Raw genomic sequence first — 288,358 nt, 5'->3', positions numbered from 1 at the left:
AATCTCTGAAAATAGAAGAGGTCCCTGATATCCAAAACATAAGCCCCTCTTTAAAGAAGGGAGCCACATGTAAATTGATTCTTTTTGCTGATAAATAAAAACTAAAGTTAGATATATTTAGAATCCAAGATAATAATTAAAGACCATAGCTACTAACTAATCAGGCTGATATATCAGTCAACTGATAATGTCAAACAGTAAAATAAAAGTTCCACTCTCACTCTGCTTGATTTTTAAAGGCAAATTTCCTGTGTTGAGTTTTCCTTCCATTTGGTATAAAAAGGTGAATCTCTTATTGTCAAATTGTTTTGCCACCTAAAACGTAAACTTATGTGTGTGTCTATATATATATGTATTTTAAATAATGAAACATCTTTAAATAAAACATGAAAATCATTAAACTTCAATTTTACAGAAAATAATATGAATTCCCAAATTAATATTAATTAATTGTACTTATTATTAATCGTTCCAGATATACCTTTTTTCACAAACTCTATAAAAAGATAAAACACCTTTTGGATTTAGAAACGATCACCCTAATTCATCTATTCATTGTTTATTCTTTCAAAAATAGTTATCTAATGTTTAACTACATGCAAGGTACCTTTCCAGGCACTGGTGATAAGTCAGTGAGTAAAACAGACAAAAATTCTTGCCCTTACAGAGCATATAACCTAATTAAGGAGTAAGCATCAAGAAAAATAAAATAAAAGAACAAATGAATGAATGAACCGATCAGTTCATCTAATATGAGAGATGATGGTAAATGCTATGGGTAGAAGGGAACTGGAAAGACTAGGACTCGAGGTTGGGGTAGCAGTTTGTACAGGATCATCAGGGAAGATCTTTTCCATAAGGTAGCATTTCAGCACACGTATGAAAGGGGTAAGAGGTAAGCCAGTCAGGAGAAACTCTGTCATGAAGTGTCATGAAGTAGGAGTGGGTGTGGAGTGTTTCAGAAATATCAGGAGCAGTGTGATGAGGGGGAATGGCGAGGGAGAGGTGGGAGGAGATTGTTCAGTGAGCTAAAGGGAAGTTGAGGCTGGGAGGCAGACCATGGAGGTCCTGTAGACCGCTTAAGGACTTTGCCTTCTATTTTGTTCTGTTGAGGATGGGTTTTATGGAGGAGGTTATCACAGTAATCCAGGCAAGAGGTGAGGACACTTGCCTGGACCGAGGTGGTCGCAGCAGACTTGGATAAGAAGTGGTCATGATGAGGAGTCGGATTCTAGATAGATTCTGAAAGGTAGGGCTGAGAATATTTGGTGATGGATTGGTTTTAGGTTTGAGACAAAGGAAAGATGAAAAGCGACTCTAAGGCTTTTGAGCTGAGCAATCGGAAGGGTGGATTTGTCAATAACTGGAGTGGGGAAGACCACTGTGAAGTCTGATTTGGGGAGGTTAAATTTGAATACCAAGTGGAAATGTCACTGTTTCCTTTTTGTAAAAGATTAAAAACAAGTTGAAACAAAATAAAATGCTTTTGAAAGTTTCCTCCAACCTATACATAATGCAGAGCTTGGCTTCTACTTAAACATATCTGTCCATTTAATCTTTTAAATTTACCTTATATAATGTTAAACATCTTTTTGGTGCCTGTTAAATCACTATTTAGGAAAAACAGATATTAGTGGGTAAATAAATAAAATTATAAGGTATCCTCATAAATTTTTCCCCAATAGTACATACTTAAGATTTATTATTCATTCATTGAATAAATAGCAAGCGCTCACTACATGTGGTCCTGGTTCTGGCACCAGGGATCCCGCAATGAAAAAGACAGACAACGTTCCTGCCCTCGTGGAACTTAGGAGAGGCAGGCAACACATCATAAACAAATGTATAATAAAGTTTCATGTAGCAATCAAAGGTCATGAAGACAGCAAAGATTATGAAAATGGAATGTGACCTTTCAAGGAAGATCTAAAGTAAGAACAAATCCTGGGGAAAGACTCTTGAAATCTATTATGTTTTTGACAAGTTGCTATCCTATTGGGGCATTATTTTTTGTTAAGCTCATGTAAGCACATCTTATATTCAGAGAAAAATTTAGTGTTTGTGTTTATCTCTTTAGGATCCTTGTCAAAAGTTCAGAAATAGCAGACATAAAACCAATGAATCACTGAAGTAGTAATTAGTAAAAGTTTTGTGCACACTCCAAAAAGACAGTTCGTGGGCTTCCCTGGTGGCGCAGTGGTTGAGAGTCCGCCTGCCGATGCAGGGGACACGGGTTCGTGCCCCGGTCCGGGAAGATCCCACGTGCCACGGAGCGGGTGGGCTCGTGAGCCATGGCCGCTGAGCCTGCGCGTCCGGAGCCTGTGCTCCGCAATGGGAGAGGCCACAGCGGTGAGAGGCCCGCGTACCGCAAAAAAAGAAAAAAAAAAAAAAAAAAAAAAGGACAGTTCGTGAACTGGGAATACTCAGATCACACACAGGATGAGACTCAGGAATGTATTGTTATAAAGCAGTTTATGTAGTGAGGCAGCAGTGACTTTATTCTTCACAGTGATTGGTTATAACATGAAAATTTTCTTAAATGATAGGGGATTGGTTAGTGGTTATCAGTTTTGGGGAACAGTTTACATTTTGCTTATGATTTCCAGAGACATAAGCAAGAAATGACCCAGGTCAAGTTAGTCTCACTTGTCTTGCAAAATAAGCTAAATTAAGCTTTGCTTTTATGACTAAACTGGTATTGTCTGTTCAGGGAATTTTCAAGGCTGGTCTCTGTTTGTGTTTGATTTTAACAATCTTGAAGGATACACCCCATCTACTGGTACTTTCCTTGTGAACTTAATTTTATAAAGGAGTGATATGCCCGTATTTATTAAGTTCACAAAGACTCAAATGGACAATTATAAAAGTTGCTACTTTTTATGAATGCTTACTATATGTTGGGTACTTTTATAGGTGTTGGACATGTATCATCTCATTTATCATTTTCGTGTGTGTGAAGTAGTTACTAATGTTAATTCCCATTTTATCTATGAGTAAACCGAGGCACAGAGGTGTCATCTAGCTAGAAAGTGGGAGAGCTGGATTCAAACAGGCAGTCTGATTGTCAGAGCCTGTACTCTTAATTTGACATATCCAGTGGTCATTTTATCCTTTATTTTGTTAAAAACAAATATTCTATGTGTATGAGGGTCCACTTATTGCTTCATGTCTAGTGTGTACAAGGAGCAGAAGCCATCACAGATGATCTTACAACTCTGGATAGGAAAGCCCTCCTACAGCAGGGTTACGCAGACAACCCTTACATCACACAACGGAGTACAGGAAAATCTGATGCTGTAAGTTATTGCTATTTTTACTTATTCGATAAGATAATTTGCCCTCCAAGATTTTACAGACTTAAAATTGAATAGATAATTGCAACAGTTGAATTTGGACTGAGGCAAATATTTATTAATATGCAAATTCAGTCCTCACTCTTACCACAGATTGACATTTGGTATGTTTACTGTGGAAAAATGATCTTGAATCTTTGGGAGTTCATAAAAATTTAGTTTATACTGTTCAAAATGTTCATTGACCGCTACTTATGACAATGGGCTAATCTGCATCACCCCTTCCTCCAGAGAGAAGTAGCTGGATGATTTATTTTTTATTTTTTGAAAGTTATAAGCTAATAAAACTGTAGAAATTCAGGCCAATTAAGAAAAACGGCAGGGATAAAGCAGTTTTTCTTTAGGAAAAGGGAAACAAAGTTCTAGACTCTCAATATCTCAACTTTATATGTTTTACAAAATCACTGAGATTGCTTAATGAGTATTACTTAGACCAGTTCTTGTACAAATAGCTGGTATAACATTTCTATAGTGTCCTGGAATAAAAGCAGACCAAGCTGCTTGGAGTTGGAGTCCACTGGCTACCTGGACACCCCCAGGTGATTAAAACCTTAGGCACACCTGTAATGGATTGATGGAATATCAGTATGTGTAGGCTCAAGAGTTGAGAAAATTCTGCTTTAGATGGCCTAAATAATAATAAAAAAGGGATTTAACTAGTTACATTATCATTATCATTGAGGGGAAATTCAAAATAGATTTTATTTGGATAACAATCATCCAGAATCAATACATTTTGAACTGACAGCAATTTGCAATCAATCTCTGGGCCAGTTGGACTGATTTTCTGTGGCTGTCCCAAGTTGGTAATTTGTTTGTTTACTAAAATCACATATACATTATTTTCTATGCCTATTATTGTGTTGATATTTATACTTAATAGAATAAGGAGTATTGCCAGGATGAAAAAAAAATTTAAAAAGCTACTTTATAGGGCAAAGTTTTGTCCCAGATAGGGCTCATTTTGATATATTCCTGAAGTTATACTTGCATGGATGTTACTTAAGGCCCATTGGGTATTGTTCTTGGTATAATCCAAAGCCATTTGGGTATCAGTGGATTTCTTTTCCTTATAATTACTTTCTTAGTGACATCATATCTAAATTCACCATCAGGCACATTTTACTCTATTGTGGTAGCACTCATTTATCAGGTTTTTAAAGGAAAGTTTATGTGAGTAAACTTTGAATGCATCTGAAATTAGTACCAATTTACTTTTAAAATGTAGGTGGAAACACTTCAACTTAGTTTTTAACTAAATAAACAACAGAAGCAGTGAACCTATGGTTTTTATGTCCATCTCTTCTAGTTTGTCATTTTTCAGTGTTATCAGATCCTTTGCATCTGTGTGACTTCTGCTTCTAATCTGCTTTCTGTTTACACAGACCTCTAAATCAGTGTGCCTGAGGGTGGTTCTAACCTTTCCTCCAAAGTGTAAGCCACCATAAATGTTAACACCCAAGGGTGGTTCTAACCTTTCCTCCAAAGTGTGAGCCACCATAAATGTCAACACCCAAGGTGGGCTTTTTTGTGTGGACTCTGTATTCATTAACGTCACCTCTTTTGCTTGCTTCTGGGTTTTACATCCATTGTCTGGCCGATATGGAAATCTCCTATGATTTCTAACAAAATTTAAGTGTATTATTTTTTCAGAAGTAAATGTATTTTTAGGTTAAAAATTGGAATTTATTAATGATGAATATAGAAATCTATATTTAAGAAAGAAACTGGAAGAGTTTAAATTATATTTTAGGACTCTTATGTTAACTATAGGATTGTTCTGTCTAATGGACAGTGACATTTTCTTTATTTTCTCTTCTCAGGAAACTGTGGCTGCAGAGAAGAAGAAACAGACTGTTGCAGAGCAAGTGATGATAGACCACTTATCCAGGTAAGGGTTAGTAACTCGTAATAGAAATCCATTCAGAAAGTATTCATTAAATTTCTAAATTTTGACACCCATATCTTTGGGTGTCAATCAACAAGTGGTCAACTCAGAGGTTTCCACACTTTCTGTGTTCACTGCACTTGTAGTGTTTTAGTAATTTTTTCACCAGACTCCTTGGCCAATAGAAATACCCAACAGTTCTATTAATTAACTATTTTTGTCTAAACAATTTAGTAAATATTTACTTTCTAACAACTTAATGGTCATCTGAAAAATAATACACATAAATTGAAAGAAAAAATATTTTAATTTCATTCTTAAATAAGCACGATTACTTACTAATGGGATGTCTGCACTTCTTGGCGCCACACAATCTCTCAAACCTTAGAATTGTGTATGATGATGCCACCCTCACTTTCTAGTCCACATGGCACTTGCTTTTTATCACAGCAACTCTAGAAAAGCCGGCTTTGCAAAGATGTGATATCATTCACTGAAGGAGTGTAGCATGATATCTTGTTGAAACTGTGAATTATCTTGAACTAGTAGTTTTTGTGGTATCCAACAAATATGAAGTATCACTATTGCCCTCAAAAGTTAAAAATATCTAGGGGTGTCCTTGTGAGTTCCCTGTGACATCCCAGTGTGACTTAGTGCACACTTTGGGAACTGTGAGACCATCAAGAATTTTAAAACCTAATGTAAAGTTTCACAACCCTTAAAAATGATACAAAGTTTCAATACCTGCTGTGCTAAGTTGGATGAATATGTAAGTTTTGTAGGATTCAGAAGAGGCTGGAATAGTCTATGAAGTCTTCAAGGAAGAAGTAAGACTTAAGTTTAGCTTTGAAAAAAATACTCGTTTAGTTGGGCGGCAGAGAGAAAGAATGATGGTCCTCATGCATGTTTCTTAGTTAATTCTTTGAAACAATTAATTTTGCTTACAGGCTTCGGTGTATCTCCTTCCATTATCTCATGAACTGACTTTATGTTTTCACCCCCAAAATGCCACCACAGTGTCTCTTCATAAGATAACTAGTAACATCCATATTGCTGGACTGATGGTGATTTCTTCATTCTCATTTACTTGACCCATCAGTGACATCTGTCTGGGTTGAAAACTTTCTTCCCTTCAAAACACTTTTCTTTTTCTCCCTTGACTTCTGGCATACCACACTTGGCTAATTTTTCCTCCTACCTTCCACTCCTCAGCCTCCCCTCCTGGTTCCTCTTCATCTCTCCAGTCTTTATACATGGGAATACACAAGGGCTCAATTCTTAGACTTCAACATTTACTTCCTAAGTGATCTCACCCAGTATCATGTCTTCAGTAACCATCTACATGCTGATGCTTCCCTAATCCAAGATCCCGATCCCAAAGTAACATTTTCCAAACTGGGTTCCTGAAAGTGGTTTCCCTTCCCTCCCCTGATGATGAAATCCTCTTTAGTTTTCCTCCATGGCAACCCCATTCTTTAAGTTATTTAAGCGTAAAATCTTGGTGATGCATTTAATCCCCCTTTTACTCAAATCGTATATGCAGTTTGTCAGCAAACACTCTCAGGTCTACCATCAGAATAAATTTACCCCCTCTGCTGCCACCATCCCTGTTCACACTCTCATCTTCTTCTTTTTTTTTTAAATTTAATTTTATTTATTTTTTTATACAGCAAGTTCTTATTAGTTATCTATTTTATACATATTAGTGTATACATGTCAATCCCAATGTCCCAATTCATCACACCACTGCCCCCCCCACCCCGCCACTTTCCCCCTTTGGTGTCCATACGTTTGTTCTCTACATCTGTGTCTCTATTTCTGCCCTGCAAACCGGTTCATCTGTACCATTTTTCTAGTTTCCACATATATGCGTTAATATATGATATTTCTTTTTCTTTTTTTTTAGCATCTTTATTGGAGTATAATTGCTTTACAATGGTGTGATAGTTTCTGCTGTATAACAAAGTGAATCAGCTATACATATACATATACATATATCCCCATATCCCCTCCCTCTTGCGTCTCCCTCCCACTCTCCCTATCTGGCCCCTCTAGGTGGTCACAAAGCACCGAGCTGATCTCCCTGTGCTATGAGGCTGCTTCCTACTAGCTATCTAGTTTATATCTGGTAGTGTATATATGTCCATGCACTCTCTCACTTCGTGGTAGCTTACCCTTCCCCTCCCCATGTCCTCAAGTCCATTCTCTACGTCTGCATCTTTATTCCTGTCCTACCCCTAGGTTCTTCAGAACCATTTTTTTTTTTTTAGATTCCATATATATGCGTTAGCATACAGTATCTGTTTTTCTCTTTCTGACTTACTTCACTCTGTATGACAGTCTCTAGATCTAGCCACGTCCCTACAAATGACCCAATTTCGTTTCTTTTTATGGCTGAGTAATATTCCATTGTATATATGTACCACATCTTCTTAATCCATTCATCTGTCGATGGGCATTCCATGACCTGGCTATTGTAAATAGTGCTTCAGTGAACATTGTGGTGCATGTGTCTTTTTGAATTATGTTTTTCTCTGGGTATAGGCGCAGTAGTGGGATTGCTGGGTCATATGGTAATTCTATTTTTGTTTTTTAAGGAACCTCCATACTGTTCTCCATAATGGCTGTATCAATTTACATTCCCACCAACAATGCAAGAGGGTTCCCTTTCTCTACACCCTCTCCAGCACTTGTTGTTTGTAGATTTTCTGATGATGCCCAATCTAACTGGTGTGAGGTGATACCTCACTGTAGTTTTGATTTGCATTTCTCCAATAATTAGTGATGTTAAGCAGCTTTTCATATGCTTCTTGGCCATCTGTATGTCTTCTTTGGAGAGATGTCTATTTAGGTCTTCTGCCCATTTTTTTGATTGGACTCTGTTTTTTTAATATTGAGCTGCATGAGTTGTTTATATATTTTGGAGATTAATCCTTTGTCAGTTGCTTCATTTGCAAATATTTTCTCCCATTCTGAGGGTTGTGTTTTTGTCTTGTTTGTAGTTTACTTTGTTTTACAAAAGCTTTTAAGTTTTATTAGGTCCCACTTGTTTATTTTGTTTTTATTTCCATTACTGTAGGAGGTGGATCAAAAAAGATCTTGCTGTGATTTATGTCAGAGAGTGTTCTTCCCATGTTTTCCTCTAAGAGTTTTATAGTGTCTGGTCTTACATTTAGGTCTCTAATCCATTTTGAGTTAATTTTTGTGTATGGTGTTAGGGAGTGTTCTAATTTCATTCTTTTACGTGTAGCTATCCAGTTTTCCCAGCACCACTTATTGAAGAGATTGTCTTTTCTCCATTGGCACACTGTCATCTTCTGTCTCCTGGATTATTTCAGACACTTTTTAACCGGACTCATTGTATCTGCATTTGCCCCTATTGGTCTGTTCTCAACCCAGCAGCCAGAGTGAGTCCATTAAAAGGCAAGTCAGGGGCTTTCCTGTTGGCGCAGTGGTTGAGAGTCTGCCTGCTAATGCAGGGGACACGGGTTTGAGCCCTGGCCTGGGAAGATCCCACATGCCATGGAGCAACTGGGCCCGTGAGCCACAACTACTGAGCCTGCACGTCTGGAACCTGTGCTCCACAACAAGAGAGGCCGCGATAGTGAGAGACCCGTGCACCACGATGAAGAGTGGCCCCCACTTGCCACAACTAGAGAAAGCCCTCGCACAGAAACGAAGACCCAACACAACAAAAATAAATAAATTAATTAATAAACTCCTACCCCAACATCCAAAAAAAAAAAAAAATCTAAAAAAAAAAAGGCAAGTCAGATCAAACCCTCCAGTAATTTCCCATCTCAATCAGAACAAAATCTATAAGACCTATGTATTGGTTATATATCACCATAAAACCTATTAGCTTAAAACAGCAGTCATGAATGATAGCTCATCTATCTTCAGGTCAGCTGTCCAGGCTAGGCTTGGCTGAGTAGCTCTTTTCACTTACTTTTACCAGTTATATATGAGCAAAAGCAATGGGCTTAATTCTGAGCTTAAGCCTTAAGAAACCTCATGTGTTTCCATTTGCCTTTTTGTGCTTCTGCCATCTTTGTGAGAAGAATGCAGCTTGGTCAACCCACTGGTCTCAAGAAGAAAACACTTTTATAAATGCAGCCACGCCACTTAGCCAAGATTATCCTAGATGAGCAGATCCCCAACCAACCTACCCTTGCATGAATTAGTTCAATTGAGATCAGCAGAGCCATCCAGCTGCCAAAGCAAATCAAGTAGCTAAGCTTAAAGCCAAAGGGAAAGAAATTACACTACACTTATCATGAGACCATGGCAAGGATGTGGATCAGGAGTGCTAAAAAATTGAGGTCAATAATACATTCTCCCCAAGCCCTGCATGATTTGCCTACCATTAGACCCTGGACCCCTTTTCCTACTTCTCTCCCTCTTGTTTACTCTGTTCCACCATCTGGCTTCCTCCCTGTTCTGAAACATATCTGGTTCACTTCTGTCTCAGGTGCTTTGCATTTATTTTCCCCTCTGCTTGAGATGCTTTTCCCACAGAAATCCATACTGCTGCTTACTTACTTTGCTTTCTATCTTTATTCAGAAGTCACCAGCACATTCATTGTCTTTTTGTTTAAAGAATAGTAAGAGGAAGACATGAAGCTCTGAGTTCCCTCAAAAATTTCAATTTATTTTTAGATAATGCTTATGGAAAAAGAGATAGACATGACTATTCACTTTTTTATGGTCAGTGTTTTTTAATTATTAAATTTATTCATTTAATATCTGACAGATCATGTATTCTTCCAGTAGTATAAATTGGCATTTGTATATGAGCTTTTCCAACTGCTTATAAATATGTGGATGCTAGAGCAATTCATTATAACATTTGTCAGACTTCATATTTTCCTGTATAGGGCTGTAATCAGTGATCCAGAACAAAATTTAACCACTGAGAAGCAAGAAATTGCTCATATCCTTCCAGATTCAAAGCTGGTAACTCTTCGATTTAGGAAAAGAACACTACATGAAACAAAGTAAGAAGGTTTTACTTATATAAAATGAGGATGTAGTACGTTGTCAATGTATTTTTCAAATGTACTTTTGTATCTAATGGAAAAGGTTTTCTGCATGTTTTTGCTTTTTTGTATATAAAGGAAAGTGGAATTTTTGGAGTTCAGATTCCAGTTCAGCCACTTTAAGATAATGGGGTACACTTTGCCCTCCAGGTCTTGTATTTAGAATTTAGGAATCATAGCCAGAACCTTAGGTGATAATATGTGTGAAAAGACACAATATAGTAACTGAGACACTTGTATGTGTACAATATATATTGACTGAATTTCAATGACATATTCAAAATTAGTATTGTTTAAAAATTAATACTTTCTGCCTTTTACTTTGTACTTTATAAAATCTTTGGTTTGGTATGGACTTTTACAGTCTGCTAGTGCAGTCCACTGAAATTTCTCAGTGACTTCACTGACCGTTGACATCTAACCTCAGATTTAAGAGAATAGAAAACCCACCAGTTCCTGCAGCAGTTCTTTTATATTTTCAGACTGCCATAATTGTTAGTACTTTCTTATAACTTTTATCTTTTTATCTCATTCTTATTTTCTGGAAGCCTTTGTTTCCATGTCTTTAAATATTTGAAGGTATCATGTATTAATTTCCTATTGCTGCTGTAACAGATTACCACAAACAGTATTTTAAAACAACACAAATTTATTCTCCTCCAGTTCTGGAGGTCAGAAGCCTAAAATCAAGGTGGTGACAGGGCTGCATTCCATCTGGAGGCTTCAGGGAAGAATTCATTTTTTTGCCTTTTTCAGTTTTTAGGGGCTACCTTTATTCCTTGGCTTGTGTTATATCACTCTGAGGCTCCTCTTCTGTAGTCATGTATCCCTCTGCTTTCCTCTTATAGAAACACTTGTGATTGCATTGAACCTACCTGGATAAACCTGGTTAATCTCCTCATTTCCAGATCCTTAACTTAATCACATATGCAAAGTGCCTCTTACCATATCATGTAAATTAATTAATTACGTGTTCTGAGGATTAGGATATAAATATCTTTCGGAGGCCATCATTCAGCTACCATATACCTAAACATCTCTTTCTTAAAGTAAACTTTTATGGAAATAAAACATTGATTCACAAAGTATACACATTTTAAATGTACACCATAGGAATTTTCACAAACTGAACAACACTCATGTATCATTCCTAGACCAAGAAATAGGACATTATCCCAGAAACCCTCCACGTGCTGCCCCGCAGCTACTGCCCACTTCCTCTGCCATACCAGGTTAACCTCTCTACCTTGATATTGTAAATATAACTATCTGGTTATATACTTACATGAAATCGCAAAATTTGGACGGTGTGTCTGGCTTCTTTTGCTCAACATTATGTCTGTGAATTTTATCCATGTTATTTGTAGTTGTCCTTTATTCTCATTACTGTACAGTATTTTCTTGTATAAATATAGCACAGTTTATTTACTCACAGCTGTTGGCGGAAATTTGGCAATTTATGAATAGTGCTGCCGTGAACTTTTTTTGGTGAACATATGTACCCATTTCTGCTTAGTATACACTTACAAGTGGAATCGCTGGCCCATTTAGTATGCATATGTTCAGCTTTAAAAAATACTGCCAAATAGTTTTCCAAAGTGGTTGCTGCAATTAAAACTCCCACTAGTAGCAGTAGGAAGGTGCTAGTGGTGCCATATCTTTGCCAGTGCTGGGAATTGTCTATATTTTTCATTTTAGTTCTTCTCATGGGTATATATTGGTAATTTTCACTTGCATTTCACTGGGGACTAATGATGAGCACTTTTCATACGTATATTGGTCATCTGGATATCCTCTTATAGGAAATGTCCATCCAAGTCTATTGGTTTATCTTTTTCATATTGATTTGTGGAACTTATTTCTATATTCTAGTTATGCATCCTTTTTAAGCTGTATTTATTGGATGTATCTTTTCCTACCCTGTGGTCACCTTTTCATTCTCTTGACCATGTCTTTTGATGAACAAGAGTTGCTAAATTTATTATAGACCAGTTTCCCAATCTTTCCATTTATTGTTAGTGTCCTTTGTGTCTTCTTTACAAAATCTCTCCCGACCACCGACTCATCCGTGTGCCTCGTAATGCCACTTAGGTCATATGCGAAGTTGTTATAAATGCATGGTTGGTTTCTAGGCTTTTCTTTTCAGTCTCATCGACCTGTTATGCATTCCTGCACCAATATTATCCTGTCTTAATTAGTATTGTTATATATTAAATACCTAAAGCTTGTTTAGCTTTAATATTGTCTTGGCATACTCGGTTCGTTCCTCTTCAATATAAATTTTAGATTTAGCTAGTCTAGTTCTATGAAAAGTCCTACGGGGGTATTGCTTACAATTATTGCAGTGATAGGCTTCACTCCCCTCCTTCATTATTCCCAGAGGAGGAGGAGAGAATTCTGCTTCATAGAGTGGGAAGCAGGAATTGGCATGTGTAGTGCAGCCCTTCCTCTCCTCTGTTTCTTAGGAGCCAGCTGTCAGCAGAAGTGCACATTCTCACCTATGCACTAAGTTTCACAGGGTCCCTCCCCAGCTGGAATGAGTGGGTTAGTCTGTTTAATTCTAGTGTTAAGGACTTAGGTTATTGTTGCTACATTTCTAAGCCATGGTTTCCAAGTGCTTTATCAACAATAAAATTCATAGGTAAGTCTTCATCTGCCTGATTCTTATTTCTCTGTTGGTTAAGAACTTGGAGAAGTATTGGTGCTACTTATTGGATACATAAAACCCCAACATGGAACTTTCCATTTTATAATATAAATGCCTATTTAATTCTTTTATGTTTTCAAAAAGACTCTAGACTCCTTGAAGCTATTATGTCAACCTATCACTGTTAAACTGAGTTCTGTTTACCTTTGAGAAGCAATATAATGTAATGGTTATGAGCAATTTTCTTTGGCTCTGCCATGTGCTAACTGTATAACTCTGTAAACTTTATTTGTAGAATGCGGATAATAGTACTTACTTCCTAGAGTTATTGCAAGCATTAAGTGAACCAATACACATTAAAATGATTTTAACACAGACTAGTGTCTAAGAAGTTCTTAATAAATCGTAGCTATTGCTATTACTTTCATTTTCTCAGCATTTAGAATTGTTTCAGGCACATAGTGGGCATTCAATAAACACATTAATACTAACGGATTAAACTGAATTAAGATGACCAAGCTTTCATGGCTCCACTCTGTGTTCACAAACTCTCATTTGGTTTACAGATTCTTATTTGCTATATCCTGCTTACCTTTCATAGAGACCTGGATTTTATAGAGGTATAACTTTATATATAGAGAGGTGTAACTTTACTGTATAATGAGCTACAGACTTACTGTTTACATTATTGCAATTTCATTATACCTACAGTTTTATGGGAATATCATAAAATTACTTAGGAAGGGAAGTAAAGAAACATCACTGAATCTTCAGATTTCTTAATATAAAGGAGATTATTGGTAGTAGGGTGTCAAAGTGTGTGTCATTGGGTTTTGCTTTATATCATGAAACAGAATTTTAGGACTGGCAGTCCTTGTGAGATAGTTCAATGCTATCTAAAGGCCATAAAGATTAAATAACTGATCTGAGTTTCACAGCTAGAACTATAGCCAGACTGGAACCTCATCCAGCACTCTTTTTCTCTACTCTATTTTGGCAAAGAATGTTTTCAGCTACGCATAACTGAAAACCTGACTGACAGTGGCTTAAACAAGTCACGATTTATTTTCCTTATACAACCAGCTGCTTGGAGGTAGGCAAGCTGGTTTCAGTTCAGTGGCTCAGTGAGGCGCAGCTCTGGGCTGGCTTCCCTGAGATCGTATTGGCCTCTCCGACATGGTTGCCTGATGGCTACAATGGCTCCTAGCATCGTATCCCTGCCATGTTCACAGGCAGGAACTCTTCCTGTGCCACTCTCTTATCAGGACAAAAGAAAGTCTTTCCTGGAAGTTTACTGGAAGAACTGGGTCCCTTAGTCACTTCTAATTGCAAGAGGCTAAGAAAGCAAATTCTGTGGTGGGAGAGAGGCAAAGAAGAGGGTTAGAAATGGCTGTCGGGTAGTCCTGCAGCTGTGCCAGGCACAAATGCGCTATCTCTGCTCCGTACTGACTTTGTAGCACTTTGATATAAGTTCTAATGTTAAAGTCATTCATGTATTATATACCATAGCTCTGGGTTATTTCTTCTCTGTCTGCCACAACTAGCAATCTGGAATAAAAAGAGGTTTATACCTCATCTTTATTCAGTATGTGCATTTTCAAAATATTAATTTTTTTGGTAATTTTATCATTTACATCAAATTTAAATTTGTAATTTAAGTATAATTATTAACAATTGTATTTCTTAACAGGATAAGAACTCAGTCTACATTAACTGAAAGTATGTTTTCTCATAAAAGTACAATTTGATGGTAGGATCATTTCAAGGTAATTGTCATTTTACTAAACTTTTTAATCCTATGATTATAAAAAGGTATCTTCTTTTCAAATAGAAATAGCAATAATAATATTAGTTAAATTTGTCACATTTAAGTGAAAAATGTGAATTTAGCACAAATGTTTTTAGGTAATATATATTTAATCTGTTACAAAAATTATGGGAAGTATGTCTAAAGGAAAAATATTTCAATTAGAAGTTATTTAAAATGTGATTTTAAAATGTCTTTCAAAAAGAAATTTACAAGTGAATCTTTATTACTACTAGAAGATTCTAAACTATTTAAAAATCAACCCTTATGTAAGCTACTTTAATTTCATTTTAATGGCTTAAGTTAACACTAAATTATGGTAGATGTAAAGTGACAAGGAAGATGATTCTTAAATCTGTTATCCAGTCTTATAAACTTTCAGTAATACATAATGCTACTTGATGTTCTACATGAATATTAAAGGTAGGGTGGTTTTTAAAAAATTATATTTGTTCAGTGATTTTAAACTTCCCGTGAGAAAAGGTCATAAATGTATATCTATCTTTGAGTGGATTCTTGCAAGCTCAACATTTTTTTAAGGTCTTTCACTGTATCTTAAGTCTATGCCAAAATAGTAATCTATATTGTAATATATCCATATTTGTATCAGTGTAAGATAAAGCTTTTTTCTCCATCCAAATCTGACTTAGGTTGACACTTCAGCAAGCTCTGTCATGGTTTCCCATAACTCTTGCCCATTACCACACATTTGAGAGAGTCCTATTATCCCTCCTGATGTACACTATCCATTTATTATTAAATATGAGAAGTATGCTACTTGAAAATCTTTGATATTATTGTTTTTCTACAAGTGGACGTGATGCTTGCAGAGAGCTGGTTGGGTTCTTTTTTACTCATGACCAGTCCTTTACAATTTATAAGTATCGGCAATTTGGGAAAAATAGGTAAGCCATAAAACATTGTTGCAACTCTCAAGATGATTACTTCCCAGAGAAGCTGAATAACTTTACATTTTGTCATTTAACTTCTAGAACAAATGTGCTGCCTTTTATTCAGAAAAACATTTATTGTCATTGGCATGGACGAAGAAAAGGAAAACAATACCAACTTGGTGATTTTTATATTGTAAGTTGAGTGTGTGGGCGCGCATATGTTTTACTCACTGGTGTTGGATTTTGAGGGATCCTGTGGGGCTAGTGGAGCTGAGTTTCTAGTTTCCAGTTTATTTTTTTCCCCTCCTTCCTGAGCAGGGACATTTGTGTTGGCTAATGGTTGATATTTCCCCAGGAGGTTCTGTCTCTCAGCTTCAGATCCCAATGGTCTGAATCTAAGCATAGCATTTATTCCCTGTAACACTCCCTCCACCACCACCAATTCCACAATATAAGCCCAGGAGAGCTTGTCTCTTGGTACTTTTTTTGTGTGTGTGGTACCTTGGCCTCTCACTGTTGTGGCCTCTCCCGTTGTGGAGCACGGGCTCCAGACGCGCAGGCTCAGCGGCCATGGCTCACGGGCCCTGCCGCTCCGCGGCATGTGGGATCTTCCTGGACCAGGGCTCGAACCCGTGTCCCCTGCATTTGCAGGCGGACTCTCAACCACTGCGCCACCAGGGAAATCCTCTCTTGGTACTTTTAAAGGCCCTGCCAGGCTATACCGCTGGGTAAGTGGCCACTTCAATAGTACCAGGAGTAATTCTCCACCTAATGCAGGCTTATCTTCTGAGGACACACATTTTTCTCCACATGGGGTACTTGGCTTCTGGAGCTGTCATATATTTCCTACTTAGCTTATCTTCCTTGTGATTTCCCTGCCTTGCACACCTCCTGGCGTACGGCGTATAACAAGGATTCCCTAGCATGAGTCCATCATAGGTAATGTTAGAATTTGTATAGTGCTTTTAAATTTTAAATTGTTACATTCATGTCATCTCATGATTAAAATGTAGCACTATCCACAGTGATCATGTAACAAAAATATACTCATAGGCTAAATCATTGGACATGGAACTGTGAATAACTTAAAAACATTCCCTCTTTTTTTTTTTTCATTCCCTGCTTTTGTGGGAATTACAGTCTAATGGGAAACAGTCGGAAGGGCCAGATAGGAGGGGCAATGACCCAGTTTTGTTGAGTCAAAGGAGGCTTCTTGGAGAAAGTGTCATCTAACCTTGACCTAGGTAGGCTGGGATAGGTAGATGGAAGAGGGTAGGGAAAGGCTTCCAGGTGGAGGAGACAGCTGGTACAAAGAACAAAAGCATGAAAGACATGGCTTTTTTTGAGAAGTGAAACTAGTTCTGTGTTGTTGAACTCTGCTTCAAGGTGGGGGTGGGCAAGAGACAAATCAGAGCTTATTAAGAGTGGCCTTTTGTTAAAGACTTTGTCGAAAATGTCTTGGGGAGTCATTGAAAGGGGAGAGGTGGATGAAATGAAGGGAGGTGGCATCATCGGGTTTGTGATTTAGAAAGACTTCTCTGGTTGCAGTGTGGGGAATGGGCTGAGGACTAGTACAAAGGACCAGATTGGATTGAAGCTACCTTAATCTAGGAAGGCTGTTGAGACACCCTGAATTAGGCGAGCGACTGTGGCTATGAAACTAATTAGAAAAATTAAAAAAAAACTTCAGGCAGTAGAATCATAAGATGTAGTGACCATCTGGGTAAGGAGTCGGGGGTGAGGAAAACGTTTACATCTCAAACTTGGATTTAATACATTATGCATACACTCTATATCTGTATTATTATCTATATCTATATCTGTGTGTATGTCTCTTAAGCCAGCCTCTAGAGATTGAGAAAATTAGCTCCAACTCACATTTCACAACCTGTAGGAATAATGTTTAATGCCTATCCCAGAGACGAAAGTTACCTCTAGCCCTGAGCTGCTGTCTCTAATAATTTATTTGTTCTCACTATCCCTGTTCCATATTACTTGAACCAGATGTGGAGCTTTGCTCCCTCTTATGATTTCCAAGAAAAAGAGAGAGAGAAAGTGAGAGGGAGAGAGAGAGAAGAGGGAAGGAAGGAAAGAAAGACGGGAGGGAGGGAGGGAGGAAGGGAGGAACGGAGCGAAAGAGAGACAGAGGGAAAGAGAAAAAGAGAAAGAGAAAGAGCCACACACAAACTATATATATGATACCTTGGGTGTGTGGCAGACATTTTGAAGGGGATATGGAGGGAAGTTTATATTGCAGCAGTGTATGGAATTTACAATTTGTTATTAGACATTCTTATTCTTAAAAATATGTCCTTTGAATATTTCCCATGGTAAAGGCCCTCCTCTCAATTATCTGACTCCTTCCACCTCTTGCTCTTCCCCACAATCTTCTATTTCTTTGTGCAGAAATATTCAACCTTATCTATCTTTCTGAGGGGTGTTGGGTCTCTTTTGCCTTCCAGGTGTTGCTCTGGAACTTATCTTTTCATTTCTATATGCCCCATCAAGGTCTTTTTTCTAAATACTCCCTAAAATAAATTGTAATGCCAGCTGTTAAGATAATACTTATAGAAACATGCACTTGTGTCCATAGACACACACACATAAAAGTGCACCCACATATGTTCACTCACATACATATATATATTGCTTTGGATGCACTGACACAGACCTCACAGACGTACCGTTATGCACACATGTATGAATACACACATATGCTTATATGCATAACCCTGCTACACATTATCATGTAGTCTCTTTAATTGCTTAAATAATAATTTCAAGAAAATTTATACACATTTCAAAGAGTGAAGAAAGTACTTATAGTTACAAGTTTTCTAACATAAATGCTCCAGGAAAAAGGAGAGGAGAGAAATCTCTTCCCTTATTTTCAAAAGAGATAATTAAGCCTCTTATTTTAAATTTGTGTTTGTTCATATTTGACCATATTTATTTGAGAAACTCAGAAATTAAAATAATGACAATTTTCGAAGTGTGGATTAAGGATTTTTGAGGGGAACTTTTTCACCAAAGCCTTGATGCTCTAAATAGCTTAAAACTAGTTTTACATTTATGTAATGTCTGTCATCAAAAGACCAGGTGAAAGAGGGTGATGAATCTGTCATAGTTCATCAGTTTGGAGCACATCTTTCTGTGGATCAATAGCTCTATTTCTGTATCTTGGGGTGTCATAATTTCCACTGAAATAACTTGTCCTTTCTTCCCCTGATTCTAAAAAACAATTGCAGTTCTTATTTTTTTCACATGAATTGTTAAATCTAAGATTGTTCTAACTGGGAGATTGGGAAATTAGTTCTCCTATTTTCCTATATTATTAGCTGAAGCCTGTGTGGTTTCTAAATATTCTCTCAATATACCTTTTTATTAGTATAAATGTATACCACATCAGATATAATCAAACTTGAATATTTAAAATTAGTATTAGTTGTATTTTACTTCTTATATATTTTATACTTTAAATAATTCAATTTGTTCATTTCTTTAGGGTGCAAACTTGACATTTTTGAGCTCATCCCAGACTTCCAGAAAGCATAAAAGAAAACACATTGCTTATACTTCGAATCACAAATATTGATCAGAGAGCTTTGGATTCTCTCAAGTAAGTCAAACATGCATTTGTCATTTTGGAGATAAGTGGAAACATTATTTTTATTATATTAAAATGAGATTCTATATCAAAGCATTTTGATTCTAGTTAAGATTTATATTAAAAAAAATAAAGCATAGCTATACATATCCATTTTATGTGCTATATCTTGTACTCAAATACATTCCATGTGTGGGAACAGTTATAATCAAGTAGAAACTTAAAATGTCCCATTTTAAGTTAGTTAAAGTACTTTATTAATTTGCCTGTGCTATAACACTTTTATTTTACCGAATGCTACCAAAGTAATACATTTTAAAAGATGGGATACAATACAATATAGTAACAACTTTTTCCACATTTTTAGTGTGATGCTTTTTTTAAGCACTAAAAAAAGTCTTGGATCCCACATGCTTGTGGTATTCATTGGTTGATAATACATATAATGAAAAAACAATGCTATGAATTAAAAGCTTTTAAATGAATTTTGAGTTTTTTTTTTTTCTTATCACAGAAAACATATATGCCATTCTTGTGGAGTGTTTTTTGGTGCTAAATATAATCAAGATAACAATAATTGGTGTGCTCTCTGTACATTAGAGGCCATTTGCCATAAATTGGCTATAAGGAAGTCTGTGCTTCTTTGTCTCTTACTGTATTGCTCAATATGACTGCATTTTTTTTCTTTTTAAAATAACAGTTTTACATTTTATACATTTAAAGGTAAAACTGCTTTTCAATTTAATAGTTTTAATTAAGTATTTTAAAAGAACATTGAAATAGCTACAAAACTGAATATAATGTTTAAAGGTAGTTCTTGGAAGGTTTAAGGATTGTAGCTTTTGATTTAGCATATTTAATTCTCCCAAGGATTAAAGCAGGGAGCAAAGGTGGGACTTGATTAATCTCTATGCACTCTTCCAACTTTCTGTAGCTTATTAAGAGTGAGAATTTATTTGAGAATTTCTTTGAGTCTAGAGCAGGGAAAGCTTAGAGTTTCCATACTCAAGATAGCAAAACAATACATTTTTATCACTGCAAACATGTCAATTGCAGAACTGATTCTGTGGAACATGATGATGCAATCAATGAAGAAGCCAATGACAGACTGGTTTTCAAGGCCATTCAAGGCCATTCATTACTACACTCTCAAGTAGTTTTAATTTTCAACCATTTTCTTTGTAAGTAGTAAAGCAGTATTTTCCAGATATTTCTTAGTTTTTTGGCACTTGATTTATATTTCCTATTTGCTTTCCTATCTTTTTATAAATTTATACACACATATACATATTTAAAAATATTTTTAGTATTTCTCCTACTTTAATGATCCTGTCTAACTGAATAACTAGTATTTTATGATTTATGAATTTAAAAATTTTAGAAAGTGCTAGATAGTATGGGTTTTATTCATGAAATGAATATAAGTGATTTTTGCAATATAATACTTGTCTTATGCATTAGATGATATCCTAAAGAGATTTGTGGCGGCCTAGTGTGAAAAAAAAAAATACTAGACTGGGAGCCAGATTTATGTTTGGACCCTTTCATTCAGTAGACATATGACTGTGTATACTCTTGCACCTCTTTCTTTATATCTAAAATAGGGATAATAACCTCTTTTATTAACTTTCAGAGTTGTTGTAGGTGATAAGTGAAATATATGTAGGTTTTGTACTCAAACATTTTATAGATTTGTTTCTAGAGTCCACTCTTGTAATCAGTACAGTATACTAGGCTCAAATAGACAAGTCCTTTGTTGAATCTCATAGTCAAGAAGGGAGGAAGGCATTAAACAAGTAATCACAGAAGTCAACATATAATTTATAAATTTTGATAAATCCTGATTTATCATATAAAAATGATATGGGAGTAAGGAGGCTAAAAACAGATTTAAAAGTTGTCTGGGATTGGTATTTGAACTCTCAAATATTCTTGATGCCATTGTTACTAAATAGTTTTCTCTGTTCTATCATGATCAATATGGTATTTGTCACTATTGTATCTAGTGACATTTGTTTTTACTTCTAATGTATTATATTTAATAACTGCTCTGGTAAAGTTACCTATATTTTCTTAAGATAGCACAAACTGCATCAAATGAAATCTGTCCCACAAAGAGAATGAGCCTAAGAATATAACTTCTTATAAATTCCTAGAAGAAAGGGTTACTTTAAATGTATAAGTATAGGATAGCATTCCAAAGCCTTGATGCTATTTAATATATAACCTACAGTTTGAAGATTTCAAACTATTTTAGAAATTTTGAACTGATGAATTGATGTCAGGCAGATCACTCAAAAATTTGTAATTCAGTTGGTAATTAAAAGAAAGAGGAAAGAGATTAAAGATATGGGATTGATAGATGAAGAGGAAACCTGGAAAATTTTAAAAAACTAAGATTTTATTTGTAACATTTAGATTATTTTCATGCTGATAAAGTGAACCATTATTTTCCTATATATAAAATATAACATTTTCACCACACAGTGGTGCTATTGTTCTGGTATATTTTACATGTGATTTTGTATATAACCCCCTTTACTAAGAGCATTCTATTTTTCAAAACCTTTTGTCAGTCATACGTATGATCTGGTTGCATAGTCACATCCCTTATGTCAGTTATATCAACTTTAACTTTCTTACCGGAAAGACAATTGCAATTTGATACATTTGTGCATAGGAATAATTAGTTTCCATCTCTCTTGTTCTTAAACAGATGTGCTAAAAGAACAGCTATTTAAAAGAGGTGTTCGTATTTTGACTGGATTGAGAAAATACCTTCAACAACTGGACAAGGAAGGAAATGGACTTTTAGATAAGGCAGATTTTAAGCAAGCTTTAAAAGTATTTCACTTAGAAGTGTCCGAAAATGTATGTACCACAGATAATTCTCTGCAGTGAATGACATAATATTCTTCAGTGGTCTTATTCACTTTTCTACTGAAATTTTAGTAGTTCATTTGTCTCCTCTTTATGCCTCGTTATCAGTGTTAAGCCATCAGGCAAGTCCTGCTGATTTTTTAAATGTCAACATTCATCCCTCCCTCATATACTTATTACGAGCCTAATAAGTGGGCATTGTTCTAAACTCTGAGAAGACATACTCTGTACTCTTAAGGTCTTCATAAGTAAAGGAAAGAAAAATATAAATGATTACAAAACAACATGATAAATGTTAAATAGAGAATGCTTTCAGAACATGTGAGATAAACTGCAAGCCAGGTTAAGGAGAAGGAAGTTCATAGGATTCCTGGAGGTGGGTATATGTCAGAGCTGAGTTTTGAAGGATGAGGAGGAATGAAGCAGACAAGAGGGGAGGAGGAGCGTGGATCAGACAATGGCTACTTCAGGAAAGGGAGAAGCACATGTGAAGGCTTCCAGGGGAGAGAGAGTGCGGCAGGTTCCAGGAATTGCCCCAGAGGCTTCACCCCTACCTTTCCCTCTGCTGTGAGTAATCTTCCACCAGACCTGTGCATGGCTGAATTTTCTCATCATTCAGGTTTTCTCTACTAAGAATACTACACTGACACCTCCATCTAAAGGAGCATCCCTTCTGATCCCTTATCCTCTCCATACCATTTATCCATTTTGTTTTCTTTATACCACTTTGTATACCACTGGCTCTGCCTGCAGTAAAATGGAAGTCCCATCAGGGCAGAGACCAAAGTGCTTCTTGTTTCCTGCTCTATTTCTAATACCTCAGATAGAACCTGGCGTTTGGCAGGTGCTGAATAAATAGACGATGCATGAGTTGAAATAGATAGATAGGTGGAAGGAAGGAAAAGAGAAGAATGGAGAGAAATAAGTCTAGCAGGATCCATTACATTAAAACTTTGCATGCTATGCTCAGAAGTTTGGATTTTATCCTGAGTGTACATGAATTTGAAACATGTCTACCTCAAGGGTTTTAGATAAGTCATTCTCTTGCATTGTTCTCTTTTGCTTCAAATCGTCTTGTCACAAGATATAGTACATTTTGTGGGAGGAACACTGGAAATTGAATTTATGAGATAAAGGTTCAAGTTCTAGCCTTAACATTTGAAATGTGTGATCTTGAATAGGCCTTTTCACTTTTCTGACATACAGACTCTGCTGGAGCAATCCAGAGATAATACTTATAGTCAGAGTTGCTTTGAAACTCAAATGAGAAAATTACATGCTTTATCAATTGTAAACTTCTGTGCCAGTATGGTATTGCTTATCACTGCTGTGGCATACCTGTCTTGTGTTTTTTACAATGTTTAACCTTGTGGCCCACCTAGTGACACACACTAGGGATTATCTAACTTCATCTCTTCATTGCATTAATAATAATAGTAACAAAACAGTAATAGAAAATTAGAAAGATGTTGTGTCTTATACCCTGTTTTTTCTTTTCCTCTATAATATCACTGGAGACTGCCCATGCAATGAGAAGCAAAAACAAGAACATAAGAATCACCAACCTGGGTCTAATTTTGGCACTAGTTTTGGGGAAGGCAAAGTCATTCTTACTAAATTGAAATTTTAAAAAGTTGGTATGCCCCCTAAATAGCCTAATTTATATAGAGATACTATCAATAAATATACCTTAGTTTTTTTTCAACTGAATTATCATTTTCCATCCTGCACCATATTTTAGAAAGAAAGAGTTATATAAATTTGTTGCTATTTTTGGCAAATTATTCAATTCTTGAAAACTGTTTCTTTTAAGCTTCTAGCATTATCTTTTAATTCTAGTATCCCTTGACTTGGGTGAGCAAATTCATCTACTATCCATATTACATATGATTTTAAAGATTAAGCTCATTTTCACACTTAAAAGCTCATTTTATTGACTTTAAAGTCTTTTTATGTACAGGGAATTACAAGAGACCAAAAAAAATGTATGGGTTGTTGAGAACTGCAGGGGAGCAGGGCATCTTAAGTTTCCTTATTAAAATTTTAATTGAAAAGATTAGGAGGAAATGGAAGAGCATATTTTGGGGGTAACCATTATTTGTCAGTCACCTTGCTAGATGTTTTATTTATATTCACATTTAAAGCTAACAACTTGACTGAAATATTGAAAATCTATTTATCTGAGTTTAAGAAAATCTCATGCTGTATTTTTTTTTGGTTGTTGTTAGGAACTTTATGAATAGAATATTCTATTAAATAGTGCATTTGCCAAAGCAGTAAGTGGCAATGGTTAAAATGAATAAATCGGCATAAGGGATCTACTCAAAACAGCACCTTTCAGTGTAAATCATGGAATAATTGTTAGAGTCATTCAAATCTCTTATACTTTCAAGTATGAAGACCAGCAGAACTACCGTCAGTATCCTAATGCCTTTTGGAGGCATTCCAGTAAGTGAAGTAACTTCTTAATTGTCACTGATATAATACATTAAAGATAATGAAATGGTCAAATTCAAGTGAATGGTAAGCATTTTTTATTGAAAAAAATTAAATTTAAAAAGATACATTTGTGATTTATTGCCACTCTTAAATGTTTCTTAACTTTATGGAACTGTCCCCTACAGAGTTTCTCTAAATAAGCTTTTTAGTGCCTTTGATTGGATTTATACATAACTTTTTGGAATTTTCTTATTAAGTCCACCACCTTGTCTAGGGCTACAATAGATGTAACAGAATGCTATTATGATGATTATTGGTGTGGCCATATATAACTTAAAGGTGTAACAGTGGTCTCTGTGTGATTATTTCTAGGATTTTGAGTCTTTGTGGCTAATTCTAAATGGTTATGGCAATGGCAAGGTTGATCACGAAGAATTCAAGTGTGCCGTTATAGGTGAAATGAATGAATACAGGAAATCATTTGTTCAAAAGGTAACTTGAAGTAATCTTTCAAATAGTTACTTTTAATAGATTTTTAGGTTCATTCTTTTAAATCTTTAATGAATTACCATTGAAAATGTTTTCAATTCCTTTCCCTGTAATGTATTTGGGGTTTAGTAAAACACAAACACACACGTACAAATCTACCCAGTATAAAGCAACATAACTTATGCCTATGTTTTAGGAAAATATTATAAAAGGAAAATAAAATCTGAAATTAAATTTCAGTTCACAAATTACTAATTCCATAAATTACTGGCTCCATATAGCTATATGTCTATATCTATTATTAAATATTTCCAAGCCTCAGTTTATCTCACAGAACTAGTCGAAGGTATTACATGTAAAATTATGAGCATTATAGCTGTCCCAGTGTCAAGGCTCAATGCACATTATCTAAGGATGATGACTAAAACATGTTTCTCTACTTTTAAAATATGCATATGTAAATGTTAAAATGAAGATTTAAATGATCGTGTTAAATTGTAATTAAAAACAGGAGCTCTGACTTATGTAGGAGAGAAGATATTACTTAGGTTCTGGTAGCCACTTTTAGAGCATGCTTTTGAGCAATGTAGTTTTCTTTTTCTTTTGTATATGTACCTAATATAAAATGTATATTTATCTAATACTGAAACAAAGCTATTGTGAATAGGGTAGTATGAACAATTACATCGGGTACAAATCTCCAATAGAAAATATCAAAATCTTTACCTTTACTGTCCAAAAGACAAAATAAAAACCTTATGTTAAACAAATTCACCACATAATATTTATAAATTTGCATATATTTTTACCTTACATGTCCTAGTGATAGGTGTGAGTATCAGGAGTAGAAACTGGAGGGTTGTCTCTTTCATAAGTCTTGGTCCTGGGAAGAGAGGACAAAAGTAGACTTAGTTTGCTAGGGCTACCATAACAAATACCATAGACTGGGTGACTTGCATGACAGAAATTTGTTGTCTCACAATTCTGGAGGCTAGCAGTCCAAGATCGAGGTGTCATTAGGATTGGTTTCTCCTGAGGCTGATGTCCTTGGCTTGTAAGTAACTGGCTGTCTTCTCCCTGTGTTCTCATGGTCATCCCTCAGTCTGTGTTGTCTGTGTCCTAATCTCCTCTTCTTATGAGGATACCAGTCATATTGGATTAGGGCCCACCCTAATGATTTCATTTTAACTTAATCACCTCTTTAAAGGCTTTATCTTCTTCTGCAGTCACATGCTGAGGTACTGGGGGTTAGGGCTTCAACATATGAATCCTGGGGAGGATGCAATTCAGCCCATAACAGGTACCACACACCTGTGACATTACTGTGAATAAACAAACTTGATTCTAGTTTTGACTCATCTGCAAATGTAGGATGTTGCTTTTGGTCAGTTGTATGTCTCTATGGACCCACTCCTCTTCTCGATAAAATATATTTTATGATCCTCAGAATTGCATTGAATTAGAGGAGTGATAAAACAACTAGCATTTTGAAAGGTAGTGTTACATTTTAGGAAATAGAGTAACAAAACCCATTTAAGAATTATTTAACTTTCTCATTGATTTTAGTAATGGAATATTTGCAGGTTTACTTTTTGACTCAAAATAGTTCTGGTCATTTGTCTTGGCCATTTATCAATTTCATGTGATTCGTAGAGCTGAAAGTTACCTGAGAGGTCTTTTACCCAACTCTTCAGTGTGTAGAAGAGGAAAGCCAGGGTAACAGAGGTTAAGTTACTTTCTCAAGGTCAGGGTGCTAAAAAGTGGTAGTGCACCTTAAGTGCAAGTTACCTAACATGTTGCTCCAATATCTTTCTCCCTGTTTTCATGATGCTTCCTTCATATACCAGTTTAGTACTTTAAACTGTCTTGTTCAGAGGTCAAAAATAACGTACTGCAGAATAGAAAATTAGGTTCTAATGATTTCATAGAAAAAAATAACACTTCTCTCTTTATTTAGGCCTTATGAAACTGGACTTTAACAAAACAGGCAGTGCATCTGTTATAGACATAAGTAAATGTTATTGTGCAAAGAAGCATCCTCAAGTAATTTCAGGTAATTATTACAGGTCAAAATGCATTAGATTTCTAAAATGTGAGTTAATCAAAGTACTATCTTTAAATTATATTAATTTATAGCAAGGACTTGAGGCCATTAAGTGAGGAAATAATTATTTTTTAAACCAGAAATCTGAGAGCTTCTTTTTTTTTAACATCTTTATTAGAGTATAATTGCTTTACAATGGTGTATTCTGCTTTATAACAAAGTGAATCAGTTATACATATACATATGTCCCCATATCTCCTCCCTCTTACGTCTCCCTCCCACCCTCCCTATCCCACCCCTCTAGGTGGTCACAAAGCACCAAGCTGATCTCCCTGTGCTATGCGGCTGCTTCCCACTAGCTAACTATTTTACGTTTGGTAGTGTATATATGTCCATGCCACTCTCTCACTTTGTCCCAGCTTACCTTTCTCTCCCCGTACCCTCAAGTCCATTCTCTAGTAGGTCTGCATCTTTAGTCCCGTCTTGTCCGTAGGTTCTTCTGACCATTTTCTTTTCTTTGTTTTTTAGATTCCATATATATGTGTTAGCATACAGTATTTTTTTTTCTCTTTCTGACTTAACTCACTCTGTATGACAATCTCTAGGTCCATCTAACTCACTACAAATAACTCAGTTTCATTCCTTTTTATGGCTGAGTAACATTCCATTGTATATGTGTCACACCTTCTTTATCCATTCATCTGAAGATGGACCCTCAGGTTGCTTCCATGTCCTGACTATTGTAAACAGAGCTGCAATGAACATTTTGGTACATGACTCTTTTTGAATTATGGTTTTCTCAGGGTATATGCCCAGTAGTGGGATTGCTGGGACGTATGGTAGTTCTATTTGTAGTTTTTTAAGCAACCTCCATACTGTTCTCCATAGTGGCTGTATCAATTTACATTCCCACCAACAGTGCAAGAGGGTTCCCTTTTTTCCACACCCTCTCCAGCATTTACTATTTGTAGATTTTTGGATGATGGCCATTCTGACCAGTGTGAGATGATATCTCATTGTAGTTTTGATTTGCATTTCTCTAATGATTAATGATGTTGAGCATTCTTTCATGTGTTTGTTGGCAATCTGTATATCTTCTTTGGAGAAATGTCCATTTAGGTCTTCTGCCCATTTTTGGATTGGGTTTGTTTTTTTTTTTTTTTTTTTTTGTGGTACGCGGGCCTCTCACTGCTGTGGCCCCTCCCACTGGTGGAGCACAGGCTCCAGACGCGCAGGCTTCGGACGCGCAGGCCTAGTGGCCGCGCGTTTTCGTAGTTTCGTAGTTTCTGTTGTTTTTGGTATCTGTCCCCAGTGGCTAAGGTTGGTTCAGTGGGTTGTGTAGGCTTCCTGGTGGAGGGGACTGGTGCCTGTGTTCTGGTGGATGAGGCTGGATCTTGTTCTTCTGGTGGGCACGGCTGGTGGTGTGTTTTGGGGTGTCTGTGGCCTTATTATGATTTTAGGCAGCTTCTCTGCTAATGGATGGGGTTGTGTTCCTGTGTTGCTAGTTGTTTGGCATAGGGTGTCCTGCACCCTATAGCTTGCTGGTCTTTGAGTGGAGCTGGGTCTTGGCGTTGAGATGGAGATCTCTGGGGGATTTTTGCCGTTTGATATTACGTGGAGCTGGGAGGTCTTTTGTGGACCAGTGTCCTGAACTTGGCTCTCCCACCTCAGTGGCACAGCCCTGGCACCTGGCTGGAGCACCAAGAGCCTGTCCTCCACACGACTCAGAAGAAAAGGGAGAAAAATAAGAAGGAAAGAAAGAAGATAAAACAAAATAAAATAAAGTTATTAAAATAAAAAATAATTATCAATAAAAAAAATTTTAAGTTAAAAAAAAAAACTGACAGAGAGAACCCTAGGACAAATGGTAAAAGCAAAGCTATACACACAAAATCACACACAGGAGCATACACATACACACTCATAAAAAGAGAAAAAAGAGGAAAAATATATATATATATTGTTGCTCCCAAAGTCTACCTCCTCAATTTGGGATGATTTGTTGTCTATTCAGGTATTCCACAGATGCTGGGTACATCAAGTTGAATGTGGAGCTTTAATCCGCTGCTCCTGAGGCTGCTGGGAGAGATTTCCCTTTCTCTTTTTCGTTTACACAGCTCCCGGGGTTCAGCTTTGGATTTGGACCCGCCTCTGAGTGTATGTCGCCTGAGGGTGTCTGTTCTTTGCTCAGACAGGGCGGGGTTAAAGGAGCCGCTGATAACGGTGGCTCTGGCTCACTCAGGCCGTGGGGAGGGAGGGGTACGGATGCGGGGCGAGCCTGTGGCGGCAGAGGGCAGCATGACGTTGCACCAGCCTGAGGAGCGCAGTGAGTTCTCCCGGGGAAGTAGTCCCTGGATCACGGGACCCTGGCAGTGGTGGGCTGCACAGGCTCCCAGGAGGGGAGGTGTGGAGAGTGACCTGTGCTTGCACACAGGTTTCTTTTGGTGGCAGCAGCAGCCTTACTGTGTCATGGCCGTCTCTGGGGTCCGCACTGATAGCCGCGGCTCGCACCTGTCTCTGGAGCTCCTTTAAGCGGCGCTCTTAATCCCCTCTCCTCGTGTACCAGGAAACAGAGGCAAGAAAAAGTCTCTTGCCTTCTCAGCAGCTCCAGACCTTTTCCCGGACTCCCTCCTGACTAGCCGTGTTGCACTAACCCCCTCAGGCTGTGTTCACACCGCCAGTCCTCTCCCTGGGATCCAACCAAGCCCGAGCCTCAGCTCCCAGCCCCCGCCCGCCCCAGCGCGCGTGAGCAGACAAGCCTCTCAGGCTGGTGAGTGCTGGTCGGCACCGATCCTCTGTGCGGGAATCTCTCCGCTTTGCCCTCCGCACCCCTGTTGCTGCGCTCTCCTCCGTGGCTCCTAAGCTTCCCCCCTCCGCTACCCGCAGTCTCCGCCCGTGGAGGAGCTTCTAGTGTGTGGAAACCTTTCCTCCTTCACAGCTCCCTCCCACTGGTGCAGGTCCCGTCCCTATTCTTTTGTCTCTGTTTTTTCTTTTGCCCTACCCAGGTACAAGGGGAATTTCTTGCCTTTTGGGAGGTCTGAGGTCTTCTGCCAGCGTTCAGTAGGTGTTCTATAGGAGCAGTTCCACGTGTAGATGTATTTCTGATGTATTTGTGGGGAGGAATGTAATCTCCGCGTCTTACTCTTCCGCCATCTTGAAGCCAAAAAGTAAACTTTACTATGTTCTTTTACTATAAATGGCTGAGGCCCTTCCTGAGATACAGCAAAGTTTAATGGGAAAATTGGGAATTCCAATCAGAGAGATCCATATAATGCACTGCTTAACCATTTACTGTCTGTGTTATACTGGACGAGTTATTTAGACATATGAGTTCTTCTTTCCTGTAAGTGGTCTGCTGTGGAGCTCGTCCTCCTTAAACATGTTAGCAGCGACTGGAGAGCTTCTTAATTTAAAAATTCTTAGGTCTATTATCTGTACTTATTTTTTTCTTTTATGTTTATAATTGAGATTAACTTTTATTTCCTGCTGAGGAGATAGTGATGAAATTGAGTTAGAACAGAATAGATTTAGAGAATAGATAATTACATGTGCAAGTTCTCTGAGTTAGTTTTACTGTAACTGCTTATGCTTCAAGATTTAAGGAAATGTCATTCTCTAGGGGTGGAGCTATCATATAATGAACATACATATGTCTATCAAAATTTGAAGGTACAGAAAATATCCTAATATTTCCTTCCTAAGGAAAAAATATTTAAGCTGAGATCACTCTTTCCTTTAACTGGCCATAATATAATCAAAGGTATTATTTAAATAGATTATTGTTCTTTTTCTAAATTAAAAAATCAAATGAATTTTTAAAAAAGGATGAATCAGATATTTCATGTTCTCACTTTAAATAACAAACTAAAGAATTCACTTTTTTTGGTTACATATGTGATTCTCAATAGCATCTTCCTATAGGTAAAATTTAATCATATTTAAGATAACCGACTAGTGGAAATAGCGTACTTAATGTCAGAGATTAAAAATAGAATGAGTTAATCAAGTAAAATTTCTTCCAGCAAAGATTTTCATAGGCCTCTGAATCCTGTGTTTGCAGTAATATTTTCTAGCTGCAGTTATGAGTAACTGCTTCATAAAGTAACTAATGCCTTTAACACACTGCATTACTGTGTTATCAGCTTATAAATCATGAAACTATTTACTTGTTTTCTTCTTTCCTCATTTCTAATGGGAATGAAACTGAGTTCTCTAAAACATTAACAAATACAAAAATATCTACAGTAGTAACTGTTATTTTGCCTACACATAAGGATACACCCTGTCAGACGCTTTTAAAAGATGCTTCAAATGTGTGTTAAAGTCCTCACCATTAAATTCTAGTTCATGCAAGAAAATGTTTAAATAAATTGAAGGGTAGTTTGACATAAGATTTCAAATTGTTGGAAAGATTTCATCAGGTGAATTAAGTATTTCTTTTTCATCATCAGCCATTTCACTGAACTTTTAAGGACATTGTTTCACAGTCAATACTATTTTACAGGACTTTCCACAGAGGAAGAAATCAAAACATCTTTTCTAGAAACATTGAAAGATGCCTGCAGTAAGTCTGATGAAGTGTCATATGGTGAATTTGAAGATTACTATGAAGGTCTAAGTATAGGGATAGTAGATGATGAAGATTTCATTAATATCTTATGTACTCCATGGGGTATCTAGTTTTTTAAAATGAATATGTCATCAGTACTAAGCATTTTAAAGGAGAGATGAATTGAATTTAAAGTATCAAACACTGGAATGTATTTTTCTAGGGCTCTCATTATTCTGTTTGTTTGTTGTTGTTGTTTTCTCAAAAAAGTTGAGCCTGGAAAGAGTAGTATTCAGAAAGATAGATGTAAGGGTATGTGTATACTCACACACATGTATGAGTGCTCACCTGCTTGTAAGTTTATAAAGATCTGTCTTTTTGATTTATTACTTATCTTGAATAAGTAATTATTCAAGTAATTTTAGTAGGTCATATTTTATTAGCCTTCATAGAAAAGTAACATCTGTTTCAAACAATAGGTCAGCAGCTATACAGTAACCATGTTTCTTGTCCATTGATTTTTTTGCTACCCATTCCCCAAAATATAATTGCCACCATTCTCAATTTGATGAACTAGACTTAGGCCCAAAGCCTATAAGACTGAAATAGTTCAGCTTGCTTCAAACATCTGAAAATGTTAAATGAATTAAAGGATATGCAAAAGAAACTTTTCATGCAGTGTAATTATAGATGTGTTCTGTACATAAATATTTAGAATGGTGAAGGCTTACCCCTCAAATGCTTATTTAAACACTGACTTGTCTTGTGAATTCTTGTCTTCCAAATCATGTACTATTGCTTGTTCAATAGAGCACAATGTAATTATTCTGGTGACCAGTTCTATTTGTTCTTTTATTCTGTTTTTAACTGCGATTCCTATTACCTGCTCAGAATTATTATTTAACTAGAAACAATACAAAATGGGAAGAGAAATATTTTCTTAGAATATTAAATAAAGAACTCAAAAAGTATGTTATCACTGTATGGACTAAGGGATAATTTAGTAATTCTTAACCAAAATGTAAAAAGTTCATCTGTGTCCTAAAATGAATGTATGCTATCCTAAATAACACCTATTTTTGGCATACTAAACAACTGAAACATTTTTTTCTAAATAGATCTTATTTAACAGTTAGATGTAGTCATTCTTTATAAATTCTTCTACGTTCCTCACATCTCTTTGGAAATACAGAGAGAAGAAAAAACTTTATAGAGTTATTTTCAAGTTTATGATTTAAAATTTTATGTATTAAGATAAAACAAACTATAAAAAATAGTGTCAGGCAAAATAAGTGGTTCAAAAATGAAAATACATACTGTGTAGAATATGAATTTTGGCATATAACTTCATATCTTTGACAACATTATCAGAAATGTGATGTGTGTGAACCCCATAAATTTAAAGTAGTACTTTTTCAAGATTCGAGGAGGTACTAAAACTTTCTACTGAAATATCAGAAACAGAGTATACATGGACATTTTAGTGCTGTTTTCTCTAGTTGAATTCTTTATTCCTTCTTCTATTAGGTTATTGTAATTAAAACTATATGCTGGAAGATGTTTTGACAGAAATAAGTCTGTAACACTATTTCTGAGTCATGTTCTTTTTCTTAGAAAAATTTATCCAACGATAGTCATTTTAAACCCTACAAATTGTTTTTACATTAAAATGACAAATAACTCTGTGCGTTCAATATGCATGTAATATTTTTCATTGGTAAATTTTATTTAATTCTCCTTAACAAATCTATTCTTATTATTGTTATGTCATATTTTCCTGTGAATATAATCAGAAAATGTATAGGCTGTCATATTGGAAAAAAAAGGGGGTGGGGAGATTCTTCCAGGATTTAATATATTAATATAACAGCATATTCTTCAATAAACCTCCACCCTCTGAATATAAATATTCATGTGATTATTTTCAGGAATTTTCTCTGTGTAGGAGATGTAACTTCTTGTAGTTAATTTCTTATTATTTTATACTGTTATTTCCATGTAGAGCTAGAAAATACATGTTCAATATGTTATTTGGCATATTTTGTTAAATTATAATTGGTGGCACAATAAATCATTCTGCTTTTGCCTCACTGCATTCTTCTTTGGTATAGTAAAAATCTATTGTTTAGTATTCAATTTAATAGACGAGCATTTAATAGAAGTTACATTTTCAAACATCCACAACATAATAATTGACTTTTGAAATTATATTAAAAATATAGTCTTCATATTCTAAAAATCTCTTGATTAGCTTTAAAATATTGTTATATGTTGTAACGATATTACATGAAGTTTATAGTTAAGAGTATTTCATTGTTCTCTAGATCTTTAAAAGGTAGTTATTTGTTTGTGGTATAGAATTGCTTTTCCAGTTAACCATACTGTTTATTGAATTCTATATATTGATTTTACTGTTTCTATTCTTATAAGTAATGTTTTACAGAATTTTCAGGGAAAATTTATATTTAATTAGAAAAGGGATATTATTTAGGAACTTTTAGCTATATTTTAATTAGGAAATAATATACATTTGTATGATGGAGCAACTATAGTATAGATAAAAGTATATGTTCCTGTTTTAAATTTTATGGTATATGAACATATGTACTTAATAAGCCAGTGATTCTGCACAGGGAGAGTCACTTAGGATAATTTATAATGTAGATGCAGCTGTAAAACACCTTATTTTATTAATTACTTTGGATTTCTAGTCAATCTAAGGTGTCAGTTACTTCAGGAGAGAATTGTATAAAGTTGTGCTTACTGCAGATTATTTAACATGCATTTGTGAGATTACAGTTTATGCTATAGTGCTTGCAAAATAAAATATGTACTGTGATAAACTGTAATCACTACTAGGTTGACCAGCAAGAAAAAAAATCTACAGTGAAAGTGCTTAAAGAAGTAGAAGGGACTGGGCCTGTATAACAGAAGCCAAGCAAGAGAAGAGAATCCAGTGGGTTGACAGGGATTATTAGAAACTGATGAGAGAAGAAGCTTGTGTCATTGCCTCCTACTTTTATTTTATGGTTATACAAACTTCTAAGGACAACTTAGGTATTGGATATCTTCATATAGTAAAGAATAAATACTCCATATTGCAGCCACTGTTCATTTGATCATTACTTCATTCATTCAGTCATTTACACCTATTGTGTAGCACTATCCGTACAATTGCCCAAGGCAGAGGTATTCTAAATTTTTCTCACACTCTGTATATCCACTCAGTCTCAAGTCCTTTGGTTTCTTTCTTTTGAATCTGTTCCTTTCACTATTCTCAATTGCTTATGCCTTTGCTCAAGCTTTTACCACATAACCCCTCATCAACTCTGTCTCTTCCCCAGTCCTACTTCAACCCATCCTACGTATTGCTGTTGGAATGATCTTTCTAAAATGTACACTTCTTCCATGATTAAAATCTTCCCTTGGTATACCATATCCTACAGAAAAGTTCAAACTGCTTACCTTAACATGTAAACCTGAATGATCCGGTCTCCCTAAGCTCCTCTCTCTCCACTCAGCTCACTCTCCATGCTCCCCCAGCCATTCTGAGCTACTTAAAATTTAAAAAATGGATTATGAGGTTTCAAACTTCTCTGCCTTCAGAACTGCTCTGCTACTTTTGTCCAAAAATTATTTCTTCCACTTAGTGCCTCTAAATTAATTCATACTTGTGTTCTGATACTACCTCAAGAACCATGTCTTTTAGAAAGCTACATCGGAGAAACTCTTGAGTCTGATGTAGTTGCCCTTCTTTGGGATCCTCTTGGCGCCTTGGATGTGCCCTTAATCCAGCATTTATCACTTCATACTATAGAGATTATTTTGCTTATGTTTCTCCAACTAGATTGTAAGCTTCTCGAGGCTAAGAACCATACCTTATTTAACGTTTTGGTGTCTAGCATTGTGTCTGACCTGTGGTAGGCGTTAAATCAAAATTTGTTGATAGGATACACGTGTGATTTACTGAGCAGGGACTGTTAATGGTTCTTACATACGAACACTTTTGCATTAAAACATTTTAGCATAGACCATGTAAATAGTATGAATGTGCACTTTAGTGCAAACTTCAACTACAGGGGCAGTAAGTTTCCCTAATAAAGAGTGAATGCACAGGCTGCACTTCATCAACAAGGCCTCACGGCTCAGGGGCTACTATATTCACTTCAGTTAGCTGGGACTCAGTCATTATCGGATGCCTAGGTAATTAGCCTCCTAAACACAATGGGTTTTATTCATGAAAACAGTGTCTTGTTAGAGTCCTAAATGGTCTTGTGTCCACCTGTGTGTGGGAAGCAGTCAGCCTTGAGAGCAGGCTGCGGACATGCCAGGCATGCCGCCGCTGCTCGAAGGGACTGTCCCTACTTGTTCCCCTCCTTGTTTCATTCCATGGGAGATAAACCACCAGGGCCCAGAGATCAAAAGAATGTAAAATGAGACAAGCAAAGCTGTCTCCCCCCTGCACGTGCAGGTTATTTTTGATGATTCTGGGTTTATGGGTTTTCTCCCAGGGAAGTTAACCTTGAGCCGAGACAGTCATTAGATAATGTAAACTACCGTCTGGCAACCTTCCCTTTTCTAGTCCATATATTCTGCAACTGTAGCATGATAAAATTTGCCTTGCAACCAGCAGTTGTCTTGGTCCTTCTTACCCCATTCGTCGGTGCTGTTTCAGTTCCTTACCCCTTTCCCTTCTGACCCTGGGCGGTGAGATCCTCTTTCTCCGGCTGGTCCAGGGCACCTGTGGATTAGAACGACTTTTGGCCGACTAATTGTAACAATGCAGTAACCAGATCCCTCCCCTGGAGTGTGGCGGCTTCTTCCTCTGGTGAGCATTTCAGCATAGCATTGATTGGAGTTCCCAAAAGGACAGACTGCTGGGATTTCACTGAGTTTACAGAAGAGGTTTGGTAATCTCTCCGTGCCTCCTTGCTAAGACATGCTTGTTTAATAAACGTCTGTATGTTTGGCAGAATTTACTCTGAAATTTATTTCATTATAACTGGGTAGTGAGGATAAGAGGAATAGCTAATTCTCACCATTTACTCCTGCATCTAATAAACTTCTCATTATTATCAATTCTCTTCCTTCAACAGAGCCCATGAAGGAAATTCAAAATCTTGTATTAAGGCTATCAATTCTTTAGTGATTAGCAATAAAATTTATTGTTATTGAAATTAATTGAAAGATGATACATATGGAAGACTAATTTTACATCTATACAGACTTTAGGTGACATTTCTAATATCTTTGGTGTGTTACAGTAAGACAATAGACTGCCTGGGATTCTGTAAGAGATTGTTTTCCAAAGATGGCTGCAACAGTATCCCATCCCACGTAGTGTTCTTACATAGTGAATTTGGCTTCACATCAAGAAATGGGGTCTATTTCCCCTTTGCTTGATTGTGGATAACTTGTTACTTCTTTGTAACAATGGATTATGGCTACAGTGATGCTGTGTTGCTTTTCAGACTAGGAAGAAAAAGCCACCTAGTTTTTGCCACATTTGTTGATACTTGAGCCACGTGGGACTGCCAAACTGCAGAGGTTATATGCAGGTGCTCTGATCAATAGCCAAATCTGCACTTGCAGCTAGTAGCTAGTATCAATTGTCTGCCAGGTAAGTGAGTGATTTTGGGTTAATTCCAGTCCCAGCCAACATCTCACTATAGTTACATGACAGACCCCAAATGAGAAACACCCAGCTGAACCCTTAGCACTTCCATATTCTTTTTTTTTTAAATTTCAGATTTATTGAGATATAATTGATCCATAACCTTGTGAGCAAAATAAAATGGTTGCTTTAACCTGCTAAGTTTTGGAGTTAATTTTTATATAAAAATAGTTAAACAAATCCTTAAACTTTGAATAAAGCAAGGATATTAAAAACATTTTGTCAAATATTCAGGGGATTTAATTTATATGGCAAAAGTTTGTAAAATTCTTTTGAGACACTAAAGGAAAAAATAGACATGATAAGTCTATATGATTTCAGTTGTGTGGGAAAGTTATCTGATGGAATGTGTAATACACAGAATCCAAAAGGTCATACTTTATGAAAGATAAACCAAATTGAATCATAATGTAAAATCAAAACCTTGCAGAACATGTTATTTTACCATTGCAGCAGTTACTCTTTATATTATATTAGTTCTGGCAAATAGTTTACTTATTTATTTGCCAGTCTCAAGTATCATATAATTTTCTTGCTGAAAATATTTGCTTATTTTCTCTAACAGTTTCACCAATGACTCAAATAAATATGACAAGATAATTTGTAGAGATAATAATTTGTTTGGTTTTTATTCCTATAAGATACAGAAAAGAATAAAAGAGATCCCTCCAGTCCTATTCCAAGAAGACAGGCAAGCTTTTGTTTTTATTGTTCCAAGGTCTGAAGCAGAAGTGCCAAGAACTCAAATCAGGATCTGAACCTCACCTATCTTGAGTGTGTGTGTGTGTGTGTGTGCGTGTGTGTGTGTTGGAGGGAGTTTAAGTAGATTATAATGGATATGTGTCCACCTGGAGTGGAAGAGTAAAATTTGAGTTTCTACTGGGACAGAGAAGGAAAGGGTTTTCCTATGCTAGATCTTCATGGTAACAAAGTAGAATAAAAGATGCTTTCTGTCCTCAAGAAGGCTTATGGGTCCTAGAGACTGCAGATACAGAAGTCAATGATTATAATAAGTGTGACAAGCGATTGACAACATAGATATAGAAATAATACTCTAGGTGAGCACACGTGCATCTGTATATGTGTCATGACAATGGGGGAAGAGACAAAGAAGATGATACGTAAGCAAGTTTAAATATGGAGCTACCTAAGGCAATGAAGGCTGGAAGGCAGAGGGAGGGTAAGATTTTGATGTATCTCCTATTTATGTTTTTCTTTTGTATTTCAGTATCACTTAGAAGGTAACTATTCTATTTCTGAAATTTCTTGTGAACAATTTAAAACCCACTTTCAGGTTTCACCTGTAATGCCAGAAATACTAGGACTCCTTTTTTATACCCTCCACAACATTCTCTTTATCTGTTGTATCACCCTGCCACTAGTATTTGTCTAAATCAATTATTATCTTCCTTGAGAGGGCAGTTGACATTTTTAACTGTTCATCACTATATTCTCATAGTCTAGTGCAGTTTCTGGTTTTGTGTCTGGCACATAAATAGAAAATAAATATTTGTCCAGTGACATAATACATAAAATTGTATCTACCTCAACAATCCCACTACTTTTGGATCATTTTTATATCATATATTTTATGTTATCTTGTCTATCCTGTCATATTCTTTATGATTTCTATATGAAGAACTGATATTTTTGAAAGTTATGTTCAAAAGTTACTGGAGTTATTTAAATTCCACACCAACTTCTTCTAAATGTTTGTATTTTACCCTTTTAAATGATCACTTTTATCTTCTTTTTATTATTTATGAATCACTAGTTAGTTTATAAAACATCCAAAGACTTTCTTTTTTAGTTTTCCTGTAATTTTTTAGTCATTGATGTTCTAAGTTCTATACTCTATTGTCCTCTGAAGAAAGATGTATGAGTGGAAAAGATGTTGGAAATTGGCCTTTCTTAGTATGGCTCCTACAGCCGCCATGCAGTAGGGACAACTTGAGATTGGTCTTAGATCACCTGCTTTCTCTTTCAGGCTTTTGGAGACGTCACTCCACTGTCTTTGGTAGTCTGAAGCACTCTTAAATTTGGTTTCCTGGTGGTAATCTGTTCAATCTCCTCTGCTTTTGAAGTTTAGTGAATTCTTTTTTCTTGAAATTTAAGGCTTTTATTAGGACATATCCCAGTGTTGACTTCAGCTTGTTCATTTAACACCAGACCTATTTTTCTAATTTTTCCATTTCTCACCATAGTTATTTTTCAGAATTTTTACATTATAATGTGGATTATCAATTTTGCTCTATTATTCAGGTGTTTTCTTTGCATATTTTAAGGTTGGATTGCAATGTTGTAATATCCATATCCATATTTCTTATATTAAATGTTTGCTGTTTTCCATATTTTTCTTGACTATCTTCTATTTTATAAATGGCACGTTCATATGTCACTATATCCTTTTTTTGTATTAAAAGTCCATGTTTATATGTCACTATATCCTTTTCTTGAATTACAGTTTTCTTTCGCAGTGGAGACAGATTAGTGTTTTCTGGTTTTCCTGTTACCTTGCAAGCTCCCCCGTCCCATCCCCAAGTTAGGACCTATCAATTGCATCTCCTGAGCCAACTTTTCCTCAGAACTCAGTAAGAAGAAGTTATCTTTCAGAAAAATGAAACAAAAATACGTGTATGCATGTGTGTATGTGTACACACTCATTTATTTTGTACAATCCCTGTTCAGTATTATTTTCCAATTAAATCACTGAATTGTAGTTTCTTCATTAAGAGTCTCACTGGTGTTCCTTATTGTTGGCTAATTCTGAAGCTATAGATAAACACTAATCTTAATTGAAAGTATTTAGCCGAATTGTTTTTTACCCTTAAGCAGGCCCATAGTACTTCTCCTTTGTTATTTCCTTCAGCAAATATATACTGAATACTTACTATATATGTCAGGCACTGTGCCAAGCATTGAGAGTATACAAACACAAACCACATAGTTACTACACTTGTGTGACTGTCTCATATGGGAAACAGCCATGTTATACAAATATAAGCCAAATTATAAAATATCAGGAACTGTGGAAGTCCCAGTAATGTAATGGTGGTGGCTAATCAGAGAAAAGTTCTTACAGGAATTGAAACCAGAGATACTTCTTAAAGGACGAGGAGGAGTTATTTAGTGAATACCAGGGATGGAGATGGGAGAAGTGTGGAAGAGAAAGGCATGAGCAAATGCACAGAAGTAAGGACCAGCATATTAGGAGGGGTGTGTGTGTATGTGTGTATGTGTGTGTGTGCATGCTCCCATACAGTTTAGTTTTGCTGGAATTTGACTAGTTCAACAAGGAGTGGTAGAAGCCCAGAGCAGGTCCTGGAGAGCAGGTCCTGGAGAGCCTTGTATGCCTTATAAAGGAACTTGGATTTTATGTTGAAGGTGAGTGGTTCTTAATCTTTGGATAATGTTCCCCTTTGAGAATCTGTTGACAGTACTGGAACCTCTCCAGAATAGTGGGGGGAGACTTACACATGTTCATAGATTAAAGGGCTTGCACTCAAGACACTTCATATCTTCTGCTCCAAATACAAGCAAATGACAAAATATTAAATGAAATTAACTGACAACAAAAAGTTATTTTATGTGTGCATTTAAAGAATGAAATGAAAACTGTAAACAACAATAACATTGTGCAGGAAGGGATTGTGAAAGATGACAGATGACATGATTGGCTAGGGGTAGAGGTAGAAATACTGTTACATTTTGCTAAAAATTATAATTAAGTATTCATATCAAAATTTTAGCAGAAGTAACCAAAAAGAATAAAAATGCAATCTACAGTTTTAAAGTCATCATAGATAAAAGAAAACATAAAAATATTTATCAAATGGAAGATAAGTAGGGAAGGAATCTAAGAAAAACTTTGGATAAATAGAAACCACAAAATAGGATTGTAATAAAATCCTAATATACTAGTAACCATACTAAATACAATTTCATAAATAAATACTAATTTCACCAGGCAGATTTTAACACATTGAATAAAAAGAATAAAAATTTTAGCCGCATACTACTTATAAGGGACACCCAAGTTAAATAATTAATTACCTAAATCAAAACCACACAGAAATGGATGAGGAAATATATACCATTCAAAAAATAACCAAAAGAAAGTTGATCTAGCTAAACTAATATCGGACAAAACAATACAAGGCAAAAAGCATTTATGAGAATAAAGCAAGGGCACTACTTAAGAATAATAAGAAGATAAAGGGGAAGATTAAAAAATATGAGGTACTGATGGAGTACTAGGTAGCTTGGGACAAGATGGGGTCAAGGGTACACATGATGAACTTTAAGATTCTTGGGAAAGAATAGTGCAGATGGTTGAGAATGGGTGTAACCTAATTGTTGGCAGGTCTCTCCTGTGGTTAGAAAAATTGGGGTAGAGATGAGGAGGTGTGCATTTTCACTTGTGTCCAGTGGCTATTCAAAAAAAGCTCACTTTGAAGCTTTCCCAAGTTATTCTGGGAGGCTTGAAAGTGGTATTTCATATGCTCCCAGGACCATTCTCCCAGCTGCATTAACTGAGCTTATGGTCGACTGTTCAAGGATAAGTTCCTAGTCTTAGTACTGGATTGGCTACCTCCTCTCAGGACCGTGTGGTTCACATTTTTCTTATGGGTTTGCTGAAAGCAAAAATAGGAACTGCATGTACATAATAAGCACAAGGAGGCTGATTACTCAATGAAAGTTTAGTACTCTTATTCTGACAAAACTACAAAACATCACCCAAGATTGTTCTTGTCATTGGAGGTTCACGTATTAAAGATCTTTTCTTGTATGAAAGAGGCTTACCCATTTTATATTCTACACGCCCCTTTTCTTGACATAGAATACATGGTTGTCAGTCATCTATACCCCTTCTACAGAGGGCAGCCATGAATAGGAGTTAAGGGGCTGGTGAGCACATATTAAGGTGGCAAATGAACGTTAGGTTAGATTTAAATCTAGGGAGAAACTGAAAGCCTATTCCTTGAAATGACTTCTAGGCATCTACTCATTGAACAGTACAAGCATTAGTTAGGACCTCTCCTCCAAATGCTAGCAGGCATATTATGGGAATGAAGTCAGCTATTGGGCAGATTTCAGGCACCAGGATAAATCCAGATTGGCTTTTCTCATTTGCTACATTGTTTCAATCCACATGACAGATGGTAGTGTCCTGGTATAAAATGATATCACTGGATTAGGATGACCGCTATTGGGGAGTTCAAATTCTGATCATACTTTGAAGGTAGAGTCAAAAGGATATTCTAATGTTGCAAATGGTATATGGCATTACCTATTGCCCCCCAAACCACCCATATGTACACTTATGATGTTGTCCAATGTTTTAGAAATATCAACAGTTAACTACTGAACCCTTCTAGTTAAGTTTGGCAGGCTGACCACCCTTGCCCATCAGCTGTCCCTCCAAAAACTTTATTAAAATATCAGTGAAGAATCAAAAAAGTATTAACCACAAGGGTAAATTCAACATAAGGGAAAACCATGGATGAAAGATTTCAAAAAATGTTTAGACAACAAACTGATGGGAGATTTAATGAACTTACCAGACTAGAAGAAGTAGAAATCCAAATACCTGCAAGAGGAGGGGTACCTATAAGAATTTATCTAATTTGCCTTGAAGAATGCCTAGAACATGGGGTGAGGTGTGACTGGCAACATGATTGGTTTAATATCTGTACATCAACTGGTTGAACTTGCCTGCTCCCCTGCACTTCCCTGAGCAGTCAGAGAACGACTCTACCCACCTCCATCGTATGCAGCAACAGGTTTAGTCTGGAGAAACTTAGCCCAGGAGCTCTGGATTCAGAGACAACAGACATAGGATAAGATAGGGGTGAGTGTTGGAGCTAAGAATAGTGGAATTATGTAAACATCTATGTACTGAAATACTGGAGTAGCAGGCTGCTTCTCCTGCTTTGCTCCTAGAATCCTAGACAGCCAGGTTGCTACCCTCCACCAACACACACCAATGCACTTCTTCCAATCAGCTTCTCATTTTTACATATAAAGGGAATGCCAATCATCACTGGACATTTGAGAAAAGACAACTCAAAAGAGACAGAGACAAAAACAAACAGAAAAAAACTTGGAACAAAACGATCAATGGGACAGAGCACCAAAAAAAGTCATAGTTAATATCATTAAAGATAGAAGAAAAGATGATCTGTTTATGAAACCAAAACGGGATCTTATAGAAAAAGAAAAATCAAAGAACAATTTTTAACTTTGGAAATTAAAAATATGATGAACAAGAACAGGTTTGCTTCAGCTTCTGCTGATGGCATGGCATGGCCCGAGAGCTGCTGGGAGACCAGAGTCTGCAGGAGGAGGTGCTGCCGGTAGGAGGGTGGGCAGAGGTGTGAAGCTGGGCTCTGAGGCTGCAGAGGACGTGGCAGAGGCAGTGGAGGGTTGGATGCTTGTTGGGGGCACTGTTGAGCTGGTGGGCCACTGACCCAGGGAAGAGTCCATCGTGTTCTTCTGTGCTCAGCTCTCTCCAGGCCAGATGCTGCCTCTCCCACCTAGTGAAGGATCTGGGGGCATAGGTCTTGGAGGTCTGGAATAAGTTCAGCTCTCTGAGCTACTGAAACTCTACTTGGAATAGGAACAGAAATTCCAACCACAAAAAAAGGACTGAGCTTGACAGAGGCTTTCCCTGAGAACAATAACATTGTGTGTTAAAGACAGAGACAGGTCAAGATTTAAAGGATTTAACCAACTTTTTAATCTTCAATCTTGCACATAAACTTTTATCCTGGTTGTCAATATTTTGGACAGATCCTTGGCTTTTATGAAGGTGAAACCTAAAATTTGTCTTGCACTGGAGTCTGTTGTTTTTGCTGGCTGCCAGAAGAGTTGAAGAAGAATGCAATGATTCATCTTTTCATGAAGTAATCTGGACTAGTCAATGTAAATGCACTGCTTCTGACAGAAAATGAAGGAAAAAAATAACTTTGGAAGAAAAATTAGAACTATGAAATGGAACATACTGCTTGTATTAAACTTTTTTTTTCTTACACAAGACTATTATACTTCTTCATATTTCAGAAAGGAAAGAAATATTGAGCCTTGATAAACTGGAAGGTCAGCTGAAAGCTTGCAATTTTCTACCAGTCTTTGCAAAAGCAAAGCCATCTGTATTTGTGTCTTCTCAATCTGGAAGTAGAAACGTAATTCATTGTTATTGCAGTTTCTCCAGCTTGTTATAAAGTATTCAAAGATTAATGATACTGAGTCCTTTTATTGGAGGTAAGTAAATAGTTTCGAAATGACTAGCTGGGTATTTTCTCTTGAATGTTGCAAGAAGTTGGTTTGGATTGTGTATAGGCACAGAGCCCAGACCCTCCAAGACAGCAACTGTGGTGTTCCTGAGTTAACAATACCAGAAGATTGCTGTCTTGATGAACGTGAAAGTGAATCCTTGGAGGATGTGAGTTTTAGAGAATAAAGTCTCAGCAGTTCTCTCGTCATCTCAGTGATCAAAGATGCACTGTCTTTTTCGACTCAAAAGTGGCACACTCTCTGTGTTTTCCATTTTAGAAATCTAATTACGTTGTGTCAGAATTTAAAGTATACATATAGTTTATAAGCAATAAATGGGGAAGTAGGTAGTTTTTGGTCCAGCCCCTATCTAGGTAGGAATACAAAGACTGGAACACCTGTTGTCTATAATTATTCAGATCAGATCTGGTTTATTTTCATATTCTAAGCTATCAAATGTGTTAGGACCTCTCAAATGATTGAAAATGGTTTAAATTTTGCACTTTAGTTTTTTCTTTGAATAAAATAATTTTTAGCTACTTTTCCATATGGATAATATACTTTGTTGGTAAGGATGTAGGGAGGTAAAGAGAGAACCTTTTTTTCCCCATGATGAATATAAAGTAGAAGACTTTGATATCTGCTGAGAATAAAAGAGTCGAGTCTGAGTGAAGATGAGGTTTGAGGGGAGTGGTGCAAATTCCGAATGTGTTTTGAGGGGAAGGTTGGAGGGAACTAATCAAGGAAAGTAAGAGTACTGAGGTTGATGCTGAGGTCCTAGCCAGGGCTGAAAATCATGAATTTATAGTAGTGCAAAATCAAAGAATTGGGAGATTTTTATCCAGTATTCTCAACTATCAAAATGTAGAAACAGAAAAAGGTTAACTGTTACTGCTCCAGGATTTGGGTTTTGCAGTTGCTGATGTTGCTGAACTTCTGAGGTCCAAGCTCAGTAAGGAAGGAAGTTAGCCTAAGATGGAACTGATAAATCCAAAGAAAATGGGGAATCCAGGGACTGGAGAGTTTGTGGAAATTGTGCAGATTTGGTGGGAAGGATAGTAGGAGAGAGGTGTAAAAACAAAAATTTGTTTACAAAGTATAGAATATGAGACTTTGAAATTTCTGAGTGAGCTATTAAAATGTGTTCTTTAGAGGAGCACTGTAATGCAGAGGAGGAAAGGATAAGGTGAAAGAGGTCTAGGAAATTTGAAACTAGGATGCCATCCTTTGTCTACATGAACGCTAAAATCTCCTAGAATTACGGCAGAAGTATGGCAGAAAAATACTGTGAGCCAGGTCTGAAGGTCTACATTCAATGAAATGAGCTTAACAAGTATGATGTACAATAAATAGCCTTAAATGAAGATGGACTTTTACAGGCAGATGGAAGAGTAAAAGTGAGGAAGAAGAATGAGGGAATCAGGAGAATGTCACCTCCACTATCTCTCCATATATCCACTTTCCAGTGGACATTGGAAAAAGAATAGCTTTCAGTAGAGAGGCTTATGGGAGTACTAAAAGTCATAATTAATCAAGGTCTGTCTTCCTGTAGCATCAATTTCCATGCTTGGTAAACAATTTCATACATCTCAGATTAATAGAAACTCAGATGCATTTTGAAGTAGGATGCTAAATTTATGTACATTAATGATAAAACAGCAAATGACAAAGAAAATTTACACTTATGAAATGTTGCTTTGGGCTAGTCCTATGGTTCCTTCCAAAGTCTCTCTTTTCACTGTCACGTTATGTGGAAAACTTTAGAAGTATCTAGGAGGTAAGGGGGGGGGGAAGAGGTCCTGAAAGCGAAGGACACAAGGCAGTTCGTTATCCACAGAAAGGACTCTTGCATGGCAACGAATAAGGTGGAGGTTGTTGTTTAATAGAGAGAAAGATCAGGAAGAGACATTTGAAAACAGTAATAGTGCAGGTGCCCAGGAAAAGAAAAGAGGAGAAAGTGTAGGATGTTGCAATTTTTCAGTGATTGAGAAAAACAAGAATGAAGATTGTTCACAGGTGATTGCTCTCAGATATTTTCCATTCTAACTTTTGCACAAGTCATTTTTGCATGGGAAGTACTGTACTCTGCTTGTCTTAGGTATGTGGTAAGGACTATATGTGAGGAGATTTCAGCCAGTGTTAAGAGTGCTGATAAATCCAGGGTTTTTCATGGTGTTAGAAGCAGTGAGTCATTAGTTTAAGTTCCTTCCTCATAACCCTCCATGGATCTTATAATTAATTGAAATGGTGATGAGATGACTTAACTTTAGCTCAGTAACTCTTTTCTGTCAGGTCAGAGATAACCAATGAAGACCCCAAGACACGATTTTACTTTTTTAAAAAATTGGTTTTCATAATGCTTGTCTCTTCAACCTCCTTAGGAGAGACAGTAAATGCATGCAAGCCACTAACAACGAGTTTCTCAGCACATTTAACGTAAGTGCCCAAGTATCAGATCTTTCGGCCTTCTGCCCACACCGTCTTAAATCCTGGTTCTTTTGTTGGAACTATTTGCTTTTATCAAAATTTACAGCAACACTGGTATTTTTTCCTCCTGAAGGGTTATTTTGTCCTCATGAGAGTTCTCTAAAAATGCATCAGAGTGAAGACATAACCTCAGAACCCTTGAAGCTCTTCTCCTCTGTTGCCTAAATGATTCTGCTATTTTGAAATTATGCAGCATTTTTCAACCAGAAAGCTTTGTGAAGAATACTTACTTCCTCAAATGTTTTTGGATATTGAATTATAGTCCCTGTTTTCCCTGTCAGTGAAAGTGATCACATTATCTTCAGATAAACTAATTTCATGATTTATTAATAATCATATGGCAGTAATTTGACCTGGTAAGGCTATGAGTGGTGAAATAGGCTTTTTATGAGAAACTCTGGAATTTAAAGATATATATTTTTGATCTAGCCTGAAGGAGCAGCAGTCATTTCCAGAAGGACTGAAGGCAAGCCAGTTGAAAAATATTGTGAGTTTGGAGCCACTGATAAAAGGGAATTTTTCTAAAAAGGCAGGCAGTGGCCTCAGGAAAGGAGACTTGCTAAGGGTACTGGGTACAGACAGGAAGTAATACAATTGCCAAATTGGGTTTTTGAGGATATCAGGATGAGACTTAACCTGGAATTATTGAGTTTAAGTCTAGCGGGAAAGGACAGAGTAACACCTGGGGCTGTTATCAATGGTCTGCTATCCCGAGAGGGTAATAACAAAGTAATGCTAACTCTAGCATAAATTGTTTAATTTTTATTTTTAAGAGATACTCTTCTCACCTAGGTACAATAAAGCATCAGCTGACATCTATTAAACAAAATCCATACTTACTCAGTCATTTAAGCATCAACTGATTTACTGAATTTTTAAAAAGACTAAAAATTGTCCTAGAAAATGTCCCAACTGTATTGAGAGGTAGTGGGGATTTGTGGTGGATGCTTAAAGATGATGCAACTTAGATAATTTGAAAAAGAAAGTGTGTGTTTGTTGGCAATCTGTGTATCTTCTTTGGAGAAATGTCTATTTAGGTCTTCTGCCCATTTTGGGATTGGGTTGTTTGTTTTTTTGTTATGATCTGCATGAGCTGCTTGTAAACTTTGGAGATTAATCCTTTGTCAGTTGCTTCATTTGCAAATACTTTCTCCCATTCTAAGGGTTGTCTTTTGGTCTTGTTTATGGTTTCCTTTGCTGTGCAAAAGCTTTTAAGTTACAGATTGCCAACAAACACATGAAAGAATGCTCAACATCATTAATCATTAGAGAAATGCAAATCAAAACTACAATGAGATATCATCTCACACTGGTCAGAATGGCCATCATCAAAAAATCTAGAAACAATAAATGCTGGAGAGGGTGTGGAGAAAAGGGAACACTCTTGCACTGCTGGTGGGAATGTGAATTGGTACAGCCACTATGGAGAACAGTATGGAGGTTCCTTAAAAAACTACAAATAGAACTACCATATGACCCAGCAATCCCACTACTGGGCATATACCCTGAGGAAACCGTAATTCAAAGAGAGTCATGGACCAAAATGTTCATTGCAGCTCTATTTACAATAGCCAGGAGATGGAAGCAACCTAAGTGTCCATCATCGGATGAATGGATAAAGAAGATGTGGCACATATATACAATGGAATATTACTCCGCCATAAAAAGAAACGAAATTGAGTTATTTGTAGTGAGGTGGATGGACCTAGAGTCTGTCATACAGAGTGAAGTAAGTCAGAAAGAGAAAGACAAATACCATATGCTAACACATATATATGGAATCTAAGAAAAAAAAATGTCATGAAGAACCTAGGGGTAAGACAGGAATAAAGACACAGACCTACTAGAGAATGGACTTGAGGATATGGGGAGGGGGAAGGGTAAGCTGTGACAAAATGAGAGAGTGGCATGGACATATATACACTACCAAACATAAAATAGATAGCTAGTGGGAAGCAGCCACATAGCACAGGGAGATCAGCTTGGTGCTTTGTGACCACCTAGAGGGGTGGGATAGGGAGAGTGGGAGGGAGGGAGACGCAAGAGGGAAGAGATATGGGAACATATGTATAACTGATTCACTTTGTTATAAAGCAGAAACTAACACACCATTGTAAAGCAATTACACTCCAATAAAGATGTTAAAAAAAAAGAATGTGTGACATAAGGACTAGGATGAAGAAAGGCAATAGCTAAAAACAAATCAATGGAAGTCATATTATAAATATTAGAAAGATATTTGAATGATAGATTGGATTTTTTTTGAATGGTCACAGAAAAATACTATACATCCTCAAATAGAAAGGTAGCACTGATTTAGGAATCTAAATCAATGATATCATGTTGGATGGGTGAGGATTATATAGACAATAGGGTGACAGTGGTGGCTATTGCAATTACATAAATACTACATGAACCTCCCTTGCAGGGCAAGCTTTGTGATTGTGGAAAAGTAAAGAAGGAATAGGTTTGAGAGGCTGTGGTTGTAGCTGATTGCAGTTAAGCAAGCTGTTTCCACCACTGGTTTAAGATAGATGTGGTCTGTGTGATGGTGATTAGGTCTACCAGAGTCTATCCTGCTTAACTGAGGAGGCTTCTTGGATGAAAACTTGACCTAAGAGAAGAGGGAGTCAATGACTCAATCTGTAGATATTCAAACCAAAACCAGGCATTTTTCATCCTTGGGGAATAGTGATGCTGAGTACACATCATTTTTGCCAGTTAGATTTCTCTCCTCTATGGATCTATATTTTAAAGTAAAAACTAAGTTTTTAAAAAAAGTCTCTAAGATGCGAACAAGAGACTCTGCTGTGTTATCCTTTAGTAGAACATAACACAAAAAGTGGAAAGAAGCATTTTCCTGTAATTCAAAAATTTGATGCTTCTGGGATTTGAGTGCCACTATATATATATATATATATATATATATTTTTTTTTTTTTTTTTTTTTTTTTTTTCAGTATGTGGGCCTCTCACTGTTGTGGCCTCTCCTGTTGCGGAGCACAGGCTCTGGACGCACAGGCTCAGCGGCCATGGCTCAAGGGCCCAGCCGCTCCGCAGCATGTGGGATCTTCCCAGACCGAGGCACGAACCCGTATCCCCTACATCGGCAGGCAGACTCTCAACCACTGCGCCACCAGGGAAGCCCATGAGTGCCACTATTGCAGCATCAGCAGAAATGGTGGGCAAGGCTAGGAACAGTGATCGTGATCCTCCAAGGCTACATCACTAACCAGAAGACATGCTTGTATTTAATGAACAAGGCTAAGGAAGAAAAGAGGGATAACAGTACAGGTGAAACGTTAAAAAATATGACTTGGTTTAAGTACATGCGAGGTACCTGGTGGAACTCCCAGAAGTGCTTGGAAGGAAAAGAATTTTGCTTAGGATTTGTCCTAAATTATGAAATAAGGGGGAAAAAAGCAAAAAAAAAAAAAAAAAAAAAGCGTGGGGGAGGTGATATTTCAATTGATTTGGATTAGATAATTTGATAGATAGAATAATGGCTCCAAAAAGATGTCCAAATCCTAATCCTCAGAAACTGTGAATGTTACATGGTGAGGGGGAAATTAAGGTTGAGATTGGAGTTAAGATTGCTAATCAGCTAATGAAGGAAATTACTCTGGATTATGCAGTTGGGTTCAGTGTAATCCAAAGGGTCATCGAGGAAGAAGGAGACAGAAAAAATAGAACCAGAGAAATGGCAGCCTAAAAAAGATTCAACTAGTCATTGCAGGCTTTGAAGATGGAAGGGGACCATGAGCCAAGGAAGCCTCTGGAAGATGGAAAAGGCAAAAAAAATGAATTCTTCCCTAGAACTCTCAGTAAGGAATGCAGTCCCACTGACATCTTGATTTTAGCCCATTTCAGACTTCTGTCCTCTAAAACTGTAACATAATAAATTGATGTTGTTTAAAGCCACTAAGTTTGTAGTAATACGTTACAGCAGCAATAGGAAATCAATACAGATGTGAATTTATGGGAGTTGATGTGATTGATCAGGGAAGGAAAAGAGAAAAACAAATATATGAATTTTTTTTTAAATTTAAGTGGTCAATTGCGATAACAATGCATCCAGAGAAGCCAACCATAATTGGCAATGGGAAATGTTTTGGGGTAGAAGATAATGAGAGTCAACTGATTTATGTTGAGTTTGAGGTAGTAGAATGCTAAGAAAGTGTAAATATCCAGATGAAAAAATAGATTTGGATTTGGAAATTGACAATATAGAGAAGTATAAGAATAGAAGATTAGTCTAGAGAGTATTTTAGGCAAAAATATGGTTTAATTTTAGAGATTTTCAGATTTAGAGGTAGATCAAAATTATAAAAAATAAAATAATAGAGCAATCAGAAGTAGAAGGGGAATCAATAAAGGACAGGGATGAGTTTTAAGAGAGTTTGTGGAATGTAATTGGAGTTTGGTAAACAACTGTTGAATGAATAAAAGAGAAATATCTTAGAAACTAGATAAAGTCTAAGACTGGGGTGGTTAAACATGGCCTTGATAGTCTCAAGAGTGGTGAAATTGCTCCTATAAAATACTATAGACTTAGAAATTGACTAGTTTATTATACATTCCAAAAAAACAGATTAGAGTTTATGTCCTGAAAAGTATCATCTAATAGCAGTATATGTGAGTGCTTGTTTCACTATGTCCTTGCCCATGTAGAATGTTATAATTTGAGAAGGAGGATCTCAAGTGCATCCAACTAAATTGAGATATATTCCTTGGTATATTATCAGTCAGTACATGACAAACTTTTATTTTGTATTTTTATACCCTTCATCTCCCAGCACGATCCCATCCCCTTATGCTTTCTTTCCTTTTGTGCTTAATTTTTGTCCTGCCACTTCATACTTCCATAAATGTCTTTGCATGTGTCAAGGTAAAATATACAGTATTGCTTCATATAATGTATATATACTTATATATGTATATATAAATTACATAAGTTTCATATAAATATTAGATTCATATATTACTACATGTGTTGCATTACATTTCTTACTTTTTTCATTCAGCCCATATGGAACTGGATTAAAAAATATATATATTGGAATTATTCTCTTTTAGTATTCACCTAGGTTATCTAGTCTTCTATTGACTGATACCTAGATTGCTTCCAATTTTTTTTCTACTGTTGTACTTCAATGAGCACTTTTATTCATGCCTATTTGTGTACCTGAGCAAGAGTTTCTCTAGAGCTTGTTTTTGATTCTAGGAGATGTACATACCCTTATTTAACTAACAGATTTTATTTCCAAAATGAATGCTACTGATTACATCAAAAAATAGTGCATCAGGGTTTTTGCTTCCCTGAATCTGCAACAATACTTAATATTATTTGAATTTTTGCCAATATGATGAACATGCAGTGTAGCCATTGTTGGTTTGGTTTTTTTTTTGCGGTACGCGGTACGCGGGCCTCTCACTGTTGTGGCCTCTCCTGTTGCGGAGCACAGGCTCCGGATGCACAGGCTCAGCGGCCATGGCTTACGGGCCCAGCTGCTCCGCGGCATGTGGGATCTTCCCGGACCGGGGCACGAACCCGTGTCCCCTGCATCGGCAGGCAGACTCTCAACCACTGCGCCACCAGGGAAGCCCCATTTCTTGATAATTTTTAAGACTTCCCTGATATTCCAGATCTTAATCCTTTTGTCACTTTTGGATGTTGCAAATACCCTCTTACTGCTAACGTTATCTGAGGGGCCCTTGTCTGAGGAAATCTTTACTCTTGATGTAATATTATACATGATTTTTCTTTACCACATTAATGCCTTTTGGTCTTATTTAAGTCATTCTCCATAGAGGGAGAAAAGATGTTAGAGTACACTTTCCACTAATTCTGCTTTTCTTTTCACAATATGTCTCCGATCCATGGAGCTTTTTTCTGTAAAGAGTCATAATTCCTTTGTGTTTTAAATAGTATAGTGAACCAATTATTTCAACATCATTCACAAAATAATCCATACTTTATCCTCTATATAGTACTTTAGTCTTTTATCTTTTTACATCCAATGTTGCTCTTTGGGAACCTCAGCTCAATGATTCAAATTTAATATTACCGTTTTACCCTACAAATGTTGAGAATTTCTCTTTGTGTTTAATGTTTTTAAATATTTCTGTACTATTTATAAATATGTATTATTTTATCTTTTCTGGTCTGCTTTGTACTCTATGAGGCTTCTCACCTGAGGGCATGTATTTTTCTTTAGTTATGAAGATTTCATGACTATTATATCTTTAGTTCTTTCCTCTCTGTTATCTTTTCCTTTTTAAAATTTTTGGCTGCGTTTGGTCTTTGTTGCTGTGTGTGGGCTTTCTCTAGTTGTGGCAAGCGGGGGCTACTCTTCACTGTGGTGAGCAGGATTCTCATTGCGGTGGCTTCTCTTGTTTGGGGCTTGGGTTCTAGGTGCATGGGCTTCAGTAGTTACGGCACGTGGACTCAGTAGTTGTGGCACACAGGCTTAGTTGCTCCACGGCATGCGGGATCTTCCCAGACCAGGGTTCGAACCTGGGTCCCCTGCATTGCCAGGTGGATTCTTAACCACTGTGCCACATGGGGAGTCCCTCCTCTCCATTTTCTTATTTATTTTTTTCTTTCTGGGATTTCTATTAGATGGAAATTGATACTTTGACGTTTAGTGTTTGTATCTTGTAACTTCCATTTTTATAGAGTTGGACTGAGGGATTGTACAAGTACATAAAAGTCTATCTCATTCATTTAAAAAGCCATGTAGGGGAAGGACCTTCAAGATGGTGGAGGAGTAAGATGTGGATATCACCTTCCTCCCCACAAATACATAAAAAAATACATCTAGATGTGGAACAACTCCTACAGAACACCTACTGAACGCTGGCAGAGGACCTCAGACTTCACAAAAGGCAAGAAACTCCCCATGTACCTGGATAGGGCAAAAGAAAAAAGAACAAAGACGAAAAAAGAGGGACAGGACCTGCACCTCTGGGAGGGAGCCCTGAAACACAAGTTTAAATGACACATTAAAAAAGATGGACTTGGGCTTCCCTGGTGGCGCAGTGGTTGAGAGTCCTCCTGCCGATGCAGGGGACACGGGTTCGTGCCCCGGTCTGGGAAGATCCCACATGCTGTGGAGCGGCTGGGCCCGTGAGCCATGGCTGCTGGGCCTGCACGTCCAGAGCCTGTGATCTGCAACGGGAGAGGCCACAGCAGTGAGAGGCCCACATACTGCCAAAAAAAAAAAAAAAAAAAAAAACCAGATGGATTTCACTGATATTTATAGGACATTCATTCCAAAAACAACAGAATACACATTCTTCTCAAGTGCTCAAGGAATATTCTCTGTGGTAGATCATATCTTGGGTCACATATCAAGCCTTTGTAAATTTAAGAAAATTGAAATCATATCAAGTATCTTTCTGACCAGAATGCTATGAGACTAGATATCAATTACATGAAAAAACTGTAAAAAGTACAAACACATGGAGGCTAAACAATACACTACTAAATAACCAAGACATCACTGAAGAAATCAAACAGGAAATAATAAATACCTAGAAACAAATGACAATGAAAACACGATGACCTGAAACCTATGGGATGCAGCAAAAGCAGTTCTAAGAGGGAAGTTTATAGCAATAACATCCTACCTCAAGAAACAACAAACATCTCAAATAAACAACATAAGCTTATACCTAAAGCAATAAGAGAAAGAAGAACAAAAGAACCCCAAAGTTAGCAGAAGGAAAGAAATCATAAAAATCAGATCAGAAATAAATGAAAAATAAATGAAGGAAACAATAGCAAAGATCAATAAAACTAAACGCTGATTCTTTGAGAAGATAAAATTGATAAACCATTAACCACACTCATCAACACAAAAATGGAGAAGACTCAAATCAACAGAATTAGAAATGAAAAAAGAGAAGCAACAACTGACACTGCAGAAATACAAAGGATCAAGGGAGACTACTAAAGCAACTATATGTCAATAAAATGGACAACCTGGAAGAAATGGACAAATTCTTAGAAAAGCACAACCTTCCAAGACCAAACCAGGAAGAAATAGAAAATATAAACAGACGAATCACAAGCACTGAAATTGAGACTGATTAAAAAATCTTCCAACAAACAAAAGTCCAGGACCAGATTGCTTCACAGGCAAATTCTATCAAACATTTAGAGAAGAGCTAACACCTCTCATTCTCAAATTCTTCTAAAATATAGCAGAGGGAGGAACACTCCCAAACTCAATCTACAAGGCCACCATCACCCTGATACCAAAACCAGACAAAAATGTCACAAAGAAAGAAAACTACAGGCCAATGTCACTGATGAACATAGATGCAAACATCCTCAATGAAATACTAGCAAACAGAATCCAACAACACATTAAAAGGATCATACACCATGATCAAGTGGGGTTTATCCCAAGAATGCAATGATTCTTCAAATCAGTCAATGTGATACACCATATTAACAAATTGAAGGAGAAAACCACGACCATCTCAATAGATGCAGAAAAAGCTTTCGATAAAATTCAACACCCATTTATGATAAAAACCCTCCAGAAAGTAGGCATAGAGGGTACTTATGTCAACATAATAAAGGCCATGTATGACAAACCCACAGAGAACATCATTCTCTAGTGAAAAACTGAAACTGTTTCTTCTAAGATCAGGAACAAGACAAGGTTGCCCACCCTCACCACTAATATTCAACATAGTTTTGGAAGTTTTAGCCACAGCAATCAGAGAAGAAAAAGAAATAAAAGGAACCCAAATCAGAAAAGAAGAAATAAAATTGTCACTGTTTGCAGATTACATGATACTATACATAAAGAATCCTAAAGAAGCTACCAGAAAACTACTAGAGCTAATCAATGAATTTGGTAAAGTTTCAGGATACAAAATTAATGCACAAAAATCTCTTGCATTCCTATACACTAACAATGAAAAATCTAAAAGAGAAATTATGGAAACACTCTCATTTACCACTGTAACAAAAAGAGTAAAATACCTAGGAATAGACCTACCTAAGGAGACAAAAAACCTGTATGCAAAAACTATAAAACACTGATGAAAGAAATTAAAGATGATACAAACAGATGGAGAGATATACCATGTTCTTGGATTGGAAGAATCAACATTGTGAAAATGACTCTACTACCCAAAGCAATCTACACATTCAATGCAATCCCAATCAAACTACCAGTGGCATTTTTCACATGAGAACAAAAAATTTCACAATTTGTATGGAAACACAAAAGATCCCAAAAAGCCAAAGCAATCTTGAGAAAGAAAAACGGAGCTGGAGGAGTCAGGCTCCCTAACTTCAGACTATACTACAAAGGTATAGTAATTAAGAGAGTATGGTACTGGCACAAAAACAGAAATATAGATCAATGGAAAAGGACAGAAAGCCCAGAGATAAACCCATGCACATATGGGCACCTTATCTTTGATAAAGGGGGTAATAATATACAATGGAGAAAAGACAGCCTCTTCAATAAGTGGTGCTGGGCAAACTGAACAGCTACATGTAAAGGAATGAAATTAGAACACTCCCTATCACCATATACAAAAATAAACTCAAAATGGATTAAAGACCTAAATGTAAGGCCAGACACTATAAAACTCTTAGAGGAAACATAGGCCGAATGCTCTATGACCTAAATCACAGCAAGATCCTTTTTGACCTACCTCCTAGAGAAATGGAAATAAAAACAACAATAAACAAATGGGACCTAATGAAACTTAAATGCTTTTGCATAGTAAAGGAAACCATAAACAAGACGAAAAGACTGCCCTCAGAATGGAAGAAAATATTTGCAAACGAAGCAACTGACAACTGTTTAATCTCCAAAATATACAAGAAGCTCATGGAGCTCAATAACAAAAGGAAAACAAACAAGTCAATCAAAAAATGGGCAGAGGACTTAAATAGACATTTCTCCAAAGACATACAGATGGCCAAGAGGCACATGAAAAGCTCCTCAACATCACTAATTATTAGATAAATGCAAATCAAAACTACAATGAGGTATCACCTCACATCAGTCAGAATGGTCATCATCAAAAAAATCTACCAACAATAAATGCTGGAGAGGGTGTGGAGAAAAGGGGACCCTCTTGCACTGTTGGTGGGAATGCAAATTGACCCAGCCACTATGGAGAACAGTATGGAGGTTCCTTAAAAAACTAAAAATAGAACTACCGTATGACTTAGCAATCCCACTACTGGACAAATACCCTGAGAAAACCAGAATTTAAAAAGAGTCACATTCACAGTATTCATTGCAGCACTATTTACAATAGCCAGGACATGGAAGCAACCTAAGTGTCCATCGACAGATGAATGGATAAAGAAGATGTGGCACATATACACAATGGAATATTACTTAGCCATTAAAAAGAAATGAAATTGAGTTATTTGTAGTGAGGTGGATGGACAGCGAGTCTGTCTTCTGGGTGAAGTAAGTCAGAATGAGAAAAACAAATATCATATGCCAACACATATATAAGGAATCTAAAAAAAAAAGGTTCTGAAGAGCCTAGGGGCAGGACAGGAATAAAGTCACAGACATAGAGAATGGACTTGAGGACACGGGGAGAGGAAGGGTAAGCTGGGATGAAGTGAGAGAGTGGCATTGACCTATATACATTACCAAATTTAAAATAGCTACTGGGAAGCAGCCACATAGCACAGGGAGATCAGCTCCTTGCCTTGTGACCACCTAGAGGGGTGGGATAGGGAGGGTAGGAGGGATACGGAAGAGGGAGGGTGTATGGGATTATATGTATATATATAGCTGATTCACTTTGCTTTACAGCAGAAACTAACACAACATTGTAAAGCAATTATATTCCAATAAAGATGTTAAAAAATTAAAAAAATAAAAAGCCATGTAATACATTACAATATTATTAAAAAGAACTTATTGATGGACGCTTAGGTTTCTAATTTTCACTACCACAAGAAAGAAATCATTCTACTATATACATTTTGATGCTCATCTGTGAATATTTCTCTTGAATTGTTTCTGAGATGTAGAACTGCTGAGACAATGGAAATGTGCAATTTTATTTTGATAAACTGTCAAGTTGTTTTCCAGAATGGTTTCTTCAATTTATACTCTCACTAAAAGTGTACAAAAGTACTATTTCCTGTATACTTGCCAAGCCTTGATATTGTCACTGTAATTCTTGTCAAATTTATGAAAAACAATTCCTTTTAATTTGCATTTTTCTTATAACTAGTCAGGTTGAACATCTTTTTGTATATATTTATGTAGACATTTATTACTATCCTTTGTGACTTGCCTCTTATATCCTGCCCATTACTTTTATTATATTTTATTTTTTTAAATTGACTTTAGGAACTCTGTATATATTCTGGACAGCAATCTTTGTCAGTAATATAACGTGCAGATTTTTCCCCAGCACTTTGTTGAAATGTTAACTTTATTTATGATTTATTTTGTTTTAGGGAGGCTTTAGTTTGTATGAAATGAAATCTGTCGGTCTTTTCCTTTGGCTTTTGTGTTTTACTTAGAAAATATCCCTACCAATATTAACTTGTATTTTCTTCTGTGACTTTTGTAGTGTTAATTAACCTGGAATTTACATAGGCACACAGGTCTATTCTATTTTTTTAATATGTAAATCCAATTGTTCAAATTCTAGTAATAGAATAGTCCACATTTTCATTTTTACTTGAAATACTGTCTTTACTACAAACTAAATTAAAATATAAACATAAATCTATTTATGGATGCTCTTTGTAATATATTTTAACTTCTGTCTTTCATGTCCTTCTTCATTAATTAGAAAAAGTTATAGCTATATTTGTCACAGAATTCCTACCTTATTCTTTTAATGAACTTTAGAATTAGTTTTTGGTTAATTTCTTTTATCACTGGTTGAGGTGATATTTAAACATAGGTTTACTTATTTGACCATTTCTCATGATACATCTCTTCCTTTTCCAGATCTTTTAGGTCTTCAGTAAATTTTCAGAGTTTTATTCCTCACTCTTTGGGGTTTTTTAGCTTTTCATTATCATCTTTGATTATTTGTGTTTTTAAAATTTCTGATTCTTCTTCAGAAACATTTGATAATTAAAAGAAAATCCTTTAAAAATTTATTGGATTAAAATGTGTACAGTGTATTTCTTATAATTTATAATCTCCTCAGCTATTATTTATTTTATTTATGCTTGTTTTTTTTTTGTTAAGGTTTATCACTGCATTTAAAATTTTACTGTTTTTACCTCAAAAAATCAGCTCCTGATAACAGTCAATTCTGTTTTTGTCTTTATTTTAATTAGCTTATTTATAATTTTTGTGTTTATTTTTAAATATTCTTTGTTAAGGATTATTTTATAGTGATTTTAGAACAAGAGATAAATATGTTTTTAACTTATTTTTATTCTATATTTTTAAATAATGAAACCTCTGAAATTCATACTTCTGTTATAGTTTTGCCTCCTATATAATTTGAGATATGTTTTATTGTTAGATCTTAAGGATGTATTCTTTTTAAATTAAAAATGTATAATTTAGTGTTTTAATATTATTTAATTTAAGCATAGGCTATTTAAATTAAATTAGCATTAGTTTATTCATTCACTGACTACTTGAGGGTCTACCATATGAAAAGTATTGAAATATGAAATTATGTGACATTTATAATGAACACATTTGGAAGGTAAAAAAATATATCTCACTGTGATTTAAAATTTCATTTCCCCAGTTACAAATGGAGTTTACCATTCTGCATGCATTTTATTGTCATTTTAACTTACTACTTGGAAAAATACATGTTTTTATTGTTTTTCTTTAATCTTTTATTAGAGAGGCATCTTTTCCCTATGGATTCCCCAAATTTCCTGATAGTTAAGATTTTGACACTTTGTTTGTAGGCTGCAATTTTTTTTATTTTGTTTTGTTTTTACTTTTTGAACTATTTCTTTTTAGTGCAGATAATTTCTATAACATTATAAACTAATCTATACTTTACCTACAGTGAAATGCACAGATTTTAAGAGTACTATTAGATGAACTGGCAAGTATATGAATCTATGTGACCAACAGTCTAATCATTGTAGAGTTCAATTACATCACCAGAGAAAGTCCATTTCTACTCCCTTCCAGTTTATCACCCCTCCCCTGCTTCTTGCTGACCACCATTGTTCTGATTCCTATAATCATAAATTAGATTTCAGTGTTCTAGAAATGCATGTAAATAGAATTTTACTATATCTACTCTGACTATATCTACCCTGAATGGTGTCTGATTCTGTTCATTCAACATGTGTCTGTGAAATTCTTCTATGTTTTTGAGTGTATCAGCAGTTTGTTTCCTTTTATTACTGAATAGTATTTTGTTGAATAAATATACCAAAATTTGACTATCCATTTGGATTGTTTTCCAGTTTTTGGTTACTATGAATAATTGGCTTCATCTTTGGCCATACCATCCTAGACGCACCCGATTTCTTCTGAATAATTGGCTCTAATAATTTTTGGTTAGAGGTTTTTACAGGACATATTGGAATTGAATTAATGCAAAGAGAATTTCAATAAATCACTAGAACCAACTCAGAAATTGCACAAATGACAGAATTAGAAGACAAAGACATCACAACAGCTATTTTAATTACAATCCATATGGACAAGAAGGTATAGAAAAACATGATCATGAAAAAGAGACAGCTGAAAAACACAAAGAATTAAATTGAACTTTTTGACATAAAAAACACAATATCTGAGATGAAAAATAAAATAGATCATAATATAGGCTGTCTATTTCCCCCCAAAATTCATAAAATGAATCTTCATCCCCAATGTAATGGCATTTGGAGGTGTGTCCTTTAGAAGATGATTAAGTCATGAGGGTGAAGCCCTTATAAAAGAGGATTAGTGCCTTTATAAAAGAGACCCCAGAGAGCTCCTTTGCCCCGTCTACCATTTCAGGCCCATCTATGAACTAGGAAGTGGACCCTCACTAGACATTAAGTCTGCCAGTCTTGATCTTGGACTTCCCAGCCTCTAAAATTATGAGAAATAAATATCTGTTGTTTAAGCCAATTGACTATGGTATTTTTGTTGTATTGCAGCCTGAACAGACTAAGACAAAAAACGATCAGTGACATTGAACACAGAGCCATAGAAATTACACAAAATTATTCATAGACACAAAAAGATGAAAAAAATGAACAGAACATCAGTGACGTATGGGATAGTATCAGACAGTCTAGTGTACATGCAATTGTGGGCTCAAAAGGAGAGCAGAAAGAGAGGGAATAAGAGAAAAAAATATTGAAAGAATAGCTAACAATTTTCCAAGTTTGAGAAAGACTACAAACCTACAGACCTAAGAATCTCAACAAACTCCAAGCAGGATAAACCTTTATGAAAACTATACTAATCAAACTGCTGAAAACCAGGTAAAGAGAAAATCTCAAAAGCACCCAGAGGAAATCAAGAGAGAGGACTTCACTGTGGTAAAATTTAGATGAATGTAACATTTGTGATTGGTAGCAGTTAATTGACTTAATACTTTAAACATAGATTATAATAAAAGTACAAAATACAAATCCACACTTTCTTAGCCATGTACCATTATTATCTCATAAAATCATCATTAAATTACCAAGGGAATATAGTAAACAGTATGTATCAACAATGAAACTTGGAAAAGAATATCGTTCTTGTTTCAAAGATTGGAGGAGTCTACAGGCCAGAGAGGAGGTGAGAATGTACTGAGAAGCCATGTCACCCCATAATTCACTGCATATAAGACTGTAGCCTATCTTAGAAAGAACTGAAGGAATTATTACCACTACCTAATTTTGAATGACAAGAGCTGGATAAAAGTGTGGGCTGCGGAGCAGTTGGTAAGAAGTATAACTTGGTCCTAATTAAACATACAACCAGAAATTTTCTAGATGCCAGAGTTTACGCAGGGGAGGGAACCTGCTGTACAAATTATTGCCACATTACACTTTTAACTAAATCAGGGAGACAGCTGAGGCTAGTTCCCGGTGAGAGCTGTCAAGCCAGTGAGAATAATTTTATGAAAAGGGCTGGGACTACTCCATAATTACAGAGGAGAAGCTCTTTAGCAAAGAAGAGAAAATCCATGCTCTGATTGCATCCAAATATAATGTCCTTGATCACTAATCTTCCAAAGTAAAATTATAACAAACCTATGTTTTCCTCTTCTTGCTTTTATGATTTGCATAGGGACTCATTCAATTTCTTACAGTTCATCTCAACCTCAACATTATTTAAACACAAGCTTACCTCTCTAAGGTTAAGTAAACCAAAAAGTTGGCCAATGTATTGAAAAGTGTACACTTTAAATTGAGACTAATCTGAGGAAGTAAAACAAACACCCACCTATAAAATAAACTTACTCATAAGAAAATAGAGAAACTTAAAAAAAATCTATAATCTATAAATGTATTAAAGCTCAAGAAAACTAGAGTAAGGAGTCATTAAAGATGCAAGAAATATATTTGGAGATTAAAAAATATGACTGCTGGATTTTGAAAATGCAAAAAGGGAAGAAACTGTGTATTAGATTATATAGAATATTGATAATGTATTAGTATTTTTATCCTCCCAAATTAAATAGCAAACAATGTAATGATAAATGGAACACATATCACCTGAAAACACAAAGGACTAAACTTATACTGCCAATTTTTTCTATGGGTATGCTGCAGCCAGATGTCTTAAGATAATGTATCAGTGTTTCATTATGTTAGTGATTACAGGTACATAGAAACTTCCCAAACTGAAATTCACAGAGAAAAAGAATAATAAAAAAAGGCCAGAACATTTAAGACTACGAGACAACTTCAAAAAATATAACATACTTGTAATTGGAATAGCAGAAGGAGAAAAAGAAAACAAAGCAGAAGAAATAGTTGAAGTAATAATTTCTGAGAACTTTTCAAAATTAATGACAGGGACTTCCCTGGCGGTGCAGTGGTTAAGACTCTGTGCTTCCAATGCAGGGGGCGCGAGTTCAACCCATGGTCAGGGAACTAAGATCCCGCGTACCATGCTGCAAGGCCAAAAAAAAAAAAAAATTAAAAAAATTAATGACAAACACCATGGATCCAGGAAGTTCATAGAATACAAAGCAAGATAAATATTAAAACTCCACCTTGAGGCATATTATATTCAAACTTCAGAAAATCAAGAGAAATTGAAAATATCCAGGGAGAAGAGGTGGGGGAATCTTACTATAGAGCAATAGGTATAAGAATTATGGTTGACTTCCTCTCAGAAACACAACAGAAAACTCCAAAATGATGAGGTAGCGTGTAATGGTCAAAGCCAGAACAATTTGAGCAAAGAAAGAAATAAATATTAGATTATAAGCCAAGCTATGAAATGTCCATGAACCATATGTATATAAATAAATAAATAAATAAATAAATAAATAAATAAATAAATAAATAAATGGGGGGTGGGCTTCCCTGGTGGCGCAGTGGTTGAGAGTCCGCCTGCCGATGCAGGGGATACGGGTTCCTGCCCCGGTCCGGGAAGATCCCACATGCCGCTGAGCGGCTGGGCCCGTGAGCCATGGCCGCTGAGCCTGGGCGTCCAGAGCTTGCGCTCCGCAACGGGAGAGGCCGCAGCGGTGAGAGGCCCGCGTACCACAAAAATAAATAAATAAATAAATAAATAAATAAATAAATGGGGGGGGATAGGCAAATTTTCCAAGCAGAGGAATTCCAAGTAACTTATGGAAATACTCTGCTCTCAAGGAGTTGGGACATAATTCCTCACTTCTTAAGTGTGATCTGTTATAGTGACTTCCAAAGAATACGATATGGAAACGGGGGAAAAAAGAGTAATATTACAGTGGAAAAATCTTACAAAGACTACCTCAGCCGAGGGATCATGATAAGACATGTTGATCCTATGTACCACTAATATGATGGGATGAGAATGGGACTTTACCTCTATGGTCTTTCTCCCAAAAACCCATAACCTCAGCCCAATCATTAGAAAAATGAGTCAGAAAAATCCAAATTGAGGGACATTTCACAAAATATCTGACTAGTACTCCTAAACACTGTCAAGGTCATCAAAAAAATAAGGAAAGCCTAAGAAATATCACAGTCAAGATGAACCTAGGTGAATATAACAACTAAATAGAATGTGGTATTCTGGATGGGATCCTGCAGCAAAAAAGACAGGTTAAAAACTAAGGAAATAAGAATAAAATATAGACTTTAGTTAATAATGGTAAACAATATTAGTTCATTAATTGTGAAAAATGTACCATAATAATGTATGATGCTATTAATAGTGGAAATGGGGTATGGGTATATGGATACTCTCTTTACTAATGTCTCAATTTTTCTGTATATCTGAAACTATTCTAAACTAAAATGCTTTTTAAAAACAATCTGTTCTGAGAGTAAATTTTTTTCTCCCCCCCACAGTAAAATGTTTTCTTTGATCTGTAATTTTATTCTGCATGTCATTTACAGCTTAAAATAGAAAAGCCACCAAGATGGAGTTTTACTAATGTAGTTGGTAACTGAATATGCCTGAGACAAAAAGATCAATGAGAAAGAATGTCCTTGTGTTATTACAGTCAGAGACCCTGCTGAAAACCACAAAATTCTTAGAAAGTGTCCCTATGGACAGAGCACAGAGAACCTCATGAACCTGAATTGCTGGGATTGGGGTCCTGAGTTTACCTTTTTTTGGGCAAGTACAAAGGTGATTCTTATTTACACTAGAGATAATAAATCACTGCTTTATCATGTGATGTGACACTGGACACATAATATATACTGCTTTAGAATCTTTACTCTCTAATCCTCAGATATAGTCATTTAACACAAGGTTGCTATTCAGTCTAACTGAACCATGACCAGCTCATATTCCTCTATCTTTTCTTAGATATCTCTATAAAAGACCTTGCCTACATCCACAAACTGCCCTAAAAAGAGCTTATGATCTGTAAATTTCCCTGACCTGGATGCCTGGAGTATAGAGATGAACAAGACAAACATGCTTCTCATCCTGATAGAGGTTTAGTCTGGTGAGAAAGACAAATATTAAACAAATAATTATACAGACAACTAATCAATTATAAAAGTGATAAGTATTATGAATGAAGAACTAAGGCTATAATAGGGGAATCTGTCCAATGTTTGTGTTTCTGTGTGGAGAGTGGTGTTAGAGAAGGATTTCATAATAAGTATTGCTGAATTTGAGACATGAAAGGTGAATTGAGTTAGCTAGGTTAAAGCTGTTGGGCTTAAGGGAGTTTCAATCAAGAGAGTGAGTGGTTTACAGGCAGACAGAAGAGCATGCGCAGAACCCATGTATGGAAAAACCCACTGGAGGATATCATATTAGAGATTGAGAATGAAAATTTAGTTATACACTCAACAAAAATTTACTTGGTTTCTATTATGTGCCAGGTTTTTGGATGAAAGGTAACCCTCTATGGTAGGAGCACACAGAGCAAAAAGGGAAGGAAAAGTATGTTAGCATTAAATAGCTTGCCATTAGTAACCTTGCTACTATTTCCTAATAATTACAGCTTTATTTCATAAAGCTTATAAATTATACCATTATAACTTGTTCTAAAAATGTTCTTCAGGTAAGACAGTCTTCTGGATTTTTCACTTTGTTCGCTGCCTTTTTGAATATTAGAGAAACATTAGATTCTCTCCAGGCTTCTGGAAGCTCACGTACCAACCAGAATTTCTCAAAGATTTAATGCCCTTTATACATCCTTCAGCAAATTCCTTTGCAAGTTATTTTACCACTCTTTGGATAATTCATCTGGTCTAAGAGAACTGGCCTCATTTTGAGATGTTGCTATGTCTCTTTAAATAAGATGTTCTGGCTTTCAACTTCCTCTTTTTGGTATATTTATTCTACTGTTTACGTATGGGTATTCACCTTGCAGGAGGATACAAATGCAAAATAGTTGTTTCATTTTCTTTTCATAATATCTATTTCCCCAAGCTCTTCCTTTTTTGGTTGTATTCTTGCTCCAAAAATGAGCAAAAAGTTGTTTTAGTTGTCTTTAATATTTTTGTAATTTTAAATGAATAGTGAACAAGACTTCTTCTAAACATTCTTAAGTGTTACTATTTTATCACTGTCACTAATTTATTTGTCTTTTTAAATTGAATGTATCAGAAAGCTTTCTTTGTGGAAATATCATTTTACTGTTTTTGCTCCCATATTCTTTCTCATCAGTATCTCTTCTGTATGATGTAAGCAGAATTACATCTTGTGGAGCATTTTGAAAACTGTTGATGTCTTCCTTTGTATGTTCTTATGGCCTGCATTCATTTTCACTTTGTTATTAAACAAACTAATAAACTTTTCTTCAAAAGCATAAAGAATGTTGTCTGAATATGCCCAGGATTTTCTTTTGTCATTATTTTAAACTCTAGGATAGCATTGTTTCCTGTCCCCAAGGTTCTTGTCACTTCTACTTTACCAACCAATTTTTCCTTCTTGGTCATTATTAAGTTCAGAGTAGCAATTTCCCAAGTTGCTTCTACTACCCTCTAAAGGTAAAATTATGAGTGGAAGCAATTCAGTTACTAACTATTTTGACAGTCCAGGCTACTCCTACCAGTTTAGTGGCCTGAGAGATTTTTTTTTGTAGCCATTTGCGTAGAAATATTACGATAGTTAACTTAGCTATAATACAGCACCATAACTCATATTGTATTCTATTTTAAAAAGTTACAGAACAAAGATGAGTTGTTCTTACTATAGCCCAGAAAGTTCTACATAATCCAGACTCTTTCTTTCCAACTTCAACTCATACTAATCTCCTGCTCTCACACTTTACTTTAGACATGATCTGTTGACACAGCAAGCGTTTTTCTTTCTTGGGGCATTCGTTTATTTACTTCCCTCTGCCTGGACACTGTTTTTCCAGCACTCTGCAGAGCGAGTTCCTTCTCAATCTTTAAGTTTCAGCTTAACATTTACTTTTCTATAATAACCTGCTGTTTATTCCCTTCATACTACTTATTATAATCTGAAGTTATCATACTTACCTGTTTGTTTACTATATTACACCAATGAGAAAGTAAATGCTAAGAGGTAGGAAAATTTTGTGTTTTTCCATTACTGCACACTCATGCATAGTAAATCCTCAATAAATAACTGTTAAATAGGTAAGTAAAAGGTATCCTGAAATGGTAAGTTCTTTGCAAAAATGAATTAAATAAAATTGTTGAAAGTTCTTTGTTATACATAATTACTCAATCAGAACAGCCAATTCATACTTCTTTTGAGTAACCTTTAGCAAAAGGTCATAGAGAAATGATTCTGGTAATATAAGGCAAAGAAATGCAGGCCCTATAGAACATCTAGAAAACTGGATAAAATGTAATATCAAAATTACTTGAAGGCATGGAAAATTAACAAGGTTGTGAAGAATTATGAAGCAGACAAGTAATCCTGACGTTTGGGGCACTACTTCTTTGGGTGATATATGCCAATTCTGAGAAATGGGTCTCAGAGGGTGAGGGGTGAGCAGAGCTTTAAACAGTCTTACAGGACTATAGAGACAAATTAGTATCCAGAATTTGTCAAGAAGGAATAGCACTGGCAAATCTCCCATCTTTAGTTAGAATTTGAAAGAATATACCCTAGAATAAGGTTGAACCAAAAGTAGAAAAGCCCTTCAAGAAAGCTGAACCCAGCATCAAGTTATTTTAATCCCTGTAAAGTGATGTAAGTGATCTATTATTATTAGCTTTCTTTGATGCATGAATCTAACAATAATTAGATGAATAAAGGATATTCTAAAATATCAGATTTTTTTTCAAAATGAGCTAAATAAAATAGTTGAACACTTCTTTGTATAATTGCTAAATTAGAACAGCCAATCCATATTTTTGAGTCACTTGTAGCAAAAGATCATAGAGTAGTAACAGAGAAGCTAGCAAAAGTAACTCCTCTGTAGAGAAAGTTAATGTCATCATGGGCCTCAGGTTATTTCCATAAAATTTCATTTATGATGCCTGTAAATATGATTTCAATAAAAAATGGAGTAACTTATGGAGGCAATCAACATAATTTAAAACCAAGAGAAACAATAAAATATAGAAATAGATCATAAGAAACAGAGATAATAGAGTTACAGACTTTATGCTGTGCTTGTTCAAGGAATTTAAAAAAAAGATTGAAAACTTTGACAGAGAATTTGAAATTATAAAACATACCAAAATGTAAATTTGAAGAGAAATTATAAAAATCAAAATTAAGTACCTAATGTACGGATTTAAACATGCATATTGTAAGAAAATTATTGTGATGACTGGACAAAAGGAAATGTTCATAACAAACTAAGGAGAAACAACATAATGAAAAAAATACAAATAAAAATAAAGCAATACAAAAGATATAGGAAATACAGTGATAAGATCTAACATAAATGCAATTGTATTAATGGAAGAACAGAAATAAGAGAGCAGAACAGAAACAATATTTCAAGACCTAATAGTTACAAAGATCTAAAGTTAATGAAGGCCATCAACATACAAGTTCAAGAAGCCCTTCCAACACAGAAAAGGATGAATAATAAATAAAAAGAATTATCAAGACCCATCAAGGTAAAATTGACAGAATATAAACTGCTAATATATATAAATAGAAAGTTTTCAAAACAGCCGAAAAATAGAACAAGAATGACACCTGATTTCTCAATAGCAATTAGAAATGAGGATATAATGGAATGACAGCTTCAAAGTAATGAAAGGATATAAGTGCCAAACTAGAATTCTAAGTCCAATAAAAAATATCCTCCAAAAATGATCATAAAATACAGACATTCACAGACAAATCAAAATAGAGAAAATCTGTCATCAGCTGACTGTTCTGAAGGAAATAGTAAAGGTTGTTATTCTGGAAGAAGGAAAAAGATCCTAAGGAGCTCTGAGATGGAGGAATAAATTAAGAGCAATGGACAGAAATATATGGGCAAATATAAATAAACAGTAACTATATAGAGTAAAGATAATAATATTTTATAGAGTTTGATACATATTATACATAAAAGTATATATACATTTAATATATTATATACAATACACATATACATACATATACATGTATGTTATATAGCTATGTCTCTGTATGTGTAATTCATGACAATGATATCATTTAAATCTAGATAAACAGATTTAAAGTATTCTAAAATCCCTGCATTTTTCCAGAAGAGGTAAAAAAAATGTTATTTTAGACTTTTATAAGTCAAGACTCCCTATTGAGAAAAAAGCAATAAAATTGTCATTATTCACAAATTGGTAATGTAAATTGCAGTAATTCCATGTTAATAACTACTAAAATTCAAAGACTTCCGGTTTCTGGTTCTGCATGTAAAGAGCTTGGAAGTCACCAATCCTGTCTTAAGAACAAGTAAAAAGCTGAACAGACTGAAAAATCAACTTTTCTTGGATCCACAGAGAGAGAAGGACACAGGGCAAATTGCTGCCCCCAAAACTGGCAAGCTGGGGAGTAGTGGCTTACCGGAGCAGAGAATCATAAGCAGAAACTAGTGCTGGGAGTAGGAAAAACTGAACTCCAATTGAGAGATTCCTGGAGGCTCCAGGTGGACAACTCTGAGAGTTTAAAACTCCTAGGGGACCAAGCCATAGGGGGATTCCCACAGTGTTGTAAGATTTACCTCTAGGGGTATGACCAGATGCCCACAATAAATATCAGAGAAAAGTCCCCTCAGTCTTCCAGCAGAGGGAGGGGAAAATGAACCAATTGGAAACAGCCAGAGCACTCTGTTCTTCTCAACAAAGCCTACCCGCAGGTGTAACTAGTTAACCAGAGCCTAAGCTGCTGGGCTATAATCAGAGTCTAACTGATCTGGAGAAGGAAAATACCCCAATCCAGCCCAATCGTTCCATTCTGTCCCATCTAATGGATGAGAAGAACACTGAGAAACTTGTGAAGTTCACAGTCCAGAGCATAGGTTCACTAAAAGCCTGAGACCTAATTATGGGATTATAGAATGTGTCCTCCCTCCCACACCTCACCACCACCTTACTGAAGGCCTGTTCACAGCAGTTCCTTTTACCTGGTACAGCATGCCTGGCTATCAAGAAGAAAAATCACTGGCATACCAAAAGGCAAAAACAACAATTTGAAGAGACAGAGAATGAGACATGGCAGAAATGTTGGAATTACCAGACCCTGAATTAATTAATTTATTTATTTATTTTTGGCTGTACCACACTGTATGTGGAATACTTCCCCAACCAGGGATTGAACCTGTACCCCCTGCAGTGGAAGTGTGGAAGTGTAGAGTCTTTCTTTTTTAAAATTTAATTTATTTTTTATACAGCAGGTTCTGATTACTTATCTATTTTATACATATTAGTGAATATATGTCAATCCCAATCTCCCAGTTCATCCCACCACCAGCCACCACTCCCAGTGTGGAGTCTTAACCACTGGACCACCAGGGAAGTCCCAGACCCTGAATTTAAAATAACTGTGGGGTGGAGACCTTCAAGACGGTGGAGGAGTAAGACGTGGAGATCATTTTCCTCCCCACAAATATATCAGAAACACATCTACATGTGGAACAACTCCTACAGAACACCTACTGAATGCTGGCAGAAGACCTCAGACTTCCCAAAAGGCAAGAAATTCCCCACGTACCTGGGTAGGGCAAAAGAAAAAAGAGACAAAAGAACAGGGATGGGACCTGCACCTAGGGGAGGGAACTGTGAGGGAGGAAAGGTTTCCATACACTAGGAAGCCCCTTCATTGAAGGAGACGGAAGGTGCCTGGGGGGAAGCTTTGGAGCCACGGAGGAGAGCGCAGCCACAGGGGTGCAGAGGGCAAAGCAGACAAATTCCTGCACAGAGGATTGGAGTCGACCAGCACTCATCATCCTGAGAGGCTTGTATGCTGACCTGCTGGGGCAGCTGGGGGCTGGGAGCTGAGGCTCGGAATTCGGTTAGATCCCAGGGAGAGGACTGGGGTTGGCTGCCTGTACACAGCCTGAAGGGGGCTAGTGTGCTACAGCTAGCCAGGAGGGAGTTCAGGAAAAAGTCTGGAGCTTCCTAATACACAAGAGACCATTGTTTCAGGGTGCACGAGGAGAGGGGATTCAGAGCACTGCCTAAATGAGCTCCAGAGATAGGTGCAAGCCGTGGCTATCAGTGTGGACCCCAGAGACGGGCATGAGATGCTAAGGCTGCTGTTGCAGCCACCAATAAACCTGTGTGCAAGCACAGGTCACTATCCACACCTCCCCTCCCAGGAGCCTGCGCAGCCTGTCACTGCCAGGGTCCCATGATCCAGGGACAACTTTCCCAGGAGAACACATGGCACACCTAAGGCTGTTGCAACGTCATGCTGGCCTCTGCCACCACAAGCTCGCCCCGCATTCTGTACCCCTCCCTCTCCCTGGCCTGAGTGAGCCAGAGCCCCCTAATCAGCTGCTACTTTAACCCTGTCCTGTCTGGGTGCAGAAGAGATGCCCTAAGGTGACCTACATGCAGAGGCGGGTCCAAATCCAAAGCTGAACACCAGGAGCTGTGCGAACAAAGAAGAGAAAGGGAAACTTCTCCCAGCAGCCTCAGGAGCAGTGCATTAAATCTCCACAATCAACCTGATGTACCCTGCATCTCTGGAATACCTGAATAGACAACAAATCACCCCAAAATTGAGGCAGTGAACTTTGGAAGTAACTGTGGTCTTGGGGTTTGCTTTCTGCATCTAATTTGTTTCTGGTTTTATGTTTATTTTAGTTTAGTATTTAGAGTTTATTATCATTGGTAGATTTGTTTATTGATTTGCTTGCTATCTTCTTTATATATATATTTCCTTTCTCTCTTTTTGTGAGAGTGTATGTGTATGCTTCTTTGTGTGAATTTGTCTGTATAGCTTTGCTTTTACTATTTGTCCTAGGGCTCTGTCTGTCCTTTTTTTTCTTTTTAGTATAGATTTTAGCACCTGTTATAATTGGTGGATTTGTTTTTTGGTTTGGTTGCTCTTTTCTTTCTTTCTTTTCTTACTTTTTACTTTTTAAATTAAAAAAAATTATTTTAATAACGTCATTTTATTTTATTTATTTATTCCTTTCTTTGTTTTTCTTCTCCCTTTTCTTCTGAGCCATGTTGCTGACAGGGTCTTTGTGCTCCAACCGGGTGTCAGACCTGTGTCTCTGAGGTGGGAGAGCTGAGTTCAGGAAAGAGGTCCATCCGAGACCTCCAGGGTCCACATAATATCAAATGGCAAAAGCTCTCCCAGAGATCCTCATCTCAATGCTAAGACCCAGCTCCACTCAACGACCAGCAAGCTACAGTGCTGGATGCCCCATGCCAAACAACTAGTAAAACAGGAACAACCCCACCCATTAGCAGAGAGGCTGCCTAACATCATAAGGTCATAGACACCCCAAAACACACCACCAGATGCAGTCCTGTCCACAAGAAAGACAAGATCCAGCCTCATTTACCAGAACACAGGCACCAGTCCCCTCCACCAGGAAGACTACACAACCCACTGAACAAACCCTATCTCCTGGGGGCAGACAACAAAAACAATGGGAACTATGAACCTGTGCACTGTGAAAAAGAGACTCCAAACACAGTAAGTTAAATGAGAAGACAGAAAAACACACAGCAGATGAAGGAGCAAGGCAAAAACACACCAGAGCAAACAATTGAAGGAGAAATAGGTAGTCTACCTGAAAAAGAATTCAGAATAATGATAGTAAAGATGATCCAAAATCTTGGAAATAGAATGGAGAAAATACGAGAAATGATTAACAAAGACCTAGAAGAACTAAAGAGCAAACAAACCGTGATGAATAACACAATAAATGAAATTTAAAATTCTCTAGAAGGAATCAGTAGCAGAATACCTGAGGCAGAAGAACAAATAAGTGACCTGGACGATAAAATAGTGGAAATAACTACTGCAGAGCAGAATAAAGAAAAAGAATGAAAGGAATTGAGGACAGTCTCACAGATTTCTGGGACAACGTTAAAGTACTAACACTCGAATTATAGGGGTCCCAGAAGAAGAAGAGAAAAAGAAAGGGACTGAGAAAATATCTGAAGAGATTATAGTTGAAAACTTCCCTAATATGGGAAAGGAAAGAGTCAATCAAGTCCAGGAAGCACACAGGGTCCCATACAGGATAAATCCAAGGAGAAATGTGCCAAGACACATATTAATCAAACTATCAAAAATTAAATAAAAAGAAAAATTATTAAAAGCAGCAAGGGAAAAACAACAAATAATATAAAAGGGAATCCCCATAAGGTTAACAGCTGATCTTTCAGCAGAAACTCTGCAAACCAGAGTGATGAAAGGGAAAAACCTACAACCAAGACTCCTGTACCCAGCAAGGAACTCATTCAGAGTTGACGGAGAAATTAAAACCTTTACAGACAAGCAAAAGTTAATTCAGCACCATTAAACCAGCTTTACAACAAATGCTAAAGGAACTTCTCTAGGCAGGAAACACAAGAGAAGGAAAAGACCTACAATAACAAATGTAAAACAATTAAGAAAATGGTAATAAGAACATACATATCAATAATTACCTTAAATGTAAATGGATTAAATGCTCCAACCGAAAGACATAGACTGGCTGAATGGATAAAAAAAACAAGACCCGTATATATGCTGTCTACAAGACACCCACTGTAGACCTAGGGATACATACAGACTGAAAATGAGGGGATGGAAAAAGATATTCCATGTAAATGGAACTCAAAAGAAAGCTGGAGTAGCAATTCTCATATCAGACAAAATAGACTTTAAAATAAAGACTATTACAAGAGACAAAGAAGGACACTACGTAATGATCAAGGGATCAATCCAAGAAGAAGATATAACAACTGTAAATATTTATGCACCCAACATAGAAGCACCTCAATACATAAGGCAAATGCTAACAGCCATAAAAGGGGAAATCAACATTAAGACAATCATAGTAGGGGGCTTTAACACCCCACTTTCACCAATGGACAGATCATCCAAAATGAAAATAAATAAGGAAACACAAGTTTAAATGATACATTAAAAAAGATGGACTTCATTGATGTTTATTTATAGGACATTCATTCCAAAAACAACAGAATACACTTTCTCCTCAAGTGCTCATGGAACATTCTCTAGGATAGATCATATCTTGGTTCACAAATCAACCTTGGTAAATTTAAGAAAATTGAAATAGTATCAAGTATCTTTTTCGACCACAACGCTATGAGACTAGATATCAATTACAGGAAAAAAATCTGCAAAAATACAAATACATGTAGGGAAAACAATAAATTAATAAATAACTAAGAAATCACTGAAGAAATCAAAGAGGAAATAAACAAATACCTAGCAACAAATGACAATGAAAACACAATGACCCAAAACCTATTGGATGCCGGAAAAGCAGTTCTAAGAGGGAAGTTTATAGCTATACAAGCCTACCTCAAGAAACAACAAACATCTCAAATAAACAACCTAAGCTTATACCTAAAGCAATCCAATTTGGAAAAGAAGAAGTAAAGCTGTCACTGTTTGCAGATGACATGATACTATGCATAGAGTATCCTAAAGATGCAACCAGAAAAAAACTAGCACTAATCAATGAATTTGGTAAAGTAGCAGGATGTAAAATTAATGCACAGAAATCTCTTGCATTCCTATACTCTAATGATGAAAAGTCTGAAAAAGAAATTAAGGAAACACTCCCATTTACCATTTCAACAAAAATAATAATATACCTAGGAATGAACCTACCTAAGGAGACAAAAAACTTGTATGCAGAAAACTATGACACTGATGAAAGAAATTAAAGATGATACAAACAGATGGAGAGATATGCCATGTTCTTGGATTGGAAGAATCAACATTTTGAAAATGAATATACTACCCAAAGCAATCTACAGACTGAATGCAATCCCTATCAAACTACCACTGGCATTTTTCACAGAACTACAAAAGAAAATTTCACAATTTGTATTTGTCTTTTGAAACACAAAAGACCCCAAATAGCCAAAGCAATCTTGAGAAAGAAAAACAGAGCCGGAGGAATCAGGCTCCTGGACTTCAGACTATACTACAAAGCTACAGTAATCAAGACAGCATGGTACTGGCACAAAAACAGAAATATAGATCAATGGAACAGGATAGAAAACCCAGAGATAAACCCACGACATATGGTCACCTTATTTTTGATAATGGAGGCAAGAGTATACAATGGAGAAAAGACAGCCTCTTCAATAAGTGCTGCTGGGAAAACTGGACAGCTACATGTAAAAGAATGAAATTAGAAAACTCCCTAACACCGTACACAAAAATAAACTCAAAATGGATTAAAGACCTAAATTTAAGATCAGACACTTTAAAACTCTTAGAGGAAAACATCGGACTAATGCTCTATGACATAAATCACAGCAAGATCCTTTTTGACCCACCTCCTAGCAAAGGGGAAATTAAAAGAAAAATAAACAAATGGGACCTAATGAAACTTAAAAGTTTTGCATAGCAAAGGAAACCATATACAAGACAAAAAGACAACCCTCAGAATGGAAGAAAATAGTTGCAAATGAAGCAGCTGACAAAGGATTAATCTCCAAAATATACAAGCAGCTCAAGCAACTCAATATCAAAAAAACAAACAACCTAATCCAAAAATGGACAGAAGACCTATATAGACATTTCTCCAAAGAAGATATACAGATCGCCAACAAACACATGAAAGGATGCTCAACATCACTAATGTTTAGAGAAATGCAAATCAAAACTATAATGAGGTATCACCTCACACCAGTCAAATGGCCATCATCAAAAAATCTACAAGCAATAAATGCTGGAGAGGGTAAGGAGAAAAGGGAACCCTCTTGCACTGTTGGTGGCTATGTAAATTGACCCAGCCACTATGGAGAACAGTATGGAGGTTCTTTAAAAAACTAAAAATCGAACTACCATATGTCCCAGCAATCCCACTACTGGGCATATACCCTGAGAAAACCGTAATTCAAAAAGAGTCATGTAACACAATGTTCATTGCAGCTCTATTTCCAACAGCCAGGACATGGAAGCAACCTAAGTGCCCATCGACAGATGAATGGATAAAGAAGATATGGCACATATATACAATGGAATAGTACTCAGCCCTAAAAAGAAACAAAATTGAGTTTGTAGTGAGGTGGATGGACCTAGAGTCTGTCATACAGAGTGAAGTAAGTCAGAAAGAGAAAAACAAATATCATATGCTAACACATATATATGGAATCTTAAAAAAAAGAAAAAAAAAGGTTCTGAAGAACCTAGGGGCAGGACAGGAATAAAGACGCAGACATAGAGAATGGACTTGAGGACACAGGGAGGGGGAAGGGTAAACTGGGATGCAGTGAGAGAGTGGCATGGATATATATACACTACCAAATGTAAAATCGACTGCTCTTGGGAAACAGCCACATAGCACAGGGAGATCACTCGGTGCTTTGTGACCACCTAGAGGGGTGGGATAGGGAGGGTAGCAGGGAGACCTAAGAGGGAGGAGATATGGGGATATATGTATATGTATGGCTGATTCCCTTTGTTATAAAGCAGAAACTAACACGCCATTGTAGAGCAATTATACTCCAATAAAGATGTTAAAATAAAATAAAATAACTGTGATTAACTATGCTAAGTGTTTTAATGAATGAATTAGAGAGCATGCAAGAACAGATGGGTAATGTAAGCAGAGATGGAAATCCTAATAAAGACCCCAAAACAAATGCTAGAAATTAAGAACAGTGCAATACAGTTGAGGAATGTTTTTAATGGGTTTATTAGTAGACTGGATATGGCTGAGGGAAGAATCTGTGAAGCAGAGAATATATCAATAGAATCCTCAAACATTGAAAATCAAAGAGAACAGTGACTGAAAGAAACAGAATAGACTATCCAAGGACTGTGGGACAACTATGAAAAGTATAACATATGCATAATGGGAGTGCCAGAAGGAGAAGAAAGAGAGAAAGGAACAGAAGAAACATTTTAAACTATATTGACTGAAAATTTCTCCAAATTAAAGTCAGATACCAAACCACACATCCAGGAAGCTCAGATAACACCAAGCAAGATTAATGCCAAAAACCCACTACACCTTAGCTTATCATTTTCAAATTGTAGAAAATCAGAGATAAAATAATCCTAAAGGAACGCTGAGGAAAGCAACACTTTATCTAGGAGAAACAAAGATGATTACATCTAACTTCTTCTCAGAAACCATGCAAGTAAGAAGAAAGTAGAGTAAAATATTTAAACAGTTGAGTGAAAAGTCACCAGTGTAGAATTCTGTACCCTGTGAAATTATCCTTCAAAAGTGAAGGAGAAATAAAAACTTTCTCAGATAAACAAAAATTGAAGGAATTTGTTGCCAGTAGACCAGTTTCACAAGTAATGTTAAAGGAAGTTCTTTAGAGAGAAGGTAAATAATATAGGTCAGAAACTCAGATCTACATAAAGAAAGGAGTAATATTGAAGGAGGATAACTGAAGGTAAAATAAAAACTTTTATTTTTTAATTGATCTAACAGAGAGTTCAAAATAATAATAATAGAAACAATGCATTCAATTATGTATGCTTACATATAAACTATATATAAATATATAAACACTTATGTATGCTTATATATAAGTGAACTGAATGACAACTACATACTATATAGTTCTAACAATTCGACATTTTGGAAAAGGCAAAACTATAGAGACAATAAAAAGATCAGTGGTTATCAAGTGGGGTGGTGGGGGAGATGAGTAGGCAGAGCACAGAGGATTTTAAAGGCAATAAAATACTCTGTATGATATTATAATGATGGACATATATCATACTTTTGTCCAACTCCATAGAGTTTGGACCAAGAGTGCAACACCAAGAGTGAACAAAAGGTACAGTATGGATTTTGGGTGTTTATAGTATGATGATGTAGGTTTATCCTTGGTAAAAATGTACCATTCTGGTAAAATGATGTTGAAAATAGGGGAAGCTATGGATGTGTGGGACAGGGGTTATACGAGAAATCTCTGTACCTTCTCCTCAATTTTGTTGTAAACCTAAAACTGCTCTAAAAATAAGATCTCTTAAAAAAACAACAGTGAAAATAAATGAATTACAGCTACACTCAGCAACATGAATCTCACAAACATAATGTCCAAGAAAAGAAGCCAGATATGAAAGGATGCATATTGAATAACTCTCTATATGTAAAGTTCAAAATAAAGATATATTTGGTGTTGGAAGCTGAGGTAATGATCGGCAAGGCACTGGAGGAATGTTTTTGATATGTTGGAAAATTTTCTTCCTTATTTACATGAGTGTTACAAACCTAAAAAGTTTTCTTGAAAATGGTCAAAGGTATTCCTAATACCTAACAATTAAAACAAAAAACTATTAACATATAAACTTGGTATATGTAGCTTTAAATGCATGCATGACTTTGACTCTTCAAAGTTAGATACATTACTAAAAAAGCAAATGTATGAATAACATTAATTTTTTTAGAGAATGGACTTGTGTACAAACTACTTTGTAAATAGTCTTGTAGTTCTGATAAAGTTGGTTTGTTTTCTGATGTTTTCCAAATAATGCCTTGACAAATATATGAATCAACACAAGGTTATTCAAGGACAGACTGAACAACATCTACATATGTTTAAGTCACCCTTTTCTTAAATTTGTTAATCACAAAGGGCTTTATTTTGGCATATTAAGTTATCTGAAGACTTAAGACTTGTTCCCTATGAAGAACAATAATTACAAAATAACAAAGTATTTTTTTCCTGTTGGCTCCCTTCTTTTTGGAATCAATAATGACAAGTGATTTTAACACCTATGAAGGATGTCAACAGCAATAATTTACATTTGAAAATGTTACACTTTTCAGTGTTCTTTTATGTATGTGATTCATTTGATTTATTTTAAAAGAAATCCTGTAAGGTAGACAATATGGGTTTTTTTAAAATCACCATTTAAAAAACTGAGGCTATTGAAGACCACCAAAGCTAAATGATATGTCTAATGAATAAAGACATTTTTGCCATGAGTAGGCACTAGTAAAGCCAAGGCTAGAAACTTTAAAATTCTAGTCCAGTATTTTTTCAAGAATATTCTTTATTCTTTTAATAAAGTCATTTGACTTCAGGTAACTATTGCATATGCTTGAAAAAGCATAGTTACTTGCCCAATTATTTCTCTTTTCTCCAGGGATTTTAACATTCTTATTAGACCTTATATAGTGTCCCATATATCTCCTATATTCTTCGTTTTCTGTTTCTTTTCCCTGTATGTGTTTCAGTCCTTATATATTTTTTTTGCGGTACGCGGGCCTCTCACTGGTGTGGCTTCTCCCTCTGCGGAGCACAGGCTCCGGACGCACAGGCTCAGCGGCCATGGCTCACGGGCCCAGCCGCTCCGCGCGGCACGTAGGATCTTCCCGGACCGGGGCACGAACCCGTGTCCCCTGCATCGGCAGGCGGATTCTCAACCACTGTGCCACCAGGGAAGCCCTCAGTCCTTATATTTTATACTAACTGGTTGAACTTGCACTTCACTAATCATTTCATCAGCTGTGTCTAATATCCTGTTACACTCATGTAATAATTTCTTAATTCCAGTAACTATATATTTCATTTCTAGAATTTCTTATATTGTAACTACGAATATAATAAAGATTAATTCAGGCAAAGATTATACATGAATGCTAAAACAAATAAAATGTTGGGAAAAAGAATTTTCATGTGATCTCAAAGAATCATCCCACAGATTACTAATTACCACAGTCAAATAAATGTACCTTTACCTGAAAAGATTTGGTGGTCACTTGATTACCAAATGACAACCTTAGCATCATCAGTAGTAGTATAATTGGTTATTGCATGTCTTCAGATGTGATACAATAAAAAAGTATGCTATATCATCTATTATTTCCAAAAACTGTAGTTGAATCTAATGATAAGAGAACAATCAGACAAATTCAGAATATGAGACATCCTGCAAGACAAATGGCCTTGCCTCTTTGAAAACATCATGAGGAACAAAGGAAGGGCAACAAGTTCCAGATGAAAGGAGATTAAAGAGACCTAATGAACACATGCAAATGTGTAAACATCAATTAGATCCCAGAATGGGAAAAATTCAATATTGAATGTTTATTAGACATTATTGAATTATTGTTAATTTTCTTAGATATTATGGACGTATAAGAGAATGTCTTCATTTATAGGAAATACATATTGAAATATTCAGAGGTGAAATGTCAAGTCATCTACAGCTTATTTTCAATTGATTTAGCAATATACACACACATATACACATACATATGTGTGTATATTTGTATATATAATGTAAGTCCTTATACATATAAGTGTAACTAAATATACATATTTAATTAACAAGTTAAATTCACTGATAGTAAAATAAATATAAGGTAATAAAACAATAAAGTATTTTCCTTCTATACCAATAGAGAGGATAAATTATGCTTCACACAATTTACTAAGGCAGAAAATGTGAAATACATTTGAGGTAGCTTTTCTTAAAATATTGAAAAGAAAATATATGAAATCTAAAGGAATAACTGCTACATGTCTTGAAAATGTGAACAATCAGAACATTCACCAGCTATCCTATTTATTAGAAACAAAATCTTAACATTATATGTTAAGTGAGAACTGACACTTTTTTTCTGGAAGTAAAATGTTCAAGCCCTGTGGAGTCTCTTATTTCTTCCAGGGTAGCATATGTGTAGTGGACATGTTGTAGTATCATTTGACAAATTATATTTCTGGCTGTCCTTTCTGGCCAGAGCTCCATCATTCAACTTTCATTGCAAGTATCTGTGCTCCAATAAAGTAATTTTATCTTCACAGGAAGAGAGTCAAGGCTTTTATTTTGCTAGCCTGAGAATGGGGCTTCCGAGTACACTTTCTTAATGGATTATACAAAGTTACTAGCTTCACCTATGCTTTTTAGTCTAGCACTTGCACAAAGATATTTCTGTATTGCTTTTTTTCACTGTGTAATAGATTCTAGTTTGATTCCCATGAGGTAGATTCTGCGGAAACATTTTCCTTACTAAGAAAAAAATGCATGTGAAATTAACTTGCTTCTAAATCCTGGTGGAAGTGATGAAACTTGATGTTTAATGATGTTCCCTTGCGATTTAAAGTGCACATTTCTAAGACAGGGACAAGACTACAATTAAATTTCTAGTTTCCTCTATTGCCTAGAGGGAGAGTTCATCCAAGTTGATCCAGGCATTGCTTTCTAATAATTTCTTTTGCACCTGCTATGACAACACAACACATCGTACTTTCTCATAGCCACTGAAGTCAGAATTTTTCCCTGTTATGTCTAATGTAATTTCCAAACTAGCCATTTCATTTGGGGTTCTATTGTTCAGATGAGAGATAGAGATTAAGAAATAGTATTTGAATGAACAAAAATGCATAAGCATTTGGTTTAGAGTGGACATTCTCTCTATCCTTCATATATTGTTGCTGTTGCTCAGGGTATGGGAGTAAAACAAAACAGGAAGATGGTAATTGACACAGTTCATGGGAGGAAGGTTGAGGGGTTTTAGGGCTGAATATTCTGCTCTATCATCCCCACTTTTTAAAGCCTGGATTCTAACGTATTTCTTCTATTTATAATTACAACTTCCCCAAACCTATTAGGTGAAGGACAAGAAAAAAAGGGGTATATGATTAGACTGTGAATCACTTTGCTTTTCATTAAACCACAAAGATTCAAGGAGGGGAAAAAAAATGTCAGGAAAAAAATAAAGTCATAAGTAATTGTAGTATCTCACCGCCTGCAAAAGAGGGTTCTCTTTTTCCTTTTGGCCTCTCCGCTGCACACCCTGCATCACATTAAGAAAAGTGACATGCTTCCCTGGATTCTGGGTGACTGATGCAGGAGGTAACTATGTCAAGACAGTTTCCATGTGATGATGAGTCTGAGCAGAGACTTGAATGACATAAAGGGCAATCCAGGAAGAGATCCATAAAAATAGTAATTCAGGCAAAGGAAACAGTAAATGAAATGGTCTCAAGGTAGGAACTAGTTTCAGTACATTATGGAATAGAAATAAAACTACTAGGACTGGAGCTTAAGGTTAGGTTTGCAACATCACAGGAATCCTTATAGTTTCTACCATGATCTACTGGATTTATTGCTTCTGAAGCCCTGAGCTTCAATGTAAAGTGTATGACTACCCTGGGCTGCCATACTGGAAAAATTACATGGAGACATTCCCATGTCTCAGACCCTGAGACTATGTAGATGGGAAACTCTCAGTCAGTCTCAGCAGATCCAGACCACAGTCATTTCAGTCTTCCCATCTGAGGCCTCAGATATCATGGAGCAAGGATGAGCCATCCTTTGCCATGGTACCTGACCCACAAAACCATTAGAGGTAAAAATAAGATGGTTCCGGTTTTAAGCCACAGAGTTTTGGAGTAGTTTGCGATGCAGCTCTAATCAGAACAGAATTTGGTTCTGGAAGCATAGCACTGCTGCCCAAAGCATTTTCCATTGGCTTTGGGACCCAGTGGTAGACCAAAGCTGAAAGGGTCTCAAGGAGACTGTTAGTGGAAGCTCGAAAAAACCTCGAGGAAACCATTGGCGAGGGCTTGAAGGAAAGTGAGGAAAATGTTACTTGGAGATTGCAAACAGAGGATTCTTGTTATGTAGTGGCAGAAAGTTTGACAGTACTGTTGCCTACGGTCACATGAGAACAGAAAGGAAACCTGATGAACTCATAGATCTGGCAGGGGAGATTTTCAGGCAGAATGTACAAAGTGACAACTGGCTTCTTTTTGCTGCCTGTGATAAAATAGGAGAAGAGATGCACCAAAGAAGAAGCCTCTAAATTTTTGAGCAGAATTCAGAGAAATTACATGAACCAGAAATTGCTGGATTTGAAAGTAAAACTGTTTATTTTCTCAATCTTTCCCAGCAAAAGAATACCAAAGTAAGAAATGAAATTCAGATAGGGCTGTAAGTCCTTTGTTGAAATCCCCAAAAGATATAAGTTGGTATATCTCATAGATACTTTCACTTAGACAAAAGCCATCTAAGGAATTTAAGGCGATGCCACATAGACCTTCCCGGTTAAAACAATAGAACTCCTAAAACTGTGAAGGGTTTTGTATCCTATCAGCCTCACAGGGAACCCAAGATTTAGATGGGCTTTGAGAAAAAATATATGACTGTATCTTTTGTTTAATGGAATAGATCCTAATTTGATGCACAAAGATTTAAAAAGAATTCTATTAGATTGGACTAAAAGGGGCAGGCAAAGTTCAAAATGAAAAGAGGCTTTTGGATTCTAACCTGCTTCAGATAAGAAGCAGGCTGAGAAGCATCCTTATATTTTGGAAGATTTTCCCTTCTTATTTTTTGAATATAGATGACATATTAGAATAGGACATTAATTGAAAAGTAGTGTCACTAAGTTAATTTTAAAATTAGAAGGACATTGATCTATAAACTTCTGAATACCCATTAAAAACCTTTTACTTTGTAAACGTATTGTATATTATGGGTTTTGTAATTTTCCAAGGAAATAATACATTTAGAATTCTTAAGAAAAGGAAGCAGAGCTGAGAGGGCTAGGATTACACTGTGAATGAATAAGATTGAATCATCAGAAATCCAGTGGGAAAAGAATCCAATATCTAAAATTCTCAGTTGTAGAAACTCAAACTCATAAAGAGCAATTTCCTCCACATGCCTTGCAACATTCAATAAAATTCAACACAAATATTATTGAAAAAGGCAACCTTTGCAGGCAAAACACCTGGGTTCAAGTCTTATTTCCTCCAATTACTAGAGGTTTGCTTTCAGGCAATTTTAATAACTTTTCTATACCTACATGCCTTTACCTCTAAAATGGGAATAGTCATTATCTTTAAAATGGGAATAATCATAGTACATATACTAAAGCATTGTTGTGAGAATTAAAAGGAGGAATAAATGTAAATCATTTAACCCAGAATCTGGAAGATGGTAGTTACACAATAATTATAATCATCAAATGCAATATAGTGACCATTGCAGTTATTTCATCATCATCATCATCTTCATTATCTTCATCATTGATCATTGTAAAGCAGGCATTAACCTGGGCATTGGGGATATAATTGTAGCCAAGAAAGCCTTGATTTCAGCCCTTATAGTCTAGCATGGGAGATAAGCAATTAAACAAGTAATTGCAATTATGACTTCTGAGTGTCCCAATAGAGAAAATAAAGCATGCTATGTGCATATGCATAGTACTGAATCCACAGAACACAACATATTTTAGAGGACTGAGGAAGCCTGCGAGGAGATAATAACGTTTAAACTGAGATCTGAAGGTTGAGTAGCAGTTAGACATGCGAGGAGTGATGGGAAGGTTCTAAGAAAAAAGAATGGTATCTGAGAATACACTGAGGTAGTTCGAAGAAGGAGAAAGCATCAGAAAGAAATGACCCAGGTGAGATGGACAGGGACATCTTAAGGAACTTGGGTTTATCCTAAGTGCAAGAAATAGCCGTTGGTAAGTAATAAAATAGGGCAGGGCATCATGAGTGTCTTTATTCTCTGAAAGACCATTTTGACTGCAATAAGCAGAATAGATTTTTTTTTTTTTTTTTTTTTTTTTGGTATCAATACTGAGGGCAGAGAGCTCTGTTAGGGAGCTGTGAATATGCAGATAACACATGTTGACTGCCTGGACAGTTAAGAATGGAAGGAAGTGAGCAGACATGAAAGCTGCTTAGGAGAAAGAATTTTTTGAACATGGAAAAGCTGAATTGGGGATTGAAGATAATGGATGATGAGTTTAGTTCTAGGTATTCTGTTTGCAAGGCCTTTGGGACAATGTTTTTATTTTTATTTTTTATTTTATTTTATTAAAATTTTTTTTTTTCCGTACGTGGGCCTCTCACTGTTGTGGCCTCTCCCGTTGTGGAGCACAGGCTCCGGACACGCAGGCTCAGCGGTCATGGCTCATGGGCCCAGCCGCGGATGTGGGATCTTCCCGGAACGGGGCACGAACCCGTGTCCCCTGCATCGATCGGCAGGGGGACTCTCAAACACTGCGCTACCAGGGAAGCCCTATTTTTTAGTTATTGTCCTCGACTATTCTTTCTAAGTTGGTTCTACTGCCTAATACTTTTTTTTTTTTTTTTTGTCATTGCCTAAAAGGGGACAAAATAATTGAAATGACTACTAGTAAAAGCAGAAAGTATTGTCTTTAGGGTTAGGGAGGAGTATGTATTGTGAGTATTCTCTTGGTTTAATATTTCATTAATAAATGTGTCACTCATCACAGTAATGAAATGAAATCAACTAAAGATGCTCTTAAATCTATTTAAATAAATGTCCAAATTTAAGTATGGCAATAAAAAAAGATTCAGGACATTCAGAGAATACTGGACTTTTAAAGATTATATATCATACTATGGAGTTAAAATTGATGTGTGTTTTTTTTTTTCTTGACAGACATTTGAAAAGTGTTTTATATCTCTTGGAAACAATTAACTGTGTGTTTCAGTATGGGGCTTAACATTTTCTCTGAGAGGTTATTTTGTCATGCTAATTCATATGGAGTTTTAAACTATTTTTCACCTCTGTTCCCCAAATTACATGATATTCTATGCTATCCCATAGTTCCATTTCTTTAAAAAAAATAATAAATTGAAAAGCAGGTTTCCATGCTCTGGTTAAAGAAGAGTTTCAATAATATTTGTCTCTGTCTGGTTCCTTTTTAGAACTGCTCCTTTGCCCTGATATTATTTTTACTTCACTCAATTCTGTTTGAAACCTGCATATGGTAGCTTTTCAGAAGTCTGCTTTTCTACCTGCCTAGCTCTATTTCTAAATAATGAAGCTAAAATGGTGTGCTTATATTTGCTTTAGTCTTATTGCAAGTCTGTTTCATCTTTGCTCATTCTTTGAGCTCATACTTTTATTTCCTAGGGAAACCCACCAGATTATTTCCGACCTTTTGCAAAACAATATTTGTGACTCATGGTTTCCATTCTTCTCCTCTTGTATTAAATAAATCCAAACAAAGTCATTCTTAAAAATCTGGTTTACTTCCCTACTTTGATTTCTGCTTTTTTTTCATATGCTGTTTATTAAACAGAAGGAAGAGATACAGCTCTGAGATATTGTGATAATGGGTTTTCAATTCACTAAACAATTGGTATACTTCAAATTTGGTATTTATTTTTTGTTATGCCTATTTTCTTTTATTTCCCATTCAAATCATGGTTCTACATATATTAAAATCATGGCTCTACTATTTATTCTCTGACTAGGACACAAGAATTGAGATTAAATGCCTGTGTGTTTGAAAGTTACCATCTGTGTCTTATTAGTCATGTGACACTGGGCAAGTTATTTTAAAATTATGGAATCTCCTTATTAGTAAAATATTGGTAAAATCATAGGTTGAGGATCAAATGAGTTACATCTAAAGCTCTTGGCCTTTTATTTTGCTCTTAAGTACTTAAAAATGTTTTGACTACTGCAGTTGTTAATAATTCTCTTTCCTTAATCACTCTGACAATCCCTGGCCTAATGTGAAGAAAATAAGTATTTCAACACTTGCTTCTTAGACTTACTGTAATAATAATAAAATAATACATATATATGTCTATAGTTTGTCCTTAATAAATGTTAGTTCTCTTCCTCTCCACTCCTCTCTAATATATTCTGCAGATGCAATGTTCAGCTAATTTCTTGTTACATATTTATAAACATTCACTTCCATACAGCTTCCTATGGACATTTCATAAAGTGTAGGATGCTTTTTAAAAACACAGATTTCCAACTGCAGAAACTGGTGCAGACCAAACCAACTGAATCAAAATCTCAGGGGGAAGACGTGCATTTTAAAAGGCTTCTTAGGGGAGTCTGATGCACTTTAAAGCATAGAACTCTCCAGCCTGGGGAGAGGGAGAACATGTAAAGAGAGGGAATCTATAAATGTATACAACATAGTAGAGTAAGTCATACAGATATGAAATAATTAGCAGGAGAAGGCAGGAAAGTACTAAAAATACAGATTATAAAATTTTAATGAAATATCTTATCTAGCATCCATGACCTATTGAGGAACAAGGACAATAGGAAGAAAGTGCACTTTATTGGTATCTGCCAATAATTTAACCCTTAGTAGTAAAACAGTCGGTTACTCTAGGAGAAACTACTGCATATTGACCCATTTGTAAGTTAAAATGACATCAAGTAGTGCAGCGTGAATAATGGGCTGTTTCATTTACCAAAGCTTATCTATCTATCTATCTATCTATCTATCTATCTATCATCATCATCTATTTAAATGAATGGTTGGCACAGAGCACTATGACCCAGAATTTTTCAAAACAAAAAGGCTATTTTCAACTCTTGCTTTTAATGCCCATCAGTCAACATGATCCTATATTAGTGGGAAATTTTTCTCATCCTTCAATCTAAATGCCTTTTCTTAGCACTCTTGCACATTAATTTTATAAGCATACAGTAAGCTCAAATTGGCTAAATGTCTATGTTGTTATGCTGAGCATTTATGCAGAGATTCTGGCTCTTGATAACCAATGCAAATATGTATTTCTTACAAATTAAATGACCAAGTTGTAAAACTAGTAATCCATGAATTCTTTGTATTTAGGTCTTCTTATCATAATTGTCACAAGTAACTAGGTTGGATAGTAAAAAAAAAAAGTGTATTGCATAAACTAGGTCATTAAAAGATGGTTAATACACATATTTTTAAAGTAAAATAATTTGATAAGAATACAGACATATTGCAAGGATTCTAGAGTTTTGGTTTCATTACATCTTTATGGACTATTCAGTATTTGAGCCAGCTGTGACCTCTCAACAAGGCACTGTGCTATAACAGATAAGAGTTAGGACTGCCATCAGAAAATATGGGTTATGGTGCTGTTTCTGCCAATTAGTAACTATGTGATTTTGGGGTGAGACTTCTTCCTTATTTGACAGTGAAAGTTACTATTCATAGATGCTTAAACTATGCCAGAAACTTTTTAAGTGTTTTATTGGCCGTATGCCATTTAATTCCCATAGTAACTATAGTGTCATCTTCCTCATTCTATAGAAGGGAAAATTGAGGCTCAAGGAGATGGGTAATTTTCTCTAGGTTAGACATCTAGTGAGCGACACTCAGAAGATAAACTCCATTTGATCTGTCTCCAAGGCCTGTGGAATTAACCACTGTAAAATATTCCCTCTCAAAAAGTTATAGTTTAAGAAAATATATATCATACATTGTTAGGTTTTTTAGAATTCACAATACATGATATAAATGTTAGCTATTGTTAAGAGATCAGGTAAGTAGGCTCATGTTTTTTACTTTTCAGATGAAGGGACCTTAGAGGATGAATCAGCTTGTATAATAACAAACCATTCCAAAACTTAATAGTCTCTACATAGTCTTTTCTTTAGTTCTTGATTCTGTGGGTCAGTGCATCTGGGCTAGGTTCAGCTGGACAGCTCTTCTGGACACATGCATAAGGGCAAAGCAGTTCTACTTCTGGAGATTAGCTGGGTATCCTCCAGGGGCAGAGATGAGAAGTTTTAGCTGTTGGTGCAGGGTGCTTTATATCTTTTAGGGGTTTATTTCTTTTAAATCTTTATTGTATTATGTCCTCTTACTTGTTTTCTAGTACTATTTTTCTTTGTACCAAAGAGGTGTGTGTGTGTGTGTGTGTGTGTGTGTGTGTGTGTGTGTGTGTGTGGCCGTGGTGGGGGGGCGCTGGTATACATGTCTCTCATCATCAAGCAGGCCAGCTAAGGCTTGTTCTCGTAGCACTAGGGTAGGGTTCCAAGAAAGAGAGAGAGCAGAAACACACAAGACCTTCTGAAGCCAAGGCTTTGAACTGGTACAAAATCACTTGCACTTTTTCTATTGGCCAAAGCACGTTACAAAGCCTGTATAGATTCACGGGCTAGAGAAACAGACTTAATGGGAGAAGATGCAAAATCATATTACACGGGCTTCCCTGGTGGCACAGTGGTTGGGAGTCCACCCGCCGATGCAGGGGACACGGGTTCGTGCCCTGGTCCGGGAAGATCCCACATGCCGCGGAGCGGCTGGGCCCGTGAGCCGTGGCTGCTGAGCCTGCGCGTCCGGAGCCTGTGCTCCACAACAGGAGAGGCCACACCAGTGAGAGGCCCGCGTACCGCAAAAAAAAAAAAAAAAAAAAAAGGAAATAAAAACAAAATCACATTACAAAGGGGCATACCTAAAGGAGGGGATGGGAACTTCTGGCTATCTTAAAAATTTACTGCAGAGAAATTTTGCTTATGAATATGTTGCTTTCTGAAGGTGAATAATATTTAAATAATCATTATACTGGACTTTAAAAGAGTTAATTTGTTTAAGTGTTAAAATTTGACAAGTATGTCATTCTGACAGTCACAATGTGGCTTTATGAGATCAATCCACATTTCTGGTGGTGATGTAGCACAGTTTCTGTAGCCTTCTGTGATGCTGACTCAAGAATATAAAGGAAGCAGTATTTCAATTATTCTCTGCAAGAGGTAATGTCCATACAGGCTTTTAAATCCTTGCTCTACACAGACCAGCAAAGGAAACCACAATTGTTTTTTCCTCCTCAGTTTTCCATTGCCATCTTTCAAAGATTTGCTTCCCCGCCGTCCCACACACTTTTATGTGTGTTTTACAGCAGGATCAGTGGAGTTAGTTAGCTGGAGGGGTTTTCTGTTCTCTCCTGTCTTATATAATGAAGCCTGGATATTTGTCTTAGGATCTTCCTCTCTTATAATGACCAGAAAAAAAAATGTGAGACTGTTATTTCATTCATTGTTTCATTTATCAATTCTCCATTGATAAGGACATCTCATCCTTTTACCTTCCCACATTCTTATTTTCAAATTTATCCAAAATCTTCTCTAATTTCACATCTATTTCTTTATGAATCACAAGAAAATTCTGAATTCTTCTGAAAGATGATCCTTTTGCCAATGTGATTATTTCCAGAGAGCTTATATAACCTCAGACTCAACTTGATTCATTAGATCTTTGTTTTCTCCTTCCCCCCCCCCCCCCGGAGTCCTTTGCATCATTTTTCACTTTTCGTTTCTATATAGAGCCTTTCTAATACAAACTTAGTATTATCAAGCTAAAAGCTTTCATTATTGATTCCTGCCATCTGTAGGAGTTATCTTTCTGGAAGTCTTGTAATTTAGTGTAAATATTTCCTCCATTTAAATTAACAGGAGTAATTTATGTAAAGCATTTTGCACATAGTAAGCTCTCACTAAATGCTATCTATAATTATAAATGCTGCTGCTACTACACTTACTATTACTAATTTATTTTAAAGTAAACCATATGCCTTTTTCTCCCTATTGAATTTACATTAAGCTATATAAGGAACTATCTAGACAATATGAGAATGCATGTTAGAACCTGAACATAATTTTTCTTTGTAAATTTTCTGGCAATGGAATTTACTATCACTGTTACTTTTAGAAATGCCTCAGTGACTGTGCAAAACTGGAATCATTCCCTCAGTATTTAAGCTTTACATTGTTTTTGCATGTTAGTAAAATTTATATTTTCACAAGGCTAGGTAGGTTATTATTACACATTTACTGTCATATTGTTAGTAAATTTCTTATAAATGTACACTTACCATATTTTCTTGCATTAGTTTCCTAGACATTAGTGGCCTTCCAAACACCTTTTAGTTCATCACTTTGTTTAGTTATTTACTGTCATAACAGGTAGGAGTTTTCTTTAGTGAATTGTTTATATTTAATTGCCTGCCTTGCAGCCCTGTATATTGCTAAAACTTTTTCATTAGTAACTCATAACTCTTGCTCTTTCCATAATGTCAATATCAGACTTCCTCCTACATAAAACCTGGTGTTTTACCTACTCCATGGACTTAAAGTTCAAGCCTATCAAACTATCTCCATGGACTATGGTCTCTCTCTTCCTTCCTTCCTTTCTTTTCTTTCTAGAAATACACACACAGACACAGAAACACATAATCCATTGGTGGTAAGGTCTGATATGGGTTGCTCTGTGTCTCAGCCTTCCTCTCAAACCTCCCCTCCCCCCAAAAAGAGACGTGGGAGTCCTAACCTCCAGTACTTCAGAATGTCATCTTATTTGGAGATAGGGTCTTTACAGAGGTGTCAAGTTAAAATGAAATTATTAAGGTGGCACCTAATCCTATATGACTAGTGTTTGTATATAAAGGAGAAATTTGTTCACAGAGACAGGCATGCATAAAGGGAAAATGATGTTAAGAGACACAGAGAAAAGATGGCCATCTATAAGCCAAGGAGAAAGGCCTTGAAGAGGTCCATTTCTCATAGCCCTCAGAAGGAACCAACCCTGACAACACCTTAATCTAGAACTTCTAGCTTCCAGAACTGTGAGATAATAAATTTCTGCTGTTTAAACAATCCAGTTTGTGGTGCTTTGTTATGACAGCCCTAGCAAACTACTACAAGGTGCAATAAAAATCTGAGAAAGGGAGAAATTGGCTAAAGAGATCATTGCTTCGTTACTTGGACATCTGTAGCTTGTCTCTTTAGCTTCTGATAAACCTGAATTTTTACTTGCTAGAGCATTATGTTCCTGGAATAAACTTTTAAAACTTGTTTTGTTTTATATAACCATGATGTGGTGACTGGAGACCTACATTTCACTGAAAAGAGCAAGCCAGAGCCATGGAAAAGACGCGAGAAACCGGACACCCTTGTCACCTGTAAGTAGAGCTCTCTCCCTTCAGCTGCCATTAAGAAAAAAAAATGCAATTTGTCTTAGATTTTCTCTCTCACTTGTTGGGAGGGGTGCGGCAGCGGGAAGAGAAAGGGTGTAGACAGTGGGGTGTAAATAAGGCTGACAGACGCTCCAGAGAGGGTGGGAATAGAGCTTCACTGAAGAAAAATAGAGGAACCTGGTTGGTACAACAGAGCTTCCCCAGGTCCACCCACCACCCACCACCCACCACCCACCGTTCCCCGAGCTCTGGGCTCTGGCGACGGGGGCTGAAGGCGAGCGGCGGGGAAGGGACAGCTCCAGCAGCGGCTGCTTAGCGGGGAGAAGCGAGACCTGCAGGTCCAAGTCGGAACCGGGTGGTCTCACCTTCGAGTGGGTGAGCTCTCCGGACCTCGGGTCAGCTCCGCGGCAGCCAAGGCCGGCCGCTCTGCCGGCTCCCGGCGGGGTCGCGGAGCGTCGGCTGGACCCGCCCCGAGCTCCATGGTCCGCCTGGCCCCGCGCAATGGTGACTCTGGGCGCCGAGGTCGGCGCGGAGCGAGCCCACAGCAGCTCGCATAATGAGGGCGGGCGGCGCGGCGCGCGGCCGCCGGGGGCTGTCTCCGCGAGCCCAGCGCCACAGGAAGCGGCCCAGCCACCTGAACCCGAAAAACGCCAACAAGTAGTTTCTCGTTGGAGAAGGGCGGCTCGGTTGGGTGTCGGGACTCCGTCCGGTTGCCCGAAGCACCTAGTCCACTCGGATACCATAGCAGAACTACTTTTCTCTCGGTCTCGTTAAGGTACCTAGAGGCGGGAGGGCAAGGGGCTGATTTGCCGGGAAGGGCGTGCTGACCCTGCAAGGCAGGCATCCCCCTCCGTTCCGCAGTAGGATTGGAGAGGTGAAGCCCAGGGGAGAGGTGGCTGGGAGATTGGAAACGGGGACACTGTCAGCCAGGACTCCCAGCTCGGGGATGCAGGGGGTGTGCCTCCAGCAGCTTTTCCCCGGGCCTCGCTCCTCCTAGAAAGCACCCCTCCGCCCGCAAGACGTTTGTTTTTCTTGGGAAAGGGGGATGGGGTGGGATGCACTGATCACTTCTGCTCCCCAAAATGGATCCTAGTCAGTCGTTTCCTTTCCCAAGTAATAATATTTTCAACAACAGCAGTAATGTGAAAAGGAAATTGGATCAGGAAATTTGGGAGAGGTCTCCTTGGTGAAAGGCACCAGCAGGGACTTTTTTTTGCGCCGACTTCCGCGTTCGGTCTATTTGCCTGGCCCGGGGAGGGGAGTAGAGGTCGCGCAAGGGGCACTCCCCGCGAGCCCGGCAACAGCAGGCTGTCCAGAGTTCACCGAGAGTGCGCGTTTAGTGGGGGCTCGCCGCCCAGTCTGGGGGGTCTCTCACCCAACACTGCCAAGTTGCCTGGGCAGAGAGAACTCCCTGCCTACGGGAACAGCCTCCCGGAGAGGGTAGGAGGGAGAGGGTCTCGAAAGGGACGGGGCACGGGGAGAGGACGGGGGTGGGGAGAGGGGGAGGGGAGGACTTAGGAGGGAAAGATAAGGGGTTTGGGGAGAGAGAGATGGGGAGAGTTAGCGGCTGGGAACAGGTTAGACTTCAGAGAGGACAGAGGGCAGAGAGGGTGAAGGGTGACAAGACGAAGGACACCGAGCAGAGGGAGAGAGGTGTGAGGCGGGTGAAAGGTGTCAAGGAAGGTCAAGGAGGATTCGGACTGCTCTCTCCTCAGTTCTCTAGAAACTCAGTTCTCTAGATAGGGAAAGGTGTGATGCTTGAGGCGGGGACGGGGCTGGGTGCCACACTCGTCCTGGGAGGGCTCTTTGCCCGTCACCTTTCTGTCAGCCCTGCATCTTGGGACTCTCGGGCTGGGAGTGGGGGTGGGAGTCACAGCGCGGCTCCGCCGGCCAAGATCTTTAACTTGGTGCTGTGTTCGCCTCCCCCCAGTCATGTCTAAGGCACAGAGATGGGCAAGATCGAGAACAACGAGAGGGTGATCCTCAATGTCGGGGGCACCCGGCACGAAACCTACCGCAGCACCCTCAAGACCCTGCCCGGGACGCGCCTGGCCCTTCTCGCCGCCTCCGAGCCCCAGGGCGACTGCCTGAAGGCGGCGGGCGACAAGCTGCAGCCGTCGCCCCCTCCGTTCTCGCCGCCGCCGCCGCGACCGCCCTCGCTGTCCCCCGGGCCGGGCGGCTGCTTCGAGGGCGGCGCGGGCAACTGCAGCGCCCGCGGCGGCGGCGACCACCCCCGGGTCAGCCGCGAGTTCTTCTTCGACCGGCACCCGGGCGTCTTCGCCTATGTGCTCAACTACTACCGCACCGGCAAGCTGCACTGCCCCGCCGACGTGTGCGGGCCGCTGTTCGAGGAGGAGCTGGCCTTCTGGGGCATCGACGAGACCGACGTGGAGCCCTGCTGCTGGATGACTTACCGGCAACACCGCGACGCCGAAGAGGCGCTCGACATCTTCGAGACTCCCGACCTTATCGGCGGCGACCCTGGCGACGACGAGGACCTGGCGGCCAAGAGGCTGGGCATCGAGGACGCCGCGGGCCTGGGGGGCCCCGACGGCAAGTCCGGCCGCTGGAGGAGGCTGCAGCCCCGCATGTGGGCTCTCTTTGAGGACCCCTACTCGTCCAGAGCCGCCAGGGTAAGACCAGAGTCGCCCCCTTCCCTGCTGCGCCAACTTCTCCCAACTCCTTTCGCAACTTCCTGTTCTTTACCGCCGAGGCCTCTGGGATGGGGGCAGGGGGAGAAGAGAACGGGGTTCCCTAACCGGGAGACGAGGGGCCCCTCCCGTGCAGGGTAAACTCAGGGACCCTGGCCCCGATCCTCTCTTCTCCCTCCCCCCACCCCGCCCCCCAGCATCCCCCTCCCTCTCCTCCTCAACTGCAACTGAGATTTACTTCAGCAGATGGGACCGAAAGGGCAAATGTCGGCTACTCTGGGCGAGTCTGTCCGGACCCTTGTTCTGAAACCGCTGTCACACTTCCTGTTGAGTTTCTTTCTCTAACTCTTGTTCCAACGTTTTCTTTAGCTCGGATGGCCCTTCAGGCCTTCTGGTCATCACTATTGGACCTTTCCAGTGAGACCGGACACTGCTGCACACCTGACTACCCCAGAGCAGTGGCTCCAATTAGGGATCTAATCTGAGGACAGTAGAGGAGAAATGGAATATATGTCCGTGGTTGGGCCGGGAGAGGGTGTGCCAGGAGGTTCATTTTGTGAAAATCTCCCGAATGTTGTTTGTTCCTGTCTCCTTCCAAGAGAGAGCAGTGCTGGGTTTGCTTGTCCCCGTGAGTTGACGGGATAGCCCACTTGCATAGTGAATTTTGGAGTCTGATGCCTTTCCCCTTGCGCTGTATCTGTGTTTTCCAAAGGTTGAACGCCAATTGGTCACTTTGGTGATCCTGGTTTGGTGGGAGTCTCTAAATTAAAGACTGGGTAATTTAGATTGTAGGCAACTTTATTATACTCTATAGATTGTGATCCCATCCTCAATTTTTCTTTTCAGTTTTTAGCTTGAGTGACAGTTTAAATTTAGTCCTTGATACCCGCGATTAATTCTTCAAAATCCCAATGAAGAGATTATAAAAGTAACTAATAATGGTTTCTCTAGTTTTAAAGGAAAGAAAAGAAATATAAATAACCCAAAATTATACAGTATGTGAATGGTTTTTAATTATATGTGAGAACGTAGTACTGTATTTAGTTAAATCTTTGTAACTGCATGTGTCTGGTTTGCTTCTGACACCCAGAAAAGATTCCCCTTGGGCAGAATGGGAATTCTCCCAGCTTAACTTTGGCTCCATCCTCATTATCGTGTTCCCCTGAATGTCAGAAGTCTCTGCATCTGAGATGTTGTGCAGCTGATAACATGTCAGAAGATGTGCTTCTGATACCACTTTAGAAGTCTGAGGACATGTTTTGTTTTCAATTTGAAATAGAGTATCAAAGAGACAATTTAAAGCATTGCTACTTGATGGGATCTGGTATTTAAATGCATACATAAATTCTAGTATGTCCATGTTCTCATATTTGAATGTAGAATTCCTAACTTCAACTCTGAAATCTTCCTTTTAAGGCCATTCTATAAATTCAGCAAGAGTTGGCAGTCAGGGGAAAAAAAGTGCATATTTATTTATTTAAATTAAATCATAGACTCATGACCCTTACCTCTTGTTTTGGACTCCAGCTGAGTGCTACAGTGCTCTTGCCACTTGGCAGCTAAAAAGCTAATCTGAGTTTGTTTTCAGACTCATCCTATAATTTTCTTATTTTATGTGGTATAAACAAAGACAGGAAGTTTTATTATCTTTCCTCATAATAATAGAATACATTTTATTGTAGACCGGGTTGCACAGAAAAAACTTAAAGATGTTCAGTTTTTATTATTGCTGTGGTAATTGATTCTATTGATTATTGGTCAATGGTTAGACCATTAAACTGAAAATAGTTTTTTAAAAATCTTACCAAATTTCATTGTAGTAATATTAAGGATTTGACCTGCATCCCTTTTAGGTGAGGAAAAGAACACAGATAAATTAGAGGTTAATACAAGGTCAAAGAGCCATTAGAAGCAGAATCAGCTGAGAATCATAGACCTGGAAAATTTCTTTGAGGTCACCTCGTGAGGACCCTGTATTTTGTAGATGAGGAAAATGAAGACTGCAGATACTAAGTGAGGGCCAAGGTCATACAGCGAGTTATTAGCAGAGCCAAAATTATGCTGGAGGTCTCATGACATCCACCCCAGGCCCTTTCCACCACAACCACTGATTATAACTGACTGTCTGGCTTGTGAAATCTCTGCAGATAGTGTTGCTCTTGAGATTTAATGCAAATTAGGACAGTCACTACAATTCTGACTTTGAAGGTCATCTATGACATATGTGTATATATATATATATATTTTTTCCAGGTCTTTGGCTGTACCACCCAACATTAGAGTGCAAATGGGATTCCAGTTTTCTTAAAATGAACCCTGTTTTAACTTTCCATTTTTATTGACCAGTTGATATGTAATGTTTTCCATTTTTTTCAGATTGGCTAACATTTGTGGGACTTGTCTTCAAGAAAATCCCTTTTCAAATTATTAGGGGTTGCCTGAAGAATACTCAGAAGTCACCATTCTATTTAAATGTGATTTAATATTTTTATATGGACACTTTTAGTTCAGATGATTGACAGACAATGTTATCTGACTAATTTGATAAATAGAATTACATTGGGAGGTCACTGGATGAAATTATATTTTGCATGCACATGATTCTAGGAGACATAAAATCAATTATCAAGTGGTTTGTTTCAGCTGTGGTCTTACTGCCACAAGTCTCATTCTTAACAGAAGTATTTAACTTTTATAGGCCCTCTTACTTGTCATTTTACACTAGTTCATCTTTTATTGATATACTTGAGATGAACAATTTTTAACTGTCCAAATTCTATTTGCAATTTGTTATACCTGTTTCAGCATTGTCCTTATCCTTTCCCAACATTGAGGAGATTGGCTCAATTATGTAACAGACATGTTTAATTTCTAACTTTTATGATCTAAAGTGGCAGACTGAAACAAGAGTGATAGGAACTGGATAATTAATTGAATTCTACAACATTGTATTTTTGCCTTTTGTTTTGGTTGGCATTTCCCTCTTCTCTATTACTTTTAATTTATGATATAAATACATATTTGAGAGGTCTAAATTGTTCAGGTTAACTTGGTAAATAAGTTTATAGTTTTCATTTATAAATTGTATCCTTAAGAATAGTATTCCAAAATAGAAATTTATAAAAATTTAAATATAAGTTGTCATGGAAACCTGTTGTTCAGAAAATGAGATCAGGAAAGAAAAGGTGAGATTATTCTGTTGATGCCATTGAGTGATATTTACAAATAGTAAAAAGCAAGGAGGCATAGATGTTTTTGTAAAAATGTTCTGCATTGTTTATTTCCAATTTAATGTCTAAGTTTTAGAAGGAAATGAAGTATGTATACACTTTCCTATGAAGGCATGTAATAGTAAGTGAACAGGCACCAGGTAGAAATTCTTTAATAGAACTTCTAGACTTTTTAGAAGTTTGAAAAATATAAGTGCAAAATTTCCCAACATTACAGAGCTAAGAGTGGTTATATTAGATCTCCCTCTTCTTTTCAGTTTTTTTTTGGGGAAGGAGGGAAAGTGATTGAATTAGGTTCTGGTCTAGAGTGTTGCCCTTCCTTGACAGCATGTATATCTTTGATTACCTGATAGACCTTTTTTTTTTTTTTTTTTATTTTACTCTCAAAGAGAATTTTAGGAAAGAAAAACAAAACAAAACAAAAAAACTGCCATATTTAAGATGTTGGTGTTTTGGTGTGGGTCTGGATCACTTCGTATATGTTCTCCAGACCTTTATCCATATACCACTATATGCAGATAATCCTGACTATACTTGGATTATGATAGTGAATCCACCGTTTTTATAATCTTGAAAATATACACTTTATTAGTATTTTAAATTGTTTTATTTCCACAGCATTACTAAAATATACTTCTTAAAACTATTAAAATTTAAACTTAAATATCTAGAATTGGATTCAGAATTGCAAATATGTAATTTACTTTTTATGGGCCATTTTTTTTCCTCTACCTCAAAGCACAAAAGAAAGCAGGAAAGAAATTATCTAAGTAGCTATTTGCTAGCTTTAAGTGTAACATTTAATTAAAAAAAATTATAATAAGTCAAAGACCATTTGAGTCATATATTAAGATTAAAGAAAGAAAATGTATTAATTCTTGTTTTGTGAGCCTTGCTCCAGTTAAAAGAATTAATGGTCAAATATAGCTTGTTTATAAAATATTGTTCTTAATTATTAAAATTTTAGAATGTTTATTTAGTCAGTGAATACTGATTATGCAGTCACTGTACCAGAAACTATGTAAGCTACTGGGAGTGCATGAGAAGATATAGTGCTTTGCCCTCAATAAGCTCGCCACTCTATTTATAATAAGATATTTCCTAAAACATTATCTATTCAATTAAAGATGCAACAAAATAACCACAAACAAAATTCCAGAAATATTATAGATGTTTTCCTCAAAAAAAAAAATCTCATGTGGAAATATTGCCTAGATGTGCAGGAAAATATTCCATCTAGAAATGATGGTCTCAGGAATTCCCTGGCGGTCCACTGGTTAAGACGCCTGTGCTTTCACGGCAGAGGGCCAGGGGTTCAACCCCTGGTTGGGGAACTAACATCCCACAAGCTGCAGGGCATGGCCAAAGAAAAGAAATGATGGTCTTAAGGTATTGTTAGTCTTTATTTTATTATGTGAAAATGTTAGGCTTTTTCAATCTTGATTTTTCTGTTTTTCAAAGTGATTTATACACTCTCTTTCTGCAGCATTATTGAAGAATATGGTAAACGATGTACATATACCAAACAACTGAATTATTTGCAGTGTGGTCGAGTGTCTTCATCCCTTCCATTTTAATTACAAGTTACGACCAACCATATGACAATGCAAATCCAAATTTCAGGCCCCTAAAAAGAGTCTGGTGTAATAGTCTGGTGTGTTTGCATTTGCTGTATAAGCATCTAAGTGTCCTTTGACCTTTTCCAGGCCACTAATTGTATAGTTCACAAATTAATTTTATTCTTATATTCTGAGCATTGGATAAGATCAGAGAGTACCTCATTCAACATATAATTAAAGAAAAACAGGTAACTCTAATATAATTGTATTTTCAGTAGTGTATTTGATCACAAACTAGGTGATCTGATCCATTGCTGGGGCATTAGGCATGCCAAAGGTGAATAGCTGGACAGATTAGGTAGGAATTTTTTCTGTTATATTTTCCCAAGAGCTCATCTGTAGACCTGAGTTGACAATACTAAATGAGAGTCAAGGAAATTTTTCTTCTCTGTCAAGAAGCTTATTTTCAAAGCAACTGAAAACAGGGAACTGTGTAGGTTTATAAAGAAATGCAGGTCAACCTTTCCCATTAGAAATATGTATCATTACTATTTATTTTTACTACTGCAAATAAAGTAAATGCAGTTTTCAGATCTCATATATTTTTCAAATTCTGAGTCATTTATCCTTTTTATTATGGCAACCTTTAAAGTATATCTAAATGAAATAGTAAAGGACACTAAAGGACTGATAAAATATAAACACAGATATCCATAAGGAAATATAGAGTGGCAACATAATCTAAACAATAACCATCAATATATGATATAAACTTAATTCAATTCTTTTTGAAGTATGAAGGGCTTTTCTTTTGAAAGAGCAGTCAAGATTTTTTTTTATGACAGGATAGCATTGCTTTTTGCTTTTCTCATGGGTTGAAGGGTGGTGATTAATTTTAATACTCTGTAGTCAGTATTTTCTCAGAAAGTGACTAAAATGTAGGTGTTGGGAGGAGAAGAGACTAGAAGTAGAGAATATATGGAAACAGCATTGGAAAAATGCCTGAGTTGGAATCCATGAGACCTAGGCACTAACCTTGATTTCACAACTAGCTGTGTGATCTTAAAGAATTTACTTCATCTTCCTGAGTCTTGATATCCTTCAACCTTATTCTGAAAGAAAAAAATGGGGATGACACACTGGACTAGATAAGTATCCAAACTTCTTTCCAGCTCTAAGATTTTGAGGTTTGGAGGAAAAATAAAAAATAAGGATAGTGATTGCTAAAGATCCCTTGGGTGGGGGGAACAGTATGTCTGCACTGGTTTTGATTGTACTCTAGGGACCATCATCCTAATAGGGAAAACTAGTATGGATTTCTTTTGTTTTTTGCATTTTAACTTTCTGCCCTTTTTTTCCCCTACAGCTGTTGGGTAGCTGCTGCTCTGGTTACCATAGAAACAGGTTAGCTCCTAGCTTCTTGTTTCCTTTGAAAACAGCTTTCTCTCAACCACATATTGATCTCAGGAAATCATTTTGCTGTGGCTCTGTCATGAAACCCATAAAGATGATCGGCTCTGTCATTTCCTAAGTCTAAGATTCAGTGCAGGTGTATACCCATCCGCCCACAAGGATAACTGATTAGATAATCTCAGTTTTATTTCCATTTGAAAAGTGCCTTGTCAAAGACACCAGCGTTTTCCCCTTCCCGTATCTTATACAGAAGGGAAAGTCGTTTTCACTTGAGGGTTTACAGATATGCCTAACACATTGAAGTGTTTACAAAATAGTGTCAAATTATTTAGTCCTAATCTCTTTCACAGCTCATTCTGTCAGAGTAAGCATAGAGAATAGTATGCTGTCTAGCACACTTCATAAGCTTGTATTTTAATGTACTCATTAATGAAGACTATTTCAAGAGAAATATATGTATGTATTATATAGGGCACCGTATTTCTCTTTTGAGAAAAAATGGTTTTTCGATTTCAGTATATACATATTTACATAAAAAGATATATTCACTGTCATACTGTAGATACACACTCAGGGTTTGTATATGTTTGTATGTGTTTATAAAAATTTTATATGGATAAATGAAGGAAGAGACTCATGGGAATATGGCTTAAACTTTTGATTGAGAATATTAATTTGTGTGTGTGCGTGTGTATATTTATATATATATATATAATATATATACTGTTTGCTTGAGATTGGTATATATAACAGACTTCTAGTGTGCGTGAGACTTAGAATTGGAAGGAAACTGGTGATCACCTGACAGAATTACCTCAACTCACAGAAAAAGCAGCTGGCTTGTTCATAGCCTTGGCTAGTTAGTGACAGTAGCAGGGCTAGAATTTAGATCTTCTGACTCCTGGCGCTCTTCACATTCAATCTTGATTGCTTAGTCTGGGTTGGGTTTAACGTTATGTGCTTTAGCTTTGGGGAAGCAGTAAGTATGTTAGGAATAGTTGGGGTAGGGTCTGTCCTCTTCCATGTCCTATTGTTCAGTAATAGCAGGGAAATTGTCACTGTTTTAGATATTCTCTCTATTTGCAGATCCCCTCCGTTGCTGCCTTCTCTTTTTCTACTTTTATTGGACTTATTGCCTTTGGAATTTTTAAATGCAACCCTAGTTCAACCTATTGGTGATGGTTAATGTGTTTTATAGAACATTCTCTTCTCACATATAATTAACTAGATCATGGTTGGCTTTACACAGGAATAACTGGTAAATTAGAGTGAAAGACACTTGGAGTGGTTTTTAAGATCTGAAAATGAGATTATTTATTGTTTGAGGTCAGCAAATACAGGACAGAAAAAACTTTTCCTTCAACTTTCTTTTAGTAGACAGTTAGCCAAAGATGGTGTTTCCTTCCCTGTGGTGGGATGTAAAGCAGCATTATAATTTTGGGAATGTTTGAAAGAATGTATTTTATAGGAATCAAAACAGAAGAAGTTTCTGGTAATATTGGGAAAAAAGTAATCCATAATTGCTATGGTTACTTGACTGACCTTTTCTTCTGAAAGGTTGTAATGATAGAGACATCTTTGTAATCTGACATTTCCTCAGTGTTCATGTATTAAGAAAATCCTATGCAGACACCTCAGTGTCATCTTCATTTTCTGTTTGAATACTCTGGTGGGTTTGCTATCAGATCTGGAGCTTTGCCATTCTTTATGTATCTGACAACGTTGCTGATATCTTTAAAAACTGGAACAAAGGTCAAGATAGCCCTTCTTGGCAAGTGATCTGTGATTTAGTCTCAGCAATGGAAGGTGTTCTCCTTTGAGTTGTCTCCATGGAGAAAGTCCAAGTGACGAAAGTATGCCACCTTTTGACCACAGACATTCTCTTGTTTTATACCAATACTTTGTCCAGAATTTGAAAGTTATTCACTAAATGATAAAATGCAAAAATTTTTTTTATAAAATAATGATACTAGATAATATTGTCATGATATCCAAATAATATTAATTCTAAATTTAAGACAACATGTTTATGGATTATGTTTAAGCAAAAACAATTTGGATGAATATAAAATTATTCATTGAGTAGTTTGTCAGACTGGGCTTAATGAAAGGGACAGAGATTATTCAGAATTTCTGTAAATTTTGTATCTGTGTTTGTAAATTATGCAACAGAAATTCAGGTATAGGGTTGCTGACTTTTCTGTTTATTGATTAAGTATAAAATGCCATTTGATAAAAGTGAATATTGTATAATAACTGTATTGGAAACAATGGCAAAGTAATCATAGCAAGAGGAAGCTTCCTTACTATTGGGTTGGCCAAAAAGTTCATTCAGATTTTTCAGTAAGATGTTATGGAAAAACCCGAACGAATTTTTTGGCCAACCCAATATATTAATTTGGATAAAACTGATATTTAGGAAAACAGAACAATGCATCATTATAGTTTGATTTACTGTTTAAATTGTCCTGCTTCTCTCTTGGGGTGAACAGCGAGAGGGCAATTATGAAAATTATTAAAATGCTCTTAATGAAACCCATCTTTCATATAAATTGAGTAGGAAATGGACAGAACAGAGACAGCTGGCCCTTTTTTTGTGCAAACAGAATCTAAAGTAGCAAGTAGCCTTTTTTTTTTTTAAGCTGGAACTTTATTATCAGGCCTGAGTGACCTATGAGGGTCATATAAAATGATAAGTGGGTGCATCAAAGTTGAACAAACATCATATTTGTATCATGATGGAGAAACATTTCTGAGCTTATGCTTAATTCCTAGGTTCAAAATGGTGTTGACTGTGCTTTGATATTTGGAGTACAATGCTAAAGATATAAAATTCATGCAAATTAATGAAATCAAATACATTTTAATGTACTAATAGGTTGCAATGACATTCAAAAGGGATTAGTCTTAATTCAGAAACAGGATTCTTTAGTTGTTTCACCTTCTTCTGAGAGTCCAGTGCTCAATTTTTAGCTGTAACATGTGCACACTATCAGTTCTTTAGTTTTTTAAAATTTAGTGATTGTTTTCAATACTTATTAATTTTTCTATTTACATATTAATCATGGATTTAATTCATCTTAAATTTCTCTATATAGGTGATTTCTTGGTAACTTTATTTTTGAGTACTTGACTTTGTGCTTCACTGCTAGGTTTCTTTGTCAACAACATTTTGTGTTTCCTCTACCTTGGCTTACATCACTTGGTTGATGAAGTAGTGTGCTGTCACCAGGTATTAGTACATTTTTCTCAGCTAAACAAACTGCAAGCATCAAAGATGAGAGTTTTCAAATGCTTTTGAATCTCTCTGCTGACAGTTATTGAGCTTCAACTATTGGCCAAAACTAGGTTAGTACTGAGAATGCAAGGGTTAAAATTTGGCATTTACCTTCAAGATGCTTGTATTCTATTGGAAAAGAACAACTGTATGTCCATAGTTACAATATAATGCATTAACACTATAACAGAGATATTGGTATAGTGTGGACACACAGATTTGGGAGGAACCCACTCTCCCATACAGAGGAGATGAGATTTTAGTTAACACGCAAGAGATAAACTTTTTTCCAGCAATCAAGGATTAGGTTAACAGAGTAGTGTGCAAACATGGAAGTTTGACAGAGAATGCCATGCCATGTTATATGGGGTAATAAAAGGATCAAAAGTCAGGAGAACAGGCTTCAGAGGAAGAGAGGGCTTCTGGGCTTATAAATGAGATTTTCTAATGAGATGGATATTCAGTCCAGGGCAGAAATAAACACTGTTATCTCAGTTTATTCCAAAATAGTGGTTCTGAAACTTAAATAGGAATAACTTAAGATGATGACTAAAATTTTTACTTCCCAGGTATCGCTGCAGTAGGATTTGGATAGGATTCATATCAGATGAACATCTTTGGGGTTGTAGTTGGCTACTGACCCAGTACATGACAGTACTGTGATGTGACTGCTGCCAAAGCAAATGCAATTTAACAGTGAATTAAGATAATAATCATGCTTGGACCAGTATCAAAGTGTGTTCTCTAGATCTGCAGCTCTTCAGGGTGTTAACAGATGTTGCCCCTCAAAAGAGTTCCATGGACAGATGAACTCAGAGACTAGTTTAAAACAAAGTTAACTAGGTTTTTATTTTTAAATTTTATTATTATTAGTATTAATATCATTTTTACTACAGCTCTTTTTCAGGGCAAAGAGTTGAAGGACTAGCTGACAGATGGTTTTGAGATGGGAGTGAATTAATGCGAAGTGAAGTGGTGTGAATTAAAACTCAGTTGGCTGAGTACGAATCCTGACTGTACCACTTGCTTGCTGTATAACAAAGTTGCTTCTTTAAGCCTCCCTCTTTTCATCTGGACTGGGGAGATAATAATTGTATCTGACTCAAGGAATTGTTAAAAGGGTGGGATAGACCATAGTCATGTTCAGAAGCCAGCATAGTGCCTGGTTCTCTAAATTTTATCTGTAATATTATTATCATCATCGTCATCATCATCACTGTTCTTTACGACAAGCGTTGCTTATTTTGGGAGATAGCATGGTTGCAATAGCCCACCTTAAGGGAACTTTCTAGCATTTAGAATGTTCATAAAAAAATAAGTTGTCTGTTCCTGAGATTTTTCATATGGGTCTTGGGTTACTGTCTGGAAAATTGTAGGAGTAATTCTATCCCTAATGAATAAGGGGGATTAATTAGAACAATATCTAACATGTATCTATTACGTACCAGGCATTTTACGAGTGGCAAGGTAAAGGCATATTTCCTGCCTGCCTTTAAGGAGTTGTGGGGTCCTGAAAGAGAACAGAAGGGAAATGATAGTGCAATGTCAGGAGAGCTCCAGTAGAAGTTAATGTAGTCTTGTCAAGGTGGGAAAAAGACTTCCTGGAGGAAATATGCCTCTGTTGGTACCAGGAGACGAGGAGGAGGAAGTAGCCAGACTTTTTAGAGAGAAAAGCTGAAACAAAGTCCTAAAAGGGAAAGAAGGCAAGGCCTGTGCAAGCTACTGTAAATAATTCAGGACAGCTACAGCATTGCGTGAGGGATGCGGAGATAGGGCAGGAGACAGAAGCTGAGGTTGGATCCAGAGGTTTGGTAAGCTCTGTTGAGAAGGTCTGGTCTTCCCCTGGTGGTAGTGGGGCGCTTTTGAAGGATTTTAAGCAGAGTAATGGCACGCATATTTGTAGTTGGGAATATTATTCTGAAAGCTTTATACTTGAAGAGGTGATTGGGCTGGGGAAAATGAGTACAAGTTTCTCAGAAGAGCTACAGTTTAGTATGTTTTTGCAGTAATTCAGGTAAGAGATACCCGTGATCTTAATTAAAACAGTGTCCAGAGGGATGAAGTAAAATGAACATAGTTAGAGTGTCTATTAATTACATGCAGTGAATGAGGCTGAGAGAGAAGTCAAGAATGTTTCCCTAGTTCCTGTTTCCACAATGGAACAAGACAACCTTTATGACTTTTTTCTAATTCAAGAGTCAGTGGTTATATGATTTGAGAAATCAGCAGTTATTCTTTCATGGGATTTAACACTATAATATTTTGTATTACGTTTTGTGATTTATCTTTTATACTTCAGTACCAATTACTCGATTATTAATAGCTATTTCATTGATTTTATAGTTGTGAAATTAGATGCAGAATATGCCCCTTCAATTTTTTGGTTGCAGTAATTCACCACCATAAAAAGGTGGTGAGGAGTAAGAAGTCCTCTCTACAAGAAATGTCAGCTTTTTTGGTTTAAGCCCAAGAAAATAATATTAATTTTTGCATAATTTCTATGAAATGGAACTGACTAGTTCGTAGCTCATGTAGACTCCAAAGCTAGAAGCTTAAAGTGAACTGGGGATTTAAAAAGTACCAATAAGATTCTGTGGCTTTGAAATACTCTTTGGAAAATTGCTTTAAATAAATATTTCCTTTAGATAAAAGTCCTGGAAGGAGCAAAGGTAGTGAGGAAGAAAAACAGAAATGAAAACAGGCACCAAAGGAGTTAAACTGGGAAGACGATGGTGTGTTCAGATCCAAGGCAGAGTAATTCCTTCTACAGCATTAATGTACCGTGCTATTTTCTTGCTTACAACCTTGTTATCCCTTTCCGTTGGCTACATATTAAACTATATTTTCCTTAGTCTGGCTCTCCAGAATCTGCCCATCATCATAAACGTAAGAGTAGCTCTCACAGCTCTACCAGTCAGACTGCATGCTTTGCCATTCCTGAATACGAGATACATTCGCATTGTTGCACATTTGTGTACACTGTTTTCACAGCCTAGAATACTTTCTCCTCCTCAATTTAACAGGTTGATTCAGTCATCTTTCAATAGCCTGTATAATTATCAAGTCTTACTTGACACCTTCAAAACTCTCTCAAAAGCAGTTCATTTCTTCCTCTGAGTTTCTATATCACTTTGTAGATACTGTATTACAGCATTTAACTGGCTATATTAGTTTCTCTGAGTTGTAGCAAACTACCACAAATCTGATGTCTTGAAACAACAGAACTTTATTCTCTTATAGTTCTGGAGGCTAGAAGTCTGAAATCCAGGTCTCAGCAGGATTGGTTTCTTCTGAAGGTTTTGAGGGAAAAATCTGCTCCATGGCTCTCTCCTAGCTTCTGGTGGTTGCTGGCCATCTTTGGTGTTCCTCGGTTTGTAGACACATCACGCCAATCTCTGCCACCCTTTTCACAAGCTGATCTTCCCTGTGTGTCTCTCTCAATTTTCTCTTCTTATAAAGACAACAATTTTTGGATTATAGCCCATAATAACCCAGTATGACCACATCTTAATTTAACTAATTACAGAACCTCTGCAAAGATGCTATTTCAACATAAGGACATTCTGAGGTTTGGGGTGAACCTGCATGTGGGTAGATACCATTTAACCCAGTACACTGACTTTTCCATTTGGGCAGCATTTTTGTAGTATCCAATAAATCATTTATTTTCTGACTTCTCCTTTTCCATTTCAGTATGTTCTCATTTAATGGATACAGTGTCTTCAGGAATCTCTGTGAAGATACCAGTTAGATAATTTTTAAAGTTCTGTCTCATTTCTGGTATTAACTCTGGTCCCTCTGTGGGTATTTTTTTTCTATTCTTTCACCTTTGTTCTTTTTTATAGTATTTATTTTCTTGAAATATATTTTCCTTTGAAAGAGAGTGGGGGTGATTATACTGTTATGTGGGTAGATAGGCAGGATCATGCAGAAACAAAGAATTCCCTTCAGGGTGGGTAGGGAGGAGCAGGTGGGCAAACTAGGGATCCTCTCAAGGTCTAAGAAAGGAAGCTGTATTTGGGGATAGAAATTTAGTGAATTTCAGTTAACACAGGGTGACCTTTCTCTTTTCTTTTTCTCCATGCTCTTTGAGGAAATATGAGGTACTAAGTTTACTTTACTTTTCTCTATCACACCAACACACCTAATAGGAACTGTCTTCTCTTCTGTTGAATCTCTACATAATTTAGAGAGCTATTCTTTTTTTTTGTAACATCTTTATTGGAGTATAACTGTTTTACAGTGGTGTGTTAGATTCTGCTTTACAAGAAAGTGAATCAGTTATACATATACATATGTTCCCATACCTCTTCCCTCTTATGTCTCCCTCCCTCCCACTCTCCCTGTCCCACCCCTCTAGGTGGTCACAAACCACCGAGCTGATCTCCCTGTGCTATGCAGCTGCTTCCCACTAGATATCCACCCTACGTTTGGTAGTGTATATATGTCCATGCCACTCTCTCACTTTGTCACAACTTACCCTTCTCCCTCCCCATATCCTCAAGTCCATGCTCTAGTAGGTCTGTGTTTTATTCCCATCCAACCCCTAGTCTCTTCATGACGGTCTTTTTTTCTTAGATTCCATGTATATATATTAGCAGAGAGCTATTCTTTCTGGCTATATCCTGAGGGAAGATTCTGTAGCCAGCCACTAAAGTAATTCGGGAACTTCCAAGGAGTTGTCCCATAGCCAGCTCCTTGTCTTAGGGCCCGTTGCCTCTGAGTTTGAGGTTCCTCTGGCTTCTGGATCTCTTTGGGAAGAATTGGACCAACTCCAAGAAAAGCTTTCTCTTGCACCTGTATTGAATTCCATTCTCCCTCTCCCCTGAATCTGCATCTCAATTAGTTCAATTCTGTTTGCTTTATATCTTAATATTTCTGGGTCAGTGATAGCAATGTTTCCTGTTTTCTATCCCTGTGATATTTTTTCATCATTTTTAGTGAGACTTGGCCAAGGAGATGAGGTATACTATCTTCCACTAGAATTTGATTGTATGTATATAGGCTTCTTGCCCATACTAGTTATGAACTTCTGTGTAGGGGCACCATTCCATTCTTGTTCTCCAGAGTAATGCACAGTGTCTGGTAGTTTTCTCAGTGGGTTTTTATTACCATATGAACAATTCCATTAGTTCTCTTGTCTACAAGGATGTGTTCCTCTATGATTCTTCCCTACAAAGTCATTGTTTCTTCTTACCTTCTTTGGGCCCACCTTCTGTATCTACTTTTTGTCTATTCTGGTCCCCAAATATATAATCCTAGTGAAGAAATTCAAAGCTGACGTACAGTGTGTGACTTTATCATTGCTATAAGAAGCTTGTTAGACTAACATTAATTCAAAATCCTAGAAAATTATCACTTGGAGAACAGTGACGCTTTAATTTATCATCTGCCCACTGAAAATACATTTGTAAGAACATGAACTTTGACAGTTAAACAGATGTTTGTGATACTTAAAGTTCCCCAATAAAGTAACAGCATCAAGCTGAAATAATGTTTACATATTAGTGTGCTTTAATTTTTTACACAGAGACATTGCCAATGGGACCAAATGCTTAGTCCTTTATAGAGAAACATCTGACTGACGATAATAGATGGCACTTATTGTCCTGCTTATTACATGGAAACGGGGCCTTCAGTGAAGGGGTGCTGTGTTCTAAGAAAAGATGCTGAAGAATGGATGTTGTAGCAGCAAGAAAATTAGACAAGGAGAACAGAAAAAAAATTCTTATTCATCACAGTATTGTAATCTCATTTCATTTAATATAATGGAAATATCCAAAGGTGACTTTTTCCTCATGCTACCTAGAATACACTTTGTCAATCCAGTGCAGTAATGAAGACCATTCCTTCTAAAACCTAATTATGCTCAGATATTCTCTCTAAATTGTGGCAAATATGAAGACTGAGAAAGACACTTAAATAAACATATATACATTATAGTGGTCATGCAAATAGAAGGAATGAGAAAAGCCTTCATTTATACAAATATATTGTATATGTTATAGAGAACAAGTAAAACTGTATTATTTTTAGGAAAAACCATTGTGAGATAGTAGATAAAATAAAAATTATAAAATAAATCATAGTATTCAAAACAGAATAATTTTAGGACAAATTTGAGTTTTTAAGATAAGGGATCATTATAGTTTATTTATTTTTAAAATAAAAAAATAGTCTTAAATCATAAAAGTAAATGTTTTTATTATGGACAATTAAGGGAGTATATAATATACGAAAATAGCCCTTTTGTCCCCCAAAGGCTATTAGAAATTTAGTATAATTATTTTATTTTTATTTCCTCTAAGATAATTTTAGCCATAGGGGTATAGAGAGTTTTTTTATCCAATATTTAATCTTTGTGATCAGGAACACAGTACCTTCCGATTTTATTCAAATCTGGCTTTACATCTCAAAAAAGAATTTTATCATTTACTTCATATATGTCCTATGTGTTTACTTCAAGTATTATACTATATATATATATATACTTATTTATTTGTTTATTTATTTTTCGGTACGCGGGCCTCTAACTGCTGTGGCCTCTGCCGTTGCGGAGCACAGGCTCCGGACGTGCAGGCTCAGCGGCCATGGCTCACGGGCCCAGCCAGTCCGCGGCATGTGGGATCCTCCCGGACCGGGGCACGGACCCGTGTCCCCTGCATGGGCAGGCGGACTCTCAACCACTGCACCACCAGGGAAGCCCCTATACTATATATTTTATGTTTAGTTGGTATTGTGAATGGGATCTTGCTATCCTTTACATTTTAACTAGTTATTGATGGCATATGAGTAAGAACTACTTTTAGTATATTAATCATATGTATAGTTATCTTACTGAATCCTTATTGATAGAAATAGTATTTCAGTTTATTGTTTTAGGTTTTGTGGATATGCCATATATGTAAACAATAATTCATTTTATAATTAATATATCTTTTATTTTAAAATTTTTATTATATGTATATAATTGGTAACTGTATTTATGGTCATAATTTTCAGATATATTTGTACCTGTTTAAAAAATTACCACTATTACTTTCTGTCATTATTTCTCATTTTTGAGTCAATTTGGAAACACTTCTTTGTGATACGCTATATATTTTAAAATTTATTTTTTAAGAATGAGTTGAGTATGATATATTTTTGTGGGTATTCATAGATCTGAGGATATCTTTCTGTTGCATTGACCTATGAAAATTATCTTGACTACGTTTAGAACTTTTGGATACACAATTTTGATTACTAAAATCTGTGGTTTCTGTCTCAAATTTAGAAATAATGAAAGTAGAAGAAAAAAGAGAATAGGGAAATTCCCTGTGCTATAAGCACAGGCAGGAGCACTAAACAAATCTTGGCCCCAAGAAGGACATCTCTTGCTGCAAGTTCCACTTCTACTTCCACCTTTAGTCTCCAGTTTTCTTGGTATTCTGCAGCCAAGATTCAGAATTGTCCTGAATTTCCTTCTAATCCATTTATGTTCTAGCATAATCTCTCTTAAGAGGCAGCATATTGTGATGGCTAAGAGTAGAGATCTTGGCATCAGACAGAGCTGGATTTGGATATGGCCCTATGACATATTAGGTGCATGACCTTGGATGATATAGTTAACTTCTTTAATATTTTGTCTCATTATTTGTAAAAGAACCTCCTCATAAGATGGGTATTATGAGGATTAAGTGATATGAGAACTAAATGAGATAATGCATTTAATGTGTGTAGCAGAATGCCTAACATAAAGTAAGCCTTCTGTAAATGGTAACTATTATCATATGAAGCTTGAGAGCAGGCTGATGTGGAAAATCTTTAGTCTAATAATTGGTGGCATCTTTCAAATGCTTGTTGTATCCCTAGATCTGGGGACAGGAGAGCCTCTTTTCATTGGATCATAGGTAGAAAATCCAGGAGGCTGTGGGAGAGTTTCCGAGATTATTTGCAATTTTTGTTAATAGCTTGTGGAGCACAGCTGACAACTTTCTATCATTGCCTTGACTATAATTCCACTAAGTTTAGACCCTGTGTTGAAATGATGTAAGATATTTATATTCCTGTACATAATGTAAGATATTATAATATTCCTGATACCATTACTTACTTCTCTGAAAGACATGAAGGGAGTAAAGATCATGAAGCACAGGGGAGACTGAAATCACTTTTGTTTAGTGAATTACTGATGCCTAGGACAGACTGGTACACAGAAGGTCCTCAAAGAAGTGTTTCCTGACAGACTGGCCACTGATTATTTTGTAAGTGGTGAGGTATACTTCCGAGCATGCGGTGCTCCAAAGACTTCTACTGCTTCACCTGCAAATGCATCTCTGAGGAGAGCAATTAGAAACCTTTCTTCCCTCAGCTCTGTGGCTCCCTGGGATGGTTGTCAGACAAGAAGGAACAGGAGGACTCTTGAGCATTGTTACACTGCTGGTATTGGAGAACATCACCACACTGGCAACTCTCTCCACTTCTGAACTATCAAAAGAGTAACAACTAAGTAACTAATATTGTTACAGAAGTAGAATTCTCCCCTTTATTAAGTAGTTCCCATTCCTTGAAAGATTATTGGTGGACTGATTTGCCAAGAATCAGTCAACCAATAATCTTGACCTTCCTAGTCAGAGGTAAGGCCTGCATGAACTGTAACTTTTAAGCTCAAGGGAGGTTTCATGTTTCTCGAATACTGGCCAGTCTTCCCTTCCCCCAACCCCCATTTCAAGAGTTTGAGCACAAGATGCTATGAACGTTGATTCTTAACTATTCTCATCAGTAGATATTTTAATTAGTATAAACTCTTCCTGGATCCTGGCATGTTGTGAGTTTTTGTCCTTAATTTTCTGGGCTATTGTAATGTATTATATGTTTTTATGCCTGTAGGGTTGTCAGATAAAATATTCAACACAACACCTAGTTAACTTTGAATTACAGATAAACAAAAAATAAGTGCTTCTAGTATAAATGTGTGTATCAGATTGTGAGTCATACTTCTACCAAAAACATTTTGTTTCTTATCTGACATTCAAAGTTAATCAGGTAACCTATATTATTATTTGCTAAATCTGGCAATGCTACATTGCATTTTAAAGAGAATTCAGAGAACAAATTTTCGTGCTTGCATTTTGCAGTGTTTCTCACTGTTTTAGCTTTAATTCCAAACACAAATTTTCCAACTGAATGTATTCATAGTACTGTACATTGTCTACTGTAGCTCTAGCACTAATTTTTGAAGCAGTTAATGTTCAAATAGAGAGATAACTTCTCCAGCTGTCCAGTGACACCACTGCCAGAACAACAACAAAGATGGTTGGGTCCTTGCCAGAGGTGATTTCTGTGGTCCCAGAGGTGGAGAAAGGCTAAAATTTAATACCATTTTCATTCAAACGTTATTGAACCAACATATCCCTGTATTTTTTTCTCTTCTTGTTGGCTTTTATACAACCTCTGCTTGCATGTTAATGCAGAGGTGATTTCTGTGGTCCCAGAGGTGGAGAAGGGGTAAAATTTAATACCATTTTCATTCAAACGTTATCGAACCAACATATCCCTGTATTTTTTTCTCTTCTTGTTGGCTTTTATACAACTTCTGCTTGCATGTTAATAGTTTCTTCCTAGCATATTTTACTCAAAAAAGGTATGATGATTGCAAAAAAAGAGGACTTTTAATTATTACTAAATAATTGCTCATAAAGGCTACGTTATTTGAGGAAAACTCAGTAACTGCTTATGAGCTATATAGCGATGCATCTTACTTCAGGTGTGTTTTAAAATATATGGGTATATGCATTCTTAACTTCTGGAAACTTGATTTCTCATAATTTTATTTTATAGTCCTCAGGTTATTATGTTTATGTTTAGTTGTGCTATTTTCAGGCAGGCAATAGTCTGTGGGCAATTAAACTTAAATTAAGCAGTCTGTTCCATAATGTACTTGGGGCAAAGTTGCATCTTGCCTCTGCCTTCAGTTTGGTTCCACAGTCATTCCCTTTGGCCTTCACCGTGTCCCTTCTGCAAATAACTCTCCTTGCAAGCAGAGCCAGCATGCCCCACTGTGAGTTCCGCATGGTTCAGTAAGTGAGGAATAGGCAGGTGAAGGAATACAGCTGAGAAAATAAGGACAAAGAAAGAGGTTGGAACAAAAGAGCATACGCTGTAACTGTAATTCAGTAAGACTGATTTTTCTGGTGTTTGGTAACTTGTCTCTTGAAGTTGGTTCCAACAGAGGACTTCTAAAAATGCTTTAAACAATGGCAATGTCATACTAAGGACATAATCTCCCCAAGAGGAAGTGTGTTCTTCAGTACACAAGTCCTTTGAGGTGCTGCATCGTTAAAAACAAATTCTGCTTGAGAAATGAGTCACACTCTATCTCCACCTGTCGATTCATAGTGCACATTGTGCATTAAGCCTCTGAGAAATCCCATTTAAAACAAAAAGGAAAATTGCCTGTCTTCCAATTTCCTTCCCCAAAACATACAGTTTCAAGGAGTATCTTTCATAAATACTGTCCTTTGGGCACCTTTTAAAAGGAGGAGATGATATCATTGCTTATCTGAGTTTTGATTTGTGTGTTTTTAAAGCCATTGCTGTGGAGTCACATATTGCAGGAAAGGTGTTAAAATGGCTAATGAAAGGAAAATGACACCTGTGATTTAGGTATCTAAGTTAAACTGCAGGACTGAAATGGGAAAATTTTATGAAATGAGGATTCAGTTCAACTCTGTGTGCCTTTGAGTTTGGCCACCATTCAAGATAATATTTGAGGGGTTTGATCACATGATTCCATAACAGAATAAGGAATCAAGAGCTAAAAAATAAAGAAAAGTAACATGAAAAGAATGTCTTCACGCTTAACAGCAGACCTTTCAATCATAGAAAAGACTGGTGAAATGCTGTCAACTTTATAAATAACCAAGATTGTTTCTCAATCTAGTAATCTTACTTTTAGGATGAATTATAAGAAAGTGTATTCAATATGAAGAAACTAATCTTTGCACAAAAATATTCCTTGAATAATTATTTTATATTAGTGAAAAATTTGAACTAACTTTAATTTCCATCAAAGGGAGATAAAAGGTATATGTAAATTATGACAATCCACATGATAAAATATTACTGTACTGTGAAAAATAATATGTATGAAAAAATCTTAGTAATATGGAAAAATATTTATAAAATATTCTCATAGCAGGTTTAAATTTTACTTATTTCATATATTATTAGCAACTTAAATATATGGTAAATAGGGCTTCCCTGGTGGCGCAGTGGTTGAGAGTCCGCCTGCCGATGCAGGGGACACGGGTTCGTGCCCCGGTCCGAGAAGATCCCACATGCCGCGGACCGGCTGGGCCCGTGAGCTATGGCCGCTGAGCCTGCGTGTCCGGAGCCCATGCTCCGCGACAGGAGAGGCCCAAGTACCACCAATATATATATATATATATAGTAAATAAATTCTGAGAATTAGTGAAAAGTTATTTATATAACTGAGCTATAGAGATTTGAGATCATTTACTTTTTCATCCTAAAAGGATTACGTATTTCTAAGTTTGTACAGTGGTCATTTGTTAGCTTTATAAAAAATATGAACGGGGCTTCCCTGGTGGCGCAGTGGTTGGGGGTCTGCCTTCCGATGCAGGAGACACGGGTTCGTACCCCTGTCTGGGAGGATCCCACATGCCGCGGAGCGGCTGGGCCCGTGAGCCATGGCCGCTGGGCCTGTGCGTCTGGAGGAGCCGCAACGGGAGAAGCCACGGCGGTGAGGGGTCCGCGTACCGCAAAAAAAATAATAATAATAAATAAAATAAAAAATAAAATAAAATTTCAGGCATAAATATTTAAAAAAAAAATGAACGTACCAGTTTTTTCTTTCTTTTTTTTTTTTGCAAATCTCTCTTTTTTTTTAACATCTTTATTGGAGTATAATTGCTTTACAATGGTGTGTTAGTTTCTGCTTTACAACAAAGTGAATCAGTTATACATATACATATGTTCCCATATCTCTTCCCTCTAGCATCTCCCTCCCTCCCACCCTCCCTATCCCACCGCTCTAGGGGTCACAAACCACCTAGCTGATCTCCCTGTGCTATGCAGCTGCTTCCCACTAGCTATCCACCCTATGTTTGGTAGTGTGTATATGTCCCTGCCACTCTCTCACTTCGTCACAGCTTACCCTTCCCCCTCCCCATATCCTCAAGTCCATGCTCTAGTAGGTCTGTGTTTTATTCCTGTCCTGCCCCTAGTCTCTTCATGACATTTTTTTTTTCCTTAGAGCACATTTTCTTAGAGCACATTTCTAAGGTATAGCAGTGTGCACAAATGAAGCTCTTAGTACTGAAGATGTAGCAGGTTGGGAATTCCATAAATCTTTCTGCTTTAAAGGAATAGGTAAAATTATCAAAAATCTCACCTCTAATGTCTAAACTCTAATGCACACCACAGAGAGAAATTATCAGTGAGAAAAACTGTGTCCAATTTAATTTTTATTTATTCATTGATTAGATATTTATTGAGCTGTATGCCTCCTAAGTGCTATTGGTGCTGGAGATTATCTCTAGCCTGAAGAATCATATAGTCTAACTAGGAGTTGGAGGTGCAGCAGACAGGTAAACAAATTACACAGTTTGGTAAATTCATGAGAGAGATACACAGAATGTCTTAAGAACCCATAGGATGAGCATCTAACCCAGACCTGAAAATCAGGAGAGATTTCCTTGAGAAGGCAACACCTGAAATGAGTCAAATGACAGGTTCAAAGTAGGCAGAAGAGTAAGAAGCAATATGTTCTTGACAGAGGGGGCAACACTGGGAATGCCTCGAGTTTGAGTGCCCCATAAGGCAATCATTTTGGCTTGAGTAGAGCACAGACGCACAGAGGAATGGTGAGGGAGAGCCCAGTGTTTTTCCTTAAAATGCACTAGATGGTTCTAGAACTCCAAGAATCATTCTCAAAGAATCCTAAAGAAAATTTCCAATAGTCTAGGATTTGTAGGCTCTTTTGTACTGTGACTCCACTGATATACCTCTATTTTCTTTATTGGCATTACAATGAAATTGAAATTAATAACTAAAGTAACATTTATAGGAGACTATGATAGTACATTTATTTAGTAGATAGCAGATTTTATAGCATTCTGTTTTCAGAAATACATACAAATTGAATAAGTATGCAAACTAATAAATCCATAAACTTAGTAACATGTTACCATTGTGCCAGTCCAAAGATGTCTTTCATAATTCTGTCCTCTATTATCTGGTTAAATATAGCATGTTATAGCATTCCGATAAATGGTAACACATCAAGTCATTTTTGTAACTCTTGATTATTCTATTTCTTCCATGAGAGTTCGACAGATCTTATATCATTTCAGATGTAGAATTTGCTCTTAACATTCCCGATATGTTCTCTATATCCTTCCAGCTCTGTCCCTTCAGAGATAGCTGCATTCATGTATCCATTAATGGATATTTACATACTAAAAATTTCCCATGAGAATATCAGCCCTGATTCTGAATAGTGAGGATTGGGCACGTAACCACCACAAGTATTTAAACTCTGTTTTGTCTCTGTGGATTCACAGATCATTTCGCAGGCAGGCACTGAGATATGTGTGTCTCTTTAATCAATGCATCTTACAGGACTAGATAAAAATTTTGAATATAATCTTTCTTAGGTGCTGTGAGATAATTAAAAGAGATCGCTGTGAGATAATTAAAAGAGATCACTGTGCCTGGTGACTCCTACCTACATTTCCTTAATTCAGGAAAAAAATGCTGTGTGGCAGCACATTCTATCAGGCAATGTAAGGGAGTAAAAAGAAGTGCCTGGCACAATTAGACCTGGGTTTACATATCCGCTCTGCCAATTAAATGATTGATTTCCAGGGAGTTACCTCACTTCCCTTTCTGAAAGGGGAGATGTAGTAAGGGTTAAGTGAGAAAAATATATAAATTGACTTCACATAGAAGGTACTTATCTAATGGTTGATATTATTGTTAGTGATTAAATCCAGTGCTATTAACCCAGGTTTCCTTAGCCTAGCCGATCGACATCTGTGGAGACTCAACTAGATGAAGTTGGGACTACTAAGTATCTGCTCTTGCACGGTGTAAAAAATGTTCAGCTCCTACAAAGGGATGTATGATTATTAAAATTATTCATTCTGTGTCTCTAAAAAATGGAAGACTGTGTCATTAATGGGGCTACACAAGTCCTTCTAGAATTTACATTTAGAAAACATGAACCAATTATTACAAGCAAATATGATGTGTTATAACAGTGTGTATACAGGGAACATACAGAAAGTGGATTTAACCAGGCCAAGGTAATCAGAGAAAACCTACAGGAATTAAACTTTATATAGTTTTTTTTTAACATCTTTATTGGAATATAGTTGTTCTATGGTGGTGTGTTAGTTTCTGCTTTATAACAAAGTGAATCAGCTATACATATACATATATCCCCATATCTCCTCCCTCTTGAGTCTCCCTCCCACCCCCCCATCCCACGCCTCTAGGTGGTCACAAAGCACCGAGCTGATCTGCTGATCTCCCTGTGCTATGTGGCTGCTTCTCACTAGCTATCTATTTTATATTTGGTAGTATTTATAAGTCCATGACACTCTCTCACTTTGTCCCAGCTTATCCTTCCCCCTCCCCGTGTCCTCAAGTCCATTCTCTACGTCTGCGTCTTTATTCCTGTTCTGCCCCTAGGTTCTTCAGAACCATTTTTTTTTTTTTTTTTTAGATTCCATATATATGTGTTAGCATACGGTATTTGTTTTTCTCTTTCTGACTTACTTCACTCTGTATGACAGACTCTAGGTCCATCCTTTGAAGGAGGAGTGTGGATTAGGAGAAGTGGGTGTGAAGGAAATGTGTATGAGCTATGAGAGGGAGGGTATCAGGGGGACGAGGGGTGAGTGCGATGCTCTTGAGGAAGAGAATGGAGCTGAGCAAGGCTGGAGCTCTGAGAATCTGAGAGGGAGAGTGGGTGGCGAGATTGCAAAGGCAGATGGAGATAGTGGAGAGCCTGGTAAGCCACTTAAGGATGGATAAAAGGACAAGGGCAAGAATGGAAGAACAACCAGTGAAGGAGGCATTACACAAATCGAGGCAAGATTCTTCTGTTTGAGCAACTTAGTACTTCCCCTTCATGGCTAATTGTCATACAGTGTTTGCCTATAGAAGTGTACACAGTGAATAGCAAACTTGAACTACAAGTTTCTTAAAAACAAAGCAACTTTTTATTGGACAATCTGGACCTTACTTATATTTTTTTAACTGGGAAAAATAGTAGCAGCTTCACTTTTTTATCAACAACATATTTTAAGACAAGAATATTATTCAGTTTACTTTCACATTCCAGGTTAAAATAGATTTCTGTTACTAAAGTTGTGGGACCATCTCAAGGGGAGCTGACATTTCATATTCTTACATCTCTTTATAGTGAGAAGAAAAATATATCATTCAGTTGGACTTGAAAAGAAGCATGATGATTATGCTGAAATTCCTAACATGTAGATAGTATTTCAAAGACACATTAAAACCTTACAGAAATTTCAGATGTAGTTTGCTTTTATCTCTAGGATCTTGTCATTTCCTGGTCTTTCCAGCCACTGGTTATTTTATTCCTGAGTATGACTGATAATTTTGGTGCATTGGGCACAGTGGTTTTTGTATTTTTTTACTTTTTGGATTGGACACTGAAAAGAAAGTTTAAATATTTTTATTATGGTGGATATCTGCTAAAATAGACTACAGTTTGTTTTAGAAATGATCATGGTTACAGAAGCTCCTACTTGCTTAGCACAAAGGATTTGTCAAATCCAGGTTTGAGATATATGTATTAGTAGTCTGTTTGTGGGGAATATTTGAGCTAAGGTCACCGAAATCTCTACGTTATGTTACTTTATTACGAAACTTGTAAGAAAACTTCTAGTAGTGGAGTCACTCCTTTCAATTAATGCACTGTGATTTTGGAATGTCTCTGTTAACATATAAGTATGTTTCCTGAGAGGGGTAACATTGTTGGTTCTTTTTAGCCACAAACACTACCACATATTAGTGATCAGATTGCTAACTGTTCCATCAGCGAGGGTCTGGAAGAAGTAAGAAGCAAAAACCAATCTGTTTGGGGATACAAGGTCCGAATGATAACTTCTTCATTCTGTCTCTCATGGTCTGCTGTTAGACATCGCATGTCCCTAGTACCCCAGTACAGTGCCTGGCACAAAATAGTCCACAATATCTTGTCCTCAATTCTCAAATCCTGGGGCAGAGGGGAAAGCTCTGGAAAGAGAACATTTTTTAGTAACTGATTTGCAGTAAAACTTGTCCTGAAGTGAAGTGAGGCTATTTATAGCCTTCTTTATCCCACTTAGTGAATGTTTTGATTGCTGCAGAAATATTAATATGCTTGATTATGGGGTGCTGCCCCAGACCCTGCTGGAGGTGTTACGTAACATGTGTTAAAGGTACTGTATTGCCTTTCTAAAATCTAAAAAAAAATTGTAATTTTGAAGTACATCTGGCCCTAAGGGTTTTGAGTAAGAGACTGAAGATCTTGGAAAGTATCACGTATTCAGTGCTTCCCACGAGTCAGGCGGGGCACTATGTGCTGACACACGTCACCTTTTTAATACATGAGAGGGATTTGAAAACCAAACTACCTGGGTTGGAATTTCAGCTTTATTCTTTAACCACCTGTATGCCTGTGGGTACTAGTCTTTTCCTCCCTTTACCTCAGTTTCCTCATCTCAAAATAGAGAGGTAACATTTCCCTAATAGACTTGTAATGGAGATAAAATGACTTAAGAAATGCAAAGCTCTTATAGCTATGCTTCAGAGAATTATTATTGCTAATCATTTTGATAAAACTGTGATGTTGGCACAATGATCCTCATTTTATAGATGAAAAAATTGAGATATAATGAAGTTTGATAACTTGCCTGTGTTCACACAGCAGGAAAGTCATTGAGAAGGGTTTGAATCCATATCTGTGATGTCATCAGATCTGCACTTTTCACTGTTGTTTTCTATTGCTTCTCTGCAAAAAATGGTGCTTTAATGAACTGCTTGGAATGAAAATATCGAGAGAAAGAGGCTGCCTGGAGAAGGTCAAGTGGTAGGTACTCTAGTGGGGGGCCTCAGCAGCCATGAAAAGGTGGACGGGTATACTTAAGGGAGGAGACAGAAATCAGAGGCCAAGATAAAAGTAGGAAACAGTTTTTGCTGCTCTACATTACTGCATAGGATTGGTCGCAGCTGCACTGCTGTGGATAGGCAGGTGTGTCCTGTAGACAGAAGGAGATTGGAAAAAGGGTGATTTAAGCATTGGAAAAAGTGAAAAAGTAGTATTGTTAAAAGTAGCGAACCAGTTTATTTTATGAACATAGTTCATTATTCTTAAAGTAAGGGTAAGGAATTATTATTTTCTTAATTCAAATGATGTCCTCAGTCCTTGTACCTGGGATCATAACTCGGTTGCATTTTAAATGAACTGACTTTTTTTTTAAACATCTTTATTGGAGTATAATTGCTTTACAATGGTGTATTAGTTTCTGCTGTATAACAAAGTGAATCAGCTATACATATACATACATCCCCATATCTCCTCCCTCTTGTGTCTCCCTCCCACCCTCCGTATCCCACCCCCCTGGGTGGTTACAAAGCACTGAGCTGATCTCCCTGTGCAATGCAGCTGCTTCCCTCTAGCTATCTGTTTTACATTTGGTAGTGTATGTCCATGCCACTCTCTCACTTCGTCCCAGCTTACGCTTCCCCCTCCCCATGTCCTCAAGTCCATTCTCTACATCTGCGTCATTATTAAATGAGTTGACTTTTGAGTTTTGCCTTACATTTCTGTGGGAATCCTGAAAACGAATTCATCAAGTTCCTTACTTTACCTTGAGTATCATTATCTTCAGTATTGAAGACTGTCCATGAAGACTCTCTTTTCAACAATTTATTGTGAATTTATTATGAAGCATTGTACTCAACAAGTTATAAGAAGAACAAAAAGTATGCAGCTATGTGTGAGTAAATAAGAAAATTGTGAAGAAATTTATATTTTTGGAAAGGCATGAATTTTCAAAAATACTATGGAAGACCCTGGAAATTGCCAAAAATTACACTAAGAAGGCTTGAACCTGAATAGTTTCATAACAAGTTCTTCTAAACTTTCAAAAAATGGTAATTTTCACAATATATAATTTATTTCAGAGCATCAGAAAAGATTCTATGAAAAGATACCAAGTAAATGTATGAAAATCTTCCAGTTTTAAATCTGACAGAGTAAACCTTATACAGCAAACTTACCTACAAGTATAGAATGCAAAATTACTAAATGGAATACTTGCAAATTGAATTTAAAGATATTAAAACATTGATCTACCACAATCAGGTTGCATTTATTATAGGAATTATAGTGAAAATCTATTATTAAAACAAGTCAAACCAACACAACAAATAAGAAATAATAAACAGCTTGCATGCCTTGAAATCAAAAGAAAAAAACAATTAAAACTTAATTGGAATAGAGAGTGTTTAACAATAAATTGAACATACCAAATTCATTAGTTTTCCTTATACCAAGAAATAACTTGTGATGAGATAGAACTAGTTTATACATGGATATAACATATAAAAGAGGCTTCACATTGTTAGAAATTAATAGCACCGATTCAACTACATGGAGACTTACATGCATAAATTAACCAAAATACATTAGTAGGTCTGGGGGAAAACATCAAATTGACTTCAAATCTTTTTTCTCATATAATTGGAATTGATATCCAGTTACATGGGATTTTTTTTAATGCTTTGTAAATTTCTTCTTGTCCTCTGATTTAAGGAACATTTCTTTAGCTAGTTGTCATATTTCTTCTTCTATATTTTATTTATTTATTTATTATTTTTTTGCTGTACGCGGGCCTCTTACTGTTGTGGCCTCTCGCGTTGTGGAGCACAGGCTCCGGACGCACAGGCTCAGCGGCCATGGCTCACGGGCCCAGCCGCTCCGCGGCCTGTGGGATCTTCCCAGACCGGGGCACGAACCCGTGTCCCCTACATCGGCAGGCGGACTCTCAACCACTGCACCACCAGGGAAGCCCTCTTCTTCTATATTTTAACCAAAATAGGAAAAATAAAACTGATATTGATAAAGATGATAAATGGTCTTTTTTCTAAGGAGCATTTATTTTCCCTTTTAAAAAATCATTTGCCCTCTGAATGTTTATAGACAAGTAAAACACTCTATCATTTCCTACAGAAAGCCTAATTTTTACTAGTACTCTGATTCAATCTTAGAACTGAGTTAATTTTGTAGTAGTATATACATCAAATATTGTTGGAACATGTAGGTAAAATTTTTTAGAATTATGGGATTTAATTCTTACTCTTTCATTATCTTCTTTCCTTTAGTGTATTTCTGTGTATCATAATTAATCTTGAAGTGAGATTTCCTTCTGGTTTGTTTGTTTTCTATAGGGATGAAACGTTCAAGCCTAAAGATAAAATATGCACTGGGTTCCCATTACATGATCTATTAGCTCATGTATCCCAGAACTTTACTATTCATGACTTTTTTCCTTTCCTGAATAAGGAGGTTTGAAATGCTTGCACCTTTATGAAATGGCAGTGATACTAACTATATAATGTAATTATTGTTAAAGAATAGATGGGATGGATATGTTCCTTAACTCTGAATTGCTTGCTTCATGCTGGCAGTTTGGATCCTTCTGTATCAAAGGCAGAAGTATCTTAGTGCTAAGCTGTGCTCCTAAGTGTTTTTCATTTATACTATCCCATTTTTCTCTACTACAGTTCTGTGACAGTTTTTTTTTTTGGGAGGGTGGTGAATTTTTGATATTGTTATTATTCTGTTTGGTTCAATTCCCATTTGAGGGTTACAGGGCTCTGAATAGTTGCATGCTTACAAAGTTGGTAAGCTGAAAAACCAATTTCCAAACTTGGTATATCTTGCTCCAAATCTAGGGTACTTTTAACTCTACAGTAAAGTGTTCGAAAAGATTTTTAACAGTCAACAAAACACAATGTCAAGAAATGAACTTTCCACACTGCCTTCACCATCATAAGTCTGCTAAATGAATTTGATGTCGATAACACTAAGAGTGTCAAGAAGCATTTTGCCATCCCCTTGGATCAATTTTCCAGTTTAATTCTTACCCACCACCTGATTTCTTTTTGGGAAGGCCTAGTTTCTAGTGAGAGCTAGTAGGCATATGCATCCACACTAATTCATGTGGTACAGTAGAACTGTATTGCTAAGCTTAGATGTAGGTTGTGATGAAAGTAGAAGAGTGTCTTGACTACTTCATTAGTATTTCATGTCTGGGCCACGCCTTCAGTGTGTTCCTGGGGATAATTGTATTACAAAAGTTGAGAGGATTAACCAGTATTCTCATTGGGCACTCCACATTCCAGAAGACGTGGGCATCAATGGTAGGCCTTGTCACTCGATTCTTGGACAAGGTTTTTACTCTGCATATCACCTTTAGTGTGTTAATATGCAAGTCTGGATATCATCTTTAGTGTGTTCATGTGCAGACAAGGAACATTGTTGTTTACCTCTGTCCTCCACTTTGTTCCTTTATAAAATAACTCTGATTTTTTTCAGGTAGACACCATTCTCTGTATACAGCTATATGTCTCAGGTGATGTTGACTCCAACCCAGATACAGTGGTGGAACTGAATGATCCAAGAACAATCCCATTTCTCTTGTCAATGAATGGTTCAATAAAACAATGAAATTTTAGGGCAAGTCTCCAAGGAAACTTTTGGAGAAATTGTCTTCCTTCTAAAGAGTTTGCCTCAAGATTAGAACTTAATTTTTCTTTTCTGTATGACATTATGTCCAGATATCATGACTGAAACAGTTGTTTGATGAAGGATGAAGTGAATACAAGAGATCTTAGAGCAGAAAAATTGAAGGAACCTGGTCACTAGGGGAGCTGCTGAGTCAACCAACCTTGAAGCCACTCCTGGTTTGCATAAAGTTTGAGATGAATTTTCCTATATTTTAAGTCAGTTTTAGTCAGTATTTCTTGTTTACTGCAGCTGAAAGCATCTTAATTTACACAATTCCCAAATTTCCTTCCACTTTGACAATTCTTTAAAAAATATATATATATATAAAATTGATATTCCACAGTTAGCTTATAGGATTAAAAGCACATTTCCTGAACCCTGTGTCTATTCCTGGAATAACATTACTTCTTCCTGGTGTTTCTTCACTGCTATTTTTGCCAGGAAGTAGGGGAAGAGATCAGATTTTATTAAATTCTCTAATGTAAGTTTATTAAAACTTCTCCTTAATGCTCACTTCATTCCATAGCAACTTCTCTTGGAAAGTAGCTCTTGTTTTTTACGTTTTTGTGTTAACACTTGATTATCATATTAACAAGACAAAATAATTTAAAAATTTTCAACTATAATTCCATTACTTTATGTTATGAGCTGAATTGTAGCCCTCCACAATTCACATGTTGAAGCCCTAACCCTCAGTACCTCACAACGTGACTGTATTGGAGATAGGGACTTTAAAGAGGCAGTTAAGTTAAAATGGGGTCAATAGGGTGGGCCTTAATGATTGATATCCTTATAAGAAGAGGAAATTAAGACACAGAGACACCAAATAGAGAAAGAACCATGTGAGGACCCAGTGAGAAGGTAGCGATCTGCAAATCAAGGAGAGAGGTCATGGAAGAAACTGAATCTGTCAATGCCTTGATCTTGGACTTCTAGCTTCCAGAACTATGAGAAAATAAATTTCTGCTGTTAAAGTCACCCAGTCTGTGGTATTTTGTTATAGCAGCTGTAGCAAACTACTATACTCTAAAACAATTGTTTTCATTTCTTCCTGTTTTCCAATGTGTAAAGTCGAAGTGCAGTGTATAATAATTTGGAGCAATGTTTTACTTAACTTTCTTAACACTTTCATATTGATGCAGTCTTCCTCTTTATACTTTCTGAGAGACACACTATCCCATCAATATATTTCTTTTTTCACCATTGTGAATTAAATTATTGAGAACATTACTGAGGCATTAGTGTTAAGAACATATTTGAAAATACACATTTTTTCCATTTGAATTTTCTTGACAAACTCTCAGGACTTGGACTGCTATTTCAGAGGTCACAAATATTTTAATGCCCTTTAATAAGAACTGCCAGATTAATATCCAAAGAGATTATGTAAATTTACAATATCATTTGAAATGAATCATTCTATCTGTTTCCAAAGTCGAGATGGTAGGGATTCATTGTTAACTGAAGTGGTGGAAAAGACAGTTCAATCAGATCAATAGATCACTCTTACTGTAGTAAGGAGAATGGGTTTATAGAAATTAAGGCAAGAATGGCAGTTGGGAGGTAGAAGGCTACACTAGTGATTTATGGGGCCATGATGATTATTCAATTAAGGCAATGCTAGTGAATATGGAAAAGGGACTTGGATTTGAAATGTGGTAAGGACATGATCTTAACACGATGTCAAAGTGATTATGTGAAAGAGAGAGAGTCAGATAACTCCCAGGTTTTGGTGTGAGTGACAGGTGTCATTAATTAAGATTGTAAGAAAAGATGATAAATACAATTTAGACATGCTGAATTGATGTGTTTGTAGGATGTGCAGATACATGTGTCCATCAGGCATTTGAACATATGCATGAGGCTTAGGGAGAGTAAGGGCTGGAGTATACTAGAGGGTTCATGACAGGCATGTAGAGTAATGAGAATACCACCCCAAGAGTAGAATCCTAGGAGATGGCAAAACGTAAAGAGTGGGCAGAGAGGAGTCACAAAGTAGCTTGATAAATAATGGCCATGGAGGTAAGATATCATTACCCAAGAGAGAACCAACCATCAAACGAAGGGAGTAAAACATTTACAAAGGATTCAAACAAAGGTCAGTGTGACCTGTGCAGTCTAGAAGTCCAATAATATAAGGCCTGAAACGTGCCTATCCAACTTATCAACATGGAGGTTATTGATGACTTTTGGATGAGCAGTTTCTGTGTGGGAAGCTTCCATATTCCAGTGGGATGAGAGGAAATAGTAAAGTCTAGTGTAAAATATTATTTCAAGAAGATTGTCTAAGAAAGGAAAGTAAAAGATAGAGTTTTAGTAAGAAAGAACTGCCAATTCAGAGAACTGTGGATCTGGATTCAAGGGAGGATATTGTTTGAGGTTGGATATGACTTGAACACATTCAGAGCCAGGAGAGATCAAGAAATTGAAAAAAAGGAAAATAAATAGATTTTGAAATGAGTCAGGGAAAAGGCAGAAAATGAAATGACTTATAGTAGACTCCCAATTAATATTTCCTAAATGAATAAGTGAGTTGATACCAGTGGAGGGATTAATGAATCACACAAGAATCACTCATCCTCTGAGAATGAAGGTAATTGCATAGTATCAGGTTTAAATGTAGATAAAATTCTAAATGGGTCAGGAGATGAGCCAGTTTATGTCTGCGGTTTTAGTTTTTATGATGAAGGTAGCAGGTAAGAAGTTGAATAGGACATTTGAGAGGATATTAAAGGCTTGTACCATATATATTAAATTACTGAGAAAAAAAATTTATCAGGAGGAAAGATTACTACATAATTATATGATCTGGGTTTGGAGATTTTTCTCAATGAAGAGAGATGAGTGGAGAGGGGTGGAAAGGGAGATTAGGGCAAATCTCTTGATTCTCATCTTTCTCATTAAGATGACAACTAATGGGCAATGACATGGAATATGGTGTGTTGTATTATTTTTCTTCAGTGTATAGTGTTGTTACCAGTTTTTGTATTTTTTAATGAGAGGATTTGAATTCAAAAGTCCAAAAAAGTGTAAATCTGGTAGAGTACATTGGGTACAGTTTATCTGTTTTAAAAAAAATTATGGTAAAATATATATAACATAAAATTCATCATTTTAATAATTTTTGTGTGTACAGTTTTATGGTATTAAGTACATTCACACTGCTGTGCAACATTCACCACCATTTGTCTCCAAAACATTTTCATCCTCCCCAACTGAAACTCTGTACCCATTAAGCACTAACTCCTCATCTGATTTTCCCCCACCCCTGGCAACCACCATTCTACTTTCTTTCTCTATGGATTTAGCTACTCTAGGAATCTCATATAAGAGGAATAATACAATATTTGTTCTTTTGTGATTGGCTTATTTCACTTAACATACTGTTCCGAAGTTTTCTTTCACGTTACAGCATGTCAAAATTTCCTCCTCTTTTTAGGCTGAATGATATTTTATTGTATGTATGTATCACATTTCGTTTATACATTCATCTATGGGTGGGCACTTGGGTAGCTTCATATTTGGCTATTGTGAATAATGCTGCTGTGGACATGGGTGTACAGTTATCTATTCAAGTCCCTCCTTTCAATTCGTTTGGATCTATACACAGAAGTGGAATTTCTGGATCATATGATAATTCTATGTTTAATTTAGTGAGAAATTACCATACTATTTAGCAGCTGCATACGTTTACATTCCCATCAGCAATACCCAAGGTTTCCAATATCTCCACTTTCTTGCTAACACTTGTTATTTTCAGGTTTTCTGATAATAGCCATTTTAAATGAGTGTGAAGCTGGTATCCCATTGTGGTTCTGATTTTCATTTCTCTGGTGACTAGTGATGTTCAGCATCTTTGCATGTGCTTATTGGCCATTTGTATATCTTCTTTGGAGAAATGTCTATTCAAGTCCTTTGCCCATTTTTTTATCAGGTGGTTTTTGTTGTTCTTGTTGACTTGTAGGATTTCTTATATATTCTAGATATCATTCCCATGTCAGATACATGCTTTGAAAAATATTTTCTTTCATTCTGTGGGTTGCCTTTTCATTCTGTTGATAATATCTTTTGATGCACAAAGTTTTAAATTTTGATAAAGTCTAATTTATCTAGTTTTTCCTTTTTTTACTGTGCTTTTGGTGTCATATCTAAGAAATGATTGCCATATCCAACGTCATGGTTCAATTCTCCTATATTTTTTTCTAAGACTTTTATATTACTTTATCTGTTTTAATGGTAAATAATCACATTAATTATTTTTAATACAATGAATAAGAAAGTATAATGGCTGAAATAAAATTATAATAAATAATATCTAAAATTAAACTAATAAAAATGAAAGTAGCATATCTCATGGAAGAATTTCCCTACTTATTGAAAATTAGGTTACAATAAAACAAACTGTGCTTATATTCTTGCAATAAGGCAAATAGTTTGCTAACCATTGATATGGGATAGGGATGAGCAAAGTTGATTGGGACATGGTCTGCTAAGAGATATTAGATTATGGAATTTAGTAGGTAATTAAAATAAAGCAGGAGTGCCCATAAGGCTTGACAATTCCAACTTTCAGTAAAATCACATGGGTCTCCAATTCCACAGTTATCTTGAAATTTTTTCTACCATTTTCTCCTTATCCAATTGATTGCTGAGTTTAAAAATGTTTATCTTACTATTACCTCTTACCTACATATTCTTCCCATTCGCACACTGCTGCTCTTTTGATATTACAGAAATAGCTTCCACAATGAACTTCCTATCTCCCCTGCATGGATTATTCATGGGAAGATTATGGCATTGGGAAAGCTGGAGCATGTATTTTTCTTAAAAATTTAAAAAATACATTGAAAGAGGCATTTTGGAAAAAAAAATCATAACTATATTAGACATCCGTACACTTATTTTATGGTTCAGGTTGTTTTCTAAAGTTATTTATTCGGGGTATGCCAACTACTCTTACACTATGTTGTTAATCTTGCTAAAGCACAACTCAGATAATATGCTTACTGACTTCAAATAAGGCTATTCTTATCTTCCACAGCATTTATGCATTCATTCATTTAAAATATTGAGTAACTTCTATGTGCAAGTTGCTGTTTTGGGCACTGGAGGTGCAGAAATGAACAAAGCAGACAAAGCCTTTACTCTTGTGGATTTTACATTTTATTGGGGGAGCAGATAGAAAATAAATGAATAATTAAATACTGTATATTATGTGGTGATAAAAGTATGGAGAAAAATACTTGACAAGAGATGAGGGCTTCGATGTCATAACTGTCAAGAAGGGCTTCAGTGGAAAGAGGATATTTGAGCAGAGGCCTGAAGGAAGTAAGATAGGAAGTGGGGCAAAAAGAAATTATGTGAGAAATGTATTCAGATAGAGACAGTGGGCAAATGCACAGGTTCCATGCTAGAAAGTATGCCTGGTGCATTTGAGGAGCACCAGGGAGGCTGTTTGGCTGATGCAGGCATGGAAGAGAGCAGCGGTAAATGGAGTCAGAGTGTTTGAAGGGCCTGCAGGCTGTTATAAGGACTTCAAATTTTACTCAGAGTCAGACGCCATTGAAACATTTGAGCAAGAAGAGTGACATGACCCGGCTTCTGTTTAAAATGATTACTGTGGTCATTATTATGAAACACATTGTAGGGTTGGGAGCAAGGGCTGAATCAGGGTTAAGGGGCTATTGTAAGAATATAGGCAAGACATGGTGGCTCTCAACAGAAAGGAGGTTATAGAAGTGAGTTACAGCCCAACCTACATTTCTTGTCCCATTCCAGCTCAGATGAGAGGACGGCTGGAGTGCATGACAGTGCTTAGGGCAAGCATGTACAATAATGAGAGTAGTACCAAGGATGGAAACCTAAGAAACAGCAAAATGCAAGGGTAACTGCCATCCCAGGTACACAGTGTTTCAGTTAAGGCTGACTTCCTGATCTTTGGCCATTCTTCTGTACTTTTTGCTCTTTGACCCTTTACCTGAGCATTTGCTTATCTTTCCTACATGTCAAAATTCTATTAATGATTTAAAATTCATCTCAGATCCACTGCCTTCATAAATAGGGTTTTCAAATTTAGCAAGTAAAAACATAGGGGGTCCAATTAAATTTGAATTTCAGACAAACAATAAATACTTTAAAAATATAACTATGTCCCAAATACTGCATGGGACACAGTTTACTATTTTTTCGTTGTTTATTATAGTTCAAGTTCATCTGGGAGTCCAGAATTTTATCTGGCCAACCCTATTAATAAGCTGTACTTGAGCACTGAAGTTTGTCAGGTTAGGTTTTGTTATGTCAAGGTAAAATGAAACTCCAAAGTCTTTGAGACTTTAGACAACAAAGTTTTGTTTCCTGCTTATACTACATGTACTTTATGGAGCAGCAGAGAAGCCCTATTAATTATAGTTCTTCAGAGACTACCATTTCAAAGTTGCTTCTTACGATGCCAGAGGAGGAAAATAGAGAGCTTTGCAGAATCTCACATTAGCAATTAAATGCTCTGGCCTGGAAGTAACAAACGTAACTGCCACTTGCAGCTCATTGACCAGAAATAGTCCTTTGGGCCCATCAACTAAAGAGGAACCAGAGTTCAATTCTATCATGTCCTGGGAAAGAGGGGGCTGGAACTATGTAGAGAAAAGCACCAAAGGTGTAATCTCTATGTGCAATTCCCCATAGGTGTAATCTCCCCATTCTTGAGCCCCGTAGGGATTTATTTGTTATTCCCTAATGATATTTATCTTATTTTAACCACATTCTACTTATTTAATCCTTTTGAGATAAATTATTTGGGAGGCAGAGCTTAGAATTATATTGACGGAGAGTAGAACTTCAATTCATGTGTGTTGAATTGTTCCTACATTTTGTGCCTCACTCACCTCTCTCTAGTCCCAGCCCTGTGTGAAGGTGGGATTTCATCTGAACATTGCTGTTGAGACGTCCAGTGTTGTGGTCTTCAATGGTCCTTCAGGTACGCAGGCTCTCCTCTGCTTCTCATTTGCCTGGCTGTTTTCCTGGAGGTACTATATGGCAGGCAGGAAGCAGAGTCCTCTGCTGTGGACACTACAGATTCTCTGCTCCTTGCACTTCTTTACTGCTGCTGTCTCCAGTTTGGAGGAATTAATCTGGTATTAATTTCTTTTTCTTAACCTTTTTCTTTTCTGCTTTCCTTTCAGTCAGGTTGGACAAACAGATGTTCACACATAAGCACATGTGTACAAAACCACAGTTAATTCAATAGAACATATAGGAAGATATGTTGACTACTCAAATGGGAAACTTCTTTTTGAATCCATTTGGGATAAATAACCAGATTTTGGTGGATTTCTGCCAGAAATAGATTTCATTTTCTAACAACTGAGAAGACACATTTCAGTAAATACCAAGAATTGGGGAATGGAAAAAATTTGAGAGATTCAAACTGTAAGTGAAGACTGGATTTAAATGACCACTTTCATATCTGAGGAGGGGATCAGAGGCAACACATGTACTATGTCAAGGAAAATTCATTTGTATCTCAATAAGAGATTCAGACTATACAACAGTGCTGCAAAGTTTTTATCTTTCTTGTGGTGAGAATGAGGCAAAATAAGATAGGTTTTTGCTACTCTTTATTTTATATTCACTAGGGGAATCCACGTGCCATGGAGAGCATCAAAAGTGATTAAGATAGTCATCCAATTATTATATTTCAGAACATTTGAAAAATTAGTTTTATATATCAGCACCCATTTTATGACAGTTTAGTTGTGTGTTTAATAATTTTTAAGAATTCTGATCAAGCTTAATCAATGATCTAGAATATTCAAGTTTGCTATGATTTTGATTACCAGTTAAATTAAGGAACTAGGTTGGAAAAATGTCAGAGCTATGAGGAAGAATAATATTTAACCAAAATTCAATCAAAATCTATATTAAAGAAGTTACTGTCTTTAAAATGACTTTTTTGTTGTTGGGAAGGATTACGTATATTATGAAGATTAAAAAAATGAAACTCAGAAGAGGAGGAAATGAAAGTACCCTGAAAGTGATTGTATTGGTTAAAATGCTTTCCAAACTGATTTTTTACCTCGTTGCCCAGAGAAGATAAAGTACAAATGAAGTTTGGTTGGTTAAGCAAATTATGTATATATTTCTTTTGATTTCACAAATTTTAAAAGAGAATTTTTATTTTGCACCTTAAATGATATTATCTTATCACTACTAATGGAACATTATTGAAGGTCTTGTAGTATACATTTTGAATAATTTGTGCTATTTCATTGGTTATAATTAATTCTACTAGTTTTTTCAGAGTTGTTGCAGTCTTACGTCTATTCTTTGATAGTCAATGATTCATTCATTTATTAAAAAATATTTTTGTTCAGTGCTTACTGTGTGCCAGGCACCGTGCTATGTGCTAGTGTAGAGATTTACCTGGGAAAGACTATCAGGGCCAAAGACAAAGGCAATCCCAATTAGCTTTATGCTTGAAACAGATTATTTTAATTACTATGATTTATTTTTGATCACATTGGTTTCTGGGTTTCAAAAATGGAGGCTACACATAGTAAATTAACTGCCTGGTGGAGCGGTAACTTTGACAAAAAATGTTTGCTCTTTCCTTTCTGGCATCTATCTCAACAGAAGATTGATGTTTAAAAACATCATCTACTTAATTTTTGCAAAGGAAAGCCATTCTGTTAGTCTTATTATTTGCATTATATTTGTGAGCAAATCTTTACAAATAGTCATAGCAATGGCTTAAACCAAGTAAGAGAATCTTTAAATGAAGATTGTGTAAACTTTTCTTCCAAAAATATTGAAACAGATTTTTTTTTTTTTTTTTTTTTTTGTGGTACGCGGGCCTCTCGCTGTTGTGGCCTCTCCCGTTGCGGAGCACAGGCTCCGGACGCGCAGGCTCAGCGGCCATCGCTCACGGGCCCAGCCGCTCTGCGGCATGTGGGATCTTCCCGGACCGGGGCAGGAACCCGTGTCCCCTGCATCGGCAGGCGGATTCTCAACCACTGTGCCACCAGGGAAGCCCGAAACAGATTTTTAATATTTATTTTGGCTGAATTAAATACATTTGGACAGATTCTAGGTTCTAGCCAGTCATACATTATTTACAACCCCTACTTATACATTAAGTATACATTATTTACAACTCCTACTTATACAGAATTATTTGGGAATAAGTATGATGAGGGAATAAACATTTTTAAAAATATTTGAGCAATTCTCCTGCTGATATGGTTTTAAACAGAAAACGTGGTTGTCAAAATTAAAGTCAAATGATTATTTTTATCATTTTGGAATCTCAAAACCTTTGTGTTTTGGTTTTTATTTAATTATATTTTCCTAGTAAGTTTACGTGAAACTTATTGTTTGTATGGAAACAATGCAGTTTAAAATTATAAAGCATAGGAGTTAAACCAACTCTCTGGTTCTGCAACCTGGCACCACCACTTTCTAGCTTCTTTATGACCTTGGGCAATCAGCTTCTCTGACTTAGTTTTCTAGTTTGCAGAACAGGGCTAGTGCTCTTATTTTGCTTTAGTAAAGGACTAAACACAATACCTGGTAAATAGACAAGTGCATAATAAACAGTCCATTATTATTTCTTATCGAATATATTTATCACATATACCTACTAGACTTACGCATAGTAAATACTCAAAAAGAGATATAAAAGTCATTAAAGAATTTTTTTTCTCCAGTGCTTGATTGATTTGCCCAACATAGCCATGACTTTGTTTTCTCAAATCATTCATTGAAAAAAGAAAAACAGCATTCATTTTGTCAATTACAGGAGGGTAAATGATGAACAGCAAGAAGAGATTAGATTTTTCGAGACAGGTATTCCAAATCACTTGGATGTGGAACTCATTTTGGTCTTTGGCAATCTCATATAATACATTTTTAACAAAGAGTTGTCATTCAAATATGGAAGATAAAATGTAGAGATTAAAGCAAAATTGGAAATGATGATTGAGGATTTAAGATAACTTTTTTTATGCATTATAGATTAAAGGCCATCAGGATGTCAGACAATCTTGAGATGCTGATTAAATTCTATATAAAATAGGAGTTATCCGAAAAGAAAGAGGATTTAAAAGTGAAAATAATAAAAAATTTATCCTGTAGAATGCATGAATTAATAACTCAGTCTTTCTCGCAGTACTTTTAAGAAAACAGAAATGCCCAAAGTGTAGAGCTGTAAACACAATGCATCAATTACAACTCAGATCGGTGAAAGAAAGACTTCTCTGCTAAGACAACTCTAGTTATCAACCTTTGTTTATTTCTAATTTCATGTGTCTTTACATATGTTAACCTCAAGGTTATTTTGTTTGTACAGTTTTCTCACTGTGTCATATTTACCTATGATTTTCTTTTTGTGAGTTATATTTATGAATGGTTCCTAGCTTGTAATTATCATTATTTCTAAAGAGGAAAATGGGACCCATCAGGAACTTTTATTTTATATTTTTGAGAAAAATATTAGATTTTTAATCCATAAATTTACTCTTTGTAGTATTTATTAAATGAATTTTATTTTACAAATGAAAAAATTAAACAGTAAAACATGCTTGTTGCTAAATAGAAACAAAAGGAGAAAATAAAAACATAATAGAGTAAACATTCACCCATTGCCCTATGCTTGCTGATAACCACCATTACTATTTGGATGTATATTGTTTTATATTTTTCATATGTTCACATGTACATGAATGCACATACTACACTTTTATTTTACAAAAAATTAAACCATATAATACAGTTTTGTTTTCTCTCGCTCTTTTTTTACTTTACTATATATATATATACTCTCATTTCTGCCTGAATATAGATATACATGGTAATTTTAATGGTTTCATAATATTCCTTAGAAAGCTACATTATTTAACAAATTCCCAGTTTTGAACATTTAGAGCATTTATGAAAGGCAGTAATAGATGTGTAATAGTTAAGAGCATGATCCCTTAATCTAGATTTTCTTTGTTCAAATGTCAGCTCTGCCACTAATGCATGAGTAAGTTGGGGAAAGTTTTTAATAATTCTCTTGCTGGGTTTCCTCTCAGGGTTATGAGGATTTAATGGATCAATGATAAAAATCATAACATTTGTAAAACTGAGATTAATCTTGGGCTGGAAAAGCAGAGTGAAATCTTGTACACTGTCTCACTGCTGATGCAACAAAATCCTTCTAGAGGGAGAGGCCTGAAATAAACATTATACAAGTCTCACCATTAGACATTTAAATCAGAGATGTATTGAATTGTACAGACAATGCAAAATATCCTTGATCTATCGCAGATCCTTATTGGATTAAGTATTTAACCCTTCAAACTATCTGCCTAACTGTGGAAAGGATGAAACTGCTCTGGGGAAGAGATTTTCAACTTCAGCCTATGTTTTCTTTCTTAAATATACAATTTTTGATATATAAATGAAAACTTAAAAAACAAGTGAAAAGGCAAGAAAATCAAGGGAAAATTATTAGACAGTAGAATCAGACACACATAATTCACATAGTAGGGTTAGCAGACAAGAACTTTAGCTACAATGGACATATTTAAAAAATAAAAGAAATATGAATTTTAAAAATATGAAATTTGAAAAATGGAGAGTTTTATATAGACTTTCAAACCATCAGAGAGAGTCAAGTGGATATTCTATTAATGCTAAACTTAGGAACTCATTAGGTTGGATTAAAAACAATTAGAAATATCAGAACACAGGTTTAATGAAATCAAAAGGCAGATCAATAAAAAGCACATCTGGAACACAGGGGAAAAAGAATAAAAAGAACAGAAAAAAACTTAATAGATATCTGGGGCATAATAAAGGGTGTAAACTTTGGGAAACTAGAGTACTAGAAAGAGAGGGGAATGAATGAAAGAAACAGTATTTAAAGTGATAGTGGCTGAGGATTTTCTAAAACTGGTAAAACTTAGGTTCAAAAGCACATGAAAAATGCTCAACATCACTAATTATTAGAGAAATGCATATCAAAACTACAATGAGGTATCACCTCATACTGGTCAGAATGGCCATCATCAAAAATTCTACAAACAATAAATGGTGGAGAGGATGTGGAGAAAAGGGAACACTCCTACATTGTTAGTGGGAATGTAAATTGGTATAGCCACTATGGAGAACAGTATGGAGGTTCCTTGAAAAACAAAAATACAGCTACCATATGATCCACCAATCCCAATCCTTGGCATATATCCAGAGAAAACCATAATTCAAAAAGATACATGCTCCCCAATGTTCATTGCAGCACTATAGCCAGGACATGGAAGCAACCTAAATGTCCAAAAACAGATGAATGTATAAAGAAGATGTGGTATATATATATAAGGGAATATTACTCAGCCATAAAAAAGAAAGAAATAATGCCATTTGTAGCAACATGGATGGACCTAGAGATTGTCATACATACTGAGTGAAGGAAATCAAAGACAAATATCATATGATATTGCTTATATGTGGAGTCTAAAAAAATGGTACAAATGAACTTATTTACAAGACAGAGTCACAGATGTAGAAAGCAAACTTATGATTACCAAGGGGGAAGGTCAGGGGGGATAAATTAGGACATTGGAATTGACATATACACACTACTATATATAAAATAGATAACTAATAAGGACGTACTGTATAGCACAGGGAACTCTACTCAATACTCTGTAGTGACCTATATGGGAAAAGAATCTAAAAAAGAGTGGATATATGTGTATGTATAACTGATTCACTTTGCTGTACAGCAGAAACTAACACAGCATTGTAAATCAACTATATTCCAATAAAAATTAATTTTAAAAAGTTCAGAGAACCCTAAGTGAGAAAATTAAACACACTTAGGAACATAATATTCAAATTTCTGATAATGACAGATAAAAAGAAACAATAAATATGATTTAGCTGGATTTAAAAAAATAAAGAAATAAGACCCAACTGTATGCCGGTACTGTTCTGTGTACTTCTGTAGCATCTAAAAAGCCATTACCTAACTCCAGACCACAGAGATTTACTCCTATGTTTAAGAGTTTTATAGTTTCACTCTTATACTTAGGTCCATTATCCATTTGGAGTTAAGTTTTGTATAGGGTCCAAGTTAAAGAACTAACTTCCTTCTTTGCATGTGGATATCCCAGCACCATATGTGAAAAGACAATCATTTCCCCCATTGTATTGTCTTAACACTCTTGTCAAAAATTAATTGACTGTAAATATAAGGGTTTATTTTTAGAATCTCAATCCTACTCCATTGATTAATATGGCTATCTTTATACTACACTGTCTTGGTTACTATAGTTTTGTAATTAAGAAGCGTGAGTCCTCCAACTTTGTTCTTTCTCAGAATTATTTTGGCTATCCTAGTTCCCTTGAATTTCCAAATTAATTTTAGTATCAGCTTATCAATGTCTGCAAAAAAGGCAGCTGGCATTTTGTTGAGTCTGTAGATCATTTGGGAAGTATTGCCATCTTAACAATATTAAGTCTTCTAATCAATGAACATGGGTTATCTTTCCATTTTTTAGAAATTTTTAATTTCTTTTAAAATATTTGTAATTGTCAATGTATAAATCTTGTACTTCCTTTATTAAATTTATTCTCAAGTATTTTTGATGCTATTTTAAATGGAATTGCCTTCTGAATTTTATTTTTGGTTTGTTCATTGCTAGTGTATAAAAATGCAGGTTGATTTTTGTATATTTATCTTGTATCCTGCACACTTGCTCAAACTGTTTGTTATAATTTTTTTCAGTGGATTCCTTATTATCATGATATGTCATCTGTAAATACTTTTCCAATTCAAACACCTTTTATTTCTTTTTCTTGCATAATTTTTCTGGTTAGGACCTCCAGTTTAATGTTGAATAGAAGTGGCAAAAGTGGACATTCTTGTCTTGTTCCTGGTACTGGACTGTTCCTGATCTTAGGCTTTTGCCATTAAATATAAGGGGTTTCTTAATGCCCTTTATCAAGATGAGGAAGTTCCCTCTATTCCTAGATTTTTTTGTGTTTTTTATCATGAAAGAGTGTTGGATTTTGTCAAATGCCTTTTTCTATATTAGTTAAGATGATCATGTTGTTTTTGTCCTATATTCTATTAATAGAATGTATTACTGTTTAATTTTTAAATTTTATTAAATTTTAATAGATTTAATCTAGCCTTGTATTACTGGGATAAATCCACTTGGTCATGACATATAATTCTTTTTATATTTTACTCAATTCAGTTTTCTAGTATTTTGTCGAGGACTTTTTTTTTTTTTGGTCTATATTTTTAGGGAGTATTGTTTTGTAGTGTGTGTGTATGACTCTGTGTGTGTGTGTGTATGTGTGTGTGATGTCTTTTTCTGGTTTGGGTATTAGGGCAATAATGGCCTCACAGATGGATTGGAAAGTGTTCCTTTCTCTTCTATTTTTGAACAATTTGTGAGTGATTGATATTAATTTTTTAAATGTTTGGTGGAGTTCACTAGTGAAACTATGTAGGTTGGGTTTTTTGTTTGTTTGTTTTTGTTGGGGAGATAGTTTCTAAATTATGACTTCAATCTCTTTACTATTTTTAGTCCTATTGAGATTTTCCATTTAGTCCACTGATAAAATATGGGAAAAGAATCATTAAAGGATAGATGTTATAAACACTTCTAATCAGACTCAAAGATAACAATGAAGACTTCATTTTATCAGTTTCCCTTAGCATTTTCATAAATGGACCCCATAGATTTGGGGGACACTACTAGGAAATGTACAAGTTCACTATCTTGACCTGAACAAGTTATAATCACTAAAAAATGAAATAGGAATTTAAGTATGTGTAGCAGTCATGGCTTGGCCTAAGAATAATTGTTATAACTGCAGTAGGTTGGTAGATCTTTTGGTGGTGAAGTTAGGGAAGCACATAATTGAAAAATTGACAGAGTTTTTTAAATGGGCTTTCGAAGTATTAATGAATATCCCACAAAATTTTTGAATAATTCATGCAGATGAAGATATTTTATTTCAATCATTTCTGACCTATGAATAATACATAGAAAACTCCAGGTGCCATACTATTGGGTGTCCTCATAAATAAAAAATAGATTTGGGAGGGGAAACAAAACATTTATTACAGGTCCGTGTTTAAGGGACTCTAATTGACTTACCCAGAGAACATTTATGTTCTTCTTGCACATGACTGGTGGTTCCATTACCCAAATTCTACCTGGCAGCTGTTAGTCCAGAGGAATGCACTCCAGTTAAGGATCAACAGTTATGCCCAAATGCATTAAGTGAAAGCCTGCAGGGACAGTGGCTACTGGCAAAGGATCAGAAATTCGAATTGTTTCCAGGAACCAGAATTTTCTCATTAGGGTATATGTGAAATGTATTAGAATATGTGTGGAGCTGAGAGTGTAATTTGACCTGTGATACCCCAGGATAGTCATGTGATAATATAACCAGAGTAGTACCTAAAGTGGATGCTGATTTATTGTTCAAAATGAAGTGAATCAAATTCGGTTTAGATGGTGGTGTGTTGCATTGGGCTGAGTGAACATAAGAAGGGTCAACACACACACTAAGTCCAAACCATTTCCTCCACTGAAAATATATTTTTAAAATACAACAAAAAATAAGTGTGAGGCTAATAATGTTTAGAGGATGGGCTTGTGTTCTCCTCAAATGACCAAAGAAAAGCTGGTTATACAAGAGGGAGCTTAAGTCATGTATGAAAGGTAATTCTTTTTGAGAGTTTTGAGAATTCCTGAGTTCAGGTATCATTCTGTTGCCCTTCTTTCATATTTTTCTTGCAATTTCCAATCAAGGGGAGTGTGAGATTTTCCCCAAGGTAGTTTTAGAATAACTGGGGTTTGCTTCACAGTAGCAGCAACAATCTTTGCAGGAAGTCTGATGGCAGTTTTGAAATGGGGTCACAGATTGGAGAAGTCTAGCAAAACTGTAAGTGTTGTAACATAAACACTTAGCATTTCAAATTTTGGGGTTTCAGGAAAATAACTCATGTTTCCTTTTACTTAATGTAATATATATTTTTCAAATCATTGACGTTGCAGTTCTCCAAGTGTAATGGGGAGATTTTCTAAATTACTTTCAAGATTATGTCAACAGCTTTTTAAAAAACAAGTGGAGCAAAAATGGTTGGAATGAGTAAGTAGCAATAGATATTTCTTATATGGGCTATATATCTATCTCATATTTTAAAGTTTAACAATCCATAGACCTATGTGTGTGCTTAATGCTATATTTAATGCTCAGAATTTTTCAGCTGTAAGTGACTGGTATTAGAACAAATTATTAATGTGTAGAAACTAAATGCATTTGTTCCCAGTGAGAAGTGTTCTTTTTCTCCATCTGGTAGACTCTTGGCTTAGGAATCCCACTTGAAAAATTAGGTTTCTCCCAACAACTCTCTGTTTATTCCCTGCAGTGATTTCACAGTAACATGTCTTTTCCCTGGAGATGACCTATCAATCCTTTTTACTTTGGGCTTTCTGGTCAAGGAATTGCAGACAAAAAGGAAATAAAATATCAGCTTTAGTGATTAATGGAAAAGCACAGGATGACAGCAACTCCCACTTTTCTTCTTTCACCTCCTCCTTATCCCCTCTCTCCTTCCTTGCTGGGCTTCTCAGGGAAGCTACAATATGAGCCTTAGGTTTTGAGGCAAATGGAGCATGTTATCTTCCCCCAAACTGAAAACAGACTGACATGCTCAGGCTTGCCTGCATGGGGGGAGAGAGAGAGAGACAGGTCTGGATCTGCAGATCCACTTTTACAACACGTTAAATAGCTCGGCTTTGTGAGGACAAATTGTAAGCGATATCCTCCTACCTTTATTTACAGGAAATAAAGAGGAAGTAGGTTGTGGCCTTAGCCTTTTAAATCTCTAGTAAAATACACCTCCCATGTGAATGTCTTGAGATGGGGGCTGCTAAAGGAGCTGGAAATATTTTCTTCTGCTAATCTGCAAGTAGGCAGAGCGGGTGAAGTTACCTCTTCTGAAAAATGAAGCTAAAAGAAAGGGAGAAAGAGGTTTTCTGATGATGAGGAGGCAACACAGATGTCATTAAGTCTGTTCTTTCTCCTCAAAATCTAACACTGCACAGTACAAGCCTCTTTTTGTAGAGGTTTAGCAGGCTTGGTTGTGTGTAAGTGTGCATATGATTTAAGGTGGGAAATCAGTCAAGGCAAAGGGACTTAACAATGTTCAACAGAGCAGAGCATGGCCTCTGACAGTGTGATAACAAGAGAAGAAAGAACAAAAGTATAGAAGTAATCTAATAATTCGAAAGGCATTTGCCACCAGGTGCCACTTTGTGTGCTGGCGAAGAGTCCCATAAACTTGAGCCAACCCTGGTGGCCTCAGGATGTCATGGAAAAGAGTTATCATTAGGTTGAAAGCAGCAAACCCTGATCATTTAGAAAAACTCGAAAAGCAGACCTTGGAGTCCACATAACCTAAATCTTTCATAAGTGAAGAAACTGAGGTCAAGCATCCTGTTGAAGAAGCTGTATTTAATAAATTTTAGAGAGATGTTTATAAAACATTAATTTTTTTAACAAAAAGTTTAGTTTTGAGACAGGTAAACTGGCTTAGTGGAATGCTTGGTCATGCAGAGAGACTCACTATCAGAGAGAGCGAGAGAGGGGGTATCTTAGTCTGTTCGGACTGCTATAACAAAAATACCATAGACTTGGTGGCTCATAAGTGACAGAAATTTATTTCTCACAGTTCTGGAGCCTAGGAAGTCCAAGATCAAGGTGCTGGCATAAAGAGGTGTTTGATGAGAGTCTGCTTCCCAGTTCATAGATAGCCATCTTCTCAGTGTCCTTACATGGTGAAAGGGGCAAGGGATATCTCTGGGGTCTGTTTTATAAGGGCACTAATTCTATTCATGAGGGCTCCATTCTTACGATCTAATCATTTCCCAAAGGCCCCATCTCCAAATACCATCACACTCAGGGTTAAATTTCAACATACGAATTTTGCAGGGACACAGGCATTCAGTCTATAATAGAAAATGAGGACATGACTGGAATGTCTTTGTTTATTTTCTATAATCCCAAATAGAACCTCACATAGCACTCTACTCATCGTGGGTCCAGTCATTCTTGGCTGATAAATGTTGGATGGTGTACAGGTTGGGAATATTATAAGCACAGAATTCACAACTTTGAAGAAATTTAGTTACTGTAAAATTTCAGTTCTATTAACGGTATCACTTCCCTTCCTCAGCATGTTTCTCTGCCTGGATATTGCTTCTTAATTGCCAATGCCTCTCCCCCCCTACACTTTAAGTCATAGTAATCTACCATGGGTAGGGGAACAAGGCTGTTTTTTCTTAGTAAGAAAATTTAGAGTTAAAATGTATTTCCCAGTTAGAAACAGCATTACATGACTCCAGGGGGTTGCAATTCACATTCAAGTCTCTAGAATTGGGCAGCGGACAACCTCCGTGAGTGTATGTGACAGCTCTAGACTGTAAAACTTGCCAGAACTATAAATTTTACCAAGGTGTTTAGAGTAATCACTTTTCTTTCTTTACATTGCTGGAGGAGAAAAGGCAGTAAACTTCCCTGCTGAGCAGAAATCAGGATGCATGAACTTCATGTTGTTCAAACTTTGCAGAACTTTATTCTGTAAAAGACCCTGATGTTTGATAAAATGAAGTTTTCATTTAAGTGGTATCAGTGTGCTCCATTTGACAGATTATTTTTATTCATTTGAACTCTTTGTTTTGGGCCTACTACTTGAAAGTAGCTCCCTATATGGCTTTGGGTAAAATTAGTTCCTACTTTAGTAGCTATCAGTTACATTTTAAAAGTGTGCTTGTGGGATGAATCCACAGATGTTTACAACAATAGTTTAGATTTGATACTTTGGTTTAACTCTGAAAATACAAAGTTCTACATAATATTTATTGTTGTAGCCATCAGGCTTTTTTCAAAAGCAAAAGCAGTCCTGAGTTTATACTTTAAGATATTGAGTATCTGTTAATCTCTGAAACATGAGATCTAATTTACCGATGTGTCTAAAACCTTTAATGATGTGGGCTTGTTAAAATCCAAATATGTAGGTTTGCCACCTCACACAACCTAATAATAAACAGGAATGAAACTTATTGTTTATATTTTTAATTTTATTGTATTTCCTGTTTAAGAATGGACACAAATTCCATTAAAGTTGTTTTTGTCTCATTTGCTTTTCATGGGAGATGCAAAATTTTCAAATCAATAATGTACTTGAAAGTTACACTGCATGTTTTAAAACTGTTTCTTGAGGTTATTATCACCTACCATACATATCGCTTGTGAAACTGTGATAATGCATTTAACTGAGATGTTAAATGCATGTATTTCTTTTATATCTTAATGAAGCCTTGAGTACATTTATCATATGATTTAGCAAATGAGGATCTGAATAGAGAAGATCTCAATGTGCATTTGACAACCATGTTATCCGAAAAGCATGCTGTTTCCGAACAAATCACCTTCATGTTTTTGCAGATTGGATCCTGCTTTAGAAGTTGGTTATAATTCTGGATTTATTAATAGAAAGAGCAAATTCCATGCCATAGTACAATGGGTAAAGTGTTTGAGTTGTGAGTAAAGGTCACATTTTCACCCCATACTTCTAAGCCTTTTAAATAATAATTTTTGTCATTCCTGTTTCATTTCTTGGGTCTGATTAGGACAAGACCAAATTAAATTTTGCTCAGTATTGACTCTATGACTTGATTATATTCAAAGTCTCAGGGGACTAAAATTAAATCTGTAGAAGATAGCTCTGCTGTTAATAAAAAGCCTTTTATGTGGCCTTTGCCTTTGAAGTGTTACTAGATCCATTTTCAGATGAAGCTTCTGAGAAGGTTTTTGGGCAAAAAAAATCAAAGTAACTTTGTTGGCTGAAGCCTTGTTATGGTTTCAACATTTCACAAGACCCTGTTTCCAGTGCTTGAAAGCCAGATTGATTTTATTTTTTTAAGGAAATGTCATAACCATGAAAAACCCTTGGTTTGGATTTCAAAGCACCAGGCCCTCTTGGTAAGGAAAACCAAGGCTCTACCCAATGTAAAGATCAGAGGATATAGACTGTTACTTTGTTTTTGCCATTAACTAAAAATGTATGGCTGCTTCCTTTTTTTCTCTTTGAAGCATATCTAAAAATATAATCTTCAGTGATATAGTGAATGATTTCCAAATATATGTATGGTTTAATTCTTACTAAAGGTGGGCAGCAAAGTTGTGTCAGTAACGTTTTTCCCACTTTCAATTAAGGTTAAAAGTTAGATTCTGTAAGTTCAGAAAATTAGAACTACAGTTTTTTGGCTTATAAAGCAACACTATTTTATTACTGTTGTATTTCACAGCTTGAGTTTAGTGGATGACAGACTTAGATTCAGACAATAAATTGATAAACTAAAAGATTGGTAAAAATTTATGTATTCATTACCGAACCCTGTGAGAAAACATAAATAAGTCTCCCACTGACTTCTATTGACTTCAAATGTAAATTGTATGAGTTAGGTCTGTAGGATCAGATTAATGACAAAGATTGGCCAAATTCAAATGTAACTTGAATCAGTGACCTGCCTGAGTGAGTTATGACTTAGATGGACTTGACATCAATAAAGCCTGTCTGTCATTTAATCTAGTCATTGTAAGAGAGAGAAGTTTCCAGAGGAGTGGGTGAATCAAAGGTTTATGAAGTTTCCATTGAAAATGTCTTTAAGTGATAAAGTAATTATATTGCTGATTTGCAGGACAGAGTTCAAGCTCCCAAATCAGAGATATCAATTAAGATCACCACTGTCAGTAGTCAGCTGGCAGGGAGTCTCATTTAAAGTTCAGCATCTCAGATTCCTTTTCCCTATGTCTTTATCTTTTTCCCTCACTTTTGATGATTGGTGCTAGTAGATTACATAATATTACTCAGGCATAAATGACCAGAAGCTGATTAAAATGGCTAAAGTGTAGCCTTGATATTTGGATGCCTAGACCCAAAGAAGTATGTGGATCAAAGGACTCCTTGAGGGTGGGTATATTAGTTAAGATTGGATTTGGCTATAAGAAACAGAGAAACCAAAAGACAAATTAAAGGCTTTAGTTTTCTGATTTGCCAAGAAATCTTGAGATAGAGCATTGCTGGTTCAGCAGCTCAAGGATGTCAAAGTCTAGGTTTCTGCATATTTTTAAGCCTTTCCCACATAACCACAAAATGACTGCTAGAGCTCCAGCCATGATACCCACAGTTCAGGGAGGAGGAAGGGCATGAACTAAGAACAAAAAGCAGAAGGAGTAATCCATCCAAAAATGGACCTACCCAGTGATTTCCACTTCTCATTGCCACAGTCATCCCTACCTTCAAAGTAAGTAGGAAAATGTAGTGCTTTGCTTTAGCTGGGCACATTGCTACCCCCTACAAAACTGAAGTTCTGTCAGTGAGGAAGAAGGGAGAAGGCAACCGTCAGGCTCTGCATAGGGAGGAACCAGAGTAGCATCTAGGATGGTGCCAGGACCATGGTGGACTCTCAATAAATATTTCTGAAATTAACTTGATTTATATGGAATAGGTGATACCTTACAGAACTTTAGTTTTAGCTAAACCACCCCCTGGCTCATAAACATACTGGCCATTTTCCTGGAAAAGGACCACATGGTAGACTTATTTGGGTATGGTAATGATACTGAAAAATTCTAAATGGGCTTATGGAACCCATGACATATTATATAATTGGTAGGTTGTAAAGTTACATAAGGAGCTTAGACTTATCTGAGCAGGGTATCTATACTTTTTTTGAGTTTTGTTATGTGCAAGATACTAAGTTAAGTGCTTTAGATAGTTTATCATTTTGTTTCACAACAAACCTTCAAGGTAGGTATCATTTAAATATGAAGACATGAGGTTTAAAGAAATTAAGTGAGTTTAGATAAATATAAATCAGGATTTGAATTCAAGACCCAACAACTCAGAGCAGGGATGGAAAACTTTCTCTGTAAAGGGCCAGATGGTGAAGATTTTAGACTACAAGTGTTATAACTCTCACGTGTGATAAAATATTATTTTTGTTTTCATATTTTTCAACCACTTAAGAATGTATAAGCCATTCTTAGCTTGTGGACTGTCCAAAAAATGGGCAGGAGTGTCAGCTTTTGTCCGTGGGTCATAGTTTGCTGACCACTGCTCTAAATCCTGTGCTTTTGACCTTGGAGCTATACCTAACTTCTATAGATATATCCAACTGGCATTACCTAGATGTCTGCACTGTCTGTGACATCTCCACCCTCAAAAACTACAAGGAAGAAATATACAACTACCACTCTTGGTGACCTGAAATCAGACCTTTAGAACATTTTTCTAAATGTTGAAGCCTAACTCCACTTTAAAAATATACATAGTGCTACATAATAGGTACTTATTTTTTGTTGATGCTCCCTGATGACAACATTTTCTCCTTTTTCAGATATAAGTAGTCCCATTTCTTTGGGATTTCATATTGTCCTCTTCTGTGAATGTTACCTACCTTGAAGCCTTATTGCAAGAAGAAATGATAAACTATATCTAAAGCACTTAGATATAGCACCAGTGACTTGAACCTTCCTAAACTTGTCATTATGTAATGGTGCTCTGCTTCTTTTTAACCACTTGGCAATGTTTAACTTATTAATTCTTCTCCCGTCTTCTTCCTTGCTAAGCACCCTTTCAAATTAGGGTCACCTGCAGTCTTAACAAGCCCTCTCGTTTTCTATCATCAGTGGGTAAATACAGCATATGAACTCATATGTCAGGATTAGATATAAAGCCTTGCCAACGTAAACACACATTATCTTCATATAGTCCTAATTTCTCAGCTATGAACTCTAACTTTGAAGGAAATCTACATTAATTAGTTGGGACTCCATCTTTGTGCAATCATGCTGGTGCTGAGTTAATTCCCTTGAATGATGTGAGTTTATTTTTCTTTGTCTTTCTGTCCCTGACATTTGTTTAAAACTGGATTTGAGACTAGTTTTGGGGGGAAGAAAGAATCACAGCTATTCTCAGTTTTTATGTGTTTCTACTTTGTTCCTCTACCCCCAAATCAGCTATTCAATAGTAGAGTGCATGAGAGAACATGGCTTCATTACAGGCACCATAGAATACAATTTCCTCAATTTATATAATCGCCCCTAACCCAATTTGTGCATTGATAGTTGTTATTGCAATATTTGAACCAGGGGCTTGTGCAGAAGAGGGGAAATTTTCCTGAAAGAGAGTTGGGAAACAGGACTGAATCTAGTGTCTTTATTTGCCCTGAACTTGTGTGAGCTCCAAAGTGTTTGGTGATAGTTTTGAAACTCTCTTTATACTTAGCACCACAGCATGGCATATCAGTGGAAAAGTGTGTTGGAACTTGAAAAGTACTTCTTGATAGAGACAATAAAGACAGAACAATTGACAGAAGCAAATATTAGTTTTTCAAAATGCTTAAAATGTGAAAGAAATAGCAGTTGCCATGTTGTAACTATTGTAGAAAACCACAGACTTCTCTATTATCTATTTATATACTGTGTATTTAGTTTTATAGCACCAGTACCATATGATTTATGAAATGACATCAAACAAAAATAGCTCAGAATTATAAAAGCTTTAAGTGGGTTTTCCTCTCCTGCTTATTTGGGTGACCAGCTCACACATTTCATGACTCAAGACACACGATTGCCAGTCAGATTTCTTTTTTAAACCATGATTGCATCTATCTATGCAGCAGCAGTACCAGATGGGATTGGGAAATTTAGTCAGTCTGATTTATCGTTGCTTATCCTCCACACGCCACAAATGCCAGAAACCAAGAGTCCTAATGCCTTGACATTTGCCAAGGTGTAAAAGCTGCATAATATGAGAGCCCTTGAACCGCCAAGAGAGAATCAGGCTGGGAGTCTGTAAATAGACAACTGTGAGGACAGGTGTGATGATCCTTGGAAAGGAGATCTCAACTAAGGCCTCCCGATCTCAGCTGCTCTGTCTGTAACAGCCAGTTTTATCTCAAGAATATGGCTTGTTTGAGCTGCCAGTCTTTCAGATACTCCCATCTAAATCTTTCACAATTATTTCTCCTGATACAACAAATGCAGTAATTGTACGTTTTGCTAAATAATTAAATATTAGGATGGACCCCAAGGAATCATCTACTTCAATGTGCTCTAACCGGTCAATTCTCTCATGAAACTACTCAGTGGGATGAAAGTAAGTTTCCTTTATGAAGAGTCCTGATAGTAAAACAGTTTTATTGTGAAATACACCATTCCTATATGAGTGTGTAAAGTTATATGCATACTTCAGAAAAAATGATAAAATAAACATCATTGTCACAGCACTGAGACTAAGAAATGGAAAATTGCTTGTATGCTAGGAACCCTCCATGACCCCTTGTCCCATCACATACCACTGTATCTTCCTCAAAATATCTATTATTCCAAGTCACAGTTCCTTTAAATGCATCTCTACAATATATGGTTTACTGTTGACCTATTGTGAACTCTAAATAAATGAAAAGTATTTCTTTTCTTTTGACTTTATCTCAACATAATATTTTGAAATTCATCCATGTTTATTGTTGCTGTTTTCCCCCCTCTCCCTTTGCCCCACCCTCACCCCTACCCTTGCCCCAGTCTTTTGGGATAAATTGAGTTTTCAAATTTATTTTTCTTATTGTATATTTCTCCTCTAATTTTTGGAAGTTATGTGGACTATGACTATTTTTCTAGTGGCTACCTTAGTACATATAACAGGCATACTTTACTTGAGGCCTCTAAATTCTTATGCCATGTCTTTTCTCTGCAACAAATCAAATACCTTAAAATTCCTTATCTTGAACACTCTTATAACAACTTACTATTATTATGGCTCAGTATTTTAATTCTAGCCTATTTACCCTCTACCCCACACAAACATACAATTTGTGATTTTTACTGCTAATGTAGACAATCAATGTTTGTTTAAATTTACCCAAATGTTTATTAATATGTTATCTTACCATTCTTTTTTACATCTCAAATCTCACATCTGAGATAATTTTCCTTTGGCCTGAAGGATATAGATGAAAATTTATTTCAGTGAGGGTCTTTTGGTACTATACTTCCTCATTTATTGCTTGTTTAAATATGACTTGAAATCTACAATACTGGAAATAGAACTGTGTTAAACATTATTTGTTCTCAGTAAACCAAGGGATCCATTTTTATCTGGATTCTATTGTTGTTCAAAAACCAGCAATTATTTTAATAATCATTCTTTTGAAGATTGTCTCTATTTTTTCTCTCTCACTGATATTAAGATCTTCCCATTCATTTTGGTACTTTTTAAAAAAAGTTATTTTTTATTTTTAAAAATTTATTCATTTATTTATTTTTGGCTGCATTGGGTCTTCATTGCTGCACGTGGGCTTTCTCTAGTTGCATCGAGCCGGGACTACTCTTCGTTGGGGTGCACGGGCTTCTCATTGCGGTGGCTTCTCTTGTTGTGGAGCACGGGCTCTAGGCGCGCAGGCTCAGTAGTTGTGGCACATGGGCTTAGCTGCTCTGTGGCATGTGGGATCTTCCCGGATCAGGGCTCAAACCCATGTCCCCAGCATTGGCAGGCGGATTCCCAAACACCGTGCCACCAGGGAAGTCCCATTTTGGTACTTTTTATTTTAGCTGTATCTCTTTTTATTTTTCTGCTTAGGATTCATTGAGCTTCCTGGATCTGAGGATTGAGTCTTTAACCATCGTCTTGGAAATGTCTTCAGCATTATCTTTTTGAATAGCATTTGCTCCCCTTTCTCTTTATTGGCTACTTTTATGACCTATAGTTATACATACATTAGGTTTTCTTCCACTCCATGTCTCATATTCTCTTTTTCATATTTTCCTTCTGTTTAACCCTCTACATTATATTCTGGATAATATCTCAGGTGTTTATTGTGGTTCACTAATTTTCACTTAAACTAATGCGTTTAGTTGATCCGTCCAATAAGGTTTTAATTTCTTTACTATATTTTCCATTTCTGTAAGTTCTGCTTGTTTTTTTTTTCAAATATGCTTGATTCCTGGTCATATTATCAAACATATTTTATTTAGGATTTTAATTGCTTTAAATGTGTTAAATAAGTATATGATAATTCCAAAATCTATTGTCTATTTTAATTTGTGTATTTATTTATCTGTATATCCATCTATCTAATCTACTTCTCTCTCCCTCCCTCCCACTCTCCTTCCCTCTTCTGTCTATCTATATATTACGTTCCACTGGTTCTTGTTTTGGCACAGGTTGTGAATTTTGACTGTGAGCTATTCATTTCTCTTGGAATTTTTACCAGTGGGGATTCTTTGAGGTCTGGTTTGAAGTTGAGCTCTTCCAGAGAGATTTTATATTTGTTTCTGCGAGTTACATGGCAGTGCACCAACTCAGGACACCTTGACATTCTCTACATGAGGATCTTGGGTCTAAACAGATAGTGTGAATTCCAGCTGCAGACCTAGGTGAAAACTAATCTGTGGCTACAGATCCTCAGGAGAAATTTTAATTTTTCTTCACCCACATCCAGCAGCTAGACAGTCATGTATCTTTCCAAATGGAAGGGTTTATTTCTCCTGTACTTAATCTTCTTTTTAGTTTCCCTGCATTGTGAGAACCTCAGGTTTTACCACTCTTGTCCTTTTTTGCAGTAATCACAATGGAAGCTCAAAGTCTTTTGGCTTCAGGTAAAAATTGTCCAGGTAAAAATCATCTTTGGTATTTGCTCACCCCCCAGAGCTCTTGCTTCCTCTTTTGTATTTTTCGCATGAGCTCAGTGATGTGTTCAAAATAACATTTATTACACACACATGCACACACACTCATATATAATTTTAATTCCTCAGTAAGGAGCATCAGACAGGGTATATAATCCACCGTACAGATGGAACTAGATATCCTGGGTGTTAATTTAAGGACTACAAATGCATACAAGATTGATTTTACCCTTAATTTTACTGTAGGGTTTTGAAGGTTATGTTTTACATAGCTGAGTTGCTGTTATAAGGTGCATTTTATTCTTGTAACCATATGAAGACAAATTTTGTGAATTGTTGATATTCAGAGAGGCATAACATTAAAAGTTAATGTATAAAGTATTGATATATTATTTATATTAAACAATATAATATATAAATAATTTATAATATATAAATATATATAATTTATATATAAAATCTTTATTAGAGTAATGTGGTCATGTAATATTTTTTGTTGTTGTTGAAGCCGGTATTTCATATGTATATGCGAGAAGATACGCTTGGCCAGTAAGCCTTTACAGAATTTTTAAAACTTCTGTTAAAAATCAAAGAATTGTGAGGATTACACAGTTTCATTTGTTTTCTTTTATGAATGATATGTTTATGGTGCCCATAAAAAGGCATTATTTCTATGCTTAGGTTCAGTAGTAGAAGTAGCTAACTTTTGTTGAGCAGTTCTTTGTGCTACGGACTGTTCTAAATTTTTAAAATTTATTTACTCAGTCCTCATCATGACCCTTTGAGGAAGGTACTTTTTAATACCTGTTTTATATATGAGAAAACCAAGGTCAGAGAGTCTGAATAGCTCACCCATATTTACACAGTTACTTGCAGCCACATCAGATTTAGCACCCAGACAGTATGGCTTCAGAATCCAGTTTTCTTAAATGACAATACATTTACTAATTTACAATGCATTTACATTACAAATATTCATTCTCTAAGTGACTTGGAAGATTGAGGATATTATTTATGTAACAATTCATTCCTTGTTTTGAAAATTATTTCTTGAATGCTTACTATGTCCCAAGAATTGCTCAAAGCACTTGGGATATTCCTGCTTTGATGAAGCTCACAGTTAAGTAAATGGATAGCCATGCAATCAAATAACTACATACCTCGAAATACATGTACATATTAATGGTGCTTAGAGGAAGGATCAACTCAGTCTGCCTGTGAGAATCAAGGAAATTTTAAGAATGGTCTTGAGGGACTTCCCTGGTGGTCCAGTGGTTTAGAATCCGCCCTCCAATGCAGGGGACACAGGTTCGATCCCTGGTAGAGGAACAGATCCCATATGCTGCAGGGCAACTAAGCCTGCCCATCACAACTACTGAGCCCGCATGCCACAGCTAGAGAGCCCGCATTTCTCAACTACAGAGACTGCGCTCCCTGGAGCCCATGTGCCACAACTAGAAGAGAAGCCCAAGTGCTGCAGTGAAGAACGGGCACACTGCAACAATAGATCCTGCGTGCTGCAACTAAGACCCAATGCAGCCAAAAATAAATAAATAAATATAAATAAATAAATTTTTTAAAAAAGAATGGTCTTGATATTTTTAATAGACATTTACCAAGTTAATAAATTGGAGATGGTGGTGATAGTAGTTTATAAAAGCATAGCATTTTGTGCAGAGCAGTATAATATAGAACTCTAAGCTCACTATTACTAGTGACTATACAATGTGTTAGTGTGGACGATGAGGGTGTAGTGAAAAAGTAATAAACTGTTAAGCAGAGGTCATTGAAGTTATTTTATTTTTATGAATCATCCGAATAGTTGAAATTGAATGATTTACTGATTTTTAAAAAAAGTAACATAGGTAATAGCACAAAGCCAAACAGAAATACATACTTAGCAGAAGTGAGCTCTAGTAGACTCTGGATAGAGGTGCAGTATTTTGGTTTATATTTGAGGTTGTTGTGATCAAGTGCCTTCAGGGGTCAGGCAGGTAATAGGCAGTGGGTTATAGTAAGATGTGAGGGCACCGTGGTCAATTACAAAGTCCTTGCCCAACCTAAAGATATTTAAATGTAGTGTTTCAATAGCACTGTATCTGCTTGTTGAATAAAATGGGAATTCTTACTGAATTTTCTCAGTAATCCTCATTTGCACCTCTTAGTTATGATGCCCATGATTTGAGTAAGAAGGTGTTGAGTTTTTTTCTGTCCAAACTTAATAACATATGTATGTATTTTGATTTATTATCTTCCTTTTAAAACATTATTAGGTAATTACTCTTGATTTTTTATTTCTTAGCAGATAATTAAATGTCTTCCAGTGAATATTTTAAATTATGGGACCCAGGTCAAAACATAAATTAAAACAAATATTCACTATTTCACTCACAAATGTGGAGCACTAATGAAGATTAAAGAATTTGAGCTAGAATATCTGTGGAAAGACATGCCACAACTAGTGATTGCTTTTTTTCATTTGTATGGCTCAGAAGACTAGTAGAGAAAACTTCCACAGATGTAGGTTGTATCCACTTTTAAATGGTGTACATTTTCTTGGCTTTTACCATATTACAGAATAATTTTTAGAGGAGAGGAAAATATGTGATCTTCAGAAGACTAAAAGGTAAAGAGAAATAGACAATATACAGTCTTGATCTGTGAATGAAAATGTGTAGATGAAGGATTTGCTTATTTTCTACACATTAATATTATTAATACAAGGAGTAGAGTAAGTGGTAAAACCATAAAATAAAATGCATACCTCACACACACACACACACACACACACACACACACACACGGTTCCTCCAACTTTTCCACACCATTACCTTTTTTAATGACTAGATAAAGATTTCCTTAAATTACATCCTTGATTCATTGAGTTATTGGGAATTGGTCATTCATCACTTGCAGTTCACATTTTAATATTCTGGTAGACAGTGATAAGATGATATCAAATTTCAATTTCCACCAAGGATCTTTTATTTATTTATTTATTTAGTAACTCAGTTATCAAAAGGCTTTTCACACTCATTGACATCCTGAAATGCCATGAGACATAAGTTTTGCAAGAAATACAGTACTGCTTTAAAAATGTTTGCATTGGCAGACAGGAAGTCCTCAAACTGTTGAGCTGAAATTGAGGCAAAAAAACTGAATTGGCAATGCTGATTCATTCTTTCTTCTCTAGATAGATATTAAAGAGAATTAAGCCAAAAACGGATTTCACTGTTCTTTGAAGAATTGGACCAAAGTTTGATGAGAAACTATAAAACTACAGCAGTGTTTGCCAGTGAACTTGCATTATGTTTTTGGTAAAAACAATTAAATAATGCAATTTTATTTTACCTATAAAATGCAACATAAAACACATAAGAAATCTTTTTCTTTTAATATGCTAAGTGGAAATATTAAAATCATAGTCACCAAATTAATTTTTTGATTCAAATGACTATTTTTAACATTAGGAAGATATATCCAGAAGGAAAAAAAAACGGACAAAACACTTACTCTGTGTTATCCATACAACTAAGTCAAGGCAGACCCCCTGACCTAAGCATACATAGTTTAAAAGCAAGTCAAGGAGGAAAAACATTTCCAGAGAGTTCATTTATTTATTTATTTATTTTTGGCTGCACTGGATCTTCGTTGCTGCACGTGGGCTTTCTATAGTTGCTGTGAGCGGGGGCGACTCTTCGTTGCGGTGCGCAGGCTTCTCATTGCTATGGCTTCTCTTGGTGCGGAGCACGGGCTCTAGGCACGTGGGCTTCAGTAGTTGTGGCACGCAGACTCAGTAGTTGTGGCCTACGGGCTCTAGAGCACAGGCTCAGTAGTTGTGGCGCAAGGGCTTAATTGCTCCGTGGCATGTGGGATCCTCCTAGACCAGGGATTGAACCCTTGTCCCCTGCATTTGCAGGTGGATTCTCAACCACTGCGCCACCAGGGAAGCCCCTGAGAGATCATTTTAAGTGAATAATTGGTACAGATTGGATGTCAACCATAGAAGAGCTCTAAAGTTTTGTCAGTTTGGATGGAGGTTATCTCATTTACTTTTTTACTAGACATGCAAAGGATTAAATTGGGACTTTGTTAAATTTACATGTGACAATGAGTCATAGATTTGTTTCTTTTTAAGGATGTTTGGGGATAACAGCCATGTCCTTTGATAATTTGTATTCCAGAATATTTAGTTCTCTGTGGATGCTAGCACATACTAATTAAAAAAACAGATGATAATTTAAAAAATAATAGTTATACTCACAGACAATACATTTGCTGACTCTTATCTTTGTACAATAAAAGTAATATTCTCCTTTTTTGGTTTCAGTGACAAGTAAAACTATTATAATTATTAATACAATGTCAGTCTTATAAAAAATGGGTATTCACCATGAAGTGCAATGTTTTCTTAGGCAATCTTTACTCCCACACAATAATTCTTTACCTTCTGTGTCATTTTTATTATCAGACGAAAAGTATGTCTACATGCATATTAGAAAAAATATTGCTGACATTTAAATTAGTTTTATATAATTAAGACTCCCATCAAAACATATCATGCATAATAGGAGTTTTCAAGCTGACTTATGGAAACTTTGGGGAAGGTTTTTGCTGCTATTTTTGCAAAAAGAAGCAAAAATCAAGGTGAAAAATACAAGAACTCACTAGACACTTTTGTTAAAGGCAGTGATGGAAAGAGACAGGAATATAAAATAAACATGAGAACCCAAGAACAGATGGCACTGGGGAATTCTAAGCCAGAAAATCAGAGATTTCTCCTAAAACCTTCTTGGGCGTGTGAAGGTCTAGGAGAGCAGGGGATCAAGGATGGGGCCTGCTATTCTATGGAAAGGTATGCAGAAGTGAATCTGAAGATAAATCTCTGACAAGTCAATCTACCTGAGGAGCAGGCTGCTAAGACCTCATCCAGATCAGTTACCAAACCTAGCCTCTACGATCCTAGTCATTTGGGACAGCTGAGTGACAGAGTTACATGTGATAGAAATCCTGGAAGGCAGGCTGTCCTCTGAGAGGGTTGTAGGACCAGGTACTAGGTGCCTAGTCACAGAGGTAGATTTTCAGAGGCAGACAGATTCTGTATCTGGGTGAGCACTAGAACATGAGGTATGGGACGTAAGTATGGGAGAATGTGTAGGTAAGGAGTTACTTTCATCATAAATCTCAGAGGTTTTGGAGGTCACCTAGATCAACAACCATTTTACATATGAGGAAATTAAGGCCTGTAGAGTCCTTAATCATAAAACAGCATTAAGGAAACTCCTGGAATGAAATCTTGGATTGCCTGATTTCCCAGATGAGTGTTCTTTGAATAGCATGACTGCTTCTATAGGCCTGCAGGTCTGACTCTTCACAAAGCCACTGAACTGCTTCAGCAGGGCTTGTACATCCTCTTTACTAGAGACAGAGTTGACCTGAGAGTTGAGAATGGGACTAAAGTTATTAATTAGGGTTAAAGGACTGTAGCTTTTAAAGTAAAATGAGTGCAAGAGGTTAATTACTTTATCACTTTGACACTCCACTCAAGAGGTGGGTGGCCATGTTTCCATCCTTTGAATATGGGCAGCCTGATTTGTGACTACAGCGAAGTGTCACTATGTGACTTCCTAGGCTAACTCTTAAAAGGTAATACCACCTCTATGTAGTTCCTTTGGGACCCAGCTACCATGCCACAAGAGAACCCAAGCAGTCCAGGAAGGGGTTTAATATCCCTGGCTGAGGTCCCAGCTGACAGTCTGCACCTATCTTCAGGCTAAAGAACCATCTTGAAAATAGACTGTGTAGTCCCTGTTCAAACCTCCAACAGCTGATGCCACATGGAACAGAAGTGGCCTGTTCATCTCAAAACTGCAGATCCATGAGCAAAATAAATGACTGTTGTTTTAAGCCACTAAGTTTTGGGGGTGGTTTGTCACTCTGGATGCCATGTGCTTGCTTACTTGACTGAAGTTGTCAGTGAGACCCTATATTCAAGAGAGCTTTAAAAACTGTTTAGCATACAGCTTTCATTGTTTCTATCATTTTCTTTTCAAAACTTAAAGTTGGCCTTGTGAATGACAAGTCTACCCAGATAGTGTAACAAGAAATTTACATTTGCGGATTTGTGCTTTCTGGAACCACAGTTGTTTTACTATTTTTTTGTTATTGTTTTATCCTGAAGCCCCTGAGTTCAAATATTTAATCTGCCATTTATGGTGGATCTTGGATAAGTTATTTAACTTTTCGTTGTCTCAATCTACTCATCTATGAAATAGAGCCAATAACTCTCTTACAAGACTTTTTTGTGGCAGTTGTACAGGAAATTTATTTAAGGATTAGAAATTCAGTTTCTCGAGTCTGACCTGGATTTAATTCAAACATTGACACCTAAAAGGTATGCAGCATTAGGCAAGTCACTCAGCCTATCTAAAATGGAACTTCCTCATTTGTAAGATGAGAACAGTATAAGTACCTACTACAGCATTGTAATTTTGTGAGGATAAAAGAAATAATTCATGTAAATTGTATATAGCACAGTATGGTACATAGTAAATGCTCAAAGCATGTTAGCTATTATTTATTATTATTGGAATTAAATCAGATGATCCTTCAAAGCATACAACTATTTTCTCCTCAGATACATAGTAACACCTGCTAAAGAGTACTGTCCTTCTTCCAACTCCTTCTCAGGACCTCAGAGCTCACTGAATCCACAACAGTAAATTTACATTAGTCACAACCTTACTCAAACATGGAAAAATTGCTTTAAAAGTGAGAAGATAGATTCAAATTCTGAATGACTTTAATAATTGAGTAAATTTTTAACAAATGGAATGCTCAAATGGGAAATCACTGATTCAATCTGAATAAAAGTGAAGAAGAGCTAGTAGCCATAGTGGCTGAGAAGCTCCATATTAGTCAATAATATAGTACATACTGTTAGTAAAAATGCCCATACCCGAGAAGGTTTAAAATTAATGTGCCCAGCAGCTACTGTAATTACTGCTTGCTAACATATTTTATACTAGTTACTATTTAAGCTCATTCTAAGAAACTGTATCAGTGTATTTAATCCTCAAGACAATCTAAGGTTGGAGAGTTTAACTGCATTATAGTTGTCTCTGGCTAATCATAACCTAAGATGAAGGAGCCTCACTCCCTTGAGATGAACATCGAAATTTTTGAGAGGGTTTAGAAGAGTACAGTGAAAGTGATTCAAGGGTTTGAAAATAAAACATCTTGAGGAACAGTTTATAAAACTGAAATTTAGCCTACAGAAGGGAAAAAAAAAAGAGATGTCATTAGAACAGCACTCAGGTGAATGGACGGTTATGTGGTTGTGTGAAGGCGGTAACCAGTTTTCACGAGGATTGCCCAGAGACAGAGGCAAAGCTAATAGGGGCAAGTTTTAGCATGAGTAACATAGGTTGGATGCAAGAAATGTCTTTCCCTCACTGAGAGACTACTGAGTGGAGCTAATGGAAGAGATGGAACTTTTTCTTCACTTTTTTTTAAAGCATAGTTTTATTTTTAGAATGGCATTAAATGGTGTTCTAGAGGAGATAAACAATCTTTTTTTTTCTCATCTTTCTGGGTCTATGCCATTAATATTCCATGTTTTATAAAGATTTATTTATTTTTTATTTTTGGCTGCGTTGGGTCTTAGTTGAGGCACGCGAGATCTTCGCTGAGGCATGCAGGATCTTTCCTTGTGGTGCGCGGGCTTCTCTCCAGGTGTGGCGTGAGGGTTTTCTCTTCTCTAGTTGTGGCACTCAGGCTCCAGGGTGTGTGGTCTCTGTAGTTGTGGCATGCAGGTTCCAGAGCTTGTGGGCTCTGTAGTTTGCAGCATGCAGGCTCCCTAGTTGAGGCATGCAAGCTCAGTAGTTGCAGCATGCTGGCTTAGTTGCCTCATGACATGTGAGATCTTAGTTCCCTGTCCAGGGATCGAACCTGCGTCCCCTGCATTGTAAGGCGGATTCTTTACCACTGAACCATCAGGGAAGTACCAATCATTCCATTTTTTTAAGCAAAGATTATATATCTCTACTTCTAACTTTTATTTCACTGAGTTTGTGATTATTCGTTTGTCTAAGGTTTTTATTTTTCTTTTTTGCCTATTAAATAGATATCTTTTTCTGTCTGCCTGCCTTTTGGTCCTTTATTCTTGAGCAGATATGTATCTCAAATATGTTTCCACTGACATGTACTTCAAAGGGTATGTTTAAAAATTGATGAAATTTGAATCAATCAGATTTACTGCATTGTAGGAAACAAGGTCAATGGTCAAGGGCAGAAGGCATTGATAAACTTAGTCCAAGTTTACTTTTATAATTTTTTTTTACTATTTTTATTATTATTTTTACTACTTTACTGTTTTAAATGTTATAATTCTTATATTCATATGATTCTTTATAGTTACTAAATAACTGTAATACATTTTTGTTAGATTGTGATAATAACTATCCCTGATGAATCACACCCCTGGCATCTACATGTTTGTACAATCCCCTCCCATAGTGACTCTAGGCTTGGTCATGTGACTTGCTTTAGCCAACTGGATATTCTTCTGTGTGATGCAAGCAGAGGCTTGAGAGATGCTTGCACATTGTGACTTGCTCTTTTGGAACATGCTGGAGAAGTTACATGGAGAAGAGCAAAAGTGCCCAGAACAGAAGTCCCAGTGAAACACCAGACATGTGAGTGAGACCTCTGTGGACCATCCATGCCTGATATATCCCCCTCATGAGTGAACATAGGGGAGATGATCAGAAGACTCCATTCCAAAGCAGAATACTAAGTCAATAGATGGTTTTTGTTTAGACACCTAAATTTCAGGGTGATTTGTTACACAGCATTAGGCAACTGATACACATAATGCTATTTGAAGCATGTGGGGACATCAACTCTGTGAAGCAGTTAGGGAAGATTTTGTTGTCTCAATTTTATACATGAGGAATCTATAAGGTTGCTATTAGGTTTTCTTCTACTATGATACTTTAATAATTCCTTCAGCAGATTTAAAAGAAAAACAAAGTCTAATAATTATGTTATAATAAAGTTCTTTAGAAATTTTAAAAAATTCTAGGACAAAATATGAATCATATTTCCAAGGTCAAAATTATTTTATTTTATATTTCAAAAAGTAGCTATATTTCTGCTGAGACATTTCTTCCTCAGTGCTGGAGAAGAGTTGTATTAGCCACCATCAGAACATACACTTAGAGGAAAAGAGAGAAAATCTGAGTGAGGGTAGTATTTATGGATGTGGAATAGCAGTTAGAGTGGAACTAAATTTACACAGAAAGTTTTGTTCACATAAGAAAATTTCACCCTCAGTCATGATCTCTTTTTTTTGAGAGAATTTTGTGCTCTTCCTGGCTGCCAAATTGTATTTCACTTGCTGCTGTTTTTAAAGTAGAACATTGCTTACAATTTTATCAGCTTATTTCTAACCATAATTCACAGCTTCCTTTGAGGAAGAGGTAAAATTTTGGTTCATGTTTTATTCTTTTTCATTTCCTTTTCAAGGCATGGCCTTATTATTATATCTGGGCCAACTTGGATGCTTGAAGTGACTGATTTTTGTGCAGCAGAAGGAAGTGAAGTGAATGGTTATTTTAACTCTAAAGAGAGCAAAGGCAGTCAAGCTGCTCTTAAAGATGTAGACAGTAAATAATATGATTTGTTAGGTCCCGAGGTCTCTAGGACATCATGCTAGAATGCCTTCGTTGCCTGGCTTTTTCTCAGGTGAGGAGCACAGGCAGGAATCTCCTTGAACCTTTTCTAAATAGGATCCCTTTTTTTTTTTTTAAAGTGAAACATTTTTGACAACCTCCTCTGCTTTCAATCGCTCTTTCTGATTTCTTGTTCAAAGTCAACTTAGTAAAAGCAATGAGAATGTCTTGTTTTCAACTTTAGTGTGCATAAGGATCACCTGGGAAGTCTATTAAAACATAGACTCTTGCTTCACTGAAAATCTTCTGACTCTGGATTTCCTGGGGGGTCCAGGAATCTGTTTTTGTTGTTTTGAGAAAAGCATCCTGGTGATTCTGAAATGGCCTAACCCATAGTTTCATAAACTCAGATATAATTATATTTTTGTTATCTTCTAATTGGTATTGGTAAGTCACACATGTGTATAAACAATATTTTAAGACCTATGATAAAGATAGTGAGAACAATTAAGTGATAAAGTTTTTTATAGTGCATACAAGACAAGCAAATGGCTAAACAGTGGATATTTTTTCCCTTGGCAAAGACAAAATGCGACAGCAAAAATTCAGGTGGCTGCTGTTCTCTTATGTCAAGAAATAGTCCTGATATGCAGTCCTCCTAAAATAAGCATTGCTTTTAAAAATGGAATTAGGATTGTGTTTATGTCTGTATCAGTGAGTCATTCCACATGAGGGCACAGCATGGGTGACTACTGGTTAATGACAACCCATTCTAAGCAGCCACTACATTCCCATAGTGGGCTTTCAGCAATGCTCATAATCTTGATGAATTAGATTTTTCGCTTTAGAAAATGAACTCAACGCTGTATTTTCATAGCTATTAAAATAAATGTAAACTGCTGAAGGGCACATTTTTGTGTACCAAGGTTAAATCAGAGGTATTGGCACTCTGTTCCTTCCCATGCTGAAGAGGTGATAATATTTGATGGATGGATATTTGCTAATGGAAATGTGAACTGAGGAAGGAAATTCAAGCTGACTTTATGTCTCATTTATATCCTTTTTTAAAAGATCATATTGACTGTAAAGTTTTCTTCATTCAGAAATAAGAGTGATCTGTGCAGAAATGTTTCAGCATAAAAATATATGTAAAAACAGTGCACTGGGACAAAATATTAATGATAATCCTGCTATTTTTAATGAATTTGACCAAGTCATCATTTTTTTTATCCATACAATTTTTTCAGAAATACGATTAGTCCAGTTTTTTCCTTGGTCTTATAAAGAATTTAGTTATGAGGGATAAACAACAATAACAAAAAATATACAGACTATTCACAACTGAACATAAGATCCTGGGACTTTGGGGAGAAGCCAGGAACAAACTGATGCAGTTGTAAAAAGCCATTATTGTAGTGATGGTGGATAAAACCAGTAGGTTATATGATTCTCCAGGTGGTGCATGCAGTGTGTGAAACGAGTTGAGGATGGGATCCTTGAGAAATTAGTATTTATAAAAGACAAAAAGGAAAAGAAAACTACTACTGGAGACTTAAAAGGTCTATCAGTGAGATAGGAAAGATCTAGGTGAGACAGTATCCTGCGGGCCAAAGAGAGAAGAAAAACCCTAAAAGAGTCCATTAGATTTAACTATTAGGTGATCACTGGTGACTTTGGCAAAGGCATTTTTGGAAGGAACTTACTGTAGTGAGTTGAAAGAAAAAAAAAGGAAGACAGCTAGAGTAAGCTATTATTTTGATGACAGTGAAGAGAATGGTTATATATATAAAGGAGAGAAAGGATAATAGATGGAACTGAGCCCTAGATGATATGGGGAGATCTGAGTGCTTAAATTGACAGATTAATCTTAACTGGAGGTACACCTTTTCTCTAAGATTAAAGGAGCTGAAGCTAAGTTTAATGTATATAATGAAAAATGCTTAGTTTTTTCTCGATAGATTACACACTTGTCAAAGAAGAAACCATGTTAAATTAGAATATCAACATGCTCAGGGTACAGGTAGGGTGCAATTATCCCTTGTACATAATTAATGACTGAAAATGGGGAATTACAATTAGCCAATTATTTTAAAGAGCTAAGATAAGTCGTTGGTCTGAGGAAATGAGTGGACAGAGATCATGTCCATTGTGATAGCCACAATTCTGTGACATGTGGAGAAGGGAAGCCATTTGTCACAGTACAAATGTAGAATGTCCTTACATTTTCTTCCTTTGATTTTCAATAATAAGCTCTATCAAAAGTTCTGCAATTATAAAACTATTGCTATAACATCTACAGCATTTCTTAGTTTATAAATTCTCTCTTTGACTAAAAATATTTATTTTCAGAAAGATGTCTGAAGTTTGGATATAAGCATTTGTTTGTTTAGCTAGCTACTTTTTTATCTCTCTTATTTTCTCTAGAGAGAATTTTAGGACTTTAATACGAGGAAAGTTGGACATTGGGTCTCCACACGGTAAATGTTTGAATGTCTGATTGAAATAACATAGACCTGCCCTGTAGCAAAGAGGACACATTAATTTAACTACTGCCATTATCACATTCAAGCAGAACTGTGAGGACATAATGGTTAGGGATTCAATGGCATTTTTTTTCTTGCATTTTTGCCAGAAACAAACACCTGGAATGTTGCCTAATGAACCCAGCTACTCCCCATCTGTTTTGTCCTGGACTTATTCCCATTTGCTATGTAACTGTGGATAGGGATTCTAAGGAAAACAAGTATTTGTGACCCTAGGTCATAAGAATCAGTATAATTTTTACTTAGTGACTTGGGCTGTGTGACATTTGAGAGAGCAAATAGGAAAATATTTTGTATTTATTTAGAGAAAAATGGTCTGATATTGGTTATGAATAAGTTTACTAGAAGCCATTCTTTTTTGCAAGTGTAATTATAATTATATGAAACCCAGTTAATCAGACTAACTGGGGAGAACTCCAGTTTGGATCTGAATTTTAGAACATTTAAAGAAATGTGATTTTGTTACTTGCAAATGAACATTGCATTTAGTATTAGACTGAGAGTGTTTTCTAAGGGTATGCTTTCGAAACTTCCTGTATTATAAAATGATTATAATTGTATCAATAAATTATCTGTGAATAGTTGTTTCTAGAAAGACTGATACTACTATCAAAGAATTTATCATCTTAGTGCCTTGCAAAATCCATTCTGAGTCTAACCCAAAATATTGGATTGGTCTATGAAAGGAGAATAACAATGTCCTTTATGGTCTATGGATGGGATGGGACTGGCAATGTTATAAACATGTGCAGTACATATTTATGTACATTGCAACAGCTTCCAACAGTGAACTTAGACATTGAATCATTTTTAAGTCATCACAAAGATATCCATGCTTATTTTTCCTGCCATTCTAACATGTTTAAAAAATAATAATTTATGCCCAATAGAACTTCATTTTTCTTTTCAGAAAATACAGATATCAGACCTTCTGTGTTATAAAAAATTCATGTGTGTCTATTAATCATATGCTTTCATGGTATGAGTAGAAACATAATATAATTATATATTTGGAATATCACAATACTTTATTCAACAAATAATCACTTGATGCTTATTATAGACAGTTCATTATACTTTAATTTTAATTATACCATTTTAAGTGGATAATGGCTGACTTCCCAGGTGACTCTGACAACTGTCCAGGCACATTTTAATCACCATTGAAGATAATAATAGACAACTTTTCATTTGTATGACAAGTTTTATTTGTTTGAGGAAATTAGGATAAATATTAACAAACACCCACTATTGTATGCTCTTGTAGTACTCTTGTATCCCTTCACCTCTGCCACCTTTTTCCTTTTCTTTCTGTTTTTTGTTTATTACTATTATTATTATTATTTTAGTTGTTCATCCCAACTATTCTGCTTAAGGCAAGAGCCATGTCTGCTTGGTTTATCACTACATCACTGCTGTCTAGCCCAGTTTCTTGCACAGGGCATAGGTTCTGTAATATTTGTTGGATGAATGTATTCCCATTTTATCAAAGAATGAATTACAGAGAAATCAAAATATGTGCTCAAATTTATAGAGACAGAACCAGAATCTATTTCTTATATATCTGGGTCTTATTCCCCCCCTCAACCCCTTTGGGCCATATCCATGCTGTTTGCCTAAAATGGTAACCAATAAAATTGGAGCTCCAATACATGTGGAGCTCAGTGACTGATCTTCAATTGTTGCAGAAGTCTCACAGAAAAAAGTGATATTATTAGTCATCTCAACTGAGAGAAAATTAAGGAAAATGATTCAATTCTAGCATTGGAAATATGAAAGGGTACATAAGGAAGGTTTTCGTGGTAGTGTCTTAGTGTAACTTTGGAATTGGTTTGAGTGGATTCTTGAAAACTTTCCTTTTATAGACATCATTAATTGCAATGAATTCTCATCTATCCTAAATGATGGGGAAGTAATGCCATTGAGCTCTGAGCTTGGCTACAAAACCCCCTACATAAACAATACTCAAGCAATATCAATACTTTGTTTATAAATCATTCTGTAACACATCTTAATTTGTATGATGCTAGTAGCCAGATCTTGAAGACATTTTTAAGCATGAAAGACAAATACTGGACAAAATCATTTCCTTTTCTATAAACTTGTACAAGTTGTTTTATTTGAAGTTATTGAGTCTTGTACATTCTTTAAAGCTGAAAATATTAATTTAATACTTTTTATTTCTAAAGGTAGATCCAAATAGATATTTCTTCAGTGATCGATGAAATCAGGAAGTCATTTATAACTTTTAACAAATGTTCATACTTCTCCAGCCAGTAGGAGTTCTAGGGGGAATAAAAGCCAGTCAAATAGAAAACTACAAAAAAAAAAAAACACCAAAAACTGTTGGATGTCTGTAGTACAGTGTTGCCGAAATTCTCATCATTTGTTTAAAAGATTATGATCTGTAAACGTGTGTCTCCATGGCTCTTAGACATATTGAAAATCTCTAGAATCTTGCAGCCAGAAATGAACAGCTGATTAATCAGGGAAAGGTTTTGGCACTCCAGTCTAAATACTGGTTGAATTCATTTTCCTTTGATAAGGGACAAAAATTTAGATCAGGGCAATTTTTATGAATTATAGTCCTCAATCGATACAGGAGCTAACTTGCAGTGACTGTAGCATTTAGAAAAGAAGGTATTATAGTTTGGGGAATTATCCAACCCCTAGCACATACGCTTTATTTCCTTATTTTGCTTTTGCCCAGAATATCTTTCAAAATTATTTTCCTGTTGGAAAAGAAGATTTTATTTTATAATTTTGTCTTAACATTGCTTTAAGAATCTGCTTGAGTGAGAGTCATCTTTTAATTTAGTTTGTTTAAAAATTCCAACACTCTCTTTAGGTATACTGACACTTCTGCCAAAACCTCACAAATAGACTCAAGGAAGATGAAAGCTGATCCACACTTGTTTCAAAGCAGAATTTTGATGCATCCAAAATTGAATTGTGCTGCAATTAAAACAGATGATCAACAATTGGGCAATTATTATGATAAGGACATTACTAATGAATGAGGCTTTAGATAAGGCTTATAAGAAATGAAAATTCATTGCTTACCAAATTCCAACCTTTTCCCATTATATAATATAGGATAACCAAATAATATACAGTACCCACAGATGTCAAAGAGAAACATTTGGGGGTTTTAATACATGTAGCTTTGTATCACATAGAGTGCCTAACAGTGTATATCCTGATTTTAACTATTTAGCTTCCTCCCGCATAAAAAATATTCTTTCTTCTTTTGCATTCCTTAATGCTTTCTCTAGAATCATTATCACCAATTTTTCTTAAGCTACAAAACCTTGCATCAGCATGAACTTCTTCCTTTGTGTCATTCTCCAGAGTCAGTGGTATACCCATTAGAATAAGTTTATTTCTAGAGTGATTTTTAAATGCAATCCTTCAATATTTCAACAGTTTTCACCCTGTTTTAGGCCCCAGTCATAACTTTTGCCCTGTAATCCGTCTATTACACTGTTACTTGGTGATTTTCTCATCACATAACTAACTGATTATGTTCCTTTTTAGGAAAAACAACACAAAACAATAAAAATAGTAGAGGTAAATTTCTTAGTATGGAATTTATGCCTTATGACTTTCTAAACACATTTTCCAAACTCTTGATTTTCTCCTAATTTAACTATATCCAGGCCACAGGTTAGTGATCCCTGAGAGAAGGAAGGTGAGTTATACCATGGCCCCAGATGATTCCTTGGAGATAGTTTCCAGGCCACAGGCAAAGAGAAAGAATCCAAAAAGAACCCAATAATCTCTTTCAGTAGAGGATACAGAGTCTAATGTGTGGGGATGTCAGGGCTGCTGTAATTTGCAGAGCAAAATATGAAAGAGGGTGGAACTGCACAGATTGTCTCAGATCTATGCAAAGGAGTTTCTTTCAATTTTTGGTTGAGTACTCATTTGCATATGCAGGGAAAGAACTACTGGAAAGTGGAAGGTGGAACAATCCCAAAGGCCACATGGGACTGGGCATAGCTCATGCTCCAACAATGAAGAATGGAAAGACCTAATACACAGGGAATTTAGTAGAATCACCAAAAGTCACAAAGAAATAGGATAATACAGCCCAATAATCAGGGGAAAAATATCAGTGAAACATAACAAAATAAATATAGTGAAAATTAAGTCATAAGAAAGTAAAAAGGATAACCCACATATTTAAATAAAATATTTGCAAACTATATATCTGATAAGGGACTGGTATCCATGATACATAGAGAACTCTTACAACTCAGTAACAAAAAGGATAAATAAATTTATTGATGGGCACAGGATCTGAATAGACATTTCTCCAAAGAAGATTTACAAATGGCCAATAAGCACACCAAAAGATGTTCAATGTCATCAGTCATTAGGGAAATACAAATCAAAACCACAATGAGATAACCACTCTACATCTATTAGGATGTCTGTAATAGAAAAAATGGACAATAAGAAGTATTGATGAGGATACTGGAGAAATTGGAACCTTCATACATTGTTGGTGAGAATGTAAGATGTAGCCACTTTGAAAAAGAGTTTGGTACTTCCTCAACTGGTTAAACACAGAGTTACTATATAACGTAGCAGTTTCACTCCTAGCTATATACCCAAGAGAACTGAAAACATTTGTCTACACAAAAATTGAGACATGAGTGTTTATAGCAGCATTATTCATAATAAACAAAAACTGGAAACAACCCTGATGCCCATCAACTGATGGAAGGCTAAATAAAATGTGATATGATTTGGTCATAGAAATGAATGAAGTACTGATATGTGCTACAACATGGATGAACTGTGAACACTTTATGCTAAGTGAAAGAAGCCATATACAAAACACCAGGAGACCTTCAGGATGGTGGAGTAAGACATGGAGATCACCTTCCTCCCCACAAATCATCAGAAATACATCTACATGTGGAACAACTCCTATAGAACACCTACTGAATGCTGGCAGAAGACCTCAGACTTCTCAGAAGGCAAGAAACTCCCCACATACCTGGGTAGGGCAAAAGAAAAAACAGAGACAAAAGAATAGGGGCGGGACCTGCACCTCTGAGAGGGAGCTGTGAAGGAGAAAAAGTTTCCACACACTAGGAAACACCTTCACTGGTGAAGACGGGGTGGGCGGGAGGGAAGCTTCGGAACCACGGAGGAGAGCTCAGCAACAGGGGTACAGAGGGCAAAGCAGAGAGATTCCTGCACAGAGGATTGGTGCCGACCAGCACTCACCAGCCTGAGAGGCTTCTCTGCTCACCTGCCGGGGTGGGCGGGGGCTCGGAGCTGAGGCTCAGGCTTCGGAGGTCAGACCCCAGGGAGAGGACTGGAATTGGCTGCGTGAACACAGCCTGAAGGGTGCTAATGCACCACAGCTAGCCTGGAGGGAGTCCGGGAAAATGTCTGGACCTGCCTAAGAGGTAAGAGACCATTGTTTCAGGATGATCGAGGAGACTGGATTCAGAGCACCACCCAAACGAGCAACAGAGACAGGTGCAAGCTGCAGCTATCATCACAGACCCCAGAGACAGGCATGAGATGGTAAGGCTGCTGCTGCAGCCACCAAGAAGCCTGTGTGCAAGCACAGGTCACTCTCCACACCTTCCCTCACAGGAACCTGTGCAGCCCACCACTGCCAGGGTCCCAGGATCCAAGGACCACTTCCTTGGGAGAACACACGGCACGCCTCAGGCTGTTGCAACGTCATGCCAGACTCTGCCACCACAGGCTCACCCCACATTCTGTACCACTCCCTCCCCTGGCCTGAATGAACTGGAGCCCCCTAATCAGCCGATCCTTTAACCCCGTCCTGTCTGAGTGAAGAACAGACACCCTCAAGTGACCCACACGCAGAGGTGGGGCCAAATCCAAAGCTGAACATCAGGAGTTGTGTGAACAAAGAAGAGAAAGGGAAATTTCTCCCAGCAGCCTCAGGAGCAGCGGATTAAATCTCCACAATCAACTTGCTGTACCCTGCATCTGTGGAATACCTGAATAGACAATGAATCATCCCAAAATTGAGGTGGTGGACTCTGGGAGCAACTGTAGACTTAGGGTTGCTTTCTGCATCTAATTTTTTTCTGCTTTTATGTTTATCTTAGTTTAGTATTTAGAGTTTACTATCATTGGTAGATTTCTTTATTGATTTGTTTGCTCTCTTTTTTTTATATATATAGAAATATATATTTTTTTCTCCTTTTTCTCTTGTGAGTGTGTATGTGTATGCTTCTTTGTGTGATTTTGTCTGCATTTTTTTTGGAGAGTTTTTAGCTCCTGTTATCATTGGTGGATTTGTTTTTTGGTTGATTGCTCTCTTCTTTCTTTCTTTTTAAATTACTTTTAAATTTTTAATAATTTATTTTATTTTTTATTTTAATTATTTTATTTTGCTTTATTTTATTTACTTTTTTCTTTCTTTTCTTCTCCATTTTCTTCTGAGCCGTGTGGGTGACAGGATCTTGGTGTTCTGCCTGGGTGTCAGGATTGAGGCTCTGAGGTGGGAGAGCCGAATTCAGGACATTGGTCCACCAGAGACCTCCTGGCTCCAAGTAATATCAAACAGCAAAAGCTCTACCAGAGATCTCCATCTCAATGATAAGACCCAGCTCTCCTCAATGACCAGCAAGCTACAGTGCTAGACACCCTATGCCAAACAACTAGCAAGACAGGAACACAACCCCACCCATTAACAGAGAGGCTGCCTAAAATCATAATAAGGCCACAGACAACCCAAAACACAACACCAGACATGGTCCTGCACACCAGAAAAACAAGATCCAGCCTCATCCACCAGAACACAGGCACCAGTCCCGTCCACCAGGAAGCCTACACAACCCACTGAGCCAGGCTTACTAACTGCAGGCAGACACCTAAAACAAGGGGAACTACGAACGTGCAGCCTGCAAAAAGGAGACCCAAACACAGTAAGTTAAGCAAAATGAGAAGACAGAGAAATACACAGCAGATGAAGGAACAAGGTAAAAACCTACCAGACCAAACAAATGAAGAGGAAATAGGCAGTCTTCCTGAAGAAGAATTCAGAGTAATGATAGTAAAGATGATCCAAAATCTTAGAAACAGAATGGAGAAAATACAAGAAACATTTAACAAGGACCTAAAAGAACTAAACAGCAAACAAACAATGATAAACAACACAATAAATGAAATTTAAAATTCTCTAGAAGGAATCAATAGCAGAATAACTGACACAGAAGAACAGATAAGTGACCTGGAAGATAAAATAGCAGAAAAAAACTACTGCAGAATAAAGAAAAAAGAATGAAAAGGATTGAGGACAGTCTCAGAGATTTCTGGGACAAAATTAAACGCACCAACATTCGAATTATAGGGGTCCCAGAAGAAAAAGAGAAAAAAAACGGACCAAGAAAACATTTGAAGAGATTACAGTTGAAAACTTCTCTAATATGAGAAAGGAAATAGTCAATCAAGTCCAGGAAGTGCAGATAGTCTCATACAGGATAAATCCAAGGAGAAACACGTGAAGACACATATTAATCAAACTACCAAAAATTAAATACAAAGAAAAAATATTAAGAGCAGCAAGGTAAAAGCAACAAATAACATACAAAGGGATCCCCATAAGGTTAACAGCTGATCTTTCAGCAGAAACTCTATAAGCCAGAAGGGAGTGGCAGGACGTAATTAAAGTGATGAAAGGGAAAAAGCCACAACCAATATTACTCTACCCACCAAGGATCTCATTCAGATTTGACAGAGAAATTAAAACCTTTACAGACAAGCAAAGGCTAAGAGAATTCAGCACCACCAAACCAGCTTTACAACAAATGCTAAAGGAACTTCTCTAGGCAGGAAAAACAAGTGAAGGAAAAGACCTACAATAACAAACCCCAAACAATTAAGAAAATGGTAATAGGAACATACATATAGATAAATACCTTAAATGTAAAGGGATTAAATGCTCCAACCAAAAGACACAGACTGGCTGAATGCATACAAAAAACAAGACCCATATATATGCTGTCTACAAGAGACCCACTTCAGACCTAGAGACACATACACACTGAAAGTGAGGGGATGGAAAAAGATATTCCATGCAAATGGAGATCAAAGCTGGAGGGCTTCCCTGGTGGTGCAGTGGTTGAGAGTCCGCCTGCTGATGCAGGGGACACGGGGTCATGCCCCAGTCCAGGAGGATCCTACATGCCACGGAGCAGCTGGGCCCATGAGCCATGGCCGCTGAGCCTGTGCGTCCGGAGCCTGTGCTTCACAATGGGAGAGGCCACAACAGTGAGAGGCCTGTGTATCACACACACAAAAAACTGGAGTAGCAATTCTCATATCAGAGAAAATAGACTTTAAAATAAACACTATTATAGGAGACAAAGAAGGACACTACATAATGATCAACAGATCAATCCAAGAAGAAGATATAACAACTGTAAATATTTATGCACCCAATATAGGAGTGCCTCAATACCTAAGGCAAATGCTAACAGCCACAAAAGGGGAAATCGACAGTAACACAATCATAGTAGGGGACTTTAACACCCCACTTTCACCAACGGACAGATCATCCAAAATGAAAATAAATAAGGAAACAAAAGCTGTAAATGACACATTAAAAAAGAGGGACTTAAATGATATTTATAAAACATTCCATCCAAAACAACAGAATACACTTTCTTTTCAAGTGCTCATGGAACATTCTCTAGGATAGATCCTATCTTGGGTCACAAATCAGGCCTTGGTAAATTTAATAAAATTGAAATCATATCAAGTACCTTTTCTGACCACTACGCTATGAGACTAGATATCAATTACAGGAAAAATACTTTAAAGAACACAAACACATGGAGGCTAAACATTACACTACTAAATAACCAGGAGATCACTGAAGAAATCAAAGAGGAAATTAAAAAATACCTAGAAACAAATGACAATGAAAACACGATGACCCAAAACCTATGGGATGCAGCAAAAGCAGTGCTAAGAGGGAAGTTTATAGCAATACAATCAATCCTACCTCAAGAAACAACACACATGTCAAATAAACAACATAATCTTACACCTAAAGCAATTAGAGAAAGAAGAACTAAAAAAATCCCAAAGTTAGCAGAAGGAAAGAAATCATAAAAATCAGACCAGAAATAAGTGAAAAATAAATGAAGAAAACAATAGCAAATATCAATAAAACTAAAAGCTAGTTCTTTGAGAAGATAAACAAAATTGGTAAACCATTAACCTGAGTTATCAAGAAAAAAAGGGAGAAGATTCAAATCAATAGAATTAGAAATGAAAAAGAAGGAACAACTGACACTACAGAAATACAGGGGATCATGAGAGATTACTACAAGCAACTATATACCAATAAAATGGACAACCTGGAAGAAATGGACAAATTTTTAGAAAAGCACAAGCTTCTGAGACTGAACCAGGAAGAAATAGAAAATATAAACAGTCCAATCACAAACACTGAAACACTGAAATCGAAACTGTGGTTAAAAATCTTCAAACAAACAAAAGCCCAGGACCAGATGGCTTCACAGGCGAATACTTTTTTTTTTTTTTTTTTTTTTTTCCAATATGCGGGCCTCTCATTAGCATGGCCTCTCCCATTGTGGAGCACAGGCTCCAGACGTGCAGGCTCAGCAGCCATGCCTCACGGGCCCAGCCGCTCCTCAGCATGTGGGATCCTCCTGGGCTGGGGCACGAACCCATGTCCCCTGCATTGGCAGGTGGACTCTCAACCACTGCGCCACCAGGGAAACCCCACAGGTGAATTCTATCAAACATTTAGAGAACCACAGCCAACATCATTCTCAATGGTGAAAAACTGAAAGTGTTTCCCCTAAGATGAGGAAAAAGACAAGGTTGCCCATCCTCACCACTATTATTCAACATAGTTTTGGAAGTTGTCACCACAGCAATCAGAGAAGAAAAAGAAAATAAGGAATCCAAATTGGAAAAGAAGAAGTAAAACTGTCACTGTTTGCAGATGACATGATACTATACATAGAGAATCCTAAAGATGCTACCAGAAAACTACTAGAACTAATCAATGAATTTGGTAAAATAGCAGGATACAAAATTAATGCACAGAAATCCCTTGCATTCCTATACACTAATAATGAAAAATTTGAAAGAGAAATTAAAGAAACACTCCCATTTACCACTGCAACATAAAGAATAAAATACCTAGGAATAAAACTACCAAAAGAGAGAAAAAACCTCTATGCAGAAAACTATAAGACACTGATGAAAGAAATTAAAGATCATACAAACAGATGGAGAGATATATACCATGTTCTAGGATTGGAAAAATAAACATTGTGAAAATGATTATACTACCCAAAGCAATCTACAGATTCAATGCAATTCCTATCAAGCTACCAATGACATTTTTCACAGAACTAGAACAAAAAATTTCACAATTTTTATGGAAATGCAAAAGACCCGAATAGCCAAAGCAATCTTGAGAAAGAAGAACGAAGCAGTCTCCCTGACATCAGACTATACTACAAAGCTACAGTAATCAAGACATATGGTACTAGCACCAAAACAGAAATATAAACAAATGGAACAGGATAGAAAGCCCAGAGATAAACCCACGCACCTATGGTCACCTTGTTTTTGATAAAGGAGGCAAAAGTATACAATGGAGAAAAGACAGCCTCTTCAATAAGTGGTGCTGGGTAAACTGGACAGCTACATGTAAAAGAATGAAATTAGAACACTCCCTAACACCGTACACAAAAATTAACTCAGAATGGATTAAAGACCTAAATGTAAGGCCAGACACTATAAAACTCTCAGAGGAAAACATAGGCTGAACACTGTATGATGTAAATCACAGGAAGATCATTTTTGACCCACCTTCTAGAGAAATGGAAATAAAAACAAAAATATACAAATGGACCTGATGAAACTAAAAGCTTTTGCATGGCAAAGGAAACTATAAGCAAGATGGAAAGACAGTCCTCAGAATGCGAGAAAATATTTGCAAATGAAACAACTGACAAAGGATTAATCTCCAAAATATACAAGCAGCTCATGCAGCTCAATATCAAAAAAGCGAACAACCCAGTCCAAAAATGGACAGAAGACCTAAATAGACATTTTTCCAAAAAGATATACAGATTGGCAACAAACACATGAAAGTATGCTCAACCTCACTAATCATTAGAGAAATGCAAATCAAAACTACCATGAGGTATCTCCTCACACCTGTCAGAATGGCCATCAAGAAATCTACAAACAATAAATGCTGGAGTGGGTGTGGAGAAAAGGGAACCCTCTTGCACTGTTGGTGGGAATGTAAATTGATACAACCTCTATGGAGAACAGGATGGAGATTCCTTAAAGAATTAAAAATAAACTACTATATGGCCTAGCAATCCCAGTACTGGGCATATACCCTGAGAAAACCATAGTTCAAAAAAAGTCATGTACGACAATGTTCATTGCAGCTCTATTTACAATAGGCAGGACATGGAAGCATCCATGGACATGGAAGTGTCCATCGACATATGAATGGATAAAGAAGATGTGGAACATATATACAATGGAATAGTACTTAGCCATAAAAAGAAATAAAATTGAGTTATTTGTAATGAGGTGGATGGACCTAACGTCTGTCATACAGAGTGAAGTAAGTCAAAAAGAGAAAAACAAATACAGTATGCTTACACATATATATGGAATGCAAAAAAGAAAGAAAATGGTTCTGAAGAACGTAGGGGCAGGACAGGATTAAAGACACAGACAGAGAGAATGGAGTTGAGGACACAGAGAGGGAGAAGGGTAAGCTGGGACGAAGTGGGAAAGTGGCATGGACATATATACACACTACCAAATGTAAAATAGATAGCTAGTGGGAAGCAGCTGCATAGCACAGGGATATCAGCTCGGTACTTTATAACCACCTAGAGGGGTGGAATAGGGAGGTTGGGAGGGAGACTCAAGAGGTAGGAGATATGGGGATATATATATATATATATATATATATATATATATATATATATGTTATGCTGATTCACTTTGTTATAAAGCAGAAACCATTGTTAAGGAATTATACTCCAATAAAGATGTTAAATAAAAAGCAAACACCATAAATATATTGTATGATCCATTTATACAAAATATCCCAAATAGGTAAATCCATAGAGACAAAAATTAGATTAGTAGTTGTCATCTGACTGAGCAGAAGATGAAATGGGAAATGTTTGCTAATGAGTATGGAATTTCTTTGTGGAGTGATAAAAAGGTCCTAAAATTTGATAATGGTTATGGTTGCACACTGTGTAAATATACTAAATACTATTGAACTGTACACTTCAATTGGTGAATTGTATTAGATGTGAATTATTTACATAAAATTATCATTAAAAATAAATTTATAGTATGAATAGCCCAAAATTTATTAAAGAAATTAAATTTATACCTAAAAAAATATCTTTCTATCAAAACATTCCAGACCCAGATACCCTCACTGATAGAGCCTATAAATCATTTTAGGAAGAAATAATATCAATTCTTCAAGAATGTTTCTGGAAAATAGAAGAGGAGGCAATGTTCCCCACTTCATTTTATGAGGCCAGTTTTATCCAGATTCAAAATAAAAGACATTACAAAATAAGAAAATTACAGATCAATGTCTCTGGTGAACAATCTATCAAATATCAGAAAATTGGATTTAACAGTATATTAAAAATATATATCCTGACCAACTGAGATTTACCCCAGGAATGCAAAGTAGTTTTAACATTTGAAAATGAAACAATGTAATTCACCTTATTAACAAACTGACAAAGGAAAATGATATAATTTTCACAATAGATGAAAAAAAAGCAATGACAATTCATGATAAAGATTTTCCACAAATTAGGGATAAACGAAATATACTCAACCAGTTAAAGTGCATATAAGAAAATTCTACAGCTGATATCACTCTTTCTGGTAAAAACATGAATGCTTTCCACTCAGATGGAGAACAGTTCCCTTTTACCATTTCAGTTCAATATTTTACCACTTTGGGAGAGGGCTGAGTATTGAACCACTTGACTTAGCCTCTGGGGGAGAGCAGCAGAGAGCTCTACTGCCATGTTTTGCTTCCTTCTTAATATGTTTGTTCATCCGTCTCTTATATACTGTTTAAAAGAATGAGTCATATTGGGCAATTGGAAACATGTAGGATATCTTTGTTTGCCTCTCAGGTCCTCTTCCCCACCTCCCTCTCCTAGAGATGTCTTCAATGGGCTCCTTCCTTGCTCTTTGTATCCCAGTAGGGTTCAGCCAATTGGAAGTATTGGCAAGAGACCAGAAGGCCAGAATTCTCCGTATTTCCCTCCTTGCTGGACCTTAATTTGGTAATAGCTGTATCCCTTGACCAAAGGTTTCTCCCCTGTAGCTGCAGCTCTCCCTGACACTGTCCCTTCATTTGTCTTCAGGCCTAGGGATAGTAACCACTTTCTGCTGTTGCCAACTTCAGGTAATTCAGCATCCTTCACAGATTTCCTGAACCTTTCCCACAACTGTATAAATAGACCCCCATTCCTGCATTAAATGATCCTCAATTATCCAATTTTGAATGGTCCATCTAACTGATACAGAGAGAAATTAAGATATCACCTAGTTCAAATGCAGAGGTACTAATTACAATTCAAATACATCTGGCTCTGATGTTAGCTTTGCTACTATTCATGTGAAAATGTGACTAAAGAAAGGACATATCACCGGTATGTTTATCCCATGGCTTTCCCCAACTCACTGGCTGAAGGTGTTTATGGGGTCAGTACTCTCTTAGGGTTCTGCTTAGCCCCTTGCCCTCCCTACTTATTTACTATTTGTAGAATTAATGCTCGTGAGCTAGGAATAGAACTGATTCACTTGGCTTCTATGTGCTATCTTTCTACATACAGAATGATTACTGACTTGGTCCTAATTGTCCCTGTACAAGTGAAATGTGGTTTTAACTAGGAGTACATTTGAAAAATTGAATAGCATCTGCATTCAGTTTTTAGTAGCTAGGTTATTTTTGCTCATTATGACAAGTTGAACTTCATAGAATCAATGGGTTTCCTTAACACTACTTTAATTATGATGAAATATATTGTCCTTGGGGTTAAAATTTGTCTTTACATTTTAGCTGACTGTGGGAATGTATATTTTAAAGAAAATCTAATGAATAATCAATCATAATCACTGTAATATAAACACTAGAAATATCCTTTCCCCCATTCATCTGGGAGAGCAACTAATTTATTATAGATGAATTAGAAAAATGTCAATTTAAATTAGTTTTCTCCACATGTATCTTGAAAGGAGTACACATAATCCTTTTTCTACGTTATACTAGAACTAGGTCTACTGAGTATTATTCTGAGGATTATTGATAGGAACCAGGTGAATATCAAATCCAGTGCTTATACTTTTTCATCTTGACTTGCTTTTGCAGTTTGGTGTTGTACTCATTTATTTATCAATTCTTATAGTATCCAGAACATGCATTACATAGACTGAATTTTGTAATTGTCACTTGATTATTAAAGCCTATAAACTTTATCCTAACTTTCCAGGTTTAGTATCCATTTCAGTCATATATAAGGCCTAGACTATATTTTTTGGTGCTAAATTTCAAAATTATATCAGATTTAGTAAAACCTGAAAGGAAAAATTTGCTATTTTATGTAAGAATACTCATATGAAAATCCAACTGCTAAATGGTAGAAATTTTGTATACAGTCTGCACATGAGTGGTAGGGGTAATGCTAAGATATTTACAATTTCAGAACCCCTAACCAAACCATCTATAATAAATGAAAATAAAAATCCTTGGTTACAGGTAGCTAACTATTAAAAGAAGAATTATTAAGCATTTTGGTGTCTGGATAAAAGTGAGGTGTATAATACATTTGATAAAGACTACAGTCAATCTTGTAGTAACTTTATTAATTTTTCTTTAATAATTCAGAATTTACAGTGATTCAGGATTCAAAACAACCTCACATGCTAATTCATCAACTAGAGATTCAATGTGAGAGGGAGGCAGTAAGGAATGAATGAGAGCAGTGCCGAGCAGCAGTGATAATGCAGTGACAGGAAGCATGGATTAGCAGGGGAGCTGTCATTAAATTTATGCTACATTTCTTCAGCAGTGTTGCAGAATCATTTAATTTGATTTAATAAGCCTATTTTAGAACATTCAATGTATCACTTCACTTTGTGAAGAATTATTAATTGTACAATAAAAATATACCATATAACACTTTTATTTTGCGTTGAGAATTTGCTTCCCTTGTATAATTTGATTCTCTTAACATCTCAGAGACAGGGCAGAGAGAAAAAGCAAGGGTGAAAATCAAGGTTTCTTCTCAAAACTTGTAACTTTGCTAATAATTACAAATATCTATTTCACCTTAACATAGGATGTTTTCTTGGTCAAACGCCACTGGCAGAATTTTGTTTTGTTCCAATGCTTTTGTAATAAAAATTGCCAAGCATAAAAAAATTGAAGCAATTTCACAGTGAGCATCCATGTATCCACCACCTCTCTTCTGCCAACAATATATTATACTTAGTTTGTCACATATCTATCCATTTATCCAACCCAATGTCTATCCATCAATCCGCTTATTTTTGATACATTTCAAGGTAAATTACAGACACTTACACAGCCAGCTAAATATTTTGGTTGCATTTGATTTTAAATAGAAATAGCTAATATTTGCTGAGCATATATTTTAGACCAAGCACTAGGCTAACAATGTTATTTGCAGTATCTCAACGGTGCTCCCAACAAAGCTATGAGGAAGGTATTGCTTTTATTAAATCAACTTTCAAGGTGAAAATACAGAGCCTTAGCATGGAGACATAATTTTCCTAATGTTATGCTTAGTTGTAGAGGTTGATTGACTTGCAAGGTTGATTAGAAAACTTATACAAGTTGATTAATAAACTTTCTTAGATTATATCTTTGTGACAGGGCTGGAATTTGAACCTAGAGAGTTGTGATTCCAGAGCCAGGGCTTCTGTATTAGTTTTTTATTGCTGCTGTAACAACTGACCACAATCCTAGCAATCTTAAAACAACATCTATTTATTATCTCATAGAGTCATGGATCAGAAATCTGTGTAGAGCATACCTCCATTGTTCAAGATCTCTCAAGGCTGAAATCAAAATGTCACCTGGGCTGGTTACTTATCTGGAGGCTCTGCGGAAGATTCTGTCTTGTTCACGTGTTGGCCAAATTAAGTTCCATGCAGTTGTAGAACTGAGGTGTTCCTTTCTTTACTGGCTGTCAGTCAGGGGACCATTTTTGCTCCTAGAGGCTGGCTGACTTCCTTAAACTTTCTATGTAGCCCCACTCCAGCAATGATGAGTTGAGTTTCTTTCATGCTTTGAATATCTCTAACTTTTCTTCTACTTCATCTCTCTACCTCCAGCCAGAGAAAGCTCTCTGCTTTTAATGACTCATTTGATTAGCTTAGATCCACTCAGATAATCCAGAATAATCTCTGTATTTTAGTGTATATAACCTTAATTACATTTGCAAAGTCCTTGTTGTTAAGTAAGGTAACATATTCACAAGTCTGAAGACACTGAGGAGTTCATTCTGCCAGCTACAATCACAGTTACATGCCATTGCTTTCAGAAGTCCTCTATTTTGAAAAAGAGATCCTGAATATCCAAAAATTTTACTGAGTGAACTATAAAGAATTTAATTAATATTTGAGGATAAGATCTGTGAGAAATTATTATAATGTTTACATTTACCTTTTGATTTCTGCATATATGTTGAAAACCAAATATACCAATATATCAATAAAAATTTTGGTCATCTTCCTTGTGAAATATTCCCTTCCATAGGCTATGAGTCATTTTGTATTTATTTGAGGCATTCTAGCTGACTTGTTGCATTGCACATCTGAAAATTTATAATCATCTAGTCTTGTTTATTTTGGTGGAAATATACAAAGTACCACAACTGCTCTGAAGCCTTAGGTCTTTTCTCAACATATGTTTATTCTAGTTATATCCTGAAGGGTATTCTACACATAATTGCATTGGTGCATCCAAGCAGCAATAATTTAGAAGGCACAACAGATGGAAATGATTTTATCTGTGAATGGAAGATATTGGTTGTTCATTCAGAATTTCCAATGAACTAAAGTGGATTCTAGGGCAAACTAAATCTGAGCTTCCCTATGTGGCTTTCCTACCTCACTTTACCTGCCCAGCATATGCGTTGATTTTTATTAGTAGGAGATCTTTCACAAGATGTGAAAATCCGTATATAATTTTAAAAGTGAAAGTATCCAAGTCAAATAAAAAATTTTTGCCCTCACAAATATGGATAGCATATGCTTTCAATATCCACATCGATGCAGATGAATTAGTTCTTCCCACATCCTTACAATAATTTCTTGTTGATAGTTTTATCGCTTTCTATGTTATAATAATCTCTGTAAGCTCATTTAAGTCATGACTTAAATGCCTTCATATTTACAACCCTAACATTTCCTAATACTGATTCTAGTACAAAACATGTGTTCAGTTTTGATTACTTAATCACATCATTCATTTTTGCATAGGGCTATTGTGGGCCTATGTTATGTTAGTCATTGTTAAGTCCTGGGGTGAGAGAGATACACTGGAAAAAGATACTCTAAAAATGTGTGGAGTAGCAGAAAAGAACAACATATAAATAAATTATTATAATACAGTAATGAGTGCTACGAACAAGAGTATTAAAGAAACATAGAGGAGAAAGACCTAACTGAGGCTAAAGACTTGAAAGATATAAATATTTGTGTGGTGTGTGCACTTTAATACAGGTATACAAACTAAGACTGAAAATGTGTTATAAGCACCTCAGAACTGTTCAGGACCATTCCCATACTTTTGAAAATTAAGCCTACTGGCATATCATGGATACTACACAGAACTTAAATAGTGTTATATAGGCTTAATGATTTTAGGACTATGCATGAGATTTATTTCTGCATATGTCTTTAGGTAAATTATTTCCCCAGTCAAGCAAATATGTAATCAAATTACTATTCTGCCATAATTTTTTCAGCTTTCTAAAATATATTAAAGTACAGTAAGCTCTTAGGCATCATACCATTCTACAAATATCTTAGGATAATGATTATCAGGACCATTCAGAATGTTCTGTTTCTAGCAAACAATTCCTATCCCCATTTTTTCTGCATGATTTCCATATAGTGGTACAGATTACAGAAAATCATTTTATTCTCTCAGTCCCTTTTCTGTTTTCTCTATTCACTTTCCTTTATTTCAAGGTGTATATATTAAACACTTCTTGTGCATCAAGCAGTGTGATATACATTGAAAAGGGAGCCCATACAGAGTCTTGCCCTTAAGGAAATTAGAATGTAGGCAAGAGTCAAAATATAAACACCAATGAAAGCACAATGCTCTCTACTATGTAATATTCGGCACTTAGTAAACTGAGTGGTAGGGAAAAGTGAGCTCAATGCAAGCCACTTTATCCATGAAAACTATCAGTGGATATATGTGCTGACTTGTTACCGAGGCTAACTGGCAACCATGGCAGAGTTATAGTGGGACTCTTTCATAGAATGTTAGTGCCCTGACTCCTTGGCTGGAACATATGTTCCAAGAGGAGCTGTTCATCCCATGGTGTTGATGTGTTTGTTTGTGCTGATCTGCCACTATTTTCCCATTTCCCTTTGAGATCCATAGCCTGCCTTTATAAGATAGTAGTTTTGCAAGACTTATGGGTGAAGTATATAACCATGAGAGAGAAAAGTATAACTAGCTTTGGAGAATTTCAAGTTGACATCTTGGCAACCTCAGTGTGATTCATGCTTTAAATGGTTTTCTCCCTACTTACATCAATGGACAGATCATTCAGACAGAAAATCAGTAAAGAAACACTGGTCTTACATAACAAATTAGACCAGGTAGAGTTAATAGATATATACAGAAAATTTCATCCAAAAACAGCAGAATACACATTTTTTTCAAGTGCATGTAGAAAATTCTCCAGAATAGATTACATGCTAGGCAACAAATAAACCTCAATAAATTTAAGAAGATTGAAATCATGTCAACCACCTTTTCTGACCACAATGCTATGTGACTAGAAATCAACTACAAGAAAAAAACGGCAAACACTGCAAACATGTGGAGTCTAAACAACATGCTACCAAACAACCTATAGGTCACTGAAAAAATCAAAGAAGAAATTGAAAAATACCTGGAGTCAAATGAAAATGGAAACAGGACAATCCAAAATGTAAAGGATGCAGCAGAAATGGTTTTAAGAGGGAAGTTCATAGTGATACAAGCCTGCCTCAGGAATCAAGAAAAATCTCAAATAAACAATCTAAATTTACACCTAAAGGAACGATCAAAAAGAAGAATAAACAAAACCCAAAGTTAGTAGAAGGAAAGAAATAATAAAGATCAAAGCAAAAATAATGAAATAGAGACAAAATAAAAGAGAATAGATCAATGAAACTAAGAGCTAGTTCTTTGAAAAGATAAACAAAATTGATAAACCTTTAGCCAGTCTCAGCAGGAAAAAAAAATGATGGCCTAGATAAATAAAATTAGAAGCAAAATAGAATATACAACCGACACTGCAGAAATACCAAGGATCATAAGAGATTACTGCAAACAACTATATGCCAATAAAATGGACAACCTGGAAAAAATGGATAAATTCCTAGAAATGTACAATCTCCCAAGACTAAATCAGGAAGAAATATAAAATATGAACAGACAGATTACCAGTAGTGAAAATGAAACATTAATGAAAGAGAAAGAAAACTCCCAACAAACAAGTTCAGAACCAGACTGTTTCACAGGTGAATTAAAAAGAAATTTTTTTAATTAACATATACCTTGTTAAACTATTCCAAAAAATTGAAGAGGAAGGAATGCTTCTGAACTCATTCTATGAAGCCAGCATCATCCTGATACTAAAACCAGACAAACTACCACAATAAAAGAAAATTACAGACCAATAGCACTAATCAGCAGAGATGCAAAAATCCTTAACAAAATGTTAGCAAACTGAATTCAACAACACATTAAAAGGATCATGCACCATGATTAAGTGGGATTTATACCGCAGATGCAAGGGTGAGTTAATATTTGCAAATCAATCAATGTGATACACTACATTAACAAATTGAAAAATAAAAATCATATGATTACTCAATAGATGCAGAAAAAACGTTTGACACAATTCTACATCCTCTTATGATAAAAGCTCTCAGCAAAGTGGGTATAGAGAGAACATACCTCAATATAATAAAGGCTCTATATGACAAATCTGTAGCCAACATCATACTTAAAAATGAAAAGCTAAAAACATTTTGTCTAAGATCAGGAACAAGGCAAGGATGCCCACTCATGCCACTTTTATTCAACATAGTATTGGAAGTCCTAGCAATCAGATTAAAAAATAAAAGGAATCCACACTGGAAGGAAAGAAGTAAAACTGTTTTCAGATGACATGATACCACATATAGAAAATCCTAAAGATACTACCAAAAAACTATTAGAACTAATAAATGAATTCAGTAAAGTTTCAGGATACAAAATTAATATACAGAAATCTTTTGTCTTTCCATACACTAATAAAAAACTATCAAAAATAGAAATTAAGAAGACAATTCAGTTTACAATTGCATCAAAAATAATAAAATACCTAGGAATAAATCTAACCAAAGAGGTCAAATCTGAAAACTATAAGACATTGATAAGAAAATTGAAGACAATACAAATGGAAAGATATCATGCTCATAGATTGGAAGAATTAATATTGTTAAAATGACCATACTATGCAAAGCAATCTACAGATTCAATGCAGTCTTATACCAAAGGCATTTTTTTCACAGAACTGGAACAAATAATTCTAAAATTTTTATGGAAACACTAAAGACCCCAAATAGCAAAAGCAATCTTGAGAAAGAAGAACAAGCTGGAGGGGTCATGCTCCCTTATTTCAAACTAAACTACAAAGCTACACTTGTTAAAACAATATGGTACTGACACATAAACAGACACACAGGTCAATGGAACAGAATAAAGAGCCTAGAAATACTCACATTTATATGGTCAATTAATCTGTTACAAAGGAGGCAAAAATATACAACGGGGAGAAAAACAGCCTCTTCTACAAATGGTGTTGGGAAAAATAGATAGGTACATAAAAAAGAATCAAACTGGACTACTTTTTCACACCATATACAAAAATAAAGTCAAAATAGGTTAAAGACTTAAATGTAAAATCTGATACTCTAAAGCTTCTGGAAATAAAGATAGTAAACTCTTTGAAATAGGTCCTAGCAATATTTGTTTAGATCTGCCTCCTCAGGCAAGGGAAACAAAAGCAAAAATAAACAAATGGGACTACACCAAACTAAAAAGCTTCTGCACAGTGATAGAAACTATCAACAAAAGGAAAAGGCAGCCTACTGAATAGAAGATATTAGCAAACAATATATCCAATAAGGGGTTAATATCCAAAACATACAAAGAACTCTTACAACTCAACATCAAAAATATTCAATTAAAAAATGGGTAAAGGGCCTGACTAGACATTTTTCCAAAGAAGACATACAGATGGCCAACAGACACATGAAAAAATGCTCAACATCATGAATCATTGGGTGATGCAAATCAAAACCACAATGAGATACACCTCACACTTGTTGGAATGGTTATCTTCAGAAAGAAAAAAAGTAATCAGTGTTGGAGAGGGTGTGGAGAAAAAGGAACCTTTGTGCACTGTTGGTGGGATTGTAAATTGGTGCAACCACTATGGAAAACAGTCTGGAGGTTCCTAAAAAAATTAAATTTAGAACTGCAATCCATAAATTTAACTTATGGGTATTTATCTGAAGAAAACAAAAACACGAATTCAAAAATATAAATGCACCCCAATGTTCATTGCAGCATTATTTATAATAGCCAAGAAATGGAAGCAACATAAATGCCCACTGATCAATGAATGGATAAAGTGTAGTATATATATGTGTGTGTGTGGTGTATATGTGAATATTTTATAATTTATAATTTATATTTATACATAATGGAATATTCCTCAGCCATAAAAAGGAATTAAATATTGCTATTTGCAACAATATGGATGATCTAGGTGGTATTAGGCTAAGTGAAATAAGTCAGACAAAGAAAGACAAATACCATATGATCTCACTTATATGTGGAACCTGAAAAACAAAGCAAAGAAACAAAACCAAAACCAAAACAGACATATAGATACAGAGAACAAAAAAGTGGTCACCAGAGGGGAAGAGGGTGAGAGGGAGAAATAGGTGAGTGGATTAAGAGGTACAATCCTCCAGTTATAAAATAAGTAAGCCACAGTGATATAATATACAATATAGAAATATTGTCAGTAATGTTATAATAACTTTGCATGGGGACAGATGTTTATTAGACTTACCATGGTGATTATTTCGTAATGTATGTAAATGTCGAATCACTATGTGGTACACCTGAAACTAGCATTATATTGTACGTCAACCATATTTCAATTAAAAAATAAACTAAAATATCTCCTATGACTCTTCAGGTTTTCTTTAAAAAAAATCTATTTCTGCTACCTGGATAATAATTTCACTTGTAGAAGTCAGTGAAGGGGATTTTCAAGTTGGTGACAATCTGACCTTAGTTTCATGAATCTATAAATGGAAATGCCGAGAGGTATGAAGCCACACATTTGATTAGCAGGTGAGAGGCTAATTGCATCTTCTCTAGAGAAAACATGGAAATAAATAAAGCATGAATCAATAGACAATGGGACTCACCACTGGTGATTATCTGATTGTATGCATTTCTCTTTGCTTTCTATGTGAAATTAATTAGTTTAAAGCATAACATTCTTTTTGAATAACATCACCAGGGTCTGAAAACCCTCTTGAGGCTTGACTATATATTATTTTTCTCCTGTAGAATTTGAAAGAAAAAACCCTAGATAGATTTTCTTTTCTTATTAACAAAGAGGACTGGTATTGAGTATGCATAAGTGTTAAAGTCTAAAATTCCTGAAGTGCAAATATGAACTACTCTTTTTGGTAACAACATTTTCTTTGAGTCTGTAAATGGGGAGAGTAGGTGCTTACACTTAAAAGTACAAGGGACTTTCATTCTCTAAGCATTAATTGATTTAAACAACACCTATTTAATGGTAGAGTTTGTTGACTTGCTGTTTTAACTGATTTTGTAAACTAGGTGTTGGGATCATGAAATTACGAGGAACTTTGAAAGGTCCACATACCCTGGCATGTTTGAAAGTATGCTGAATATGAAGCTGGCTTGTAAGAATTTATTTACACCCTTCAGTCCTCACATTGTTTTGGTCACTGACAGTGTTCTGCAGAAATAGGCTTAGATAATTACATGCATTTGTCTTTTTCTATGTTGAATATATTCTACTTATGAATGAGTATAATAGAACAGATTTCCATTGTGGGCCACAGAGGATTGAACATCTTTTATTGACTAATTTTATGGTTATTATGCTGAAGATTTTCCTTTATCATTCCAATGCCCATTTAAAAATCTAAATTGTAAATATTTGGGGGCTAAAGATATTATAATAAGAAAAGTAGACTAATTATGAGAAAAAGTAATAGAAAATAGACCGTAGAGTGTACTCTGTAATATGAATTTTCTGCGACATTGTGTTTGAAGCTGGGACATCCTATTATATTACTAGACATTTTCATTGCTACACCACATTAATATTGAGAAATTTTTCATCATTATGTCCTTTATTAATGAAATAATAATGGTTTTGGCTTGACATGTTTCTTTCTTAGTTTGGAGAAAAGTCATATCCATATATTTTTAGGTGATCATAGTCTTCGTTCCTCTCCAGGTAAATGCCATGAAAAAATTTTAATATTTTACTTAAAGATAAGGAGGGAATTCCATTAGCAATTCCATAATTGATAATTTATTTGAAAAGGTACATTGCGTTGTGAGATAGAAATATTCCCTTGAGTTTTTTTTTTTTTTTTTTTTTAGTGGGCTCAACTTTCTTCTCATTATATTTGTCTTCCAAACATGCTCACATCTGCATTTTTTTTAATGTTAAATTCTGTCTTTTTCACTTGCCTCCTGTTTTTAGACAAATATGGTTTGCTCTCCCTTTTTTACTTCTCCATCATTTTCTAGTCTTTGTTATTTTCATTCCTAAGGGCAATGTGCATATTTGCCTCATCATCCTCTTTAAAGCTTTCCAGTTTGGAAATGAGAATCTATGTATTTTCATTACTCAATAAAGGACTAGTTTTTTTTCCCTATCTTTTCTTTATATTTTCCAATTGACATGTTCAATTATTATTTCCAAACCATCACAAGACAAAACAGACCACTGAGACTACCAGTTTTCTCCATGGTTCTGTAAAGCCGTAGGCAATTTTCCTTAAATATCAAGATCCTTTTTCTCTTCCTGTCAGCAGTTGGAGAACTGACCTTTTTCTCTGAAAACAAGTGAGAGATCCTATAATTTTCTATATTGTTTGAATTTAATTTGAGCTACATTTTCAACTAGCACTGTTATGTAGCTACTAATTCTCACTTTGTTAAAGTGTGGCTTTCACTAGAACAGAAAGATTGTTACTACCTGTTTTCTGTAATTTCCATGGTGAGTTCTCATTCATAAATCTTTGAGACAAGTGCCAAACCCAAAACATTGACTGAGACAAACTAGAAAGGGAAAGTCTTTAACAATATGCAGTATACAGTACATACAATATACAGTATAATATACAATGGTATATTGTAGAGTAGGGAATGCTTAATACAGCAGTGTTTTAGTAGGCATGATGGAAAGTTTGTTGAAATGTTTGGTTATTATACATGAGTTTTTCTTTTAATATATCTGGGTGATTTTGATGAATTGACTCTCGACCATGTGATTTAAGAACACTGGGAAATCCTTCCTGCCCCCAAATGCTTCTCCGAAGGCATATTTCTAATCTTCCTACTGCTAGAGTAATCTTTTTTGTAACAAAAGCCTTATCCTGAACTTTCTTGTTTATAATCCTTCGATGTCCCCATAGGATTCAAAATAAAGTTCAGAAACTTCAGCTTTAGCCCATGACCATGACCCTGCATTTTTTTTTAACATCTTTATTTGAGTATAACTGTTTTACAATAGTGTGTTAGTTTCTCCTTTACAACAAAGTGAATCAGTTATACATATACATATGTTCCCATATCTCTTCCCTCTTGCATCACCCTCCCTCCCACCCTCCCTATCCCACCCCTCTAGCTGGTCACAAAGCACAGAGGTGATCTCTCTGTGCTATGCGGCAGCTTCCCACTAGCTATCTAATTTACATTTGGTAGTGTGTATATGTCCCTGCCACTCTCTCACTTCGTCACCGCTTACCCTTCCCCCTCCCCATATCCTCAAGTTCATGCTCTAGTAGGTCTGTGTTTTATTCCCATCCTACCACTAATCTCTTCATGACATTCTTTTTTCTTAGATTCCATATATATGTGTTAGCATACGGTATTTGTTTTTCTCCTTCTGACTTACTTCACTCTATGACAGACTCCAGGTCTATCCACCTCATTACAAATAACTCAGTTTCATTTCTTTTTATGGCTGAGTAATATTCCATTGTATATATGTGCCACATCTTCTTTATCCATTCATCTGTTGATGGACATTTAGGTTGCTTCCATGTCCTGGCTATCGTAAATAGAGCTGCAATAAACATGTTGGTACATGACTCTTTTTGAATTATGTTTTCCTCAGGGTATATGCCCAGTAGTGGGATTGCTGGGTCATGACCCTTCATTTTAAGCCTCTACATTGAGCCTTGTGCATCATCCAGAGCCATTTTGAATGGCTGTGATTCCTTCCTTGCCTCAGGCTGTTTCACACCTGTACCTTCTTCATGCAGTCCTAAGTGTCTGGAACATCCTCCCTCCCATATCACCAACTTCCTAATCCTACAAAACTCAGCTCATTTGTCACATTATACATGAAACCTTTATAGAATGTTTTCTCCAAACTCCTTTTGTTTCCATGGCATCCTGTGTAAACCTCATGTATTATATATCACTCCACTGTAATCAGTGGTGTTTAATTTTCTATATCCCCTGACATAAAATACTTAGAGATGTAAAAATAGCCTATTCAAGTTGTACCCTTAACAGCTTATACAGTGACTGGCACATTGTACAGTGTTCAGTAAGTGTTTGTTGAATGAGTGTGTGAATGAATAAATTAATGCTGATATTTCAACATTGGAAATTCATTTTCCTGTTTTAAGGACTTAATTTACCAAGCTATTTTCTTTTAAAATGCAAATTATTATAAGTGAGATGACTAACTCAGTTTTACCTCCTTCAATGCAACAAATATTCTTTAAAACTAGTTCATGTAACACTGGGCTAGGCTATAAAGATTAATTTCCTTACTATTTTATGTAGTAATAAGGTCTTGAGTTTGAGAGAAGAGGGACTTGGGTTTCAGTTTCGGCTTCACAGCTTGCTAGATATCCATCTCTTGGCCTTATTTCCCTTATCATTTAAAAGGAAGGGAATGATGTCCATGTTTTGGTATTATTATAAAGAGCAAAATGAAATGTCTCTCTCTGTGTCTATATCTATCTATCTATCTCATTTCCTAAGGGTAATATTCAAGTAGAAATTTTATTTGAACACTTTATTTTCCAATGCATGTTTCTAGGAAAGGGAGAATTCTGATGAGGAATGAGAAAAATAAGTGAATTTAGTTTGAGGGTGCTGGCTGGTAGCCTGAGTATGTATGAGTTTGATAATACTGCATACAAAAGGGTTAAAGGAGTACAGAAGGGGTGTTTGGTGCACAAAATGGCAATGACATAAAATTTCTCTCCGTAAAAATTCTTCCCATGAGTGACCCTACACATTCTAACGGTCTTGGCTAAATACCTTACAAAAGGTGCTATTGAAACAGAAGTTATGGTTCATATTCAGAATGATTATTTTCTGATTGCACCATTTCATAAGGATATGCAAATAGTGCAGCTAAGAAGCATCTGCTCCTCTTTTCTTCACTTAGTTTGGTTCTTCTGCTGAGAAACACAGTTGATTACTTTTGATTGTAAATATATTGGTAAGTTTCTTTTAATAAGAATAACAGAATAGTCATGGAACCCTAAAGTGTTGGTTGATTGGCTAAAATAGGTTGGTCTAATTTTGGCTCAAGTTCAAGACTTCAAAATTATTTTCCAAAACATTCAATTTAGATATGTACTTTTGCAAGCTTTGTTAATCTGCTTATCACCCACACTGTGAAAAACTTGCTGCAGGAGAATGGTAGCCTCATGAGTTTGACAAATGGCATAGTTATTCCTGCCATGGTGGACTATACACCAATCATATGAACCTCTTTGATGTTCTTTGCTAGCTTGGTCATCATATTTGCCAACAACATTTGATGCACTTTGATTAATGCCTCCTCAATGGGAATAGTAATAAAGATATCAAGGATGGTAAATTTCAGTGGGAAGATTATGAACTTCTTTGCAGAATGTTGCAAAATATTTTTTTATTTTTAAAGTTTTATGAGCCTGGTAGGAGATAGAGATTTAATCACAATATATGCAAATTCTACATCTTTAATCCTTCTTTGTTATGTAGAAAACATCTTTATCTGCAAAGATTCACCTGTGTCATGGCCCATTTCTATAGAATCATAGTTCTGCAAAGGATCCCCAGAGCTCATTTTTTTGTCTCTATGTATGATTAAATATTTAAACTATCTCAGGTAATTAATTCTTAATCACTTATTAAAGCATCTTAAAAGCCTCCTCTACCATCAATTCATATTTATATCTCATAAAAACCTTCTCATTGAAATCTAAACTCTTGTTCTGGCCTCAGTGAAGCTGTAAAACTTCTATATAGTAAATCCTCATAGAGCTGAAGATTATGATCAAGTAAACTTGCAGACTTTTAACTTAACAAATTATGGTGTAAAGGCATTTTGGGGTGATTAAATCCCTTGGATATGTTTTGTGAAGTATGAATAGTCATACCTTTGGGGTTTTTTGAAGCATAAAAATTGATATCAGTAGAGGACAGATTGTTTTCTCTTCTGGAGTTATACACAAGGTGAAAATTGATTCAGGGGAATGAGGATGATTTAAGTTCATACAGAACCAAATCCTGTATACAGAAGGTAATCAAATTTCATGTAGCAAGAATTGAAAGGTTTGGACTCTTTAGTGGAATTTTGTACTTGCTTCCTTTAGCGATCTTAGGTGAAATTTTATTCCCTTCACTAGATGGATGGGGAACATATAAGGCTTTAGAGAGTGTAGTGTTCACTGAAGGATAGCTCCATCATGTTGCAAATGTGGTATTCAGTTTTGGGTTTTGACAAGTAACCTTGCAACCTCCTCTGGTCAGCTTCCTCTAGATCCAATGTTCCAAGTGCTGCTGATTCTGAAGTTTCTCCTGCTTTCTATGTGATTCTGAGAGGTGCTCACTGATTCCTGGGGTTTCTAAGACCATCGGATCCCTAAGGGTTTCACCATGGTAAGAAAGAATTGAAGGAGAAAGAAGTGTGGAGGGGTGCATACCCCAGAGGAAGAACTGTACTCAGATTGTATTGGACTGACATGCAGGTCAGGGAATCTGGTACCTTTTAACCCTTGACTTAATTGGTCTAGAATCAAGACCTTAAACTGTGTCCTCAGATAAAATCGTGTTGTTCCCACATGAAAGGAAGGAGGGGATGTTGCTGTATTTGTTTCCTTTGCATGCGTTCCTAATTAATGATTAGGGAAGAAAGCCTCAGGTAGAAGTAAGGATTACAAACTCACTGACTATTCAGCCCCAAAAGAGGCACTTGGGAAAGGTAGTTGCTTAGAATGGTGGATGGATACCAATCTGTTTTGCTCTTCTCCCCTGAAGTGTATTTTTAAAACATTTAATTAGAAGAAAAGTATTTCATTGTATCTATTTTAGTACTATTAAGAGTAGAATTGGTTTCAAATGGTACTCTAAGATTTATATGTCTTTGATTCTGCACCAATTAAAATAAACTTAATGTTTAGGCTTAATACACAGTAAAAATTGTCTTAAAAAAAGAATATTTTGTCATGTGTGTCTCTCATATCCAAATTTGAAGCTGAAATCTTATGCAACTGCTTTCATTTTTGTCCTAAAGTGGTACGTTAAATTTATATAATGATGTTAGAGAAACATTCATCCTTTAAAAATGAGCAAGAACGCTATACCAATCTTCACTTTTTTCTACAAAATTTGTACTTGCTTTTGAAGAAATATATTTAATTTAATGTAATTATCTGATCTAGTTAGGTAGGGGTTTTATTTCATCGAGGATTTGCTTAACACTCAATTTAAAAAATATAATACTTGATAAAATGTCTTTATAAATTATCAAGGCAGATTGACCTAAGACCTGAATTAAAATATCCTCTGATTAAAATAAATCTGAGTTTCAAAGATTAAATTTCTTTTACTAAAACTATGACCTACACCACTATCTGATATTTTTCCAGCTTTCTGGTTTTAACTAGTATCTGATATTTCATTCTACAATCTTAGCAAATGTTAGAAGATAATGAATATTCCATAGATGAACAAAAAAATGTTTGTACTTCCTGATTTACTTCGATGCCTTATAATTGTATTACTGCTTATTTGGCCTAACAGATCATATAAGAACATTCAGTCCTTGAATTTTTCTGTTTTACTTACTAAAAAATACACCTAATAGATTTTCCTGTTTTGGCAATGATTTACTTTGAGACTGAAGCCATGTGGAAGAGGTGAATCCTATTTTCCTTTTCTTAAATATAGGATTAGTGATCAGTTCATAAGGATTAAATGAATGTCATACATCACACAGCCACAGATGGGAAGAACTGGGACTTGAACTTTGGTCTTTGGATTCTGAATCTGTCATCTACTTATTACACGCTGTTGTTATGTTTTGCTTTAAGGATGTGTGAGCTAAGTTTTCTAGAAGGTTGAGATTTAAGCAATGGAATACAAAGTTTAAAGACCCTTAGGATATGTACTGTGGAACTGAGATTTTATTGAAAATGTGTCATGATGTATGCTCAGTTAGCTGAGCTTTTTCAAAGTCACTTAACACAGCTTCAAGAAACAATTTCACTCATGTGAATATAGACTATAAAAAGATAGCTAACATTTCCTGAGTGTGTGCCAGACATTGAGTCAAGAAATAATTCTACATCATCAATACAATACTTGAAAAAGTCCTAATGGAAACATACAGTTATTGACCTGAGTTTATAGGTGACAAAATGTCTAACGAGCAGCAGAGCCAGGATAAAAACCCAAGTATGTTGAAGGTCAGAATCTTCAGCTTTGAAGTTCTGTTTCCTGTTCTTCTGACTTTTTAAAAACAAAACTTTCTGTTGATAAGTCAACATACAAAAAAGGGCACTCATCAAGGAAATTTAACGGAAAATAGAACATATATTACAACAAACTTAACTCTTAATTCATACCCTATTGTTCAACATTGGTAGGTGTAATGGGAAATGTGGCAGCTTTGGATTCCCACCTGTGTGGGTACTAAAATGAGTGCTGTTTTTCTCCACCACATAAATGGCTCTGGGATTCAGTTTCCGCATCTGTAAAACAAGATTTCATATCCTATAGGGTTGCTATAAGATTTGGATGATGATTTTTGTAGGGTGGTCATGACTGTATAAAATAGCTCCTATTTCTCATCTCCCTTCACACTAACAAATGAACTCTACTGTCCATGAGTCTAGGGAGGGCAGAAATAGCTCCATTTTTCTGGCAAGAAGACTAGTGTTCTTGCCTTGATAGTGGTGGAACGTGGCTGTTATTTCCCCAGATACTCCTTCTCTTTCAGTGTACCATACTTCTAAGTACTTTGGTTGGGGCCAAAGTACTTAGTGTGACTCGAGCAGTGTCCACATCAGCCTCCATGTGATGCTTCTGGTCACTCACTTTAGAGGCTGAGTCAGTGCTTAAGGAGTTAATAACCCAGAGCTCTGTGTTCTGACCTTTTCTCCATCATGCACTTGTGGAGTCCTTTGGATGAGATCACTGAAGCACAAAAGGACTTCACTTTTCTCCTTTATACAGTGGAGGTAGTCAAGGATCCCAGTGAATATCAGAAATGGAATGCGGAATTTTACTCTGACATTACAACTGAGCTGACAAATGAGTTGCACTTACTTTAATCCATCGAATACGGTCATGGGAAATGAATGCTTCTGTTCCATTGGAAATTCCAGAAGAAATAAGACCAAGCTCTCCAGGCACAGCTGCATAGTATCTGAATCCCACACTGAATATTAACCAAATGTATACAACATTCTGATTTCAACAGCTCATAAAAAAGTGCAATTAAACAAAGAAGAGTGCTTATGGTCCCATGACAAAGACAATCACTTCTTCAGGGGCTTTCCCTGACTCCCTCCCACCTCTGATATTTTTTACTAGCACATATCACAACTTTCATTCTCTAGTTATATGTGTGATTACTGGCTTAGCATCCTCTCTTTCCTTAGGGCAGGAATCATGTCTATTTTTCACTGCTGTGTTCTTAGCATCTCACCTTCTGCCTGGCCCTGTGCTCAGTAACTAATTGTAAAATGAGAAAAAGGACTTGTTAGCAAATTGTCCTAAATCAGCTGACTCATTACAGAGAACACTTGGCTTCTCTATGAATCTCAAAAGGGAGAATTTTGGAAACAAAGCAGGTATAATAAATAGGAAATCCGTTGAAATCAGCTATGTATTTAAGAACCAAATGGGGAAGTCAATAGCATTGGTTATAGAAGTGTGTAGTATTAGGAACTAGGGGTGAGATGAATTAAGAACTGGAAACATCATAAAGGCTAGGAATAGAAAAATAGAAGGTATCCACGGCCAGTCTTGGCACTGTGGGTCATGTGGCCCAGAGAGGGGTGTACACAGACGACTAGAATAGAGAGAAGCCTGCACTGTACAGTAGGCTGCTGTTGGTGAGGTTCCATATTAACTCAGAGAAGGGGATAAAATACAGCACCACCTACTGTTGAAAAATACATAAAGAAAATCTTTTGTGGTTTTATAATCAGAGCTAGTGTTTAAGGAAAAAAACGTTACAATGATTAAAAGGAAATGAAAAGATGTATGCAGCTAAGAAATGAGAACATAATCTTAAAGTCTTCTGAAAAGACATACGTGGAGCCCCTCTCAGGTAATTCCCACAATTCCTCTTAAAGAGACACTTTCTGAGGACCACCAAGTGACTGCCTTTCCTGGCAGGTAATTAATAACCAAATGCCAAGGAATGTTTTGTAAAAGACTCTCCTTGTTGCCCGAGTCTTTCATCAAATTTAGCACTTTTGTATCTGGGGATCAGGACATTCTTTTGATGGCTTTGGCCTCATTTGTGGCTTCAGTCCATGCAGCTTCAGAATCTTAAAAAGGGTGCCATTCCCTAAGACATAGGATATAGTACATGAATTTGTTCCAGCTGTGAAAAGAACTGGCTGGGCTCAAGGCATGGCATTATAAAGAAGCGCCACTGCATGTAATCCCAGCTGTAAATCCTGCTTGATTTAGAATATGGGGTCAAAGGAGGCCAGCAGGGGGAGGCTAAGGCTCCTGGCGGGAGGCCAGGTTAGGGTACTGTGTCTGCCAAACCTGACTGCCAGAATGCCCAGGAACCTATGGTCTGTGCTCCAACATAAATCAATCCTGAATATCGACGAGACACTGCTGCTATATTGTGGAGTCTCGGCAACTGTTAAAATGATAGACTATTTGGGGTTAATGGGAAGTGAGTAATTATGAACATCTCTTAAATGCAGATGGCTGGAACTATTCAACTGAAGCTCATAAGAGACTAAATTGGAAACATTTAGACACAGAGAGATCGCCAATCATGTAGAAGAGTCGGCGTATAGATCCCTGGAACTACATCTGACCTCAGAGCCTGTGTTCTTACCCCCAGCACTAAGCAGATTTCTGGGGAAAGACAACGTTTTCTAAATGCAAGCTTGAGTAGAGTAGATGGAACTAGCATGATCTTGAACGATAGAAGAAGTGGCTTCAAGTTCTGACCCAGTTGACCAGTTACTGGCTGAGTATTCTTGGTTAAGTCACTACCTTCTCGGAACTTGTTTATTCATCTCTGTATTAGAGATAATAATAATAATTATTATCCTACATCACAGTGATTGTTTGAGGATCATATGAGGCATTGTATGGGAAAGCACTTTACAAATAGTAAAGTGACATATAATATTAGTTATTTTTAATCAAACTCTTTTCACTATCTCTATTAGAGATAGAGAATATCTATCTCCCTAGTTGTGACTTGGTTTGGTCAAAGCCACTTTTTAAAGAAAACCTAAATTTTGAACTTATTTGTGAAATGGCTCATTTGGAAGTCTCTGCAATGAGTTTTTGTTGTATTCCTGAAAACGAATGTGAGCAGCTTCAACATCCATCTTGCAGTTACTAAGCTGTGCATTTAATATTAATCTATTCAAAAGGGCCATTGAGTGAAATGAAAAGGCCTGAAAGGATACAACAGGAGGGGATATCCAGCAAACACATTCCACATAACATTTCAATGTAATTGGTGCATTGCTTTATTCTTTGTAATTTCAGTGTCTCACTATGATTTAGCTGGACTCTTGTAAGGTCTGGTAATTTAGAGTGAACTTGATAAAAAGTAAGGTGCAGGTACCACATTTGGCTTGTAAGCAAATTCCCTTTTCCTGTGCCTGTAAGGCATAAAATTTGGAATATCATATTCATTCAGTACATTCTGTCTAGTTAGAAGTTCTTTCTCTCACTGTGGTAGAAAGGGATGTAATGTAAAACATAATCTCTTTCCTGGATTATTGTACTGGGCCCTTAACTGAACTTTTAGCCCTTTTCTTACCTTATTTTCTACATATTAGCTTGAGTAAGTTTTCTAAAGTTTAAATCGTATCCCACTGCTTCCCTGCTTAAAACCATCTAATGGATTTCCAATGTAACCAGAATAAAGTCTACCCTCTTGACCATGACTTATAATGTCCAGCCTTTCCTTCTGACTTCTTCCTAAAATCTCCTGCTTACTCACAATATTCCAGCCACTCTGGGTTTCTTATTACTCCTTGCCAGCTTGGTTCAGGTCTTGATCCTTGATTTCCTTCTGCTTGGGATGCTTTCTCCAGGGCAGCCTTCTCAGCATTGAGGTTGAAATGCAAAGGTCACTTCTTCCAACAGGGCAGGTTGTAAACCTGCCAACCAACCCACTCTAGACCCTACCACTCAACCTTATTCTTTTTTCTTATCAGTAGTATCTGAAGTTCTTTTATTTGCTTACATGCTCGTCATCTGTTTCTCCCCAGTGGAATGTTAGCTACTATACAGTAACAGTTATGTGTTATCCTTGGCTGTGGCCTTGGAGTCTGGCATACCATAGTATTCAGAAATGGTGCTTAGTAAATGAGCAATGATCATTTAACTGAAAGTTCCTAATTCACTTACCCTTTCTGAGATTTGGCTTCTTGATTTGTCTATGGAGAATAATAATTACCTGCTCTAATTCCCAGGGATTTTGTAACACTCTCTGAAAATGTTAGCATTCACCTTTTAAGGCCTTGTGTTAGGACTGAGGTACAAGGATGAAGGATAGGGCCTGTTTTGAAGAGAGCACCATGCAGTGAGGTAGGCAAGGACATAGACAAATAACTTTGACACATGTTGATCACTATGCAGGATCACTGCTTTGTACAACTCTAGGGGTGCCCTTCAATTTGTGGTATGTAATACCCAGCTTCATTGCCCTAAATTATGTAATACATTGTTTTAAACACTTTTAAGCATTAACTCATATGATATTCGTAAAAAACTGATGAGGATGATAGTTAAATGTCCATATTAACAGTTCACTATAATATAAGAGAGTGTATATTTGCTATTCTTACATATGTTATTACTATTATTTAGGTATTGCATGAATTTAAACTTTGATTATTTACCTCTCTGCTTTATCTTTGCAAACCTAGAAGCTCTGATTCTTAGTTTGTTCTCAATTATTGCTGATTTCCTTGTTTTTTAAAAAAATTCCCTGAACCCTCTTCAGTATTACCTTGGTTAAAGAATAATGATTAAAACTGTAGTCTGCAGTGCTTGGTTATGTAGAAAAATAGCATTTGACCATAAAAGTAATTTGGACATTCCGAGACTATCCATGGTTCTAACAATTGCCACAAAAGAAAAAAGTCAGCATTACAGTTTTTTTGGAGGGCGGGGGAGGGTGAACAGTTGTTGTGGGTAGCTTATATAAATTGTCTGCTGTCTTTTTGGAGGCTGCAGTCAAGATAATAAAAGCAATACAGGGCCAGCCTGTTGACAGGGCAGCTTATATCTTGCCCAGATTTTCTCCTTTGAAAGGAGCAGGCAAAATGAATTCAAAACAAAACCTTCTCGGAGCATTAGAAAGAACGAAAAACATTAAGCTTTTACGCCCAGAAACTTCTCAATGTACAGAGATAAATATGTAATTGAATCTGGAAGTCGTTTCTTTCTTTTTGTTTTCTCTTTCTTCTTCTTTTTTAAAAAACTGCAGTGCAAGAAAAAAAAAAAAAAAAAAGCTCAATTACCAGTGATAACGTGAGTCAGGGAGTAACTGTGCCCAAACAGAAGAAAAATTGTTTTGCTATGTGAATGGAATTTTAGGGAGAGCAATTGTAAAGGAAAGTTTTCTTATGCTAAGCTGGAAATTATAGCTGAAGCAAGTGAGATGCCACCCTTTACTGCTAGATAATTAAGGCAAATCCGGGTTTTTTGGAGGTAGATGGGCTGCAGGGAAAAAGTTGTATCAACCGTGAGTTGGAGGCATGTCTATGGGGGTCAGTTAGTGGGGTCTACTAAGGAAAGTGGGTGCAGCATATGGGCTGAGGTTGCCAAGACAGAGGATGTTAGGAAGGGGGCCATCTTGCAGCTCAACATTTCCTACATTTATTACTGTTTTGTTCCACTTTTAAATATTGTTTTGTTATTTAGTGATCTGAATTTCAGGATAAAATATGGTGCTTTGTCTCTTATTCCTACTATTCTTATTTGGCTATTTTTAAATGTTGGTTTGCTCTTTCAGTATTTTCCTCTGCTGGAATGTGTATAGTCAGCCAGTTCCCTCAGAATGTTCATTTCACTTGAATCTGAATAAGAAAATGATACTATGTGAATTGGAAGGATTCCTAACAGTGATTCTTAGTAGCTGCCTTTACAGTCTTCTTTTTGAAATCTAATAATATTTCCCTTTGCTTTATTATTGTTATTATTTTATAATGAGCAAGTCCAAAAATATAACCAGATGGAAATATTCATCTGATACTCTCTTTGAGGAAGGGAGTGTGAATCCCACTTGAGCCCATCTATCCCTCCTTCTGTCTGTCTACAGAATCTGGATTTACATGCTAAAGAGGAATGTCTCAAGGGAAATGGAGGGATAGATGGGCATACAGATGGCCAAGAGGTACATGAAAAGATGCTCAACATCACTAATTATTAGAGAAACGTAAATCAAAACTACAATGAAGCATCACCTCATATGGGTCAGAATGGCCATCATCAAAAAATCTACAAGCAATAAATGCTGGAGAGGTTGTAGAGAAAAGGGAACCCTCTTGCACTATTGGTGGGAATGTAAATTGGTACAGCCACTATGGAGAACAGTATGGAGGTTCCTTAAAAAACTAAAAATAGAACTATCATACGACCCAGCAATCCCACTACTGAGCATATACCCAAAGAAAACCATAATTCAAAAAGACACATGCACCCCAATGTTCATTGCAGCACTATTTACAGTAGCCAGGTCATGGAAGCAACCTAAATGCCCATCAACAGATGAATGGATAAAGAAGCTGTGGTATATATATGAGGGAATATTACTTAGCCATAAAAAAGAAAGAAACAATGCCATATACAGCAACGTGGATGGACCCAGAGATTGTCATACTGAGTGAAGTAAGTCAGACAGAGAAAGAAAAATATCATATGATATCGCTTATATGTGGAATGTAGAAAAATGGTACAAATGAACCTATTTACAAAACAGAAATTGAGTCACAGATGCAGAAAACAAACTTGTGGTTACCAAGAGGGAAAGAGAGTGTGGGAGGGATAAATTGGGAGATTGGCTTTGACATATACACACTACTATATATAAAATAGATAACTAATAAGAACCTACTGTATAGCACAGGGAACTCTACTCAATATTCTGCAATGACCTATGTGGGAATAGAATCTAAAAAAGAGTGGTTCTATGTATATGTATAACTGATTCACTTTGCAGTACAGCAGAAACTAACACAACATTGTAAGTCAACTATACTCCAATAAAAAATTAATTTTAAAAAAAAAGGGAAAAAAAAATCCAGATTCTGCAGCCAGGTTCAGAATTCACAGCTCAATGACCTCAAAACAGTGGGGTTGAACTCTATTGTGCTCCCTTTTTAAAGTTATAATCCCCTGATCTTTGGGTTCTGCAAAATGCATCCAACTTGCTTATTTCGCAAACTGGAATTAAATGAGTTTATGCTGAAAACCTATCACTTTGCATAATCCAAAGCATAAGATTCTTTGACAGGCAAGTCACTTAGTATATTTGTTCAGCACTGTACCAGGCACTGCAGGGAGCTCAAGAGAAAATAAATCATAGTTGCTGTTCTCAAGGAATAGGTAATTTTCTTGGGTAGTTTAAATAGATGCATTCAGAGCAGGGAGTCCAGGGATGAGTTTCAGGTATGCACAATTGTAATTGTAATGTAATTGTATTCATTATTTTTCTGGGGAGAGTGTCTAGAGCTTGCATTATATTCTTAAATAATTTTGTTTAGAAAAAGGATTAAGAATCACACAAGTAAAGAAAGAAACAGGTTCCAATCTGTGCAATTCTGATTCCAAGTGTACCTTAACTAATTTGGAAAGGCATTGTAGCATGCTGAGCCCTGAAGAATTTAATATGTAGAGGAGAAACCTAACAGAATTCCAGGCAAAAGCACTGAAAATCATCTAACTCCTTAACTTGGAAAAAAGACATGGGACAAACTGTTTTTACATAGGAGTATAAATAAATAAATAAATAAAATATATGAAATTTTATAAAATTGGTTATGGATTTTGGCTTTGCCATTTAATAGCTGTGTGGTCAGAATCTCTCAGAAGGTCAGTTCCCTCATCTGTAAAACTGAATAGTAATACCTACCTTATAGAAGTATCATGAATATTTAGTGACATAATTCATAAAAGGCTATGGGCAGGGATCCTGGTTCATATCAGAAGTTCTATAGGTATCACTTCTTTTCTCTTTTAGATTCTAAGTTCAATGACATTTGATGCAGATCACAGTAAGTGGGATAGCTGGCCATGAAAGACAGAAGTTGAGTATTGACTGGAGTTTTTTGAGACAGGGTCATGGAAGCATGCAAGAAACTGATTGGATTCCAAAAAGTGGCAAAAAGGGTGGTGGGCATTTTAGAGACGGAACAATACAAGCAAATGTACAGATAAAGGAAACAGAAGATGTAAGTAACTCTAGATACAGAGAGGATTCCAGGTCCTTTGAACATACCTGGAGGAAGGCTCAGTTCCACACATCACTTACACTTTGATCGAATGTTACGTCTATGGGTTGTAATCCCCAATCTAAAATAGTATCCTCTAACATTTTCTTGTCCTGATATATTTTTCTTGATTGTGCTTATACCAATAGCAGCAGTACATTATAAAACACAGGCTCAAAAGGGAAAGACTTAGTCTGTTTTGCTCACTACTATGTATTTGCTGCTAAAACAGTATCTGATATTTATTAAATACTCTCTATATATTCATTAACTAAATTAATAACACCTGTAAGATATTTAGGAACAAGAACCCACCATATTTGCTGACAAATTGGCTATAGGGTACAAAAAGGGAGAAAGATTGAAACTGGCAACCATCTACAATTTTATCTTTACATTTTGGATTTTTTTGTTTAGTGATATCTGTCATTAAAATATATCTGTTCATAGCTGTTTCTGAATCTCTGAACTCTCATTTTGGTTGACTGCTTTACATATTATTTCATCAGATTTCACAAGTCTTTCATTCTGCTTCAAACTAAAAATTTAGCTGAATGAAATTCAAATGTGAGTTAGAGTAATTAAATTGTCTGATTTTTCTTTTGATTTATGTATGAAATTAAACTTTCATACACAAATATGTGTGTGAGGGAGTTATTTTGGGTAAGGAAAAGTAGATTTAAAATAAATAAGCCATAATTAAGTCAGATCCTGTTGATTAAAAAAAAAGTTAACTCTTTCCTAGAGGAGATTTTTAAATGGCTAGATGCTCGATGTCTTAGCATCAACACAGTATTATTATGATCCAGGGTAGGAGAATGGACTAAGAATGTCCTGTAATGGACAAAATAAACTTCAGAATAAAAATACAAAGTGAAAAAGAGGTTTATTTATTTATTTATTTATTTATTTTATCTTTTTGGTACGCGGGCCTCTCACTGTTGTGGCCTCTCCCGTTGCGGAGCACATGCTCCAGACGCTCAGGCTCAGTGGCCATGGCTCACTGGCCCAGCCACTCCGCGGCATGTGGGATACTCCCGGACTGGGGCACGAACCCGTGTCCCTTGCATTGGCAGGTGGATTCTCAACCACTGCACCACCAGGGAAGCCCTATTTAATTTTTTAAACATCTTTATTGGAGTATAATTCCTTTACAATGTTGTGTTACTTTCCACTGTATAACATAGTGAATCAGCTACATATACATATACCGCCATATCTCCTCCCTCTTGAGTCTCACTCCCACCCTCCCTATTCCACCCCTCTAGGTGGTCACAAAGTATCGAGCTGATCTCCCTGTGCTATGCGGCTGCTTCACACTAGCTATCCATTTTACATTTGGTAGTGTATATATGTTCATGCCACTCTTTCACTTCGTCCCAGCTTACCTTTCCCCCTCCCTGTGTCCTCAAGTCCATTCTCTAAGTCTGCGTCTTTATTCCTGTCCTGCCCCTAGGTTCTTCAGAACCATTTTCTTTTTTTTTAGATTCCATATATATGTGTTAGCATACGGTATTTGTTTTTCTCTTTCTGACTTACTTCACTCTGTATGACAGTCTCTAGGTCCATCCACCTCAATACAAATAACTCAATTTCATTTCTTTTTATGGCTGAGGAACATTCCATTGTATATATGTGCCACATCTTATTTATCCATTCATCTGTCGATGGACACTTAGGTTGCTTCCATGTCCTGGCTATTGTAAACAGAGTTGCGATGAACATTGTGGTACATGACTGTTTTTGAATTATGGTTTTCTCAGGGTATATTCCCAGTAGTGGGAGTGCTAGGTCGTATGGTAGTTGTATTTTTAGTTTTCTAAGGAACCTCCATACTGTTTTCCATAGTGGTTGTATCAATTTACATTCCTACCAACAATGCAAGAAGGTTCCCTTTTCTCCACACCCACTCCAGCATTTATTGTTTGTTGATATTTTGATGATGGCCATCCTGACTGGTGTGAGGTGATACCACATTGTAGTTTTGATTTGCATTTCTCTAATGATTAGTGACGTTGGGCATCCTTTCATGTGTGTGTTGACAATCTGTATATCTTCTTTGGAGAAACGTCTATTTAGGTCTTCTGCCCATTTTGGGGTTGGGTTGTTTGTTTTTTTTTGATATTGAGCTGCCTGAGCTGCTTGTATATTTTGACAGTTAATCCTTTGTCAGTTGCTTCATTTGCAAATATTTTCTCCCATTCTGAGGGTTGTCTTTTCATCCTGTTTATAGTTTCCTTTGCTGTGCAAAAGCTTTTAAGTGTCATTAGGTCCCATTTGTTTATTTTTGTTTTTATTTACATTTCTCTAGGAGGTGGGTCAAAAAAGCTCTTGTTGTGATTTATGTCATAGAGTATTCTGCCTATGTTTTCCTCTAAGAGCTTTAGAGTGTCTGGCCTTACATTTAGGTCTTTAATCCATTTTTAGTTTATTTTTGTATATGGTGTTAGGGAGTGTTCTAATTTCATTCTTTTACATGTAGCTGTCCAGTTTCCCCAGCACCACTTATTGAAGAGGCTGTCTTTTCTCCAATGTATATTCTTGCCTCCTTTATCAAAGATAAGGTGACCATATGTGCATGGGTTTATCTCTGGGCTTTCTATCCTGTTCCATTGATCTATATTTCTGTTTTTGTGCCAGTACCATACTGTCTTGATTACTGTAGTATAGGCTGAATTCAGGGAGCCTGATTCCTCCAGCTCCCTTTTTCTTTCTCAAGATTGCTTTGGCTATTCGGGATCTTTTGTGTTTCCATACAAACTGTGAAATTTTTTGTTCTAGTTTTGTGAAAAATGCCATTGGTAGTTTGACAAGGATTACGTTGAATATGTAGATGGCTTTGGGTAGTATAGTCATTTTCACAATGTTGATTCTTCCACTCCAAGAGCATGGTATATCTTTCCATCCATTTATATCATCTCTAATTTCTTTCAGCTGTGTCTTATAGTTTTCTGCATACAGGTCTTTTGTTTTCTTAGGTAGGTTTATTACTAGGTATTTTATTCTTTTTGTTTCAGTGGTTAATGGGAGTGTTTCCCTAATTTCTCTTTCATATTTTTCATCATCAGTGTATAGGAATGCAAGAGATTTCTGTGCATTAATTTTGTATCCTGCTACTTTACCAAATTCATTGATTAGCTTTAGTAGTTTTCTGGTAGCATCTTTAGGATTCTCTATGTATAGTATCATGTCATCTGCAAACAGTGACAGTTTTACTTCTCCTTTTCCAATTTGGATTATTTTATTTATTTTTCTTCTCTGATTGCTGTGGCTGAAACTTCCAAACCTATGTTGAATAATAGTGGTGAGAGTGGGCAACCTTGTCTTGTTCCTGATCTTAGTGGAAATGGTTTCAGTTTTTCACCATTGAGAATGATGTTGCCTGAGTGTTTGTCATATATGGCCTTTATTATGATGAGGTAATTTCCCTCTAGGACTACTTTGTGGAGGGTTATTTTTATCATATATGGCTGTTGAATTTTGTCAAAAGCTTTCTCTGCATCTATTGAGATGATCATATGGTTTTTCTCCTTCAATTTGTTAATATGGTGTATCACATTGATTTGCGTATATTGAAGAATCCTTGCATTCCTAGGATAAACCCCACTTGATCATGGTGTATGATCCTTTTAATGTGTTGTTGGATTCTGTTTGCTAGTATTTTGTTGAGGAATTTTGCATCTATATTCATCAGTAATATTGGCCTGTAGTTTTCTTTTTTTGTAACATCTCTGTCTGCCTTTGGTATCAGAGTGATGGTGGCCTCCTAGAATGAGTTTAGGAGTGTTCTTCCCTCTGCTATATTTTGGAAGAGTTTGAGACGAATAGGTATTAACTCTTCTCGAACCCCACTGGTCCTGGGCTTTTCTTTGTTGGAAGATTTTTTTTTTTTTTTTTTTCGCGGTACGCGGGCCTCTCACTGTTGTGGACTCTCCCGTTGCGGAGCACAGGCTCCAGATGCACAGACCCAACGGCCATGGCTCATGGGCCCAGCTACTCTGCGGCATGTGGAATCTTCCCGGACTGGGGCATGAACCCATGTCCCCTGCATCGGCAGGTGGACTCTCAACCACTGAGCCATGAGGAAGCCCTGTTGGAAGATTTTTAATCACAGTTTCGATTTCAGTGCTTGTGACTGGACTGTTTATATTTTCTATTTCTTCCTGGTTCAGTCTTGGAAGGTTGTGCTTTTCTAAGAATTTGTGCATTTGTTCCAGGTTTTCCATTTTATTAGTATATAGTTGCTGGTAGTGATCTCTCATGATCCTTTGTATTTCTACAGTGTCATTCATTACTTCTCCTTTTTCATTTCTAACTCTGTTGATTTGAGCCTTTTCCCTTTTCTTCTTGATGAGTATGGCTAATGTTTTATCAATCTTTTTTATGTTCTCAAAGAACCACCTTTTAGTTTTATTGATTTTTGCTATAGTTTCCTTCATTTCTTTTTCATTTATTTCTGATCTGATCTTTAAGATTTCCTTCCTTCTGCTGACTGTGGGGGTTTTTTTATTCTTCTGTCTCTAATTGCTTTAGGTGTAAGGTTATGTTGTTTATTTGAGATGTTTCTTGTGTCTTCTGGTGGGATTGTATTGCTATAAACTTCCCTCTTAGAACTGCTTTTGCTGCAGCTGATAGGTTTTGGGTTTTCGTGTTTTCACTGTCATTTGTTTCTGGGTATTTTTAAATTTCCTCTTTGATTTCTTTAGTGATCTCTTTGTCATTTAGTAGTGTATTGTTTAGCCTCCATGTGTTTGTATTATTTACAGGTTTTTTTTTTGCTCTAATTGATATCTATTCTCATAGTGTTGTGGTCGGAAAACATACTTGACATGATTTCAATTTTCTAAAATTTACCAAGTCTCGATTTGTGAACCAAGACATGATCTATCCTGGAGAATGTTCCATGAGCACTTGAGAAGAAAACGTATTCTGTTGCTTTTGAATGGACTGTCCTATAAATATCAATTAAGTCCATCTTGTTTAATGTATCATTTAAAGCTTATGTTTCCTTATTTATTTTCATTTTGGAGGATCTATCCACTGTTGAAAATGGGGTGTTAAAGTCCCCTACTATGATTGTGTTACTGTCAGTTTCCCCTTTTATGGCTGTTAGCATTTACCTTATGTATTGAGGTGCTCCTATGTTGGGTGCATAAATATTTACAGTTGTTATATCTTCTTCTTGGATTAATTCCTTGATCATTATGTAGTGTCCTTCTTTGACTCTTGTAATAGTATTTATTTTAAAGTCTATTTTGTCTGATATGAGAATTGCTCCTCCAGCTTTCATTTGATTTCTATTTGCATGGAATATCTTCTTCCATCCCTTTACTTTCAGTTTCTCTGTGTCCTTAGGTCTGAAATGGGTCTCTTGTAGACAGCATATATATGGGTCTTATTTTTTTTATCCATTCAGCCAGTCTATGTCTTTTGGCTGAAACATTTAATCCATTTACATTTAAGGTAATTATCGATATCTATGTTACTATTACCATTTTCTTAATTGTTTTGGGTTTGTTATTGTAGGTCTTTTCCTTCTCTTGTGTTTCTGGCCTAGAGAAGTTCCTTTAGCATTTGTTTTAAAGCTGGTTTGGGGGTTCTGAATTCTCTTGGCTTCTGCTTGTCTGTACAGTTTTTAATTTCTCTTTTGAATCTGAATGACATCCTTGCTGGGTAGAGGAATCTTGGTTGTAGGTTTTTCCCTTTCATCACTTTAAATGTGTCCTGCTTCTCCCTTCTGGCTTGCAGAGTTTCAGCTGAAAGATCAGCTGTTAACCTTATGGAGATTCCCTTATGTGTTACTTGTTGTTTTTCCCTTCCTGCTTTTAAATTTTTCTTTGTATTCAGTTTTTGATAGTTTAATTAATATGTGTCTTGGCATGTTTCTCCTTAGATTTATCCTGTATGGGACTCTCTGCACTTCATGGACTTGGTTGACTATTTCCTTTCCCATATTAGCGAAGTTTTCAACTATAATCTCTTCAAATATTTTCTCAATCCCTTTCTTTATCTCTTCTTCTTCTGGGACCCCTATAATTTGAATGTTGGTGTATTTAATGTTGTTTCAGAGGTCTCTGAGACTGTCCTCAATTCTTTTCATTCTTTTTTCTTTATTCAGTAGTTATTTCCACTATTTTATCTTCCAGGTCACTTATCCGTTCTTCTGCCTCAGTATTCTGCTATTGGTTCCTTCTAGAAAATTTTTAATTTCATTTATTGTGTTGTTAATCATTGTTTGTTTGCTCTTTAGTTCTTTTAAGTCCTTGTTAAACGTTCTTGTATTTTCTCCATTCAGTTTCCAAGATTTTGGATCATCTTTGCTATCATTACTCTGATTTCTTTTTCAGGTAGACTGCCTATTTCCTGTTCATTTATTTGGTCTGATCTGTTTTTACCTTGCTCCTTCATCTGCTGTGTGTTTCTCTGTCTTCTCATTTTGCTTAACTTACTGTGTTTGAGGTCTCCTTTTCGCAGGCTGCAGGTTTGTAGTTTTCATTGTTTTTGGTGTCTGCCCCCCGTGGCTAATGTTGGTTCAGTGGGTTGTGTAGGCTTCCTGGTGGAGGGGACTGGTGCCTGTGTTCTGGTGGATGAGGCTGGATATTGTCTTTCTGGTGGGCAGCACCATGGCCGGAGGTGTGTTTTGGGCTGTCTGTGACCTTATTATGATTTTAGGCAGCCTCTCTGCTAATGTGTGAGGTTGTGTTCCTGTCTGGCTAGTTGTTTGGCATAGGGTGTCCAGCACTAGCTTACTGGTCGTTGAGTGGACCTGGGTCTTATTGTTGGGATGGAGATCTCTGGGAGAGCTTTGGCTGTTTGATGTTATGTTGGGCTGGGAGGTCTCTGGTGGACCAATGTCCTGAACTCGGGTCTCCCACCACAGAGGCTCAGGCCTGACACCTCGCTGGAGCACCAAGACCCTGTCAGCCACAAGGCTCAGAAGAAAAGGGAGAAAATAAAGGAAATAAATAAATAAATAAATAAATAAATAAATAAATAAATAAATAAATAAAAATAAAATAAATTTATTAAAATAAAAAATGAAAAGATATTGTGAAAAATAAAGAGAAGTTAGAAAAAAGAAGGAAAGAAAGGAGCAACCAAACCAAAAAACAAATCTACCAATGATAACAAGTGCTTAAATCTACTTAAAAAACAAAATCAAAAAAATTGACAGAACCCTACGACAAATGGTAAAAGTAGAGCTGTCCAGACAAAGTCACACAAAGAAGCATACACATACACACTCACAAAAAGAGAAAAAGGGAAATATATATATATATATATATATATATATGAAAAAAAGGAAGAGAGCAACCAAATCAATAAACAAATCTACCAATGATAATAAGCTCTAAATACTAAACTAAGATAAACATAAAACCAGAAACAAATTAGATGCAGAAAGCAAATCCCAAGTCTATCATTGCTCCCAAAGTCCACTGCCTCAATTTTGGAATTATTTGTTGTCTATTCAGGTATTCCACAGATGCAGGGTACATCAAGATGGTTGTGGGGATTTATTCCACTGCTCCTGAGGCTGCTGGGAGAGATTTCCCTTTCTCTCTTTTGTTCTCACAGCTCCTGGGGTTTAGCTTTGCGTTTGGCCCTGCCTCTCTGTGTGGGTCGCCTGAAGGCATCTCTTCCCCACCCAGACAGGATGGAGTTAAAGTAGCAGCTGATTAGGGGGCTCTGGCTCACTCAGGCCAGGGGGAGGGATGGATATGGAGTGTGGGGTGAGCCTGCTGACAGAGGCCAGCATGACATTGCAACAGCCTGAGGTGTGCTGTTTGTTCTCCTGGGGAAGTTGTCCCTGGATCATGGGACCCTGGCAGTGGTGGGCTGCACAGGCTTCCGGGAGGGGAGGCATGGTTAGTGACCTGTGCTCGCACACAGGCTTCTTGGTGGCGGCAGAAGCAGCCTTAGCATCTCATGCCTGTCTCCGTTGTCCGCACTGATAGCCAGGGCTCACACCCGTCTCTGGAGCTCGTTTAGGAAGTGCTCTGAATCCCCTCTCCTCGTGCACCCCAAAACAATGGTCTCTTGCCCCTTAGGCAGTTCCAGTCATTTTCCTGTACGCCCTCCTGGCTAGCTGTGGCTCACCAGCCCCCCTTTGGATATGTTCATTCAGCCAACCTCAGTCCTCTGTCTCCCTGGGGTCTGACCTCTGAAGCCTGAGCCTCAGTTCCCAGCACCCACCCACCCCAGCAGGTGAGCAGACAAGCCTCTCAGGCTGGTGAGTGCTGGTCGGCACCGATCCTCTGTGCGGAAATCTCACCGCTTTGCCCTCTGCACCCCTGTGGCTGTGCTCTCCTCTGTGGCTCCAATGCTTCCCCCCTGCCCACCCCTGTCTCTGCCAGTGAAGGGGCTTCCTATTGTGTGGAAACTTTTCCTCCTTCACAGCTCCCTCCCAGAGGTGCAGGTCCTGTCCCTATTTTTTGTCTCTGTTTTTCTTTTTTTTCTTTTTCCCTACCCAGGTACATGGGGAGTTTCTTGCCTTTTGGGAAGTCTGAGGTCTTCTGCCAGCATTCAGTAGGTGTTCTGTAGGAGTTGTTCCACATGTAGATGTAGTTTTCATGTATTTGTGGGGAGGAAAGTGATCTCCATGTCTTACTCGTCTGCCATCTTGATGGTCTCCCTGAATAAGAGGTATTTTTCCCCCTCATGTCTCTATTGTATTGTGAATTTGCAAAAATGGGTTTCTGCGATTTAGGTGACAGTTTCTCATAAATAGTGGGCAGCCCGTGTATTCGTAGCCATTCTAAACTCCATTGGAATTGAGGGTGGCTACGACATTTGGAGCTGGAGATACGGAGGTTGGGTTGCAGTGTTGGGAAGTTAACAGGCCAGGATTTCTGGCATAGGATGGTGTGATTCCTTTATAAATACAAACCCTAAATGCAATACTATTTTGGAAGATTATACTGAACTAAATTCTCTATGTTTCTTTGAAAAATTACAATAGTCCCTCCTTATTCATGGTTTAAGTTACCTGCATCAACCGTACTACAAAAGTGTTAAATGGAAAATTCCAGAAATAAACAATTCATGTGTTTTAAATTATGTACCATTCTCACACTGTCCTGTCCTGTCCCTGCCCTGGACATGAATCGTCCCTTTGTCTAGCATATTCCACCTGTTAGTCACTTAATAGACAGATCTACTGTGGCAGTGTTGCAGTGCTTGTGTTAAAGTCATCCTTATTTTACTTAATAATGGCCCCAAAGTGCAAGAGTAGTGATACTGGCAATTCAGAGATGCTAAAGAGAAGCCATAAAGTGCTTCCTTTAAGTGACAAGGTGAAAGTTCTTGACCTAATCAGGAAAGAAAAGAAATTGTATTCTGAGGTTGCTAAGATCTACAACAAGAACAAATCTACCCATGAAATTGTGAAGAAGGAAAAAGAAATTTGGGCTAGTTTTGCTGTCACAGCTCAAACTGCAAAAGTTATGGCCACAGTGCGTGATAAGGGCTTAGTTAAGATGAAAAAGGCATTAAATTTATACAATAAGATATTTTGAGAGAGATAGACCACATTCACATAACGTTTATACCTGTAGATTGTTATAATTGTTCTATTTTATTATTTGTTATTGTTGCTAATCATGACTAATCATGACATGTTGCTTATCATGACTAATTTATAAATTAAACTTTTTCATAGGAAAAAGCATAGTGTATATAGGGTTTGATAGTATCTTCAGTTCAGGCATCCACTGGGAATCTTGGAATGTATCCCCCCACAGATAAGGGAGACTACTGTGCAGGGGAAATAGTGTGTTTAATATTCGGTTGATCAGAGACTGCCTATCCAAATGACTAATACATTTGGGATCAAGTTTGGGAATTCAACCTTCAAGAGATAATGCTGAGATCTTTTCTTATGAAAATTAAGTACATTCACCTTACTGGTCCAGATCCCTTGGTATGGAAATTTTGATTAGTGTCAGTACATTGATTTTAAAACAATTAAATTAATCAAATAGCAGGCACTTTCATATGTATATATTCACTTTGAACATTCCAGATGTTCAAATATTGGTACATATATAATTATAAGCATCATTTTCTACCATATAATGTGCTTCTTAATTTTGGTGTTTTCTGAACTACAGATGGTTACTTATTGCTTATCTTTTGAGATAAATAGTAAAATGAATACAGGTTTCCTACTTATACTAACTTGATTCTGCTTTGTGTAGATTTGAGAATTTTCTATAGCATTTCAATTTCCTATTATTTGACTATCAAGGCAATGCTGATTGTTAAGGAAAGAACTAATACTTGTATACTCTAGGCGTTTTTTAGGAGTATCTCCAACGTTTTCAAATTTTTAGTTTCACTATGGTGACTTTTTATCAGTATTCATCTTTTGCATTGTTACAATTAATTCAAAAGTTATGTACTTAAGATTTCTATTAGACTGTTGGTCTCCTTATGCTTAATTTTATGGCTGCTATGTATTTTGATAGCTTGTTATGTTTTGTGGTACTTGTGCTATGTCCACTTCTGGGCAATATTGTCTATTAACAAAGTTCAGGCTTGCATTGATTGTACATTCCAATTGTACAAGTAATTGGAGAAAATACGTAGGAACTTGCAGTTGAGGAGGAAAAGAAGATGATATTGGCTCAAAGAGAAATTTTAAAAAGGAGAAAATGGGGGAAAAAGTAGAACATAGCAGAATTTTTAAATGAGATAGAATTAACATGGAATGGCCAGACTTGAGGTAGTAATAAAACACATGGGGACAGGCCGATTGTAGGAAGGGTTAACAAGAAAAGCATAAAAAATTGGAAAATGTAAAAAATCTTTTGGTTCTTAGAAGTTCTATTAAACTAAATGTAATCTTCAGTAGTCATTGCTATCAAGGAGGCATTAATTCAGAAAACTTTACTTCAGTTGAAATATTGTTCTTTTCTTAATATTTGATAGTTGGAGAATAATTTGTGAATTATGAATAATTTTCATAAGCAAAGAATAGAATTGGATACTTTTTTTAAGATATTAGCAATCTTTTGTGGTAGTTCATTTTTTTCACATTACATAACATTATAAATAAACTTAATCAAAAAGAAATTATAATACTGTATAGCACAGAGAACTCTGCTCAATATTCTATAATAACCTAAATGGTAAAAGAATTTGAAAAAGAATAGGTACATGTATATGTATAACTGAATCACTTTGCTGTATGCCTGAAACTAACACAACATTGTTAATCAACTATACTCCAACACAAAATAAAATTTAAAAAATTTCATAAAAGAAATTATAACAGACATTTTGTATTTTAATAGAAAAGGTTTCTAAAAATTAAAGATACAAGATAAAGTGTGAATTGGATGGAGAATTCAATATTTTCATAATTTTCTTCATCTTGTCTATAGAATGTTTATTTTTTAAACGATGAGAGTATTTTAAAAGTGTCTAATTTTTCACACAACACTGATGGGATAGTTTGTTAAGGAACTTTAAAAATGAAATCGCTGTGTTTCCTGTTTATGTGTTTGCTGTAATACCCTAGGGAACATTAGATTTTGGCTGTAAGGAAGAGGGTGATTAACAAGTGGCCCATGGACTGAGTTTAGCTGTAGATCTGCTTTATTGGGCCAACCAGATTTAGATCACATAGCATAGTTCCTCACTGTATTTAAAATTTTTTTAGTTAGTTTCCAAGTAATTTCACATAAAAGCAAAACAAAATGAAACAAAATTGAGTTAATAGGCATCGTTTGAAAAGTTGGAAGGTATGCTGCACTGGCCCACACTCCCACATGGCAGTGTTTCCCTGAAGCACTGTGATCAGCCTGTGTGTTCCAATTCACAGCAGTGCATATCTTTCCCTACTGTACCCCAACCTGTCTTGATGTACTTAATTATTTCAATTACCTGAATTCTTTAGGCATTTGCATTTGTGACCTGTTCTAGTGAACTAATGTAACAATGATGAATTATGACCATCTCTTTCTAAAAACTACAGGCTTTACAGTAGTTAACTGTAAAATGTGATTAATGGACACTGATGATAAAGGCAGCTAGAATGAAATACTAAAAGATGGTTTGGAAAGTAGAAGGCCCTTTTTTATTTTGTATTTCTTTTATTTTAATGTAGTCATCCCTCAGTATCTGTGGGGGATTGGTTCCAGGACCCCCATGGATACCAAAATCTGCAGATGCTCAAGTTCCTTATACAAAATGGTGTAGTATTTGCATACAACCAATGCATATCTTCTTGTATACTTTCAATCATCTCTAGATTATTTATAATACCTAATACTATGTAAATAGTTGCAAATACAAGTAAATGCTAGGTAAATAGTTGCTGGCTTGTAGCAAATTCAAGTTTTGCTTTTTGGAACTTTCTGGAATTTTATATTTTTGAATACTTTTAATCTGTAGTTGGTTGAATCTGCAGATACAGAACCTGCAGATATGGAGGGCCAACTGTATTTACCTGTATTAAATTATATCTTCTTACTTTACTGGTTTATTCATTCATTTACTTTTTTACCTTCCAGTTAATTAAGATGAGCACTGTTATTTTTTTCAGTTCCTACTTATTAATAATGATACTCAAGTCTATCAGATTTCCTCTGAGTAGATCTTTAGCTCTTTCTAAAATAAATCTTTTTATTTTTAAAATATATTTTGTAAATTTAGTTTTGGTTATTTATTTGACCCAAGGGTTAAGAAAAACATTTAGAAAATGCCACTGTAGTAAGGATTTTAGTTGTCTTTTTATCATTTTTAAGTTTATTGGTTGATTCCTATTATTGAATGTCAAGGCAAGGCTGATTGTCAAGAAAAGACTGAATATCTGTAATACCATAGGCACTTGTTAGCAATATCTCTCATATTTTCAAATTTTTAGCTTTTGGCATGGTGACTTTTATCAGTATTCATTTCTTTGTATGGTTACAATTAATTCATTGCTAAGTTTATTGGTTGATTGATTAATAATAGACATTCATATATTTTCTATTTTGTGGCCTTTTATTTGAAGAATAAGTACATATTTTTCTTGATCAGCTAGATGCAATTGTAAGGAAAAATTACTCTATTGATTTTATCATTTCTAAGTTTATTGGTTGATTTATTCTTTTTGAAGTATACTGAATATTTTTAATTCCTAAGTATGTGATGCATTTTTGTAAATATTCCTTGGTCATAAGACATGAAAAGAATTTCAGTGCTTACAGTATAAGACATAATTAGATACATACAGAGATGGATAGAAAATATAAATCAACATAACTGAGCTTTTTAGTTGTATTTTTCAGACCCCGCATTCCTTAACAAAATGTTTTTGCTCTGTATTCTGTTCTATTCAGAAAGATGTAAATTAGCATCTCACACTATAATTGTTTATTTATCAAGGTCACCTTGTACTTTGGGTAAGTTTGAGTTTTTATATTTAACTGCAGAGTTTATAGAAGAACTTTGTAAGTTGCATCTTTATGATTACATTACATGCCTCTTGTCCTATTTGATGCTTTGACTTTAAATTCTACTTTACTGATATTATCACTTGTGCTTTGCTTCTGTTTGCATTTGTCTAATAGCTGACCCTCATTTTATTTTTAGACATTTGGTTTTATGTGTACTTTTAAAGAAAAAAAACAGAGGGGATTTTTTGTGCTTTTTTTTTTGTCCCCTCTTCTGTAATAGGGGAAAGCAGCAGTCAAGTCAGTCACGTTTAATGTAACTAATGATAGCTTTATTGCATGATTTTTAATTCTGCTCTCTGAATTTTTCTAGTTATCTTCATTCTTATTTCTTATTTTATAAACTGATAGGGAATTTCTTCTGTCTAAATTGATAAATTTAGAGCTTTTAATATATCTTTCATTTCTGCTGGTGCTTACATTCCCATTCTAATCATTAGTTTTTATATTCATATTTTGTGATTATTATTTAAAAAAAGAAACAAGTATAATGTGCCTCTGTCCACAAAATGCATATTAAATGCACATATTTTAAAAATGCATATATTTCCCATCTTTCCCTAAATCACTTCAAGTCTCTAGATTTTGAGGAGATAGCTTAATATCCTTAATTCCAGACTTAATAAGTTTTCTCTTTTAATGTGTCACTTTAGCTTTTAAGACTCATTACTTAGTGACAATGACAAATCTTGACAACTTTCAGTGAAAACTCATACACTACTGGTGACAATGAAATTGGCATTACCTTGTAGAACATATATTTATTAATATACAAAAAAATGATATATTTATCTTAGTATGTTTTCTAGAGAAACTATTTCACCAGAAAATATAATAGAATTATTTATATCAATGCTGTTTGTAACTGCTAACGACCAGATTTCTCCAACAAAAAAATAGACAAACTATGCAGTGGGTTCATGAAATAGATTATATCCTGCAGTGAAAGCAGATCATCTACATAAAAATATTCATGAACTTAATGAGCATATTACTGCATAAAAAGTAAAGTCTAGAAAGTTGTATAGTCTGACACCAGTTTTATAAATCTTGAAAACAAGAAAAGCAAAGAATGTATCATATAGAAATACACATATATATTTTTTAAAACATAAACTCAAAAAAACAAGAAAATGATAGTGGTCTCTGCTGGTACAGTAAGGCAGAGGTATTGTAGCCCACAATCAAGGTATTATAGAGTAGTTAGGTGTTTGGTTCGTGAATATTCTTTTTCTTATTGTTCTTTATAGCTTTTATATGTGTAACATACTTTATAACTAAAAACATTACATTAAAATATTTCCAAAAAAGAATTCATATTTACAACATAGCATATCAATCATCAGCCTTATCATGGCTATCATCTCTGTTGATCTATCTGTGTGCTTTACGAGGTTCCTGTCTCACCATTCTTCCCTTCATCTTTTCCTATCCCAAGGTCTCCAGTCTTGCTCAGTTGATATTTGGTACCTTCTCATATTTTCCTCAAATGGGAATACGTGAGTGACATAAGCTCAGATTCCCTGCATATCCAGAGATATACTTTTCTTTTCCCAGGTGACAGGTCATCTGGGTATGGGTTATTGATTACAGTCCTTTCTCAGGGGCCTGTGAATATGAACTTCTTTTACCTTCTGGGATTTCAGATGAGTTTGAATGCTACTCTGATTATTTTTATTGTGAAAGTTACTTTGTATGGAAGCTTAAAAGAATTTACCTCATTTTAGGAATTTGGAATAATTTATTGGGATAAATTTATTTGGGATACTTTTTTATTTGCGATAAATTATTATAAAAATATGTTTTTTTCATTAGTCTTTTCTGAGATGTGGTGAATTTTTTCAATCTGCAGTTCAAATGTTTCTTCAGTTGAGAAAATGTTTTGTCTGTTGTTGGCTTGATTATTCTTCCTCCTCCAACTGTTCCTTTTCCTTCCTCTGAAATTCTGTTTCTTTTTTTTTAAGAAGCAATTCTCCCACGTATGGGATAGGGAGGGTGGGAGGAAGGGAGATGCAAGAGGGAAGGGATATGGGGATATATGTATATGTATAGCTGATTCACTTTGTTATACAGCAGAAACTAACACAACATTGTAAAGCAATTATATTCCAATAAAGATGTTAAAAAAAAAAGAAGCAATTTTCCATACTTTTTTTTTTTTTTCTGTGTTGGCTCTTTGTTACTGTGTGTGGGCTTTCTCTAGTTGTGGCGAGTGGGGCTGCTGTTCATTGCGGTGGCTTCTCTTGTTGCGGAGCACGGTCTCTAGGCACTCGGGCTCAGTAGTTGTGGCTCATGGGCTCTAGAGTACAGGCTCAGTAGTTGTGGCGCATTCGTTTAGTTTTTCTGCGGCATGGGAGATCTTCCCAGACCAGGGCTCGAACCTGTGTCCCCTGCATCGGCAGGCGGATTCCTAACCACTGCACCACCAGGGAAGCCCTTAAATTCTTATTACTTGCATATCAAACCTCCTGTATTTTTCCTTCAGACTCAACTGTTCTCCCATGACTTTTTATATTCTTGTATCTTTTTTTTGTATGTTTTGAGATATTCCTGTTCATTGATCTTTCCCTAAACATTGTCATCTTCTCTTTCATTTCCTTTAATGATTTTTTTAAAATTCCAGATTATTTTTTAAGATCTAAAGGATATCTTTGTATAGTCTTATTGCTTTTTACTAGTTTCAAGTCATCATCAGACTTGTCTTAGTGAATTGTTTCAAAGCCTTCAGTTTGGGATCATCTACTTGAAAGTCCTACCAGAGGTTTCTGGGTTCCATTGCTTGTTGGTAGCCATCAGATGAGATTATTAGGATCCTGTAAGTGCTGGCCAACCAGGAAAGGGAGCCCAAATGGTTTTTTTCCTTTAGGCCTGTGGTGAATAGGCAGGGGACTTGAAATCTGATGAGGCACCATGAAGGAACTTCTTGGGTGCGTCTAAACCTGCTGGGGTGCAATGTAAGCTTTAATACTCCACTAACTTCAAAGACCATTAGCAATGTAGCTCCAATTATGCCTTCTCTATAGGTTCTCAGACCCCACATAAGCATGACTTCCCTAAAATAACTCACAGATTTTCAAGGATGAAGTTATGTCTGGGTGTATGGAGGTCCAAATAATCATCCCAGACCAGTGGTTTCTGGACTTCCATCAAAACACAGAGGAGCGTGAACAGTTTGTCTTCAGTGGCTGCTGTCTTGAACCATAGAGCAAGAGGGAGTATGGTGGGAGTATTAAGGTAAAGTTTAGGAGACACTGCCTCTCCAGAATCTCCCAGATCTTTCTATAAGATTGATCAGTTTTACATGAAAGATAATACCTTTTATGGGGTTTACTATGTGTCGAGCATTATCTACTTTTTTTTTTTTTTTTTTTTTTGCGATACGCGGGCCTCTCACTGTTGTGGCCTCTCCCGTTGCGGAGCACAGGCTCCGGACGCGCAGGCTCAGTGGCCATGGCTCACGGGCCCAGCCACTCCGCGGCATGTGGGATCTTCCCGGACCGGGGCATGAACCCACGTCCCCTGCATCGGCAGGCGGACCCTCAACCACTGCGCCACCAAGGAAGCCCAATATTATATACTTTTAATCACCACATCAATCGCTCTAGATATGTAATAGTTGCTCCACTTTAAGTGAGGAAACTGAGGCTTAGATAAATAAGTAACCCTCTCACAGTTGCATGAGTAAATGGCTCAGACTTTGACTGCAGTTTGTCTGGACTTTAAACTTTGTACTCTTTCCAATAGATGACTGTCTTACTTTCTGAGTTACCCTGAACTTAATTGCAGAAAAATTGTGAAAATTGCTATAATATTCCCTTCTTTCCTTCTAGCACATACTTGAAAGTACTGCTAGATACTAGGGATGGTATTTACTGTAAAGTTAAATGGCTGTATCTGATAGCTTGATTTCAGTTGAACTTCTGAGAAAAAATGCTTAAATATCCATGCCCAACAAAACTATCTCAGCCTTGAAACTACCACATTGGATTCATGAAAACACCATTTCTTATTTGGTTTAGAATGGAATTAAGAAAAGAATCCATTTACAAGAAGCTGTAAGGGTTTGGGGGAACAAATTGTAATTGCTGGCTTTATGAAATTTAGCAGCTTTTTGGAATGGATAAGGGCAGTTAAAGGCTTGGTCATGGTAAACAGTAGTCCCAATTCTAAATGTATTTTTAAAATAATTGCTTCTAAGGTGAAATGGATAAGCAACAATATTAGAGAAATTGTTCTAGAAGCTGTTGAGGGGTAAAAGGAAAAAGATGGCAGCGTCTCCTTTTCTTGCCCCTAAATAGTCTTCAGTTCAATAGTCATAGAAAAGATAGGGTAAACAAAACTATGCAAATATTAGTAATTATTTTATATATCTATAATCAGAACCAAATTTTAGTCACTGTTCTTTCCCCCTCTAATTTTTAATTAAATTTTTTCTCAAATTCACTGTCATATGATAATATAAGGAACTAAGTAGTTGGGGTGGTGGGATGCCTAAAGAATGGACATGGATGTTTCTGAACCTATTAAAAATTATGAAATAGAAGGGAGAGATATATCATCACAGTGAGGTTGGGAAAGGCTAAATGAGGTCATAATCATGGCAGCAGACATTTCATTTTGTTTTGTTCCAGACCCCTTCCTGAATGCTGTTTATTTATATAATCACAAGTTACCCCATAATAACTCATTAAATTAAAAAAATATATTTTTTTCTTATTTGATGGATGTGGAAACTAAAGATTGGAGAGGTTCAGCAGCTTGCCCAAGGTCACATTGGTCTATTGCATATCAGCTTTTTAAATCACTAGTCATTCTGAGTCAAGATTCAGGCTGTTAATTAATTTTTCCTGGATATATTCAGTTAGCTTCAGAGAGGTCATTTTCTAAAGAGGTAGGTGGAAAATAACCCCAAATGCTGTACCAAATATCTGCTCAATATTTATTTATTGATTTATTCAGCAAACATTCTTTTTCACTATTGATTGAAGTAATGTGTCAGCTCTCAGAGGTCATAGGCCTAAGGACAGTTCTGGTGACTTTATTTTCTACTTTGCAATTGTCTTCTTCCTCTTCCCTGTTTTGTTTTTTCATTTTCTTTTTCATCTTTTGTGATATGAATACAGAATTTAAAAGTAAGTTAGTTTATATGCAGGATTCTGCTTGCTATTTTCGGAAAATAAGAGTATCTTTTGAGCTCTGTGTTTTAATATGCATCAGGTAAAAGTAATTCTTTTGCAGTTTTTCCTGGTAGTTTAGAAAGGATAAAAATCAATGACCTGGGCCTTATTTTTCTTTGTTTGCTCTTACAACTTATTCTAAAATTTATGTTCTTTATGGTTGTCATCATCACATTCCTTTTACTCTTCTGATTTTTAAACTTAAAAATTATTACTGTGTTATATGAAAGATATTTGTAAGAAACATATTCAAATAAAAAGACACACTTCATGTTTTCCTTCCACCCTTCAGCTGAAAACATAAATCTAGCAAAGGCTTGAGAAGATTGAGTTGCCATGTCATTAATCAGAGATTAATCTTAGAGAAATTTTTCTTTTTCTGACAGAAGTTAATAAAATCGACTAAACATTTCAGATAATACATAGAACATGGAAATTATTTTTTGACTTCTATTTGATTTTATAATGAACTTTATAAAAAAAGCTTTTCATAATGAGTGATTATTCCTACTCTTTCAACTCTGTTCACATCCCTGTGTTATATTATTTTTTGGTTTATCTTCTTATTATGAAAGACAACTTACAATTTGCTGACAGAAATTGACTTGATTCAAAAAACTACTATATTTTAGTATATATTGTTGTTTGATTAATGTTGGCTTTCCTTAAATATTAACATGTGTGGAATTAAAAACATATTTTTGAAATCGAATATATAAATTGTTTTGTTGCTGATGTCAGCTTATGCCACAGTAATGTAAGGATAATATCTAAACTAAAAGATGTATTAAATCACATAATTAATGGACCCAGCCCTGTGCCTGCTACATAGCTGATGCTCAGTCAATATTAGTGGTGATTGTATTTGTATTATATTTTATTCACTTCATATTTTGTTGAGAAAATAGTACCAATATGGAAGAAACCTACATGTGCTTCTAGCCACCTGTCTGCATGTATTAGCCATATCCTCATCCTTTGCTTTCCCTCCTGTTTCCATGAATGAACTTTCCCATTTCCCATCTGACAACGATCTCTCCTCTTGTTCAGTAAATCCAGTTCATCTCCTCTTCTCAGTGACACCTCTCCAGCAATTCTCCCTTCTCTCTCGTTTATCATTGCTTTTTCTCTTACCCTGGAATAATTTTCATCAGCATAGAAACATACTATAATTTCTTCCTGCCACCACCTTACTTCTCTGCTCTTTTACAGAAAATTTTCTCAAAAGAGTTGTCCATTTTTTCTCTCTACATTCTCCATTTTACTAGTCTTGCTGGAATCTACCACTCTCAGGCTTTCAGCCCTCAATTTCACAGAGACTGCTCTTTTCAAGGTAACCGAAGTCCTCTAATTGCTAAAACTAAGGTGAAATCATTAATCCTTGGCAATGCTAACACTTATCAACAGCATTTGACACAATTGATCATTCCATCTTGCTTGAAACATTGGTTTACAGGTCATCTGATTTCCCCTTGACCTTCTCTTTGCTCCTTCTCAGTCTCTTCTACTGTTTTCTCTTCTGCCCAATGTCCTAATGATTGATTCTCTAGGAGATAGGTCCTCAAAACTTTACTCTCTCTAGTTCCCCCTGTAGGTGATCTCTTCCAGTCTAAGAAATTTAAATTCCATCTATATGTTCGTGAATATAGTCCTCTTCTCCAAACTCTGCATTCTTGTATTCAACTGCTCTAATTGACATCCTCTTCCTGTTGCCTTATAGTCATCATTGCAGACTTAACATAACACCAAATGAAATTCTGGTAAGCTCTAAACCAGCTTCTCTAAAAGCTTTCCCCATCTCAAGATATGACAACTTTATCCTGTAACTCCAAAACACAGGAGTCAAATTTAACCTCTCTCTCTTCTTTTACTTCCTATATCCTATTCCTCAGGAAATTCTATTTGCTCTGCCTTCAAAATATAGCTGGAATTTGATACTTCTCTCTATCTCCACCACCACTAGCCAAATCCAAACCACTATCATCTTACCTGTTTTTGTACAATAACCTTCTAACGGATCTTCCTACCTTGACATTTTCCCTCTTAGTCCATTCTTGATCAGAACACCTTTCAGCTCAAAATCCAAAAATGGCATCTCATTACTCTTAAAATAAAAGCCAAAGTCCTTCCAAGGTTCTTTGGACCTAGGTTTCCATTTGTCTGACTTCACTTCTATTAATCTATTCCTTTGTTCATACTGCTCCTGCCACACTGGTATTCTTGATGTTACTCATAGAGGTTAAGCATTTTTTGGCCTTGGGACCCTTGCAATTGCTGTTCCCTTGGCTAGAATGCTCTTCTCCCAGGCATCTACATGTTTCACACATTCACCTCCTTCAGCTCTCTCTTTAAATGTCATCTCTGTAGTGAGATTTAAAATATCAATAGGAAATCTTCACTTCCTATACACCTAGACTTTCTTATTTCACTTATTTACATTTTTTTCTCTAAAGCACTGACATGCCATATATTTTACTTATTGATGATGCTTATTTTCTGACTTCCCCACTGGAATACAACCTCCCTGAGGTCAGGGACCTTGATATTTTTTTATTCTAACTTCATCTCAGGCACATACATCAAGACCTGACATAAGGTAGACACTCAAAAAATGTTTGTTGAATTAATGGATTATAATAATTGCCATTAATATTGAGAACATTCTTTTATTATTTAAAGGGCTGTACAAGCTAGTGGTAAGATTCTTGAGACTGGAGTTATACTGCCTAGGTTTGAATCCTGGCTCTATCATTTACTTTGTATGACCTTAGACAAGTTACTTAATTATCCCATCAGTTTCCTTACCTGTATATATACTGCACAAGGAGTATTATTATTATTAAATTGATATATGAATTAGACATGTTTCAAAACTATGCTCAAGTTGGTGTAAAAGAATGAAATTACAACACTTCCTAACACCATACACAAAAATAAACTCAAAATGGATTAAAGAGCTAAATGTAAAACTAGACACTGTAAAACTCTTAGAGGAAAACATAGGCAGAACACTCTATGACATAAGTCACAGCAAGATCCTTTTTGACCCACCTCCTAGAGAAATGGAAATAAAAACAAAAATAAACAAATGGGACCTAATGAAGCTTAAAAGCGTTTGCACAGCAAGGGAAACCATAAACAAGATGAAAAGAGAGCCCTCAGAATGGAAGAAAATATTTGCAAATGAAGCAACGGACAAAGGATTAATCTCCAAAATATTCAAGCAGCTCAATATCAAAAAAACAAACAACCCAATCCAAAAATGGGCAGAAGACCTAAATAAACATTTCTTCAAAGATATACAGATTGCCAGCAAACACATGAAAGGATGCTCAACATCACTAGTCATTAGAGAAATGCAATTCAAAACCACAATGAGGTATCACCTCACACCTCTCAGAATGGCCATCATCAAAAAATCTAGAAACAATTAATGCTGGAGAGGGTGTGGAGAAAAGGGAACCCTCTCGCACTGTTGGTGGGAATGTAAATTGATACAACCTCTATGGAGAACAGTATGGAGATTCCTTAAAAAACTAAAAAAAAACTACCATATGACCCAGCAATCCCACTACTGGGCATATACCCAGAGAAAACCATAATTCAAAAAGAGTCATGTACCACAATGTTCATTGCAGCTCTATTTACAATAGCCAGGACATGGAATCAACCTAAGAGTCTATTGACAGATGAATGGATAAAGAAGATGTGGCACATATATACAATGGAATATTACTCAGCCATAAAAAGAAACGAAATTGAGTTATTTGTAGTGAGGTGGATGGACCTAGAGACTGTGATACAGAATGAAATAAATCAGAAAGAAAAATAAATACCATATGCTAACACAAATATATGGAATCTAAAAAAAATGGTTCTGAGGAACCTAGGGGCAGAACAGGAGTAAAGTTGTTTTGTTTTATTCATTCTGACAAATATTATAGGTCTTAAGAAACATGACATTCTTTCTTGTGATGTATTTTGTTTGTTTGTTTTTTAATTTGAAGTTATTCAATAGAGACTTCAGAATGAAGTGGGAATAATAGAAATCTAGTATTTGAGCACAAGCTGAGTTGTTTATCTTGAGATGATTGGTCATTCAACAACTATCTAAGGAAGCCATAATAACTCAATCAGGGTTGAATTCTTATAAATGCCATATTTTTGTATAAGAATCTTTAAATAATGTCTTCTTTATAATCTTCATGTTCATTGAGTTAGAAGCTTTTCTGTATGACCTTCAAACAAAGAAAATATATGTCTACAATCTTTAGTTGCAAAGGATATAGCAGGAGTACAGAATCACACTAATAAAGCTGTGATTGAGAATGACTGATAGACAGCTGGGCAAGCAGCTGGGCCTTTCATGGACAAAACAAGGCAAAATGTACAAAAACTGAACTTTATTTGACTTTGAACTAAATTCAACTCCAAAATCCCTGGATGCATTGTACAGTTGTGTGTTTGTGTGTGTAATATTCAATTTGTTTCTCTCATTTGAATCTTAGAAATAGAAAGTAAATTTATCTCAGCACAAATGGCACCTTGCATATGTGCCAGCCCTCTAGACACTACTCATAATTTTTCGAATGAATACATTCCAGTTTTCTTATCACATTTTGCATAAACAATAATAATGCTTTGCATTTCTTAGCAATAGTTCTGCTTCAGATTTGTATCATAAAGTAAGGTTATTAATTCATAAGTTGTCATTAAAGAATGTAGAAGATGTTGACACCTTTTGCTTGTTTTCTTCCCTTAGTGAGGAAGAGTTCTTGAGAGAGGTCAAACAATGAATCAGCAGGACACTGAGAACAGAATCTCTCCAAGTTCTCTGAGGGCAAAGCCCCACTCTGGACCAACAGCTCTCTTATCCTTTCTCAGACCACGCTTGGCTTATGGTTTTGTATAGTTTCAGAATTCTTCCAGTATGATTTCTGAGAAGTAATTCCTTGTACCAGACCAACACAATTTGAGAATTCCATAGGGAAAGCAGATTTAAGATAGTTTTAGAATGTTCGAAAAGCTTCTCTGTAGTCCTCCATGGAAATAAAACCTGAATCAACCAACCGAAGTAATGTGAAATAAATACTTTACAAATAGCAACAGATTGCACAGTAATATAAGCGCCCAGTAAAATGTGTAAGTACTTAAAGAGCCTCTCATACTTCTTATTAGGAAGACCAGAAGCAAACTTCTCTTCTATTAAATGCTGGTGATGTGTTTTAATATGAAATATTCAATAAGATAATCATGTCCTTAAGTTGCCCTTATCTGGATGAGAACTGCATCTACTTAATGAAGTTCAGATTGGAGGCTTATTGCTATAAATTCACTACCTCTTTAAGGCTTGAAAATGAGCAAGACTTCTGAATTGCACATATTCATAATAATGTAAATAATAAGCTTTCCTACTACAGAACTTGAGTAGGCAGAAGGTAGTAATTTAAACCAGTGGTTCAAACTGAACCATTTCATAACCTGATGCTGCTTTTATTTCCAAAAGAACAAATAAAAGGACATTACTAGTTTTTTGAATATTTCATATTGAGAAAAAACAAAGGGAGGGAAATAGGTACAAATATCACCTCTATTTTGCAAATGATGAAATTTAGTTTTTGAGAGGTTAAAACTTTTTTTTCCCAAGGTCAAACATGTGGTAAACAGCAAAACTTCAATTGAAATGCTGGTTGAGCTCTCTTCAAAGTCCTTGTTGTTAAAAATCATGCTATATATAGGCTTCTAATGCTTTTTTTTATAAGGTAGAATTACTTCACTACTGTACTTTTATTTTCTCTTCTCATTTTTATGGGCCTTAAAAATAGACTTTATTTATCTTTGAGCAGTTTAGGTTTTCAGAAAAATTGAGCAGAAAGTACAGAGAGTTCCCATATGCTTTCCCCACTCCCTTCCCATTTCCACATCTTGCATTAAAGTGGTACATTTGTTACAATTGACGGGCCGATATTGATACATTATTATTATTTAAAGTCCTCAGTTCACACTTGCTCTTTGTGTTGTACATTCTACAGTTTTGACAAATATATGATGACATATATCCACCATTATAATATCACACAGAGTATATTCACTGTGCTAAAAATCCCCTATTCTCCATCTATTCATCCTTCCCTCCGTCCCCCAAACTCCTGGGACTATTGATCTTTTTACTCTCTATCTAGTTTGGCCTTTTAGCAATTTGCATTTAAGTTTCTTCCATGTCTTTTTCTGGTTTGATAGCTCATTTTAAAAATCACTGAATAATATTCCATCGTACGAATGTACCACAGTTTATCCATTCACTTATTGAAGGATATCTTGGTAATTTCCAAGTTTTAGAAATAAAATAAAAGCTGATATAGGCATTCATGTACAGGCTTTTGCATGAACATATCTCATTCTTTATTTAGTTACTTTTTAAAAAAAATTTAACCATCCTAATGGATGTGAAGTACTATCTCGTGTTTTTTTTGGGGGGGGGTTAATTAATTAATTAATTAATTTTTGGGGTGCGTTGGGTCTTCATTGGTGGGCTTTCTCTAGTTGCGGCAAGTGAGGGCTACTCTGTTGCAGTGCACGGCCTTATTGTGGCGGCTTCTTTTGTTGCAGAGCATGGGCTCTAGGCATGCAGGCATCAGTAATTGTGGTATGTGGGCTCAGTAGTTGTGGCACAGGGGCTTAGTTGCTCCACGTCATGTGAGATCTTCCTGGACCAGGGCTCGAACCCATGTCCCCTGCATTGGCAGGCAGATTCTTAAGCACTGAGCCACCAGGGAAGTCCCTAGCTACTTATTTTTATTGAAGTACAGTGGATGTAAAATATTATATAAGTTCAGGTGTTTAATATAATGATTCACAATTTTGAAGTTATACTCTACTTAGTTATTATAAAATATTGGCCATACTCCCTGTGTTGTACGATATGTCCTTGTAACTTATTTTATACACAATGGTTTATACCTCTTAATCCCTTACCCCTACATTGCCCCTGTCCCCTTCCTGTCCCCACTGGTAACCACTAGTTTGTTCTCTATATCTGTGACTCTGTTTCTTTTTTGTTATATTCACTAGTTTGTTGCATTTTTTGGATTTTACATATCAGTGATATCATACAGTATTTCTCTTTCTGTCTGACTTATTTCACTAAGCATAATACCCTCCAAATCCATCCATGTTGTTGCAAATGGCAAACTTTCATTATTTTTATGGCTGAGTAGTATTCCATTGTAGGTATATGTATATATATATTATATATACATGCATATTATATATAATATATGTATAATACATACATACATAACATCTTCTTTATCCATTCATCTGTTTATGGACACTTAGGTCCCATCCATATCTTGGCAATTGTAAATAATGCTGCTATGAACATTGGGGCTTATATATCTTCAAATTAGTGTTTTTGGTTTTTTGAGATATATACCCAGGAGTGGAATTGCTTGGTCAAATTGTAGTTCTATTTTTAGTTTTATATTTATATAAATTAAAGTATTCTCCATAATATTAAAGTGGAAATTCCTTAAAGGCCTGAAACTAATGAGGATATTATTTATGCACTAAACATTATGAGTTATATTTGATTTTAAATTCATCTCTCAATCTATGAATTGCAGAATTTTTTCAAATTCCTAAATCTGGGTAAACCCATTTCCTAAGTGCTTAAGGATAGTAGATTAATGATAAGTAGGGATGAATATGTGCTTCTGCAACTTTTTCTTATTCTTTTGTTGTTTACTACTCATCCTTTTTCTCCTGTAATTGCATAATTAATCACTTGCCTTTTGTCATTCAGTCTTTCTTCTGAAGAAATATACCATTTCTTTCTTTGATAAAGATCCTTTGAGTAACAAATTGACCATATGCTTTTTTCCCATACTCAACAAATTTTATTTACCCATACTCAACAGATTTTATTTAATCACTTAGAACTGTAAGGGGACTTAGATAATTTTTAGCAGAAGAATATCTTAAATGTTATAAGAAAATTCAATGAATAAGGAAGATAAATACAGAGTTGTTCTGGTAGAAAGTGGGGAATCCACTGGAATTCTTTCCTATTTTCTCCACTTCCCCAAGTGGAGAAAATCTCTTCCTAAAACATTTTCTATAGTCTGTTCCTAAAATATTTTCATGAAATATTAAATAATGTAAATAATAAGCTTTCCTACCACAGAACTTGAGTAGGCAGAAGGTAGTAATTTAAACCAGTGGTTCAAACTGGTTTGAACTTCCCCAAGTCTGTTCCTAAAATATTTTCATGAAATCGACAATATTAGAAAACATTAATCTAATTCATTCTTCTCAGTTTGAATCTCCTATAAGCATGGGAAATGAAAGTTTATCTTTATTTCTAAAGGAAAATAAAATTAAGCTGAGCTGTTTGTGTTTGATTTGGTTGGAAGTGGTGTAACAGGAGTGCAAATTGTGGGATTTGTCCATTGTGCTATATGGAGAAAATTAAGGACTTCAACCAAGCTGTAGATGGCCTGTTGTAGGGAGAGGGTGAAATCTGAATTCTATAGAGTCATCCATAACTTTACTATTTAACCAAAAGCCATTCTAAATTACTTTCTCAAGTAAATTATTTGAGCATCCCAATATTACTTGAAATAGATTTCTGTACCCATCCACATTACTATCTAAAGGAATAGGAATAAAATATCATACTTATGGTAAGGAAGTAAAAATTAGGAAATTTTTTAAAAATTAAGGTTACTTGGTAGATTAAGCAAACAAATATTTAAGAACATGATTAGCTTCACTCATTCATTCTTTCAACAAATATTTATTAAGTGATTGCGGTTGAGGTCTTTGAGGGACTCTTATAAACAACATTAAAAATTCTTTTGTCCTGAAAAATAAGACAAAGAATGAATAGACAGAGATCCCAACATATTACCTCTAGTAGTATTAAAGCTGGAAATGGGGAATATAGCTCATGTGCAAGGGCAAAATGGGTTGCCTAATACTGCATTCCAGAATTAGGCAGATTTACTGTCCTGTCATGGGATTGACTAGACCAGGCATTAAGTAGGAGTCATGTTCCCTGTGGGTTAGGTGGCTTAAGATAAAATAAAGAAACATTCATTCAATGTAACAGGAGGAGACCCAAGTTTATATGTGTACAGATGTAGCTAGGTTGCTGAATATGGTTGCATGAGGAGGTGGAATTTCACTTTTGATTGCTTTCATTTTCTTTTTAGTAAAATAATACACCCAAACCATCAAACTGAGAGCAAGAAAGGAGAAGGCACTGGAATAATAAAAGGAAGCAATAATAATTATTTGGGAAAGTAGAGGAATATAAGAGAGATTTGACTAGAGACCGCACAGGCAACACAAAATGTCAGAGTCCTGTTAATAAATTATTTAAAAATTCAAAACAGTGACAGCTATGCATAAAACCAAGCATGGTTGCTAAGGGTGGGCCTTGTGCAAATACACCCATGCATTTTAAGGTGGCTAAAAGATTACAGTAGAATTGCCTGCCAGCACTGAGGGACAACTTAATGATTAAAATCATAAATTGGACATGAGAGCAGAAAGTATGGTTGTGTAATTTTCTTTGTTAATGATCAGCTATAAATCATTCTCCATCCTTATATTTCTGCCTTATACTTCTTCTGTTATCTATAAATCAGAGATGAATAAACACAGATCTTTCTTCAGTATATAAATGAGCTGACAATGTATAGTCCACTCTATGTGAAGCATGATGCCTTTAAGACTTTGTTCTATCAAGGGGACATTAGGTGTTATTAATTTCTGGTTTTACCCGTTGTTACTTTTAAAAGAGCTAGATGTTCCTAGACTACATTGGTCTGTTTCCAAGCACAGCAGGTCACTTATCCTCTATCTCATTGTAACTTCATTTTCTGTGATGTCTTTGCAGTGGGGATTTGCATTTGAGATAGAGAGATGCAGTAAGTCTTTATCACTGCCCATTTCTGTTGACAGAGTTTTTATTTGATTATTGTTCCCACATCGACTGTCATGAAGACAGATGTAACTAATTAATCTTTATCAGTTCTGATTCAATTAAAAACTCCTGGAAACCTCTCAATGTCTGCTTGAATTGCCCTTATGGAAACCTTGCTGTTAGAAAGGTGAAAGTTCTTGCTAAACAGAAACAAGGATTTTATGAGTCAGACATTTCCCTGGATAAGAGAAGTGTTATATATATAATTGATTTAAATGAGAAGGCAAAATATTACTGAACATAATTATGAAGGAGTGGAGGAGAATTTTGCTATTCAGGTTCAAATTTTAAGCTAAGACAATATGAGAATAGGTGTATTTATTTATAAGCAGACAAGAGGAGAATAATTCTGCTATATCACCTTTAACAAATAGGCTATTACTTCACTCAACTTGAGAATGACAATTCATTCAACTATGTATTGTCTTGGTAGCAATGTGTTTTGGTGGTCCAGTCATAAAATGATAGTTGATGGAATATTTGATGTTAGTATAGATGGAATAGATAACTTTTTATTTTTAATATGTACTTTATGTATGTTTAAATTTTATTTAATTGAAAAATCAAAAGACAACTTTAAAAGAAAAATCATATTTAACTTTACTTTTAACAAGCAAAAAGTTGTACCCACCCCACCCAAACTGTGAACTAGTCACTAAATTAGCAGGACTGGTATTCTGAACCTTAACCCAATTGGGGGGCAAGAGTTTGCTTTTTTGTGAACTGGAAAATAACCAAAATTTTAAAAGGAGGACCTAATAAAACACTGCACTTGGGCTTCCCTGGTGGCGCAGTGGTTGAGAGTCTGCCTGCCGATGCAGGGGACACGGGTTCGTGCCCCGGTCCGGGAAGATCCCACATGCGGTGGAGCGGCTAGACCCATGAACCATGGCCGCTGAGCCTGCGCGTCTGGGGCCTGTGTGCTCTGCAACGGGAGAGGCCACAACAGTGAGAGGCCCGTGTACCAAAAAAAAACAAAAACAAAAAACACTACACTGAGATTATGCATTATTATAAATTCAAAATGTACTAAACTGCACTCTTAAAGTGGAGCCTTCTAGTAAAGCAGCCTCACATTATCGGTTTCTTGCTGGTCAGTACATATATGTTTACTAACTGGAAATAATAAGGATTATAAATTAATCTTTTTCAGAAAAGCTTGAATCTTTTGTGGGTAATCATGGGTCTTAGTTGCCACTGGTCATTTAAATTAAAGCAAAATTAATGAAATAAGCTCCAGTCAATGTCAAGTAGTGCTAGGTTCTGCATACCTAGGAGGCCGCGCTGTAAATTAAGTATCTTTGACAACTTCATTAGCCCTTTTAATTTAAGAATAATTTCCTTTTATTATGTTGTTGTCGATACTTCTGGATGAAATTAGTGCTTCTATCCCTGAGTAAACTAAAAAAGAGCTTCAAGTTTTTTAATCTTCCACAAATCCATGCGTGACCAATCAGTGGTGAAAAGGTCTAAAGAATAGATGTTGCATCTGGAGAAATCAGGCTTGTTGGGCCATTAGCTTCTAACAGAGATTGATTTTTCACAAACACATGAGAGAAGGAGCATATTTTACCATAATTTTTTCTTTTTATGGACATAAACTGATCCTGTAACATATGCAGAGTTGACACCACTGAGACAACTGTTATCATGAAAAAAGAGAACAAATTTTAAAAGAAGACTTTCCTGAATTTCATTTAATTTATGAATTGCTGCCATTCCATCCAAATATGCACATTTCTTTTTATGTTTATGATTGACAAAGTATTTTGGGTCTATGAATTCATAAAATGATATAAAGGAACAATTTCAATTGCTGTATTGGTTTCTTTCCACTCCCTATCCTCATTTTTTTTAGAAGTTTCAAGTATAGGGGAAGGAACAGATCGCTATTCAACCAATTAAAAAACTGAAGGTCAAATTACAACCACATACTGGATTCATGACCTTTTAAAGGTAGCGTCATTCTTGTGATAAAGATTTGTGATGAACTGATTGAACAATATATGCAGGAATGACTTCTGGCATATGATAAGCTTATTCACATATTAGGTTTAATTTTGAGCATAGCTATTAATTTGTGCCTTTTATTCAAAGAATGTTTTCTTCAGGACTAAATGTAATATTTGATATGTGTTTCCTTTAGAGACTGTGACAGAAATATGAAGAGGTAGGAAAAGGGAAGATTGACAATTATTCTTTTATATTCCTTAACCATACTATTTTAATTTTTTTATCATTATTGTTTAGAGTTTTGTGCAACTGATTATCGTAATCATCCCTTTCCCAAGGGAGAGTCTCATTTTTCAGGAATAGATGTCTTTGTTCAATTTGCCTTGAAGATATTTATACAAGTTGTCATCAATGAATTTTAATGCAAACTTGAGTAAAATATATTTGAATATGTTTGCAAGGCAATGAAAAGTAAGCTTTCCCTCCAGAGAAGTGCTACACTTACACCGATTAAGATACTTTTACAAAAAAATTTACATTGGATATATAAGCAATAGTCTGTTTTCCTATTTAAACTATCAAAACTTTGTCAAGAAAATTTGAAAACCAGATCTGTTATGCTACAGGGTAATTATACATGCTGACTATACCCTAAAGTAAGGACTTCAATTGTTCAGTGTGATTTAGAGAGGATGGAGGTGGGCCACGTGGCCTTTCATCTGCCTTTGGCTTTGTCATTTAATTTCTTTCATTCTAAAAAATATAGTGCAGTGTTTTTAAATTTTGAATACCTAGTAGTTATATGAGGAGATTGTTTAAATGCAGATCAGACACTGCCTCCAAAATTCAAATTATCCAAGGAATTTGTATTTCAAACAAGCATTTCAGGTGGATCTGATACACTTGATCCAAGGAGCACATTTTGAGGCACATGGTATAACGAAATAATGTTGGTATTTGAGGGAAATCATATAGAAGTGCAGCATGTACATTATTTCCCTCAATTAACTAGTAACCACAATTGAGTTGTTGAACATTTGCCGTAAATGACAAAATAATTGAGATCTTATAAGTTCTGGCTTACAACCAAAGTGGATAGTATTTGCATATATCTTAAAAAAAAAATTTTAACATCTTTATTGGAGTATAATTGCTTTACAATGTTGTGTTAGTTTCTGCTGTATAACAAAGTAAATGAGCTATACGTATACATACATCCCCATATCCCCTCCCTCTTGCGCCTCCCTCCCACCCCTCTAGGTGGTTACAAAGCACTGATCTGACCTCCCTGTGCTATGCAGCTGCTTCCCATTAGCTGTCTGTTTTACATTTGGTAGTGTACACATGTACATGCCACTCTCTCACTTCGTCCCAGCTTACCCTTCCCTCTCCCTGTGTCAAGTCCATGCTCTATGTCTGTGTCTTTATTTCTGTCCTGCCCCTAGGTTCTTCAGAACCATTTTTTTTCTTTAGATTCCATATATATGTGTTAGCATACGGTATTTGTTTTTCTCTTTCTGACTTACTTCACTCTGTATGACAGACTCTAGGTCCATCCACCTCACTACAAATAACTCAATTTTGTTTCTTTTTATGGCTGAGTAATAAAGGACACAACTTTATATTTACCCACAGTCCTAATGGCATTCTGTTCTGTTATGGTTCTCAAAAATAACCATAAATATTTTTGCCACCAGTGAGAGAGGATTCTCCACATATTCTAACAACTTCTAAACTTTGTTTCAAAAACAAAATGAAACAAACACATAGTTTGCATTATAGAAACTGAAGACCTTTTAATTAGAGTAACTTAATACTTGACTTTCCACCTATTTTCTATGAGGATGAAAGTTCTATTTTAAGGACCTCTTATTTTATAAATTGCTTTTTAAGCATTTTTAAATGTTTTTTCAAAACAAGACTGTTGTGTGAGGAAAGCTGAGATTCAAGAGGATTCACTTGCTAGGACAGCCTCACAAAGATATTACGATCTTTCAGCAAATTTGATGCTTTTGTTAATAACAAGTTGCCTTTATTAAATCAAAAGGCAGCTATTTTATTGATGACTGTTCCTAAATTGTTGCTGCATGAAGAGCTAAAAGAAATAAGCTCAAAGAATTAAAAAGCTCAAATGAAAGTGAAGAATGAAAATTGGTGAAGGTTGTCAAAAGGTACAAACTTCCAGTTATAAGAAAAATAAGTACTAAGGATGTAATGTACAACACATGATTAATGTAATTAACACTGCTGTATATTATATGTGAAAGTTGTTAAGAGAGTAAATTCTGAGTTCTCATCACAAGGAAACAATATTATTTTCTATTTTTTTAATGTTGTGTCTATATGAGATGATGGTGTTCACTATGCTCATTGTGGTATCGTTTCATGATGTATGTAAGTCAAACCATTATGCTGTACACCTGAAACTTCTATAGAGCTGTATATCAATTATATCTCAATAAAACTGGAAGAAACAGAAAAGAATGAAGATTTAGATAAGCCTTATAGTAACAATATTCCAGTCATTTTTATTTAGTAGTAATGTGGTAACTTTACCAACTGGATAGACTCGGTATTGTAATGTGTCTGAGCAATAAGGCATGCAAGCTTCAGATGCAATCTTTGCATCAGGAGGTAGATGAAGTACAATGAAAAATTTTGCACTAAATTCAGAAATCTTATAAAAACAATTTAAGGTCATTTATAGCATTAGGCTTCAACAGCCTTTGAGTAACTTTTAGTAGTAATGAGAAGGTCATTGGTATCCTGAGGCTACACCCCAGTGATAACGATTGGTCATGGCAAGTGCATGGTGCCTTGTCTGACCTATTTTTCTTCACCAGTGAAATGAAACATAGGGATCTTTAGCAATTTGTCTATGCAGACTTCTTCGAAAATGCGAGCAGAGACGTGGAGATTAGAGCCAAATGAATGATGATGTTGAAGAAGATGATGATGATATAAACAGCAGGAATTTATTACGTGGCTTAATTTTAAGCTCTAAATTATCCCTGAAAGTAAATATTCGTTTGTTTTTTAAAAATTTATTTATTTATTGGCTGCGTCGGGTCTTAGTTGCGGCACCTGGGATCTTTTGTTGCGGTGCGTGGGCTTCTCTCTAGCTGTGGTGCACCGGCTCCAGAGCACGTGGGCTCCGTAGTTGTGGTGTGCGGGCTTAGTTACCCGGCGGTATGTGGGATCTTAGTTCCCCGACCAGGGATGGAACTGGCGTCCCCTGCATTGCAAGACCAATTCTTAACCACTGGACCACCAGGGAAGTCCTGTAAATATTCTTTCCCTCACTTTATGGTGGAAGAACTGAGGGTCACAAAGGTTAAAGACCCTGAACTTATTTTCAGGTATTTGGAAAAGGTTTCAAAATATGCCAACAGGAGTTACCAAGCCGTTGTGAAGGGCAGCAGTAGCATGTGTAAGCATTTATGAAGTTCCTTAAAGCTATGCTCAGGAGTTTGCCTTTCATTTTGTAGTTGGATCTGTCATATTATCTGTGTTCTAGTAAGGCTGCTATGGCTTTTGTTTGGAAGATAGGTTAAAGTGAGAAAAAGATTGATAAGAGTGCATGAGGGTAGAGAGGACGAAAAGACAAAAAAGAATTACGTGATTGAAGAAATAGCACCATGACCATTTTAGAGGTATGAGGAGAGGAAGAGGAAGAAATCAGAGACATGATTTTGAAGATTATGTTGACATGGCTGTGGAGATGGTGGTACCATAAACATAAATAGAGGAAGAAGGGAAACAGAAACCTTGGAGAACTGTGTATGGCAGATAAGTAGAGTTTCCAAAAGCAATAAATTTGAGGATATTTAGAAACTTCTGGCAGATATGTCAGGCTATTGAAATGAGGATTTGGAGCTCCTTATAAGGTAGCATTCAAAACCTCCCTGGTTTATTAATAATAATGACAATATATTATTTAAAAATCCATTCTCGTTTATTAGAAAGTCACAAACTGGACTTTTATGCATGGAAAAGTGAAAGCTAAAAATAGCTGCTTCTAAAACCTATTTAGTGGCTCTCCAATAGCTGTTTCATATCTGCACTTCCCTGTATGGCAGCCACTAGGCACATGTATTTACTGATTACTTGAAACATGGCTGGTGATAGTGAATTTTAAATTTTATGTAATATATTAAATATCTTATTTATAAATTTAGATATTTATCATTTATATTCATAATGTATAAATCTAGATATTTTATACATATTTTAATCTAAAACAGAGTGCATTATTAACAATTTGTAGACCACAATTCCATCTGTAATATTCCACCAAATTCATCACTGATAAGGAAAATGGAAAAAAGTACCCAATTAAATGTAAAATTGTTAAATGTTGCATGTTCTTTTAGCTGCACATCTCCCATTGACATTAACAAAACCTGTAGGTAAAACAGTGTTCAATATTTTAAAATTCATAAATTGTACTTTAAATCTACCTAGGTTGCATTTTTATTTTCCTGGTTTCACTATAATTAAGATAATCTTTCAAAGCAGAGCCCAATTCAATTACTGATGCAACTGGAGTCTATTTTATAGTTGTATTACACAGAGTTCTAATAGAAGATATCAATTTAGGAGTATGACATAGTGAATGTTGAGAATACAATGGCAGTTTCTTATTTAACATAAAAGTTTATGCGTTGATGGACTGAAGATTAAATATATTCCTTTAGTGTGTTACAGCAGAATTATATAGGCACTTAATTTTCAGTAGAACATTAACAGAGAAAATAAATCACCAGGATGTACCCAATCTCTGTTCACTTTTTCCTTTTGCAATTAAAAATATCTATATCTGTATCTATGTCTACATAAATGGAATGCTGACATAGAGCATAAAGATGTATCCTTAACTTATAGTCAGTTAAGTAGTCAGTCTTCCAGAATTAGCAAATTAAGCTCTTTGGGCTTCCATTCGAAAGATATCACATTTTTTAGCTTGCTCCAGCCTTTACATACTGTGTCTTCGTTACGGGGTGGCGGAAGCTATTATCTAGCTACTGAGACCAAAGACTTCTGTTTCACACACATTTAGGCTTGTGATTCAGCACTGTTGTTTACTAGTGGACTTAGACAAATTATTTCCTTGCAAGGTTATTTTGAGGTATAATGGAAATGTATGTATGAATCCAGTGACAAATTTCACATTTTCATTTTTTCATTCTCTACAATTTTTACTTTGAATTTCTGTGAATGAGAGCAAGCACTTAAACTTGGGAAGTTTAAACTTCCCAAGTTTAAACTTGGGAAGTTCTATATTTTCAAAACCTCTCTAGTCCCCCTTCCTGATCTTTCTTTTCCTCTCTCATGTCCAATGCTGTAGAATTTTTCATTAGTTTATGTAGATTTTTAATTAAATTATATTTAATTCCATAGCATTTTCATCAGTTTTTATAAAATTTAATTGAATTATGAATTTACAATAACAAGGAAAATTTGCAAAAACAGCACTGCAGACCAATGCAGAGAGTACTTGGAGAGCATACAAATTTTCTGGCGTGTATGGAGGACATGGGTAGTATACTTGTAGAGTAGGCATATAATTTATCATCCATGCCTAGAAGCTTTCGAGAATAAAAGAAAATATAAATTATGACAGTACTGGACAGACTGAGGCCTATGGTTACCATAGTTAGAGGGTGTGTCACTAGCCATGCTATTTGGATCCTTTGGACATCAGCTCATATTTTTTACACAAAGAACAGAATATTTGGTTAATCTAGGCAATTAATTAATTAGAGGTTAAGGGAGCTTCCACCGTAACTTTATTCTTGTGTAATATATTAAGAGTTCACATTTATTGAACATTTCTCCCACCCCACCCGACGCGCACACCAGCAAAAGCCCTTCCCAGGAGTTTTAGAGCAAAATGATGGCTTCTTGAATTTTGGGGTAGAGAAATTTTACAGTCACTATTGATACTTCTTGCACCCTAAATCTTTCCTAGAATATGAATGGAGCATACTGAAGGTGTAAAAAATATTTATCTAAAAAAGCTGAATTATATTAAAATTATAAATTTTAGAACCAGCATGGGCATGAGAAAAGCTTCAGTATAGAGCTGTTCCTTGAGTTTGTTGACCTTGAAAAAATAAAAGAGCCAGTTATTTAACCAGCAAAATGAGTTTATTTGGGAAGATCAGAGGAATTGCAATTTGGGCCATGCAAACTATGGTGAGCCACAAGCAAGTCCGAGGAGACAAATGCGAGGTCAGCCTTCAACAGGTATTAGGAGGAAACTGAGGTGGCTGTGATGGCTCTTCATCAGCTGCAGGTGGTGGGAAGCTTGTTGTTGCTGGGTCTTTCTTCTTGCTGGGGTCGGTAAGCTGTGGTGAGTGATGTGTGTGTGAGAGTTCCCCCTCAGAGCTTCCTGACTTTAATTTAAATTATTTTCTTCTAGTTTTATGGAGATATAATTGACATACAGCACTGTACAAGTTTAAGGTATACAGCACAATGATTTGACCTACATACACATGAAATGATTACCACAATAAGTACAGTGAACATCCAGAACATCCATCATCTTATACAGATACAACATTAAAGAAATAGAAAAAAGATATTTTGATGAGAACTCTTAGGATTTACTGTCTTAACAACTTTCATATACAGCATACAGCTGTGTTAATCATATTTATCATGTTTTACATTACATCCCTAGTACTTATTTATCTTATAACTGGAAGTTTGTAACTTTTGACCACCTTCATCCAATTCTTCCTTCCCTCCACACCCCCTGACTATGGTAACCATGTATCTGACCTCCTTTTCTATGAGTTTGTTTGTTTTTGAAGTGTTAGTTGATCTACAACATTATGTTAGTTTCTGGTACATAATATAGTGATTCCATATTTCTATACATTTCAAAATGATCACTGTGTTAAGTCTAGTTGTCATCTGTCACCGTACAAAGATATATAATTATTGACTATATTTCCCATACTATACATTTCACATATGTGACTCATTTATTTTATAGCTGAAAGTTTGTACATGTTAATCTCCCTCACCTATTTCTCTCCTCTCTCCACCCTCTCCCCTCTGGTAACTACCTGTTCTCTATATCTATGGCTCTGTTTCTGTTTAGTTATGTTTGTTCATTTGTTTTAGAATGAGCTTTATTTATTTTCACAAGGTATTTCTTCAAGGATAATGAATTTGTTTTAAAATGAGCTTTATTTATTTTCACAAGGTATTTCTTCAAGGATAATCGTTTCTTAAATATTAATCTGTTATGTGTAATTTAGTACAATTCTAGCCCAGTATAACATTTCCATTTATAGAGATGTTATATGTATTCAAAAATGCCTTTTGTTTTTGTTGTAAATCTGAAGCTCTAAAGTTGGATTGAACTCTGTGTTCCCTTTATGCATGGCTATTTGGTTTATATCAAGAGACAACTTGAGTAGTTTCTTAGTGTTTTGCTTTTTCTTCTATATTACCACTCTAAGTGGAGCTTATGCATGATGGTGAATACACACATTCCCTTTGCTCACATATTCAAGACAAGACAGTTTCTAATCCTCAATCTTGGTGCACAATGCCACAGGTAAAGGATTATTTGCACAGTGCATCTGTTTCTGTCTTAGCATGTTATTTAATTACTTTTTCTACATTTTTGATTTTTAAAAATTATTTTCAATGAAATTCTTAAGTTGTTTTGGATGAGTAATTCATTGCCAACAGAATCGATCCTGAGATTGAGCAAGAAAATAGAAAGAACAGAGGCAATATATTTTTAAATTAAAAAAGGAAAAATTTCATGTAAATTAAACTTATTGGAAGAACGTCTCTACTGAAGAACCAGTACAGTCATTGACCCAGCCTCCTTCCTTACAGTCACTGCCAAATCTAGCATCTCATTTATTCCTCTTTATTCTCATTGCTGATGAAATGTAGAAAGTCTTCAGAGGCAAGAACAGGAAAACACATTGTCCACCGTAAAAGAGTTGCATCCACGAAAGAAATGCTTTGTATCAAAGAGGGATGCTATACTTTTCCCCTTTCTCTATCTCTAAAATGTTAAAACATGTCAGAGAATTATCTTAACTTTTGATTATTTGGTTATCTTATATTGAGAAATTCTAGCTGTAAAATTCAGCTAGCCATTTAGATGCTTAGATTTATTCCAGATTTTGATGCTCAGTAACTGAGTTTTTGTTTTATTTCTGTTAGAATTCGGGCCTTGTGTAGAGACTGCTTATTTTTATGATGCATGACAAGATTTACCTTAGTTATGGTGATCAGTTTATAAGCTTCTATACACTCATACAAACATACCCATTTTAAACACATAGATATACTACCAAAGGGGTTCAGTATGCATTTATTCATTCACTCATTCATTTAGTCAACAAAGTATTCCTTCATATGTGTTACATGCCAATTACAATAAATATAACGATTCTTAAGATCTTGAGACCTTAGATTGTTTTTCACAGTTGAATTTTTTTCCTTTTGAAACTGAAATTTTACATATAATCTTTCTATTCAGGGATGAAGAAAATTGCATTCCCTAAGGTAGGGCAATGGAGAATTTCTGGGGAATCATGGAGAAATTGTAGCTCTAGGGCATTTGGAAATGTGTCCATAGGAAAGATCAAAGCTTTGATCTTTCTTCATGCTTAACAGTGGAGGAGGCACAGACCATAAATATGGTTTAACATATTCCTATATACTCTTACCCACAACACCACAAACATTTTCTCTAAGTTGCAAACACCATTTGGTGTTATATATTTTAGGATCTATGTAAAACATATAATTCTAGTTTTCTCTGCTCTCCTAGTCTAATTTTAGCTTCTCATGGTAAAATATGAAGCTTTTGTGTTTAGTACATGTTTATCTCAGTGAAGTAAGAAAATACACTTTAATAAAATTCTCTGTGCTCTTACATTAGACTTGGGTATAGATAGAATCTACAGAAATTTATGCTACCATTACTTAGGTATTCTCTAGTCATACCCAAGTTAATTAACTTGTGGTATTCAAAGACCATCTTAAGTGAAGACCTCTGAAACTCTAATATAGCAGAGATGTAAGTTATGTTAAAAGTATCCTCACTATACCTTCACATCATTCCTTTTGCTTACCAGATTTACTCTCCTGGTTAATATAGAAGCTGACTGACTAGATTGGAATCCCGGCCCTACCTATGTGAATTTGCACAAGTGAATGTCTAATGTGCTTCACTCATTTATAGAATGAAGGATTTCCTCGAGGATTACAGGGGTTGACACATGTACAGAACTTAGAACAGTGCTTGTTACGTAGTAAGAGCTTTCAATATGTGTTGACTATTATGATGATGAAGACTGATTGCACTGAAGGAAATTGCTATCACCATTCAACAAGTCATTCTGTATTCTCTACGCTAGTATCACATTTTCTTGAAAGTCGTTACAATGATAGAATATAGGTTTATTTGAAAATGCTGAACTGAATGTTCAAAAGCATAAGTTTGAGCAAAGCCAGGAGTTAAACTCCTTTGTATTTATATATCCTGAAAACGAGTTATAATAAAGTGCCCTCCAACCAGGGTTGGTCTACCACTACCCACTACTCTGGTTTTCTGAGCCTGTGAAATCACACACCCAACATTCTTGAATCTTTATTCAGACTACTTTTTCCTACCACTTATTCACAGTTTATGTTTTCTTATTCTTGACCATTCTGCCTAATGAATATTATATACAAGCTACCTAAGATGGGCTGAATGTATTTTGTGTTATTAACCATAGTCACCCAAAAATGGAAGTAACAATACAAAGCATGAATATAAGTGACAAGAATAATACAGCCAGAGAGCTTGAGTTCTGAAGTAGAAAGGGAAATGTAATAATAAGGATAATCAGGGGTCTCCTCTTATAACTCAGAGAGTAACTGAACATGTACTATCTTTTTGCAACACCAGCTTCCTACTGGGATACCTGCATACTACATATTTCTGCTCTTAAATGTTCTACTCTCCATCCTGCTTTCCTTTCAGAAGTACCAGAGGAAGTGGGGTTTCAACTCATTTGCCCCTTTACTTGTAAATTTGTGTAATACGTTTTGGAGGTCTTACTGTATCATTACTTAGATAGTTTAACAAAGGACATTGCCTAAATAAGCCTAGACTTCCCTTCTAAAATTCTAATGGTTACCATATGAATAAATATAAGACAGCTGACAGATCCGTGGTTACAAATTAAGGTGTCTCTTGGAATGCTTTACAAGAGAGGAAATTTTTCTCCTTCAAGGTTAAAATGGACTAAACAATAAAAGAACAAATGAGTACTGCCAAGAAGTTGATTTGCATCAGAAACCTTACCTTGTTTTCTCAATTAAAGTTACTAGGAGCCATGGAATATCCCATTAAGAAACAAACAAATTTGGTCAGACAGCATGTGATGAGATATTACCAAAATGACCATGTGTGGAAAGTAATTATTGTATGAGTCATTTAGATCTGTAAAAATAAGAATTTATTAAGTCTTAGAAAATTGACTGGTTTTAATGGGGTTTATCATAGGGATATGGTTGCCTTTTCATTTAAATAATGAGGACAAAAGTGATTTTTTCTCAGCAAATACTAATGAAACTAGCACTGGCATTAACAAGGTATACTACTGATGTAATAAATCTATTATTAAAAGTTGGTGAAACTAAAATTTTTATGCATTGACTCATAGTTTTTTCATTGATTAGATTAAATTTGGAGCTATTTCAAACCACAAAAATATCTTACACTTAAGCTTTATTGGAACTCAATAATGCTTGTGATATATTTGGCTAGGTAGAGAGAAATAGATATATATAGCTGGAAAATAAGATATTAAAATAAACTTGTAAAAGGATGTGGAAAAAGACCCTATACCGTACCTCTTCCTAGGTATACTTCTTAAGTTATTAATGTAAGTAATGGTATATCGTTTATTTTATTTAGAGCATCAATGTAGCCATAATTCTATCAATTTTTTAAAATTATGAAGTCAGGAGTTTCAACATTTAGGTCAAAATTCTAACATTTTGGAAACCAATAATACAATCATAGCTGTCATCTGCCTTCTACTCAACCCCAACAGATTCCAGACTGGCTATGTGTTTTTCTTCTAAAGAGGCTTCCATTAATTCCCTTTCAGTCTTCAGATTAGAAGGTATACATGCTAAGGAACTTTTGCATTTTGTTCTCCTGAGACTTGTATTTAATGTTTGGAAACATTCACCTTTCCTACAGAGAGATTAAGGAGATTATTCAGATCCTGAAGGGGTGTTTTCTTCTGAAGGGATAATGTGAGGCGGAATCATAGCATCTCTTGACCAGAGCAGAGTTTAACCACCAACATTGGCCTGGTGGGATGGGGGTTAGGATAAATAGATAAAACAAGAGATCAAAACAAAACAAAGGCATTTGGTTAGTTCACACTTTAATCAGAGTAGAGAAGATCTGATTCTATCACTGTCTTGCACAGACCTTCAATATTGTTTTGGGCTTAGAGTTCAAAGTCTGTAGACTAAATTTAGGTTCCTAAATTATTTCTTTTTTGGCTGATCTTTCTAGACTCACATTCCTCTGCTCCTCCACATAAAACTGTCGCTCAATAATACTACATATCTTGCTTTCTAACATTTCTATTCCTTCTCTTTCTTGATCCAGGAACACCTTTCCCTCCTTCAGTGATCTGGACTTTGGTTCAAGTGAACACTCCCTGTCCTCCTGAGTTAGGCCTCTTCCTGTGCTTCTATAGGCACACAGTGTTTCTCAAACACAATACTTATACCTTTACAATAAGTATTACTTTACCCATCTCACTTGTTTAGCACTTCAGTCTCTTTGAGGTAGAGAATATATCATATACATCCTTGTGGTATCAGTATCTCATATTTAATGTTTGCAAAAATGTAGGTCTATAATTAAAGGTTATAAAATGAATAAGAGCTGAGCGAGGTTCGGTTCTTAGACCAGGCAGATACTTTTGAACTTGAAAGTGGTCTCCAAGGTCATATCCGAATCCTGAATTACACACAGGACCCAAGAGGTCAGGACTTCAGTGACAGACTGAGACCAAAACTCTAAATGAGGCTGAAACTAAAAGTGTTAATGCAGTTACAGTTATTGCCTTGAGGTAACTTGATTTGATGTTAAGTTTCCAGAAGGGCAAGGAAAGTAGAATTGTTGAAGCAGTAGCAACTTCATAAAGATTTGGGTATCAGAGAGAGCATTCTAGAGAGAGAAACCAGGCTATGTATGACTCTCCCCTCTTCCCCTCCTTCCTATTGTTGGCCTCAAATCTGTGTGTGGGACTGCTCTACACTTTCTACCCTGGAAGCTGGCCACTGATGAGTTTTGCAGAATTTCAACAGTGACTTTACCCAAATGGCAAAAGGAACATCCGTGAGCCAGCTTTGGTTAGCCTCCCTTTCCCAGATTGCTGATTTCCTACTTAATTTCTCTCATAACTAATATTGTAACAGATTTTCTTTTTTATTTGAATAGATTCTTATGACAATCCTAAAACCAAACCACTATTTTCAACTCTAAATCTATTTTTCTGTTGGCTGTTATTTTTTATGAGCCACCTTTCCTCTCAGAATGCTTACAATTTCAATAGGCAGACAAAAAATAAAAGTGTTACTATATGTGAAATTGACATAGGGAAAAGTCACTTGTCCAAAATGTTTAGGAAGAACTTCAGTACAAAATGGCAACTTTAATTAGGTTAAGTACCTCTAGTTTTATTTGGATTTATTGAGTTAAAAATCATCAATTGAGAGGCATAGCAATATCTTAAGGATAATTACTACCTAGATCTCGGTAGCCCGTAAATTTATATGCTCTCTGGAATTTTAAATCATTTCCATGGTTTATTTAATAGAGTCATTCGAAAGTCATCTATTTCTGTATTTTAGGAATTTTATATTCTTCCTTCTTTAAAGAGATATCTTAGTTGCATATAGTTTATATGAATAATTCACAGTCTCCTAAACTTAGGTGCAGCATTTCCAATTGTGCATTAAGCAAAGAAACAAACAAAATACTCAAAATCAGATCATTTGTACCTACTTGAAACTAATGTAATATTACAAGTATAGAGGGAAAATTTTTGTTAAACATGTTGACAACACTCAATTGAGTGTCATTGTGAAAGAAGTTTAATTTTGTGAAAATCTTACCTAAGGAAGTGATACAAAATTACAAAGAGGATGGATTTCAGAAATTGGTATAGAAATATTCCTTTGACTTTGAAAGCTTTTTAAAATGTATTTCCTACTTTCAATGAAAAGTGTTTTTCAGCAGTATTTAGCCAGCCAAGAACTTATTTTAGAAGTATGTTTATTTAAAAAATAACAATATTGTTATTGTTATTACTGAACGGTAACATTTATTTCAGAGAAGCTAGAGAGTTGTACAGACATTATATGCTTAGACTGAATAATCAAAGATATGGCATTAGCTCTTTTATGATGATAGAATGTCATGTCATAACAGATAACGACCTGTGCAGAATTATGAAACCAGGAAATGAGCTTTATAATACTCGGTTCCGTTCACTGCAGATTAGATCAGACTTGTTTTTCTTCAACAAAAACAGTCATTTGTGTAATGAGGGATGTATTTCTATTCCTTTGAATGGGCACCATTCTGCCCACATCAGTAGAAACTGTCTTATCGAAAGATCCTAAATCCCCTGATAGTCTACAAGTTATATTTATTTGACAGTTTTGACAGATTTGTGTTTTAAAATCATGTCAGATCAAAGCCATTTCAAGACCTTTGGTTCAAAACCCTTTACTGAAATAGCATTAAAGCTCTGATTGAAACTGACAAGCAAAAGAAAATTGCAAGTTAACGATGTCGTTCCCCGGCATTCAGCAAGTTCCAGAGAAAATTTTGTGTTCTATAAAAGAGTTCCTGAAATGCTAATCATAAAATAACCTTTTGTATATAGGACTTACTTGATTTTTCTATTGGCTTTCCCTTTTAAATATCCTGACGTTTCATATCTTTGGGTTTCCCAGATGTTATCCATTTTAAAAACTCAGCTATGTGGGGAGATTAAGCATCTGTAACACACACACTTAATAGGACTTCCTGAAGGATCTCAAGAAGGATCTTCTTGAAGGATATATTTCTGAAGTATCATTTTTTTGTAATTATAGAAGAATAAATTTCTTTCCTTTTTACCATTATTTGGTTTTATTTCCATAAATATCAGTTTGAATCATCTGTGTTGAATCTGTTTACCAGTGATTAGCATAATTTTAAACCATAATTGAATCAAATTAGATATCACATTGTCTTGCCACAGTGCTCGCAAATGTCAAGGTCACTTTAATTCTTCTCCCTTTTGATGACATAATGTCTAGTAACAGCTATGAACAGTTAGGTAACAGGGCCATCAACAGAAAGACAAAGAGAGCAATATGCAACTTCACAACCAGCTCCATGACATATTAATTCTATATCAGCTATGTTACATATATCAAGTTTACATTATTTTAAGGAATACCCCTACTGAGCTTTCATTTGAAAGAGATTTATATAAACAAAATCTCTGTATCTGGCATTCTGTTAACCAGCACCTTAGCTAACTCTCACTTGGATGGAGGGTTAATTGTTTTCATGATGATAGCCCTGAGGAATTATCAATAGAGTATTTGTAAGTGTCTGCTGAAAGACAAAAGAGGTTTATCTGGTGGGGTACACTTTTAGTAGGAAGCATAGTTCATTGTTTTCTAATTCTTCGAGAACATATAATATACATGAGGCACATAGGATAACTTCCAATAAAAGTAAGTTATGAACCTAACCATTTAAGATAACAAAGAATGTATTGGTTTTCCTTTTGAAGTGTTTATATTAAAAAAATAAATTTATAAAAAGTGTACCAATATTTTTAGCATGCCTCTTTATTCATAAACCTGGTGTGTCTAAGAAGAAGAGGGGAATGAAACATAATATTTATTAAGTACCTCCTTAGTAAATGTTAAGGACTCTGAATTAGGTTTTTCAGGTTGTGCTGCATGTAATGGCTCCTGTCATGGGGTATAAGTGGGGATCTGAAATCCCCTCTCTCAGTTCCTTAAACCATGAGACTTTGGTGAAGCATGGAAGCATTTTTAGAAATTAGTCTGCCCAGAGCAAATGTTTATTTAAATTGCTTTCAAGACATCTTATGCTAGCGGAGACCCTGGCATTATGCAGTGCCTTTTACATAGATCAGATAATTTTGAAGCTCAAATAGTAACTATATAAAGAGTTTATTATCTCTCTTCTTCAAGTGGGACACTAGTGGCCAGAGTTACACAGATAGTAAATGGTGAAGATATGATTCTACTCCAGTTCTATAAAATTTATTTTCTATTATACCATGAAAATGTGGTTAGGTACAGGAAAACCATGAGAAAGATGAAAATAAAGAACTTAGCAAAATAAATATAAGAATAAATGTGAAAAATACATTTGTTGCTAATAAAATAGACTATTAATTTTAAAGCTTGTATTTTTTTTTTTTTTTTTTTTTTTGTAGTACGCGGGCCTCTCACTGCTGTGGCCTCTCCCGCTGCGGAGCACAGGCTCCGGACGCGCAGGCCCAGTGGCCATGGCTCACGGGCCCAGCCGCTCCGCGGCACGTGGGATCCTCCCGGACCGGGGCACGAACCCGCGTCCCCCGCATCGGCAGGCAGACTCCCAACCACTGCGCCACCAGGGAAGCTCCTAAAGCTTGTATTTTTAATATATAATTTTCTCCCTCTACATTTATATGTCCTATGAGTATATTTTAGCACCTTAGTCTGAAAAATAAGTTTTTCAAAATACTTGTACTCTCCATTTATTTCCCACAAATGCTGTTTTAATCAGTATTTGTAATTTATAGTAATTTTCTTTTAAACTAAATTAATACACAGACATCTTATAAAGGGTGCATATACATTAAATGTATTATAAATGTATTTACACATTTGTATATTTTCATTTTATAATTCTGTATTTAAGAATATGTAAAGGATTTTTTTAAGTCCTATTTGTGAGTATCACCTTGAAGATTGAGATAAAATGGCAAGGTAGGTATCAGACTGTGTCGGAACTTTTCTCTGAAAATATTTAATTCTCCTTGAAAGAATTTGCCTTTGCAAGTTTTAATATTATGCAAGTTAAAGATGACTATGCTTTGTCTAAAAATGTATCATAAAATATTTCTTATATTAGCAAGAAGAATAATCTTATTTATTAATATTCTTTTATTGATTAAGTGCATTTTCTTAAGTTAGCTCATAGCGCTTAGCTAATGATTGTTAACAGCCACATTTCTATACATGAATAAAGGAACCAGAGAGAGAAGTCTCCCACTCGTGAAATTTGTTGCAGAGGAGTCACTTAGATCCTGTTTATTGTTTTCTTGATGTATAGTTGGGGCTACTGAAGTTGACTTTACAGCCTCAAAAATTGATCCTCTGAGGCCCACCTGTAGTCCTGTGGGTTTCCCTGAAATAGGAAAGATGCAGACAGTTTAGCTGAGGCATAGAGAAGATAACTCCTTATGGTCTTGAAGCTTCATTTATCCCCTAGGTCTGCAAGAAGCTTCTACCCAGAGGCTGAAGGTGGAAAGGAATGCTTTCCTTTTCTTGTTATACCCAATAAAGGGACTTCCTTTCCTCTTTTTCAGTATTTGGTAATAAAGAATGGTTAATTAAGCCCAGTTATGATTAGATTGGAAGAACTGAAATAAGATCTTTGTAAACCACTGAAATTTGTCCACAGTAGTCATTGTGCAACAGCCATATTGTAGTGAAATTTTGGCCCACTGGAATCATTCAACAGAAACAGTACACTAAGGCTGAGATGAAAATTGTTTTGATTTTTAGATTATATAAAAGTGAAGCTATGTTTTAGTTCTTTTGACATGTTTCAATGGTCCTTTATTTTAATTCTTGAAGATATTTTCACAGAGAAGTGTGCTTACTCCTCTATATTCAAGCTCTTCCTTTCCACTGATTTCTTTCTTTCTGCCTATTTTGAGTATTCATACTCAAAATATCTTCTAAAAGAAGAGCAAAAACCAAGCAAAGACAAACAGACCTTCCTTTAACTCTTCCTCCCCTTCAGCGTTTTGCTTTCCTGTTATGGTGAGTTTTGTGAAGAAGAGTTTAGCCCTTCTTTCTTCTATGCCAGTCTTTCCTAAACCTAGTTTGCTTCTGGGTCCAATACTCCCTTGAAAAGATTCCCATTCTGGTCACTGATTCCCTCCCATTGCGGAAGTCCAAAGACCCATCTTAAGTTTTCTTTTATTTCTCCCTGATATTTGTAACTGTTAATAACACTCTACTCCTCCAATTTTGTTCCTCCTTTGGGTTTTTGAAAATTAAACTTATCAGTACAAATATAATCATTTTGTCAGTAGGCAATTCTCATAGGAGTAAAGCACACTTAATTTGTCTGGATAGCTTCACCTCTTATAATTTCTAACTTCTGCTTTCTACAAATTAACCTCATTAAATAATTCCTAACAAAATATATCTGTACATTTTGTTTGTTTCACCTCAGAAATATATCTTGAACCTATTTCCTTACTCCATCCTGATGGCTGCTGCCATGGCTTTAACCCATGCCCCTGTCTTCTTTTGCTTAGTTGATTAGAATATACTCTATTTAGTTTTTTTCTCCAAATTCCTTCCTTCTTATTAATTAAAATTTATTAAAAAATAAAGATTGATTATGTCACTACCATGCTTAAAACTTTCCTTGGATACCTGTGGTGAACAGAAAAACACACAATGTTTATTATGGCATCTAAGACCATTCCCTATTTAGATCCAACTCATCACCCATCATTTACTTCACAGTAACACGCCCCCACTTTTCACACCATGGTTTACCCCTCCAAGTATGCATAATTGACTAAACTCTACCTCAGACTTAGTAGAGTCTTTTAAAACTCTGTACCTCTTCCACTTTTCTTCCTTCCCTGGGAAGTCATTTTCCAGCTTCTTTGCTTAAGAGGTAAACACTATGATCATTCTATTAGACCCAGTTTACTTTAGTTTAACAGAAGTTTTGTAGGGGCTCTCTATGTGCATAAGACTGAGAATATAAAGAAAAAATGATTTTCTCTGCTCCAAAAGAGTTCACAGTCTGTAAGGAGAATGTGAGAGGTATTGACTAATTGATAGAATATCATGGAAACCCAGGAAGGGAGTAGCTAATCAATGATACAGGGAGTTACAGTGATAGTAGCTACTACTTTTGAATGCATTCTTCATAGTGATGATTTTTCAGATCTTTATATATTTAGAGCAGGTAGCTAAAGATTAGACTCTATTTTCAGTGCTGCCATAGGATTTGGGGTATGATTCTTCTTCTAACACAACTAGCCATGCAGAAGAGAGTCAGGGAAAGGTTTTTAAAGGAGTAGGTGGAGTATAATATTTTCTCCACAGTGAAGCCTTTCCATATTCCCCCAGGAAGAATTCACCTTTTCTGTCTCTCCATTCCCATAGAACTCCATTTATATCTGTCATGTTATATCACGTTATATCTGATCATGTTATATCTGATCTATCGTGGGTCTTACCTATTGTAGGTGTTCAACAAGTGTTAGTTAAATGCACATATAATGAATTTCTCAAATAGGACATAATATACTACATTGTTTTATAATTTATCTGTTTACTTGTGTGTAAAATTTAAAAAATAACTATGTAAATACCTTGGTGAGTTAGAGACTTTGCCATAAACTCTCTAGGTGACTCTGGACATGAGACCTAACTTCTTAGACTTTTTTCATCCATAAATTGAAGAGGTTAGACAAAAAGCTTTTAAAGTTTTTTAAAAGTCTAAAATTTCATTTTCTATCAATTTGTAACAGATAAAAACTAATTGGAATATATTTCCTTGGTATATTTAAGGTAACAATATCACTTTTAAACTACATCTTGTTAAATTTGGAAATCTTTATTTTCAATTAACTAGTAAGAACAAGAATACATAGGTCAATTCCAGGTCCAAAATATGTTAGATTTATTGAAATTAATATTTTAAGTTTATTTATTAAATGGTGAATGATTACTTAAGGAGAAAGAACACATGGCTTAAAATCAGGTCCATGAGACTTCCCTGGTGGCGCAGTGGTAGAGAATCTGCCTGCCGATGCAGGGGACATGGGTTTGAGCCCTGGTCAGGGAAGATCCCACATGCAGCAGAGCAACTGGGTCCGTGAGCCACAACTACTGAGCCTACGCGTCTGGAGCCTGTGCTCCGCAACAAGAGAGGTGGCGATAGTGAGAGGCCCACGCACCACGATGAAGAGTGGCCCTGGCTTCCCGCAACTAGAGAGAGCCCTCGCACAGAAACGAAGACACAACACAGCAAAATAATTAATTAATTAATTAATTAATTAATTTTAAAAACAATTTTTAAAAAATCAGGTCCATGTAATATAACTACATCATTCAAGTAGTAACAGAGTGCTGTTTATTTCAATAACATTAATTGAAGTTAAGTGAGTTATTTGATTCAGTTATTATCCAAATCTTTCATTTTTATATGCAAATGAATTATTTCAACTGAGTAGCAATTATAGTCCAAAGGCTTAAATTATCTAGGAAATTTTAATTTAGACAAAGGTTGTGACATTCATATGATCCAACTCATAAGTGATCTTGCTCTGTAGGAAAAAAAAATTACTATTTCTTCCAATGGTGTGAGGAGCATGTTATAGTTTAAGCTTTGTCTTGTAGGAAAATATTAATCTTTACTGTATTAGACATCATATAAAAACAAAATTTGTAACATAACCTAAGGCAAACTAGAAATTTTATCGTGACACATTAGACATTGGCTAACTATAAAGAATAGTGCCAAATAAATGGTAAAGAAATCAAAAAATGATAAAGATGGCTGAAAAGAAAATATTACTATAAAGTTAGGTCTTCTTGAATTATTCTTATATTTCTATAAAAGAAGAATAATGTCTTATTTTTAATAGGTATTTGATATTGTGTTTTAAGATAAGATTTTGATAATATATTTCACATTCTAAAAAAAATTGGTGCAAAGGGGATCTATAGCAAATTGAAAACATGAACACGATTTTACTTAGGAAGTCATGAGAAGCCTGATCAAATGCTGTTTTTGAGCAGTTATAAAAATAAAATTTAGAGAAAATGAAAAACTGGCAATATCATACATATTTATAATATTATAAATATAAAGTTTATAAATACTATAAATAATTAAATTTAAGTAAAATCACATGGTTATCAATTTCTAAAAAGTTAGAATTAGGTCAGACTGGGGCTTCACCTGAGGCACACCAACACACTGAATGACTACATTTGCACTGCTGTTGGGGTCCTTTGAAGAAACTGAGCCAAAAAATATTGATTGTTACTGTTTGCATCCCTACTAGGGATTCATTGAATCCCAGTGATTCATTCTTGCATTACCACTGAAATCCATTTCTCAAGTACTGATAATTATATTTAATTTTGTATTTTATAATGTAAATGCTAGCTAATAAGAAAATCAAATTAGTGAATAAAGATTATTAGATGTTCAAATGGTGAAGAAATTCACTAATATTACTTTCCCTTTTCCACCTATCTTGTTGCCTATGTTATTTGGGGAAATATACACACAATTTCATAAGTTTTATATAACTTTTGTATGATATTTGTTAGTCCTATGCTACGCACACATGTATATATAATGGAGTGTATACACTCACAATCTAAATAATGCATACCAAAAAGTTTTGCCTGGTGTAAAAGTTGTAAATGGCATACTTCAATGGAGGGTTAAGTCTGCAAAATTCAAGCATGCAACTTCAAAATTTAAAACAATAGAACATTTTCTCATCAGTTAAATTCAAAGTTAAAAGGCTATACACAGTGTCATAAGAAATAAACTTGGAAATGACATTTTTGAGCATAATTTTTATTGTCATTTCTAAGTCCACTTTTGAAAACATCTATCTAATTGAAAAACAATTGCCACTGCTGACAACAGTGAGCAAAAATTCAATGGAAAGAAATTGTAATCTATTAACAAGAGTAACAAAAAATTAGGCACCATTTCTGTATCTTCTCTAAAATGCATATAATTTAGAGAAATATTTATTGTCTTCCTAATACAATTATGTGAAACACTTAATATATACTTCTTGATCAGAAGAATTTAGTGTACTCAAGCTTTTTTCCAGGAAATGAAAAGTTATAATTATTTCAAGAAAAATTGGGACACCTTATTAAAATAGTCACAGGCACAACATGGAGCTGCATCGTGAAAGATAAAGGTGTTATGGGGAGGTGATATTGCGTATCCAATGTGGCTTTACAATCTTTTAGATTCCAAAAAGAGACATTGCATATAGCACCTTAGAGTAGTAACGTAATGGAATAAAGGAACAAAGGAGCTAATGAAATTATTCCAAAATGGAATTTAAGAGAGATTAAGTGACATACATATCAATTTTTACTTCTCGGTATTTATCTATCTTGGAATCAGTCTAGTTTTAACAATTTAATAAAAGTTTCAAACATGATGGGAAGATTTTTTTATTATATCCCGTTAGGAACTTATAGTTAGGAAATCACTTTTTTGTGGGGGGCGGGGTACGCGGGCCTCTCACTGTTGTGGCCTCTCCTGTTGCGGAGCACAGGCTCCGGACGCGCAAGCTCAGCGGCCATGGCTCACGGGCCCAGCCGCTCCGCGGCATGTGGGATCTTCCCGAACCGGGGCACGAACCCGTGTCCCCTGCATCGGCAGGCGGATTCTCAACCACTACGCCACCAGGGAAGCCCAGGAAATCACTTTTATAACACCAAGAAAGTGAAAATTATGTAATTTTAGTTGTAGTGTTTCAAAGTTCATCCAAATTATTATGAATCATTTGTTGGGAAAAATAATAATTGACTGTGAAAATTAATACATTGGCAAGCTAAGGAAGTGTAGACATATTTTTCTCATCCAGCTTCTCACATGCCTGAACACGTTTATCATAAATTGTGAAAGGATTTGTCCTGTCTCTGGTCCATATGCATGTTCTGCCAAAATGTATAAAAAGAAACTTAAGGATCTCGAACATTTTCTTGAATTTACCACCAATGACTCAATGATTGTTTATTGAATGAAGTATTTGAGGTGATTTAGTTCATGACATGACAAGTTACTGCTTATTCAGCTCTGCTCTCCCTTCCACCCTCAACCTGTTGCTAACACACTCCTATCAAGTTCCTCCTTCTTTCATTCTGGGTTTTGAAAATCATTTTTGTGTGCAGAATAATCGCCCTTCCAGGATCAGAGAAGGCAGGTGGGTGCTCTGAGAAGGCTAATAATTTGGCACCAATTCAAGCCAAATTTCTGATATCTAAATTGAACATAGAATAACTTCTAATTTCCAACTTCTCATAATACTCACTTAATATGGAGTTTTCTCCATCTCATTGCACTGCCTGCAATTTTTTCTTGCTTTGAGACCAACACCCCACTCCTGAATCTGACTCTGCATCCTTGCTTTCAGATCTCCTTCCCCACTGTATGTTTCCACCTTCTTAACATCTATTCTAACTCCTTCCTGTGCCTACAACAACCTGGACCATGATGCTCTTCTCTTCTTTCGCCTGGTCCCAAGAAACCCACAGTCCATTTTGAGTATGAATTAACTAATTCAGTATTATGGACTGAATTGTGTCTCTTGCTCACCCTGCAAATTCATATGTTGAAATCCTAACTGTTAATGTGACTGTATTTGGAGACACAGCCTTTAAGGGAGTAATTAAGGTTAAATGAGGCCACAAGGGTGGGGCCCTAGTCCAATAAGACTGATACCTTATTATAAGAAGAGGAAGAGATACCAGGAATGAGCACACATAAAAGAAAGCCCACGTAAGGAAACAGGGAGAAGGTAGCTATCTACAAGCCAGGAAGAGTGGCCTTACTGGAAACAACCTGCCTTAATCTTGGACTTCTAGCCTCCAGAACTGCAAGGAAATAAATTTCTGTTATTTTATCTAAGTCAGTGGTCCCCAACCTTTTTGGCAACAGGGACCGGTTTCGTGGAAGACAATTTTTCCAGGGACTGGGTCGGTGGATGGGGGCGTGGGATGCTTCAGGCGGTAATGAGAACGATGTAGGGGATGGTTCAGGTAGTAATGTGAGCAAGGGGGAGCCGCAGAAGAAGCTTTGCTCGCTGGCCTGACGCTCACCTCCTGCTGTGTGGCCCCCTTCTTAACAGGCTGCGGACTGGTACGGGTCTGCAGCCTGGGGGTTGGGGACCCCTGGTTTAAGTTACCTAGCCTGTGGTATTCTGTTATGGCAGCTAGACCAGACTAATAAACCCAGATTATAGTTCACTTTCCTGTCATTCTTCCACCTCCTTGCCTAAGTGAAACCTAACTTTTCCTGAGACTGCTTTTAATTAGCAGTGCCTGCTTTTGCCATGCCTTGAAAAGAAGTACTTGTCACTTTCCTCCCTGCTGCGAAGTTCATACCATGTTTTGAAGCTTTCCTCATTTGAAGTAAAGTTGGCCCCTGTAGTTTATGCATTTAGGCCATCCCTTGTCACTGAAATTACCCACAGAATTTTTGAACCTCTTCCAATCCCTCTTGTTAACATTAGACTTTTTCACCTAGATTTCTTTTAGTAAATGCTATTCTCTGAATCAATATCGGCAGAAACTCACAGTTCTTGAATTAATCATTTTCAGAACCCTTTAATTCCACTCTCCATATGTTATTGGATGGTCTGGGAGTTGTTCTATGTAAAGGCCCTGCACTCTGGGCAAAGGAAGGCTGTGGTACTTTAAAAATATTCCCCTAATTCTTGATATTTCTCCCTTCAAAAGGCAGTGTTTGATTTCTCCCTTTTGAATGTGGGCTGGATTTAGTGATTTGTTTGTAACAAATAGAATGTGGAGAAAGTGATGGTACATAAAATAACTTCTGAGACTAGTTCATAAAAGACATCACCTTTCCCTCCTTGTTCTTTCTCTCTCTTGGATTCCTCACCCTGGTGTGGGCAGCTGACATGTTGTGATGTTATGAAGGCACTCAAGGAGCCCTATGGAAAGGCCCACATGGTAAGAAACTGGGGCCTTCTCTCAACAGACAGTAGGCATTTAGGTCTCCTACCAACAGACTGTGAGTGTGCTACCTTAGAAATAGATCTGCCAGCCCCAGTTAAACCTTAGGTGACCACAGCTGCTGGCTGAAATCTTGACTACAACCTCATGAGAGGCTCTGAGCCAGAACCCACCCAGACCCACCCTGACCGATATGAAATTGGGATAATAAATTTCTGTTGTTTTAAGTTGCTAAGTTTTGGGGTAATATTCACATAGCAGTAGATAACTATAACTTTCATGTCTGGAAGCATGGGAGCAAGGAGATTAATTAGAAGGCTGTAATGATTTCTCAAAGAGATGATTGTCACTTGGATTCCAGTGAGTTAGTGAATTAGACTCTGAAGTGAGGAGGAAAGGGAGGCGCCAAGATGACCTCTCAGTTTTGACTTGAGTACCAGTGTTCCATCTACTAAGATAAAGAAGATGAAGGGAAGAACAGATTTGAGAGGAAAGAAATTTAAAAATTTGGTGAACCTACTTGACACCATGTCCAGTGACAATGACAAGAAAGCAACTGAGCAAGAATGCAGTCTAGAGCTCAGCGAGGTCAGGGCTGGGGATATAAATTTGGAATCAGAAGCAAATGGATGTAGGTTTTAATCATTGGACCATATCAGGTCACCTAAACATAGAAAGGGATCTGGAGCCAAGTTGTATGTTGTTCCATCATTTGGAGATCAAGTGGAAAAGAGGAAGTAGCAAGGAAAACTGAGAGTATTGTCCAGAGAAGTAGGGTGAAAATCGGAAGAACATGGAAAATCACTTAGTGAGAGTGTCTCAGAGGGAGAGGACCTTTAGTGTTTACTGCTTCTGAGAGTGAGAACATAAAAATATCCGTTGGAATTGGCCACTGACTTGCAACTGATGACCTCTACAAGAGCCGGCTGCTCTAATTGGGGAAATATGAATGGAAGACAGGCTGAAGTGAGTGGATGGCTGACTCATAAACATTTTGTCTTTGTCTTATTGAATGAACAATTTCTACCTTTATTTGAGGCATTAGTTTCTTTTTATCTTTCCCCCCAAATAGATTACATGCTCTTTGTACATAAGAACTTGTCATGGTTTCTCCAGAATCTCAGGGCAGAGAGCCTTCAACTTAATAGTTGAACAAGAAATATTTATTGAATTGAAGTAGACTCTTGCACAACCATCAAAATTTTAGAACAGAGAAGAAAGAAAACTGTAGGTCATTAAAAACATCCCATGAAGGATTACTGTAACCATTTGAGAAGGACTTTTAGGTAGGGGGGTTCCTTCCCCAGTCTTAGTTCTTTCAAAAGCTTACCGTCTTAAAGAAATTTTCACATTTGCAAAATCAAGATCAACAAAGCCTGTTGGATATGCAAAAACTGTTAAATGGCATTAGATGGCTGATTTGCTTAGTATTCCTAAAATGTGTCCCTGATGCAAACAAAACAAAACAAAAATGACAAAGCAGAACTAAATAAAACAAAACCTAGATAAAATTTGGGCTGTTGCCAAACGGTTGAAGTTCTAAAAAGAAGAAATAAGGTAATAAAACATGGGACGTTAACGAAAACCTAAAGCATAGTCACAGTTCTCTTTTCCTGATTGACTAAAACTTTTAGCACATATTTTAAAAGAAATGTTTTACCTTTAAGAATGAAACCAATTCAAGTTGTGAGTGTCATTTTAGAGCTTACAGCATTTTTAAGATTCTACAGTGTGGAAAAGAGATACTTTGGGTTTCTTTCTAAGTCAGCATTGTGCAAACTCAAGAGAATATTAACTAGCACTATTAAATATTCAGAAGCTTCCCTTTTGTTGTCTCTGTATCAAGGGCAAGTCCTGTAAACCTTGCTTTGGAAGTTCTGAAATGAGCTAAATAATCTGTGAAGACCACCATTTCTTTCTCTAGCTAGAAGATATATTTTTAAAAAGTATGTAAAGGAGGAGAACCCAGCTCATACATGTCCATTCATGCAAGTTGCAGACTTTTTAGATACTTTAGGAACAAAATGTATAGTTGACTTTGTCCAAATAATGAACACACAATTGCTTTCTATCCTGACACCTGTTTGCTTAGTTATTTTTGCTTATGTAGCATCAGCATTTGGTTATTATATCAGTTATTTTATAAGGACCTTGAAAAAGTATTGTATATAAAGATAAATCAGTAATAAAGCTTAGGAATTTCATTTTCCTGGCTTTGCTGCTTTTGTACTATTGTTGAAAAAAGTTTAGCATGTGTGCGTGCGAGTGTTTGCATGCATATATGTGTATAAAATGCTATTTATTGGAATACTCTAATATTTATTTTCTAAATATTTGTGTTCAGTAGGGTTTAAGATTATTGTTTTGAAAAAAGGTGAATTCAGAGAAGCAATATATGTTACAAAACAGAGAGCTTTGACCTTAGTCTCTACCCCTCCGTTCACTTTTCTTTAAAAAGGCATAATGGAATCTACTGTGCAATATGTTTGCAGGATTAGAAGAGATGCAAATTATTTTTTTAGGACAGATGCCCTCACTGAATTTTAACCTGTTAATATTATTCTTGCTCTTGGTTTTCGATTGTTATTTTTATTATTTTTGGTTGCTATTTTTAAATGACAAAGGCAGTGTTGCTCTTGGCATCTTAAAACTATCCCTAGTTTTTTAAATTATCACTTATTAATCATATAAACTGTCATTGGTGGCATAGCCTTGAATTTCTTAGTTTCCTGATGTCTCTGAGGACAACGGACACTGAATTAGATTTGGGAGGTAGAATTAGTTAAAAATAGTTTAGGGCTTCCCTGGTGGCGCAGTGGTTGAGAATCCGCCTGCCGATGCAGGGGTCACGGGTTCGTGCCCCGGTCCCGGAAGATCCCACGTGCCGCGGAGCGGCTGGGCGCGTGAGCCATGGCCGCTGAGCCTGCGCGTCCGGAGCCTGTGCTCCCCAACGGGAGAGGCCACAACAGTGAGAGGCCCGCGTACCGCAAAAAAGAAAAAAATAGTATAAAACAATTGTGTAGTTACCATATTTTGCTGATTGGTTATGGATAGAAAATGTCTATGATTTAGACAGTTTTATAGTACTTGGGAATGTTTGGTATTAGCTTTCATTACTAAGCTCTTATCTTCACAATTTCAAAATTATGGTCTGGTGCTGTATTAGCTGAATAACTTTTTATATTTTCTAGAATTGGCCCATTTTGTTTATTCTTATAGCAAGTAGAGCCAAAAAATTAAAAATTTGTAATGATCTCTATGAATAAAACTGGCTTACCCTTGTGAATGCAGGAATGTGTGTGTGTGTGTGTTTGTGATTCATACTTTTCAGCACCCACTAGTTTGTTAATCCCTTGCAATCTGGATTCTCTCCTATTTCTTCACTAAAAGTGCTTAATCAAGGGAAACTAAGGATGGCCTAATTATCTCATTCAAAAGTCCTTTCTCCATTTTTATCTTCTTTGAACTCTGCAGAAATTGGCATTATTAACCCCTCTTCCTTGAAGCATTATCTTTCTTTTCTTATCTCTGACATTGCCCTGCTCTTGTCACTCAAACTGGCAATCTGTTCCCTTATTAGTTCCCATATTAGTCCCTTATTAGTCTTAGTTTATACTTTTCTTCCTAATCTATTATGTTTGTTGTTTTCATAAGCCTTCTTAAACATCCACTTGGGGGAAGTGGTTGGGTGTAAATAGTGAACCAAAGTTGTGTTAAACTTTATGTTTGGCGTGGCCGTAGTCTTTGCTATTGTCAATATTTATTAAGCACTACTCAGTACCATTGACATAAAATAGGAATAAAAATTCCTGCTGTCACAAGCTTGTGTTCAACCAAAGGAGAAAAAATAAAATATTACAGAAATGAGGGAAGTGCTATAGCAGAGATATGAATAGGAACCTAACAAGAAAGTGCTTAATTTTGCCTTAGATTTCAGGGATTTCTTTCCAAGACTAAGTGATCTCTGAGTTGAGTCTTGAATATTAAGTAGTTCTTTGCCAGTCACACAAAGCAAAGAGATGTATTTCAGACAGAAGAACTTCATGTACAAAGGCATGAGGATTAGAGTGCCTGGTTCATCATAGAAGATGGTGAGGTTCACAGTAGAAAGGTGTGTAAGGTCCACATAAAGAAATTTCTTGAATGACATATTAAGAACGTTGTGTGTTATCCTGTAATTGGGAGCCATTAAACTATTTTAAGCAGATGAGTGACATAATCACATTTGTTCCCTTAAAGGAGTGTTTATTCCTAGTAATCCAAGACAAGCTAATTAAAGGAAAATTAAAAGATAAGCCAATGACATTGGGAATGGAGAGAAGGGAGAAGAATACTAAGTAGAGGTATTTCAAGTCTGAGAATCTACACAATTCAGTGATTCAACAGCCAAAGGCGTTGAGAAAATAAATAAGAAATCTAGGTACCAAGCTGGTTAATGGGTAAATGATGGTTCAAAATAACAGAAAATATAATGGAACAGGAAGATCAGATTTGAGCAGTATATTAGGCAGGTAGAGTTTGAAGTTCCTTTAAAATCTTCAGTAATAAAATGTATAATAGTGTGATGGTTAATGTCATGTGTCAGTTTGACTGGGCTAAGGATGCCCTGAAAACTGGTAAAACATTATTTCTGGGTGTGTCTATGAGGGTTTCTGGAAGAGATTAGCATTTGAGTCCGTCCATTTGAGTAAAGAAGATCCCCTCACCAGTGTGGGTGGGCATCATCCAGTCTGCTGAGGGCCAAAAAACAGAAGGGTGAATTAGTTCTCTCTGCTTGAGCAGGGGCGTTTATCTTCTCCTGCCCCCGAACATTGGCATTCCTGGTTCTTGGACCATCAAACTCAGACTGCGACTTACATCATTGGCCGCCCTGGTTCTGAGGCCATCAAGCTTGGACTGGGACTACACCACTGGCTTTTCTAAGCCTTCAGGGGGCAGACAGCAGATCATGGGACTTCTCAACCTCTGTAATCTTGTGAGCCAATTCCTCATAATAAATCTCTTTTTATATACTATATATATCCTATTGATTCTGTTTCTCTGGAGAACCTGGACTAACAGAGCCATTGTTTTGATTACCTCCATATTATTTGTTAATTAACTGAGACTGAAGAACTGTATGGATTTGGAGAATTATGATTATAAGTCACAAAGACAAGGTATAACCTGAAGATTGACATTTCATGCATTGATGGCAGTTGGAATTGTGGAAGTAGATGAGATTACCAGATTTCCGGAGATTTCAATATTTAAACTGTGGACGCAGATATTTCTGATTATCCCAGATTTCTGTAAATACCGAGAATTCCTTAGGTTAGAGTTCAGTTCATTCATGACAGCTTTAAAAGTATTAATATGATAAATGCATGTTTGTATTTATCTAGTAAAGCAGCTAATTGTATTGAAAATCACATTGAAGACCTTGTGATTTTGTATAGAGTCACTGTTGGGTCCTATTAGCTATATATATAGAAGGGCCAGGAGATACTTATTTTCCTGGATTAGGGTATAACTCAGTGATGTGAGCAAATGTATTTTTAATAAAAAATAAATTTTTAAAAAGAATAGCATCTCTGAAAGAGAAAAAATAAAGTGAGAAGAGTGGCATTGTTTTACATTTTTGCAAATCTCTTTCATGTCTGACTTAATAGAAGATGGCTGGATTCTCATATCTCCTTGTGCATTCAGTCTGTTGTAATACCACATGACATGTAGCTTCTGGAAAACTTCCCTGTAAACTGGTGTGACAATGACAATGAGAAAGGCAAAAATCATTTTAATATCATTACAAAGCTAATTTTGATTTTGTAGACCCAAACAAGGTTCTGAGGACTGCTAGAAGTCCCCAGGCCACACTATGATAGCTGTTGATATAGTTAAATCGCTAAGGCAAGCAACATTAAGGTCAACCCTACTGGGTTTCCAATTACACAGCCAATCAATCCCCTCCCGATTTTAAATATGGATTTTCTGCGTCTCGTAACGAAATTACAAGTTACACATAGGCTTTTGTTTTGTGGAATATAGAAAATTTGCCTCTGCCCTCTGGGAAGAATTTGAACTATTTGCAAGATGCCCAAGATCTTCAGGTAGAGGAGGAATTGAAACTCTAGTGTCCTCTATCCACATAGGGATACCTGCGGAGGTAGACTAGAGTGGACTGGAAGGTCCTGACACAGGCTTTGTAGCAAGGAAGAGCAGATGTCCACTAAAAAAAAAAAAAATCATCTTGAGGAGGAGGGAATACTAAAGCCCTAACAAATATGTTAATCTGTTTGGGGAAGGGCCAGATCCATTGGAGCTATGCCTGGGCTTGGAAGACTCTCAGGACTCAGTTACCTTGGTACAGGTCCTGTTTATAGAAAGGATTACTGAGCAAGCAGATATGGAAAAAAGAGAACAATATATTTGAGACCGAAGCTTGGGACACTCTGTGGTGTACAGCAGAGGTGACACTGCAGGGTAGACAGCCATTCATGTCACTGGGTGGAGTGTGTTTTAACCACAGCACCATAGTGTTGAAAGAAACAGATTTATGAGTCAGCGAATCTTTGGCAGGTGTTTGAAAGCTAGTCACCTCCCTTCACCTTCAACTAATCCTCTCTTAATCTCTCTCACTTTCAACTGAGTAAACTCAAGGATTCTTAAATAATTCATTTTGGAAAGTAATTGTTAGTGTAAAGAAAGATGTACTGGGGTACATAGGGCTTAAAATGTGCCCCCCTATGTAAAATCCTAGATCATGGTGGTATACATCATATCATTTCAAGACAAACTGAATCATTTAAAAAATAAATTTGAGACAAATTAATATATGCCAAAGACGGAAAATTTGGTTTGGGGAGAGTTTTCGATAATTGAAATTTAGGGTATACAATTCATGTTTATGTTGTGAAATGACTATATATAATCTGTTATTCTTATGACTCAAAAGGTATAAAATTTTTCTTCAGTCTAATGAAGCAGTTATAAAAATTATTTTCATGAAGTATGTTAATTGTCACTTTACATTTCATTGTGAGACTTAGAGAAGTAAAATGATATTGTATATTCATATTTGATGACTTTTAATTCTAGTTCCCTAACTTTGAATACAACAATCCATTATGATCAAACAAATATTATGTACAGGCCTCTCTTGCCTGTATCCTGGAAAATTATACTTGGGTGTGAGTGGATAGGCCTTGACTATAAACAAACAACTAAAATTTCAATGAAATCAATCTGTGGCATAGAAAAAAAAATGTAGAGAGAATGGTATATATATTGGATAAAGGTACCAAAAAACATGATTGAAGATATTTATTAGGGGCCACATAAGTCTCAGTAGCCAAAAGAAATATTGGGGTATATTTTCTTGATTTACAGAATCTAAATCTTATATTGTTCTATGTCTTTTGGGTTTTTTGTCTATTTCTATGCCTATCTCTATAATATATTTGTGTCTATATTTAATCTATACCTACTGTGTATAATACACATATATCCATACATATAACACATTTTATATGTAGATATAGACATAAAACATATAACTTGTTATAAACACACACATGATTATATACAGTTACCTGTAGCTTAATCTTCTTCACTGATTTCTGAGTTTAGTAATCATGTATGTGATCAGCTTTCTTCAATCTAATCCAATATGATAAATGCAGTTAAGTTTGTGGAACTGCTTTTATTTTATTTATTTATTTTTTTCTTGCGGTACGTGGGCCTCTCAGTTGTGGCCTCTCCCGTTGTGGAGCACAGGCTCCGGACGCGCAGGCTCAGCGGCCATGGCTCATGGGCCCAGCTGCTCCGCGGCATGTGGGATCTTCCCAGACCGGGGCATGAAACCGTGTCCCCTGCATCGGCAGGCGGACTCTCAACCACTGCGCCACCAGAGAAGCCCTGTGGAACTGCTTTTAAATGGTGAAACTTGGATGAAGAGAAATTGATTTTAGCAGCTTCAGAAGAAGTCAAAGTAATTGTCAACTCTGCATGGAACCAGCAGACACTGGTCTCTAGTTTTCCTTGTTTGGCTGGCCTTTGAGGATAGACTTACTAATGAAAGAGACTTTTTCTCTCTCTCAAGACCACATTTCTGTAAACACCACCACACTTGTTAATTACGGCAAAAGTAGTACATGGGACTTGAATACGTACGTAATTAAGAGCATCTGCTGAGTTTCAGGTGCTGTAGAAAAGAAGAAAAATTGCAAATGTATAATTTCTATGGACAAATAAAATCCACTTAATGGTCATTGAGAATGAAGATCCAGGTTTAATCCTCTCTTGGTCATTACTTTCTTTGAATTTTGTTTTAAAATTAAACTTAAAATACATGATAAAAATTTTGTGAAAAATGTAAACTTTGCAGGCATTTATAAAACCAGTTTTGATTCTCCATTAGCAACACACTCACCTGAGGCCACTCTTATACCCATACGTCACCACTGCTGAGAATATAGTGTTTCTATTTATTTGCATACACTAGTTGTACATAAAGAGAGAAATGGGATTAGACTCTGTGTATTGTTGTGCCACAGCCATTTAGAATAGAATCTGATACTTAGTATTTACTATGAGCAACTTGTTGTTTAATATGTTTCATTAGTGATCGTTCTGTGTCAGTATGTATTGAACTACAATATTCTTTGTGATGCGATTTTATGACAATACCATGACTGAGTATTTACATTTTTCTGGGTCTTTTGGGGTACAAATAATGCTTAAATTAATGCCCTACATATATCCTTGTACTTTTATATACATATTTTACCAGAGTAAATTTCTAAAAGTGGAGGTTTTGGATCAGGAGGCACTATGAGCTCTGATACTTCATCACTGGAAGTCCTTGCTCTTCTCGTGTACTGATTTCATTTAAGCTCTCGAAATACAAACTAAAAATAGGTGTACCTCATGTGGGATTGTAAAAACAAATTCCTTAGCATATATTTAAGTAACTTGTCTTAAAAATCTTCTCATAATGTTTATTTCCAAGTATTAAATTATCTCATTGACTTTCATTAAAAAATAGAGGTAAATTTAATTTTTCTTCAGATTTTTTTCTCCCTTTAACTTTTGCAATGAAGGTCCATATTTCTGACAGTGAATTAATGAGATGAAGTGACTTTTAAAGACAGATTCTCTGTTGTGGCCAACAGAATTTTTACGTAACAAATAAATATTTTAAAAAGTGCTGCTTTACTAATTTCATAAGAACTGAGCACCTACTTCTTGTCATGGATTAGGCCTTGTCCTTGGCTCTAAGGATAAATGTTAAGTCCTTCTCTTTGAAGAAATTGTGAGCATGTAGAATCAGAACAAAAGTGTGTGAAAATTGCTACAATATCAGTGATCCTGGGCTACGGAAGCATGGAGAAGGGTCACTTAATGAGTCTGGTTCTCATTATGTTTATAAGTTCTGGAGCTTTTGAATTAGTTATTGAGTTCAATTTTATTTATTTAGCTAGGTAGCTATTTATTATTGAAGTATAGTTGCTATACAATGTTATATAAGTTACAGGTGTGCAATATAGTGATTCACACTTTTTTAAGGTTATACTCATTTACAATTATTATAAAATATTGCCTATATTCCCTGTATTATACAGTATAACTTTGTTGCTTATTTTATACCTAATAGTTTGTAGCTCTTGATCCCTACCTCTCCCCACTGGTAACCACTAGTCTGTTCTTTATATCTATGAGTCTGCTTCTGTTTTTTTATATTCACTAGTTGCATTTTTTAGATTTGACATATAAGTGATATCATATAGTATTTGTCTTTCTCTGTCTTACTTATTTCACTTAGCATAATGCCCTATAAGTCCATCCATGTTGTTGCAAATGGCAAAATTTTATTCTTTTTTTATGGTTGAGTAGTATTCTAGTGTGTGTGTGTGTGTGTGTGTGTGTGTGTATCTCTACACCACATCTTCTTTATCCATTCATCTGTTGATGGACACTTAGGTTGCTTCCATATCTTGGCAACGGTAAATAATGCTGCTATGAATCCAAATGTGGCCTCTGGATAATTCTTTATCTTCAAGGTTTCTGGAGTCACCCTTTCATTTGATACTCAAACTAAGTTCCTAATAAACTGAGATCCTATTCTTCATTCCATGGGAAGCTCTGTCTCCCAATATCTCCAAGGACTTTATTGGGAGCTGCATTTCTCTTTATTACATTTTACTTTTATTTGTTACTCTCTTATGACTTTGAATCTCAGTACGTATTTTGCCTCCTGTGGTTGACTGATGTGCTCTTTTTGTTCTCCCATGGTCCAATGCCTTCATTACTCAAAGCACCTTCAACACCAAGCTGTTTTGTACAACCACCTTTTGCTGAAGGCATAACAGAGCAAGCATCATCTTAGAATTTAATATTCTCCATTGGTCTCTCAAAGTTCTGCTGCTGTACCTATGGGGGGATTTCTCAATTGTTTGTACTCATATTATGGGTCTCTCCTCCTTCTCTTTAGAGACATTTTCCACTTCCTTCTCTTCAGAATTCAACTTCCTTCCAGGGTCCTCACTTGCAAGCTGACAGAGGCCAACTTCCAATTTCCTACCATGTTATTATGAAGCATACTTTGGTTCTCAGTTACAACTCTTGTTCTAGACCATACCTAGCGTGCTTAGCCTTTATAAATAAAAAATGACCTATCTAGCTGTTTTTTTAAGCAAAATAATGAGGTACTTCTAAGATGAATGTTGTATACTTCCAGGAATATCAAAGTTTGTTTCCATTCTTTATACTCTTTTTAGTTTCCTATTAGAGTATTATCACACTCCAGCAGATTTACAAAGTCTTTAAAAACTAAAGATATACTGAGTTATAAAGATTACAAATACAAAAATCATCATGTAGTTATTTAAATAATGCTAATAAAAATATTTATAAATGCAAGTTCCAATGACATAAAAACAGACAATTTTTGGTTTCTAAAGTTTTGTGTCTTAGAATTGTGTATATTTAGAAACTATTCTGTAGCTTTGTTTATTCACAGGTATTTGTGTAGAAGCCAGAATTATGTCACAACACACACACATACACACACAGGTCCTAAACATACCATTAAGTAGGAGGTAGTGAATTACTCTTATTAAGGTTTAGGAAGACTCTTTTAAGAGTCTACAAATTCTTGTAATTTAAAAACTGCTCCAATTCATTTAATAATGAATTATCAATCTTGTATTATCAGTCTGTTGAAAAAACACTGGAACAGTGGTTTCAAATTTTACTATGCATAGCAATCACCTAGGAAGCTTGTTAAATGCAAATTCCATCTCCCCAAACAAGAGAATCTGTGTCTGACATCTGACATGAGGGTAAGGGATTTGCATTTGTGTAAAGCTCCCCAGGTGTGTTCTAATGAATGTGAGCAAATTCCTTTTCTGGGAATATGGGTGGGCAATTTAAATAATTTCCAAGTACAAAATGATTCATGTTACTTAAATCCCAACCACCAAGTGTGGTATATTAAGACTTCTTTGACCTTTTCCTGACAACGTAACTCATTTAATGAACATAAACATCAGGTTCTAGTAATTCTTATTGAGGTAATAATTATATTTTTTAAATATACTAAAATATACATAATAATGATTTCTGATATTTTCATAGTGCTTTAGATTAAAAGCCACCTTAATATATATCTTTTATTTTCACTTCATCGCCTGTTAAAAACAAGGGAAGTTGGAAGATAGGCATGGAAAAATAAGTCAAAGCCTTGAAAATGACATGACTTACAATACTGTATGAATGATGTACTAACTGCACAGTGCATAGAAACAAGTCCATAATTTGGAGCGGTTCATTTCTTTTTAATTGAGGTATAGTTGATGCACAATATTATATGTTTCAGATGTACAGCATAGTGATTCACAACTTTTGTAGTTGTATTCCATTTACAGTTATTAAAAATATTGGATAATATTCCCTAAGCTATACTATATATCCTTGTAACTTATTTTATACATAGTAGTTTGTACCTCTTAATTCTTTACCCCTATCTTGCCCTTATCCCCTGGGGTAGTTCTTTAAAGCAGATAATCTCAGGCCGAAGTTGTTTTTTTTTTTTTTTTTAGTCTTTCTGTGTATCTCTTATGTATTTGGCAAGATCTGTGTATCTCGTCCATTGAAGATCAACCAGGGAAAAAAAAAGAGGTGGTTTCAATCTCTTCTTGAAACTTAGATCTTTTCAATGTCATGGTTGAGACACAGGATATTAGGGAAGAGCTTTGGGGTTGGGATATACCCTATTATTTCTAAATAATGGCCTCCCTCCCCTTGACTGATGACCTCCTCCCCTGAATAATTCATTTGTTTAGACATTCAAGGAATAGTCTCTTGGTATTCATTAAGCATGCTCAATCTAAGAGCATTATCAGAGAGCACCAGGAATCTGCCAGCTTCTTTGAAAGCCTCTGGTGCTGACAAATGGCAACACTGCCATTTACTAAAACAACGGGTTTCAAGTTTTCAGTTCTTTAATATTAAGAAGTATGTGATCCCAAGATAAATAAAAGTTTCAACATATTTGTATTCTACATTTGAGAGTTTGGTAGTTATGGGAACAGAATCGGGGGCAAAACTTATCAAGTTAGTATCTCAGGTCTATCACTTTGTAATCTTATGAATTTGGAGAAGTGAGAAACTCTGTGACTGTAAAAGGTGATGGTGTAGTGTTGTTATGAGTGTTGACATGAGTTAATTACGTAAATTGCTTTGAAGAGTGTCTGGCGCTAGTACGAACTATATAAGTGAGAGCTTTTATTATTATTCTGTATTAGTAGGTGTGTATTCATATATTATTGACCAAAGAAATGTTGAATTAAAAAAAAACACCTGCAACTTTATAACATATTACTTTATCATTTGGAGTTCTTTCTCAGGACAGGAAGAAGACTGCCTTTTAATTTGTTCCTTAACTCTTTCTCTCGCTTCAGTCTCTATGCCTACTTTTCCTAGATTTGCTTTTTTGGACAAGACTCTGCCTTAAGTTGATATAATATAAATGGTAACACAGCTCAAAATATTTTTTTTCATGTTCATAGCTCATGACAATCTGAACATTATAGAGGAAACCTACAGTTAAATATGGGTGGCTACCAAATTCTATTGGTGTGGACTGCACCTTATATACCTTACATTTATGGTTGTAAATCTTGATCTACTATGTGAAGATTTCTAGGATGGTAAGAAATATCTGGAGCCATTGTCTACATTTATCTTTTTTCAGCCTGTTGCCCTTTAACATTCTTTTGCAAGGATTTTTATGCTCTTTTCACAGGTATAGTGTCTTACACTACAGAGTCAAATGATTTTCCAACATAAATCAAAACTTTTTACCTATATAAGCTGAAAGCAGAACTTGAAACATATCATCAGTGCAACCCTAATGAATGTTCCCTACACATGTCTTCTTACACTTGAGTAACATGCCAAGTGAAATCTTCAAATATATGTTTATACTTTTTCTACTACAGGGACTGATACATTTAGATTTGGATTGAAATATATTATGGTTAGATCACTCTGTGTTTCTTCTTTTATTTCTTTTTTTTTTTTCTCTACAGTTTATTGCTTTTGCTTCTTTATTCTTCATCCTGGTTTCAATCACAACTTTTTGCCTGGAGACACATGAAGCTTTCAATATTGTTAAAAACAAGACAGAACCAGTCATCAATGGCACAAGTGTCGTTCTACAGTATGAAATCGAAACGGATCCTGCCTTGACGTATGTAGAAGGAGTGTGTGTGGTATGGTTTACTTTTGAATTTTTAGTCCGTATTGTTTTTTCCCCCAATAAACTTGAATTCATCAAAAACCTCTTGAATATCATTGACTTTGTGGCCATCCTACCCTTCTACTTAGAGGTGGGACTCAGTGGGCTGTCATCCAAAGCTGCTAAAGATGTACTTGGCTTCCTCAGGGTTGTCAGGTTTGTGAGGATCCTGAGAATCTTCAAGCTCACCCGCCATTTTGTAGGTCTGAGGGTGCTTGGACACACTCTTCGAGCAAGTACTAATGAATTCTTGCTGCTGATCATCTTCCTGGCTCTAGGAGTTTTGATATTTGCTACTATGATCTACTATGCGGAGAGAGTAGGAGCTCAACCCAATGACCCTTCAGCTAGTGAGCACACGCAGTTCAAAAACATTCCTATTGGGTTCTGGTGGGCTGTAGTGACCATGACTACCTTGGGCTATGGAGATATGTACCCCCAAACGTGGTCAGGGATGCTTGTGGGAGCCCTGTGTGCTCTGGCTGGAGTACTGACAATAGCCATGCCGGTGCCTGTCATTGTCAACAATTTTGGAATGTACTACTCCTTGGCAATGGCGAAGCAGAAACTTCCAAGAAAAAGAAAGAAGCACATCCCTCCTGCCCCTCAGGCAACCTCGCCTACTTTTTGCAAGACAGAATTAAATATGGCCTGTAATAGCACACAGGGTGACACATGTCTGGGCAAAGACAATCGGCTTCTGGAACATAACAGATCAGGTAAGGCACAATTTCAAATGCATGCCATTAAATACTTTATAGACCAGTATGTCCCTGAAATAGAAGGCAAGCATTCTCATTTTCCACAAATTTTCATGAACTTTCCGTTCTACCCCTTCACAAAAATTTGTTTGTATCAGGCTTGTAGATAGCTAGATTATAGCTTTTCTAAGTGAATCCTAAGTAGAAGTCTGCATAGCTGGCTATAGAGCTCTCCTGCTTTAGTGGGAATGCCCTTTGCTGATGGTACCAATATTTTCTTTTGCCTGTTTGTTGCTTTTGTGCCAATGTTTCTTTGTTTCCCTGCACGATGTGATGGTACGATACTGGACATTTTCCATCCTTCATTCTCAAAATGTTGATCTCCATATCATTTGGCTTGGCGTGTTTGTCTCAGTTTTATCTCTGCCACATGGGGCCATGCATTTTAACCTAATTCACAAGAAGAAGATATGTAAGAAGAATGGACATTTACATTTCAAAGGCCTAAACACCAAAGAGGTGATATGTAAGATGTCCCTTTTCAAAGTAAATAGCTTCCTCAGTAATGTTATGGAGGGTTCATTAAGTTTTCATTATTCTTAAATTAGGATATTTCAATATAATCCCTTTGGATTATTGGGTAAGGTGCTATGTAATATCATCAGCCCAACATTATTCAAGGGATAGATGATCTGCTTTGGCTAATCAATGGCAAGGTTGAATTTCTCTATGGATTTCTTTTTTTATGCACTCTGCATTGGGCTTTGTTCCCTCCCAGAACTCAGTTTTGGATGATTTACTGCTTGAATTAGTTGAATTGCTACTCCTCTCTATTGTCATAAATAATCTAGGGTTGATTGTAAATTGACATTCAGTTTGCCAAAGCGATAGTCAATAATGTCATCTCTAGTCTATTATGTCTACTACAGACAAAATATTTTGTAGTTTACACAATTTAGATTTTGTCCACTATGAAAAGTTAAGATATATGCATTCCCTATAACTTAGATAGGTTTGATCTTTTTCTTGTAGAAAAAGACTTACTAGAATCCCATGTGAATAATTTTGTGTTATTTAGAAATAACACCAATTAAACAAAGCAAGCAAGCAAACAAACAAACAAAAAATGCAAGTGACATTTTCACAGGTTCCCTCCTTAGCTTCCAAAAGTTATTATGGGGTAGATGGAAAAAAAACAAACAACTGGCTGGAACTGAACTGCTTTTTAAAAGATTTTATTCACAGTCCTTATGTTTATTTAGTAGATTGTTTTGCAAATTCTGTCAATATGTATCTGAGAATTATTATGCCAGGAATGTCTTTATGAAAGATGAGATTTAGTTGGTGTTGCTGCTCTGATTAGACTGCTCTCACTTACTTGTGCAGAGCCCGTATGAAGGGCATGGAAAGGAGGACACACTCTCAGCCTGGGCAAACATTGTTATAAGTTAGTATCTAGGCTGATAGGATGTGAAAGTCTTTGGCAAGCATATAGAAGTAAACAGTTGTTTCAAGGGCATTTGAGAAGTTGATCTTTTTCCACTGGTAGGCTCAAAAATATTATGTCCCCTCAAAATAGAGAAGCTGGACATAAAGTTTGTGAACTTCAGGATTATTTTCATTACAATTTATTGGGGAAAATTACTTTCAGAAAATAATAAAAGCATGTGTCTTAAAGCACTGCAAAGACAAATATTTACTTAGGAGTTTTTCCTTCAGTAGGCTCCACTTTCAAAGATGTCTATTTGCGTTAACTAGATAACATGTCAAAAATGGAAAGATATTAATTTATGTGCTACTTCATTATCACACTTAGTTTGAAGTCACATTAATTTTGTAAAAGTTATTGTCCTATTAGATAAAATCCAAAATGAAGTTAAAATTTCCCAAACAACATTTCTCACCTTTTCAATACATTTCCATTTTGCTACACATAAATTTTTTTAATGAGTGATGAAAATTATTTTTCTTATCATGATGTGATTATTGTGTTTTGTATATCAAGTGACTGTACTATGGACATTTGGTGTAAACTCTTTGTACTGTCTCATTTCCTCATCCATCACTGTCTGTCAATGGGCGTGGTGCTGTGACCAGTGTTATCAGGTGACGACAGTACAGGAAGTGAGCCGCCATTATCACCCCCAGAAAGGCTCCCCATCAGACGCTCTAGTACCAGAGACAAACACAGAAGAGGGGAAACATGTTTCCTACTGACGACAGGTGATTACACGTGTGCTTCTGATGGAGGGATCAGGAAAGGTAGGCATGCATTTAATCAGATCCTAATAGGTGACTTAGCAATTAAATGCTGCAAATATATGGAGTGCTGTAAAATGCTCTTTCATCATTTTCTAGGAGCAGCTGTGCCATCATGGTGCTCCTTTCCTCATCATATTTTCTCTTTTTATAAACATTTAAAAATACATATCATAACAGCCGACTTGATTGTCATATCTAAAAGGCATTTCACCCTTCTTTCTTTTTTTTTATATTTTGGTTTTTCATTTGTCTATGGGCAGAATTGTAATGAAGTATTTAAAAATTAAGTCACTCATCTAATTATTTTAATACAATGGATTCAGCAGTCTTTAAAAGTTATCTTTTTTCCTACAATGAATTAAACTCACTAATTGACACTATGCATATATTTGATAAGTAGTTAATAATTTAAAACAATAATAAAGCTTTTTTCAGAGTCAAACATTAAAGTACTCTAGTTGTCTCTTATCCAGTATTTGGGCAATTTTTCCCAGTGGTTTACCTGAATGTCAGAAGGTTGCTAAGGTACAAGATCCTCAGCCATATAGAACAATATACCCAATCACTGGAAAGGCTACTTGTGTACTTACAAAATGTATTTATGGAATTTTCCTTCAGGGCAGTAAAAATTCTAAGTTTATTATTTTTTTAATTGACACTGAACAGTGCCTGGCACATAGAAGATACTTAATAAATATTTGTTGAATGAATACATTGTATTGGACAGACATCTTTGTTAAGGAATATAACAGGATACTGAAGCTCCACTCCAGCAGTTTCATTTCCCTAGATTATGCCAGGTGTCTATGACTGTTCCTTAGGTGCTAGTTTTTGTCTTTGTTTTTGTTTTAGAAAATTTTATGAACGGACAATTGGACCCTTTTCTTCTCCTTAAGAAATAGTTTTGTGACACTTATAACCCACCATTGTCAAAGTGCTGGTATGCTCTTAGATTACCTCCTACTTTGAGAATTCCAGTGGCTTTAGTGCCATGGTTATTTTTCTCTGTTTATTGACAGAATAGAGAAAGAACTACTAATTTCTTATGAAGAAATAATAATTTCTTATGCAGTTGACTGAATTTGAATGAAAAGCCACTCCAAAACTTTCAAGTTAGTGCAAGTGCATTTTTAAAATATTGTGCTTATTTGCTATTCATTGCAGTTTCTTCCTATTGAACACTTTACCGTTTTAAGCCTAAAATATTTATTTTATGATGACTACTTTCTTTGAAATAGCTCATTACCCATGTTGTGCTTCTCTTTCATTTCTTCTGAGCACTTTGTATTGTTCTTTCTGTCTCCATACCTGTGAGTCACGAAAGAGAAGACAAAGGACTCTTCTTTTGTTTCTTTAATATGTAATACTTTAAATCCTTCTTCATTCTAAGAACTTTCAATCTCTACATCTATCCCTTGCACCAAAATGTATTTGAATGATCTGAATAGATTTATTTGATTTTTTGCTATTTTACATTTAAATATCATGTTACAACAATTTTTAAATATTTTATAAAGATAGTTAATATTCTATCATAGTATTTGAGCAAAATATATGTACATATATTAAATAATAATATCTAACTAATAATATAGAACATAGTATTTTAAGTGCATTGTAATCTTAAATCACTATACATGTATATACATATATACTTATATATGTATATATGTATTTTTATGTAATATGTGGTTAGATTTATGTGCATTTTGAGCATCATTCAATAAAGTATCACATGCAATATTTATACTAGGGTTACATGTTTAAGGATCTAGATAGAATTTTTTTCCCAGGTTAGAAAATATTTTGAATTTTAAACTGTCAAAAGGGATCACATCTGAAAAAAGACTTGCAAATTATAAGGCACTATATAAATATAGTTTTTCCATAAAATAGCAAAGTTTCATGAGCAAAGCAATTCATAAGATATTCAGTTTATATGAGAAAACTATACATTCAATCTTATTTCACAAATACAAATTCTATCAGTGAGAACATCTTTGAAAACTCATCTATGAGCTTTTTATTCTTTGTCATTTCTCACCATAATCAACTTCGTTTTCATTCTTGCTTAATTTTGCAGATTTGTGTTCTTTTCCTAGGTCTGATAACATTTCTGGCTAATTTCACTTAATCTTCTCAGTGTCTTATTTTGTCATGTCTATTAGAAATCCATTCATTTCTTCTCCTTTTTCCTTTATGTAGATTAGAGATGTCTCCTATTACTCCTACTTAGATATTTATTTCCTATATGATTTCTTCCTTGCCTTTCAAATTGATTTCTACCCTAACCTGATTTTAGAGTTATGAAAATTCTCCCCTATGTAGATGAGAAAAATGACTGGATTCCCATTGTATTATTTTTCTATCAACAAATGTAAATGTAGTTGGTCATACATTAAGAAAACATGTGGATTCCCTAAAAGAGTAAACTCACAAAACTTAGAACCTGTGTTTTCATTTATATAGTAGTTTTATGAAATCATTTTACATGAACACAAACATACCCATTGATAGTACATGAATAGGCAGTTTCAACACTGCCCCAGACTAATATGTGCTCTTAAAAGCTGTATAAAATGTATACCATGTATTGGGTTCAACATTGTTTATTCTCATGAATTATATTTTTAGTTATTCCATTCAGTAGAAGTTTGATAAGGCAAAATTTTATCAAATTTTCTGTTCATAAATGTACCTGAAGAATAAAGGAACAATATATTTATATGAATAACTTATAATTTTACTAATTAAATACTTGTTACTAAATTATAAGGGAAGCCTTCCCAAATGGACATTAAAATCATAGTTATTAAAAATAAAAGACCTATAAATAGAATAAATAATATTTATGTTAATAACTATAATTCAGAAAAGTAAACATTGAGAATGGCAACCACGATCTACATGTAACTAGCATGATTAATGTAAATTGTCAAACAGATTTTTTACCTTTTTGGAAGTCTTATAGAGAACATGGTGACTGTGAGGAACAAGAGGTACATTTTTATAAGGATGATTTTTAGTTATTAACAACTTCTTTGTTTCATACATATTCACTAGTTTGCTTTTAATCAAAACCAATCAATGTTTATAGTCTAGTTTACATTTTTTGGTTACACTAAAAATCCAAGTCAACTTGTATAAATTATTCTTTCTACAATTACCAGTTATATTTCCAATTGCATTACAGAAGAGTAGTGATAACTAGCCCTCCAGGCATGTGAAGAGCCCTATGTAAGAAAAAAATGACTTACAATTCCTTTCTAATTATTTAAGACATTCTCCCATTAACTATTCCATTAGTCACCAAAGGAAAATGAAATATATACCACCTCCCATGCTTTATAGCTCAAAATACTAACAAAATATTTAGGCAGATAATTTTCTTATTAGCAGAAATTATGTCCTGGAGAACTTTATATTAGTTAATGGAGGACATAAATTTCCATCTATAAGATATCAAAGAAGACATCTAATCTGCTGAAAGTTTGTGGGCGTATATGTAGGGAGAGGTTCCTAGTATTCCAACCTTACCCCACAGTAGACCTATTTCATTTTCCTATCTACAAACTTTTTCAGTGGAGCTGTCAGAACATTTATTTGCTAAACTGTATAATAGAACTCCTTTTTCAGTTAATAGTTGCCTGGCTTTTAAGACAATTTTACTTCTAACTTTATACTAGGTACTCCCTTCCTCATTTACCTGCCTCTAATCTTTTCTAATAAAAAAATACTGCAATATATGAATCCTTCCAAAGGTGACCTTGATGGGGTGTTGCTTGAGTAGCTAAGGCAGATCAATAGGTTAGAGCTTGTGGGAAGTATCTTTCACTCTGTAAATTCATGATGATCATGAACAAAAGATTAGAATGCATGATAATAGAAAGAAAAGGTGGATTAAGATCAAATTGTTCTCAATTCCTGGCAGGGGAGAGTCAGCTGAAAATATATAATCAAAATCAGACTTTAATTTACTAAAATTATGACTCAATTTATATTCATTTCTTTTCTTTTCTTTTTACTTTTTTTTTTTAAATACAAGGGATTAGAAATGGGCATTCATTCTACATCATCTAGCTAATGGCATTAAAAACCATTATTTAGGTATCATCCTTTTAACCCCATAAGGCTGGACGATTAAATATGCTGGAAAAGAGTTGTCCACTTAAAGTTAAGCATGCTTTATTAGCTTAGTAATAATAAAAAGTGAAAAGAGAAAAAATAGCTCATTTTTTTTAAGAAATATATTCTGAAATTTAAAAATATTTGCCAAATTTATATCTTACTTAAGTTGCTTTGCCTAATTCTTAAAAGCTTTCTGATATTGTGTATGCCAAAATTACATCAATACAAACTGTAATCTGCAAACGAATAGATTTTGAAGTATTGCAACAGTAATTTGTGATAGCTGGTTTAATCTTTTGGAAGTGACAGCTACAGTGAGCTTCTTTTCTTTTTTAGATTGTAAATTGTCTCAGTATTGAATTCTTTGTAAACAAATTCTTTGAGCTCAAAAATAGCACTTTTGATTACCCTGCATGATATTGTTTGTCTTTGTCTATTTTCTGGTTGAATTCAACTGATGTCTGTGCATTTTTTCATAAAAGGATATGAAAAATCCCGAAGCTTAAACAACATAGCGGGCTTGGCAGGCAATGCTCTGAGGCTCTCTCCAGTAACATCACCCTACAACTCTCCTTGTCCTCTGAGGCGCTCTCGATCTCCCATCCCATCTATCTTGTAAACCAAACTGCATCAGTCGGCTAAATTGTCTTAATTCAAGTACTGTTTACCCCATAATGGAAATAATTAAACATAGACTTACTCCAAGCTCCATTAATACAGTACCAATCCTGCATGATACTACTATCTGAAGTCAGAAATGCCATTTGGGTAGCCAACAAATCTTATCCTGGCTTTAAATGAATCTTATCCTGGTAGTGCTACTACTTCTCCATATTAATTGCCCTGATCTCCTTTTGCAATAAAATGACAGATAGCATCAGATATTGGCCAGTACCCTAATACACAAACATATCTTCAGGGAGATATATTTAAACCAGTGTGCTTCCAAATGCCAACCACTTCATGGGAACTTCATTTCTTGTGACTCTCTAAACCATTCTGAAGATGTCTGGGATTCTATTTTGATTGCTCACAACATGACTTTGGTCAGCTCATTTGCATGGACCATCTTGTCTCTATCACCTGAAAGCAATGTCGCAAAGTTCGGGGACCATGGATGGCTCGGGATATGTGTACTTGCATCAAACCATCCTGCTGATGTGAAAGCACTGGTCGACTGTTCTGCATGTTGAATTGTGGGGCATGGAGGGCAAGTTTCTCCTTGACATTTTTTTTTCTTATTCTTTGAAAAAAATATTTGTTTTAAAAGATTTAATTTCTTGATTGATTTACTTCTGTTCCACAATGCTGTATTGGAGTTCTGAATGTCTCTGGTTGTTTGCACACAGATAACTGCAAAGAGGTTGTCATTACTGGTTACACGCAAGCTGAGGCCAGATCTCTTACTTAATGGCTTGGGGAAGGCACAAAACATGAGAGAAAGGTAACTGCCAGCCAGGCTTGCATTGTTTAGATAGGAATTGCTGCTTGGTACTAGAGTCATATATATTTTTTTAATCCCAGAATTTGTCATCATTTTTAGAGGCAGAGTGCCAAATATCATTCAAAGCTCTTGTCATTTTTACCCCCTTCCTTCATTTTAATTATTAAATTTTTTGCAAACAACAAGGAGCATTGTTGTTCACAGGAAGCTTTCTTGACCAGCCTTAAATTTCTGACTCACAGGATTAATCAGATTTTCAGGCAGTATTTAATCAGGTGCTTTGTCCTGTATGTTGTTCTGTCCGTTTGTCTTAGCTCCCTGTCTTAAGTGTATATGCCATCTGTCTCCATGAAGCACAGAAATGCCTTGATAAGGTGTTCATGATTTTAGTACTGGGTCTTCTCCCCTGCCCCTTGCCTTCTTTGTTACTTGGAACAAGACTCTCTGCTTGTTCACTCCAATGAAACCCCCAGGGTGTCTTATTCAGTCCAAGTGGAAGAAATTCTGTTTACACATCCCTACAAATGCAATAGCAGTAGTGTGTCTGGTGTACTGGGCATAAGAGGGAGGAAAAATGTCATACTACAAATTGAGAGATAAACAACATTTCTAAGGCATTTAGGATCCTAGAGACTGCTAATTCCTAATGCTCATGTTTATTTTCAGTTAGGAAGACAATTGTCACTTTTATGATTGGCCACATAACAAGTACTACTTTATATTCCCAAGTCCTAGAGCATGACCTGCATGTCAAAGACCTTGTACAGCAATGTATTTACCCAGATATAAACATCTGATATTTAGAGATTCAGTGATGCTTTTGATAACACCACACATAGAAAGTTATAATTATACACAGCTTTATGGTAAAGAAATTAATATACTGTCTGGTGCTGCTGTTATTGACTGCAGTGTTGTACAGAATTTATCATGGATTTTTGACTGCTGAAAAAGGGACTGTGGAATTTAGCCATACCAAGGACTGTACTGGAAATAGATTTCTGCTGCTGAATGTGCCCTGAGGTGACCAGGTTGCACTTGGAAGAGATCCTCCCGTCTTCATGAGGCATTAAAAGTTTGTAAAAGAACTGTGGATGGAACTCATTTGGTGCTCCCCATATGAGTGGTCTGCTTGAGGACTGGCCAGCGTCCATGAAACAACTGTAAATACCAGCGTGTGTGCATGTGTCAACAGCTTTGGCCATCTCACGTCAAAGGAAGCCAAATTCATGATCAACATCTCTGGAGCTTCAAGTAAGGCCCATACCTCTGTGAATTACCACCTCATGGAGTTGCAGTAGATTGTGCTGTGAATCATAAAAGCAGTGATATTGGTGTAGTATAGGTCTGTCTTAATTTCCCTTATTTCTCCTTCGTTGGTTGGATCCACAAACACTAACTGTATCATGTTTTTAATAAACCACTTATATGATCAGCTTGTCAGATTATGTTGTGAAATTTTCAGTGCCTATTTATCAAAACTGACCTATTTTGAATCCCACATTTGTTTAAGTTCTGAAAAATTGTTTGACTTAAAAAACTCACTAATATTACTTATAGTTTAAGTGTTTTGTCATTGTTACCTCAATTATTAATATTACAAAAAATAAAATTCTGGCAATGAGAGTATTTTTTTATTAAATGATCAAGGAACAATGTCAGTATATAGTAGAATATTAATTGAATTATATCCTAAAATGTATATTTTGCATAAAAGAGATATTCTTCAATCAATTACTTTTTTGTGTTTTATGGCAAATTAAGCTTGTACTTGTCTTTAAAACTGTTGTAGTTGAAACTGTATAAGAATTCTTCATCTTGCTTAATCAGTATTTCCAGAATCTATTAGTTCCCCTGGGATTCTGAATATAACATATAACCTAATTATGAACCTCTGTATCGTGGACCTCTTGTGAACATCTCAAGGTGCATGCACATCCTTGTTGATAATCAATGGAAATGTAAATAACTGAAATGAAGAATAAAAGGCAAATAAGCTGGGGATAAACTTGAATCCTATCTGATTAAATTCTTCATATTCTTTTCTTGGCTCTTCTCTTTGTTTTGGAGTTTTCAACAGGCTTTACTATTTTTATGTATCATGATACCAAACCAAATACTCATACATTATAAAAAATTTGAGATGAAAGGATTTATAAACATACATAGTTCATATTTTCATTTAAGTCTTAGGCATGTAGCCAGTGTCTTCCTTTTCTAAGTGCTTTTTTCTCATGATTCGGAAGTGGTAAAATTATGAATTATTATGGTATTTGATTTTTATATGGCATTTTATGACTAATACTGAATTTTCACTTAACACTTTCTAACAATCATCACAGAGATTCTGGAGGTAAATATTTTTTGTTTTCATTTTATTGGTGGTGAAGTGAAGGATCACAGAGGCAAAACTGTGTCACAGATAATTTCCCCTGTCATAGTTTCTTATGGTTTAAATATTTACTGAGCTTCTTGTTGTAAATACCTTATCTTCCAAAGATGGCTTCTGCCTCACCTTTGGGTAATGGACCACTGTTTCAGCAGCACACCACACGTAGCTGACATTCCATTTGTATTGGGGGGTTATGTGTAAATTCATCCTGTAAATTCTATGATGCCAACAGGATTAGAGGAAAGGTAAAATGGAAAAGAGAAATAAAGTTGGGTAATCCAACACTTTTCCATAATGCATCAACAGAATCTTTTCTAGGTCTAAAAGTGCTCAGTGTTGATTATTAAGAGACTATTAAGAAACTGAGATTCAGAAAAGGAAATCTGTCTAAATATAATTACTGATAAGTTTTTAATGATGGTGTCAGGATATAGGATTTACTGTAAAAAGGGAAAATATGTAGGACGGGGAAAGAATACATTTTAATAGATGATAATTGCCATCAAATTTTGATTAAAAAATCAAGATTAAATAGCCAAGAATGAAAAGTGAAGATATTCATTTTATCTTTGAAATAAATCACAAGACAGATGAATTGAATAGCAACCGTGAACTTTACTTGGAAAGAGACAATGAATATATTAAAAGGCTATAGTACCAAGCAGGGACTTTGGAGGATTTATAACATGCTTGAAGACATTTAGAGCTAAATGAATCTGTTAAAAAATTGAACTCCGTAGCAGTTTATGATGATTAAAATATGTGGTTTAAAATTTTCCTTACTGAAAAAAATTGTCTTCCTTCCTTCCAATTTCCCCTGCCAAAATCTAATGAATTGTTTAAATACTTGGACACTATTAAACTATAGATTTATACAAATTTTCTGTAACATGGTTGCCGTGTCATTAATATTGATCTTAAATGTTGTTACTTCCTTTTCTCCCCTAAAATAACTGTTTTCATTATTGTCTAAAAATTAAATAATTTAATTGAATTAGTATTACATGATTTCTTTTTTTATTTATCAAACTGTCACGTTAAAGTGACAGATCACTGAATATGCATTTTGAACATTAAAATGTTCAGACTATGGATTTTCCATTGAGGATCCCAGGTACCTACCTAGCGCTCAATTTTTAAACAATGAACTATATTTTAGACCAGTTTTAGATTCACCGCAAAATTAAGCAAAAAGTACAGAGTTCCCATTTATCCCCTGCCCCCCACCACACACAACATCCCCGACTATCTGCATCCTACACCAGTGATATTTGTTACAAGTGATGAACCTGCATTGATGCATCATTATCCAAAGTCCATAGTTTACATTAGAGTTCATTCTTGGTGTTGTACATTCTATGGAACTTGATAAATGTCTAATGACAGGAATCAATTATTGAAGTATCATACAGAATAATTTCACTGCCCTAGAAATCCTCTGTGCTCTATTTACCTCTCCCCTCATCTTGGCAACCACTAATCTTTTTACTGTCTTCCTGGGTTTTGTCTTTTCTAGATGTCACACAGTTAGAATCATATAGGATGTAGTCTTAGATTGGCTTATTTCTCTTAGTGGTACGCACTTAAGGTTGCTCCATGTTTTTTCATGGCCTGATAGTGCTGAATCATATTCCATTGTCTGGATGTACCATAGTTTATCCAGTCACCCACTGAAGGACAACTGGGTTGCTTCCCAGTTTTGGCAATTATGGATAAAGCTGTTACAAACATTTGTGTTCAGGTTTTGTGTGGGCATATGTTTTCAATTCATCTGGGTAAATACCAGGGTGCACAGCTGCTGGTGTTTACACTCATTTTTTAAAAAATTTTGTCCCCTGACATATTTATCAGAACTACTTTTCTCCTAATTCATCTTCTTACTGTCAATCATGTGAACCACACAGGAGTTATTTATAAATCTGTCATTTCAAGCTGTAAATATGTTGATTGATTATCTACCAACAGATTTTTCTCTGTAAAAGTATTTTTTTTATAAAAAATAGTAAAAGCTCTTATAGAAATCAAGAAAGTTAAAACAATTAACTATAATTCTATAACTTTCCACTCCACAAATCAAATGTTTTTGTTTTATCAATTTGCCTTTTTTCCTTTTTGTTATTTTCACTTTATAATACTAATGTGTGTGTTCGTGTGTGTGTGTGTGTGTGTGTGTGTGTGTGTGTATTTAACCTATCATTCAAGTCATGCTGCAATTTGGCCTACTACCTTTCTAGCCTCTGTTCATTCTCTCTCATGTACGGTGTTCTAACTATGTGCATGTTCATGGAAACATCCCAGGGCAACACAGATGAATAAGACATCATTCCTAGCATTGAAAACTCCATCTACTATGTTGATCTCTAATTCTGGCTCTGCATCAGAAAACTGTTGGTGTCCTTTAAAAAAACTAATGCCAGCACTCAACTCTAAACTTTTGAAATTATATCTGGAGATGCGTCCTAGACATACACTGTTTTTAAAAAAGACTTAGCATATATATTATTAACAAATGAAACAGAACAAAGAAAAAATTAGCATGAATTAAGCTATTATAGATTTTAGAAATATCATGCCCCTATTTACTGTACAGCTAGTCTTTTACTAGCAGACCAACCAAGTACTTCATTAGGAAATTCTTTGTATTTTTTCATAGTCCTTAAATGTGATTCCAAATTTGAGGAGCCATTTTTAAAAATTTTTGTGCATGTATTATAAGTCCATTTAAATCTTCATTTCTCAGTATATATCTTATAATAAAAAATGATATAAGGACATTCCATGTAACTCAAGATCAAGTAACTTATTTTTGAGGGAAACTCAATTTTTTTGATCTTTGTTATAAATTTGGTAAACACTTAGACTTTTGTCTATGAGCCAGGAAGAGTTGTCATTATACCAAAATGATTAAAATTTCTTTGGCATTAGTGAAAATTTCACATTTATCTTAGGAGTGGTGAATAGTGACATGAAACAGCTAGCATATGAAAGGATTCTTAATGTAATTTGAAGGTGGTAGTTTCTGAAACCTTTGATTAAACCTTTCTTTAATCAATGGTCTCAGTGTTTTTATTTCCTTTTGAGATCTGTTAGCAATGAACTGAACTCCTATTTAAAACCAATTTTTTCTTAATGGCCAAGAGAAAGTATATTACTTAAAGATATGCCTAATTTTCTGATCAAAAATAAAACAAAACAAAACCTGTAATTTTATTGCAAAGGATTAAGCAAGAAGTCAGTACCTAAGGACTGAATGTACATTTCTTTCTTTTTTCTTTTTTTCCCTGAGAGCTCACATTTTACCAGTAATTTGGTCTCTCTGGAAACAAAGGTCACTAGTTTAAACACTCTACAATGATGTTTTCTCCTGTTGCAGTAGCTGTTCCTTGTCACACTGGGTGCTGGCAGGAAGCTTAAAAAAATCATGGGAATTCTGGACGGATGGCTGGTAGAGAACACCAGAATCTAAGATAATAATGATGAAAACACACACATACATACCGCTGGATATTCAGAGACAAAGAAAAGCCAAAGATAAAGCAGCAAACGCTGAATATTGCCTGAAGCAAGGTCATTTAGTGTGAAATAAACAAAAGGACAAGTCAAAGGTAAAGGAATAATTATATAATTCTGCTTCATAAGCCATGTTAGAATAAATTCTGCACAAAAGGACCAGACATTCTTTTCACTGGAGACCTTGAAAGGTTTGCATTACATCACAGGGGGCTACAGAAGAGACTATCAATTTTCACATTCCCTAGCGAAGAATGAATTTAGACAATTTTCTCTTAGATGCTCTGTTTTTATTTGCTTCTTTCAGTTTTGACAAAGAAATATCCTTTCTTTACTTTTACATTAATGTTAAAGTTAAATGTTTTCAGAACCAACTGATGACTGTCAAAATATAAAATACCACTAGATTTATATTTGTTTTGATTTGTGTAAAATGTATTTGTACAAGTTTTTAAAAATTTATTTTAAGAGCACCACATGACAGAGTACTACAGAGTACACATTGCCTTTTAATGTGAAACTCCTTAATGATACAAATGAGATTCCTAGGAAAAATATCATTATAAGGTTTATTTTCCCAAATTAAATTTCTTCAGGCTCAGATTTACCTATTTGATTTTTAGAACTGATAATGCATAACAACTATGACATTGAGTGTCAAAATATTAATGGGAAATAAGATTATTTGCCTTTAATATCATCTTTTCTTGGCACCAAATGTTCTTGTATTGACGTGCGGTGTGTTGGACCTGTGGAAAAAGGACACACAGAATTACTCCTTAGAAAGCATCTTCTGACCTAAGTGGTTCACTCGATATCCATAGGCAGAAACTTCTACAGCCTTGCACCATTGAATAATCCTTCATCCAACTAAACTAGGTTTAACTATGAGACTGTTTCATGACACGAATGTTATCTTTTGAATTGCCAACTGATGGTTATGACCAAGATGCCTTAACATTCCCCTTAAGTCCACAAAACATGTTTCTTCCTGGCCATCGGCCCCTGACAACCCTTTTCTTAGAGGATTTACTTTTGAAAACTTGCTAGTGTAAATTCTTTCTCTGCCCCTTGGAAGTGTAAGTCTTCTCCTAGCTCTTGTCTGTTCCACAACACAGGAATTTCTTTCTCAAGGGCCGGGGAGCCATTTCTTTGAAATGTAATAATCAGGAAAGATAGCACCTCTAACTCCTAGTTTCTGTGGGAAGGTAGGAGCCTTACTTTCTTAAGTGCCAATTAGCAAACACAGATGGCCGAATCATATTAACCAACCTCCCCTCTAATGTCCTCTGGTACTTTTCACTAGCTCACCCCCGGGCTTAAAATCTCTACCACTTTTGTTTTGTTTCAGTGTAGTTGAGTTCCATCTCTTTCCTTTATTGCAGTAGTCTTAAATAAAATCTTCCCTGCCAGTTTAACTAGTATGATGCAACTTGTCTTTAACAGTTCCTTGGTAGATATTATAAGTTGGGGTGAATCACAAAAAAAAAAAAACAACAACTTTGAGGACTTACATGGGTTGGGTAGGAGTGGGGAGGAATTCCAACCACTCTGTTTGTCACTTTAATTTTGAAATAAATCTTTAGAAGATTTTAATAATATCATAAATATAATTTGAAAGTGAATAAAAATCAGCTTCTTTCCTTTTCTGAAACAGTTAAGTTTCCTTTTTTTTTTTTTTTTTTTTTGCGTTACGTGGGCCTCTCACTGTTGTGGCCTCTCCCGTTGCGGAGCACAGGCTCCGGACGCGCAGGCCCAGCGGCCATGACTCACGGGCCCAGCCGCTCCGCGGCACGTGGGATCTTCCCGGACCGGGGCACGAACCCGCGTCCCCTGCATCGGCAGGCAGACTCTCAACAACTGCGCCACCAGGGAAGCCCAAGTTTCCTTTTTTGAAAGGATAAAATTGAAAGGGAGCTGTAAGTAAACTGATAAGTTGTTGCCATTCATGTCTTTTCATTTTACTGCCAAAAATATGATAAAATGATCTAATTAGATCTGCTCTTTTTCTGGACACTGTCCCTTGGAGTCCCCCAGCAGGCATTCATCACTCTATCTCTACTGCTTGGCACACTACCAGGCTCACTGAAGAATCTCAATACATATTTATTAAATTGAACTGTTACTAAAACTGATTTTTCTGAAATGTGTATCTCACTATGTTCTTTCCTAGTTGTACATCTATCAACATCAGAATAAAATGCAAACTTTTAAGCTTGCCATTCAAGACATTTTATCATTTGGCTTCTTTTTACCTCTCTATAGTCAACAATTTATTCTTTTCTTTGGTTCCTTTGTTCAGTATCTCCAGGGCCTCCCAGAGGCTCTAGGATATGGCAGACACAGTGTTCCCCATTGTCCCTGGACCTCTTGCAACCCTGCCTCACCTATTGGTCTGGACCTTCTCGGACACTAATAACTATCTGGATTAAACTTCAATTTGCCACAGATTCTATGGTTACTCGATTTTAAACCTCTTTTATATTTATCTAAACTTTTTCAACAGCAATGCCAGAATTAACTCCCAGGATCAGAAATTCACTTTACAGATCTCCTCTGGTGCCCCCTCCCCTTAATTAGCACAAGTAATTAAGTCCTATTGTGCTTTGTAGATAAACCTACTTAACCCATGGTAAAGCAAATGGCATTTAGAGTCAAAGTAAATTTGAGTTGGAATCTTGTTCTCATCCTTTACTAGGTATATGATTTAGGACAAGCAATTTAAACTATAAATTTCATAGAAACTTGTAAACTTCTGAGAATGATATCTACATCATAATTTTGTCATGAGTTTTGAATGAGAAAATGCATGTAATATGCTTAGCACAGTATTGTATCCAGAGATTCTGCTCAGTAAATGTGAACTGCAATTATGATTATAATTATTATGTTTTTCTTTACAAAGAATTTTTATAGTGTAGTAACTTGTAATTTTTTCTCTAGTGTTGATTTTTTTGTGTGTGTGGTAGACATGGGACAAAATTTTGACAACAATTTCTAAACCCATTTCCAATTGCCTTTAAAGATAATGAAATCTTCCTTTCAAATTCATCGTGGCATCAACATGATAT

General features: G+C 35.9%; 2 protein-coding genes and 1 pseudogene across 13 annotated transcripts; all 3 read left to right on the top strand.

The window, feature by feature from the left end:
• The first annotated feature begins 3,179 nt into the window (after window positions 1–3,179).
• Window positions 3,180–31,766, top strand: CAPS2 (calcyphosine 2). The gene is given in 13 exon segments (XM_059081733.2): window positions 3,180–3,296; window positions 5,177–5,244; window positions 10,119–10,238; window positions 14,618–14,660; window positions 14,662–14,693; window positions 15,727–15,820; window positions 19,133–19,155; window positions 19,157–19,246; window positions 20,291–20,364; window positions 21,951–22,105; window positions 24,926–25,055; window positions 27,000–27,095; window positions 31,591–31,766. Coding segments are annotated over 12 exon segments (1,053 nt in total). The 5' UTR covers window positions 3,180–3,296; window positions 5,177–5,224.
• Window positions 31,767–43,614: 11,848 nt separating this feature from the next.
• Window positions 43,615–44,863, top strand: LOC131767261 (cyclin-G2 pseudogene; annotated as a pseudogene).
• Window positions 44,864–92,001: 47,138 nt separating this feature from the next.
• On the top strand, window positions 92,002–281,428 carry KCNC2 (potassium voltage-gated channel subfamily C member 2). 12 transcript variants are annotated; one of them, XM_067009762.1, is made up of 7 exons: window positions 92,002–92,651; window positions 93,807–94,509; window positions 270,642–271,569; window positions 271,967–272,077; window positions 273,649–273,813; window positions 279,291–279,385; window positions 280,298–280,378. In XM_067009762.1, exons 2-6 carry the CDS (start codon window positions 93,826–93,828, stop codon window positions 279,350–279,352), a joined length of 1,950 nt encoding a protein of 649 aa, XP_066865863.1. In that variant the 5' UTR covers window positions 92,002–92,651; window positions 93,807–93,825; the 3' UTR covers window positions 279,353–279,385; window positions 280,298–280,378. The 12 variants fall into 12 exon arrangements, with proteins under 12 accessions (XP_066865863.1, XP_066865862.1, XP_066865861.1 ...); XM_067009761.1 differs by lacking the exon at window positions 280,298–280,378 and having other exon boundaries at window positions 279,291–280,284; XM_067009760.1 differs by lacking the exon at window positions 279,291–279,385 and having other exon boundaries at window positions 92,003–92,651; window positions 280,298–281,428.
• The last annotated feature ends 6,930 nt before the right edge of the window (window positions 281,429–288,358 follow it).

Source organism: Kogia breviceps, chromosome 12 (genome assembly GCF_026419965.1).
Source record: "Kogia breviceps isolate mKogBre1 chromosome 12, mKogBre1 haplotype 1, whole genome shotgun sequence".
Lineage (NCBI taxonomy): Eukaryota > Metazoa > Chordata > Mammalia > Artiodactyla > Physeteridae > Kogia > Kogia breviceps.
Note: the sequence above shows the minus strand (reverse complement) of the source record. Positions and strands in the feature narration are given on the sequence as shown.

What these genes read in the sequence shown, in the direction of transcription:
- KCNC2 (XM_067009759.1), top strand. Translation starts at nt 93,826, where the DNA reads ATGGGCAAGATCGAGAACAACGAGAGGGTGATCCTCAATGTCGGGGGC. An exon ending in TCTGGAACATAACAGATCAG is followed by an intron (nt 271,570 to 271,966) that starts GTAAGGCACAAT and finishes TGTTTGTCTCAG; the next exon opens with TTTTATCTCTGCCACATGGG. An exon ending in TGATGGAGGGATCAGGAAAG is followed by an intron (nt 273,814 to 278,423) that starts GTAGGCATGCAT and finishes TTTTCATAAAAG; the next exon opens with GATATGAAAAATCCCGAAGC.